General features: G+C 51.0%; 9 protein-coding genes across 21 annotated transcripts; 5 read left to right on the top strand and 4 right to left on the bottom strand.

The window, feature by feature from the left end:
- Positions 1-16905: 16905 nt before the first annotated feature.
- Positions 16906-95087, top strand: PLXND1 (plexin D1). Its single transcript, XM_030500739.1, has 36 exons — positions 16906-20450; positions 38143-38319; positions 41162-41293; positions 43010-43110; positions 43777-43906; positions 45227-45401; positions 46903-47011; positions 47889-47991; positions 51822-51926; positions 54167-54256; positions 55070-55163; positions 57453-57616; positions 59339-59490; positions 59709-59808; positions 62992-63131; positions 63651-63818; positions 66089-66179; positions 66323-66598; positions 67514-67663; positions 70665-70779; positions 71847-71954; positions 72628-72740; positions 73931-74038; positions 75145-75275; positions 75694-75892; positions 80877-81023; positions 82449-82605; positions 83123-83226; positions 84166-84229; positions 84860-84894; positions 86111-86215; positions 87006-87169; positions 88584-88731; positions 91135-91275; positions 92036-92110; positions 92708-95087. Exons 1-36 carry the CDS (start codon positions 19140-19142, stop codon positions 92822-92824), a joined length of 5799 nt encoding a protein of 1932 aa, XP_030356599.1. The 5' UTR covers positions 16906-19139; the 3' UTR covers positions 92825-95087.
- Positions 95088-96985: 1898 nt separating this feature from the next.
- On the bottom strand, positions 96986-99519 carry LOC115614846 (histone H1oo). Its single transcript, XM_030502233.1, has 6 exons — positions 99402-99519; positions 98515-98568; positions 97770-98071; positions 97555-97687; positions 97407-97465; positions 96986-97339 (listed from the first exon to the last, which is right to left on the bottom strand). The coding sequence occupies exons 1-6, from the start codon at positions 99517-99519 to the stop codon at positions 96986-96988; spliced, it is 1020 nt and encodes a 339-aa protein (XP_030358093.1).
- A 517-nt stretch (positions 99520-100036) lies between these two features.
- Positions 100037-104779, bottom strand: RHO (rhodopsin). Of its 2 annotated transcripts, XM_030500738.1 has the most exons (6): positions 103513-104779; positions 102484-102652; positions 102229-102394; positions 101752-101991; positions 101226-101341; positions 100037-101130 (listed from the first exon to the last, which is right to left on the bottom strand). In XM_030500738.1, exons 1-6 carry the CDS (start codon positions 103871-103873, stop codon positions 101070-101072), a joined length of 1113 nt encoding a protein of 370 aa, XP_030356598.1. In that variant the 5' UTR covers positions 103874-104779; the 3' UTR covers positions 100037-101069. The 2 variants fall into 2 exon arrangements, with proteins under 2 accessions (XP_030356598.1, XP_030356597.1); XM_030500737.1 differs by having other exon boundaries at positions 100037-101341.
- A 3000-nt stretch (positions 104780-107779) lies between these two features.
- IFT122 (intraflagellar transport 122) lies at positions 107780-139953 on the bottom strand. 2 transcript variants are annotated; one of them, XR_003993652.2, is made up of 29 exons: positions 139821-139953; positions 139031-139097; positions 138014-138098; positions 137121-137199; positions 136251-136327; positions 135749-135815; positions 134548-134694; positions 132786-132861; positions 132091-132282; positions 131308-131446; positions 130470-130672; positions 129854-129991; positions 128950-129114; positions 127928-128125; positions 126188-126328; positions 124365-124418; positions 122011-122172; positions 119502-119668; positions 118472-118643; positions 117301-117403; positions 115623-115763; positions 114479-114576; positions 113535-113635; positions 112231-112396; positions 111148-111236; positions 110594-110722; positions 109676-109755; positions 108917-109081; positions 107780-108240 (listed from the first exon to the last, which is right to left on the bottom strand). XR_003993652.2 is itself a non-coding variant. In XM_030500736.2 (29 exons), the coding sequence occupies exons 1-29, from the start codon at positions 139859-139861 to the stop codon at positions 108151-108153; spliced, it is 3555 nt and encodes a 1184-aa protein (XP_030356596.2). In that variant the 5' UTR covers positions 139862-139951; the 3' UTR covers positions 107780-108150. The 2 variants fall into 2 exon arrangements, 1 of the variants encoding a protein (XP_030356596.2); XM_030500736.2 differs by having other exon boundaries at positions 111148-111259; positions 139821-139951.
- A 70-nt stretch (positions 139954-140023) lies between these two features.
- Positions 140024-144759, top strand: MBD4 (methyl-CpG binding domain 4, DNA glycosylase). Of its 5 annotated transcripts, XM_030500731.1 has the most exons (8): positions 140046-140160; positions 140298-140510; positions 140822-141651; positions 142223-142297; positions 142631-142765; positions 143013-143162; positions 143780-143883; positions 144492-144750. In XM_030500731.1, the coding sequence occupies exons 2-8, from the start codon at positions 140389-140391 to the stop codon at positions 144567-144569; spliced, it is 1494 nt and encodes a 497-aa protein (XP_030356591.1). In that variant the 5' UTR covers positions 140046-140160; positions 140298-140388; the 3' UTR covers positions 144570-144750. The 5 variants fall into 5 exon arrangements, with proteins under 5 accessions (XP_030356594.1, XP_030356595.1, XP_030356591.1 ...); XM_030500735.1 differs by lacking the exon at positions 142223-142297 and having other exon boundaries at positions 140032-140160; positions 144492-144757; XM_030500733.1 differs by having other exon boundaries at positions 140046-140510; positions 142223-142279; positions 144492-144759.
- Positions 144760-145014: 255 nt separating this feature from the next.
- On the top strand, positions 145015-147337 carry RPL32 (ribosomal protein L32). The gene is made up of 4 exons (XM_030500729.1): positions 145015-145426; positions 146056-146156; positions 146363-146544; positions 147163-147337. The coding sequence occupies exons 2-4, from the start codon at positions 146061-146063 to the stop codon at positions 147290-147292; spliced, it is 408 nt and encodes a 135-aa protein (XP_030356589.1). The 5' UTR covers positions 145015-145426; positions 146056-146060; the 3' UTR covers positions 147293-147337.
- Positions 147338-147473: 136 nt separating this feature from the next.
- LOC115614217 (cullin-associated NEDD8-dissociated protein 1-like) lies at positions 147474-164812 on the bottom strand. Of its 5 annotated transcripts, none has more exons than XR_003993651.1 (15): positions 164335-164812; positions 161881-162024; positions 159991-160145; positions 158221-158344; positions 157335-157591; positions 156635-156740; positions 155828-155970; positions 154897-155189; positions 153712-153853; positions 151024-152526; positions 150581-150676; positions 149745-149914; positions 149472-149632; positions 149001-149108; positions 147474-148791 (listed from the first exon to the last, which is right to left on the bottom strand). XR_003993651.1 is itself a non-coding variant. In XM_030500724.1 (15 exons), the coding sequence occupies exons 1-15, from the start codon at positions 164400-164402 to the stop codon at positions 148564-148566; spliced, it is 3702 nt and encodes a 1233-aa protein (XP_030356584.1). In that variant the 5' UTR covers positions 164403-164812; the 3' UTR covers positions 147474-148563. The 5 variants fall into 5 exon arrangements, 4 of the variants coding, with proteins under 4 accessions (XP_030356584.1, XP_030356586.1, XP_030356587.1 ...); XM_030500724.1 differs by having other exon boundaries at positions 149472-149636; XM_030500726.1 differs by lacking the exon at positions 164335-164812 and adding an exon at positions 161180-161234 and having other exon boundaries at positions 149472-149636; positions 161881-162094.
- SEC13 (SEC13 homolog, nuclear pore and COPII coat complex component) lies at positions 164676-170872 on the top strand. Its single transcript, XM_030500728.1, has 9 exons — positions 164676-164919; positions 165070-165114; positions 165816-165931; positions 166097-166248; positions 166984-167117; positions 167940-168073; positions 168571-168691; positions 169441-169587; positions 170027-170872. Exons 1-9 carry the CDS (start codon positions 164917-164919, stop codon positions 170135-170137), a joined length of 963 nt encoding a protein of 320 aa, XP_030356588.1. The 5' UTR covers positions 164676-164916; the 3' UTR covers positions 170138-170872.
- Positions 170873-189338: 18466 nt separating this feature from the next.
- Positions 189339-210650, top strand: IP6K2 (inositol hexakisphosphate kinase 2). Of its 3 annotated transcripts, XM_030501229.1 has the most exons (7): positions 189339-189428; positions 204070-204368; positions 205394-205796; positions 206476-206698; positions 207455-207630; positions 208305-208480; positions 209867-210650. In XM_030501229.1, the coding sequence occupies exons 3-7, from the start codon at positions 205748-205750 to the stop codon at positions 210362-210364; spliced, it is 1122 nt and encodes a 373-aa protein (XP_030357089.1). In that variant the 5' UTR covers positions 189339-189428; positions 204070-204368; positions 205394-205747; the 3' UTR covers positions 210365-210650. The 3 variants fall into 3 exon arrangements, with proteins under 3 accessions (XP_030357089.1, XP_030357087.1, XP_030357088.1); XM_030501227.1 differs by lacking the exon at positions 205394-205796 and having other exon boundaries at positions 209867-210649; XM_030501228.1 differs by lacking the exons at positions 189339-189428; positions 205394-205796 and adding an exon at positions 198138-198591.
- The last annotated feature ends 5762 nt before the right edge of the window (positions 210651-216412 follow it).

Below are 216412 nucleotides of genomic sequence, written 5' to 3'. Positions count from 1 at the left end.
AGCAGTTTATGGATGAGGCAAGTGCATGGGGCTGCTTTTGCTAAAGCTGCCTGGCCCTAGACAGGATATGGTGCTAGGTGTGAAATGCGGTGCTTCTGCATGCTTTTGGAGTAGTCACCTGGTCGGTGCTCGTTAGACTTGGTGTGGTTGTTGAACGTGGCTCAGGATCAATAGGACATGATGACTGAGGGTGAAAGCAGTGGCCACCTCCCACGCCAGCATTCTAATCCCATAATTCAGAGGATTAGGAGTTGTTACTCAGCTTTTCAGTTAGTCTGTGGGAAGCGGTTTGGTAACTCCACCCAGGTCCAGGGAGACAAACAGGGATGTGGCAAGGGTACAGCTATGCTGGGCTGTCACAGTGGAGATGAAGAATTGGCTGATCTTTCCCACTGGAGCAGTCATTCTGATGGGTCAGATCGCAACACATTGATGTGTTGGTGGTGGAAACGGGCAACCAGACAGCTCCCTACCGCAAGACTTCTGTCTTCAAGTTGTTTTTTAGCAAACACCAAATCCACTTTCTCCTGTAAAAGGCAGTGTTGATTAGTGGTTTGTTGGCCTCAGTGGAGCCCCCCCCTGTGACTGGAGTCAGCAGAAATGGGAAGTGGATTCTCTGCTGCCTGAGTTAGCATGAAGCAAAATATCCCAGGGCAAACCAGCTCTGCTGGGTTGTTCATTCCCTACCCAGATGCCCCTGGATTTAAGAATAAGAGTCACCACATACGCATGCTTGGCCTTTGTTCGAGCCTTGTGCCAGCCCTGGCCCAAAAGGACACAATAGGGAATGCTGATGCGACATAGGAAGCGCTGCCTGAGGAGAACAGCAAGAACAGGGTGAGAAGCTGCAGTGTTTCCAGCCTCCCCCGCCAGTGCAGGTTTGCCTGTAGCCCTGCCTGTGCACGGCTGACATCCGGCTTCCCTTGCAATCAAGAGGCCTGAAGGAGTTTGAAAGTTCCTCCACTGCACTCACAAAAGCACCTAAATCCCACAGAGGTCAACTACCAGATCTCAGCCATGACAGCCCTGAGGACATCGCTGTCTTGTTTCATGGTCTGAAGAGAACTTTTTTGGCTAGCACCGGCTGTGATGTGCAGGGAAGGGGAGCCCTAAGAAGTGGCCCATGAGCTTGTGGCCAGCAGAGTGAGGCAGGTGAGTGTGACACCGGGCAGTGAGTGTGACAGCAGGCTGCTCCATCTCGTCATCAGCTCCTCAGTTCCAGCCGGTTCAGGCATGGCTGCCCACGCATCACCCGTGTGCTTCTCCAGCCCTGTAATGGGAACACAAACCCTGGGTCACGACAACTCCCATTCACCCTTGGGCTGGCTGAAAATGTCATTGGAGGGGAGATGCAGGCACGGGTGAGAGAGCTGAGGGCGGGAGCTGCTCGCTTTGCTGTGAGCGTGCTCGGCTCATCCTCGCCTCGGGCACACCCTTGGAGCCAAGTGGGGTATTTGGGAAATTAACATCCTGCTTAGAAGAGATCCTGAGAGCAGGATGTTAATTAAGGATGAGAGCAGGGACCGTGTGATCCCAGCAGGTCACGTTTGCTGGCAGAGCACTCCTCAGCAGAAAACATCTTCAAGGAAATAACATCCCTCTGATCCTCCTGATGCTGTCTCATGCATCCTGAGGCGGTTGTGATCCTCGCCATGGGTACAACAGCGCTCTGCCAGAGTTCCCACGAACTTCGGCCATGTTCCTTCCAAAAACCTTCCTTTGAAAGCTCCCTCGCTTGTTTCAGGCCATCTCTGCTCCTGCATTGGTCACGGCTGCATTTCCCCCGCTTTGGAAATTGACTGTAACAACCATCGGCTGGTGTTCGCCTGCCCCATCCCTCCCTTTCCAACCGGCAAATGCAGCTTGTCGCTGGGGGGGGGCGGGGGGCCGGACCGCGGGTGCCCCAAGCCCCAAGGGGCGGGAGATTCCCACAGACCGGGCAGCCGGGACGGGGCCTCCCGCGGGGTCTGCTCTGTATCACCCTCATCCAAATCGGTTTAATCACTGGGGTGAACGGGGCGGTTTAATGGTTCTTATCTGAGTTACGCCCACCTAAAGAACACCGGCCCTTCCCCAGCAAAAACCCTCCCCGAAAGCCTCCCGTGGAGCCGGCAGCGCCGGGGCCCTCCGCCGGCTCCTGCTGCCCGGCGCCGAGCTGAACCCGGAGGAGCGAGACCGAGTTGACCTGGCCCGTCGCGCCCCGGCCCCGCCTGGAGGCCCTGGGCCTCCGCCAGTCTATGGCGCTACCTCGTGGCGCCATCTGGGACTGCGCGCCCCGCCCTACCCGCGGTCTCTGGCGGCCCCTGGCGGCCGCTTGGCGCCACTGCCCCCAGTCCCATTCCCATCCCTCCGGGTCCGCTGGTCCAAGCCCCCGCTCGACTGCAGGCCCCGGGGCGGGCCAGGGTGAGCAGAGGCCTCTCCCGCTCAGGCTCGCAGCCGCTCTCCGGACGCTGCACACAACGTGTCAGCACAGCGTCAGCTCCCGTGTCTCCGCCGAACGGGACCGTGCGGCTCCGCGCCGCGGCTCGGGAGGGAGCTGCTCCAGGGCATAGTTCATGGCACAAGTTGGTGGTTCTCAACTCAGTGCGGGCAGGGCTGGCAGAGGCAAGCTGCCTGCTTCCCCGGGGCGAGATGGACCTGCAGACGTTCCCCCTGAAGATGCTCTTTCCTGTTAACAAATGCCCATCGTCTTTCTGCTGTGTCCCCCTCCCAGGTGCTGCTCACAGCTCCCACCTGCCAAGTGCTAATAGTGCAGCTAATTACTGGGGGCAGGGTGGAGACACAGCTCACGCTGGGGAGGTGGTGTAGAGGGCAGGGTGAGGGCTGCTCGTGGTGAGGAAACAGGGCACGGCTGGGAGCTGGTACAATCAGGGTGCTAACCGGGAACTGCCTTTTAACTGGGCTGCTAAAAATCCTTTCCTTCTCCCTATCAGCATAAGGAAATCTGAGGCTCTGCTGTCCCAGACAGGCTTTTGTTTTGCTCTGGTACATGCACAGTGGCAGGAGCTGCTCATGGACCCAAACACAGGATTTCACTGACTCAAAAAGTAAGTAAGTGAGCTGGGATGTCCTGTCTAACCCCCAGACTACTCAGGTCCTTCTATGGGGGCCCATGGGGAAAGCTCAGCCCCACAGGATGTTGCCTGGAAAGCCTATGAGCAGAGACTTGAGCCTGGGACTGAGACCCAGTGGCTCTGGGGATGGTGGCTTGCGACAGGACTTGATGCTGGCACAGCCTCTTGTGAAGCCTGCAGCCAGCTGCTGCAGAGTGCTGATACACAGGAGCATCTGCTTTTCCTCTCTGCTGTGCTGGCTGTTAAGCACCATGTGTATGAAGAGGAGAGGCAAAGATGGACTTGCCCAGTCTCCATGTTTGATACAGAAACACAGGCAAAGTACAGTTTGTAGGTCGAGATAATGGCTCTTGCTAGGCTAACCTAAACGTGTTTTACATACAGTGACCAGGAATGATAATGGCAGCGGAGTAGATAGATAGCTACTGTTTGGGTTACAAAAGGGCTTTTATTTGATTACGCTCTATTTGCTTCCTCTGCCTCTGGATTCCTGCAGTGCCGGCGCAGGGCTCACCAGTGCCCACAGCCCAGGCTTGGTGCCGCAGGGCCTGTGATGCTCCAGCCTGCACCGCTGGCCTGGCTCAGGCCCCACGCTGATTTCACTTTGGCACTCGGCAGAGCATCTGCTGCTTTCTATTTCTAAGACTTCCCCTTGAGCATGTGCCTGGGGAAGCTGCTGTGAGGCTCCGCTGGTGGGAGACTGCTCTTTCCCCTCTGGGACAGCGGCATCCAGAAGAGTCTTGAGTTCAGGGACAGGCAAGGTCCACCGGGACCATGGAGGTCCTCCCAGCTGCACCACCCAAGCCAGAAGGCTTCACACTGGGGCCTCCCTTGCTGACGTGTCTCCCCTCAACAAGACTAGGGATGGGGCAGTAGGAGGTCCATCCAGGGTGCCCCTGTGTAGCCAGGGAGCTGGCAGCCCCACTGAGGCCCCCAGTGCTGCGTCAGCCACCGGTAGCTCATGGATCCAGTGGGGGAATGGGGATGCAGCACTGATGCCCTGAGTGCCTCCCCCTGCAGCACCAGACCCAAGGCACAGGCTGAGGACCAGTGGCCGGCACGGGCTCACTGCCTGCCCCGCTGGTGGCAGCGCATGAGGCCCTGCTGGATGAGCCCCACGTTTGCTCCCACAGGCTGGAGGTTTGGTGCTGGGCCCCAGCCTGGGGTCTCACCCCATCTGTGTGGGCTTTGGGCAGGGAGCAGGGGCAGAGGACAGCAGGAACTAACTGTTGTTCCTTGCCACACTTCCCATTTCTGCTGCTTGTGGCCATCCCTGTAGCCCAAAGCCAGATCATGGCTTTTAAGGTGCTGGTTTTGCTTCTCCATTAGCACGCCTCAGCCCTGACTCACTTCCTTTCCCACCGACGCTCTGCTGGCAAATGCAGCAGGAGGTCCCTCCACAAGCCCTCACCCAGGAGCCTGGAGCGGCTCCTGTTGTGCTTTGGTCTGTTTCCTTCCACATGAACGGTTTCTGTGACTTGCCACTTCACAGACACACAGGCTGAGGTTCAGGATATTCCTGTGCTCCCCTAAACCCTGTTCCCCACCATGAGCAAGGTGGGGGATCAAGCCCACACTGATCAGTGCTCTTATTTGTTTCTGTTTATTGCTGGCTTTGAGTCTGTGGGCTTTTGCCCAGGATGTTTGATTTTTTGCCCAGAGCATCTGGAAACCCTGAGAATTTCATGCGGTGCACGTCGTTGTCACAACATACAGGTAACCCATCCCTGCCCTTTCAGAGGGGAGGATCTGGGGAGGGCTGAAGATTTTCCCACAGAAGCTTCTAACACATGCTTGAAGCTGTGGCTAAGGATGCATCCACTAATATTCAGAGTCTCCTGCCAAGCAGCCTGGCAGAGCAGCCTCCCCAGCCAGGCACAGGGAGTAGAACGACATCCCTGAGGCCACCACCAGCACAGAGGCAGGTCTGGGGACAGGGCTCTTGAATGGGAGCTCGGATGCTGAGGGGCCTCTCAGTGAGCCCACTGCCGGGCGCGGGGTGCCCGATGGTGCAGCGATGGGCAGGGTCCTGCTCCCCCAGCGAACGGGTCACGCCAGGCTCCAGCCGCTGCCTAAAGTCTCTGAGACATGGAGTGATTCCGATGCTCCCGGCAGCCTCTGGTGCCTCCCCTCAGCCCCACAAGCCACAGGCAGAGCACAGGTTTTGTCAGTCGTGTTCATCACATGAAGCCTGGTTGCTTTTCTACCCTGATTTACTATCAGCTTTGACAAGCTCTGTCTCTTGGCTCCTCTGATACTGCCAGCCGTGTCTAATGCTGTTGATTTGATAATATATCTAATCTGGCTTTCCCGAAAACACCCAGTATCTCAGAGCTGCTGTTCTCCTACTTGAACCATCTTCCTTCCTTGTCTTCTTTCTATCTGTCCCAGCTGGGACCAATCTGTCCGGGAAATAGTCCAATTTGCTTCCATCTGATGGAAGCAGATCCCAGCTCTGTTCCCTTCGTCTACTCTGGAGTTAATATCAGCCTAGGTCATTATTTTGAAATCCTTCATTTTCCTCCTCTGCATTTTTGCTGCTGCTTTTCTCCCTCAGCAGAGGCACTGGCAGAAAAACCCCTGAACACCTTTTCCTTCAGGGTTTTAGCAGAGCAACCACCACCCACTTGGTGCCACACAGACATGGGAGGTCTGGACAAGATATCCCCTGCTTTTTAGACCCTCCCATGGTCCGGGGAGGAGCACCAGTGTCCTGTGTTAGATACAACCTAAACTAATGGGTCTGGGCCAGGCCTAAATATCTCTGCAGGCATCCACTGAGGGCCAGGGGCACTCATCAGATGCAGAGACCCTCGAGCCTGCAGCGTGGTGCCTTCCATCACACACCTCCTGCAGGTGCTGGTCGCTGCGTGAGGAGGCCAAGGTCTCTGTTACTTGGTGGTGTGTTACTAAAGGACCTCTTGGTCCATCCACACTCTCTAGATGGGACAGGACAGGGCCTTCTGAGCTCACTGTCATCCTGGGTGCAATGCACCCATGTGCGACTGAAATGTTCCCATTGAGTGCAACGGGCCTTTGCGCTTTGGTTGCTGTGCTGCAGACAGAGGACAGGCTGCCACGTCCAAAATGGTCACTGTGCTTTTTCTAATTCAGAAGTGGTGAAAAGTGAATTGCTGCTGAATTGTTTAATTTATGGATCCACAAAGTTAATTAAGCATGATTGATAAGCCACTGCCAGAATGAACCATAGCACAGGCTTATCTCCGTGGTGCCCGTTTGTGCGTTTAAAGACTGATAGGAGAGCCAAGAAAAAACTCCAGACAAAAAGATAAGGCTGAAGATGCATGGTGATGTCTTGGAAATTTAATTTAGCAGGGAAAATATCCCTTTTAAAACTACATTATTAACTGCTGTTAAGTGAGAGCCATTTGGCCTTCACGTGCTGTAGATGAATTCAGCCAAGTTGTGTCAGAGCTCTGGGGTGCTCGGTGCGCGCCACCAGCCAGGCTTCTTCCCGGGTGCGCTGGGTGCATAAAATCCTCATGATCGCTTTGCCATGGGGCTTCTCAACAGAGGCTGCAGCTGGGTTATGAATCACATTAATCTGTTATGTGAGCTGGTTTCACACCAATATCTCTGGAGGGAAAATGCTGGAAAGCTGGGGGAGGGAGAAGAGGGGACGTCAGACACAACCACCCTGCTTGCTGATGGAAATGTTTCTCCCTCTCCACCAGCTGATGAGTAGTCCTAATTCAATAGAATGGAATGAAGTGGCCAACATGAAATGTACATGTTTTGTTTTCACATCCAAGGCTAACATGGCCACAAGTCATAGTCTGAAGTGATTGGGGGTGTTATCAGTCACACAATCTGACATTTTGCCAAAAGGTCTCTTTTGTCTCTTTTCTGAAGTGTGAAAACAAGGGATGATATTTCTTGTGTGCTGTAAAGAAAAACTGGGTTGCAGAGTCTTAAGGAGCCGTCAGAGGAAGGAAACCAAAGAAGGAAAGAAAAATCAAGACCTCTTCCTTCCTATAATCACACAAATACTGAACTCTAGGACACTTAATGGAAAACATTTTAGGAAGCACCTGAAAAACTGCCGTGGAAACTTCCCAGCCCAGCCATCATATTGTCTCCTACATCCTTTACTGGGATAATCATGAGAAAAATCAAAGAATCAGATCATAATTTGGTATTTTTCTTTATTTTGTATGTATTTATTCAGTTGCCATTAATAACAATAAAAATGAAATTACCCACCCATAACTCTGAGTTCCCTTGACGCTTAGTTAAAGTACACAATTATGCAAAATAGGCAGACTCCCACTGCATGTTATCCTAAGCAGCAAAAGCATAAACCAAACATAAGCCCCTCTACAGAGACAAATTACTCACCCATCAAAGGAATTACTCACTGTGGACAAGTAGACTTTCACAAGGTTGATTTTTAAGTGTGCAGATGAATGTTACAGCTGGTAAGAATTCATTAGTCAATGAATCTGCAGCAATGGGAAAGATAAGGAGACAGATTTTTTTTTTTTTGTTCTAAGTGGAGAGGGTTGTGTACTGTGCTGCTTGGAAATGAAATGCCCTATTCTCTTCCTTTCTCAAATCAGGAAGGTGTTTACTCCTGTGTTTAGCTTTAACTCACAATTAGCTTGTGAAATTAAATTCACAAATTAAAAAATTTGAATTAAAAGAAATGGTTTTTTTCTCATTTCCTTGAAATTAAAAGAATTACTTGCTTTCTTTGATAGGGTTTCATTGTTAGACATCTTGCAAAGGCAACTGCTCCCTGAGAGAGTGCAATGAGAGCCAAGGTACCATAGATGCCTTTTTCTCCCTCAGCGCTCTGCCCTTTCTCTCCTGCTGTGCACAGAGGCAGGGGTCTGCGTGACCACCCTGCAGCCTGGCTGGTGTGTGGCTCTGTTGGCATTTGCCAACATCAGGACTGATTAATGTGCTATTGAAAACCATCACCTCCTGGTCCTGGACAGCCAGCCTGGTCCCTCAGCTCTTCCCAACAAATTGCAAATCTGGCCTTGCAACAAGCAGCTCCCCACAGCAGCCTTCCTGCAACCCAGTAAACAACATATGTGAGGATGAGCTGGGGAGGCTGCTATAAAGGCACTTGCTGCTTTCAAATCCTGGCTCCCGCGCCGTGCAGACCTGCTGTTTTGGCAAGCAGAGTCCACCTCTTGGCAGCTGAGCACAGAGGTTGAAATTCAGCCTGTGTGGTGATGGCTGCAGAGCGCCGCAGAGTCCCTCCGGGTGAGGGTGATGAGATGCAGCAGCAGCAGAGCACACCTGGGCATCTGGCTGTGCACCCCATGCTGGAGCCTATCCTGTGGCTTGCAGGTGATATTCACAATGTCTGTGTCTAGCACCTTTACCGAGTGCTATGTAGACATAATGATAACCAAAGCTGTGCTGGGACCAGCTTCCTCGGTTACTTGGCGTTTCCTAAATCCATTCATTCTTCAGTTGCTTCTTCTGAGCTTCCCTCTCCCTCCCTCTGCAGGCTGTGTCCATGGAGGAAGTGCACATGAAAGGAGGGAAGCATTGGCCCCTTAGGGAGGAAGTCGACATTGGCTTTTTTTGTCTGATTGTGGAACTAAAAGCTCCAGCCAGGAGCTGTTCTGATTAAGTTTTGGTGTAAAACAGATGCAAAGTTTCATACAACAAGTGGCATAGGGAAACATATATTTTTACATGCTGTCTTTCTCCCTCTCTTGCATGGGACCAGAGCTATTAGATCTGAAGCTGATTAAGTGTGAGACCCCAGCACAACAACAACAACAGTGTTGGTCACCAGTTTCTTAATGATTGCCTGGGAGCTGGAGTGCAATGTTCCTTTGAAATACAGGCCACAAACAAGCTCTTCCCATTTTTTACTTCCCTCACCCTTTCTATCTTGGAGTGAATGAAAACCAAGTTTGCTATAGTGCCAGATCTGCAGCCAGTTACATCCAAAACCTTACGTGAACTTCCAGCTGCAAGAGTTTCCAAGTAAGGTGAAAGCTAGCAAGTGAAGTAGGTTGGACAATTACACTCATTTGTCTGCCTTGTTTTCATTGAAATAATTCAGGCAGGGCCAACTCTGTTACTTGGATTCTCTAAGGTATAATTTAGGCATGAGATGTTTACAATCAACCTCATTTGCATCAACTATGAGGAAAACATGGGATCTATTGGATATTTCAACTGGTGGGTTAATTACTAGTTTAACCACTAACATTTATTCAACCTTCTGCATCTGAACAGCCACTGGCCCAGATCCTGCCCCTCTCGCTGCAGTGCTTACACTGCAGATTTCATATAAGCGAGAGGATTGCAGGACAGGCCCTGTGGGTGCGGGTCTAGCTTTTGAATTGGTGCCAGAAGTGGGTGTCTAACTAAAAGCCTTAGGAATGTTAGATCTGCTGAGAACAACACACGCTTCCTTTTTGCAATCCCAGGAAGGAGCTTAAACAAAGATACTGTTTACCCTGGGCCACGCTCTTGTCATCCCCGCTAGCTGCTTAGCAAACAGCTTGATAAAATCACTGGAATTGTGAGATAGGAAACCTCCGCGTGTGTGAGGAGCTCAGGGACTGGCCCCCAGACTCTTTTGTGAGCACTGCACAAAGAAGTCTAAACACTGCTAAGCAAGGCTAAAATGAGCAATGCAATTGATTGACAGTTTTGATTGAAACCAGAAGTAAGTTTTGCTGCTTTTTTTAAACCCAGGCTTAAATAGACATCACTTAGAAAAAGGACATCGATAGAAAGATAAACCCAGTGCATGAGTGGACCCTGAAGGTGAAAAGTACCATTACGTAGGTTAAAGGAGCCTGCCCTTGTAGGACAAGCTGTTCTCTGTGCAAAAGGACAGAGAGCACCGGGAGCGAGATAAGATTACGAGGTCAGATTCCAGGTTATGGAAACCTCAGTGGCCTGCTCTGTTTTGGGCACCTCTGTGAGGGTTGCAGGAGAGAGCCTAATGAGTGCCGGCTGTGATAGTTTTGGTGCTATTGCACCTCTCCTCCGGGAACTGACCCAAACCTGTTGGCTAATTCCTATATGCCAGCAGCTCCCTGGGTGGGAACAAATGTTGGGTATTTAGCTGCCTGGCCTGAAAGGACTTGCTGGCAGTGAGGAGAAACATCCCATATTTCATGACACACCCAAAAGTCACCTAGCGAAATGCCCATTTTCCCACCATGACTCCTGACAGATGCTTGGTCACCTCCCCTGAATGGTGGGAATGGCCAAGGCACTCTCTGGGGACACTGGGCTTGGCCCTGAGCACTTGGGGGGCCCGCAGAGCAGGAGAGAGACAAAACCGGGTCCAGCCCCAGGTAGGTGTTCTCCTGCTGATCACAGGAGGGGGAACTCCCAGGTTTGGGTCAGGGAGGACACCAAAGCTGAGGGAACCCAAATCTGACCTGACAATGTGAGTGAACCAGGTTTGTCTCTGTCCAGTCCCCAGTGAACAAACCCTCCCAACACGCACTTCATCCCAAGAGGTGGAGGAGCTCAGAGCCTAGGCTGTTGCCTTCAGTGCAGAGCTGATGCCTGCAGCTTGTTAGTCCTCATTATTGTTAAAGCTCATTATTGCTCTCCCTTCAGCTGAATGCCATGAAAGGTTGCTGCTGTTTCCCTTGCCTTTCCAGGGCTGGGCAGGCTATTTAACTCAATGAAGCTACTGCTCTGTACCCTGCGTAAGCGACTACATCACTTACATTGAACTCAGGTAAGATGGCAGAGCTGTTTGTATGATTCCTTCTACCCCTGTGGGGCAGAAAAAGCTGAGAAAAGAGGGGTGCCTGTGATTGATAGCCACGACCCCTGAAATACACTGCATATCTAGGTGCAATGTGGTAAGTGGATGTGAAAATAGCAAAAAAACTACTGCTTAGATAGACAGATAGAACAGCTGACTTTCAAGTAGTAAAAGTACCCCAGTCCTTAACTGTATGGTGTTTACATTTTACAACAGAATGTTGAGAGGTCATTTTAACTAGTTAGGCTGTTTGATTACCTTTTCCACTTTCCTCAGTCGTATCAGCAGGTTGCTCCATTTCTTTTTGCATTGCTACTACTTCCACTCAGTTTCAGGGTCACATTTGTTGGTGGGTGAAGCACTTTGAGTGGCTGTTTTACTGGGTTATTTAGATAGTCCAAAGAAAAAGCTGGTTTCACTTGTATCAAGATTCATGTGATTGTTTCCATTAGTAGTTTTGTAACTTTGTGTATTTTACATCATTGATTTTGTGCTGAGTTCAGACACATACATATGCACAGAAGCATGCAGATTGTATAGTATCTTTGCAGGCTAAATTGAAACGGCCTGATAGCTCTGCTTTTCTGCTACAAAATTCAAAACACTGCTAGTCCAGACATTTAAACATGTTTGTGCACACGTCTTTTTCACACATGTATGCGTATATGTGTGTTTTTTAACTTTTGGCTTATCTCTAAGATTAATGAATGTGTTGACTGCATGTGAGCAATGTGCAAACCTTTGAGACTGTTTGGGTCACCAGGGAAATGACAAGAACGAGATCACACTGTTTACAATGTGTCCAAAAATCTACAATGCCAGACGACACCCCACAAGTGACATTGTAATGCGAGACAGCTATTAGAGGCAATGTAAAACACATGCTGCTGGATGCTGCGCTTCAAAGATTTATCTCAAAATTGCAGATAGCAGGCCATTGAAAGACGTACGGATGAAAACGTTCCAGGTTTCCCAGTGAAAAGTAGTGGGCACATACATTTGTAACTAATGCGTGCTAGTAAGTTACTTGGAGGGGCTGACCCTGCACCCCTGTCAGGACACAGCGTAAGAGCTGGGTCCACCATGTGGAAAGCAGCAAGGTCGAGGAGGGTCTTGTGTGTGACATGTCCTGCCTTGCCCTGGCATGGGTGCGCTGTGGGCAGGGTTGGTGCAGGGGAAGGCTCAGGGCTGACTGCAAGCAGGACACTGGCAGGGACATACGGGCTGGAGTTCAAGTGGGGACGGTGCAGGGGGTGAAGGTGATGGTGCTGGAGGATGGGATGGATGTGCCAGGGCTAGATAAAGGCCAAGGTCCCTGGTGGGTACCCCGGTACAGATGCCCTGCTCTGTTTGCTTCTGGGTGTGATAATTACTGCTCAGGAAGGTTTTGGAGACAGTGCTGTCACAGGCTATCAGAACAAGGCTTGTGACTGGGGCTGGCTGGTGTTACAAGGCTGGGTTAAAACCAGCGGAGGGTCAGGTCAGCATGGTTTGTGACAGATGAATGCAGAAGCTATGGGATAGCACGCAGGGCTACATCTGGCAAAGGCTGGACACATGGCCCAAGGGCATAGTGATGAGGGGTGACTTGAAGCTGGGGCTGACCTTAGCAGAAGCCTATGGGTTCACATGAACCCTGGATCTGGCAGCATCTCCAATCCCCTTCAATCCCCTTGTCAAAGGGCACTGAGGATGTAGGATGGAGCTGGGAGGTACCATGTGGGGTATACAGAGGTTTACTGGTGACAGGCCCTGCCAAGCTGAGGGTACATCTGGAGCTGGGCTGGAGCCAGAGGAGACCAGAGATGCTTACAGCTGGACACACCACATACAGAGTTGACTCAGAGTTCAGTGCAGCACAGTATAACTTTTAGAGCAATATGAGATTTTAACCAGAATGCTTAGGATTGTATTAACGTGTACAAAGCAAACAATAATTTTACAATTAACCATGTTTAACCCTTTCATTTCAAAGCACATAATGAGCATCAACACTGAAGCTTCAACAAGCCCAGTGAACATGTGAGAGAACACTCAGCGAAACCACTTAGGTAAGTCAAATTGGTTGGAATTAACAAGGGTAGTGTGGACTGTAATAACGTATTTACAGCCTGGTGATTGTTCTCTGGGAAGGAAGGGAAGGGACTTAAATCCCTGTTTAGTTTAAGCTGTATTTTAATGCAGGCAGTTCTTCACTAGTACACAGTTAAAAATGTAGCCTGTCAAATCCCGCTGACATATTTTGGCAATAGATATTTCCTCTAATTGAAAGCAATTGTTGTGTTGTAAGCTTTCCCCCTTTCCCATTTGTTTTGCTTAACGAGTAGTGGTGGCCTGTCTACTTAAGCACGTATTGAGCAACTGCTCACTGGAAAGTTAACATATTGCAAAGAGTGCGGCACGATCCTGCCTGACTTCATAAGGAAAAGCTTCCTCCAGGCTTTGGCAGAGGATGTTTGAACAAAGCTGGTAGGCTCAGCCTTGCTGGTTATTATTGCAGGGCTTTGCTGGTTGGGTCAGCTATGGCCTTCATGTGTGACTCCTGGGGTAAAACCAGGCTAGCTTCCAATGTAGCAATGCTTTGTTTTGAACAATCATCATGGCCCCCACTGTGAATCCCAAGAGGGGATGCTCTGCTTTATGTTGCCTTCACTTCCTTTCCTCGGAGCCAAGTGCTGCATCCTACACTGCTGGAACGCAGTCAAGATGCACAGCCTGTGCGGACGAGACGTGGCCAGTCCCTGTTGTGACAGATGCTGCTGCTGCTGCTCCAGCGGGAGCTGTCATGCTGTGGTGGGATGGGCCTGTGCACCGGGGACTTGCGTCCTCCCTCTGCTGTGCTCCAGGGAATGTGCCTGTGCTGTCCTTGTAGGACACCAGTCAGGTACTCGGTCTTGAAACACCTTTTATTCGATGCCCGTCTGAGGCTCAGAGAGGTGCCATGTACCTCACTTTCGCTGGATTTCAGAGCAGGACTGGATGAAACCTCCCCCTTTACCCTGTAGTCACATCAAGTCTGATCAATCAGAAACCCCCTCAAGTCTGATCAATCAGAAACCCCCTCAGGCTGGTGCTGGCTGGGACCTGGCTGAAGAAAGGACCTTGTTCTGCCATACGTGCCTGCACCCATGCCTACCTGTGATGTCCCAAGATCTGTATTGTTACAAGGGACAGGTATGGACGGGAGACAGTTAGTATAGCGAGCTGGAGTTCAAAGGGGACTCGTGTCCTCCCTTCTCTGTACTCCAGGGAATGTGTCTGTGCTGTGCTTGTAGGGCATCAGTCAGGTGCTTGTGCCTTCATCTGACCACTCGCCCCAGCATGTGCTGAGTTTCCTGCACCTCAGAGCTGGAGACGCATTTGCACTCGCCAGCCATGGTTCCAACCCTGACTGATGTAAAGCTGGGGTAATTGAGGGCTGAGCCCTTCCTGAGTCTCTAAGGAAAATAAAAGCAACAAGTCACCAGGGAGATCTGTGGGGGACCGGGAACCTGCTGGTTCTGCATCCCTGCTGAGGGCCTGAAGCGTGAAAACTCTCCTTTCTACCTGGGTCAAACCCCAGCACAGGCTGCAAAAGACACACTTTTTATTGCCTTGTGATAAACCTCCTCCTCTGGAAAATCATGCCATTATTGTGTGTGTGAACTTTCACCAGCACTGAATCTGTCATTAACCTAGAAGGAGACCTTTTCATGCTCACATCCTCTGTCTGCACAGCTCCTCTCTGGAGGCGAATCCCTCATGGTGAACACGTCAGCCGGCTGCACGCTGCAGACAAGGTTATGACTGCATTACATACTCTGATGCAGCAATGGGAAAGGTTCATCTTTGAAAGTGAAAAGGGGAAAAAAAAAAAAGCATGATTATACTCAGAAAGTGCCTCGGGTCCCCATAAATCCCTCTCTCCCTTGCTCAGAGCAGGGCTGGAGGCCAGCAGCAGGGCGGCAGTGGAGCATGCTGTGCCCGTGCAATTCCCGCTACAGCTATTTGCAGCGGAGCTGGAGACCACACTGGAGCATGTGTTTAGACTAAGGGACATTTGGGAGGCGACCTTGCCTTACTCTTTCTGCTAAGCACCTAGCAGACTTCCAGCATGCTAAATCATTAGTAGTAATGGTAATGATGGTCTGGCCTCCTCCTCCATGAGCAGTGCCTGCAATACAGATTGATAGCAATAAAGTAGGGACTCGGTCCACATTCATCCAAAAGTACACTGAGGATTGCTAATCAGTCTATTTCCAAGCCCTACGTTATTTCTGAGTGCCCTGAAGTGCCTCAGTGAGCACTTTGCCGATGCATCCAGCTTGATGACACAAGACACTAACAAATGACTGGATAAAGGCAGGGTGGCAGGCAGCACTGGAGAGCATCAGATGAGTGGGGTGATCACCAAACAGCTCTTGTTAGGGCAATGATTTCTCTATGTCCAAGCGCTTCTCGGCTCCTCAGCTCTGCTTGTGTTTCCCTGGTGCATGATTCCTCTCTGTTCAGAAACACTGCTCCAGGGAGAGCCCTGTCCTGGCTGGATCTGGGCTGGGACAGTGGAGACCCAGCAGGTCTGCTCTGCTTTTGCCAACCTCTTTCCGTCTTCTTTCAGATTACTGCTAGCAGTCTCTCTCAGCATGGGGAAAAGGAAGGAGATGGACTCCTGCTCTGATCCAGTAGAGCTATTCAATGGCCACTTTCCATCAGTGCAGGTTTCTGAGAGGGAAAGCGAGTGGCCAAAAGAATTCAAAACACGTGTCTGCTAAGCATTCGTGAATGCACCTTGAGGTCTCCTGCCAACCTGCCCTGCAATCATACAGAAAATGACCCAAATAGCCCACTTAGGGGCGAAGAGTGAAGAAGATGGAAAGAGGAGGACTGGCTGCCTCAGTCAGAGCAGAGGCACCTTGCGACCTGCTGCCGCCCTGGGGTGGCTTTTCCCCGGTGGGTGCCCAGCAACCCCTCTGTGGTGCCTGGTTGCCTGCAGCTCACCTCTGCAGAGTAGCCGTGCGGGCCAGAGGGGAGCACTGCCCCATGCACCAGCCTTCCCGATGCGCTCAGCGTCAACAGCAAAGACGTGGAGCACGCTACCCTTCTCCCGGGTGCCCGCTCCCGAGCAGCGCCCCGCACGCACACAGCCCTGCGGTCCCGCCGCCGGGCACCGCGGAGCAGCGGCCCCGCACGCCCGCCCTGCAGGCAGCACCTCTCTTCCGGTGCGCGCTGAGCGCTGCCGAGCCAAACCCGGCCACCTCCGGGGCGAGGGTGAGCTCCCTTCCCACTGCACAGAGCGCTTTCCGGGGGGTACCTTGCAGATAAACCCCGCTAAATAAATAGATGTTTATACTCCCTGTATTAAAGCGATTAGATCCTGGGTTTTGGCAGTGTCGAGTCAATATAACCTGAGTAATTGCATGAGTAACTCATGTTTCTCCTAAAGGGAAACTGTTCTTGTGTAAATAGATTTATTAATAATTAAAATGTTTTTGAATTCTTGTGCACACAGACCCTCTCCCCCACAGAGACGTCTGAAAAGCTGTTATCTTTAAACCTGCTGAAGAGCCAAATGGGAGGGGATTCTGGCAGGGGGGTGATGGTCTATGGCAAGAGGCGTGCGGTTTAATCTTGACCTTTTTTTTTTAATTCCTGAACAAAAAATAATGGTGAGATCTGTGTATGAGAGATTTAAAACCCGCCACTACTCCATTAGGAGCATTACCCTGAAATACTCACTGGAGCTTCTAACAGCCCAGATAATAGGGGTGAGAAATAATTCTGGAAAATATTCGCCGCAAAGCATCTTACCAGAGAATTGTTTCCTGACGACAACAACAGCAAAATCTTTGTCAAATAATCCTTCAACACCACAAATATTTTGGCTTTAATTGTATCAGTGCAGATAACTGCTGGGCATAGGAAGTGGGAGTCAGAGCTCCTAGGGGATTTTCTCTGACAAAGCACTGGGTACCTCTGGGTAAGTCACATTTTTCAGTGTTCTTTGGCCTATTTTTTTTTTTTTATATATATTTTTTTTTTTTACCTGACTGTAATCTGGAACCTAATTTGATGTGTCTTAAAAGGCTGATTTTACATGGAAGATGCTCAGCTATCAGGGAAAGCAGCAATAAGAAATCCTAAAATAGGCAGATTAAGAGTTTGGGATCATGGAGGTTTATTTCTATGCCATTAAAGACATGATCACATCTAAAAATTGCTAACTTGTAGTTTAAAAAACCCAACAACTGGGAGTCCCACATTTGAAACCAGACAGTAAGTCTATTAATTAAGGGTATGGTTAGCACAGACAATGAGTGAGATGGCAAGAGAGCCCAGCATTTAACGCAGCGCAGGTTTTTGATGGACATGGCGTGGCCAAGGCAGTTGTGTATTAATTAGTGCTCGGAAGAGGGTGAGGAGTCAGGAAGGGGGAGAGGGAAATTGGCAGGTGTAGAAATGAGATTAGACAACAACGGAGGATTTTTTCTCTCCAGAACAGAAGTCGTGCAGAATCCTCATCAGTCTCGCTAGCATGTTTGTATGAACAAAGATCCATGCCACGGGAACGGGCACGGCAGTAAGGCACAGCGGGGGAATAGGGAGCAGGAGGACAGTGTTCCAGGGCTTGCCTCTGGAGTGTTTCCAGGAGTCGTGACCAAATACCAGCCTCAATTTCCCACCCTTATTTTAAATGCTGCTGACCGTTTGTGGATGGCGAGGTGTCTCCATGCTCAACCTTTACAAGGGGACCTGTGCCAGTTTGTGGATGTACTGCTGCAGCTGCATCATGAAACCAAGCCCACGAGCTTCTCCTTTGCCTTCCTCCACCATGCGGGTGCTCCAGCCCGGTCTCTGCTCTTAGTGGAAACTGAAGCTTGAGACAAGAATGCTGTACCCACATCCTATAACCGCTCCACTTGGCTGCCTGCTCTGCCATTGCTTCACCTTGAAGCATCCACACAGTACTGAAAGCATATGACCAGCGTATCTGCTCTGTGCTGGAGCCCACGCGTGCCCCCTCTTGCATGGGGACTGGATGTGCTGCCCAAGGGGTCGGGTCCCTCCTGGGTGCACTCGGACGCTACAGCTGTGCTCTCTGACACGATAGCATGGCAGGAGGTGAGCGCTGGTCTGAGCAAAGAGCTCAGGGCTCTTTGTTTAGTCTGCAGGGCCGCGAGCTATGGGGGCAGGCAAAGCACCCGCTGCGGGGAGCGTGGCCCCGGGGTGTGTCCTATGCCAGGATGATCCTGACTTACTCTGTATCATCTCACCCAGCAGTGCTCCTCAGCCTCGCAGCGCGTTCCCCTCCATGACGAGGGAGTACGTTCACATGCCCGCAGAGGAGGGAAGAGCTGCAGCTGATGTGAACTGACACGTTCACCCACACAGGTAGCGTGTTCCCATGCCGGCAAGGGCGGGAGGATCAGCGGCTGCGCGCTCTTGGGCGGTTCTCCCCGCGGTGGATTCCAGTAGGCGGAATTTGGGAATATCATCGCTTCTTTTTTTTTCTTTCCCTTCACAGTTAAAAAAGAGCCCGTTGGAGGGCAGAGGAGATGCACAGTCCTCGGATGAGCTGCGCTTATGACAGAGCTGCTCTAGGGGTGGAGCCCGGCGCCGGCCGCGCTTCGCCTCCGCCCCGTTCCCTGGGGAGCTGTCGCTGTCCCCCAGGAGGGCGGCGGGGCCGGGGCTACCCCGGCGCCGAGCTGGCACCCCCGACATCCCCCGCTACCCTCAAACGCGCATCCCGCGGCTAGCGCGGCCCGCAGACGGGACGGGACGGGCCCGGGAGCCCCCGGCGGTGTCTGTGCTGAGGGGAAGGCGAGGAGACACCCCGTGGGACACCTCCGTTACGTGCTTTGTGTGTATGCCCACTGTACGTGTTGCCTGCCCTGGCGCTGCGGGGCGCTGAGGGGTCTGCCCGCTCCGGCTCGCTGTGCTGTGCCGCCGCTGGGAAGGTGCGCCCTGTGTCCCATCCCGCCCCCCCCCCCCCCGCCCCCTCCTGCCTCCTCCCGCCGGCCCGTTCTGCGCGAAAACGCGAAGGAGGCGGTGGGAAACCCGCAGGAGGCGCGGCCGAGGCGGGGACCGCCGCCCTGCCCGGTGCGCGGTCAGTTCTCCGCGTTCGCACGACGGGCCCGCACCGGGACCCAGCGAGTACCGGCGAGAGGGCGGGGGTGGGCGGGCGGAGGGAGGGAGGGAGGCGCGGTCGCGATCGCCCCCCGCCGCACACCCGCCGCGGCCGCCACTTCCCGCGGGCGTCGCTCGGCGGCGGGCGCTGCCTCCGCAGGAAGCGGCCCCGCGGCCCGGCCCCTCCCGCCGCTCGGCGAAGGGCTCATGCACTCTGCGGCGCGGGCGGCGGGATGGCTCCGGCTCCGGGCGCTGAGCCGCGGCCCCCTGCGCTGCTGCCGCTCCTGCTGCTGCTGCTGCTGCTGTCCGGCCGAGCCGCCGGCCTGGAGGTGCAGCGCAAGTTCCTCTCGCCCACCCCCACCAACAACTTCGCCCTGGACGGCCCCGGCTCCCGCGTCTACCTGGCGGCCGTGAACCGGCTCTTCCAGCTGTCGGGGGGCGAGCTGGCGCTGGAGGCGGAGGCGGCGGTGGGGCCGGTGCTGGACAGCCCGCTCTGCCACGCACCGCAGCTGCCGCAGGCCTCCTGCGAGCACCCCAAGGTGCTCACCAACAACTACAACAAGATCCTACAGCCCGACCCGGAGCAGGGCGTCCTCGTTGTCTGCGGCTCCATCTACCAGGGCCTCTGCCAGCTGCGCAGCATGAGCAACATCTCGGCGGTGGCCGTGCGCTTCCCGCCGGGCGGCAGCGACCCGGTCACCGTCTTCCCCAGCATGCTGAACGTGGCGGCGAACCACCCCAACGCCTCCACCGTGGGGCTGGTGCTGCGCCGTGGCGGCAGCGGCGGGGCGCGGCTGCTGGTGGCCGCTACCTACACTGGCTTCGGCAGCCCCTTCTTCCCCCGCAACCGCAGCCTGGAGGACCACCGCTTCGAGAACACGCCCGAAATCGCCATCCGTGCCCTCAACGCCCGCGGCGACCTGGCTAAGCTCTTCACCTTCGACATCAACCCCTCCGACGACAACATCTTCAAGATCAAGCAGGGCGCCAAGGCGCGGCACAAGCTAAGCTTCGTCCGCGCCTTCCTGCAGCGCGGGGCCGCGCCGCCCGCCCGCCGCCCCTACGCGTACCTGGCGCTCAACAGCGAGGCAAACGCGGGCGACAAGGAGAGCCCCTCGCACAGCCTCCTGGCCCGCATCTGCCTGGGCGAGGCGGCCGAGGCCACCCTCAACGGCAGCGGCGAGACTAAGAAGCTGACCGAGTCCTACATTCAGCTGGGGCTGCGCTGCGGCGGCGCCAGCGACGCCTTCACCCGCCTCGTCTCCGTCTTCCCGGCGCGGGCGGCCTGGAGCAGCTCCGCGGCCCCGGGCCCGACCCCGCCGCCCCCCGAGGAGCTGCTCTTCGGTGTCTTCGAGCGGGCTGGGGCCGGCGGCGGTGGGGGGCGGCCGCAGTCAGCGCTCTGCGTCTTCCGCTTCGCCGAAATCGAGGAGACGATACGGGCCGCCCGCAACTCCTGCTTCGTCAGCCCGGCCGCCGGTATGGTCACTGTGCTGGATAGCGTGGTGCAGGGCACCGGCCCGGCCTGCGAGAAGAGGAACATACAGGTACGGGCGGCGGGGCGGGCACCTGCAGATGGGGGGAGCGGGGACGGGGCGTCCCGAGCGGAGAGACGGCGGGAGGCAGCGGCCCCGTCCCGTCCCGTCCCTTCTGCTGCGGCGCCGCTTCCCCGGGCGGGAGCGCGTCCCGCCACCGGGTGCGCTCTGGTCCCCGCTCCCCGCGCTCCGCTCTCTTGGCTCCCCGCTCCGCTCTCTCTGTGCGCCGCGCCGGTCCGTGCACGCGCGGGAGCCGTGTCACGCTGGTCACATTGACAAAGCCGAGCGGCGGGCTCGTACCGAGCAGAGAACGTGTGTGTGTGTGTGTGTGTTGGGGGGAGCTCCCCCCGTCTGCCGGGGCTGCCGTTGTTCCCATGCGCGGCGCACCCCGCGCGGGACCCTGCCGGTCCCGCCGCGGCTGGACGCGAACACACCGGCTGCTTTATTCACTGGCTGCCTTGTTCTGCCGCGTTCGGGGCAGAAGTTTTGCTATTGTCGCACTTTGTTACCAAGTCGCCGTAAACGTGAGATAAAGGCGCCGCTTTTCCCTTTCACTGAAGATATACGGTGCTTGGGAAAAAAAAAAAAAGAAGGGAAAAGGGGCTGCCTCAACATTTCATTTTTCCCTTCCTCTGGGAAGGAGGCATAACTCAACTCCGTCAAAGATCGTAAAAACATCTGTTTGGTTTCAAAGGCGAGACAGAGCGTTTGCGCTTGGGCTTCCCCGTGCAGTGCTAGCGGCACAGAGAAAGGTTTCCCATGGTAACCCGAGTGCTCCGTGTGGCATCTCCACACTATGTTCAAATACGTAATCTTAATGCAGTGGTTGATAGACCTACTCCAGCAAAGTTGAATAGTTTTTCCCCGGTGGCAAAGTGCAAGCTGCCTGCCGGCCAGGAAATCTGGCTCTTGAGTTAACTCCGCAAAGACTTGGGGTGTTAAGCCCTGGGTGCTCAGTCCTGAAGCCTTGGCGTGGTCACGGCTCTCAGAGGAGTCAGGGATGCTGCTTGCAGGACGGGGGGGCACCCGCAGTTCTTGTTGGCTGTGGCTGAAGCTCAGCACCCTGCGAGTTAGCTCTCAGCCCTGGCAGGATTGAGCTGTCTCTACCAGGCAGGTCAAGAGGAAACATTGTGGCTGGGGGTTCTGAAAGGAGCTTTGAGTTACCAGCCTACTTGTGAGTGCAGGTCAATGGCAGAAGGACACCCAAGAAAGTAAGGAAAATTATTGTGACTAACACCGGTGTATTCATGCTGAAGATACTAAATGCTATATCCATTAAGCTATTTGGACATCTAATTCCCTAGGGACTCCAGGGAGACTCGGTGGAGAAGTGAGGTTTCACTCTGTGTTTGGGTCTGGCCCATCATGCTGTTCTGCTGTGAAGTGTGCTTGGGGTCCTTATCGCTGCGTGCTCCTGGGAAGGTGAGGAAGTTGACCGGGAGTGTGTTGTCAGGGAAATGAGGTTTGAGGAGCCTCACCAGTCCTGTTGGAGTCAGTGGAAACCCTCTGTGTTTACCACTGCAGCGAGACAAGGCTGTGAGGAAACTTGTTAGCATGGAAACAGCAGAATGGCTGGATGGGGAAAACCGCATTCTAGTCCTGACTGACACTGCTGCTGTGTTGCTGACCTTGAACCCGTCCTTCAACCCTAGATGCCTCAGTTCCCTGATTTGCTGCGTTGCATTTATTACTATTATTCAGAAACACATGTAGCGTAAGATTGCATTTGTAAAGCTGCTTTGAGATCCTTTGATGTTAAGTACAGCAGGATATAAATGAAGCATACCATTAATATTTGTTCATGCCTAATATTTCTATGCTTCCCATTTATTTGAAGTGTATTCCTCTAAAACCGCTGACCAAGCCTGCTGGGAAGCCTTCCTATCAGTCAGAAGGAGAGCCTTTTGGGGTTTTTGCCTTTTACTTAATCATTAGAATTGCCAGCAAGTTAACAAGCTGTTTCGTTTCCGAGTCCCACAGTGGCAATGTCAAGAGAAGAGTTGTAATACTCTGTTTCTTTGTGCTGCGAAAACCTAACATCAATTTCCACCTTCAAGACAATGAAATACTCTAATACATTTTGTGTCCAGCCGTGGGAAAGCAGCAGGAGAATGTATTAAAGCAGCAGCTGCTTTGGTGGAGCAGATGAGCATGTAGCTGCCTTCCCGTTCTGAGCTCCACTTCTCCACCCGCTAGTGGGTTTCCTGGTTGTCTTCAGCCGATGCATCACTGATGGTTGCTCTGCTATTATCAAAAGTGTGCTTCATTGGTTCTGCCTGTGGACTGGGTGGTTGGGTTTTAAACTCCTTCTGGAAGAAAAAATAAAAACCTAATGATGGCCTGATTCATTCTGAGCGTGCTGGGCTGAAGTAGTTGGTTGTTACAAACAGGGAGCGCGGGCTGTTAGGCGTAATGCGGTGTGAAAGGAAAATCATTGCCCCCTTGTGTGCTCTTCTGTCTAATTGAATGCTCCTCTCCTGCAGCACTCGGCTGTGACTCAGCCAGGGAGCTGCAGTACTTGGCTGCCAGTGATGGGTTTCGGGAGGGTGCCCTCAGCACGCCGCTGTCCCCATGGTACCGCTGCGGCAGTGCTTGCTGATGAGGGTGCAGGCTCCTTACCCCTCGGCATCATGATGAGAGGCTGGCACTGGTGAGAGGGGCTTTGCCCTGGTGCAGGGAGTGCTCTGCGGCAGTTGTCGTTGGTGTGGTGGCAGCCACTTGTTCTGCTCTTGCCGTGACCACGTGGGACTGGCCATGTAAGGGGCTGCGGAGGGTGGCTGGGTCTGCTCTGGCTGGCAGGGGAGCCTGGGTGGCCGGTTGGCCTGTGTCCCCGAGGCTGCGCAAGGGCAGTTACCAGCTCAGCCTGGGAATGGGCCCATCGCTTTGGTGGAAGCACTAACTTGCAGTTAAGCACATGCTTAACAGCTTTGAAAGATATGGAGAAAATGTGCAGAGGAGGATGGTCTGGGTCAGGAGTGGAGGCTGGTTGGTTGTTGTCCTTGAGTGCTGCTGAAAAGTCACTTACCAAGGAGGTGAATTTGCAGTGGCAGCTTAGGGGAAAGAGGATGTACTGGGGAAGAATTTAGTTTGATTGGGTTCTTGTACTGAGAGTGAGTGGGTGAGCTCTAGGATTGCCTTCCCTCAACAGAAATAGCTTTTTATAATGAATTTTGTGTCAAATACTGGGCTGTCTTTGTAACTCCTGCAGCTAAAATGAAATACTTGCATGGAGTCGCTGCTGCGTTTTGCCCACTCGAAGCCTGGGTGGAATTTGGTCTCAAGCCCCCAGCAATGAAAGGGAGTATGAGCTCTCTGTAGCAGACTGTCTTTAATGTCATTGGCAGCAATGCGCTGACAGAGTTTATCAAATCCCGAGGACACTGGGTGGGTTTACTTCATATTTGAACTATTCTGCCCCAGCAGGATTAAGGCCCAGTAGGTTTGAAGGTCATGCAGGCTGGAGCATGGTGCGGCTGTGGTGTCCAGAGCCCTTGCAAAAGCTGAGCATGCAGGACCCTGTCTCCCTCCCTGCTGGCCCAGGAGGAGCGTGCGAATGTCCCAGCACCTTCCCCGCCGACGCCACTGAATGTAGAGGTCTGGCTGTTCCTGTGGTGCAGGCAGCCATGCTGCATCACCACCATGTCCTTGCGGAGTGTTCCCCTCTAACACCCTCTCACCACTGCCCCATCTCTCAACCCTGTGTTTTGGGGCACCTTTGTGCTGCTCCAACCAGCAGTTGCCTTTTTGGCCAACAATGAGGACAGCTGCTGGGGGGTCCCAGCCCCGCTCTCCAGCCCTGGCTGCAGCACAGGGGCAAGAGAATGTGGATGTCCAGGCACCTCTGCAGACCTCCCTGCTCTGGGTGTCCGAGCGGTGGCTGATGTGGGGGTCTGAGTTTAACACAAAATAAAATGCGCCACGTTATGAACAAGCATGCTTGAGGACACGCTGAGCTGGTGACCCCATCCCACACTTGAGCTGCGCCCGACTCCTTGTCTGCTGTGGTTTCTATGTTGAGCCCCATGCTGTCCTTCTAAGAACTCCCAGAGAGGTAACTGGGGAAAGCAGACTTTTATTCATTAGACTTAGATTTGCTAGCCAAGGATCTGCATCTCTCCTGGGAAATGCTTTGGGGTCTGCAACTCAAAAAAGGCTGAAAATCTGTTTTGTTTCCTATGCTGAAAAACATAGGCACGGCAGCATGGGATAATGATGCGTTTCAGCATTAATTCTCAAGTTTCTGGCTTTTGTGGCTTCATGTCAGATCCTGCATGCTCATTGAGCACAGTGTTTTGTGGTGTAATCATGAGATACCCAACAGTGAGCTTTACTATACTGGGTTGTTAAATAAAACGAACTCCTTGGGTAGGCTGTATAAACAATCTCAGTATATATGTATGCCTGGGCATAGAAATGTGGTTTGAAACTAGTCAGAAAATGTTCCCAAAGAAAAAAACCTCATATACATGTGGGAATATGACAAAGCATCTATTTACTGTCCAAATATACTGTGGCATCTCCGTGGGATTGGGTTTTATAGGAACTGAGTTACTTTGAAGTGCTGGTTTATACCAATTTAGAAATTCCAAACATGAAAATAAATGTGCCTCTAACATTACATCCACTCAAATAAATCTGGAGGATTAGCCACAGAAAGGAAACTGGGAATTTACACTTAATTTCTGCATTAAAGAGGGGGCAGGAGTTCTTGTAGCAGACTTAATTTCTGCTTTTCACAGAATGTGATGTGTTTGGAGTTGCTTGCATGCACCCGAAGGTGCAAATGCTGTTAGTGCAAAGCTGCACCGCATTGTGGCATGGCTATAATCTGTTTTGCTTCTGGATGTTGTACAAGCAGTGGGAGTTGGTGTTTCTCCGAGCTGCCGTCAGAGGGGGACCCGGGGTGCCCTATATGAGAGGTTCAAGCCGCAGCCTGAGCCTTGCTGGGCTCTGCAAGACTTTGGGCCCCAACCCAAGTACTGAGTACCTGCCCTATCTCTCACCTGGTATTAGTGGGTTGTGGCCAACTGTTGGGTATGTTTCCTTGGGAATTTATGTGGAAGCACAACCTTCTGCCTGCAGTCACAGCATGGGCAGGCAGCTGCGAGCAGAGAGCAGGAGCCGTGTGAACCTTGTCCTTCCTGGGAAGGCAGGCTCAGCTCTGGGCTGCCATGCCCGGGGCCTTCCTGGTGCTGAGGGGCTAGCGCCTTGTGCCAAGCTGGGAGTCTCCCAGGGAGCAGGTTAGTGCCCCCGAGCCAAAGGTAGGTGGTGGGAACACACCTCGCAGGGCCCCAGGGCTCACCCCTGCTTTGCATCTCAAGCTCAAACAGATCCTAGATTGCAAAGGAAAATTCGGTCAAAGTGGTAGAAGCTTCAGTGCCTGAAAACCAGAAGTTGTGCTGCTGTAGGTGGGAGAATGGAAAGTGGCCCCTGGGCCTGGCACAGTGCCTGCCTGCTCCTGGCGCACTGGGCTGGTGCTGGATGGTGCTGGCTGGGCGCTGGGTCCCTCTGCAGGGGGATCTGATCTCTCCCTTGGGTGTCTGGAGAGCCGGAACTGCAGCCGGCTGCACAGACTTTGTCATTCTTGGGAGCTAGACAGTCAAGCTGACCTGATCCACTGAGCTCACCAAATCTCCTGTAACTAAGTAATGGTTTAGGTGGAAAACAGGAGAAGGATCATTTTGGCCAAGCCCAGTGTTGCACGTGGAAGGTACTTGGTAGCTGGGAGGAAGCTGGAGCACTCTGGAGAGGTGCTCATATGATCAGACAGAGGTGATTGTATCTCAGGAGCAGGCCCTTCACTCAGGGGGTTTTAACTGCTTTTGTTTGTGTAGCACCAGATGTTTTCCAGGGCAGATGTTTGGTTCCCACGCGTGAACATGAACCTGCTCCCCGGGAGCCCCGACAGGGGCCCCGGCGTCTCAGTGGATGGAAGTGAAGGGATTTGCCAACTCTCTTCTGACTTTTTGAAGTCTGTTTTATAGTGATTGAGAGAGAAGATTGGGGCTCAGGACACCTGGGGAGGTGAATAAGGCACATAGAGATCTGGATGGGTGTCTGGGGATGCTGCAAAAAACATGGTGCTGTGCCTCGTAAATCCCAATAGGCACCTATTCAAACTCACAGACAACTGCTCCATGGTGATACTCTGGTGTGATGACCTCTTCCAGCAAGTTGTTGGAAACAGAATAGGTCTGAGCCCCTGCCTGTGGTAATTTAATGCAAACACCGGGCAAGCTGGAGCCGGCAGTGGTTGGAAGCAATCAATTACAACCACCTGAGCACCACCACATGCTACCTACAGCAGTGCGGCTGCACCTCCTGGCTCGGGCTCGTACCCAGCACGCGCGGGGACAGCGTGTGCAGGAGTGTGACCGCTCACGGCACCCAGGAGGTGGTGGATGCAGGTCAGTGTTCCTGACCTGGGGCAGAAATGGCTCCGTGGCCATGGGCATGTGGCTGATGCCCGGAGGCATTAATGCCTGTGCTGTGTGTGCCCCATGTGAGAGGAGCAGCCCAGCTGTGCCCATGGTGTTGCTGCAGCCTCGTATGCTCGCATGTCTGTCTGGAAACCCTTGGTACATGCACCAGTCTGCGCTAGGGGAGTGTTACTGCAGCATTTCACAGGGGCAAGGAGGTGGTCAGAGACTGCCTGGTAGGTGCCTTGTCCCTGATTAGATGGTTGGCAGCATCAGCATTTGAATTGAGGTCCCAAGTGCAGCTGTGTTTCGTCCCCAGCACAGGTACCCAGGGGCATGGCATAGGGGGTGGGAATGACCCTGCATTTGCAGGAGGGATTCGCTTTGCTTGTCTGTTTGGTTTTCCTTTTTGTTTTGCCTTTTTTTTTTTTTTTTTGTTGGGTTGGTAAATAAGTGATCGCAAGTCCTTATTTTCTTTTCAAGTTGGGCTCTAACACCTTGCAGCAAGCGGAGGAGGTGGCAGACTGTCTACGGCAATCTCCCACTTGGAGAGACTGGTAGAATTTATTGACGTTTTTGAGCAGAGGGAGCAGTCCTAATTCCTAACATCTGGATAGCAGCTCTGCTGGCAGCCGGCGTTCCGGCACAGTGCGGTACAGCTTCAGGACGTATCAAACAGCCTGGAGGAGCCCGTTAGATGAGGTGTGCTGATGAGCAGGGCTGGTACCAAAGCCCATGATGATTTTCTCTCATTTCCTGCCAAGTGTCAGCGGGTCTTATCCAGTGTGCAGAGTGTATGCTGGCTCCTTCTGCAAATCTGCGCTGGGGTTGGGACTAGGACATCCCCAGGGATACAAGGGACATGGCATCCTGCAGCACCAGGAGTGCAGTGGTGATGGCTTGTGGTCTGAGCAGAGCTGATCTGCTGTTGCCAGCCCCTGTGCCTTCCTCTCCAGTTCAGGATGCATTGTTTTTTGGTATCAGATAAGCCCAGCCTTGTAGACAAGTGACAAGAGGCACATCAGCTTGGAGTGTTTCTCTGGTGGGCAATGGGATAGGGATTGACTTGGGTATTCAGGGTTTTTTCCATATTGGGGGTCTCATTTAGCTGTGCTCTCGTCTGAAGGCATGGCTGGAGTCGCAGTCCCTGGGTTTGCTGCCGTGCTCCCGAGGGTGCTGCTGCATGGGTGAATGGCAGCCATGGGTGCTGCAGCACCCAGAGGGAGCTTGGGGCTAGTGGTGGGGCAGGTTGAGTCCAGGCACAAACCCCAGCTCGAGTCTCAGGCCTCCGTGAAGCTGCAGGCTCATGTTTGGATCTGCTGCACCAAACCTGCAGCAGTGGCTGTGCATGGCTGATGTGGGGCAGCAGTGTTCTGGGTGGCTGAGGCCAGCTGCTGAAACCAGGCTGCCGATTTTTTGGGCCTGAGCCATTGGAGGATCTTTGCTTTGACAAGATGCCTGCAGCTTATGTATTGCGAGTGGCCCTGGAATACAAATCTTTAGATTCTAATCCAGGCACAAAATTGCCTAAAAGTCTGGATTTTGGAAACATGTACCTCTATTATTTGAAGGAAATTTGGAACTTGTCTTCCCATTTCTGTCTCATCTCTGTTTAAAGTATTTGTGCTGCTTCACACTGCTCCCCTCTGGAGCAAAAGCCCTTCGGCTATTAGATTTTCATCCCACTGTCTGCTGACTGCTGCCAGCATTCAATTGGGTTTTGAGCTGCTAGTCGCCAAAAGCCATCTCTGGTGGATTGCCTAATTAAAAGGGGCTATTGAAAAGCTGGCATGGTCTAGAAAGTGGCTGTGTGTAGAGTGACCTTTTTAGGAAAAGCTGGGAAAACTACAGTATAATGACGGCACTCAATGAAGAAGGGGAGATGTGAAAGGTGAGTGGATTTTAATGCAATATGAAATAGTTTCCAAGGTGGTTTGACTCCTGAGTCCCTGTCAGCCTTCAGTATGTCTTGTAGAGCCAGATGTCAGCTGCAGGCGGTACAAAGGTACCAGGTTGGTGTGTTATTACATGTGGTTCCTTGGAGAGCAGTGGACCCAAGTCTGACCCACGCAGGGAATGGGCTCAGGTTGGGCTTTTGACAGTCAGTGGCAGGTCATCACATGGGGAGGAAACTGTGGCGAAGTCTCTGCTTGAGGGGACAAACATCCGCATCTGGAGAGCAACAGATACAGGTTTATTCCCCACACTTCCTCATTTGGTTTGAGTTTTGTACGTCCCTGGGGTGAGCTGAATGGCAGGAGGCTGGGATGCATGTTCCTGCACATTCCTCCTGGGATCCCGCCTGCTCCGGCCGCCTTGGCGCACTGGGGCTCCCTGGCTGCAGGAGGGCTCTTTGGGCACTGTCAAATAAGCCGCTGAAGAGAGATTTCAAGCTTTGGGGAGGAGCTGGGGTTGCAGCGTTTTGTCCCTGGGATGTCCTAACTGTAGTGTCATTTTTTGCTGAGCTTTGCAGCTTGCTGCAGATCTCAGAGGATCTTTGCAAACAGCTTTGGAAACATCAGTTTCTACAAATCTTGAATTAAAATATAAAATGGTAGAGAAATTAAAGGTTTCCATACTTGAACCAAATAAGAGAGGTACTCAGTTGCTGAATCCAGTAAGACCATTGATTTTTAACAAATTTTGAAATTATTCAAAGTTTTCAGTTATTGTGATCTGAATTTCCGAACTGGGGGGGATGAGGTGGGCAGGGAAGACCTCCAAAGGTCCCTTCTACTCAGTTAGTGAGGGGAAAAAAGCTTATTTTTAACCTTTGCATGCCAGGCTACCGCAGTGGGCTGGGTGCTGGGAGCACATGGTGGTGTTTCTGGATGCTGGTGCCAAAGCTGGTGAGCAGGGGATGCGCATGGTGGTATGGGGACACCTCTGTGGTGTGGGGTAGCGCTGCCGTTCAGGGGCGGGTTTTGCTGAGGATGCATAAAAGAATAGTAGAGTTCTGCTCGTTATCTCAGAGCTTAATTGATTCAGCAGAACTAATGAGGAAAATACAGGAAAACATTTACTATAAACTACTGCTAAATAAAGCAGATTTGAAGTGACACATGCAAAAGACCAGTTGTGTTCGGTAAGAAGTTGTTACTTTAATGGATGCTTTTTTCAGCCCAGAATTGCACACATAAGCCTTCGGAGCACTTTGAGCATGTGAAGTGCGAAGTGTTAGGAGTAGCAATAATAAAAAATAACTCCTGAAGATTGGGGAGCCAAGCTCACTGTTCACCCAGGGCTCCTCCCTGTGGGAAGGAGTTTGAATAGTTTGAGGTTGGTTTCTGAAGCCAAAGCTCAACATAAATGAGAAACACAGCTTGAGTGGTGGAAGGCGGGGGGGGGCTCTTCCAAGGAAAGAGCAGCTAAGAAAATAGAGCCTGAATAAATCAGGCGTCTTCCTCTGGCCAGTTTCAGAGGGATGTGTTAGCTGGGCTTTCCGTGTGGCGCTGGTGTCCTCGGGACGAGGCATGCTCGGCTGATCCACTCTTTCGTTGTCCCTGGGGAGTGGGGCAGAGGAGCTGCATTTCCAGTGGGGGCAAATTTAAAGGACGTACAAGCTCTTGCTGCTTAAACGCTTGCTATTTTGACTATGACAACCCCTTTGGAGCCTGTTGTTTGTTAATCCCTCTGCCTGCCCATTCCTGAGGGATTTGATTGTATAATCTGAAGTATTTAATGCAGGATGAAGGCTAACATAATAAGCTTGACCAGTCTTCCTGGTGGCACGAAGGATGTGCAGTTTCAGTTAAAAGACTGCTGCTTTTCTGTATTTCTGTGCTCTGAGCAGTACCCGTGCACTTGCACGTGCTGCCTCAGCTCCCTGCAGGGCGAAGTGCCAGTGTGTGCCCAACCGCAACTTGAGCAGAGAGAGGATGGGGATCCTGTGCCAGGGCTGCCAGGCTGGGGGAAGGTGTTTTTGGGGTGCTGTGCAAAGCAGATCCTGCAAGGCTCCTGTCAAAGTTGCCCTCAGCTTCCTTTGCCGGTAGTTCGGCCTCGGGGTCAGCACGTGGGGTTGGGATTTACAGAGTGATGGGTGGCTGTGAGTCTGACCAGTTCCTGCAGGAGAAGGTGGCATAGGAGACCAAGGGGTATCACAGTCTAGCTGCAGGCATCCAACCTTGGTGTCACTGCTAGAGCTGAGGCTGGAGCCTCTGAGGACTCCTCGGAGCTCTTGCATCCTCCCTAACACCCTGAGGGAAGTGTTACAGACACCCCCTGCCCTTTCCTCCTACACCTGAAGGACACAGCAGAGGATGGATGGCCACAGGGAGCCTGTGCATGTCCAAATCATTGGGCTTTGCCCTCATCGTAGCATTGCCTTCAGCCCAGCTCTTCCCTGGTGCTGTCCCAGTCCTTCTCTCTGAGGTGGGTTCTGCGGGCAGCAGCCCAGCAGATGTACATACATGAGGTCTGCTGGGGCTGCCGCTGCTGGAACAGCAGCCAAAGCTTGGGTTTCATCTAAGATGAGGCATGTTGCTGAAAGCATCTTCCGGCATGTCAAACCCCTCACCTCTGGTGGTTTGCAGTCTGCAGCTGCAGTGGAGGTGAACATTGCTGCTGCTGCTTTGATGCAGCAGTTTGGCCTGACCAGGCTTGGACTGAAGGTTTGGCAGGAGGTCTGTGTCTTTGCAGACTCAAGGAAAAGTTTCTCATTTGCTTTCGGGGGCTGGTGGGCTCAGCCTGTGTCGTCAGCTCTGGCCCTGAGTCTGGCTTCAGGCATGTCGTCTGCCAAGCCTGTCTCCTGTAATGGGTGAGCACCTCGACCATCACCGAAAACTCATAAATCAGTGCAGGGAAGGACAAGTGGCACGGGCACCCAGGGCTGCCAGGCATCTTGTGCCTCCAACCATGCAGGTTCCTTAGTAATTCTCGTGCAGCAAAGAGGAGGTCTAAGGAGGTGAACAGTCCCAGGAGAACCACTTGTCTGCAGAGTGCTCACGGCACCTGGCCTTCCCCAGCGGCCACAGTCCTGGGCTCGCCAGTCTGGAGTAGAGAGAGGGAAGAATAAGTTTTATAAGATGGGAGGAAAAGCTTTCTTGTAAAATAAAAGTGAAGAGGCTGAAAACTTGCCAGGCATCAGGAGCTTTTTGACATGGGGTGACATAGCAGTGGAGGGAGCAGGGTTGTTTCTCTCTGCGTGGCTGACATGCTCTGGGGCTGGTGCTGCTGGCTCTGGTGTGGTGGATGCGTCTGTGGCCGGGGAGCAGTTTGACAGGGAATCTGGACATAGTTTTCATTAGCAATTATTCCTCTTCAGCAAGACATTAACTTTCTCGATCCGGGGCTGGAGGCGATAGTCCCAGCTGCCATCCATCCATGGAGGGGTGAGGTGCATGGGGCTGCACATGGATCATTGTGGTTACCCGGGGCATGGACCAACATGGAGTTCTGCAGGACAGGTCCCAATGGCTGCTGCTGAGCAGGTCTTGCACGCTCAGGGAAGCATCAGCTGCTGTGGATGCTGACAGGTCCCCAAGCATTGGTGGGATGGAGCTGATTTACCCCCAGGACTCTGCCCTTGCTGTGTTGAACTGCATCTGGCTGGAGAAGCCGCTGCCATGGCAGGGCTGGGGAAGGCCATGGTCTGTGTTGCCACAGGGACGAGACAGATTGGGCAGCCCATTACTGGTGTCACTGGTGGCTCACAGAGCACCATGCACCAGGACTGGCACTATGCAGATGTGCAAAACAGAGCAAAACCACCACTTCCTCGCTCAAGGAACTTGTGGTCTAAGGAAACAGTGAGACCAGGGTGCAAACCTCATTTTAAGCCTTTTTTTTTTTAAGGTTGTCTCATGTGCTGTGGGGGTGCTGATTGCTTAGTGTGGTGGTTCTTGAGGAAGATTCAGCAAGATTCATTTCATTAGAGGTTGTCAGCCCAAGTGCCTTGCCTGGCCAAGAGTGTGCGTTGATTTGCCTCCCATTGCCTAGAAGATATGATGGGAAGTTAAAAGAGCTCCGTGATAATGCCTGCCCTTGCAGCAGCACTACAATTAGAGACCGCTTACGTCTCAAGTGCTTTAACAGTAGAGCCCTCTTCTGAGGATGTCATTTTCCTCCAGGCATCCCAAAGAGCCGGTTTCTGATGGCTCTGGTGGTGACGCTCCAGCAGATAAACGCGTGATTGTGTGTACAAACTGCCGGCAGCCGCGGGGCTCGGTAGGAATGGGCTGTGCCTGCGCCGGGCTCGTGCCCAGGCTGGGCTCTGCCCGGCACAGGGGAGGGCTTGTGCTCCCTGTTTCCATAATGCAGCTGTGCTGCCCTGCCACCAGCTCTCACTCTGCCGTTCAATGGTTCTGGTGGATTTTAGCCTCTCCCTACTCTTCTGCTTTGAGTCCATGTCCTGCTGTTGTTTTTCAGGCAGTATCTGAATTATTTTGAATATTCTCTCTGCAATCAGAGGTTTCCCTGAGTCATACCTAAATGGTAACAAAAGCCTCTAGTGGTTTATGTTAAGGAAGACGAGAGATAAAACTAGAGCCCTTTTACCACAGACTTTAATGGCCTGAAAATGTCAGTTGTGTGGGAGCAACTGCCAAATTTTGAGCCTGTGAAGACGATGGCTAAGTCCCACATATCAACAAGTTTGGAGCAGATTATCGGGTGCTGGCTGTGTCATTTTCCCAGGACTCCAGGCATGCTAAGAGCCAGCACTTTAATCCGCTCTGATACGATGCATGAAAGGGGCTGGACTCCCTTTCCACTTTGTGCTGCTCCATGAAGCTTTCAGCCCTGCTGCACTGGAGTCAGAAAAGCCTTGCTGGAAGCACAAGCTGCAGGGCTTTTGAACTGCAGCCTGCTTTTAGTTCAGAAATAAACTCCACCTTTGCTAAAGGACTATTTTTAAGGTCACAAACACAGGATGCAGAAATCAGTACGTTTCATGGTTTTCCTGAGTGCTGCCTCACCACTCCTCTTCCTCCTTCTGTTTCCAGCAGACTTCCTTCCCGAGAGGACATCCTGCACGGCTGCCTCTGGGGTGCAGCGCCTGCCACTGGGAGCTGTAATGGAAATTCTGGGAAATTCCTTTTTCTGCTCCTTTTAGGCCTGGGATAAAGAACTGAACTCGTGCTGTGGAAACAGCTGAACTCCGGAGCTCTGGTGCGGCTGGAAATCTCTCTCTGTCCCACTTGGTTTTTGCAGTCACGCCTGGGGTTTGATCTGACTAACCCTGCTCTTAGATGTGGCTCCTTGGTTTGAATTCATCGGTGTCCCTGGTAAAATGGTGCAGAAATCCCAAGGCTGCGCTCCTTGTGAGCAGGGGGACACACTGCGGCTGCAGTGCTGCTCTGCCCATGCTGGCTGCGGGATGTCTTCAGCTTGTGCCCAGGGTGACTTCATTAGCCTCAAAGTGCCAGTCAAATGTTTTGAGTGCAGAAGGATTTGAATCTAGGCTCGCCCCATATTTCTGTGAGTTACTGAGTATCCAGAGCATGTAGCAGAAAATTAGTGGCAATACAGTAAATGCCCACGGGATTGCTTTAAAATGCAGATGATAGAAAGAGATTGGTTTTGAAAGAAAAGGTTTATGCTTTCCCCACTTCAGGGTAGGGCAGTTTGATTTAAGACGGAGCGAGATTTAACCCATTCCGCATGGAGAAAGCCTTTAAGTGTGTTTTCCCAAGCTGTGGTGATTGCCTGGTGCCTGCAGAAGGATGTGACTTGGCCGTATCCTGTTTGCTGTAACGTGACAGAATGAAGATGTCCCTTCAGTGCTGTGGTGTACAGAGAGCAGAGCACAGTGTGTCACCCCAGCCTGGGACCCAAGAGGGGGAAACACCATATGTCTCCTGCTGCGTGCCGTTGGAAGAGCTGATGTCATTTAAAGAAAGGTGTTTCAGAGGAAGGATGTACGCAGTCAAATAAAGCTTAGCCAGTGTTAGAAGAGTTACATCCTGTTTACCATGGAAAACACTTGGTGCTGATATTGGCTCTGAAACGCGTGATTTATAAGCAGGCAGGCGCAGCAGATAAGGAACTTCCTGTGATCTTGGACCCCTGTGAGAAGAAAGGGCTGTGTCCTTGGGCTGCTGGCACACCAGTGCCAGTACCGGCTCCGCAGGCAGCTGCTGCAAGAGGAGGTGCTGAGCATCCCTTGGGCTCCCAGGAGGGCCCTGATGTGCCTCAGTTTCCCATGGGAAGGAGACTTGTGAGCTTCAGCTGGTTAATACTGGTGAGGAGTAATGAAGAGGGACTAGAGATAATAATTCCCAAGCCAAATAAATAAACCCAAGTGCATGTCTAAGGCTCTAGCTGTGAAAGGGACCGTTGAATCAGAAACATGAATGGCTTGCTGTGCCCTCTGTATGGTATAAAATAGTTGTGTGGCCCAGTTACAGGAGGAAACAGACACGCTTAAGAATTGGGGCTGTGATTTTATTTTTTTAATTAGGTGAAATGCCATAAAACTGCAAAATGCATTTAGCAAAGTCCCTTCCATCCACAACACTTGATCCTTTCGTCTTGGTCCCATGTGAACCAAACTGCAGCTCCGAGCACATTACCTCCTGCTTGGCACTTGCTTTAGCAAAGTTTTTCAAATCAGTCTTTGTTGCTCCATGTCTGATGTGACAGGCAGCAGCAGCGATGCAAGTCTGGTGTCTGCTGGGGCGCAGAGACTGAGAACAGGGTGGTTTCGTGGAGAGGACCCAGTCTGCTGTTTGCAGCAGCACGCTTGCAGCAGGGAAATAAGTCCTGAATGTGTCTGCAGCAGCATGCTCCCCCTGCGCAGGGGTATGAGCTCTTCTGCAGCACAGGGGAATTTGCTGTGTGTGCCATTGCGCAGAGGATGCTGTGGATGGTGGTCTGGTGGGGGCTCCTTTCCTCCCACCTCTTTACTCCTGGAGACACAGCCCAGGTGCTGTACATGCATTTTGGGTTTTAGCAAGTTTCTTCCGTATTGTTGCCCGGGGATGTGTCCTGTAGTGTGGGGCACCAACTCCACAGATGTCATAGCCAGGAGGGCTGGAGGTGCACCCCAGCCCGGGGTCCATGCAGAGGGGTGGTCCTGCTGGGGTTTCACACTCTCGCTGTGAAGCCTGAAGATTTGCCTAATCTTCTAAACCATATGGAGAGAGGGGAGAGTTGAAGATTTAGTCTGGTTCCATTAATGAAATAATAACGATAATAAGGGAATTAAAATACAGGCCCTGGTGCACTCAGTCCTTGGAGGAGAGACTATGCTAAACAGGCTGGTTGTCAACTTCGGCTTGGTGGAAGCACGTGGTCTAGTTTCTTAACAGATACAGCTTCAAATCCCTGCATTTGTTCTGCTTAAATTAGCACTCCTGATGATTATTTTGGAAGGAATATCCATGTTAGGGCTGAGTTCAGTAAGGTGTGAAATGTGCTTAGTTTTAGGGATGTAGGTTGCAGCCCGCCAGTGGTCTTTTGTCTAGAGCTTTGTATAAGCACTTCCCGCAGTGAAGGCCTGAATTTGGTGTGCTCCAGGCAGCCTGCAAGTACCTGCATGTCAGCCCTGTAGCCGCATGCCCACACTGCAAAGGGTGACAGCCCAGTTGTGGCTTCTCTTAAGATGAGCCTGAAATGGCAGCGTAGATGATGTGGTAATGGCCCTTGAAACGTGCCCGTCATTTGAACGGCTTCAGCTGCACCCACAGCACTTCATAAAAGCTGCTGCAGGAGTGACAGCGGGTAAATTGTCGGCAGCGAGACTGTTGTGATGTTCAGATGTTGTTGAATCCATTCACATCATCTGAGCAGAAATTACAAGGAGAGTCTTGGAGGATTCAGGGCAAGAGAGGTCATAAATCTTGGGTGCGTCTCGGTAGGGTAGGAGGAACATGAGGCATCAGTCCTGTTTCCAAATGCTGCAGTCATGCAGCAACTGTGCTAGTTAATTTAGCATGGGATGGTGAAGTCTGTTGTCTTGCTTTGCGCCAAAGGAGCCACATCCCTGCTCAGAGACAAGGCTCACGGGTGAGGAGCCCTTGGCAATTGTTCTCTGCCTTCGCCCCTTGGCACTGGATAGCAAATGGATATGGGAGCCTTGACACCGGCCTCTGCCCCGGGGCCAGCCCAGCAGTGCCGCTCACATGGTGGTTCCCACTGGAGCTGGGCGCCTGCTTGACCTGCAGCGCCTGCATCCTGCTGTCTTGGGTTTAACTTTTCTGTAGCAAAGGCGGTCCCTGCTCTCCCAGAGCTTGGAGGAACAGCTTGAAAGCAGAAGCCAGAGGTGAATAATGAACACCTGGTGGTCTTGGGCACAAGGCAGAGCTGTATGTGCTGCCCGGGGCATGGCGAGTGGCTGCAGGCTGAGGCTGGATGGGGTCAGTGGCTCTAATGTTTCTGGGCAGTTTTGGAGCTGCTGCTCTTCCTTCCGTGTCCCACAGCGCAGTGCCTCCTCCTGCCCAGCAGCTGCTCCATCCCATCCTGTCCCAGTGGAAGACCAGTGGAAATTTTGCTGTTGACTGCAGTAGCAGCAAGACCAGAGCCAGGATTTACAGTCCGGAGAGTCACCAGCACGCTTCCCCCTCCTCCCCTTGGCTCTGGTCTCAGTCACTTCCTCACTCACTTGCAGGGAAATAATATTTTGAGCTTTTATTGGAAAAACCTTTTGCTTCACCTTCTGTTTGAGAAGGAAAGAGCCGGAAATGGCATCTGGGCTGCAGCTGAGCGTGGTTCTGCACGCTCCCGAGCCTTGATCCCAAGCGCTGACCCGCAGGAAGGGAGACCCCTCACAGCGTTGGGCAGTGCGTGGGACCAGGGCAGGCAGCCCCTGGGGGGGCTCCTCTTTGGTGGGCTCCTCCCCTGCAGACAGCCCTAGCGCCCTGCCAGAGAACAGACCTCTGGCTGCCTTGGTGGGAGAGGGGACAAGGAGTCTCCTTGTCTCCTTTCACCATTGCACCAGGCTTTCATGTTGAGGTCTGAAGGTGCTGCTACAGTAAATGGACCTTTGGCTGGAGGATGCCCTCCTGGGGTGCCCTGCACGTGGATGGCTCCAGCAGCAATCCCCATGCTGCCTTGATCCTGCCCGTAGCATGGGCAAGGGTGGAGCTTTTCCACCAGCTCATCTCCAGCAAAGCCTGGGCTGGATTTGGCTCTGAGGTAGATCTGGGAAGCGCAAAGGAGGCTCTACACAGCTCTTTGCTCCTGAATTAAGCAGTTACATCTTTCTGTTCCCATGGGGCAGTGGTGAGGAGCTTTCCCTGCGCACAGCAGGGCTGTTAGCAGTCTGTCCACACGGAGCCTGAGGCAGTGGTGATGGTGGGGACCTGTTGGGGCCTGCTGCACCTGCTGATATGTGTGTCTCTCGGCAGCTGCAGCCGGAGCAGCTGGACTGTGGAGCAGCTCACCTTCAGCACCCACTGGCCATCGTCAACCCCGTCACAGCGACTCCCGTGTTCACCTACAGTGGCCTGACCGCCGTGGCCGTGGCCAGCGTCAACAACTACACCGTGGTGTTCCTGGGCACCGCCAGCGGAGGACTCCTGAAGGCAAGTGGAGCCCGGCAGCCGCGGCCCAGGGAGGCAGGGCTGGGGGCCGGGCTGGGGTGGGTGGTGGGCTCCCCTCTGGCACCTCAGGGCTGCGCAGAGGACATCACGTGCTGTCAGGTTTGTCTGAGCACCTGCTCACATTCAGCAATGAAGAAGTAATTGGATGCTGCCATAACGTGAACAGTGATGTCTGCTGCCTGGCCACTGGTGGCCATTAATTACTGTTCAAGGCTGCCATGTGAGCAGGATGTTCTTGATGAACTCTGTGCTGGAAATGTTATTGTGCAGCATTTAATTATTAACAGCACTTCTAATAAATTCTCCCCCTGAGCTGATGGGTTTTGAAGGCTTCGTGTAGATGGGGGAATCACCAAGAGATGCTTCATCTCAGCTGAGTCCAAAGCAGGTGTGAATCCATGCATCTGGTTGAGTATCTGTTTTAAGCAATGTGCTAAAGGCAATGTAGGGCACTGCAACACCCTAGCTCCAGAGCCAAGATGCAAGGCCAAGGTTTCAGCAACTTTAGTGCTTGAAGTTTGCCAAAGAAAGTTTTGATTCCAACCCGTCACAACAGTTTTTGATGCTCTCAGCATCAAAAGTCCATAGAGGGGTGCAGGGAAAAGAGCCCTGGAGCAGAGACATGGCTGATACCTGCTTTGTCCCAGCCTGGGGTGAGTGGTGCATAACATGGAATATTGGATCAAAATGCTTGCAGAGAAGAAAACGGATCCAATCTCTTCCCTTGAGCCCAAGCACTCCTGGCAGAAATGTGGGAGCGATCACAAAGAAACTCCCAGCTTTGGTTTCTGCCCGCAGGGGCAGGTAATGCAGCAGGGTGGGAGGGTGCTGGCACCCCAGCAGAGTGCAGGGCGGCAGAGGCACATGCCACACGCAGCGCAGCCCCTGTTCACACAGCATTAACAGCTCCACTTCCATTATTATCTCAGAGAAAGCAGCCTTATCTGCTGCGCCTCCATTAGGGAGAGGCTCCTGGCTACCCTTTGCTGGGATAATTTGCTCAGATAGCTCTAATCTAATTCTACAACACAGCTGCATAACCAGAAGCCTTTTTACCTTCGGGGCTCCTTGTTATTTGGCACGGGATACAAGATACTTTGCGTGAGTTATCATTCAGATTTGCTGCCTGAGAAAAAACAGCAAAGGAGCAGGAATAGAGCTCAACCAGCTCCTGCCAGCAGCAATTATGGCTGCCAGGGGTAAGTAGAGGGGATTAATCAGATAGGCTGCAGACAGGCATTGCGTGCAGGCCATTATCAGTGCCACGTCCAGCATAAGAGGAAAAACACCACTTAGGCAGCGATGGCCAGGGCATGCTGTGCCAGGGTGCGATGCCTTGAAATGAGGTGGGGTGGGAAGAGTCTGTTCTGGTGAGTCCCCACGTGTCTGGAAGTCTGTAGACAAGGTGCTGCGGTGGGGTTACCCAAAGCTTCAGCCTGCTCTGCTCTCGGCAGTGTAGCACATGTCCTCCAGCAAGAGGACTGCTGGTCTCTGCCCCTCTGTGCTGCCTCCATGGCTCTCCCCTGGGCTGTAGCCCACAGAGATCCAGGGAAAGGCCAGTGCAGTGAAAGTGTAGGGTAAATAAGCCCTGAAGGCAGAGGGGCCTGGGGACAGGCACCTAGAAACAGCCAAACACAGAGCAGAGCTCAGCACAAAGGGAGAGAGGATGGTCGCAGAGCTACAGTGGAAGGCACTGGGACTTGATTCATGGACATCTTGGGTGATCTCAGGCAAATTATTTAGCTTCTGGATAGCCAGTTTTTAAGTGGGGATCATGGTAGTTCCCTTCTTTTTCTGCAAAGTAGCTTGCAGTGCCTGCATATGGTTCTTAGCAGAGCGAAGCCCTCTGCTTTGAGCTTGTGTTATCTTATTAGGATGTGTTGGTGCTGCTCTAGTGTGAGAATTAATTAATCCTATGTTAATTAATTAATCCAGACTTTAGAGAGCAGAAGCATGCTCAGTCCTTACAATTACTGCCTTCCCTTGCTAGAAAGGAGGTAGGAATTTTCCTCACGCCCTTTCTGGTTCAAGCTGAAAAGTGACTGTCACGTGAAATTGTGTAGCCCTATTGTTATTCCCTCTCAGCAATGCCACATTTAATTTGCTGAGTTTTCAAGTCAAATGCCAAGACATTCAGATCTGAAGGGCAGGCTGATGCTTTGCAGCCTCTTCCATCACTGCCAGTGCTTCAGCTGGTGATTCATGAGGCAAGGTAGGATTCGGCTCTCCTGCGGCAGCTGCCACGGTGTTTGGAGTTAGCAGGGATAAAAGCTTCTTTTGGCCAGGAATGACAACACTTACTTTTCAGATATGCATGGAGCAGAGGATGCCATGTTGCACAGCCCTGTTGCTGATTTATTTTCCCTGTTTTTCATTAAGCTTTGGAAATGCAGTGTTCTTTGTAACAGAAAAGCACACACGTACGTGTCAAGGGCTTGAAGGCTGGTGCCACTTACATTAGGGCACAGCAGCACTGCCGCTGAAAACAGCCATGCAGTGCCAAAGCCATAGGGTGCAAGTTTTCTAGGCAGCCTCTCAGAGGCCTTTGCAGAGGGAGCGAGGGCTGCCGGGCTGGTCGTCACCCAGCTCCTGGCCATGGCTGGGGCTTTCTAGACTGCTTAGTGCCTTCCCTGTGGCACAGAGCTGGTTTTTCAGTAAAGCTCCATATGTACAGCTTGCAAACAGTGTGTAGAGATTTATAGTGCTTGAAAATGTGGAACACCAATAGATAACACTTTGATTCTTGTTTATAACCAAGGAAAAATAATCTCTTCCCCGTAGTGTTTGACAAATGGTCTCAGTGAGTGGCTTCTTCTCACTACAGATTAATCTGGACAGTACGATGAAGGTTGTTAGCAGGAGATCCATTTCGGTGGCTTATGGAGAGCCTGTCCACCCTATCATGCAGTTTGACCCATCTGATTCTACCTACCTCTATCTGATGACCTCCTATCAGGTGAGAGCTTCAGTCTCCAGCAAAACAGTCCTTTGGGCACCTGCCCAAAGGTTTAGCACTCAGTACTCAGCTGGGAGCAGGAAGGGACACTAAAGTTTGCTTTCACAGGAATGGGCGGAGTCAATAAGCTCAGAGCTTTGGGGTGTCAAAGGGCTTTGGGGGGTACCTGTGCCTGTCATTCTCCTGTGCAGGGTGGGGGTCACACCAAGCTGACTGGCTTGTCTGGCTTGGTCCTCTTTGTAGTGGCCCGGTAAAAAGAAGAGTGAAACTGTCGAAACTGACCCCACTTAAGGGAGTGCAGAAACAAACAGGGGTTGTTCCTGTATAGAAACCCGAAAATATGGTGCACAGTCTTTAAGGAGGCTTTTAGGAGATCCTGCAGACAAAAAGTCTGCCTGTCAGACATGATCCTGGGGGAGGTTTCGGCTCAGCCTGGCAGGCAGGAGGGCTGGATGGGAGAAGGGCTCTCTGTGCAAACTGGGAATGCCACAGCAGGAACAGACAGTCTCATCTCCGTCAGGTGAGCAGAGGAGGAGGATGAGAGCTGAGTGCTCCAGGCGCTTGTGGTTTGTCCTGAATTACATTTTAATCTGTCAAAACAGATGCAGAACCACAAATGATATATGTTGCATTTTGTTTTTCAAGCCCTAACTCCCTGCAGACTGGTCATTACCATTTCACAGAACCCTTCCAGGATGCCTCTTTAGCTGATGTTCCAGACTGTCTCAGCTCAGCTCCCGGCTGGGCTGTGCACCTCCTTCAGGCTTGATCAAACACACAGTGTAGCACTTGTGATGCTCTCCTCTGTCTTTTTCTTTTCCAATAAACCAGATGAGTTAATTTTACTTTGGTGCAATTAGCATCATAGAATCACAGCATCAACCATCCTGGGAAGCTCCCCAGGAGCTCAGCAGGGTTGGGTTTGGGGGTGCTGAGCACCGCAGGGCTGGGGAGCAGGGAGGTGCTGTGGTTACAGTGGGGTCAGGCCAAGGAGCCCATGGTCCGAGGTGCACTCGCCTGGTGGGTGCTCAGGGCTCTCAGCACCTCACGTTGTCAGTCCCCACTCTACCAAATGACTCAGTTTTCCTTCCCAAATATTTAGGCTTTGCTCCAACTGCACCTGCTGAGCAAGTCCCCAGAGGTACTTTGATTTCTTTACAAATGAAGGTTTCGAGAGTGATGTTGCTTTCTGGTCATTATGTAAATAGCCAGATAGTGTTCAGCTCTGTCTAGAAAGAAGCTTTCTGCATGTCTGTGTGAGAGCTTTTCACAGGGAGGGACAAGCTGTGAAAGCATCTCTGATGCATTGGAAAGGTGTGGTGTGGCTCTCCATAGCCTGTCCATCACACAGCTATGGCCAAGATGCTGGCTGAAAAGGAGCAGCTCAGCTCAGCCCAGCTCAGTGCTGCTGCACAGCCCGTGGCAGCAAGGCCCATCACTTGGACATCCTGCCGTGGGGCACCAGCAGCGGGAGCTCCACGCAGGGTGGTTGTACACAGAGCACCCACCTCTGAGCAGTGTGGGGTGAAGGACGGCGGTGCCAAGGTCTGATCCTTGCCTGTTCTGTAAGGCTTGGTCCAGGCTGATGGGTAAAGCAGCCCGAGACGCTGGTGGCTCCTCAGTGGCTAACATGGCATGACCAGTGCATCCCGGTTGGGTTGAGTGTTTCTGTGGTGGTATAAAACAGTTGGAAGCAGTTGTGCTGTTGTTGTGCAGATGACGCGGGTGAAAGTGGCTGCCTGCAACCAGTACTCGACATGCATGGAGTGCCTGGCTGCTGCTGACGCTTACTGTGGGTGGTGCACGATGGAGACCAGGTAGGACTGATTGTGTCCCACTGCGCTTTGGCGTGTCCCTTGGCCCTCAAGCCCGGGCAAGAATTTCTGGTGCCTTTTGTACTTCCACACAGTCACACTGCCATTAGTTTTTGTCAGTTCCTTACGAAATACATCCTTTTAAAAACAATTGCATCTGGTCTGAAACAGTCGGGATACTCTTCAGAGGCAGGATTTCAATGTTGCTGCGCTATTATGCTGTCATCAGCTGCCAGTGCAGAGAATATCTTGCAGGCATCCAATCATGGGACTGAGAAAGCCAACACCCTGTTAGAGACCGTCTTTTGCCCTTGCAGTTATCATTTATGAGTAGGAGACACTCGACACTCAAAAAGGGATTTACAGAATTAGACTCCACATTTACAAATTGGAGGCCGGACAAACTGTCACTGTCTCCTCTGCAGTTCTGGGTTCTGCCTGGCCTCCTCCCGCTTACCCTGAGTCCTGGTGCTCTGCTGATGCTGGCGGGAATACATGCTCTTATCGTGGCAACCAGACACTTTAAATATAGCAACAAAGCTTTAGGCTTAGCTGCATGGATGGAGGGAAGGCATGTAGGCACAGGCTTGTCTCAGGATCTTCCCTCATGAGGAAGTCAACGTTTTTACCTGTTTTAAACATAATCAACCCCAAATTGTTTCCCTGCAGGTGTTCTCTGCAGCACGAGTGCACCAACTTCACAGGGGCCAACTTCTGGGCGAGCACAAGTGAAGGAGTGCAGCAGTGCCCTTCAATGACCATATTGGAGCCCGAGATTAATATCGACAAGGAGAACCCGGTGCGTTTGGTGTGAATGCCAGATTAATCCCGTGCAGTGTCCTGTAGAGTCATTACTTGCTCTCAGGGCTGATAAATATCCATCCTCCTCCAGCACAGCCATACAGCTCCACACAGCTCAGGTGTGGGTTGTGGGGATGCTGAGCTCTGGTGTGTGTTACTAAGCCAGGCTGAGGTTCTTGAGTGCCTGGAGGTGACCTCCTGTGCCTAGACAGCCTGGAGGCCTCAGGACACCTGCTGTGGAGCCTGTTGGTGAACAGCACTTGTAACGCTGCTGTGCTGCACAGTGCAGAGATGTGCAAAATGTCAAAATACAGAACATCAGCTGCAGGCAGCCAAATAAACTCATTTCTGGGGTTGAATTGTTGCTATTTTTAACAATATCTTAATTATATTTCAAGTGTTTTCATCGAAATATTTTTCATTTAAAGACACACCCTCTCCCAGTGGCAAAAATCTCTCTGTGCCAAAGTTCTCAGCTAGTGTTAGCATGGGGAAATGACCCCTAAGCAGGCAGCTGGGGCAGAGCCCAGACCACAGCTGGAGAGAGGGGTCCCACAGGACCCTCGCATCAGTCCAGCTCCACTTCTGCCACGCAGGAGTGCTGGGCTGGGGTCCTCCAGGACTCACCGTGCTGGTGGCAGGGAAGCCAGCTGGGCACATGGGCTGTGTGCTCTCCTGAGTCACCCTCCTTAAAAGCATTCCCTTTGTGCGAAACTTCCCATCCCTCCCCCCTCGGGGGCTGATGGCAGAAAGAAACCCTGGCAGCCGCTTGGTCCCTGTGTGCAGTGGAGGATGCTGGCTTGTGGCCGGCCTCCCAGCAGCTTCCACCAGCTCCACACCTCCCATCACCTGTCCCTGGTATGGGCTGGTGCAAGCCAGGAGATTCAGGCACTCAGAAGCAGGGGTTAATTTTGTTCTGCTCTTCCTCCTCTTCTTCCTCCCTCCCCAGAGTATTGGGAGGCAGCAGATGAGGAGCCCAGCCCAGGGACAGAGTTGTTTGTGCAGGCAGTGTGGGTCGAGCACAGCCTGGGCACTGGGGAGAGCTTAGCCTTTGCATCCTCCGAGGGGTCTCCTGCAGAAGCCCTAGGCTGGGTTTTCATGTCAGCTACACTTGTTGGAGCTCATGGTGACAGAGCTCTTACTGTCAAAGCAAGGTTTTGTATGCAGATGGCTTTGAGAGTTCAAAGTGCACAAAATGAAAGAAAATGCTACCTGAGAACTTGTTTTGGTGTCACTAGCCTAGGAAAAGCTTGTACAACACTGACAAATTATAATTATAATTTTCCGTGATAATTGGTTTATTTTTTCTCCCATATAGATCCTGATAATACAAATAAATGGGACTATCCCGAACCTGAATGGAACAAATATTTCATGTGACTATGGAAACAACATCCACACGGTAGCCAGAGTTGCTGGAGATTATGTAAACCAATTTATTTATTGCAGTTTACTTCCACGTGAGAAATATCCAGCGTTTCCAGAGGACCAAGGTTTGTAGAGGAAAACAAGCTCAGTTCATTGTAACCACTTTTGTGGATGTAATTTTTCATAGGCTTTTTTTTTCTCCAATTGTACGTGCAGATAACACATACAGGGAAAAAAAGACCCAAGCTGCTTCTGTTTTATAGGGCATATGACTTTAAAGCGTAGGAGTTCCACCATCTTTAACATGAATTGACAGTATGTCAAATCTATCAATTTCTGTTTTAAGCATCAGAATTTAAAAGCCAGTTCATGTACTTATTTTATTAAGATTTATCTGGTTAGAGCTTCTGCTTCAGATTTAGTAGTTCTAAACCAAAAATGGTTTAGCCCTGGGGAAATAATTTTGCTACTTACATTGATATTTTCAATTGTTTTTGTGTAATTTCCCTCCTGAACATGTGCTACCTTTCAGGAGAGGTTCTGGAGGAAGAGCAAGTGTGTACCTAAAGGCAGCTCAGAAACTCTTAATCCCCTTTATGTAATCAAAAGCCAGACTGAGGTCCTCTAGTATGCCGCTGTTTTCAGATGGTACCAAAGGAGATGCCCATCTTGAGACTCCTTGGAGCTGCGTTCTGAGGTGACAAGCACCTGCAGATCTGGTTAAAGTCAACCAAGCCTTGATGGCCAAGCTGACCAGATCTGATACTAGCACTCAGTGATGGGGACAGCCCCATTCTGTAGCTCCTTCTGAGAAGTGCGATGCTTCATTCCAGACTTGAGTGCTTGTTAAATTTCCATCTTTCAAGCCTGGAGTGAATGCTCTATTGAAGATGGCTGACTTCAGTAGGAGAAGAATTAGCCAGCCCTTTTGAAAATTCCACTTTTCATAGGCAAGTTTATAAAGCTGCATTGTTTTTTTTCCCTAGCTATCCAAAGAATGGGAGATCATTAACTGTTCTGTATTGTTGGTTACAGCAGTGTCCAAATGAATTTCTGGAATCCAATGGGCTGATTTATTGTACATATTCTGAAAGAGGCATTGTCTCTTGTGCCTGGTGCTTATATGGCAAAATTGCAAAGAAAAAGAAAAAAATTAAGCAATTTTGGGGGATGGGGAGTCAGTATAGTGTGTTAAGTAGCCAAAAAAGGGATTTCCACTCTTCTCTGTGAGTTTGTTGTCATGGGGAAAGTGAGCGGGGTTTTAAAACATGATAACTAACATGTTTTAATTACCACATTTTTTTAAAATATCATTTAGCACCAACTGTAAGTGAAGGCAATAATGAACTCTGCTAATTAACACTTGCACCACACACTGGAATTTTTGATGAAAGTCGCAATGTTCTTTTCTGGTGAGGGTGATGTAAAGAGTTGATTTAAGAGGGAAGAGCTGGAAGTCAGAGGGCAAAAGATGAATGGTCCAAGCTCAGAAATGTAGCTTGGAGGACGCCCTGGAGAAAGCAAATCAGATTTAGCCCTTTTTTTCCCAAGGGTCTGTCTTGTCTTCTAAGCGTGAGTGTGACCGAGAGGCTCTTGCAACCCAGTATTCTTTGGCTTGTTTCTCAGACCACGTGGTTGTCGAAACTGCTCTCCGGGTCAACAGCAAAAACATTATCCGGGCCAATTTCACCATCTACGATTGCAAAAGAACTGGAAACATTTACCCGAAGAGAGCGTAAGTGCCCCGGGTGCATGGGCAGCGGCCACATGGCACCGGCGCGGTGGAGGTGGATGGAGCAGTTGAGGCTGGACGAGGGTCCCCCCATGGGCGTTAATGGGGGAGCGCAGCCCCCTGGCAGGGGCCTGGGCAGGATTTGGCAGGAGCATTGGGGCTGTGCTGCCAGGGATTTACACAGGAGGGTCCTCGCGCCGCCTCGAGCCATCTGGACGTGTTGGGTTTTTTTGAATGTGAATCATATTTTTATACACAGCTTGTTTTGTTAACCCTTCGGCAGCGGAGCCAGGCTCCTGGCGGTCCTTGGGGCGGCTGTGGGGCAGTGAGGGAGGGAGGGACGTGTTCCCTCTGCTCTTGCCCCTTCCAGCCTTGGGTGGGAGCAGCCGTGTACCCCTCATCAGCACGGGGGGCTGAGGGGAGCCGGACACAGACATTCATCCACCTTTCAGGAGTGCAACCATGAAGCCTGCCTGCAGGGATCCCTGTGTCCTGTCCACCGCTGTCCCATGCCCCGTGCAACCATGGGCAGAGCCTTCGTCAGGCATGATTGTCTGGCTCCCCGGAGAGGTGGACGAGGGGAAAGAGGGATTTGGGGAAAAGAACATACTTTGCTAAGCAGGGAAGGTGGCTCCCAGTTGGCTGGGGCCTGGGGCAGGTGGTGATGCCTCCAGAGCCTCCCTCAGAGCGGCAGAGGGAATGCGGGACCTCGCTCCAGCTCCCAGGGAGAGGAGGAGAGGAAAACCCAGCCCCTGCCATGGGTTTTTCTGGGCACCATTAAAGACTGAACACACTGTATGAAGACTGATCTCACGGCTGAGGTTCGCCTTCTGCGAGCGACTCGAGATCTGCTCTTCTCACCGCACCTTTGCTGTTTCAGGTGCACCAGCTGCCTGTCAACTAGGTGGAAGTGTCACTGGTGCCCCTCCACCTATGCCTGTGTTTCCAACCACTCGCAGTGTGACGATGCGCTGCAGATGAAGGTAAGGCCACTCAGACTTTGCTCTTTGGGACACCTTCCACAGTCGGGTGCTGTTGCTGTGGTTTTCCTTCTCCTGGAGATGGGGCAGATAGATGGGTTTGGCGGGTGTGGGGCAGCTCCAAGGACAGTGCTGCTTTGCTGCCTGGCTGTGGGCTGCCTCACAGTCTGAAATGCAGTGATACACGTCTCACTTGCAGAGGCTCAGCCAGTGGAGACCTGAAGGGTCACTCTGGGTGTTGCTCTGCATGTACCATGTTTGCAGCGCTCCTCAGCAGCGCGGGTGAGCGTGGGGCTGAGGCTGGGCTTGGACCATCTTACCTCGAGATTCCGAGGCTGAGCCTCACTTTATCTAATGACCCTGGAGGTCTTCAGGCACCAGTGCTCAGCATGGTCCCCACTGCTCCTCCCGGCAGGCTCTGAGTCTCCTCCATCAGCGGCTGGCATGGGCTGGCCACAGCTTGTCCCAGGATGGAGTCGGAGCACCTTTGTCTGCTGGTGCCCAGGAGGGGGATGCATGTGGGGCAGGGAAGCTGCGACAGTGCTGTGCTGTGCCTTGCCTGGAGGCATGTCTGTGTGAGGAGGCTGTCAGCCTGGCTAAAGCATTCGGCTGTCCTGGTACCTTCAGCAGCTCCATCCCTTGGCTCTTCATCACCTCTGATGGCTGGAGCAATGACACTGCTTCTCCACTTACTGGATGCCTGGGTTTGAGTAACACACCAAGCGTAGCAATACCTTGCAATCCATTTAGCTTTGACTAGGCCTTTGTGGTACATTAATAATTTGCTGGAGCACCACTGGTGGTGCTCATCTAACGGAGAAAATTGCCGCTTTCCAAATTACACCTTTAATAACCCCGAGGCTCAGTGTGTTCCTGCTTCTGAAATTTAAATTGAAGTTAATTTAAATAAAATTGGCTTTTTAGGAGTCAGTCTGACGTAGATCCAAGCCAAGCTTTTACACTGTAAATTCAATATCCCTTTAGCACTGATGCCCTGCTCATCTCAGCTCTTCCAGTGTTCCTCATGCCCATGACTGGCACAGATCGGCCCATGTCAGATGTCCCACCCTCTCCCCCTGGGCTGATCCCAGGGCTGGCCCTGGCATCCGCTCCCTCTGCACAGGGGATGGGGATAGGGATGGAGATGGAGATGGGGCCACCACGTCGCAGCTCCACATGCTTGTGTCTAGTGTAAAGACCTGGGAAGTATTTCCCGTCCCTGTGGGTGGCAGCTCCCAGCAGCGCTGGTGTGTCCTCCAGCCTGTGAAGTGTGTCTGGATCAGTTATACTTCCCGGGCAGCTCACACTGGGCAGTTTGGGGAAGAACTCTCGACTTTGTCAACTTCCCAGGTTTCAGAGAGCATCTGGTGTTTTCTCTTGCTGTCTGGATGGATGCTGGGCACTTGAAAACCCTCCCTCATGGCTGCTCCTGGTGAGGGACCCATGCGCTGAGGCTCTGCAGTGTCTGCCCAGTGCCAGGACACAGGGCTGTGCAGGCTCTGGTGGTGTACAGGCTTTGGTGATGCCACGCACTGGGGCAGTGGCTCCAGGGCAGGATCAGCACTGCCAGTGGCACCGAGCAGCGTCAGGTCCACAGGAAGGGCTGGGGACCACCACGGATTAGGAGTAGCTGCTCTTCTGCCCAGAGGGAGGATGTTAGGGTCATAGACATAGGTCTCAAGGAGCCTCACTTACATGTAATGAAGAGCTGCACCCAGTCCTTCCATTCCGCTCCCATCACTTCGAGCAGACAGCAAGATCCATGGTTCCCCTCTGGCAGGGATAACTGTGCCTGTCCTTCCTTAAGGATAACTGTGCCTATCCTCACTTTCTTGCCTCTGATCTCTCCTCCAGAGGTACAGTTCGGTTGGATACTGCACCTGGCTTGGGCATATTCCTGTTTTATCTCTGCCTTTCTTAGCTCTTCCCACTGGTTTGGTGAGCAGCCCACAGGAAGAGGTGCTCTGTAGCCCTGGAAACATGGTACCTGGTCCTGCAGTCTGAACTTTCCGTAAACACGGCGTTGCTGGCTGCACCTGAAAACTGTGGTCCACGGGGAAGCCAGCACCATACCGGCTTCATCCACAGCATTTTAAACATTCAGACCCTTTGCCCTGATCCAGACATGAATAATATAATCAGCTCTATTTCTAGCTGCTGATGAACAGCAGGAGAAGGGGCTGCAAGACGACAAGTTAATCAGTCCTCTAAAGTGTATTTATCTAGCGAGCTACGCCAGCTGCTGTGACATGTGAGGACACACCAGGCCATAGGAGCTTTTACATGAATTTTCAGTTGTGGCCCTGCTGGTTTTATTTTAACTCTTTTGATTCTCCTGGAGGAGGCTTGGGACTGAAATCTGTCTCCAGTGCTTTGCTTTGTTGTTTTACTTCTCTTATCATGTGCATCTCTGTTATTTAATCTCCTTGTTCAGGCGGCACCAGCTGTGCTTGGTTAAGATGAGTGTCCTGATAGAAACAAAGCATGTTTTCCACAGGCAAACAGGCACTTCCAGATAGCTCCCTGAGCCCTACCTAGGTCTGGGGGAAGGCAAGAGAGAAACCTCATGCTTGCTGCATGTCCAGCACCAAGGATGTGTCCTGCGGCATCTCGGTGCTATGAGGGCAGGTCTACCTCTCAGCGGAGCAGCAGCAGCACTGCCATCGGCAGAGTCACAGTGGGGTAACCTTTAATGCAAGTGAGAAGGAAATCTTGCCTGCTGCAAATCATTCTGCATAATGGACCAAATATTTTGTTGTCTTTTACCCCAATGGCTCCACTGTCAGAGGCATTCATCTGGATATACCCTAGGGCAACAGAGAATCTGGCTTCATTTTTGCTGTAGTTTTGCAGTGTGATTTACGTCTCATGAGAGAACAGGATGGGCTTGTCATACAGACTTGAATTCTGAGTCAGCTCCAGTATCTGAGCCATCAATTTAAAGTGAGAACAAAAGTAGGGGGACAGATGACCTTTTAAAATAATTTTTCAGCTTCATTTAGGCGTTTAATTTCAGCTGTCCTGTGCTGCAGTCCCTTGCTGAAGCCCCCATAGCTCACTGTACCCTTTCCACCACATGCAGACGCGAGCACACACAGACCCCGCTCGCTTCTGTAATAACACTGTGCAGGAGGGACACCACTGGCAGTGAAGTCTCTGCAGGGGATTGCAGAAGTGTGTGTTGTGGTGTGTAAGACATCGGCTTCCAGCTCACAGGAGGGGTCACCCTGGCAAATTCGCCCTTGTAGGCTGCAGTGCCTCCTTCTAGTGCCACTCCAGCCCCGTCTTCTAACGTTTAAATGCATGTAATGATGGAGCTGCCCAGAGTGGCAGCTGAGGAGCGTGTTAACCTGTGAGTACATGTTTTCCAAGGCAAGAAGATGAAATGCAGGCTGGGCATCTGCTCCCCACTGCCCGGGGCTGGGAGCTGCCAATGTCCCGAGCTGGCAGAGGAGCCTGGCAGGAGTGAGAGGGGAATTCCTGCTGCGCTCCTCCTGTGGCTGCTGGCCATGGCTATGGATGAGCCCTACTGGAAACCCAGCCACCACCATGGCTGTCAGACATGCAGAGGGGTGGATTTTAAGGCAGTGCCATTCTGGGCTGGACTTGGAGCCTTCCTCGAGGAAGGAAGTCTCCATGTGGCATTACTGCTCATTGCATCACGGATCCATTTTGATGTTTCACTTTCTGGGGTTGCAGTGTGATCTGACTTTACAGATGTAGTAAAATTAATCTTATCCAGGATCCTAGTCTGTCTTCTTGCCTTGTCGTTAGGGATGCTCAGCATGCGCTCAGCCAACCTCTCTTTTTTTCTCTTGTTTTGTACCTAACAGAAGAAGATTGACTGCCCGCGGATTATCCCTGCGTCTCTGGAGCCCATGCCCACAGGAGTGCCTCAGGACATGATGATCGCACTGGCTAATGCAACTTTCTCTAAGGTAAATGAATTCCCAGAGAGACCGTGAAGGTTCAGGTGAGCCCAGGCACAGTGGGCACGTCAGCCGAAGGGGCTTCAAGCACGAGCTGGTGTCTGCCTGGGGAGTGGGTGATGGGGCCAGTTCCAGTTTGTGTTAGCAGCTGGAATCTCTATATTGACAAAAGACGTTGGCGGAAAGCAGCCACCCTGTTGGTGAGTGAGGTTTGTGTGGCAAAGATGAAGGGAGGCACTGTTTGTGTCCAGGCATTCTCCAGGGATCTCCTGCAATTAGTGACTGGCTTTTCCTATTTCCTGGCAAAAGGAGGTTTACACCCCTTGTAAAACAGTCACTAGAGCAAAATGTTTAGGGGAAGTAAAATTCTCCATTCCCTTGTGTGTGTTTGCTCACCACAGAGCGTGCTGGTGTCACGCTCTCCTGGCCCCCCCCCGCACTTACGAATGAAGGACAAAGGCCTGACCAGCGGGCAGAGAGCTCTGTGCTGGCTCAGCCGCTGCTTGGAGTGCAGCGTGGAAACATGTTTTAATTTAACTTCTGCTTGTCACTGCAGAGCTCTTTTTTTTGTGGCATGCAAATTGTCATAGGGTGAAAAGTGGGAGTGGACATCAAATGGTGCCTTTGGAGGTGCATTGCACTTCAGGAGGAACCAGAGGAATTCGGGACAGGGAGGCTGCGCTCTGGGGAAATACTTGACTAAGCTCTGGCATTTGTAGAAAGCCACCCTGTGTCATTTTTGGTCAAGTCTTCAGCCTGGCTCGCTGTGCCATGCGGAGGGTATGGGTACCTGTATGCTGGAGAGCCCAGCAGCTCCTCTGCAGGGGAAGGAGAAGGTTGGGAATGCTGTGCTGGGGCAGTGGGGATGCTGCCAGGCACTGCAGAGGCACTGCTTCCGCCAGACCTCCTGCCCTTTGGCACAGGGGCAGAACGGAGCTCCCCCCGGCTGGGGCTGCTGTTTCCTGCACGGGTCTGGACTCTGGAAGGGAGGATGTGCCTGCCACAATCAGCAAAAAAAGGCAAGAAATCCTTCTTCCTCTGTGGATGCTGGAGGTGGCTGAAGAGGAAGCAATACTGCATGTAACCCAATAGGAAATGAAGTCAGCAGGAAAGGGGCCGAGGCACTGCTCCTGGGGCGGCTGGAGGGGCTGCTCTGGCAGTCTGGCTTCCTCCTGGCACCATCCGCAAGCTGTCCCAGGGCATGGAGCAGGATTCCTTCTACTTTCCTCTCTGCAGGAGCTCACGAGTGCTGCTGGAGCTTGGAGCATCAAGGACACATGTCCTGACACCCTGTGTGCTGTGGGGACACTGCCCAGGTGGCGTGACCAGTTGCAGAGCAGCAGCTACTCTATGCTATCGGGGACAAGCAATGCGCTGGAGGAGGTTCCAGTTTCCCTCCAGGCTGTGTGTGTGTTCACTGGGCCAGCAGCTGCCTGCCAGGACTCTGATGCTTTCTTTCATGTCTTTTATCAGATCTGTCAGCTTTCAAAGGGTGGTTAGACCTCAGTAGTGGTGGAGCATCAACCTATTTGGAGATAGGATTTTTTTCCTGCAGGATGGGGGCACAGCAGTGACTCAGGGCAGGATATCATCCTTGTGTTATCAGGAAAACAGCACAGAAAAATCTGCCTTTGAACCTACTCCCAGCTGGGTCCTCGTTTGAGTTAGAGATCTGCTCTATGCAGTTGTTAGGAAGAGGAGGAAGGTGGCTTTGAGCCCAAATGATGGACTGGTTTGGTCTTGTTTGGGTGAGGCGGCTTGGGACCACGTTGGCTTTTGGTCTGGGTTGCAGCATGAGCTTTAAACACCCTGGTCCAGTGGAACCTGGGTACCCCACAGGCTGGGGTTCTGAGACCATAGCCCGGCCAGGCATTTCCTCCTAGTCTGTGAGTGCCGTGGGTCAGGCACATCTCCTGATCTGCATGTGCTGTGTGTCCCCGGCTCCAGGAGCAGCTGCCCCATGCCTGCTCATGACACTTCACAGCAGCACAGCAGGTGAGAGCAAGGGACAGGGCTTGGCTCCACATGCGATGCTCAGCCTGCAGCAGTTTTGTGTATAGGTGTGTACCAGAGCAGGATTAATTAGACACAGATCCCAGCCCTGTTTCCAGTATTGGGTTCTGTTCTATTTGAGTTAAGCACAGTTCAGGTACTGATGGCAGAAACAAGGTGAGACATAGTGCCTGTCCTCTCAGTTAACTGAGATGGAGAACAGCACAAAAGTTCTGCCCTTGTCTTCCCTCTCCCAGGAGACAGCCCTGGAATGCCATTTTGGGACTGACAGGACGTTTGAAGCCCGGTGGGTGAACTCCTCTGCTGTGGAGTGCGTACACGTGCTGGTGAGTCAGGGGTGCAGCCATCACCCCATATCCCCCATGGCATGGGGACGGTCTTGCCCCCAACCTCCCACCTGCAGCTGGATGCTGCCTCCCCTTCTCCCTCCCTCCACTTCCAGCTGAAAAAAGTGCAAACTGGGTTCTCTTTGTGTGTGCTGGTGCTGGAGGGGTGTTCGCAGTGCGGAGTGGCTGCTTCATGGGTATCTGCGTGGCTCGAGCCTCAGCTCTGCTGGGGTTTGGGAAGCTGCTGCTTGTTTACCTTTCTAAATAGGCAGAGTTCAGTTCAGGCAAAAAATTTGGCCACCTTTCAGTGTTGCTATTTCTGTAGCTTTTATTCTGAGCTAGGAATTGGCCTGAGAAAATGTTCAGGTGCTCACTGAAGAGCAGCGAGTGGTTGTGGGAGGGCAAACCGCACCTCAGAAATGCAGCAATCGTTCGGGCTTCCACCCGTGGGAATACTGCGAGTAAAGCTGGAGAGGAGCACTTTCCCACCATGTCACCTGCAAACCTCTGTGCTATAGCCTGGCACTGGCCAGTCTGTTAGCTTTCCTGTCCGTTTCTACTAAAAATAGCAGCAAGCCCAGGCTGTGCTCCCTGCAGTGTGTGCTGTGCCCCAGCGCCCTTCACTGGGACTCAGCAGAAGCATTAAACCAGAGAACAGCCCTCCCTCTGTTTTTCCTAAAGATGAGACCCTCCTGTACTGAGCAGCAGCAGTCAGAGGAGCCTCACGAGGAATGTTAATCCATGTAGTGTGCACATGGAACCTCCCATTTTACTGGATTTCCTCAGCATTTGTTGTTTTTTCCCTATGTGCAGCTCCACACACCAGAAAAAAGCCATCTCTTCCCAGTGAACCTGCAGCTGAAGGATAGACCAGACAGATTTATCGACAGTCCAGAGACGATGACAGGTCTGAGTTGAAACTGTTTTTATTCTGCTCTCATCTGGTTGGCTTGAATGACTCCAAAATCCTGGCAAAGTTTATGGGTTCACGAGAGCCCGTGGCTCAGCCGGGCACAGCTTGGTTCTTCCAGTGCCCGGAGATCAGATGGGTGCCTCTGGACACCCAGGTGAAGTCCAGCCCGTCCTCGAACACAGGCATTTGAGCTGGAGCTCTGGGCCACAGGGGGATGTGGGAGTCCCCACCGTTGAGAGAAATTCCTCCTAGAGGAGATAGGGTTGGGGAGGCTCTGCCTGGAGCATGGCAGCAAGGCTCAGCCCTCTGTAAAAATTCAGCTTTTTCTCTGTTCCTCGTGTGCTGAGAAGGAGCACAGTCTGTAAGCACAGCTCACCCCTGGCCTGCTCGCTCCCTGGGAAGAATGCTCCGATTCCCAAAGAAGCCATTGCTACATCAGCAGAGCCAGCGCTTCTGCAACAGCCTCCCCCCTCCCCGGCCCGAGACCGGGTATCACACCCAGCTGGGTGCTCCTGGTTTCACACCTTAACTGGGTGCTCATGGTGACACACCAAACTGAGTGCTCTTGATGTTACACCTTAACCGGGTGCTGTGGCTGGCGGCAGCAGCTTGGGGCTCTTTTCCCTCTCAGTAGTGTCAGCAGCTGTAACAGAAGGAACTGATTTACCCTAGATGCTAATGAGAACTAGATGCTTGAGGGGAGCTTTTCTTCAGAGGATAGCTGTAATAGGTAGGGAGGCATTAACACCATCCTCCACTGACCCGGGATAAAAAGGTTTCCCCACAGTAAATCCCAGTGTATAGAGGAGGCTTATCTTGCAGAGCATTCCACATTGTTGAAACAGTGTCTGAAATACCAGCATGGGCAGGCATGAGGCATGACTTCCTTGCAGAAGGAAGAAGGTGTCCCTATTTGTGAGATGCAGAGGTAACCCTGAGGTGAGGGGTGGTTGATCTGAGCAGAGCCTGTTGTGATGTGCGAGAGTCTCAGTTCTCCTCGTGGGTGGTGCTGGAAGCAGGAGCGACAGCGAAAGGAGTGCGGTGGGATCCCCCCTCCTCCTGCGTGGAGAAGGAACTCGCTTACACAGGCTCTGTTTGCATCAGTCTGAATTGCCAGAATATTTGGAGACCCCATGGGACCGTTGCACGGCTCCAGCTCCTCCTTGCCTTGATCAGATTGGTGCGAGTGAAATAGAGAGGCTGTCTTGTGAGCAGAGAGATCTGCTGGGCCCATTGTAAATGTGTGCATCTTTTATACTTCGTTAGTGGAATTACTGTTCTTAGTGTTTATTACTTCAATACTTATTAGCATTTATTGTAAACTGTTTCTGGTAGCCCACTGAAGGAACCCCAGCTCGTTGCTATGGGGTGGAAAACTAACCAGTGCAACTCACTGGGTGGAATCAAGGCAAGGTGAAATAAGCTCATTTTTTGTGGAGAACAGGAGAGTCCCTCGGTGCCGGTGACGTTTCATTAGCGCAAGCACAGGCAGGCGGCTAAGGGTTCGTTAGTGGCTTATGAAGTGCCTTGAGATCCTCCCGTGAACAGAAGTGCAAAATGGGGCTGTTTCTTTGTTTTATGTTCTCCTGCAAAGTCTCCTCTGGGGAGCAGGGTGTGAAAACAACGTTTCCTGAGTGTTTCTGGCTGTTTATCTCAGCGGATGCCCACACTCCAGCGGCAGAAGTCTTTAGGCTGGAGAGGAAATGTAATCTCGGGCACCAGCTAATGAAGAGGTGAAAGCCATGTAGGAAAAAGATGTGGAAGCTGAGCTGAGCAGATCTGAAGGGAGAAGTCAATGAAAGGGGCCCATGGTCACCAGGGGGAAGGGAAGGAACTGTAAACACTGTACAAAGCACTGCAGCCATCCAATTTCTGTCAGAGTGTGGAAGCAATGTGATTGCTTTGCTAACAGGATGGAGCCAGCTTTGCCAAGCAGCTTCCCATGTGGATGCTGAGAGTTGGAAACATGTAGCATAAATTGACAAAAGGTTCCGAGTTTGGGTGTTGTTTGTTTTTCAAGGGGAAGAAAAAGGAAAAGAAAGTGCTAAATTATATTGCAGTGAGAACAAGCACCCAGTCCTTCTGGGAAATCTTCAGGATGGCAGCCAAGCGCTGCCTCATCTCGCTGTATGTGCAAGCTGCTCTGGAATATACTGGATTTCAGATGTTACTGGGATTAATATAGCTGGGGGTGGGGTTAGTAGGGGGTATGTTTAACTGCCTCAAGCTAAGCAGAGCCTCAGGCCCAGGAGCTGATGCTTACTGTTGTCTCTGGTGGTTTAGTGGAGGTGTACAACTGTGCGACCGGGAGCACCGACTGTTCCCAGTGCCTGGGGAGGGAGGACCTGGGGCACCGCTGCGTCTGGAGCGAGAGCAGCTCCAGCTGCCGCCTGCACAGCGAGAGCCCCCAGCTCTCAGACACCTGCCCCGCTCCGGAGATTAAGAAGGTGAGACCCGGATGGGACATGGAGGGTACGTGATGGGTGTGCAGGGGCTGGCACTGGCTGCATTAGCCCCCTGGGGCAGGGGAGGGACCGCTCTTCGTCCCTGGTGCTGGATGGGGTCAAGACCAGCACTGAATTATTCACTCAGTTTCTATGGCTGAATTATTCACTCAGTTTCTATGCCGTTGAGTCACCCAATGCCAAGGACATCTTGCTGGTGACAAGATCCAATCTTCAGCATGTTAGGGGGAAAAACAAGGGCACAGTCGCAATGTCCCAGGGTTCCTGGGGTTGGTAGAAGCGAGAACAATTTGTAGGGTTGGTGAATGATTCTTACCTGGAATAGCATTTAATGGAGTGTAGCTGAAACATGAACGTGAGCCCTGTCTCCAAGCATGTGCTGTGCACTTCTGCCGAGATGAAGAGTGGCAGAGGGACCTTTTGCATTATCATTTTGAAATGAGTTTTATTTAAATTGTAGTTGGATAATGGTCGTTGGGGGCATTTGGACCTGGGGTACTGCTTAGAGGTATGGAATGAGCCAACACATTTGTTCCTGACAAGCAGCAAAGAAAGTATATAGAGCAAACCTTAAAATGAGCTTGTTAGGAAAGGAGAAGCTGGAGAAGCAAAACTGCTAATGTGAACGTCAAAATGGGCAAAGATATGGGATTTCTGTTCTTAGGGAGGTGTGTAGCGATAGCTGCTCAAAATCTGGGTGCCGTGACACAGCCTAAAGGGACCGCAGGGTCCTCATTGCCTGCCTCTCCCCTCTCCTCCTGGCGGGAGGGGCCTGTCCTGCCCCAGCACTCACCAAGTGTTATCAGCACCTCGCCAGAAAATAATGGAAGGAAACCAGGGTTCAGGTGGCAGAGCACCATGGGACTCTGCCACTGTTTCCTTAGCAAACAGTAGGTGGTAAATCTGAATCCTTCAGAGTCACGCAAGCAGAGAGGCCCTCGCAGAGCCTTCCTGGAAGGGGCAACGCAGCGGGTAAAGGAGGGCACAAGCCTGGGGGTGGGTCCTGAGCAGCCCTGGCTGGCTGCTGCAGTAAAGCATTGTGCTGGCTTTGTGTGCCCGTGCCTTTGTGAAGGGATCAGATGTTTCTGAGTTGGAGGGGTTTGTCTCATCTGCTGAACAATGCAGTCATGCTGCCTGGGGATGCCCCTCATGCACTGGAGCAGCATCGCACCCAGCACTGTCCCCTTGCAGCGGTGGAGTGAAACACCAGTGGTGTAGGAGATGGATGGGGGACAACCTTCTCCCACAGTGGCGGGCTTGTCCTGCGCCCCAGGGTGCTGCAGTGCTGATGGCTTGGCCACGTTCCACGCATCAGGAATTTTTGTCTTGTTCTTGTCCTGAAGGGTCTTGCTGTGTTCAGAACAACCCTTAAAAATGTGATGGCAGGACACAGTAGCATCCCTCCTCTGGGTTTGTTTCTGCCCCCACTCCATTCCAAGCTGTGGTGTGGAAGGAGTGATGTTTCACCCCAGGTGTGTCTGCAGCTGGAGCAATCCCTGACCAAACCCAGCACAGAAGTGCAATGGCTCTTTGTTGGCAAAGCTGCAGCAAGGGGAGCATGGTGGTGGGTGTGCTGGGGGGGAGCAGGAGTGTGAGGAGCAATTGTCTTCTTCACGGGGTTGAGTGGGACGTGGATGCAGGCACAGGAGTGAAGACAAGAAGGTTCCTGGTGGTTCTCCTCCAACCTGTGCCTTGGTGCTGCAGATCGAGCCGCTGCGCGGGCCACTGGAAGGGGGCACCCTGCTGACCATCCGCGGGAGGAACCTGGGCCGACGCTTCAGCGACGTCGTGGGCGCCGTGCGGATCGGCAGCGTGCCATGCGCGCCGCTGCCCGCCAGATACATCGTGTCTGAGGCGTGAGTGTCGGGGGGGGGTGCCCTGTCCCCTTCATGTCCCCTGCCCGTGCTGTCTGGCCCCATCACTCGTCTCGTTCCTGCCCGGGCACTGCACCCTGGGCAGGATCGGGATGGGGACCTGGCCCGGGTGGAACGCGGTGCCCTCTGCCAGGCTCAGTGCTGTGGGGCAGCCCCTGTGCCACCAGCAGCACTGCCAGCCTCCCCTTCCCCATCCGCAGGATCGTGTGCGTGACTGGAGAGGCGCAGGAGGCGTTTTCGGATGTGGTGACAGTGAACGTGAGCCGGGAAGGGAAGTCCAGGGAGCGATACTCCTACGTGGTGAGTAGCTGCCTCCAGGATGTTTCTTTGGTGATTCCTGCACCCCTCAAAACAAGCCCGCAGCCCCTGCACCCCCAGCTGGCTTTGAAGGAGGATCTACGACAAACATGTCAGGGTCCTCGAGGAGCAGCAGACGTGCCTCCTCACCCATGATTACCTGGGCAAGGTCTGGAACATCCAGGCAGGACTGCAGCCAGGGTGTCGTCAGGCACAACCTCAACCCCATCTTGGTTCCTGCAGAGGTTTCTCCCTCATCCTGGCTGTGCCACCATGTCTCCTGCTATCAAAAGGAGCTAATTTTTCTTCCTTGTCCTTTGTTAAAGTGCCATTACAACCTGTGAGATTATTTAAGGCTTTCCAAGTCTCTTTGTGCTGTGTAAGTTATATACCATGGACTCACACATGGACTCATGCTATTTAGAACTGATATATTTTGCTGTAGAGATTGTCTTATTTTTCGCATGGGAATAATATGTAGGGATTAGACTTGAGCTAACCCCATGTCATTATACAAAGAAAAGCCTTTTATAGCTTTGCACTTGTACCATCTCACAAAGATAACTTTCATCTCTATAAACCTCAAAGAAATCAATGCATTTCCTCTCTTTCCCTACAAGTACCTTCCTCTCTGACTAGACACTATTGACGGGCAGCCCTGTGCATCCAGGGTGAACACGACAGGCTGGGTGCCGAGGGCATGCTGGTTACTCAGGGCCTTTGTTCTTCTGCTGTTGATTTAGCTGGGGAAGAAAAGACCCTGTTGCAGTCTGATGGATTGAAAGAAGGCTCGAGCCCCAGGAAATGACATTTGATTCCTGGTGGCCATAGTGAGGAATTTAGGGCAGGATCATGGAGTGTAATCCCCCACCCTGTAATGGATCCCAGAGTGGGTATGGAGGGAGGTTTGCAGAGCGTGCAGCCAGTGCAGGCTCCAGGGCACAGCCCAGCACCATGGCAGAGCCAGGAGGGCACCACCAGGCCCCGCTCAGCTGGAGCTACCAGGAGGATGTTGGCTCTGGGATCTATTCCCATCATTTCCAGGTGCCCATGTTCACATCCAAAATGTCTTGGTGATCCAGCAGTCTGGAGCAAGGTGCTGGGGGGTACAGCCTGGTGACAGACCTTGGGTTTGGGGTCTCTGGTGTGTTGTCACAAGGGCGTGTGCTGACTGGGCACATCACTCGTTGCTGGGCAATTGTCTGGTTGATAAAGAGAAGAAAGGCTCCGAGAGTGGGAAGGGGCTGGGCACTCCTTCACCGGCTTTCTTCGTGCAAGGAAAAGCCCTCTCAGGAAGCACCTGTAGAAGCAGCAGTGATAAGCAAAGCGACAGGAGCAAAAGCCAGTTCCTGAACTGAAACCGAGTCTGTGACAGCTCTGTGCTGGCAGCTCCTGGCAGGCTGAAGGAGAAGGCTGTCCTCCTGGGAGTGAGGAGCCATTTTCTGCTGGGGTGGCACAGCACAAAGCTGTCTTGTGTCTGTGTATGTCAGCAAAGATTGGAGCAGAGGAGGGAGAGTGCCCTGCTTTGTGCCCATGTGTGTTGGGAGTGAAGCTGCACAATGTGTAGCTGATGGTGTGTTCCACACCAAAAGTGGCTCCCACCCCTGTTACAAACTAAGCAACGCTCTTTAGTTCTCTTGATTCTCCTCTCGCATATGGTGGCGTAAAGATGGAGTAGACTACGCCATGCAAGGCTGGCCTCGCTGAGACCTGAGCTTGATCACTGATAGCAATTTAGCTGATTTAAAAGACTTTTAGAACTGCCCTTGCAAAGAAGGTCCTTTGTGAAATACCAAATATTGCTTGTGTGCTACGGCTTTCAAGGTCCCCATTAGATGTATCTAGAAGACAGAATTCAGCTGTAATTCTGCTGAGGAGGAGAGGGGAAACATGGTCAACAGACCTTTCCAGGACATTATAGCAGGCTATGGATGAGCTGAATTTGCCAAAGTGGCGCTGGAGGCAGTCGGTGCTGGCAGTGCTCAGAGAGCAGTAGTCCTGGTTCTTGCCAAAGGGAAGAGCTGAAGGGCTTTGGGGAACGTGAATAATCCTCTCTGCTGATGTTGTAAGCGCACATTTGAATACACAGGTTAGGGGCCAAGGGCAGGAGACAGCTGCCTGCAGACACTCAGAAATACAAATTAACAAAATGAATCCTGTGGAAATGGGTAATGATCAGAAACAACAGAGGAAATGGCTGTAGAGGAGTAAAGCGGTCTAAGTGTAGGACAAGGGCAAGAGTATCTATTAATGAGGATGTTTGTGGCTGGGATTAACAGGAAAGGGCATCTGCACCAGGCGAAGTGGAGCAGCTTATCCCTCCTCAGTCCGCTGCTGTGATTTTGCTCGGTGGCTGCAGTGGGGAGGAGGGGAGCAGCTCCAGCCAGCCCCAGCCTGTGCCTTGCGGTGTTCAACAGGGAATTACCAACTGCCTTATGGAAGGGCCTTGACATAACTATTTGCTCTGCCCTCAGTGTCCTGCTCACACCCGAGCAGGACAGTTGCCCAGCAGACTCTCCTGGGGCGTGTGGTGTAGCCAATGCGAGGGCTTAGCGCTGCATTAGTTATCAAAGCCTCCAGCTCATGAATCTCAGGAAGATTTGCAGGGGCTGCAAATGCAGATAACACACATGCTAATTTCTGCTGAAAATGGCAAGAGGCAAAGTAACTTCCTGTCACCTCAAGAGATTCAGATTTGAAGCTTCCTTAAGCAGGAGTTTGATATTCAATTATCTAGACCCAGGTGGCTGTTTTCACAGATCTCAAGGCCATCATGCAGTGGGGCTTTAACATTATCTTCATATTCAGGAAGAAATGGATCTGGAAGGGCAGAGATGGTGGGATCTGGAATGAGTGAGAAATTTCCTTTTGCTGAGCTGTCGCTATCTCTGGACCTTCCATTGGAAATCTCGAGGGACTGGTAGGATCTGTTGGGCTCATGTCTCATTCATTGCCAGAATTTGGGGACCGCAGACAGTCACAGAGGTTTTACATGATCTTACTCCTCAGCACTTGTACTTCTCCCCTTCTTCTGAAACCCTGCCAGCAAAAACTTTTGCTGTGCTGCTGTATTAGAGCCTGACAGTACTGGATACTTAAATTTACTGAAGCAATTCCCATGTGCAGTGTGGAGTATCCAGCTGTGAATTTGCCAGGCTAGAAATCAGATGTCCCCTTTGTTTTTAGCTTCCCGTGGTGCAGTCTATAGCTCCCCTGAATGGCCCAAAGGCAGGAGGAACCAGAGTGACCATCAGAGGCAGCAGGCTGGATGTCGGCTCCGAGCTCCATGTCCTCGTCAATACCTCCAGGCAGTGCACTGACCTCAGGTGAGACCAGGTCTGGGGGCTCGCACTAATCTAGTGACAAGAGCCAAAGTGTTACGAAGGGTGGCATTGTCCCCCAGGAGGTCAGGAAGAGCTGGGGGTTTGGTGAGGGCACAGGGGCACCACTGCATGCTGCTGCTAAGCCTTGGAGCCAGTGCAGCATCCCCACCAGCCCACTCGGCTGCCGCCTCCATTTCCAGCACCCATCAGGCTGGTGTCCCTGGAGCAGTGAAGAAACCTCTTCTCCTGTATGTTCCTCTCTTGTTAGTGGGTAGAATTAGGAATGTGCTCTTTCCCTTTGGCTGGATGGGAACTCAGTCTGGGAGCCGGGGGTGATAAAGGCTGAGATTGCTTGTTAGTAAGCAATGTAGTTAACAGGGGGTTGGCGTGTGACTGGGAACTGCTTTTTGCCCGTGTCTGCCATCTGCCTTGCTCCTGAGAGGGTGCTCAGGTCCATGGGTCCGGGCTCCCGTGCTCTGCTTGCCCTGGCTCCCTGCAGCTTACCCGGCTTTCCCCGCACAGCCGCAATGCCAGCACCATCACCTGCACCATGCCCTCGGCGGAGCTCACCACGGCCGTGCGAATCTGCGTTCAGTTCGAGAACAAGTCTTGTGCCAGCTACAACATCACCTTCAAGTATGAGAAGAACCCAATTATATCAGACATCAACCCCAAGAAGAGCCAGATCAGGTGAGGTGCCTCTCCCGGCAGACAGCCGAGCTGCCAGGATTTGAGTTTTTCCTTTGTGACCTTTGTTGAGATCAGCCCCTTAATTTTTGCTGATTGAAAAGCAAACAGTGCTCTCCCATCAAAGACCAGAGCTAACTGGAGTGCTCTGGTGTAGGCTGGTGCAGGCAGCGCAGGCTCGCCCTGCCTGCGCTTCAAGCCATCCAGATGCAGAGTAGATCCTGAGCAAACCCCATGTCAGAAGACCCTGAAGCACAGCCAGGAGGCAGGGTATGGTACCGGGGCCCCATGCCACACTGTTGTAACATCATGACTTCCATTTCAGAGCTGGCACATATCTGCATCTACCTGCAAAAGAGAGGGTCAGTTCCAGGCTGGCAGGAGAGGGTCCTGTAGGCAGAAAGGGGCCTCCTCAGCCCTTGTACCTGTCTGTAACTTGCAGACAGGTACAAAAGGGCACAACAGAGTGCTCTCAGGGTGCTTCAGTGTGCCCCAGCAGGAGCAGAAGAGATCTCACACACCAGGGCTGTCCATAGCTCATTTCAGTGCATTTAGGACATGGTAACTGCACTGTGCAAGCCTGGTGGGTGCTTTAAGGGGGTTCAGGTGGGGCTGTATGAGACCCTGAGGATTTTTCTTGGCAGTAAAACTGTTGGAGGATAAGCTGAGATTTGTATCTCAGCTTGTGATTTTGTAATTTTGGATTTCAGCTTTCCCCGGTCATGGTATTTCATTTTTAAAGCGTGTTGCTTTTAATTTCATGTCTCTCTGTGGAGCTCTCAGGCTCCTGTTCCTTTGGATACTGTGGTGAAATCCCACCTTCCTTGGCTGTGCAGCCTCAGAAACCCAGGGCTGACCAAGAAACCCAAGAGCCCAGAGCCTGTGCCTGCAGGACCATGGCGAAAGCAGCACGCTCAGGGCTCTGATGGTCTGATCCCCTTGGAGCAAAGCTGTGTCTCAGCATTCCCAAGTGCAGCGCCAAAGATATGGGCTGTGGGGAATTTAATGACAAGGCACAGCAGTGACTCAGCCAACCTCAGGTCCTTGCAGGCTTGCGAACTGTGCTGAGTGGTGGAAGCGGTATCTGAACACAGAGACAATAGAAGAATGTCACTGCCCACATTCACAAAGGAAACCACCAGGGTATTTCTCTGTCACCTTGGTCTGCTTTCTTAGTATTTACAGCAAAATTTCATTCCACTGGGAACATGGCAGCAGTCTCTCTTGTCAGACTACTTGGTGGCTCATGTAGCCCAACTGCTCTGGTGCCTTGCTGGGCTGGTGAGCATGAGGGGTCATTAACTTGTGTAAAAATTTAGCTAGATCTGGTTTATCTTACCATGCTGCTAAAATAATCCGTGTAAGCAAAGTTTAAAACAGAACAGAAATTGTAAACTAGTCTGCAGATGTGACAGGCTCTTAACTAGAAACTTGGATCACAAGTGTGTAGTAATACCCACAGATTTCAGAGAACCTTGAGCCCAAAGTCACTGTGTCTGGAGTGGTCTTCAGATAATAGCATTTGTAAGTCCTGACTGTTCCCTGACAGATGCTCTGAACAGATCAGATGTGATGCAGAGGAAGGGGAAGGTAAATCCAGATTGTAGTTTCTGCTGTCCACAGCAGACAGACACACAGTGCCAGTTCTCCACCCCTTGCCCTGCCTAGCAGAACATCAGGGTCCTCTCGTCACTGTCATTAATTGACTGCACATTGAGAAACCCATGTTTCACATTACCCAGGCAGCAGATCCAAAACACAAAACAACTTTCATATTTTGATCTAAATCAGAAGTGTCTGGGAGATGCAGGATCCCTGTCAACCTTAAAGGGGGCTCTTCCCTCTCCAGGATTTACAGTTCTCTGCAGATCACTGTGGGGACTGTGAGGGAGTATCTCCTGCCCCTTGCTTTGAGGGGTTGGAGATTAACCTCTTACACTATCGGTGGCCTGGGCAGCCTGCTGTGTATCCCTGCAGGCAGAGGCAGGCTGGTCCTCTGGGGAGTGGGAGTGAGGGGTCAGCTTTCTGCTGCTGGAAGAGGTCCTCGCTTTCCACCACAGCAGCCACTGCTCCTCCTTCCTTCCCTGATGTATTGGTAGCAGTGTGGATGCTTGCTGTGAGTAGGAAGAAGGCTTTGGCTGCTGGGTTACTTTTTCTGTTCAAGCAGCTGGGAAACATCCCTGGGAAAATGACAGCAGGGAGACCCAGCCACTGCACCTCGCTGCTGGGTTGTCCTCTGCAGTGACCCTCTCTTTCTTCTCTTCTCCTCAAAGTGGGGGCAGGATCATCACCCTTGAAGGAAGAGGCTTTGAACTGATCCAGAACGTGTCCATGGTGGTCCGAGGCATTGGCAGAGAGCCAACGGTGGGTGTCCCCACTGGGTATTGCCCAGTAACCAGGGTGTGAAGCTGAGGCCTTAGCACCTACTACAGACCGGGCTAGGAGCAGGGCTAGGTCGGAGCACTCAGGATGTTGGGGTTGACGTGTGTGCTCTCTCTTGCTGTCAGAGCTGCAAGGTTCACACCGACACCATCATCACCTGCCCCTCTCCTGCTGCCTCCAACGTCACTGTGGGGAGCAAGCCTGCACCCGTCGATTTCTATCTCAATGGTCGCCTCTACACAGACGACCGTCCAGCTCTGGATGAGGAGATGTACCCCGAGGAGGCCTTGCACATCAGCAAGTTCAGCCTGGAGTATTATGCTGACCCCCAGTTCTTCACAGCCAAGAAGGAGAAGTGGATCAAGCACCATCCTGGCGAGCCCTTAACCCTGGTTATACATGTAAGAGCGTGGCATTGACAGCTCTGCTTCTTTCGGGGTGTTGCATGCTCCCCACTGGGAAGCTCTTCAGTTCCAAGTACCAGCACTGTGACTGTCCACACAGGCAGGAGAGAGACAGGGGATGGATGAGGACGGGAGAGGCAGGAATGATGCAGGAGCCAGCGGTTCTTGCTCAGTCCACTGCACCTGCATCTCTTCACCAGGAGATGCAGCCTGACCTGAGGATGCCCTTTGAGGCATGGTGGCAGAGCGCTGCCTTTGGAGGATGTAGTAGCAAGGGGCTAAATAAAATACTGGATGTATGAAAGAGAATGATAATGCACTGGTCTGAAATCAGGCAGGTGCTCCAGAAGGTCCTGACAATAGGTATTTATTTTTGCAGAAACAGGTCATGCATTCTTCTCTTTTGGCTACTGAATTCAGCTCAGTTAACAAGGAAGTCAGGGTACAGCAATTGAGTGGCTTGGACAATGTGCAACAGTAATTCAAAGGCCATTGTTCACTGCAGGATATCCTCACTGCTTGCAACGTGCTTCAGAAACTCACTCCCCCGTTCTCAGGCTCTGCAGACACATGCCCTGGCTATCTCCTCTGAACATCCTTCCCCTCTCCCAGGTGGGCGCTTAGATCCTTATCTTCGGTGCATAGCAGAGCAAATCAAAAGCACATTTTTCCAGGTTCCATGAGGGGCTTGCTTGTCCTGTGCCCCATGCTGAGTGAGGAACGGGAAACAGGAAAATGGGGAATGGCCCAGTTCTGGGTTTCCTGTGGAGGGCTGGAAAAATGTCCTTGGTGATGGAGAGTCCTCCCAGGTCTGAAAAACAGCACAGAATGCAGAAAGTAAGGCAGGAAAATCCATTGCAATTGTGACTGCTGCTCTAAAGACTGACATCCTGATTCTATTTATGTCATTAGAAAGAGCCTGACAGCCTGGGCCTGGAAAGCAATGAGTACCAAGTGAAGATTGGCCTTATCTCATGTGAGATCCAGATTGTTTCGGACAAAGTCATCCACTGCTCTGTCAATGAGTCACTGAGCACCTCGGACAGACAGTTACCGGTGACGGTGAGTCCCAGGAGCACTCTGGCCATGGGCACAGAGGTCCCTGTGCAAACCTGGTGTGGCACGGGCAGGATGCTGCTCCCTTGGAAGGTGAACAGAGCACCTTGGCTGGTGGCTTGCTGGCAGGATGCAGGAGCAGTCGGTGCTGAGGCTGCCCTGAGTCATGGAGAGGAGCTGCCCGCTCCGGATCGTGGGCACCGGCAGCTGTCAGTGAGGAGCTGGGCTGTGAGCTGGGGGGATTTTGTCAGCTCTTGTATAAGGTGCTGTGAGCTCCCAGGCACATGAGGGTTTGTCACTTGCTGTAATTGTCTTTCTGCCCCTCATGAGACACATTTGGGGATTTCCATGCAGTTTTCATTCCGCTGGCCTCCTACAGCCAGCCCAGGGGCTACAAGTGGGTGTGAGGGTCTACCCTCACCAAGCTGCAGTAAACCGCTGGAGATGGGTCCCTGTGTGTGGCTGGGGAGGGCAGGAAGAGTGCGCAGGGCTGGAAGGTTTTGTGTTGCTTCCCACAGGCTGCCATTTGTCACTGTGAAGAGTTCAGTGTTCAGGGCTCTTGTTCCTCTTTGTGTCTGCAAAATTCACAACGCTTCGTTAGTGTCCTTTCCACAGAGGGCTGGACACTCTTCTTGCCCTCAGTTTCCCTCATGTCATCTGCAGCCCATTGCCACGCAGGGATGGGACTTTCGCTCTTCATATCTCGAGAGAAAATGCCTCTATCTCCATGGTCTGAGTCCCTGCATCCCCCTCCATGTTTAACCGTGAATGGGTGGGAGCCTGCGCCATGGCAGGGAGGAGGAGGTGGAAGGCTGTGAGGGAGTTGCAGAGTCTGTGGGCTTGTGCTGCTTGGAAGAATGGCATGAAAATGCACCACCAGTTCACTGACAGGCTCGTCCAGTTTACTGATTACAGGCCGTGGTGTATGAAATTCTGTTGCAAACTGGGAACATGGAAATGCAGAAGTAACAGAATTTCCCAAGTCGTTTTAATGGAAATTTTAAATAGGGTAATTTTGTTTTTAGTTAGAACTGAGAAACAGGAAAATCCCTTTGGGGAAGAAAAGGAATTTATGAATTTTTTAGTCTTGGTTTGACATAAAACATTCCAGGCAATGCCCTAGTAGGTCCTTAGGAAGCAGGAGGATGATACCCAGCCCTAAAGTATCACATAGCTCTTAAGAGTGTACCAGCAGTGAGAGTGCTGCTGAACAATCAACTCATATTCACGTCTGTGCACACGTATCAAATCTTTATACATGGTTGGAGTTATCTCCTGCTGACCCCTTCATAGCAACAGCTGCCTTTATAACACTTGCAGCAGCTTTGATAGCACAGCACAGGGGTCCCTACCAGGTCTGCCAGGGGCCGCAGAGGCCTCACCTGCTGATGCGAATTCTCTCTTCTGCGGAGCTGAGATGCCTGTTGCTGTGGCTGCCCAGTCTGTTCTTGTTTAGATGGTAGAGCTCACATCTGCAGTGGTCAGAACACAGGAAAACAGCCCTTTAAAATGTGTCCCAGTGTTGATCTGAATTCTGACCGTGACTTTGGGTATGCAGGTTCTGTGAAGGTCCATGTTAGCAAGTTGTACAGGGCAGCAGGAGCTGTCTGTAGAGAGAAGGAGCTGATGATGAAGATGAGGCTCCTGAGCCTCCCTGTGTTTTGGAGGTCACTTTCAAGCAGCTCTTCTGGGAGTGCTGTAGGTGAGCTGGAGCTTAGTTTTCATCTGGGTTTGCTGGAGGCACCACCCCAGAAACTGCCAGTGCCAGAGCCCATCTGGGGCTGGTACAAGGGCACGTTGGGGCTTGGAGCCGTGGGAGCCAGGCCACGTGTCCAGCACTGGTGGTTGGAGGTGCTGGAGGTTCCCCTGACTCTGGGTGCTGGCAGCTGGCATTGCCCACACGGGACAGTCCTTCCTCTCTTGCCCATGGAGGCAGCAGCTCTGGGCAAAGCTCCAGCCTTGTCTGGATGCCTTTGGCTGGCAGCACTGGTGCCCTCACCAGCGCTCCCAACAGCAAGGGCTGGGATTTCTGGCAGGTATGGAGCTGTGTGCCACACAGTGCCTGATGCATGGATGTGGTGGGAAGGCTCTGCTGTGGCAGAACTTTGTCCCAGCTGCTGAGAGCTGACTTTAATGACAGTGCACCTTTCCTGGAGGTGCTCCATGACATAGATGTAATCATAAGATGATTCCATCTCCTCCCGACCTCATTTCAGTTTGGGGTTTTTTTTCTCAAATTTTTCTTGCTTCTCATTCCTTGAGAGAAGCGAAACTCACATTTCCAGAAGCGAAAGACTTGCGTGGTCATGAGTTTTCCTTATCAGATGATGCTGTTGCACCCTTTCATCCCAGGGGCCTAAAGAGCCATTTATAAACAGCACCAAATAAACCTAGCAGCCTGCCTGTGGTGTGTGTTGGCCTCCTCCCTTCTGCTGATCAGGAGACCAAAGGACTAAGCTCAAGGGGTTTGTGCTTGGTGTCACAAGAAGTATGAGTTGGGAGCAGAGCCAGCACTTCCTGACACCCAGTCCACTGCTTTAGCCACAAGATCGTTACTCATCTCTGGTCCTATTATTATTTATTTTTATTCCCTTACTTTGTATGAAAAGTAAAATAAAAAAAAAACAAACCCAAACTTTCCCTTACTTGTATTTCAAAGACTTGAAAGTTTCTTTTCCCTCCTTCTCCTGAGTGGCAGCAGTTCTGGTTTTGGAGGAGATCAAAAGCCTTTCAGAGGCATAACAAAGTCAGATGATTAGTGGAAGTGGTTTTCTAGTAAAAGTAGTCTAGGCAGCCCTATATGGTACGGTGAGCTCCCTAAGAAGGGGTTGTCTTGTGTTCTGGGGTGGGTACAGTGAGGCTGTGACATGGGTCCCTGTGGTGGCCTTAGGATAGGCGAAGGTCTGCTGAGCACTGGCCCCTGGTCCCTCCTTGCTCAACCTTGAGCTGCTTGGCAACGTGCTGCTCAGCTCCTGCTTTTCCTCCCTCCCTCCCTCTCCCTCTCTAGATCCAAGTTGGAAAGTTCAACTACACAATTGCAATGCTGCACCTTGGGGGAGGAGAGACCGCAATCATCGTCTCCATTGTCATCTGCAGCATCCTGCTGGTCCTCTCTGTTGTAGGTAAGGGAACAGACCAATGAGTTTCTAGGCTGTGCTGAGGTTTTTTCTCTTTGCATGTGCAGGGGTGAAGATGGCTCACTCACATGTTAAGAAACCTCTGAGTGCTGCAGTTGTGCGGCATCTGAAACTGGTCTGGGTGCAGCAAGTATCACCCTTCTTTGTATGGATCAATCCAGTACCCAGAATCAAAGCTTCCTGCAGCATGGAGCATTTGCTGGCTGAATCCATAGCTCAACTCTGTTACTTGAGCCTGTGATATTTATAAACTTACCCTTTTCCCCCAAACACTTAGTAGCTATGATAATACAAAATAAAGAAGGGTGTGAGAAACTGGTCTTGGACTCGTACTGACAGGAGCAGGGCTCACTCACAGGCATGACTGTCCCAGACCATCCCAAAGGTCCACCTAACCCAAGGTCCTGTCATCACTAACAGCCAGTGACAGGCACCTGGCAAAGAGTATGAAGAACAGAGCTAGCATCTGTAGCTGCAGACCTGGAGCAGACACAACAGTTTGCCCAGCTCACTGGGAGCTGTGCAACACACCTGTGTCCTCTGGCTAGGGCAGCTCCTCATCGGGTGCCCAGAATGACTGTGCAGCAGGAAACCTGCCAGTTCACAGCAAATGAGGTGTTTCTAATAGGATTTAATTTCTTTTTAATACAGGTTATAATGCACACTATTTATTAAATGCATCACCCATCATTAGAAACATATTTCTGGTGGCACGGGAAGACTGTCAGACATGAACGCTGTAATACAGGTGGTAAACATCTTAAAATCTGTATTCATTAATCAGCTGGAATACATTAATATACAGTTGAGCTGAATGCAGACAGCCCAGACCTAAACTGAAGATGACAGCTACAGCATGATCATTAAATTCCAGCTGGTTTTACTTATTTACAGATAATCGACCACTGCCTGATCAGATACCAGTCTTGTAGGTGTTAAACCAACACTGGGTTTAGCTTTCTGCACCCATGTCACCAGAGGACCACTCTGATCCTAGCTGCAGCTGCTCCTAAGCCCTACTCCAACAGGCTTGCTCCCTTCCTCTTTTCCAGCTCTCTTTGTGTTTTGCACAAAGAGCCGCAGAGCCGAGCGCTACTGGCAGAAAACCCTGCTCCAGATGGAGGAGATGGAGTCGCAGATCCGGGAGGAAATCCGCAAAGGTAAGTCACCATGCTGGGCACCAAGGAGGAGCCAGAACTGGGAGGGAGATGTCGGAATAGCAGCTAGAAGCCGTTCACCTTCTACTCAGTAGAAGTTTATAGAATTATTTATAGGAGAATTTCCGTCATTGCCTTTGAGCTTCAGCAGGGTTTGTGAATGAGGCTCAGAGGCTGGAAATGTGACACTGCTGCTGTCTTGCTGCCTGACTTGGGCAAGCCACTTGTTTCCCTGTCTTGGGGTTAACGGCCCTTGGCCATGTCAGAGGGTCGCTTGAAGGCCACACTAATTGGTGTGCTTTATGGTTGGGTGCAACAGAAATTGCAGCACGCTCCTGCTAGAGCAGTGGGAGAAGCCACCCAGCATCTGCCTCTGTTCCCGCGGTATGTGGCTGCAGCGCAGGCTGGGGTCCTCCAGGAGCAGCGGGTGGGCTGCGCTCCTGCAGGCAGGGTTGATGTTCCCTCTGTTAGTGCTGCGGGACGTGCTGTGGAGTTCTGATGGTTAAACCCTGACACTGATCTGCTGCTCGCTGAGAAAACCCGCTGCAGCCCACTTGAGGGAAAGGCTGGAGGAGGCAGAGCTGAGATGTGCCACATATCTCAGTGCCAGCCTGCTGCTGCCTCAGCTGTTGGCGTTTCCTGAGCTCTCACCATCTGCGGGTCTCTTTGTGTTAAGGTTTTGCAGAGCTGCAGACAGACATGACAGACCTGACCAAGGAGTTAAACCGCAGCCAGGGGATCCCATTCCTGGAGTACAAGCACTTTGTCACCCGGACATTCTTCCCCAAAGTAAGGCAGTACCACGTTTCACTGGCACCTGATCGCTCCCAGGTCCTTCCTAACCAGATCAGGGCCCTGCTTCCCCTCTGCTAAAGGGTTATTACTGTGTAATAAAATAATTCCACTGTTGTATATTTAGTTGTCACGTATTTCAGCCTCAATTAACATCAAAAGTGGAGCCACACCTCCTGAGTGTGATGCTCACACATGGTGGGAGCCTGGCGGTGGCTCTGGCTAACGCACTGGATGCTGTTGGACACCCTCTGTGGCATGAACAGAAGGGACTAGGGACTCCCCTTTCTCCCCAGGGGCTCCAGCATCGCCCCACTCTGTTCAGTTGAGGCTGAAGGGTGTATCCGCCATTGGCATTCGGGGAGAGGGGGCTGTTTATTCCCTGCAGCGTGCCACCGAGCATTCCCAGCTGCTTTGCCGGTCCTCAGGGGCTCGTTGAATGCCCCTGTCTCCCTGTCTCTCCTCTCTGTCAAAGGCTGGGTGCATGGTGCTCCCAGTAGGTGCCCCATGGGCGCCCAGTCCCAGTCTGTCTACCCAGAGTCCTCCTCCGGGACTGCACCAGACGCGCCGGTGCCATAATTCCTGTCACAGGCTGCTCAGCTGCGTCGCTGCGCGCCCTTAACAGCGGCTGTATTTCACCCCCGAGGCAGTTGCATTTCAGTGGTGAGGAGTGAGATGATGATTTATGACTGCAGAGTGTTTCATTAGGAGTTATTACTCAGGTTTTTCAGTTATCCAATCTCTACATATCTGCACACTGGAGTCTTCAAGACTCAGGCTGCTATGAATGTTAAGTCTCTACAAATGTTAGAGATTTAAACATTTTTCCCATCTGTTTCAAAAGTTACATATGTTAAAACACCCAGAACTCCTCTATTTTGACTAAAGTCTTCTATAATGCTTTCTCTTCTGGGGTTTTTCTAGCTGTCAAATTAGTCTATTTGCAGTCTCCCTACCATAACAGCCTCGTGTCTGCACAGACATCTGCCTCCCCCCACTCTTGTGGTGTTTGCTCATTCAAGAGGCTCTTGCGAAGTGTTTAAAGGCTTTGTAAACCATACCAGTGCAGAATGGGTGGTCTTCAGTTCCAATGACATGTCTCTGTCTTGTTCCCTTGCGGTGCACGGCAAGCGAGGACGTCCCCAGCCAGGTGCAGCGCCCTCCCCTAACGCTGTGCTTGGTTGCAGTGTTCCTCACTCTACGAGGAGTGCTACATCCTGCCGTCCCAGCAGCTCAGCTCCCAGGTGGGCTCCCAGGTCCAGGAAACTCATCCACTCCTGGTGGGGGAATGGAAAGTGAGTAACCCACTAACAAAACAAATGCTTTCGAGTGGTTGCTAACTGTACTCGCATGTGTTGACAATGCTGGGTGTCTTCTTGTGGTGCATGGGGGATGCTTGATCACTCAAAACAATTAACACATACCAGCATCAGATCAGCTTTGGCTGTTTGGAGAAGGCATCTCTGTGGATCTGCTCTCGCATGGAGGAGCATTGTCCTGAGATCCTCCCCAGCTCCACTGTGGTCTTTTCTTCCTGGGTGTATCGTACTGTGTGTCACCTCAGTCCCATGCACAGTTCATCATAAATGAGATTCTTCCCGAGCAGGAACTTGGTGAAAGCTGCTGGTGTCCCAGAGCTGGGCTTCATGTGGTCAAGAAGTAGGAATTGAAGGATCAGAGAGTCACTTAGGTTGGAAGGGAGATCTGCTTAAAGCAGCTCCAGGTAGATGAGGTTGCTGAGGGCCTTGTCCAGCTGTGTCAGATGTATTCAAGTATGGAAGTTCTGCAACCTCTTGGGGCCCTGTTCCAGTGTCCAACCACCTTAAAGGTGAAAACTTCCTTCCTTATATTTAATCAGTGTCCAATACTCCATCTGCTGTCCCTTCCCTCTCGTCCTAGTACTGTGCCAGCAGAGAAGAGCCTGGCTCTGTCTTCTCTGCCCTCCCATGGGGCAGCTGAAGACTGCAGTAAGATCTCTCATTAGAACTTCTCCTTAAGGCTGACCAAACGCAGCCCTCTGCACCTCTCCTTGTACAGCCACTAATTGTTTTAGCAGCCCCAGCTGCACTTGCTCCACTTTGCCAACATCCATGTCGTAGTAGGGAGTCCAAAACTGGCCGCAGTGCTCCAGGTAGCCTCACAAGTGGTGAGCAGAGAGGAATGGACACTGCCACTGGCAAAGCCCCTGGGCAAGCTGCTTCTGGTACAGCCGTATATCACACACAGTTGTGCCCTCTCCAGGAAAGCAAGCTGCTGGCTTGTGCCAAGCAGAGGGACTAAAGGGTCTTCAGCTCAGCACCTCCGCCTTCAACAGGGACACCTTTGCGGTCAGGATGGGTAAAAGCTGGAGGAAAACAACAACCAGGGGTTTTCTCACTCTGCTTTCTCATTTTTTCTTTAGATCCCTGAAAACTGTAGACCCAATATGGAAGAAGGAATCTCGCTGTTCTCCACCTTACTCAACAACAAGCACTTCCTCATCGTGTTTGTCCATGCTCTCGAGCAACAGAAGGACTTTGCTGTTAGAGACAGGTATGAGCTTCAGGACAAAAGATCTGGCAGCTGGAGGAGACTGATTTGTGCCTAACCAGTGAGCAATCCAGCCCATGGCTGGAGTGTGCATTTCAGTTGAAGGTTGAGTTACACTTGCCTCCCGTGTTTCTATTAGAAGCAGAAGGCCATAAACCTCCCTTATCCTTAAAAGCACCAAAAGGTACAATGAGCAACTCGCTCCTGAAGGTATCCCTGAACACTTGGTTTACCAGTAAGAGGGTGGGAGCTGAGCCAAGATCCTGCAGCACTGAAAGAGGGTCTGAAGTTTTGACACCATTGAGAAGGCTCATGCAAGTTGCCTGGAATACTGCCTTTGTGTTTTGGGTTTTTTTTAAGCCAGTCAGCAGTTTAGTCTTGTTGGATTGGTGCTTGAGGTATACACAATTCTGTGTTTCAGATGTAACCTGGCCTCCCTGCTTACTATTGCGTTGCATGGGAAACTGGAGTATTACACCAGCATCATGAAGGACCTCTTGGTGGATCTAATAGATGCTTCAGCTTCCAAAAACCCCAAGCTGATGCTGAGGAGAACAGAATCTGTGGTGGAGAAGATGCTCACCAACTGGATGTCCATTTGCATGTACAGCTATCTCAGAGTAAGAGATCCAGATCACTGCTGCTGTGGGTGTGAGCTCAGCACTGTGTGCAGTGGTAGTGAGGGGTGTGTGAGGCAGCTGAGGACCTAAAGACCTCAAGTGGCAAACATTGCCACTTGAATGGTCATTACTTGTTGACAAACTCCAGTGTATTGAAGGTTCAAGTGTGGAAAAGCAACCTTAAGTTCAGTTGCTTCTTCCCTTCTGCCTGGGGATTTGGTGAGACCAGACTTTGCAGTGGCCTTTGCTAAGACCAGAGCACGAAGCAACGTTTTCGCCATGCTTGAGAAGTGAGCCGCAGGGAGTTGAAAAGTAACCAGAATGGGATGAGGTTTTGGAAACCGTTCCAATTATTTGTTGTTTTCTCTGCCCAGCTCCTGCAGCCGTACTGTTGGCTGACAGCCCATTCAGCATTGTCAGGAGGGATGGGGCCGGGGCTGCTCCGTCCTGTTGCCCGTTGGTATATGAGGCTTCTCACGCAGGAGATGTCCTGGTGTTCCGCACTAGCTAGGCGGATCTTAGCGAGAGAAGGGGATGTCTGTCCCAGAAGCCTGACTGTCTTCCGACAGTAACAAAAACGAATATATTTGTCATCTCAGAGCACATCAGCAGTCCATCTGCTCAGTGCTTTATCTCCAGTGTTTGCCAGTTCTGGTTGGAATTTCCCAGAAGAATTGAGCAATAACTTAATTGATTCCATGGCAGTTAATTGGAGGACACCCCATTATACCCACAGGGGAGAGCCTTGAAAAAGCCTTTGAAAAATCTCTTTTCCCAAACTGTTTGCTATAGCCACAGAAGCAATACTATATTGTCCTCATACATATCATAATGTCTTCTGATCCCAGCTCATGATCACTTTTTGTCCTAAAGCCTGTGGTTTTGTAGTTCATAATCTTTCATTTTAGCTCACATAATTAGCCAGAATAATGAAAGAAGAGTTCCAGGAGCAAATGAGGATGGCTGTGCCAATGCAGCACGACTGCCCAGCCTGTAAGAGCAGAAAAGAGTGAATTAGTGAGGGTTTTTTTTAATCTTCAGTTTTTCTGCCTGTAGTTAAACCATTGGAGAAAAAAAAAAAAAGTGCTGATCTCTCCTTCTGGAGAGTGGAGACCACATGTGAGGCATCTGATCCAACTCCAGTGTGCTAAAAATGGACATTGTGCAAGAAGGCTTTCTCAGGGAAAAGGAAAGACAAAAAAAAGAGGAAAAAGTTGAGTCCTACTGTGCGGGCCCTAGGCTTGGGCACGCTGTGCAGCTCAGAGGTGGTGAGGAGCTCTGGCCTCCCTGGGCACCTCCTTGTACACTGGATGGTTTCAGCTCAGAGCTGTGATTTAAGTATTAGTGATAGTCAAGTGCCTCCCATGTGCCTTGCGTTCCTCTGGATCAAACTCTCTTGCCTTCAGAGAGGCATTTCTTGGTTAAAAAGAGAGGCTGCCCGCCTGCCTGTAGCACTGGCCTGTCAGACGTGTGATGATGGGTCTGGTTTTCATTCCTGAATTATCCCCATTAATCACAACCTCTATTTGAAACAGCTGCTGCAAAGGTCCCTGCCATTGTGCAGTGGAAAAATTCCAAGTGCTTGTATTTTCCCTTGTAAGTCAACGCTACATGCTCGAAACATTTGTTTCGTATTAATGCTCTTCCTAACAGTCCGTCCATTTGTGTTTCGGGGAGAATGATTTGAAGGAGCTGTCTTCAGCTGGGAAGGAGTTGCAGGCCACAGTCACTCGTGGTCTGAACTTGTGGAGGGCACCTGAAGGCGATGGAGTCACCACTCTGACAGGGAGCTTTGGCTCAGTGTGGGCAGGAGACGTGATGAAGAACTAGCAGGAGGCTGCTTGGGGCTGAAGTCAGAGGAAACTTGCAGCCTTTGCATGGTCGATGCAGACCCCTGTTTCTGTAGAAGTGAGAACTGTAGATAGAACAGTCCATGTCTCTACTTGCTGCTACAGCTTTGGTGGAAAATGCTGGAAAAAAAAGCCTTCCCCATGAGATACCGTGACACCACTGTGCCTGGTTCCTAACAGGATCAGGGGACTGGGAACTGAAGGAAAATTAACGTCCTGGAATTCAGGTCTGGGTCCAAGCTTCCCAAAGTTTCGCGTGTGGGATGGAGCTGAGGCTTGGTTCTTCACAGAATGCACATAGATAATAATCCCAAAATTAGCAAGCATTTGGGATAAGCAGCTGTTCTCTGTGCTTTTCCCACCCCAGCCTCACCAAGACACTTTGGAAATGGCTGTAACGTGTTCCTGGGAGGACATCTCTGATGACTTGTCAGCCTTGTTAATAGGGCAGCAACATGTGAATCCAGCCTGTGCTCTAAACTCTTTTTTTTCCCAAGCATATAAAACCCAAGCCCTCCCACGCTCATGTGCATGAAACAGTTCAAGTGATGCCAGCCTGAACTGTGCTTTCCATTACTGCAAAGTTATTTCAGTGCCCTGGGTAGCTTTAAGAGCCCATAACAGTTCAGTCAAAAATGAAAATGAAGTCTCATTAAAATACATTCACAATAGGAGGAAAAAAGGCCCCAGACTGTGTTTTTTTAAGTATTTTTTTGTCCTGAATCAGCACTGATCTCTTCTAGTTAAACTTCCTTTTTCTCAACCAGCCAAATCCAAAGACAGTTTTGATTCATTTCCAGATGAGTTTTCCGAACAATGCTGGAGGTTTCCAAGTTTGCCATTTTATCTGTAGTCCCTGCCTGCCAGCCCTTCTTTCCCCTCTTTGAAATTTGCTGTCTGATTAGCACTGTTGCACATTTCCATAACATCCCACAGTTCCTGAGCCTGAAAGCCAAAAAGCCAAGCAGAAATAGTATCTTGCCAGTGGAGCACTGTCATTTCCCGCGTGGCCAGGCCAGGGCTGCTCCTGCTCCTGCACGTTGTGTGGGTCCTGCGCACTCGAGCTGCCCCATCCCGCACAGCTTTACCCGACCAGAGCAGCCTGTGCTGGTTTCAAGCCATGAAGAGCTCCTGTATCAGCAGGATAATGTTTTTGGAGGCAGCTGCGTAGCTGTTGGCAGCCCCCTCACATCTCTCTGCGGCTGGAGTTGTGGCCGGGGCTGGAGCTTCCCACGGCTGGGATAGGGCAGACTCCAAAACCCGGCGCTGAGTTCAGTCTTGGGTTCGTCCCTGCTGCGTGCTCGCACACATGCGACAGAAACAGCGTTCCTGTTGGTAGCAAGGCCATCACTGGGATCTGTCAGCACTTCTTGTGTAGGGTCAGCTTGGCAGGGCTCCCCGTTCACACGATGGGGAAGGCAGGTATCGCAGCCTGGGGATGTCCCTTTGGGGATGCCAGTGTCATCTCCTTGCTTGTTGTCTCGTGCCTTTCTGTCAGAAACTAACTCTTCTGTATGTCTTCTGACACTATCTCCACTCCTTATCTCCTCCTCATCCCCATGACTTCACATCTTTCTGTGCTCTCTGGAAGCCATGCCTTCCTGTTAGCAGCACTGGCAGCTCTGCTGCTGCGCCCATTTCATGCTGTGTGCTCAGGGGCATTGCAAGAAGTCATTAAACCCCAAGGAGCTTCCCTGTGGTAGTAAAAGAAGTTGCCCTCAGAAAACGAAGCGGGTGCCCTGTTGGCACAGATGGTGTGTGCCCACCTACTGCACTGCCAGGGGCTTACTGCGCCGAATGCAGCCGCATCCAAATTGACATCCAACTAATTGCTTTAGCAATTATAGGGCAATTAGAATAAAAGAATCACTGTCTTAATTAAGAAGCAGATTGAACAGGATTTAGCAGCTCCTAGCTGAGAAATACCAAAATCATTCGGTATCTGTTGTCTTGAGTAGGATTTCAGATGGCAGCAATGCTTGTGCAGGGATGCTCAGAAAGTACATAAATGTGCAATAATTTGCACTTGCCTCGTTGGAAGGAAATTGGACATGAACACTGGGGAGAATGGGATGTACTCCAGTACCAAGAAGTTTCTTAAGAATATACCTTGTGTTTTACTTGCACATCACCATAGCAGACAGAAGTGGATCAGAAATCTGGCATTAAACCATGTATCTGAACTGCATCACAAATAGCGGGTCCCTGTTCTGTTTTTGTTTTCCTTGCAGCAGTGTCACAATTCACCTCTCTCCTGTAAGATGAAGTTTGATGAATGTAAGGAGTTAAATGGTGTGTTTGCTTGCTGTCGCATGGGAACAGCTTGTTGACCCTGATCCTTTCTGCCTTGCTGTGATCGGGGCTCTGCTGCGGTATGAGAAGTATCAACACCAGTTCCCAGGGCCACAGGCACACGCACTGGGCTCACTTCCATGGATTTTGGTGGCAGACAAGGGAGTGCAAAGAGGGTTTCTGCCGGTATCTCCATGACAAAGCTGGGCACCCAAGTATCTCTGCAGGCTTGGATTTTGTGCACGTCAGCCTCATCCTTGTCCTGCTGAGTGCAGTACCTTGTGCAGTCTGTGTCCTGTCAGATGATTGCAAGAAACATCTCTGTACCGGCGTATGCCAGATTCTCCCTGAGGTTCCCGTGTAATTTCACATGTAAATTAATGCACATTTGTGTTTGCTGAGCGCCGTGCATGCACATCCCTGCTCCACACAGCTACGCTTGTGCCCCCTCCTGAGCTGTACCGAGCACTCTGCCCACGAGGCAGCGGGTGCCAACCCACTGCCCTGCAGGACGTGCCACAGCAGTTGGATGGGGCATGTTGATGTGACAATCACAGTTCACCCTCCCAGAAAACAGCCTGCGGCTGACGTTGTCTGTTGTCTCCTCTTCCCCGTCGGTGCTGTCACGTTGCCACAAGTCTGAAAACTTCTGAGCAGCCTCAGAGAGATGCTGGGGGGAGCTGAGGGGCCGACGGGTTCCCAGCGCCTGCGCTGGACCGGTCCTATTCCCAGTGTGCGGAGGCACCATCAGTGTCCGTGCACAGCCTGTCCCCCCGCCACTGCTGGAAGGAGTCATCACCATCAGCTCCATTTGCTCACTCAGTCTTCTCTCTTTTCCCCAGGAGACAGTCGGTGAGCCCTTCTTCCTGCTCATCTGTGCAATCAAACAGCAGATTAACAAAGGCTCCATCGACGCCATTACAGGGAAGGCCAGGTACACCCTGAACGAGGAGTGGCTCCTGAGGGAGAACATTGAGGCAAAGCCGAGGGTGAGTCCCTACACCCTGGCTCTGACGGGTGCACTTGTGCGAGAGGACAGTGTGGTACCTGTGCAGGTGTCATAGACACGTAAATCATATCCTTGCACAGGTGACTTGCCGCTGCCTAAGCTCGTGACTGCAGAACAAGGCTCATGACTGTGTTTTCGTGTCTGTCGCTTGGCGGGTCACTGAAGTATCTCAGATTATGGGTGGAGGGAGGTGAGAAAATTTGTTCTGCCATATTCAGAGAGTTAAAGCAACAGATTTATCGATCCTGGCAAAAGAGCATCTTCACTAGCAGTGGGGAAGTGCTGGCTGTAAAGCTGGCTCCTGGGGTGAGGGCTCTGCCCAGGTCACAGGAGTGGTGTTAGAGTGGTTCTGCAGAGTGTTTCCTGCAGGACAAGGGCAACTGAGGGCTGTGCGTGTGAAGGGCTCTGGTCCCTCCAGTGCCTGACACAGGATTCAGCAGACACCTTTCCAGAGCCTCGGTCAAATCCTGCTTTCAATTACCTGGCATAAATCTGGAGCAGCTTCGCTGCAGTCAGGAGGTTACCCCAGATGTGCATCACCATAACTCAGAGCAGGTTCGAGCTCCACATCCTCTGCAGATTCCTGTTATGAATTGACCTGTAAATGCACAGAGCAAAGCAGGGAGGGTGAGTGGTGGCGGGGGGGTTGAGCAGCGGGCACAGAGTGTTTGCGCTCTCAGCAGAAGCAACTTCATGAGTGTGAGCATGGGAAGTGCAGCCGCTTCCCACTTTGCAAAAAGAGCAAGAACAGTATGAACAGGGTGTCTGGAGAAGGGAAAGCACTGCAGAGGACATGCGGTGGTAGTCCCCACATTGCTGGTAACCTCTGATTCAAAACACACCTGCGCAGTATAGAGTGTGAAATGACATCTTCATTTAATGCTGTGGAGAAAATTGGACTTCACCTGCACATTCACAGTGTCCGTAGTCAGGGGTGCTCACTGTGCTGATACTGAGATGCAGTGTTTGCAGATAACTCTCACATGTACCAGGGTCCTTCTGGGAGGCAGCTCTGCCTGAGCACAAGCAATACTCCTGGTACCTGCAGCTCCTGCCCCGGGCTGCCCGGGCAGGCAGCAGGATGGCATTGGGATTGTATTCACCACTCAAGGAAGATGCAGAGTTTCTCTCAGGGAAGCAGAGGACACAAGCAGAGGCAGAGCTGGGGCTGTCCCAGGGTGAGGCCTGGCAGCATGATGGGAGGTGTCAGTGTCACTCCCCGTGTCCTGGCTCTGGGCCGGCAGCCCCCAGGGGTGTAACTCAGCCTCTCTGGAGGGTGAAGCCTGGAGGGTGGCATTTGTTCAGCCCGATTCCCAGCAGCGCGAGGCACAGTGGGAGCTGTGCAGGCATCCTCGGGAGCTGGCAGACCTGGGCAGGACACCCCTAACTCAGCCTCTGCCTGCAGAACCTCAACGTCTCCTTCCAAGGCTGCGGCATGGACTCCCTGAGTGTCAGGGCCATGGACACAGACACACTCAGCCAAGTGAAGGAGAAGATTCTGGAGGCCTTCTGCAAGAACGTCCCCTATTCCCAGTGGCCAAGGGTGGAAGATGTTGACCTTGGTAAGAGCCAGATGCATTGGACCAGAGAGTCCTTAAAATGAGGGAAAGCACCTGACGTTGCACGGTAGCTGTTATGTCGGTCTGAGGGTGGTGGGTGAAGCAGCACTGACTGGAGGGCAGATGTCATGGTTTAAATTAGAACAGCAGATCTCAGGGCAGCCTTTCCTGAGGATGGTCTTCAGGAATGTGTGGTGGGACCAGACACTGGTGGGCAGAAATAACAGGGCACACAACTGGAAAGAAGATTTAGGAAAGCCCAAGTGGAGCAGAGGGATGCTTGGACTTGCAGCCTTTAAAGCCTACAATCTTAACTCCAGAACAGGTACCCTCTAAACACCCCTGAGCCTGGAGATGGCTTGTTAAATACATGTCTCTCCATAAGCAGCCGTAACTGAGCCCCTGGGCTCCTGTCTGGCCACAGATTCAGACCTGTCATTTGTCTACCCGGAGGCCAACTCCTCCCAAGGCATGTGCCTCCTTCAGGCTGTTGTCTCATTTCTCCCTTCTCTGTGCTCAGAGTGGTTCGCCACCAGCACTGACAGCTACATCCTCCGGGACCTTGATGACACCTCGGTGGTGGAGGACGGCAGGAAGAAACTCAACACATTAGCACATTACAAGGTAAATCTGCTGGAAAGCTTTGCTTCCTCAGAGCCTGTCTGGCCTTGGGGGCGAGCTGCGGTTCCCCCTCCCAAAATAGGATCATCAGGAACAGGCAGGGAGGTTGCCATAGCTCCATGAGAGCTTCCAGGGAATAGACATCTGCCCTGGCGAGAAGCTCGTTAATATTGCAACACACTGAAACTAATTAAACACTCTTCATGCAAAACAAGTTATTACTGACAACAGAAAAAGGAGGGGGAAAAGCTCCTATTCCCAGCGGCCACCATCTTGGCTGATTAGTATCACTCTGCTCTTGATCTCTGCTCCTGCTGAAGTCACTGGCACAATTGTCGCTGTGTGCCCTGAGAGCAGAGGCCAGGGATGCATTGAGGAACAGAGGCCAAAAACGTGGGGAAATGTGGCGAAGCAAATTTTTTTCTTGACTGTTTTTCCTTTTGAAATTAAATGAAACCAGAAATTTGGGTATGATTTCCATATTCCCTGTTACGCCTGGGAGCATAATCCTCCCTGGTCTGTAAAAGTGCATGGAAAATCAAACTGGAGCTGGGTACTTATTAATATGATTATCAGGGTAGTAGCCACGCTCAGAGCCCTGCTGCTGGCACGGTGCTGCACTGCACTGGAGCCAGAGCCATGGTACTGGGAGGTGGCACCACCCCACGGGTCCTGGCAGCAGCCGGGTTCCTTCTGCCCTTCTGGGGAAAGGCAAACAGCATCTGCACAGCACCACACTCCCTCCTCTTTGAATTGCTTGGTGTCAACATCCAAAAATATACCTTGGGGGGCAGGGCAGGGCAGGCACAAAGGTGTTTGTGGCAGAGCAGGAACTGCGCCAGTGTCCCCCAGCTCTCAAAATCTCCCTGGGGCTGTACCCAGCTCTCTGGGAGGCACCATTAAGGCCCCATGGTAAGCATCTGCTCTTCCTTTCATCTGCAGATCCCTGAAGGGGCATCACTGGCCATGAGTTTGTCAGACAAGAAGGACACTACACTGAGCAGAGGTAATGTCTCACTTCTCTTCCCCTATTGCTGGTGACCAGGCAGAAACACTTGTATTTTTAGAGGAGGGGTGTCTCTGGCCAGGGGTGCTGAGAGCCAGATCCTTGCCTGGACCAAGGGAGACAAAACCTCACACTGGATAAGGAGTTTTGACCCTTGTCTCCAGGCCGCCTGCACAGAGCCCATCCCTGCAGTGGGACCTCGCTGCAGAGAGGAGCAGTGAGGAGCTGCTCGGGCTGGAGCTGCCCTGATGCTGAGGTTGGGAGATGGCACCGGGCACGTGGGTCTGTGGGGCACTGCGGGGTGCAGCGGGGCACTGCGGGGCAGGACGATGCAGGGGTGCCCCTGTGCTCATCCTGCTCTTGTGCCCTCCTGCGTCCCTCTTAAAACACCCCTTGAGAGACCACAAGTCTTCCTCAAAGTACTTCCCGAGGTATACGCCACATGGCCCAGAAGGCAATAAACAACCCCAAACCAAATAAAAATGCCGAGATCACATGGGGTGGGAATGCCAGCTCATTGCTGGGGCTCTTGGGAATAAGGAAACACCTCCTGATGCAGAGGGTATCTGTGGAAGCGCATTTCAGCTTGGGTCCTCTAGCTGAGCCGCTATGTTTCTCTCTTCTTCACAGTGAAGGATCTGGACACAGAGAAATACTTCCACTTGGTGAGTAGAAAGGTTGTTCTCTGCTGCCAGGTTGGCTGTTGGGGAGATGTCCCCCTAGAAGGCGGCAGCCTGGGAAGTGCTGGGAGGTGACCAGTCAGGCTGGTCCCTCATCTCTCCTGCACTTAAGTCTGTGGGTCCTGTTTTTTCAGTGTATGTGATGAAAGAGGAGAAAATCTTCTCAGGCTCACTGATAGTAACTTTATTCATCTCTGTGGGCTGGAACATCAGATGTGGTGAACAAGCTGGATCAGGGCTTGTTAGTTTTCTTCAGAGGTGCTCAAAGAGGTGCAGAAAGGTTATCTGTAGACAAGCTTTAGTATTATGGGACATAATAAAAACCACCAGGATAGCACAACCAGTGTTGTGGCTGTGCTGTAGCTGTCAGCAGCCACTGAGAGCTCTGCAGCACAGTGCTGCTGGTAGCACCCCACACAGCCGTGGTCAAGGCACCTACCAGGAGCTCCTGGCACGGCGCCGGCTTCCCCCGACTGGGAGATTTATGAGTTCCGGGCTGTGCTCTGCGCTGAAGGACCAAGTGCTGAACAATGCTAAAAGCTGTTGTGAACAAAAGTGTTATGGACAGCAACAATACCTCATAGCCTGATGCTTGTTTTTTTCTCTGCCAAAGTTTCCGTGCTGGGATGGAGTACAAATACACAGTGCATGCACACACGTGCACCCAGAGCAAGGAGGGAGAAGGGATGGGAAACCAAATGTGCACATGTGAAACAATGCCAAGATGGCCTTAAATGGCTTGCTAGGTCATTACAGAGCAGTAATTAACTGACCTGACCCAGTAGAATATTTGGTTTTATTTTCAAAAAGGCCAGGGTGGGAATACTGGCTGATGGTTCTTGCACTTTTCCCAAATCTAAGAAAAGCTGGTTTCTGCAGAAGCCTTGTGCATTGCTTCTGGGAGCCTAAACTGCAGCGGCCTGGGAGCAGGAAGGCCAGCAGACTAACGCACAAAATGAGATTGATTGTTTCATTTTCTTCGTCTAGCTTGAGCAAGGCAATAAAAAGTGCAAGAGAAACAAACGTCAGAAAAATGGCTAGAATGGATCACTTTTTTAAAGCCATATAAGGGTATATTTATAACACAGTAACTGCTTGTTAATTGAATTTTATATGCAGTTGAAATTCTATACTTAAAGGAAAATCCAGTGTGATACTTCCAGAGAGGAGCGCTCTGAACATGTGTTTTATATCGGACCAGGTTCTCCCAACCGATGAGTCAGTTGAACATAAGAAGTCCCACAGGCAGAGCCATAGGAAGAAAGTCCTGCCTGAGATTTACCTGACCAGGCTGCTCTCCACAAAGGTAGGAGATGGACGCCCTTGCTCAGGGCAGGGGGTTGCTGTCTGTTTGGAGTGAGACGCCTGCTCTAGGGAGGGAGCACAGCAGGGCTGGGTGCTCCGGAGGGGCGGTAGATGCTGGAGTGTGGTCAGTGGGGCTGCCAGGCACTGCTGGCTCCTTGGGCTCCCTCCAGTTTTCCAGCTCACCCTCAGAGCAGCAGCGCTGTGGGAATCCCCATGTGACCTCTCCAGGCTGGTCTGGGGTCTGTGCACATGGAAGGGATGCTGACCACCTCCGGGCTCGCGATGCACAGTTTAGATCTTGAACCCCTCTCCACAGTGAGGGATGCTGCTGGAGAAAGAGATGGAGATGCTCAGCTTTGGGAGTAGGGGAATGTCTGTGCGATCTTAATTCAGATTTGAACTTCCCCACTCTCTGCGAGTGCTCAGCTCCAACAGTTGGGCTCCCAGCCCATCTTTAATCCCAGCATGATGCTTCACTGGAGCAGAGATCACAAGAATGGCCAGCAGTCTCTAGTCTTCTTTGTATTTACTGTGCAGAACAATCGCAGATGTGAGATCCTAGCAGTAAGAAAGAAAATCTCGATGCCAAAAGAAATTAAACCCAAATGCAAGCTAATTATATCGCTATGCACAAATAAACTTTTCCCTCCCTCCTTCGGCATCCTCTTTCTCTGCTGCCAGTTGGATAAATGAGAAAAGGATTTCCGCTTGTGCGCAGCAGTCGCAGCCCCTCCTGCTGCTTCCTGGGCTCGGGTGCTTTCCCCGGGCTCCATCGGGTGCTTGTCCCACAGGGCACGCTGCAGAAGTTCCTGGACGACTTGTTCAAAGCCATTCTCAGCATCCGAGATGATAAACCACCTGTGGCTGTGAAGTATTTCTTTGACTTCCTAGAGGAGCAAGCAGAGAAAAGAGGGATCACAGACCCTGACACTATGCACATCTGGAAGACCAACAGGTTTGGAGAAGGAAATCTCTTCTTTCTTTCCTTCCTTCTTTCCATCTCTCCAGAGCAGCAGCTGCAAAGCCTTGGTGTCCTAATCACTAGGTTGCTAAAAGTAGAAGAGGGACTTGGAGAGTAGGAGGGAGGCGGAGGGGGTGGTGGAAGATGACGCCAAACACAGGATTGGAGAGCTTTGACCACAGAGCTCAGGGGAAAGGTGATCTGGAAGAGAAGGCATAGGCAGCTAAAGGGCAAACTGGCACACTTAATACAAATAATTAAAGGGGAAACAGAAGAGGGACTGGACAATGGGAGACAGCACTGGTGTTAGCTCCGAGCAGTGGAGATCTGAGACAAAACCACGTCAGGTCTTAAAGCATCATGAAGATTTTAAAAACAGCGTATTTGGCTCCTTTTCATTTGCTCTCTGGCTCTTCAGCCGTAGGGGCACTTTTCCCTCTGTAACCAAGCTGAGACCCCAGGGCATTCACAGGACTCCGGGCGCTGGCACTGTGGCAGTAGTGTGCTGGGGCTCTGCAGCTGGGAGCAGTGCTGAGGGACGTGATGAGCACCAGGAATGGGGTGGGGGAGCTAAAGGCGAGGGGGAAATAGAGCAGGAGGAAACCAGAAGATTTAACTGGAAGAGCTGGGAGCTTGGAGGGAGTGTAGAGGAGAGGCTCAGCACCTCTGATGCTGCAGGGACAGTGACTGCTTCCAGTCTAACATGAACATTAAAACCAAATCTGGCTTGGATAGCAGGCATGCAGACACAAGCACCAAGCTACAGATTTGCCTGCCCTTCATTACCTTTAATTGCCAGGAGAGCAGAGACTTACAGTGGCTTTCACTCCTCAGCTGCTAAGGAGGGATGGTAGGAAGGGCAAGCAATACCCTGAAACTGTGGCCAAGTGAGCAGTGAAATAGCTGGAGGAGAACATTGTGAGTGAGCAGAAAAAGAGACACATGAAATGCATTTCACAGGCCAGGCTCACCATCAGAACCAGATGATGGTTACTGTCAGGGAAGACTGAAAGGACTGACACTGTTGCTACAGAAATCAGTGAGTAGGGAAGCCTACTCCAGCAGCCCCGTGCAGGCAAACCTCCCCATGCCCTGTCTGGACACCACTGGCTGCCAAAGGAGTGAGGGTCTGTGTGCTCCTGAATAGCCTGTGCATAGAGGTTCCTTCTCGTGCCACGTGTTTCAGCCTGAAGAGATGTCTCTTGAGGGAGAAGACCTGTGCCTGCCCCTCACATTAGGCACAGGGCTGTATGCTACCAGGATGTGATTAAATAGCAGAACCCAGCTCCTCATTCTTTTTCCTCTCTGCTATTCACTTTCTATGATCATCTTTCCTGCATTTCCTCCCGTCTCCCTCTGGAGTACAACCATTCACCTGGTGTGTGTTCCTGGCTTGTTTCCTTCACAGCCTACCTCTGAGGTTTTGGGTCAACATCCTGAAGAACCCCCAGTTCGTCTTTGACATTGACAAGACAGACCATATCGATGCCTGTCTCTCTGTGATAGCCCAGGCCTTCATTGATGCTTGCTCCCTGTCCGACCTGCAGCTAGGCAAGGTACTGTCCCAAGAGGATGTGTTGCTCCTGTGCGGGCAGGCAGGACACACGCCAGTGCGGGTGGAAAGGGACTGTCAGGTCTCCCAGCCCAACCTCCCGCATCAGTAGAGCTGGTGGGGAGGCACTTGCTGAAGTTCATGCAGTTGAGTTTTGGCTGTCTCCACGGATGAGTTCTCCCCCTCACTCCACTTTTGTTAACACCATGCATCAGCACTGGGAAGCACGTGGCAGGTGCTGCTGCAGCCCCAGAGCCATTGGTGCTCCCCTCCGGTAGCAGTGTCTCCATCAGACGCTGCCCACCTCAGGCGTGCTGGCAGAGCCCAGCAGGCTGGCACTAAGAAGCCAAACCTGCCCTGAGCACATGCGAGGCTGCGTGGGCCATGTCTCCTCTCCCACCACCAGGATCCCATGCACCATCCTATGTGGGATGTTCTGCTCTCCCACTGCTCTCCCACTGGCTCAGCCGAGCGCAGTGTTGACATTCGAAACTTCCTGACATAAATAAGTTTTATTAGGAAGTGCTGTACATCGCCCTCCGTGTTCCCCCCAGGGGCTGGCAGCACAGGGTGTGACGTCAAGGGGACCTTACGGAGGGAGGGCAGGAGGCAGGCGCTGCTCCTGCACCCCCAGGCTGAGGGCAGCAGGAAGCCTTCACTCCAGACTGACGCTGGAGGAAGATCTAATGAGCGCTTGATTTTTGTTTGTTTGGGTTTGGGTCTTTTTTCTGGTGTGTTACGAAACACCTACAATTTGTCCTTGTCAGGCTGTGGGTGAGGGGAAGAGGGGTCAGCCAGAGTCAGACAGCAGATGGAAACATTTTTCAGGAATACAATAGCATAACTGAAGGAATTGTTGAGTAATGTGGGAAGAATAAATCCTCAGCATAAAAATCAGCTCGCATATACACGCAGTGTATCGCTGAATGTTTTCCAGGCTGGATTCTTCCCCTGGTTTCAGCATGTAGCTCTTGATACTGCAAATGTGAGAGCAGACTCAGACTCCACACATCTACAATGCACAAGCAGTTAATAAACCAGTACCCATCTCCATAATACAGACAGATCAGACACAAATTAAAAAATAACTTAAAAAAGAGGCAGCATGGGGTTTTTTTGTGTTTCCAAAGGGGAGGAAAAAAAATATGTAGTGAGCAGGCTCTGTAGCTTGGCTGTATTCCTGCAGTGCCTTGTCATTGGGCTTGAAAATAAACTGCTGTGGGATCTGGTGCCACAGCCTGGTGCCCATTTCCCATTTCCCCTGCAGCATCAGCCAAGCTACATATTGCGGCAGCAGATTGCAGTTACCCCGGGCTTCCTTATTTACTGTCCGATACAGCAGAAATGCTGCCTCCTCATGTGAGCCCTGCCGAGCTTGTCTCCTCCCAAGGTCCTACCTCCCTTCTCCACCTGCCAGAGCATCGGGAGCAGTCCCGCATCCCATGTCAGGGCAGCGGGACACGGTGATCTCACTCCCCTCTGTGCCCCTGAGCCGGGGGCTGTTTCCCTTTGGGATGCAGCACTGGGCCAGCCAGCCAAGTTCATTCGCAGGGTAGTGACGTCAGCAGGGCAGGATTGCCTTGAGGTTAAAATCACTCACGCTCATGTTTGAGAGGAGTGCAAGCGAGGTTGTGCCTTCACTGGTACAACCCGATTGTGTGGCTGGGGGTTAGGACTGCTTTGTCCAAGCTGACATTAATCAAGAGAACTCAGTATTTGCTGTTAATTACTTTGTGTGCACTCAATATAGGCCAGGCAGGCTGGGTTAGCCAATGCAAAATAAATCAAAGCTACATGAAAAATCCAAGAGCAACATTTCAACTGACAAAGTTCAGCCTGTAAGAGAGCTTTGTTCTTCAGTTTAAATCAAGCTGGCTGCTCAAGAGACCCGGGTAAATGCATGCAGAAACCCTTCCCTCATTACCAATTTCCACAGGCAGAGCCACAGAGCACAAGTGTTTTATCTAACACAGTTGTGCTGCTCTCATCTGCAGAGCATTACCTGGCAGCGGGCCACCCCGCCTGACCTTGTGCATGCTTTTTAGCCTGCCCTTGCTGCCAATTAAAACACCCTCACATCGACCACCTTCACTGGCAGTACAGCTAACAAATGTTGAGCTCATGCTAGGAAGAAGGGCTGGGGGATAGTGCTGTGGCTCCACAGGCGGGGGGTACCTGTCTGCAGCACCTTGATGTGTTTGAGGAAGTGCCTCTGTCATTAGCTGTGTTGTGCTTTGGTGCCATCTCACCACACTCCTGCCTATGTAAAGCCAGGACCAAAGACGTAGCTGTTTCCTGAACGCAGTTGTAGCTGAAGTCCATGTCTGATGGGTCAGACAAACAGGATAGGAAGCGTTCAGCCAGGAACAACACAGTGTCTGATTTCAATATCTCTCCCTTGCTCTAGGACTCCCCAACCAATAAACTGCTATATGCCAAGGAGATCCCCGAGTACAGGAAGATAGTGCAGCGATACTACAAGCAAATCCACGACATGCCGCCGCTCAGTGAGCAGGAGATGAACGCTCACCTGGCTGAGGAGTCGCGGGTAAGGCGTGGGGCACGCAGGCTGCAGCCAGCTACTGCTTAGGTGCTGCAAGGAGCAACCAACAAAGAGTATTTTGTCTCAAACTTCCACACATGAACTTCATCTGACCTAATTCCAAGCATCTTCAATTACTGCCAGAGCTGCAGTAAATACACACAAGTTAGCTTGAACCGAACTAGCTTTGGCACCACTGGAGCTGAAAGCAAAATTCAGTGCCAGAGCGCCGGGAAGCTTGGAACAGGATCCCTGCAGTCCTGCAGCCCTGGCCAGCTACCCCCAGGCACCAACTGCCAGGACCAGCCCAGTCCCAGGGGCCCACTGGCAGCGGCTGCATGCGGGACACCGGCAGCGTGCTCCGGATCCATGGCCTGCCAGCGATGCGCTATGGCTTCCTCGGAATCAATCCATCTCCCGCGGCACTTCAGCCTCAGGCACCAAGCGGGTTTTCTCCCTTGGCATTCCTCTGCCCAGCTGTTGTGCTGCCCTATCCATTGAAATGGCTTTGAGCACAGACAGGTAAACAGAGCTGTGGAGTGTGGGCTCTAAGGCTGGCTTTAGAAAGACTGAGACCATTTCTGATGTAAGCAAATGCACTTTCCCTAAAGAAGTAAATCGAAAGTCTGGTTGCATCAATGCAACAAGAACAAAAATACCCAGACAAAAACCTTCTTTTAATCTAGGTAATGCCTGCTTATGGGGCTTGAACTCACTTGCTGCATCACATTAATACTCCTCCCCTCTTTGTTCTGTCTTTATAAAGAAATACCGGAATGAATTCAACACCAACGTCGCCATGGCAGAGATCTACAAATATGCCAAGCGCTACCGCTCCCAGGTAAGGGGGTTCAGCCACACTCGGCCCCAGCATACCCATGGAGGGAATACCAAGTGGTGTGTGTTAACCAAGCAGCCAGACACCGGCATCCAGCCCCACTGCAAAGGGATTACTGTTTCTTGCATAATCCCATGCACATGTGTGACACATGCGCACACAGATGCACCTGCTCTCCTAGCCCTTGGCTGACAGCTTCTTGGAAGAGAAACCCAGCTATTCCTGGCTGGTTTAACAGCGTGTGGCTGGGCTGGACTGCAGCAGGGTCCTGATGTGTAGACCTGCAGATGCTTTCTGGAGAGCAGAGCATGCTGAAGCAGTCCGCACTCAAATAACTTCCCACCCACGGCCCTGGCTGCTCCCGACCCCCCACACTGCGGGCTGGCTCCGCACCGTGGGCTTTACTGTCACAGTGGATTTGGTTTCATTCCCCTCCTCTCCCAACCCCTGCCCAAGGACTCGGCTCTGCCCTAGAGCAGACGGAGGGTGCCGGGGCTGTGGAGCAGGGTGGGCTCTTCCCATCAGGGGTCCAGGTGGGACTGGGGTTCTGCAGGTTCTACCTGCACAGCCTCAGCACCCTCCTGTCCCTGTCTCCTGCAGATCGTGGCTGCCCTGGACGCCAACCCCACGACGAAGCGCACCCAGCTCCAGCACAAGTTTGAGCAAGTGATTGCACTCATGGAAGATAACATTTACGAGTGCTGCAGTGAAGCCTAGGCTGGCTGCAGCCCTGGAAGTGACCTTCTCCGTAGCTCAGTGCTGTAGGCAACCTGCCTTCAGCCGCGGATACGCCATGGATCGCCTCCGCCAGGGCCAATCTCAAACCAGCCTCGCGGTGGGGGCGGGCCTGGCCCGTGGCTGAAGGGCTCCTCACCCAACAAGAAGCCACGAGACACCTTTCTGAGCAGCTCAAACCCCCTCTGGTCTGCGCTGTGGCACCCATAATTTATTTGCTGTTGCCAGCCAGAAATGGAGACGTGACACTTGTGGCAAGCTCAGTTCACCGTTTCCCTCTGATCAGCACCCAAGCGGTCAGTGGCTCCCTGCATCCCTGTTTGTGGTTCCTCAGGACAGAGATGGGGCTGCAGAAGCCATAACAATTACACAAAGCAGAAGGGTAGCCTCAGGGAGCAGAGACAGCAAAGGCCATCAGAGCAACGCCTGTGCTCCCTGCCACACCACCCCTCCGACATCCTTGTTTTTCCAACACCAGGGACTCTATCAGCTGATCACTATCTGCTGCATTCTGTGTATTTTTGTGCCTTTTAATTTTTGTACTGTATGTGTAAACATAACCACTCGTCCATCTGAGACTTGGGCAACATGGGGAACTCGGGGTTAAGACAAAGCAGTTGCTTCCCAAGTAGCCGGGGCATGGTGAAAGCACTTTATCCCCTAATGGAGACAGCTGTTATGGAGCATGTTCCACATTAGACTGTGGGAAGGGCTGTTCCCCCCTCCCCAGGTTCCCCCACCTGCGTGCACAGTGAGCTGGAGCTGGGTAGTAAGTATCATGCCAAAAGGGGTCCGCTCCTGCTTACACCCTCCACGAGTGGGCTCGAGCCACACACAGGGCAGAACACAAGGTAGCACCTTCCCCCCTCTGCCCCACATGCTCCAGCATCTCCCTGCGATCATCCTTGAAAACAAGGTCAGTGCTGCAGAGGTGTCTTCCTGAAGCAGCGTGTTCTGCTCGCTTCGCACCCAGCCCACCATAGTTGAGACCTGAGAGCAGCAAAGAGAGCGCAGTTCTGCGTGTCCAGTCTTTTTTTGGCTGATAAAGGTAAAGGGTCTGCACCCTGTTCCCTGGCAGCATGATGCTCAGGAGGCCAGCAGAGCAGCTCCGGCACCCCACACTGCAAATAAAGTGTTGCAGAGGCCCCTCTGTAGAGGCTGGACCACAGCAAATGCCAGCGTTTGCTTGCAGGCAAATGCTTGAAGCCAGCGTTTGCATGCAGGCAAAGGCAACCTGCCCATGAAAGCTAAACCCAGCCGTAGCCACCGTGTTTCCAAACTGCCAAATAGAACATTAAAAGTTACTACCTCACTCCAGGCAGGGTCTAAGGTGAGCCTCTGCTACCCATCAGCTGGTGAGGATGCAACCTGGTGTTAGATGACTTTGGTCCACCAAACTCCTCCTGGGTGACTCACTGCCATGGACAGGTGGCCTCCATCCCATCATTCCCAGTAATGCCACAGTTGTCAGGAATTGGAACACCAGAACTGTGTGTGTGTATATAGATATCTATTTTAAAACAAATGATAGACTTTATTCAGTATGTTAAGCCGGGGGGGGTGGGGGGTGGGAAAGGGGAAGAACAGAGGTTTTTTTTAAGAGAACTACAAAAAAAGTACATACACTGTGGAGGTTTCGATGTCTTTGCTGAGGATGTGGCTTCAGAATAGAAACTCTAAGAATGTAGCTGGGCTACATTTTATTTTGAAAGTGATTTCACACAAAAAAACCCTTGAATTTTTTTTTCCTTTTAGAAACTGTGAATAGCTGCCAGAGACACAGGCAGGCCCAGCACCGGGGGCGAGGGCAAGGAGCACCAGGGTAGCAGAGAATGTTGAGCTTGGCTGGAGGTGGGGAAGGGGCCATGGAGCGATAGCCCCATGCTGTTGTAAGGACGGGATACAGGTGAGCTGACAGTGTGTTTTGCCTCCAGGTGATCTGACTGGGCCATATACTGGGGCTATTGCTTTATTATTTAAGTTTACCCAAAGCAAAAAGAAAAAAAAAAAAAAAAAAAAAAAGGAAAAAAGAAAAAAAAAAAGGAGTTGCTACAACCAGTTTAAAGGAACAACTTTACCAGGGCAGAAGCTTGAGGGTTTGTAGTGTTGCCTTGAACCCCGAGCCCTTTGTAACATGTTTTTAAACTTTGGCACGTGTTGTGGGTGTAGTGCCCTTACCTGCTGTCTAGTGGAAGTGGCAGACTCTTGGAAAAGCCTATCTTTGTAATAAAACAAGGTGCTGAAACCTGCCTAGTGAAGTTCCTGCCCCTGAGCACACGACACAAAATATTGTGGCAGACACCCACTGGGGCACGTGCAGCGAGCTTTGCATGTCCAAGACGTACCATGCAAGCTGATAACCAGCTTGCTTCCATGCGAGGTGGGGTTTAGCCCCTCTGGCCTGCAGAGCCCTGACTACCCGCAGAGCTCGCTGCAGCTCCTGCTGCCCGGTGCCACAGCTCCCACCAGACCACAGCGAGAGCCATGTGAGGACACAACCAGCACCTGAACTCACACACACACACACAGAGAGCGAGCGCAGTAACACCACAGCAGTGCCCATGACCACACAGAGCCCAGTAACACCACAGTAGTCCCCAGGGCCACCTCTGCCAAGTGCTCTCAGCCCGCAAGACTGTGCCTTCTCCCAGCCTCGGGGAGCCCAGTGCCTGCTCTGCACCATCACCACCCCTCAAGGATCCTGGGTTCAGCATCATGACACCAGCCCACAGGTCTTAATAACCATGGTATTTCTAAATCCTCTCTTTTCCACCTCCCCCAGTAAAAGCTGCTCTTTCCAGACACCAGAGGGATTTTCCTTTCCCACTGGAAAGTTGATTCTTGAAGCTAAAGCTGAAGCCAAATCCAGCCATTAAATGATATGGCCTCTGTAAAGCAAGCACCTCATGTTTCACACCAAGAGCCTGGTGAGAGGACGCAGCTCTCTCCCAGTTTCCTTACGGGACGTTTCCACGGAGTGAGCAGTGCCTGACGAGGCTGACCCACACCAGAGGGCGGGGGAGCTCTTCTCGGTTATTGCTGCGGCATCCCCCCACCCTGTCCCTGGGGGGATGAGAGTTTCGGCTCCATTAAAGATGGATCAACATGGCCAAGGCTGAAGTTTAAAGAGAAGTTAGTTTGCTCAGCTCTTGCTTAAGCCCCAGAGCAAGGCCAGAAGCCTTGGAGGGCATTGGCAAGGCCAGCTGAAGATTAGCAAAATCCTCTTTAGGAAGAGAGTTTTACTTCCACTGATTTTCTCCTGCCCAGGAGGACTGTAACCCTTTCCATTATCAGGCTGACCTTTGGAAAGGCTCTGTTCCATGTGGAGCAAGAGAAATTCAGGCACTTGAAGCTATTAAATGAAAGTGCTCATATGTTGATCTTCAGGAGCTAGCAAGACAGGTTTAGAGGTGGGAACTGTGCCACAGATAAGTAACAAGAGCACAAGCAATGCTGCAGTCTTAAGCAAATTCCCCAAACTCCTTTTTTGAGCCCTAAACCACTTCTGCCTTCCTCATACCATGGTTAGAGTACTGGCAGCTGCACCCGCACTGAGGACCCTTGCCCATGGCATGCCCCTGGACCTGCTGCCCCGGCACTCCTGTAATCCCAGCTCAGCCAGGCATTAGCACAAGGGCAGGTAGGAGGGCAGAGGGCTGGGCACCCACCCCGCACAGGCAGCACTGGCCATGCCTGAGCTTCACAGTGCCCAGGGTGCCACTGTGCTGTGTCCTGTGGGTCCCAGGGCCCCCACATGGGCCGTTACCCCGCACTGGGGCTCACCACCAGCCTGCACACACACACAGCACCCAAAGCCCAGCACTCCCTGGCACTGCAGCCCAGAGCTGGGGACACGGGGACAGGCAGGGCACCTCTCCACGAGAGCAGGCACAGCAGGCAGCTGTGGGCAGCACCATGCCACACAGGATGAGGCCAGGAATGGGGATTTTGGTGCTGGGAGATAGGAGTGCAGCAGCAGAGACCCACGAGCAGGGCAGCAGTCACACCATGAGGGGAGTGAAGCAGCTTTATTAGCAGGACATGAACTGAGAGTTAAAACCTATCCTGGAAATAAACCCAATACAGACCCCAAGGGCTTGAGCCCAGCCGGGCCCCCATGGAAGCAGGGCTGCCCAGGACACACTATGGGGCCTTCCTGCCCGCTGGGGGGGGCACTGCCTTCCTCAGGCTGGCCTCCCCCTCGCCAGCTCCTGGCTGCACCCGGGGCTTCCTCACCTTGCCTTCACCCCCCTTCACCTTGGGTGCTTCTGGCTGGGCCCCCTTGGGTGCCTTCCCCTTGCTCTTTCCCACTGGGGTCTTCCGTGGCTGCTTTGCCCTGGCACCCGCAGGGTTGTCATCACTGTCCCCTCCTGCACTCTCAGCAGCCAGAGCCATGGAGGGCCCTGAACAGCCCTTGCCGGGGGCCTGAGGGTGGCCGACAGCTTGTGGGGGCTTCGCTCCATTGCTCCTGGGCTTTGCTGCTGCCGGAGGTGGGGCCTGGAGGGGAGAGAGCACCTGCAGCTACTGCCACCAGCTAGCCCGCCTCACACCACGCCATGCTCACCTTCACGGGCTTCACCCTCGGCTTCTGCTTCGCCGCTGTCAGCTTCTCCTCCACAGCACCTGCGGGATGGGCGGTGGATGAGCCCAGGCAGGAGCCCCTCCAGGGACCGGGGCACCCCGGGTGACTCATGGCACCACCAGCCCTTTACCTGGCTGCCGTGCACCCGCCGCAGGCACCTCGCTGGGCTTGGTGGTCCCATGCTGTGCTGGCTTCAGGGGCTGTCCTCTGTCAGGATCCGCCTGGCCTGGCAGCTGCTTCTGCTTGAGCATCTTGGGGGCTAGCTAGGGGCGAGAAGGGGTGGAAGCAGGGTTGGGCACGTTGGCCCCAGCCACACTGCAGTGGGGCCAGCATCCCCCTGCTCACCTTGAAGCTGCCAGCAGCCCCTGTGGCAGTGGAGTTGGGGGGCCGGACCAGGTCCCCACGGCTCAGCCCTTTGTTCAGTGCCACCTTCAGCCAGTACTTGAGGCGGATGGGATCCACTGTGGGGTACTTGGCCAGGATGAACTTCTTGATGGCTGTGGCAGAGGCGCCCTTCTTGCTGTCCTTGGCCTGCAGTGCCTCGATAACCATTTGCATGGTTGAGGGGTGCAGAGTGCTCCGGCGCTGAGCCAGTAGACCTGGGAGCTGGGCTGTGCCAGCAGCTTCAGCTGCTGGGAAAGAGACACCTCATGGGACCTGGACCCAGGCCCACCTCGAGGGCTGCAAAGCCCCCCAGAAGCTGACCCACAGCCACCAGAGCCTGAGCAGAGCCCCACCGGGACCTCGCAGCGCTCTGCAAACCCCTTACCCAGCTGATGCTCCATGGCAGCACACACCAGCCCAAAGCCCTGTTCCCAGGCAGCTCCACCCACACCACCTCTGCCCTTGCTCACAGGCTCACTCAGTTTGCTTCCAGCTAATTTATCAGAGTAGCACCCTAACTGCAGGTGCTGGTAAGGAGCTGCTAATTGCTATGGTTGGGGGCCCAGTGTAAGCGGGTGGCTAAGTGCCCTCTGCAAAGCCTTTGCAAGGGGCTGGGGGGGAGCAGGGGTCTGTCTGAGCAGGGGGTATGGAGAAGGGCATCATGGGGTGATGACCCCCCATGAACACACAGCGGAAAGGCACCTACCTGCTGCTTGGAGGGTGGCGGGAAGCTGGGATTGGAGCTTGCTGATGGCACTTGCTGTGGAGTGAATGAGGAGCCAGCCAGGGCCCACAGAGGGCCCATTCCCAGTGCACTGCTGTGATGTGCCAGCTCCCTTCACCTGGGGAAGCAGGGGGCTGCACTGCCAGGGGAGCCTGATAACAGGGAGGGGGAAACAGTCCCACAGATGAGAGGAGGAACACAGTGAGTTGCTTTGTTGGCCAGTGAAGGCAGGAGGAACAATGCCCTCACAGAGCACCACGGGTGCACTCACCACGGGTGCGCTCACCACCAGGGCCTCATTTGCCCCTGGCTGCCAAATCCCACCATGCCTGCGGGAGAGCACTCCCAGCCCCACACAGGGGCAGCCCCGCCATGTCCCCTCTGTGTTAGCTCCTGGCACAGCAACCACCCCACACCACAGACAACATCGTCCCATGGGCCAGGTATGAGCTGAGCCCTTGTCCATTCAGGGTTCCCAAGGCACTCAGGGCGCTTCTGTGTCATAGCCATGTTAAAAAGAAGTCCTCCTGTGATCCCATGGACACTTTCCCCGCTGTTCCATCAGGGTAAGATATTTGTGGTGCTCTCAAGGTGAGCCTGAGTAATTCACCGATTGCTCATTAGTGCAGGAACAGTGCCAATGTCCCCACCTCGGGGACCGCTGTGTTTCTCTGCAGCACCACGTCAGTCCCTTCTTTACGCAAGAGTCACGGGGCTTCCATCCTCATCGTGGGTCAAAGCCGGGGGGAGCTGCAAGCCAGGATTACGTGACACTGGGCTGGGTCACAGCCCAACTCGTGGATGTGTTACTGTGCAAATGTACGTGCAAAGCGCTGCCCAGAAGGACTTTTGTCAAGGTCTGCACCCACCTGCTGAACCCGGGGGCCAGATCCTGGCAGGGGACCGAGGTGCCAGCGGGAGCAAGGAGCTGGGAGAGGCACCTGAGGCCCTGTGTGCCTGGCTCCCCTGAACCAGCACCGCCAGCATGTTCCCTGCTCCATTTCCAGTCCATTTCCAAATTTCCCAGGAAGGAGACGGCGGGGACACAGGAGGGCTGCAGGGGCTGGCGCCATGCGGGGTTGGATGCATCTCCTCCAACCATCTCCTCCTCCTGCATCTGGCCATCATCTCTCTGGCAGCTCTGTGATGCTTCCAGCACCTGTCTGGGCTGGCAGGGGGATCCCAAACCCTTGGTTGCCCCGATCAGCAGCAGCACCAGCCATAGGGCTGGGCATGGTGTGGTGCGATAGCCCACAGGCTTGGAGCCAGGCCATGTGGTGGGGCTGGTCCTGTGGCAGTGGGAAAGCCATGGTGCCAGCATTGCCTCATGGACAGCAAATAAACACCCAATCCTTCCTCTTCTTCCCTCCAAAACTAACTCCCAGATTTGAGGTACATGAATCAGGCATCAGCCTAAACACTGAATTATTCATAAACCTCTAATCTTTAGATTTCACTGAATATGCAGAAGTATCGATAAAAAAAAAAAATAATGAGAGAATTGTACTTGCAAATTGCTCTTTATTAAAGGTTTAACTTGCATGGGCTCTATATGTTCCGTATTAGACTTTGCAAAGCTGCATAGGATTAGAAATCAGAGAGGATAATAATGTACAAAAATAGTTTCAAATGTTGATAACACTGAACAGCGAGAAAAACATCTTATTTGTATAACTGAGCTAAAAATAAAAATGAAGAACACAGCTACAATTGCAATATGCCATCTTGTAGTGCTCAAAACATATGTCGACATCTCTGAGCCATATGCTCCCATGCCTTGCTGCTACAGCGCGGAGGGAAGCTTAGCGATGCGCCCATGGATCCTCAAAAGCACAAGCACTGGCCAAAACCTCCTACTTGGGCTGGTGCCAAACTGCGCGCGGCGGAGCGGGAGCGTGCGGGAGGAGCGTGGCGCGGGCCAGGGTGCCCGAGGAGGAACGGTGGGGCCGTGGGAGGGGTCTGCTGGGGACATCCAGGAGGGATGTGCCGAGGGTGCAAACACCGGGCGCCCGCGGGAGCAAGCACACAGCCCTCCCCGCGCACATCTGACTGCAGACACCCGTGGCTGCGCTGTGCCGTGCCGTGCCGTGCCGTGCCGTGCTGTACTGTGCCAGCAGGCCCCCTCCGTCCTGCCCGCTTGCTGGGCAGGATCCGCAGCCATCACCTCTGCGACATGGAGAGGCCCGAGTGCATCGGCCCCGTGCCCTGTCCCGGCAGGGCGGTGACGGAGCCTCCCAGGGCTCCTGCCATGCCTGAGGTGGGGCAGGGCTGGAGCGGGGAGCACCGGGCAGGGCTGGGGGCACCTCGCAGCAGCCAAACCTGCTGCTGCCAGCGGGGCCGAGCGGCTGGGCAGCACCGGCCAGGCCGTCACACTGGGGCCAGGGAGGCGAGGGCAGCTCGGGCCGTGCACCGCAGGCGTCGGAGCCGGGGTCTGCCCTCGGAGCAGGGCACGAGCGCTCAGCAAGTCAACAGAAAGGCGGATTTACGCCAGCGGAGCTAAAGCCTTTGCATTTTAATTACAAAACGTGTGTACACATTTACAGCCTTGTTCCCAGGGTTCCTAGTGCCAGGAGAGAGGAGCCCACCCCGCAGGGCCCGCGGCGGTGCAGCGGGGACGGGCGGTGGCGGGGGCAGGTTCGTGCTCCCGGGGCGACGACGCGCACCCCGAGGACCGGCTGCCCCGCGGGGCCTACGCGGGGGAGACCTGGCTGGTGGAGACGGAGGAGGTCTCTGTCTTGCCAGCAGACGTATCCTCGTCGCCCAGCGGGTTCTTGCCGCAGCAGAGGGTTGTGATCATGCAGTTACGGAACTGGAAGAGAGGGAAGCCTGGGGTGAGGCAGGCGGACGCCGCAAAGCTGCCTCCGAGCCCGGCAGAGCTGCTTGGAAGCCCCCAGCACTGCAGCGTGGGAGCCCCCACGCTGGTGGAGTGTCCTTCCCCACTGCCTGCTGCCTGCCCTGCCTGCTGATCCAGGCCAGCGTGCACATAGCCCCAGCTCCTCCACGGACACAGTGCCTGGCTCATTTCAGATGGAAGGGGCCATGAGATTCATACACCACCACGGATGAGCTGCCCAGTTGCCCTCCAGCATGCTGGAACAAGATCACCTGGAAACAAACCCCCTTCCCTGCCCATTGGCACCTCAAGGTGCCATAACTCTCTGCAAGCTGTTATAAAAGTGAGACACAAGACAGGAGGTTGCCTGGCATCTGGCTGGTTACCTGTTTGTTCATGACAATGTAAATCACAGGGTTGTAGATGGCGGCGCTCTTGGCAAAGAAAGCCGGGATGGTCATGAAGATGGGCCCGAAGTCTGACCCCTGGTTGGTGAAGATGTAGAAAGCGACACTGGCATAGGGGAGCCAGCATATCAGGAAGGCGATGACCATGATGATGACCATGCGGGTCACTTCCTTCTCTGCCTTCTGGGTGGTGGCAGACTCCTGCTGCTGGGCAGCAGCCTGTAGGCAGGAGGGAAGGGAAACATGATGGAGCTGGGGGGTGCTGCGCCAGCACAGGATGCGGGGTCAGGGCTGGGGATGATTGAGCTGCACATCTGGCATCTGATGTTTCCCCCCTTGCGGACGGCCAGAGTGGTACTGAGGGCCCTTTCTGTCACCAGCCTGGAGCCTGGCATGGGCCCCCTCCCAGCACTGGGCACAGGGTGGCGCTGGACCCCCGCCACTCCAGTTACCCACCTCCTTGACAGTGCAGACCAGGTTCCCGTAGCAGAAGAAAATGACTGTCAGCGGGATCGTGAAGTGAACCACAAACATGTAGATGACAAAAGATTCGTTGTTGACCTCTGGCTTCAGAGTGTAATAGTCGATCCCGCACGAGCACTGCATGCCCTCGGGGATGTACCTGCGAGGAGAGCAGGGCAGGTCAGCACCCAGTGCAGCGTGGCCGAGCTGGCAGCCGGGCTCCCACGGCCCCAGCACTGCTGCCCGTACCTGGACCAGCCGAACAGCGGGGGAGCCGCACACGCCAGCGCCATGATCCAGGAGAAGGCAACACCCATGATGGCGTGGTTCTCTCCGAAGCGGAAGTTGCTCATGGGCTTGCAGACCACCACGTATCTTTCGATAGCCAGGACAACCAGCGACCAGAGAGCAATTTCACCTGCACCATGGAGAGAGGAACGGAGACACAGGGGCTTTGAGCAGCAGCAACACACTGATGGCAGCATCAGGCCCCCTCGGGCTGTTGTTCCCAAGGAAGACCCCTGGCAGCAGGTAAATCTGCACCAATGGCTGGGAAAGAGGAATGAACCAAGGCAAAGTGCAGATGCAGTAGGAAGGCATGAGGAGACACCTCCTCACTGCACTGCTTAAGCACAGTAACCACTTCACCGTGGTGTTTTGAGTTCCACGGCTCGATGCTACCACACATCCCAGACAGCACTTGCAAGCCTATGGTCCCACTCCGAGATATGGCAAGTGCCCATCATCCCAGGATTTTCCTTCGCTACCCACAGCTTGCCAGGAAACTTGTGCCACAAGAACCAAAGCAGAACCACTTAAGCCTGTGGCTGAAGCCAGAGCTGAACGGAGGAGAACATTTTTAGACACAGTTTTTATTTAACATCTGCTTTGGTCCAAGCCTGGCTGGCACGGGGGGAGAGGCAGCTTTGCCAGCCTGCGCCACCACACATGGCATCAGAGCCCATGGCAGACTCGACTCCACAAAATAGGAAGAACAAATCTGTCACCTCTCAAGTCAGAAAGCAAGCCAGAGAGATGTGCAAATCCAGCAACTGCAAAATCTGCTGCTGGTTGGTTGCTTTTCATTGCTGCGCTGTTGTTCTCTGGATACTGAGCAGCTGGCTACCAAAATATGGTAAAAAAGAAGTGCCATTTGTCACTTTCTTCACCTCCCACCCTGAGTTCTGTGTTCCCGAGATCATCTGGGTGTCTTCCCTCCCCCTCCTAAAATCCGGGGCCATTTCTAGCAGAAGATTTTTTAGTATCTGGAAGACTTACCACCCAGTGTGGCAAAGAAGCCTTCGAGGTAGCACCCTGTTACTCCAAAGACAAAGTACCCGTTCATCGAAGTGTACATGGTGGTCGTGAAACCACCAAAGACCATGAAGAGGTCGGCAACTGCCAGGTTCAGAAGGATGTAGTTTAGAGGTGTCCGGAGCTTCTTGTGCTGTATGGTGACGTACAGGGTGAGGAAGTTGATTGGGAAGCCAAGCAGGATCAGCATGAACATGTAGGCAGCCAGTGCTGAGAACTTCCAGGGCTCAGCCAGATAGTACTGGGGGTATTCGAAGGGGCTCCGCACCACCCCGGTCTTGTTGGACATAGGCACATAGAAGTCTTGGCCTTCTGTCCCGTTCATGGCTGCGGTTTGGGAGGTGCCTCGTGCTCTTACTTGGGGGTTCTGTGGTGCGCGGGGGGTTCACCTCTCGAGTGGGGCTCCCGCCACCTCTCAGCCTTCACCGTCACCCCAGGGAGAAGCGGCAGCGTTCACCCCCGCAGGCGCCTCTTATAAAGTGCCCCCCGGGGTAAGCTCCGGGCGCCAGAGTCAGCGCGATTAGGGCTTAAGAATTATTAATCATAATCATCTGGGGTAATTGGCTTTTCTGGGAGGGTATTAAGGTGACACCTGTCTCTGGCCTGCGCTGTCATTGTTGGGGACCATGGTTCATGGTCATGTACAGAGGTAGCTCTGCACCACAGCTTTCGTTTGAGGGGGCCCAAACTGGGCGGCAGCTCCACTCACAGAGCCTCGCTCCTCAGCACGGCTGTGCTCCCCTGGGAGCAAGGGTTTGGGGTGGGCCCGGCACCCATGGGAGTCCTTGCACCCCATGATCCGGAGCTGGACATCCACAGCTCACACTGTCATTGCCCAGGGGGGCACTTGCCACCCTTCACCCCCAAGGCCCTCAGCCCACTCTCCATCAGCCCTCATGTGAACTGCCCATCCGTATGAAATGCCCCAGTTTCCCCACAGAGAGGTGCTGGGAATGGGATGCATCACCATTAGGTTGCCAGGGGTAGACAAGGCACATGGGGATCCTTCTCTTGGCTCCTGGGCTCAGCTTTCAGCTCCCTCCAACAAGCAGAAGCTCCTTTCCATCTCCCACTAACAGGAGGGAAGTTTGAGGTTCAAAACCCCATAACTGTGGGTTTGGGGGTTGCAGATGGTGGCTGGGCAGGGCAGGTTGGTGTGGTGGGCTCTATCAGTGATAGAGAGGTGTCCCAGGCCCCTTCTTACAAGGAGAAAGTGGGTCACCGACGAGAACCATCCCCACCAGAACTGCCATTCCCTGCAGGAGGCTGCAGAAGGCAGCTCTCAGGCAGCATGAGCATCACCAACCCCTCTTCCATGTGTTCGCAGCCACCTTTTTCTGCTACAAGTTTTGGCTGGGGAGGTTGCAACACAAGAGCGAAGCACTGACCCCACTGGCAGGTTTCCAGTGGTACCAACCCTCTGAGCCTGGCTTTGCATGTGGTTTGGGTAATGCCACTTACATTGGTAACTAATATGTAACCTAGTCCATCTCTCCTGGACAGGCATCATTCTGCACTGGTGCTGAGACGGCTGCTGGACAAGGGCACTGAAGGGAGGTTCTGAGCTTAAGCCACACTCAACTTCGCTTGCTGGTGAACAAACACCTTCGGTCCCTCCAGAACCTTGCAGGATCACCAAATTCCACTGGGAAGCCGTCGTCGGAGCATCCCATGTCCTCCATGTCTCTTGCCTCCCCACTCAATGCACTCGATTGTGCTTGACATGTTCTTTGTGGCAACCAGCAACTGAGTCAGACATTATCTTCTCTTTGTTTTTCAGAGGCAGCGGGGCACGTACAGCAGGGAACACAACAAAGCTGACCAGAGGCTGTCTCTTCTGGAGAAGGTGGTTCCTTACGGTTCACACCATCACAATTCATCTTTTAAGCTCCAAAGCCATTTTCCTCATCTCTTCTCTTTTTCCCCACTGTTCTCGTTGGCAGTCAATGCCCTTCCACCTGGTGGGCAGGCACCAGCCAGTGCCCAGTGGTGGCTGGGCAAGGACCGTCTGCTCTGCCCCGGGGGTCCCAGGCCCCCATCTCATCTGGCTGTTTTGGCTGCAGCTGGGGCTGGGCAGAGGCGTGAACGACTGAGTGCTGCATCCAGCATGGGAGGATGTGCCAGAGCTGCTGGAGCTCAGGGCCACGAGGTGGGCAGAAGCTTATGTCCTCTTGGCCTGAACAAATTTCCTTCAGTCCTGGCCTAGTTTTACCGTGTTCCCCGTGGGTTAGGTTTGCACATGCAGAAGGTTTAAAGGAACAAAGCACAAAGCACTGTGCTCTCTTTAAGGAAGAAACCAAGCTGGAAACCTTCACTCCAAGTGGGGAAGGTCTGAAGGAGCTGAAGTGCTGGCCCCATGGACAAAAGAAGGCCTGGCTGGCTACAGCCAAGGCAGGCCACAGTCACTCTGGGTAGTCCCAAAGGTCTTCCTTCATGTTACATGAAAACACCCCCCGCTCGTCCTAAGTCCCTCTCAATTAACTTTTCACACTTGTTGCCAAGGCCAGAGAGTGCCACCATGGAACTGCAAGTGCAGCTCTTTGCACCCTACCTGGGCGTACAAGAAGGATTAAAGGTTTATCTTCCCAGTGCACAAATGTGCCACCTTAAGCTCTGATGCAATAAGCCACTGCCGAGGTCAGCAGCTGCCGCTGGGTGCTTAGTGCCGTGCGTCACTGCCAGAGCAGAGGGACGGTGAAGAGCAATGGCCCTGGTGGGACTTCTTGTACATCCAGGGAGTCCTTACCATGGGGCATCTGAGAGTCTGAGCGGCCCAGGGCAGCCTGGAGATCCAGACTTTACAACATGGGAATATAAAGCGTGGCTTTGTCTGAAAAAGCCCAATACACTTTTCAACCTGGACCATACTCACAGAGTTGTTTAAAGAACAGAAAGAAGCTTCCTTGCTCCATCCACTTTGTCTCGGTGTCACAACAAACCCTCTCTATTTATTTGTATAATTCTTCCTTCCCACTACTGTGCAAAGCCAGCTCAGTGCTGGGGAATGAGCAAATTCCACTCTGGCTCCCGTCTCCAACAGCATTGTTTATCCATGGCAATAGCAAAGTCTTCACTGCAAACAGTGACAGATGAATCAAAAAGCAGGCGAGCCCCAATTAGAACAGAATGTTTTTGAAGTGGTAAGTTAAGCAAACTTGGTCAGGAACCCCAAGGGACTGGGAATCCTGCAGTGCCATGGCAGCGTGGCACGTTCAGGAGGAACTCAAGCAGCCACAGACACATCGCTAGTCTCACATGTGGAGCGCTGTCTCTGCGTAGCTGCTTCACCAGCACCCACCCACCTCAGCCAGCAGCTCCAGACAGCGAGGCAGGATCAGTTCCCACTCCGGACAAAGGGAAGCTGCAACAGACAGGATGTTTTAACACCACCACGAGTCTTGGTGACACGGGCACAATATATATTGGACTAAAGTCAAGAGACCTGTCGCTCCCCTGTTCCCATCCAGCCAAGGCAGTTCCAGCTGCAGAACCGCTCAGTGGCAGTCCCGGGGAGCCCCGACCCCTCAGGTTTGTGCCTGAGCCAGCGCTGACAAACACTGGTGCTGTACCTACAGCTGAGCCCAGAGCTTGTCTTCTTCCCCACTCTGTGCGCCCAGCAACAGGGCAGAGATGGGCAAGAAGTGGGGAGGGGATGGAGCTGGGACAGCTGGGCAAGGGGCATTCCACACCAGATGATGATGTGCCCGGAAATAACAGCTCAGGGAAAGGAGGAGGAAGGAGGATGTTGTGTTTGTGGTGTTTGCCTTCCCAAGTAACCATTACTCACGCTGAGGCCCTGCTCTCCAGGAAGCAGGCTGGACATCTGCCTGCCACTGGGAAGCAGTCAATAAATTCCTTACTGCTTTGCTTGCATGCACAGCTTTGCTTCACTTAAACTGTCTTTATCTCAATCCATGAGCTTCTTTGCTTTTGCTGTTGTGATTTTCCCCCCTAGCCCTGCAGGGAGGCGGGTGGGGGGGGAACTGAGCAAACTGCTGTGTGGGGCTGAGCTGCTGCCCAGGACCAACCCACCACACTTGGTCAAGCGGCTGCAGCATTAAATCCTCAGTGGGGCTGCCAGAGGGTTCTCAGTGCCAAGTCAGCGTAGCTCTTAAGATCACATTTTAAGAGCTCTAAACTCTACAACTGTCCTTGCCTAAATGGAATAGAAAGAAAAAACGCTATTCACACTCAGAAGCCGCAGTGTTACAGCACATTCCCAGACCAAGAGTAGTGAAAAATAGTCCTCTTTACTCGGAGATCTGTCAATAACAGGTACAGGGTAAGGAGCAAATCAAGTCCTAACACAAATTGGAATAAAAATAACAATTACTTCAAGACTGAACTTGACCCTAGAAACATTCTGGTACAAATCTGTGGCACTTCAGCTGCTTGTCTGGAAAAGGGAGAGGACATTCACAAACAACAGACATCTTCATTAAAAAAAAAAAATAGTTACATTTCTTCAACTCAGTTCCACTCTCACGTACAAAATGGAACAACATGACTTAGCTAAGTTGTTAGGAAAACTCTGTGAATCTAAGAAGTGCTTTGCTAAGCCAAGAGGGGAGTCTGTCAGTTGAGGTATGAGATTGTTTTTCTTCATTGGTTTGACTCATCTATTCTCCGTCGACAGAAGGGACAACAATTATGCTGCAGTACAAGAAGCTCATAGTCTTCTGTGTGAAACATCTGTTAACGAGGAGCAGATTTAGGGACAAGTTAGCCTGGGACTTGCTCAAAGAAAATGCAAACCAAGTTCAGTGGCTTCTTTATGGCACCAACATTCTGAAGCTACCCTATGAGAGAATTGGTCGTCTTGCTTCCAACTGCTTGAGCGTGCTATGACCTGGAACAGAGCAGCAGGCACTTTGCAGGGCACTGCCAATGTTGCTCAAGAGCACAAACCAATTAATTACTTTTGCAGAAGAAAGGAAAAAGTTAGACAGTTTCTGTGTAAGCAAACATGACTGAATTCCAGTGTTGCAAAAAGCCATTCCTGAGAGGGCAAGGAGAGGGACTAAACCACAAGCTAACTTAGTTACTGACTGATTTTCCTTACTAAAGCAGGCTGAAAGTCAGAGAGACAGAGCAAAGAAAGAACTACAAATCAACGTTTGTTGTTCAGCCAAGGTTTGCTTGAGAGGCTCTGACTTGCTGTCAGTGCAACTTCTCAAATTCAGCTACCTCAAAGTTTTCAGCTGCTCCTCTGTGCATCACACAGCTTGACTTTTGGTTTTCATTGCCTTCTTTGTCTACATCATTCAGGAACTTGTTGAATACATTTTAAAGCATGAGGTTCCAATGATGAGAATTGTTTCAGCTGTAGGTTTTGGGGTTTTTTTTAAACCTCTCCATGAAACCGTACCTGAAAGCACGATGGACACATGGTGATGGAGGCATCTGGCAGCAGGGAGCGGTAGTACTGCCACCGCAGTGGCTTTGGCCAGCGTTTAATGAGGACGTCCCTGCGGCTCATAGACTGGAGAACAGCACGATTCACCACCACTGGAACGAATTCTGAGCCGCCTTGCTGCAGGAGAGCAGGTTCAGAAGGAATTACTGTTACCAACTGCAAAGCCCTTTGAGGATTAATAAGCTGTTGCAAGCAGCAAAGTAAAATTTGGTTGAAAAAGCTAATATAGAATTGGCCTGGGTCTAGTCCCACCAGACTCGCTGTCAGTGTTATCAATACCTTCAGCGACAGCAGCATCCACCCACAGTGAGCTCCCATGGTTCATTTTAACACAACTCCTTGTAAATAACACTCATGCCCACAGCCTTTATTAAAACCTCACAGCAAGGACTGATTTACAGGTACACTGCAGAGACACAGAATACCCTGGGGACAGCCCCACTGTATCACTGTATGGTGATAAAACCAAGTTCCAGGAACGTTTACTTTAAGATCTTTGTTGGTTTTGTGGGTTTTGTTTATTTAAGAGAGCAGTTAACTGGTAAATCCCTTTCCCTCTCCAGCATTGTCCCTCTCTTCCCACCCCTGCTTTGTGTCTCTCTCTAACACATTCACACCCAAAGAGTGGCAGGGACTGTAAGCTAAATTTTTTTATTCATTTCTGTTGCTAGCAGGAAACAAGCAGCTGTAAGACACAGGTAAAGCTCTTACCTCAAAGCTCAGTTTTGCAGTAAAGGGGTCATCATCTTCAGTAATATCTGTATTGTCATCAAGCCTCAAACTCTCTGCATCTAGATGCATTTCTTAAGGAAGAAAGAGTTCCTATAAAATCAGCTGTCTTCACAGTAGCCAGCACCCACAGAAGAAATATGAGCAAACCAGCAGGACTGGTATCCTCCTTGTTCCAGAGTATTCCCAAACTGCTACAGGGCCTAGATTATTACAGAAAGCACCGGAGAAGGGCTGGATGTGATTCACAGTGACTGGGAAAACTGATCATTACAGCTGCCGCAGAACAGCAGAACTGACCACAACCAAGCCTGACGCCAGCTCTGCCTTCCTCCCTCTCTGCCCCCTCCTGAACATGAAGTGGCCTATTTAAACTACATTTTGAGCAGCTGGAGTCAGAGATTGTGTTTTTTTGGACATTACTCTGCACATAATATTACATGGCCCTCCCAGCAACTGGTAGCTCTGGATGCCAAAGCATTACAAAACAGATTCCAGCAGGAACGGTAACAAAGGAAGTCCATGCTGCCTTCCCTGGGCTAAGAGAAGGCAGCCTCTAAAACGAGCTGTTATTGGAGTGAATAATACACTTGAGATTCTCCCCATTCTTCACAGAAAGCAGCTAGAACAGGTAAGGCATGGCATTCTATTGTTCAAAAAAAATAGTTCACATGATTAGAAACAAATCATCCTGATGAAAAAGCTTTATGAAATATTAGGTTTAGTTCAAACATCTCTTTGGTGGTTGTACTAACTTGAAGAGGAAACACAATGTAATTGCACTCACATCAGTCATCTGACAAAAAGAAAGTTTTAAACCCAAGGGGGGAAAAATTAATTCAAAATTGTTGCTTTTTTGTCCCCTAAGAAAAGGAATGGAAACCAATCTTAAAAGGATACTATCACTCATCATCTCTTGCCATTTATTCTCTCTTTTATTCAATCTTGGAGCTTCAAGATCAATGAGAGCTACAGCTTCTTCATCTGTGATGCCATCTTCCAAATAGAACTCAACCAGGTGCAGCACTTCTAAACGGGTGTGAAAAGCAAGAGTACAAGACAGTGCCTCCCAGAAGACACTGTGCCCATTCAGAGATGAACACCCTTGGCTTCTACGATGGTGGTGCTCTGCCTACACATTCTCATGAAGCAAGTTAAAGACAATAAAACAAACAAAACCCCCTCGACTTCCCAAAGGATTGCATCTGTGTTAATGAAACACTTCACACATACAGTGTCTCACAGCAAAGCAATGCTTTACTGTTGCTGCTGTTCTGCAATGAAATACAGCAATCCCTGGGACAAGAGGCAGCCACATAGTCAAATCTAACATTAAAAGGGAAGATTTGCTTGTCCAACTAACATTGCAGAGAACAAATTAAGTACTAGCCAACTCTGTTCAGTTAACATTTATCTACTTGAAAAGCACAACCACATATGATATTCCAACACACCGTAGGAGGAAGCGGAGAAGACAAAAGGTTGTCTGCAGTTAACACAGACATTCCCCAGGTTATTCAGCAAAGGGTTGTTGGTAGAGCACCTGTAACACAAGGGCACAAGCTCCTGCAAAGACACATACAGAGCACAGTGATAATAAACAGATCAGCGTATCCTGAACTCTGTTTTCAATTAAATATGGGTTCCTTAAGCTTAACACCACTGATACATTGTCGTTAATCTGGAGAAATGCTGCTGTGAAATCAGATCCCTTAACATCTGAAAACGCTTTCCCTTTTTAATAAAGCAGCAAGTTTTCACATTAAAAATAGCCATATCCACCACTGTAACAATTAAATTGTCACCTTGCCTTTGCAATCTCAGAAGCAGAATTCTGCATCAAATACACAGTGACGAAAGAAGTCGAAGAGAAGGTTGCCAAAGCAAAGTTTTTTGCTCTAAGGTTTGGTCAAATTTAAGTTCTTCAATTAATTCAGTGCTCCTCCAAGAGCACAGTTATTTTAGACAGTTCTTAAGATTGTGTTTCTATTATTTCAGGTGGCCAGGTGCATGTTCTCTTGCACAATACAATTTATTTTTACCGAGTACTCCAGGAGACATGGCTTTATAGAACACAGGAGAAAGTCAGGCTTCAGATAAAGAAGAAAAGGTGTTAAAATAAGACTGAAGGAAGGAAGGTTATTCAAGGGATAGGGGAAGGAGGGGAGGAGTGCCAGGAGTGGGACAAATGAAAGTGACCTCCAGCTGGAGAGAGAGACCAAAACTGTGGAGTAATTGCATGTGGATCAGAGAGAAAAGGCTCGAAAGAATTAATAGGCAGAGAGGAAGGTAGATGCCAGACAGGAGAAGGAGGATGGAAGCTGCCCATAAAGAAAGGGCTGATTTTAATTTGTTCTCAGGAGCAAAAGGAAGTCTGACCTGAAGAATAACAATATAAGGACTGTTTCCAGCAAAAATATAATTATATCACAGAGCTATGCTTAATATATTTCAGACCTTTTTTTGTGCATACAGCAACTCAGATGCTTGGACGAGGCCACATATTAATGATTAACACGAAACACATTACAACTTACTTCACTGTCATGGAATGGCTTGGATCGGATTGTCAGGCTGCCCAGCTCAATTGATTTCTGGAACCTAGCTGGGATCTGCAGTCCCTGTAACTTGTCATAGGCATGACGAGCCAGTTTGTATGCACCAAGAGCTTTACTCTGTTTTGCCAGGGTAAATAATGTATTGCTATAATTTAATTAAGGAATAAAAATGAAAACAGCATTTAGGAAAAACTGCAGTACTCTTTCTGATCAGAGCTGGTGCTTGGAACAGGAGAAATCCACTTATACAGCTCCATTTAAAAACAAGAACAAAAGGACTATCAAAAAGTCTGTGGGCAATTATTAGCAAGGTAAGGAGTTGACCCTCCATAAACACTGCTTTGGTTGAATATGCTGGCTCCATTTACAAAATTTCAGTAGTTTTAGGGTGAATGGATTTCCTCCCAGCCTAAATAAACAAACACCTTATAGCACCAGCAACCCCACTGACACCAACTAAATACCCATGATCTTATTGGAACTAAAGCATATGCTGCATGTCATTGACCACAGGTTGTCTTTCCCTTTCATCTGTGTGTAACAGTAACTGCTGTTTGGAAAGTTACTGATCACAGGGCATGTTACAGATGTACAACCTTTCATAAAGCCTTTCATAAGTGAGGAGGTTATGAAAAGGAAGGGTAACATCCTATCCAAAACCAGAAACAGAGTGAAACCAAGGAAATCTGGCCTGCCCATGGCACCCAGTGACCCTTCTTGCCATCTTTTACAGACAGGTGGCTTTTCAAGGGGCTCACACAGACCGTTTCTGAAGTGCTTTCCAGAGATGCAATATGCACTAACAAAGCTGTGCAAATGTGAGCTTGACAGACACTACACAGCGATACCAGCCTCATAGGAAGCAAAAGCTCCTGGTTTTCCCCCCTCCTCCTGTCTCAGTTCAGTCTCCTTGCAACAACACTGTCAAGATTCAGAACCAACATCCTGCTGCACTGACTGGTATCCTAGAACTTGCTTCTCTGACAAAGGTGATACACCAGCCTGGGTGGGTGGTTTGAGCATCACATGTTAGTTGATTGGTACAGCTCTCCAAAACTATTAAAAAGGAAAAAAAAAAAAAAAGGTAGTGCAGTTAAACACACAACGGTTTGAAGATACTGATTATTTCCTTAGTGACAAAAGCCAGTCTCCATGAACTATAGCCAACAGCTGAAACTGAAGATATCCTGCAGGAAATCTCTGTATTGTGGATAAATATCAATTATTCCTTTCATGTATCTCACAAGATAACTTCTAGATTTTGTTCTGTATTGGAAGGATACACTTTTGAGATCCCCAAAGGAGTCTCCTTTGTTAAGCTGTGCAGCAGGAACCTGGAAATATTGAAGAGGGTTTCAGGCAAGTGGAAACTGAATGGCTCCTCCTGCAGTATTAAAAATACAGACACGTATTTCTAAGCTGGAAAACCAACAATTCACATCACTAAGCATCCCTGCACTGGGCATCTCAAGTACTGCATTTCTTCATACAGTTGTAAAAAGAAGAGGTACTAACAGAACATAGCAAGTGGATTTTCCATGTCTTTATCACCAAACCTCATGCAGATAAAGAGAGAAAGAGATCCATGTAGCTGAATCAGAATCTTTAACAGGCTATTTCAAGCTGAGGGCAGACTGGCCAGCAGCATGGAGTCTCCGTAACTGCCAGGTCTGAAGTAGTCTGACCAGCAAAGATCTCCACAGCACAGGATCAGCTCTTGAGCAAGAGCACAGATCAAGTGTTCTTAATGTTTTACACAAAGGGTATTTTTACCAACAGTATCAGCAACATTACTGTAACTGCTGGAAGTAGCAGGAGCTCCTCACTCATGACTGCTTATCATTTTGGAGTAGTTTGCATACATCATGTAGCCTGTGTAGGTCCAGAGGCTCAGGTTACTGTAGAACCAAATGGATTTCCACCCCCAGCAAAAAAGGGCTGGGGGTAGAAGTCAGTCATCATCATCTCATCTGCTCACATGAGACAAGCCCAGATCTGCTAAACTGCACTGCAGGCTTTAGGAACTAAGGCAACAGAAGTTCTTGTGCAGCACAGCAGAAGGCTGTATAATAAAATAAAGAAATAAGTAAGTTACTACACACTACCACTAATCTACACTCAATATTTAATTGCCTGAAAAGTCATTCATTATTCCTAGTTATTTCTGGACTCCCTAAAGAAGAATGCCCAGGAAACAAACACACAACCTCTAAAGGAAATGTCTTACAGTGTATCTCTGGATAGCATGATAGACATGGTAAACTTCTGCCAAATGCTGGAAGTGATGAAACTTCTGCAACATTTCAGTCTTCTGCTGTTCATTCTCTGCGGGAGGCAAAGGCATCAGTGTAAGTCTCCAAGGTGAGTCTGTGAGACTCAGTTGGAAGACAACAGCGTATTATGGTTTAGTGCCAGCACTTCTGAGAGAGGCATGTACCAGTTCACGTGCGTCCCACCTCCTTGTGCAAACCACACATCGCACAGACTTGCCATTTTTCTGAGCAAATTTCTGGTCTAAAGTAAGCATGGTAAAGCACAAAATGGTTGAGGTGATAGTTTTAACATAGCTAGAGGCTATAGCTTAGTTAAAAGGAGAAAATGGCAGGTCTGCATCACTGGAAACCTCATCCATAACTACAGACTTTATAAACAAACATTTGTTTCATAAATACTAAATACACTACTTCTAAATATATAATAAATACTAAATACACTACACTACTTCCATTTGGAAATATTTGCATCTCTACAAAATACCTGAGGGGTAACAGATCCACACCAGCATGCAACAACTGAACTAAAAAAAGAAAGGTACAGCACCAGGCCAAAGGCAGTGTTCTCAATCTTGTGTGTTAATTATTACTAAATTTCACCTGTTACTGGCTGCACCTTTCTCCCAGTGAAATACATTCAGAAGACAAGAGAATAGCTAATGAACAGGCAGTTTTATCTCTGGCAGAAATAATTTGTAAAGTACCTCTCCAACCTCTGTTCAAATACCACATGTATTTTGCACTCCCAAATCATCTTGGATTTACTAGTACATTCACCCTCCAACCGTGTCCCTAGATAAGGTGAGCTGTGGGAAGGCACCTCAGGGTACACAGTCCCAGGAGACACAATCTGGATTTCTGCTCAGGAGGCCTATGCATGCTGCTGTTGCTGTTTGGCTTATTTGTTTTAAATGAGCACATGGGAAAACCAAGAGACTACAGAAATAGCACAAGCCAGAGTCACACACAGATTAAAAAACCAAAACAAAGCCACACAACAGTGAGGCAGTCACAGCAATGCTACCACAATACAGTAATTGTTTGTCTACAGCACAAGGAGGTAACAAGAAGAATAGAAACTTCCTTTCAGTTACTTACCTTGGGCTATATCTAAACACTGCATGGAAAGCATCCAGTAATAATAGGCGGCATCGTTGAAGCGGCTCTCCAGCACGGCGTTGTGTGTCAGCTGCTCCAGCACCCGCACCGCCTCGCGCTGCCTGCCGGCCTTGTGGAACGCTACCAGGGAGCCCAAGCAGAGGATTTTACAGTGTGATTACACCAATTAACTGAAATTCATGTTTTTAAATTAAGAGCAGTCTATTCAGCCAGTATCGCATAGTCTATCCAGGGCAGGATAAAAAAGATTATACGCTGGTATTTTTCTCCTTGAAAGCAGCGACATTAATGGAACATGAGAAACATCTGTAGCTATTTTGTGGCTTTTGCACTGTCTCCGCAGCTCTCGAGCTCATGGGTTTCGTACAATGCTGGTTGCTTTTTTTAAATACAGAAATAGCAAAAATGCTACCATGATTAGATCTCTGTACGAGCAATCTCGATCCTGCAAATCACAACTTCATTCAGAACTACAATAAATTAACGTTTGAAGTTAGTGCTCTGGCTTGTAACTCTGGGTATTTTGAAAGAGTACAGCATTTATTATGTCCTTCTATCATTAGCATTTATTATGTCCTTCTATCATTAACAGCTTTTCTTTATCTGATGCTCAGCAGCCAGTATAAAGCAAGATCCTGAATTCTCACTTGGTAAGCATGCATTTGGCAGAGTCTGCACACAAGGTAATGGGGATGGGGAGAACCAACCCCCCAGAACATACCCCCACAGCACAACTGCCTCCTGACTTCAGCTAGCTCAGGTATAACCAATTCTGATGTAGCTCTACAGTGATCTCAAGCTCACCCAGTTCCGCAGCATTTATATTTGCTGAGCCGCAGCAGCCCAGTGCTCTGGGGAACAAACTGGAACAAACATAGGCCTGTATTCAGAGTTCTATGCGCAAGCTACCAGGCTGCCCTAAACCCAGGGGCTCACAGCTCTGGTGCTGAGACACACAAGCTAGTTCAGACCATGCCTGGCACGTTCACTGCCTTGGCCCTTACAAGCAAATGCAGTTCTACACTTGGATCTGCGCTGGCTCTGGGAACAGCAGATGCAACAGTCACATGGAGCTGCACCTGAGAAGAGGAACCAGACTAAAAACGTGCTGGCTCCACATGGAGCTTGCTTCAACATCTCCTCATCCCTGGAACGGTTTATGAATTAAATGTGAAGCCTGTCCACATGATGGAAGGTTGACAGTTGTCTTTATAAGCCTAACAAAACAGACAAATTCTTAAAGAAATAGGAAAATTCTGCTTGTACAAACCCAACGTTACCTAAATATAAAGTAAACACAGGCTTTCCACACAGGTTTGTAAGTTGGCCACTGTATTTTTAATTCTATTGTTATAAAATTATTAATAAAGACAGGTCAGATTATATGCCAAATACTGTTGCCACTTGCCACACTCGGATACATGAGATGGAAAATCTGGACCTGTACTTAGATGCCATCATTTTTGACAGATCCATCGCATTTTCTTATCAAATAAGGAGACTTCCTGCTACCTTAAAACCGATATGAAAACATGGATTCTATTTGGTTTTGAATCTCAGTGGTAAGAAACTCTCTAGGGCAGTGACTGCATGTTCTGTACTAGGCAAGTATGGAGCAGATTTTGAGTGACCAGTGACCCGTCAGTGACAATCTCACCTTTTTGAGCTTCTTCAAATCTATCGTTCTCTGCTAGCCACTGAGCATAAGGGACATAGACATCATCTTTGAATTCAGGGTGCTTTTCACACAAAGCAAATGCCTGAGGTAAACAACAAATTCATTTTTAGAATACGTCATGGTTTAAACAGTTAAAGGGTTTAGAATGTTCCATGGGATCAATCAATCCTTTAGCTCGAGGTAAACTCACATAAAAATACATACACAGAATTGAGAGTGCAATCCAGATTTTCTCCCATATGAAACTAATGTATTTTATAATAAAAGCAATCACCAACAAAAGAAGAGAAGCAAAGCACAGTCACAGTCTGGTTATGGAAACAGGGGAACTTGAAAGTGCTCATCTAGGGAATGTAGTGGATTTCACAGCAAGAGGCAAATATTTTTATTTTTACAGACTGGATCTTCTAAAGCAATGGACCTCAAACTATAAACGCAGTTCAGATTCACTTCCTGAACTCATGAACTACTGAGGGAAGGGCCAAGCCTACAATTTTCCAAAGCACCCGTATAACTGGGGAGGGGGGTTGTCAATTCCAGCAGCACTTTCAAAACATTTCCTTAGGAAACCAGACCTACAAAAAACTTCATGTGAAGAAACAAGAAAATGAATGGTGACCCACCCTGTGAGGGGGGTGGTACCAGCAGACCCAGAGTTTTATGGGAAAACCCAGTAAAGTCCAAACTTTATCTAATCAGAAGCATAAATCCAGTTATAGAGCGGGGTCCACACCAACACCCGACACATTCATCTAAATTACGTGGCAGGTGTGTCCAAATCATAAACACCACAGTTCGAAGCAGAATTTCCCATGATACAATTACTATTTATTCTTTCTAGTGGGCTAGAAGCATCCCATGGATTATCACAGGAAGTGGGCAATGGTAACTCACAGGCAAAAAAGGTGCTCAGATGTGAGACCAACTATTCAGCCAGGAAACTAAACTAGAAAAACAAAAGCAAAAACCAAACCCACCATTGAACAAACACTGGCATGAAAATTAAGTTAAATACTCTGAATCCCACTCACAGAAGCCTCCCTCCCTCCCTGCCTGCTGCTCCCTTCACTACAGTGCTGGGGGAGCCAGACACTTGTCTCCCCTTCTTGCAGCCAGCAACAATAAGCAGAGGAATCAAGGGCACTCTTACTTCTTCCCAGTGGTGAGTCTCCACGTGTAGATGGACCAATGCTTTCAGGTCACCAACCTTCATGTAGGTTTCTGCTGCATAGCCAGGATTAGCAAGTTTCTTAAAATAGAAGGCACATTTCAACAAAGGCTCACGCTCAGCTTTATCCAGTTTTCGAGCAATTTCAATTAACCTGGACCCAGTAAAAAGAAGCAGATGTTTATGTTCTGCCTTGGTTTGCCTTTTAATTATTTATATTATTATTAACTATTGTTTATATTATTAACTTCACCTTTAATCAGTTATTATTTAATAAATAGCACAGCAGTGGTACCATGCAATGATGTTTAAGCAGTTTTCAGTAAACATTCCAAATTCCTATTTTTCCTTTCACAAACTCAAATCCTGTTCTTTCAACCTCCACTCATACGTGCAACTCCATGTCTCAGACTCTGCACAGTCATGAAGACGGAGGGAGGAAGTAGGTCCTACATGACTAAGTGACATGGGACACACTTCCTCCCTAACCTAAGAAAAGACTGCTGAACAAACAGTTGTGCCACACAGCACAGCTGAGGCAAGGGAAGGCCAAGTGACCTGTCCAAGATCTTAGGCAACTCGGCAAACAACCCAGTGTCACCTACTGCAAATCAAGGAGATTCTGTGCTGCAATTGTCTTTACCCACGAGGTGATCACCCTTAACAGCTTAAACCAGCAGAAATAGGCTATTGCATGTAAGCGCTGTTGTGGTGATTACTCTGAAAAGCTTAAGGCATGCATATTTTAGAAGACAGCATCATACTACAGATGAACCTCTTCATACCCTTTCCTGTTGCAATGCATTTGCTTTCATTACATATTTATGTCCTTACCATCTAAACATACGTAACTTTAAAACATTTTTAATTGTAGATGTGCTTCAAGTACTCAATTTGATATAAACAAAGCACACAGCAAACAAGTTTTGTCTTATTTTAAAATTATGCAGAACTCGTAACAACTATTTGAAGCTTTATTCTATATTATCTCTGACATGGAACTAGAACCTACATATCGACCCAGCCGTGGTCCCCACTGATTTCTATAGCCTTCATGTGCTCGCCTGCAGAGAGGTACATCTCCACTGCTGCTTTGGGTTCATTGATATTCTTGGCCCAGTCTGCTTGTTTTTTTATGAGCATCTTCGTGTCTTTGGGGTCTCCAGATCCCAGGAAATCCTACAATAGTGCAATACAGAAGTTTGCATTACCTTCTGCTCACAAACATGGTCACAGCTGAGACTCTAAAATACATAAAGGCTTTTTTAATGAATGTCTTTATGCCTTCTAAGAAAAGCAAGACTGCACAGAGCACAGCATGAACTGATCCAGCCTTCAGCAGCCAATCATCAAGGCTCAGGGTTCGGTAGGAAGCAATGGCAAGTCTCCCACTTAGATAGCTTTCAATTAAAAAAAGAAGTGGAGATTCTGAGAGGGCCGGGAGAAGGACGAGGCAGGAAGTGTGTCCCCACTTGGTTCCTTGGAAAGCTCACTCTTGAGCCTGTTGAAGTGGGTACAAATTGTCATTTCTGCATGCTTTTCAGGAACACGCCTTTCCCAAACAAAACACTATTCATCTCAAAACCCGTAACAGATCAATTCTAAGTACAATTTTCTTTTGCAAGCCAAGAAGGTATCTCTTCAGTCTCAACGATTGACCCGGCCCTACCCCATGCTTAGTTAACAGCAGTATTCCCACTTCACCCAATGTCAGCATCAGGATGCCCAGCCACAGATCAATTAAAGGCTGAAATTTTGTTTTCTGCAAAGACACTTGATAATTATATTAGACTGTATCAAAGAAGTTCTTTTATAAGGACGGAATGACAGCTGCTCAGAAGTGACAGTGACTCAACTACCACTTGGACTTCTGCAAGGAACGCGAGCACCAGCCCTGGATGTTGTGGTGACCATTCTAGCAGCTTGTTCAGCTTCCCATGCCAATACCAAAGCCCTGGCACCATTTGGTTCACATCTGCTGTCCTCAGGCACCAGGAAAAAAACCCCAAGTAGTTCAACAGCAGAAGCTGGATTTAGGGCAATTCTGTCTGTTAGCAGAACAGGCTACTGCCCATTAAAGGAGCTTCCAGCAAGTGAAAAATGAGAACAGCGGAGAAATAGAAAGGTGAGAAGAGAGTGGAAAATTACTTTATCTACTGTGTTTCTGGTAAATTCTGATTGAGGTTTAAAACACAAAAGAACCCCAACAAACAGGCAAAAAAAACCCCCACAAAAAGCTCTCACACAGCACCCATCTGTTCCAGGACCACAATGCAGCAGCCTCCCTGCTGCAGCCACTCGACAGGTACAGAACTGTTCCCCATCCCTGTCAGCTCTTCACTGAGCTCCACACAGGGTTTTGCCCTAGCACTATCTGCTGCCACACAGCCCTCTTTCTATAAAGATGTCATGTTAATCCTTGAACATGAAAAACTGAAGTGAAAGAATCAAGTTAAACAACACCTTTGACACAACTTGTTTTCCAGCTTAGGTCACCAGAGTAAGTCCAAAATCAAGCTCAGCTCCTTTAAAGGATAAAGAGGTTTTTGTGAGTTCTCAGTAGTCTGGGATCTGATACTGCAATAACAAGCCAATGACCAGATATCAATGGACTTCCTGACCTCTACCACCAGTCTGGACTCTCTAGCCAGAGCTAATCAATGGCCAGCACCAGGAATCAGGTTCCATAAGGGCCCCTTTGCATAGTTGTGGAAGCATTGAAAGCAACACCACCACCACCACCCCTTCCCCCCATCTTTCCTGGAAACATAACTGGCAAACAGGGGGGTTTACATATCCTTCCATGTATTGTTCGCAAGAAGCTTCCTTCATATGCTGTGAAGTACCTTTAAATTTCCTCTGCATGGAGTTGCTCTCAAGAACAGGGACACAAGACCTTTTGCTCTCTGCTAGTTAAATATAGACATGACTGCAGCCAAGAATTAGAAGAGTCTTATGAAGACTTATGGGAAAATTTTCATCTATGAATTACATTTATGTTCAAGAGGAGCCAAAACACTGAAGCTAACAAAGACTCATCAGCCAAAAATAGTGGAAGTCAGACTTACATCAGCAAAGCTCCAAAGTATTTATATTAAGGTCTTGGAAGAAAAAGATCTCTCTGTGGCCCAGTTTGTGGAATCTCTGCTAGAACAGCTTAAATGCATGTCACAGTCAAGTCTTTGCCTTGTATTGGGCAGAATAAGGCTCTGACAAGTGACAAATGAGACTAAACAGTGCATGCATTCTCAGGGATTTTGATAAGAAAACACCATGGAGGACTTTAAAGCCAAGTAATGCTTTCTTATCAGCATATCAAAACATCATTTTTAAAATCCATATTCAATTTATTTCTACATGGAAACAGAGTTTAGAAAAATAAAACAAAAGGCCAAGACACATCGAACCATTAGAAGAAAATTCTCTAGTAAAGGTTAGATCCTTTGGTAGCATCCTTCTTCAAAAGCAGTTACAGGCACATTAATATTTCTGCATTTAAATATTCAGTTGCAGACCATTACCTTTGCGTGGTCAAACATGCGCAGGTCAGAGTACATCTCGAGAGCGAGGCTTTCATGTCCACTCTTCCTGTACAACTTTGCTGCCTCGTGGAATTTTCCCTGGTAGGCATAAACATCTGCTAGGAACAGCTCGTTGTTGTTCTCTCCAAGCTTCTTCCGCTCCTGGAAAAATGAAGTACAGCACAGATGTAGAAAACAGTCTAGATGATCAGGATCTAGGTGAGAAATAGCCATTGAGGAATTAGATTTTCAGGCTTAGATTTTAACTGTTAATGAAAACCAGTAACAGGGTATCATAATTATGCTGCTCCTACATTTCTGATGAATTTATAATTAAAGGATTACATCCCTTCTTAATTAAAATTAGGAAGAGCAAAATTAAATGTCACTATACAAACCAAAGTGATGAAAAATCACTTCTCTTGATTTCACACAAGAAAATGAACACACGCTATCATTACACTCTGCTATTTTAAAGGCAGCCTCTGATGGGTTCCTTCTTTTCTCCTGGAGAAGCTCACTTGCATATCATTTGGCTGAATTAACACTATGACAGTGGGATGACAAACATGACAATAACTGCTAGCCACAAGCAGACTTAGAAAGCCTGTTAACCTGCCTCTGAATCAGAAAGTGTGCTCACTGCCATCCCTCCGTGCATGAACTTGTGATGTCGGGAAGGCAGCAGTGGCACGTGCTCTCCCACTCACTGAAGCTGCTGCCTGCCTGCCTGCGAAGGGACCACAGAGGCAGCGTGTGTGCAGTGCCACAGGGAAACCCCTCATGTGAGCCAGACCCACAGGGGCACGCTGGCTTCAAGGGAGCAGTGCCATATATGTGTGTGTGTGTGTGTTTTCATATGTATGCTTTATCCTGCCTCTTGTAAACACATTACTCCCTGCTTTGGATAAGACTATTACTACTATTAGCCCACCTCACATGGAAATACGTAGATGTGAACTGAATTTAAGGAAAACTGCAGAAAAGGAGGGAAAGCATTCCACGAGCATACAAATTCAATTCTCTACTGCCAAAGGAGACTCAGCCATAGCTCCTCTGGTCACACTCACTGACTGGGCTGATACTGGACGGGTATTGAAAGTTCCCTTTAAAACCTTTGTTACAAGAATAATCAGAGGAATTGCTACACCAAGTTTTAAAGACTTCACAGGATCTTGCCAGACACAGAGATCTGGCAGTTATGTATCCTGCTGTCATCAACTAGAAAAAAAATGTGTCATTACTGAGAGAAAACCATCACATCAATGGAACATGTGTGCTTAGTTACACCTTTATAAGCCTTAAGAGGAATCCGATACACCACAAGCAAGAGCAAGCAATGATGTAGAACTCTTATTTCAGGAGGAGCATTTTCAAGTCTGAAAGTAAGTCTGTGCCTGTTTGCGAAGGGAATCTTTCTTATTAAACAGAATACAACGTGACAAATCCAGAATATCCTCCATAGACACAGATCTAGAGAAACATATGTGGAAAAGAAAGGTTCATAGTAGCGAGAGAATGCTCTCCTCTACCTAGCTACCCTTTAAAAGCAACACAAAACTTTGTCCCATGTTAGACACCAAGAACAGTCAACTGCAGCCAACTGTCACTTTGACATAACCAGGACAGCTCTGCAGAACTGGAAGACAAGGAATGTATTCTTTCAGAGAAGGTGTAAATCTAATTATCATGAGAAAGAAGAATTCCTTTTATGCCATCTCAACACTGATCTTTAAAGCAAGCATTATCATTCAGTCTTTGTAGAAGGACAAGGGTGATACCATGTCTTTTAATATGCTCATGACAGACAGTTATTGTCCAGTGAATTTCTATCAAGAAGTGTGAAAAGAGTTAAGAACTAGTGATTAGAGCACAGTATGGAAGGAAAGAATCCCAAATTCTATTTCCAGTTGTCACAGACTTGCCATGAGACCTTGAGTTTGTCATTTTACTTCTCTGGGCCTGTTTCTGGCTCTGCAAAAAGGAGATAATAGTAATTACCTATTTCCAGGGGGTAAGGAAGGGCTTAATTAACTCATGTTTATTAAGTATGCTGTACTAAGCTCTGGTAGCACAGTAGTATTCTACCAATTATTAATTGAATACTGAAGGTTTTTCCAGTTTTCCTGAAGATGGTTTCAGAAGTTCTCATCCCACACCCCCATTTTTAACCCGTGAAGTTTCAGCCCTATGACTAGGACTTGTGGCACCTCTGCTCATTGGGATTTTTCACTCTAAACACATCTCCAACAGTCAGAAGCACTCTCTGAACAGAATTCCGGCCAAAACAGAAAGCACTGATTTTGGCACAATGCTCAGTGTAAGGACATATGCAGTCTTTTACACTCCCTTACCTCTATGCTGCTGATCAATTCTAAATATCGAAGGTCTCGTACTCTGGTAAATGCCTATTGAAAAGAAGAATGAAAGAAATTGACTTGAAAGGCCAGAAGAATCAAAATATTATTATGCATAAATCCAGTGTCATCATGCAACAGGCCAGACAGAAACATGCTGGGCTTTGCATCTGTACAGTCCCTAACCCGAGGGGCTCTCACAACAACTGCGGCCCTGAGGCATCCCAGTAAATAAGACCAGGGCAGAATCCAAACAGCTTAGCACTGAAAATAAACAGCAAAGGCAGGGACTAGTAGGTGCACGTGTCAGTCCCCCAAGAAATACAAAACGTCATTTAAAATATTACACACTTTCATTCTGGCTATTTTATAGCTTTTCCATTTTGATGTGAGGCGCGATACATGCAAAGAAAATCTAAAGAAACTATTACAAGGTAGAACATATAATTGATGGCATTGCCAAAGCATACTGCATGTGCTTAAAGCTTTTATAGCATCCTGAACACCCAGTATGGAAGTGGCTCAGGGAGAGGAAGAGAAACAAAAAGAGGTAAGAGACAAGTACTGTAATATCTTTTGCAAATGGAGATAAATGTGCAACCCAAAGTCTCAAGTGGCAAAGTCACGTGCGAGCTGCAGCAGCTCAGCACTTATTCTTGACATGCACCAAAACCCAGAAATTTAACTCTTTAGACCGCACGTTCAAGACTTCCAACCAAACTAATGCCTGAGAGGGCACAGCACAGTCTGCTTACAGCAGATCGGACTAGGAGCTAGGAGAGCCTTTAATGTCAAGAAGCTGCTTTTGTTCAAATTAATCCGCTCTAATTCTAAGAGGGCACTACTTTGAAATCCCAAGGAGGCACTGAAAACTTCTTTTCAAGAATATCTATTTGCATAAGGCCATCCATGAAACTGGAATTATTCTGATGCCTCCACTTAAGAAAAAAGAAGAAAAAGAAAGTGTTTAGTTTCCTTTTTAAAAAAATCAGTTATTAAAAGGTGCCTGTTGTTACAGGCCACCCCCTGCATATTTTTAGAATGTTTTGTTTTTCATACCATATTCATTATATTGAATTCAGTTCAGCCCCTCTTATTTGACAAAAGGTGCTGAAAGAAAATAGGGAAGTATTTCATGCTGGAGAAAACTCCATTCTTCAGTATATGCCCATTTACAGACCACTCCCCAAACCAAGGCATTCCAGAGAGAAAATGACTAAAACAATGACGTTACATCATCATTGCCTTCAGATAACGTTAACGTGTAGCTAGAATATGAAAGCTCCACATTTGAACGGAGGTTATATTAAATACTAGGGGAAAACAGGGGAAAACAGCAAGTTCCCAGCACTGGGGAAGGGGGGAGTCAGACGAGGCGTTCTGTGGTGCCACCCGGCGGTCAGCAGCACCACTGAACAACCTCCCACTTCTCTCTCCCTCAGTCATTAATGCGTCTTCCAGCATTAGATGAAAGAAACCATTTTCTTTGCGTTTAACACTCTGATTTAGAACATGGCATTTATCTAGAGAGATAAATTAGATTTCAGTTTAAAACCTCGTCTCAAGATCCTAGTTACATATAACGAACCAACATATTCTTTGGATGTGTAATAACATATGCGAAAGACAAGCAAGACAGTAATCCAGGAACCCCACTTCGTACTCCAGCCATAAAACATACATCATACGCACGCACTATATATATATATATGTACATGCATAACCATATATATGGTTTTATATATCTCTCTCTAAAAAAAAAAAAAAAAATAAAAAAAATATATTAAAAAAGCTTTCTGCTAAGTAAATAACAGCTTTACCTTTTTAGCAGTTTCAAACTCCAGCCCTTCCAAGGCTTCCATGGCCAGTTCTTTCCAGTCTGTATCGGTCACTCCTAAACATGCAATTTGATAGGCCTCTTTAAACATTTTTCGTTCCAGGTACTGATACATGGGTGCAGACTGGGGATTTCCATTGAAAAACACATATTAGAAAACAATACTATGATGTATTAGTGACATTCTTACATAATTGGGAAAACAAATAATATTCTAATCACAAGCATTACAAGCTCCACAGAGGATAAAGGTACAGGGTTTGTGTAATAGACAACAACATTCTGGGGTGATTATTACTGTATTTTTAGACAAGCTGCGTTAATCATATTCCAAACTCATCCATCTTGAAATCTTCAGTTCCTTGCATATTAGGAAGTAGTTAAGAATGTGAATTCTTCTGTGCATTGTACATGCTAAATATCATGTACAAAGAGCTGCTTTTTTTTACTACCATGGAAGCAGAGCAAAGGAGGGGGTAGTTTCTTCTCGAAGCTAAAAGCACGAGAAGGGGCACAACAGCTTGGTGTGAAGCACCCCTGGAAATACTCAGACACAGCACGAAGAGGTATCATGAGGAAGTACCCCTGCTGTGCCAACCCTGGTGACAAAGCAGTTTTACCAAGACTGTAACTGCTAAGCCCAAAAGACACTGACCTCGAGGACCTGCCCTAGAAACGAACTGAAGAGACAAACTGCCAGCTGCAGGCTGCCACAGACAGACCGAGACTCGGGATCTGCAGCTCGAGCCCTCTGCGTGACCAAGGAGACTGCCTGTAACTCTGGGCTTGCACCCAAAGGCAGTATATGCAGATTCATTTCTGTTATTTTTATTAATTTACCTGAAAATTGTGTACTTTTTGGTTCTCCTTCCCTCCAAAAGCCTAGCTTTGAAAAAGCTGCCTCAGTGATGCTTCCCAGGAATTGTGTGGCACACCGGTGCCTAGAGCATGCCAAAGCAGGCAGTGTGCCAGGCCTGGCTGATCCATGGCTGTGAGCCACACTGGACAGCCCAGTGCCTAACCAAGGACGTGCACAGCGCTGCAGCAGGGCAGGCAGGCGCCTGGAACAATGGTGTGAATAAAAGCACAAGGCACTTCTGCTCCTCCATTGCCTCCATTTCAAATCCCGCCACATCTGACTGCACAAGGCACAACCTTTTTTCCTTTTCCTTTTTTTGTTTTGTTTCTTGGGCTGGTTTAGACTCTTCCAGTGCTTCCCATAATGCAGAAGATGGTGTTCTGTGGAAGGCAATCTCTAAATTTACAATGTCGAGACTAACCACATAGTATATATTCAAACATACAGCTTAAATGTTGCCTAAACACAGCTAGATGAAGCACCAGTAAGACAGTCTGTGATGTACTCATAAGAAATATGAAATTACAACTTGAGAAAAGGTACATAGAGAGACTACAGTAAAAATACAGGCAGAGGTAACACCCACACCATATCTTCACCTTTGCTTTTAGATTACGTGCATTTGCAAGTGGGAAGGGAGAATTAGGAACATGATCAACAAGAGCAAAAAGGAAGTTAGCTTAATGAATGTCAAATAAAAATATCATTTGGATCACGCAATATAATTTAAATAACGATGAAGAAAGTGTGAACTGCAATCACGTTGGTAATGGAATATGAGTAAATCTCAGAAAAGCTTCTTCACTTCTTAAACATTGATGTTTATGAAATGTAAAGCAGCACTTAATGAGATTAAAGGATTACCTGCGGAACTTCAACAGCTGACATAGAAAAAACATGAAGACAGAAGATCTTGGAGCCGTTGTAACCCACAACAAAGCCTTGAAGTTTTTGCTGATGGACAGGGAAGTTACTAGCTTTGATATTGAGGTAACCCCCTCCAGAAAAGCAAAGCATATCCTCACACTGTGTATTCCAAGCCACGCTATTCGCATTGGGTTCCTACCAAGCAAAAGAACTGATGATTACAACATGTGCAGTCACATCTTTCCTAAGAAACAGGCATCCTTCAGCCAGAAGGTTTGACCTATTATAGCCTGGATGTGTACACACATTTATTATTTACATGTGTAATAGTCTAAAGCCTGATTTACAGGGACATATTTTACATTTTAATAAACAGCTGTAATTGTCTCGCCTTCAGTTTGTATTTACTAATGATCTATACTATCAAACTGTAGAACATAATATCAAATTCCACAATAATACACAGTTAGCTAGCACATTCAGTTGACCATTTTTCTGCCTGTTACAAAAAGAAAGTTCCAGACCCTGTCTTTGTAGCACTTCATGCTTTCTCTGAAAATATTTCACCAACATTAATGAGTGAGCCCTTAGAGCAACTGCGAAACTGTAGTGGAGAGAGAACTATCATTATTCATTTTATACTCGGGGAATACACAACAAACAATGAGGTTTAGGCTTTAATGCTGTTCATACTAATGATAAAGCCAAAATGCTCATTAACTGTACTGCTTCAGTGGGAACCAGGACAGAGCGCTACATTAAGCTGAAAAGGTCGGATGCTTAAGTGCCCTTTATTCAGCTGTTGCTCACATACATCTCCTGTCTTCTAATTCCTTATCCACCAGCTCTAAAAGGGTAGTTTCAATAGTGAAATAGATCACAGTTAAATGCTGCAACATGTGATTAGTGGCTTAAGTGACAGTTATGCAACTTCTGCACAGCAACACTTGGTATGTGCTGTGCTCCAAATCACTTCCTGCTCCCCCAACACCCCCCTTTTATTTCAATTTGAATTTTACCTGAAACAACAGCTCCTTGGTGTGAATGTCATACACCAGGCAGGTATCGTTCTCGTCCACCACTGCCAGCTTGTTGCGGGATGCACTCATATCCAGGCAGCGCACAGCCGTGGATTGCTTCAGCAGCACGATCGCGAACACATTGTCGACAAAGATCTTCAGAATCTAGACATATGTGAAACCAGAGTCAGTCCTCCCACTTTTGTTTCTAAAAGTTTTGTTTCTACCAACTTCAGTGCTGTTTAAAGTGTGCAACTGCATTTCTTTTCAGAGATGAACTGCATTAAAATTAAGGAAATGCTTTCAGTTTGAGACAGCTTGGGAAGACTTGCTTCCACAATGTACTCTAGCTTGCAAGCCTATACAGATAAATGATAGGCTACACATCCTGGTTTCTTTTAATGCTCCACTAGTTAAACAATGACATTAATGCAATACCACAGGAATATATAGCACAGGTAGAGAAGACACAGAGGATCCCAACTTCCTCTCTGTCCCTGTTCTCTGTATCACTACCTCCGGGCTCCAGTTTGAAATTTTCAGCTGCAAACTGGCTTGTGAAAGAGACACCAGTGTCACCCCTAGAGCACCCACACGTTCCCAAAGGTCAGCAGAAGTGTACATACCCCATTCCAACTCCCCCAAAGGCAAACCTGCTCTCAGCTCACCAAGAACTCCATTTTTGTCAGTTGTTCCTAACAACTTATGGGCTTTAGACAAAGTTAAGTATGTTTGTATGAATTTTACAGCCAGAGAATGTGAACGATAAAAGAAATTAGTTTTTAATCACAAGATAGACTGCCAAATGGAATTCTAGAGCATGCTGCTCCTAAGACCTTCCCTTGAAAACACAGAGCAGATTTTATCTGCAGTGAAAAGACACAAACAAGATGTTATGTGTTACCTGACCATTCTTTAGACCAACTAAGAGACCTTCTCTTCCTGGTGGTCCTCCAATTACTTTAATATAACGAATGAGAGATTCCATCAGCCATTCTCGTTCTTTCACACCTCTAAAGGAGAGACACTGCAGTCTTTTCTCCTAAAGACACAGTAACATACAAAACACTGCATGAAGATAAAAACCTTGTGTCTTTGCTACCTATACTGTACATGCTATATATATATACACACACACGCACATTATAGCCATAGTAGCATTTGTGCCTACTTTCACACATAAAAATCATAAAGTCAAATAGTCAGTTTAACAAGGTGAATTCTTTAAGGTTTTCCAGTGCTATGAACAAAAAACCAACACCTCCCCCACCCGTTTCTAGTAGTTCACCCCCACTCCAAAGTTCCCCTGGATTATGTGCTAGAGAGTGTTTTGCTGCAGCAGAGCTGCCTGTGTGCGCCACAGCTCCTGCTCAGAGCAGGTCAGTGCTGCACACTGCAACAGCACTGCACAGCGGTACCCTGGGGAAAAGCTGCCACAGACCATGCAGTACCAGCGATTGGGACGGCTTCCCTAGGGTCTGAAGGCACCCCAAGATGACTTTAGGTTGTCAGGCACATACCTGGCACAAAATAATGTGCTCTGAACACACAACCAGCAAGTTGCATTCGAATTTTTTCGCTATCTTCTCCTTCACCCGGTAATACATATCCGAAGAATCATCTGAGTATAACTCGTAAATCAAGATTTTCTCTGGCATCTGGATTGCTAATCTGTTTTTGTAGATTGCAATTTTCTTTACAAGCTCTCTGCCTTTTATTCTAACTAGAAACAAAAAAAAAAACAAACCACAAAAACAATGCAGTACATACTGAAATGAAAATAATGGATACAGAAATCAGAAAAATTACTGATACATTAAAATTGAATCTTTCTAAAGCACCTTTAAAATTAAAAGCAGATTCCTGCTCAGAGAAGTCTATTGTTATACATCTATGTAATCTACTATCCCCATCACAATTTATCACCCTTTATTATTTGTCAACAGCACATTCTGGTGCCATACTTTGACTCCTTGCCATAAAAAGCCATGGATCTGAAGAAACAAAATCAGCACAAATCCTTGAGGCTGCAAGTAAGGGAGAAAAAAAAAAAAAAAAGCAGCTAAATATGATGTACAGTATCTTTATCTCCTTCACAGAGATTAAAACCTTATCTTAAAAGCCTCTGCCCCTCCCACTGTCCTTTCAAATCCCTCTATCTTGCATTAAGCTTGTCAGCGCTGATGCTCCAGAATCCAAGTTTGCACTGTCATCCTGCAAACAGTATTCCTCAGTTTTACTGTCAGAGTGACAACAATCTGTCTGGTACATGCGGCATATATTCCAAATGGATGGGTATTAATTAAAACAAAACAGAATGAGAGTGAAGCTTTGGCCTGACTGCAAGTGTGAAATTACCTTTTTGTTCAGTGATGAGGTGCTGGACAATAACATCAGTCATGCTGTCCCTGTAAGCATAGCGATCTTTATAAAGGCCATGAACAGTGCTGAAAATCAACTGATAGAAGGATATTGTTCCATCCTGGCACCCTACTGCCTGCACACAAGAAGAAAATAATTTTAGTTAATTGGTACGTGTAGGTGAGAATTGGCAACATGTGCAGTTTTTACAGGAACATTATGTTCCTTTTCCTGCATAATGCATAGATTGATACCAACTGCAGCCTACCGGTACTTGAACAGTGGTGAAAGTGCAATGCAGGAGGAGGACCGATCTCTTCACAGGCCATGAAGACCACCATGCTGAGAGGGTGGGGTTTGGTTCAGTTCTATCATGTTTGGTTTTTGGTTGGGTTTTGACGGGGGGTGCTGTGGATTAGGTTTTCTGGGGGAGAGGGAATGGTTTTCCATTCACTCTTCATCTCCTCACATTTGTGCAATGACAGAGTGCAGCATTTATGGCTAACAGATGCCTTGTAGGCATTTTCCACAAGGTGTAACGCTAGAAACTCAAACAGGTCTGAACATTTTCTTCTCATCATGGAATTAGATTTGGTCAACCTAGAAGTTATTAGGTGCCATTTTCCCATTTCAGTCACAGCTCCAGGGCCTCACTAGACTCTGCTTAGGTTCTGCTGCGTGAATAACAATGTCCAGACTAAGCACCCGAGTTTGAGATTCATGAGCTTACCTTACATGACAAACTGTCTATGAAATCACCAGAGAAATGTTCCCACTCACCACATAGTTGGAGTCTGGTTTAACTCTGCATGTCCACACCCAGCTGCTTTGCTCTCCTATGGTACCAAGACGCACACCATCTTTTGTGAAGAGGGAAACTTGCTTATCAGAACCTCCCAATAAGATATACTCTCCTTTAGTAAAATAGCTAAGACAGCAAGGGTCAAAATTGAGCATTCTGTCCTTTCCAATCTACAAGGGAAAATAATCAAAAGCATTAACAAAAGGATCATTTCTTATTTTTCCAAGGCAACAAGTGCTGTCACAGCTACCATTCTTCTCATCTCTCTGGCTATGCACAGAACTCCACTGGCTGTATTAAGATTCCCAAAGGCAGTTCTAAAGTACATCCAAGAACCTCCCTAGTCCCAAACCAGTCTACTCAGAACGCAAGCACCTCACAAAACCCGCTTTAACCAGTTGAAAAATATACAAAGATGTCCTCTCCAGCCAAGTAAAACGTATCACAAAAGTCAGCAAAGTTGCAAGGGCTTTGACACAAGAATTGTAAGACAGCAGCTGAGCTGCCATGGGAGAAACAAGAGCTGAAGGAAAAGATGGTTAGAAAAAGCAGACTCATAAAAGGTTGTGAAAACAGAAAACATTTGATGGAGCTAATAAAGCACTTTGAATGTAAGACACAAAACAGAATCGGAAAAACCCTGCCCCTCTTGAATGCACTTGCTGAAACATACCTGTTTGCCACTGAGCTGGTAAAAGGAAAGTCTCTGACCCCAGTCTGCCACAGCTAAAATGTCATTACGTTCATCTCTAACAAACAAAAATAGAAATATGTAGTAATTCTACAGTGATTTACTAACAAATTTCTTGGAGCAATAGAACCAAGTAATAGAATAACAGAATTTACTTCATATTACTCTTTAAAACAACCCACAAACTGAAAGGACAGCAGATACATCTTGCCATTTAAAACTGATGGAGACAGCCTGGGGACACAAAAGAACAGTCAGTCTCCTTTACAGAACAACTGCAAGGCTTGAGGCACCACTTCACACACAGGGCACAAGCCCTGGTACAGTGAAGCTAATGAATGGTCCCTCACACAGGTGAAGCACCCAGGCCTGGATTTGGATCTCAGCTACTGTAGTACAAAGCCACCATAACACCAAAGCCAGCGCAGCTGAGCAACAGTCAACTACGGCTGCCAGTGTAAGGCAGGGAAACAAACAAAAATTGTTGATGTGGGACCAGCTGCAGAGCAAGGAAGGGCTTCAGGTCTCAAACTTGTGAGCTTTGGGTCTCTGACATGATCTGTTCAGCTTGGAGCAAACCACAAGAGTTACCTTCTCCACAGCTTCTTGCGCAGGAAGAAGGGAGGTGGTAATCTGAATGTTCTGCTGCAAGTAATGCCCTTAGCCATAAACCTAATGAAAAGCTAACGTTAGTAAGCACCTCCCTCTGCTCAGGGCATGATGCACAGGTAGTTCCTATGTATGTGGCATGGTGCTATCTCATAATGAACACATACCAGCAGATAAATTAAAACCGGGCAACTATTAATCTAGAATGTCCTAACTTTTGCATATCTGATTTTGTACCCTGCCTTTGGTCCTTTTTGTAAATGACTGTTCTAGATAATATAGATACATATGTTCCTTTGAAGTTTCACTCACAAGATGAAATCCATAGAGGTCTCTTCTCTCTCTGTCTGACTACACTGCTGGCTGCCAGGCCTGGATTTCAGTACCGGTATCTCCTCTGAACAGCTGGGAACTGACTCCTCTTGTTCATCTGCTCTACGCCAAAAATTCTCCCACCTACTGCAATAGCAATTCTTTATTCATGTATTTGGAACAATATTCCCTCTGAATTGAAGCGAAAAACCAGCTCCCCTCTCCATGCCCCTTTAGCCAAACAGAACACCATCACTCAAAAAAAAATCCAACCAACTTAAACCAATACAGGAGACAGGCTTCACGAGGCTCAGGGGAACCTTCTCGCTCTGCAACTCCCTGAAAGGAGGATGGAGCCAGGAGGGGGCTGGTCTCTTCTCCCAAGTGACAAGAGATAGGACAAGAGGAAATGGCCTCAAGCTGGGCCAGGGGAGGTTTAGGTTGGATATTAGGAACAATGTCTTGACTGAAGGCGTTGGCAGGCATTGGAACAGGCTGCCCAGGGCAGTGGTGGCGTCACTGTCCCTGGAGGCATTTAAAAAACGCGTAGACACTGGGGCACTTGGGGACTTGGTTTAGTGGTGGAATTGGCAGTGCCGAGTTTTCCAATCTAAATGATTCTATGATTTAAACAGAACTTGTTCCCACTTTCTCCATTCAATTGAAGACTGGCAGCAAAGCCAAAACCCCAATACATAATCGCTTAAAAAAAAGGTAATGTACATGGCATTAATCTGTTTCAGCAGGGATAAAAGTCAAGCCTGCAATCAATAAGCCAGGGATTACCTATTCAGCATGAAAAAGGAAAGATGAAATGATTTACCTGGATGGATTCCAACAAATTGACCATATTGGAGATGAAGCACCCCCTGCACGCTCTATTTTAACCTTCTCTTCACCATTCTTATTCCGTATGCTAACAATGCCATTGAACATTCCCAAAGCGAGGTACTGGCCATCATTTGTCCAGCTGGTAAAACACACATTTACTGAAGAGCAAACTACTAAAAACAAGCAGCAGGAAGGTAGGATGTACAACATACTCAAATAGGGAGGATTGAAATACACTTCTAAGAGGGAGTTCTGGGAGGTAGCCAGTAATCCCACAATTTGTTTATGCATCTAAATCCACATTTATGGCAACAGCATGCACTACAGCAAGAACATTTTATAATATACACAGAATTAAAATATATGTAGAAATAAAAAAAGAAAAAATTAAATCTATCATCTGCCTTCAATACTTTTAACATGTGCTAAGTAACAGACACATTTTGGGGAATGACAGTGCTGGCAGCAGACCAGACTGCTTTAAAAGCCATGTTTAGAACACTGATCAGATAAAACCGCACGGTGCAGGACAGAGGAGACCTGAGCTCTGTTCTTGTCTCCACTGCAGTCAGATGGATGACTTTATACAAATTAATGTACCCTTGCTTCAGGTTCCTCATAATCATAATATCTCCTTCTGCTGAAAATACAACAACACAGGAGATGAATGGCTCTACAAGCCAAAAGTACAATTATTTTTCCTCTAACTTCACATTATTGCTATTGCACAAGGTGACTAAACAGAGGCAGAGAAAAGTTAAGACACCTGCTCTAGACCAGAACACCTCCCTGATACTTTCAGAAGAATTCAGTTACACAGAGCACCAAATAAAAACCAAAATAAAAAACAAAACCCTTTGCTATGAAAATAGAAGGGGTGCAGAGGGAGTGGGGTGTGTGTATCTCTGTAAAGACTACAGCAGAAAGAACAAATCACCTCTGATAAACATTAATCATATTCCTACTGGAGTATTATAAACACTGCCCAGGTACTTCACTGCTGGGAATGGCAAAGCAGCAATACATGATGGTACCGAGCAGCCAGGCAGCAGAGCCTGGCACACTGCTGGGCACTGGCTCTGCATACACTGAACTGTCTCACTCGAACTTTTTCTTCCTTTAAGCTTGCATATTAATTTGAATGGTTTGCATTGAAACTAACTAAAATGACCCAGGTAATCCTTAAAACTTACCTACAGCAAGTAATCTTACTGCTGGTCTTATGTTTAGAGACTGACTTCTGCTCAGGAGACCACAAGCCTTGATTAAAGCAAACAAAAAGCCAAAGTAAATGACAAATGAACATTTACCAGTATTCAGACTGGAAACTAACATTGTCAGAAAACTCAGCTGGGACTTCCCAGGGACCAAAGTCTCATCCATAGCTAGAAGGACATTTAAATACATTGTATCTATCGGGAGGGGGGGGGGGGGAAATCCCTTTAAATAACACAGTGAGTGTCTCTGCAAAAAATCATAGTATCAAAGCAGTACATTTTATCCCATGGCTCCTCAGTGCATAGTCCTTTCCAACAGAGTTTAAGTGATTTAAATAAGCACCTAATATTACTTTAGGTAGCTTTGTATCTCATCTCTTCTGGATATAAAGAACTGTACCCATCTGTAGGTAGCTTCGCTATACAACTTTAATAGAATTTACAGGCTTAATGGAAAAGTTGGAGGAAGAAGACATACCAAAATCACTGGAAGAGCAGGATGCCAACTGATGAGTAAGAGGATTGTATGAAACGCACTGAATGGAGTCATTATGCCTAGAATGAAGTTACAATCATATTTCAATACATCATTCTTAAATGCTCCCTTTGCTGACCTTCAGCAAGACAGCTGAAAGGTTCACCAGATGCCAGAAATAATTTGATCAGTTTATATTACATCAAATTAATCTGCTATTACTGTAAACTAAATCAGTAATAAACCTTACAAAAATTGTCTCTAAGTGGCAGGATTCACTGTATTTCATCAAGATCAGCTAAAAATGTACAGAGATAGTGGTTTGCGAAACATGATTAAAGGTTATATCCAAATTCCAAACCAAATGCACTTGTGTATGCTCCCAGTAGTCCATTGGCTTGTGCATACAACTAGTGATGCACACACACATTCAGAAAAAGAATTTGAAGATGTCATTTAAGAGGGATAATGTAAGAACAAAGCCAGAAGATAGAATATACCAAAAGCACCAAATCTAATGTTTAATTTGCCCTTTGAACCAGCTTTGTATTAATTTTGTTTGTTATACAAGAAGAGAGTCACATTTCGTTCCATTTTATTCTGATCCGTATGGAGTTTTCCCAGTTATCTCCCAGCCCTCTAAATCCAGAGATTTATCCAGACTTCCCACCCTCTTTTAAGCCTTTAATTGCTTTCCTGCCTTGTTCAGATACTTTGACTGCTCTTTTCCTCCTCCCTCTCCTATTACTCCCTGGCATTTTCTCTGACCTTGGCCAACCTTCCTCCAGATCTAACAGCACGCACTCTTTGACAGCAGAAGAGCATAATCAAAGTCTGCTTTTGAGAGGCACAGAATTGGAAGGCGTCACTTACGTGTATTTCAGAATTCCTTCTAACTTTGAAGTCCAAATTATCACACTTTTATCAGCAGAGCCAGATGCGAAGCGTTTGCCTAGGAATTAGATATCATTTAAATCCCACGCATACAAGAATCACTTTCAGTCCAAACATTCAATCAAAGAGAGAGCAAGAAGTTCTTGAACTTGACAAGGCTCATGTAATAAAGGGCCTAACACTGCAAGTGTCTTGATGTGACTGCACTTCTCCAGCTACATGGAACTTGGGTGACTTTGTTATTCCCACAGAGCAGGCCACGCTAAAGCCCAGCCAGGCAAGGAAGTAGCCAGACTTTCCAATGCTGTCAGTCACAGGGTGCACATTTATGTTAACAGGGTCAAGGGAAAATCAGTACATTTCCACAGATACCCTTGAAAGCTTAAACAGCAGGATCTGAGAGGAAGCCCCCCGAGTCCACAGACAGTAAGTCCTCACAGAATGAGAACTGGAAGCAGAATAAGGCCTGTAGTGAGCGTGGTAGCGTGTGGGGAATCAGAAGGTTGGGAAGCCTTGGGATAGAGAAACTATGGGAGTAAAAATAAAAACCAGAGGCAGGTGGGGTGCTAGAGAGAGGATCTCTGGGGCAAGGCTTCTCCTCATGTTACCCACAAATATTAACTTCACCACCTCTGAAGTAGAAGGGGGAAGAAAGTGGGGACTGCAGTTCTTGAATTAATAGGAAGCCTCACATGTAACAGTAGGGTACTTCTGCACGTCAAGCTCTCCATTACAAAACAAACAAACCACCACCACTCACATGTGTGTTCAGAATAGTTACTGAAACAACCCTGGTTTCTCTGTCTATTAACTGGCACTGCAGACATGCACTGTACAAACCAGACTAGCAAAGCCCCCCAAGTGGTATTTACCATCTTTGGCATAAGCCACACAGTATACAGTGTCCTTATGTCCTTTCAAAGGCTGGATTAAGGTTCCATCAGAAGTATCATATACCTGTTTGAACAAGGGGGGAAAAAACCAAAGCCAAACATTCAAACAGAAAGACATACATAAAAAAATATTCCAGCGAGGGCTAAGATAAAATTACTGAAGGCCAACAGGATTATACACCTTCTTCTGTGTCTGTTTTTTTACACAGCATACAGTCCACGCAAGACAAAATGGCTTAAAGCGTAGAAAAAGCTTTCCTTAATGTAATACTTCTCAGAATAAGAGAAAACTCAGTGTTAGAAAACTACATGCACAGAAGATTCCAAACACCTTATTTGCCCAGCGTGTTTTACTTCTTCCTTCTTTCTCTGCATTAGAGGTTTAAACTTCACAAATTAGTGGAAGGGACTCTCACTAAATATCCCGTTCTGTGAGCACTGTGAGAACTGCAGCCCGCAGCCCTGTACTCCTGCACTGCATCTCCAGAGCTGTGCCACCCCTGCCCCACCTGAAAGCTTTGCAGGGCCCATGAGCAGCACAGCCCTGAGCTGCTCCTCCCGATGGGTTACCCATGGGCACACAGAACCAGGGAAGCACAAAAAGCTCCAGCTGAAGCTTCTCACAAAGTCAGGGCATCAATTTGAGTTTCTTTTCACAGAGCTTTGCATGAAACTTGTAACAAGGCAGTGTTTGCAGGCCACGCCACCGTGCTACGTGTGAGTTAATGGATTTCAAACCACCGGGTGAGGTGTGAGTGGATGAGATGACGCAAGTAACTTAAATCTCATTACTTTTGGACAGAGAGCTTAAAACTTGGTAAGAAACATTAAAAAGCTTCAAAACACTTTACAGTTAGCCTGCATTAATATGTATGTAGATAGGAGGCTGGACTAGTAGAGATAAGAGGATTTTTGATAGGTTATATTCATAAGTTAATATGAAAGAAATCATATGCATATAGCTATAAATGTAAGCGGTAAAAAAAGTTTCCCTACCAGCAGTCTATTTCCAGCAGCAATTATCAACTGAGTCCCGTCAGGTTTGAAAGCAAGGTCATAAATACTAAAGGAAAAAGAAGAAACAAATCCCCCCCAAGAACCCTCTATTAGTAGACAGAAAATAGATTTTCTTTAACTTCAAAAATGACATGCGTCATATAACAAACATAACAAACATCGTTTGTTATGTTATGTTTGTTTGTTAAGACATAACAAACATCGTTAATTGCGTACTCCAGAGGATAGCGGATCCTGAGAAAACTCCTCAGACATAAATACCCCCGGGGTGCTCTCCCCGTGCCCCGAGGAGCCCGAGCACTGCCCGGCCCCAGCGGTGCCCTGGGGCAGGACCCTCACCCGCACGGGCTACTGCCCTCCGGCTCAACGCGAGCTGAGAAAGGCAACAACCCCGAAGAGTCAGCGTGACTGAGCACCGGTACCAGCCAGCAGGAGCGCAGCCCTGCTGCCGCGGGAGGAGAACCGCTGCCTGCCAGAGGACGCTCAGCCCAGGCCTCCCGCAGCCCGCGCGGCGGCAGCGGGGGAGAGCAGGGGCCGGTGCCGCCGAGCCCAGCGCGGCCTCAACCAGCAGCCCCAAACCGCGGACGCCGCCGCACACCCAGCGGGGGAAGAGCCGCCGCCGTGCCCGGCCCCGCTCCCCGGGCTGCCCCGCCGGCCCGGCCGCAGCCTGCCTGCTCCCGGCCCGCAGCCGCACTGGGCCGCGGCTCCTCACAGGCCGCCTCCGTGCACGGCGGGCCGCGGCGGCCCAGTCCCCCCTAGGGCCGCTCACCACTGCTCGGCCTTGTCGCGCCAGGTGAGTGCGGCCCGCATCCCCCAGGCTGGGCCGAGCCGCCCCTCACGGCCGCACCACCCGCCCCGCCTCAGCGGCCGTTTGTTTACACCCGCCCAGCCGACGCCACGGGCAACGCGCATGCGCTGGGGACCCGCCGGCCCGCCGCAGCGGCAGGGGGCGCCCGTCAGCGGGGCCAGGACGCGGTTGCGTAGAACGGGACGCGGGAGCGGCGGCACGTCACGTGATGGCGGCGGCGGGGTGGCGGCGGAGCGGCGCGGAGACTAACCGCAGCGCCTAACCGCAGCGCCCCCCAGCGGGGCGGGGGGGGCGGTCGCAGGTGGTGCCCGCGGGCGCGGTGGGGCCGTGGCCGTGGCCGTGGCCGTGGCCGTGCGGGGACCGGGCCTAAGTTCGCCGCTTCCCAGAGCCGTCCCGCTCGCTGCAGGGACTGACCTGCGCGTCTCCTTCCCCGTGCAGCCTCCCGGGCGGCAGCCGAGACGAAGCAGCGGCAGAGGTGGCGGCGGAACGTCCCGGCCTCAGCGCCAGCGGCACCGGCGCGGCGGCGGAGATGGGGCTTGAGGAGCAATCGGCGGTGGCCGGGCCCAGCGCCGTGCCCTTCGGCTGGCAGAGGGTGGCGAGGCGCAGGCGGGCGGGCAGGACGGCCGGGAGGACCGACGTGTGCTTCATCAGGTGAGGCCGGTCCCGGCGCGGAGCTCCCGCCCGCCGCGGGGCAGACCCCGCCGGCCCCTCCCGGTAGCACGGGCGGGGCTCGCGGTAACGGCGGGTGTGTGCGTGCGGAGTCCCGGGAGGAAGTGCCCAACGCGGGGCGGGTTGTCGGTAAAGCCGCTGCGCAGAGCTGCTCTGGTCCGGGCGCGGGAGTTGTCCAGGAGCCACCTCTCAGCTGCTGCTGGCACGTGGGTTGTTGAGATGCTGCAGGAGGTGTGAAGTGAGGAGCGAGGGGTGAAGGAGTGTCGCTCATTCCCTTTTCTCTCATACCACAGTCCTGACGGAAATAAGCTGCGATCGAAAAGGGCCCTTGTGGAGTATTTTCGGAAAACTGGGGAGACATCGCTGAAAGTGGAAGATTTTGATTTTACAGCCGCTAATGGGAGGAGGAGGAGATGTTTGAGGGTGAAAAGCTACAGCACAAAAGGCACAAGAACTGATTCGGAGAATGAGGATCCTCACAGTCAAGTGCAAGGCCCGCAAAATGGTGCAGAGGATGGAATTCAAAATGTTCAGACTGGAAATGAGCACCTGGGAGACACTCCGCGCACTTCGGAAAGCCAAGAGTTGATCGGGAAAGGCATGAACGCAGAGGACTGTTTGAAAACCAAAAAGAAGGGGGCAGGTGGAAAACGTGTTCAGAATAGGAAAACTGGGAAGAGCTCAGAAAAGAGGGATCGCGATAGCACCCAGAACAAAAGGCAGAGAAGAGCAGGGAACAAACAGGAAACAGGCTGCGTACAGAGCAAGAGACTCCGTAGACAGACAGACACATGTGCGGCAGGCAGGCAGGGTGCGGAGCAGGGTGCAGACCCTGTGGGTGCAGGGACAACTTGGCTGTGGCCACGGTCGGGCATGCAGCTGAGCGCGGTGCCAGCTTGCTCGCAGAGGGGGCTGCAGGGCCTGGCGGAGGAGGAACCTGCAGAGACGGCGTCTAACGACACATCTGCACAATCTGAGGAGAAAACCAGTGGATTGGAAATAGGGAAAGAGACAGGTGGAGGGAATCCGGGTAACCAGGATTCTAAACCTGAGACTGAAATGGTTGCTGATGCCTTGCAGCCATGTCACAAGAGCAGCTTCACAGCCCTTAAAGTGCCACCAGGTACGTGTGTGGATTTGAGCAGAACATGGCCCTAACGTTCTGCCAGGGGTTCTACCCATACAAGCAAAGTTTTCTGTTTCAGGTCAGGCTGCTTCAACATCTGAATCTGTCTCATTTCTTTATCCAAGACCATTTGACTTAATGCAGATTTATTCACAACTGGAACTTACTCTATTGATCTCTCTAGTCATGTAATATAGTAACAGTCATTACCTTCACTGCACCAACTCTTAATATCCTTGCACAGTTGGTCAGTTTGGTTCATAGAAAAGGCTCGTTCTGGCTTATTTCGTGTGCTGGAGTGTGTGGGCAACATTTAATACCTTAGTTGTAGTTTGAGCCTGTTTCTTCAGACTGCCGCTAAGCAACAGTTTCTCTTGTGAAGACTTTTCAGAGACTTGAAATGCAGAGGAGAACTGGAGTGAATCTAAAGCATATTTATGTTCTGTACATCTAGAAGAAATCCCTGTCTTTGCATCACAACATAAAGGGGAAATGGTGTATGAGACATGACACCAAAATACTTGGGTTCTTTTTCCCTTTTTAATGCTAAGGTATTATTTCTTTATAGAAGAGTCTATCCCACGGACACAAGTGGATAGGAGGAAAACAAGTCCATATTTTTCAAGTAAATACAGTAAAAAAGGTATACTCTTATATTTTTTATGGGGAGAAGGATAGGATGGCTCACGATCAGGTGGTGTTATGGGAAATTTCTTCAGGTTTGGGCTGGCTGTGCTCAGGTGGCATCAGAGAGCTTGGTTCAGCACAACTGATCTTGTCCTGTTTTACACCTTGGTGGTTTGTATCTTGCAAACAGCTCTGAAGGCTGGTGTCAAACACCTCCATCTGCATATTGTGCCCCCACAAAGATGAATCTGCTTCAAAAGGTCTTCATTGGGGTTTATTGTTTTCGTTTAAGTTGGTAACCCCATCCTTTACTGTCCAATAAATCATCCTGCGTTGCTTCTGTGCACAGCTCCCAGCCCACCTAGAAGGAAGGCCTTCAGAAAATGGACTCCTCCACGTTCTCCTTTTAATCTGATCCAAGAAACACTTTTCCACGATCCATGGAAACTTCTCATTGCGACCATATTTCTCAATAAAACTTCAGGTAAATAGACTAATACAATTTCATGTTGTATAAATGGTGGGGAGGTGTTACAGGGTCAGAACAGCTGTCATTTTTAATAGCATTAATAAAAGAATAAATGTGTGTTAACTTAAGTCAGTGTAAAAAGCAATAATTTGTAATTCATAGCTCTTGCCTCTGAAAAAGCTCACTTCAGAAAGCATGCGCAGATGATGAATAAAGAGAATGACCTGCACAGCCTTCTGCTCATGATGGTTTCTTTCATTAGGGAAAATGGCAATTCCTGTGCTCTGGGAGTTCCTTAAGAAATACCCTTCTCCTGAAATAACCAGGACTGCAGACTGGAAAGAGATGTCAGAGCTGCTCAAACCTCTTGGCCTCTACGAGCTCAGAGCAAAAACGATCATCAAGTTCTCAGGTAAGATTTCCCAGGTTTGTCAGTGGAATGGTCTAAATTACACTAGTGAGGCAAACAGCATTACTTTCAAACAGTGCTCTCTGATTTTCCCTTCTTTTGGGCAAATATTGGTGGTGGTTTATTTTTTGCAACTTTGGGGTATGTTGCTCTTACATACGCAGAGCTGCTGATCCTGCTGTCTTAACTGTGAGAATGAAATAACATACACAGGGTTCTGCAAGAAACCTTGAGTGGAAAAAGATGCGAATGCCTGCAAGAGTGACTGTGTTCTGCAGGTGGCTCTGCTCTGATTTGCATCAGGTGACCTCTAGAAGGCCCTTCCAGGAGGAATTCTATGATTCTGATATTTTCTATACTTAGAATAAAAGTATTCCTCTGTGGGTTCTGAGGAGAGAGAAGTCATTAAAAGTCCCTCACGGTGATTTGTTTAAGAGGTGTTTAAGCTGTGCCCCGTAGGGATTCATCACCTACTGTCACCAGGGAACAGCCAAAACTTGTGGTTTCCATCTAAAAATGTTCCAAAGTGGAGCCAAGTTACAGTAGCAGAGAATGAGGATTTTGTCCAGAGCTGCTTTGGCAGCTGGCTGCAGGCAGTGGAGCCTGTGCCTGTGTTGCAGATGAGTACCTGAGCAAGCAGTGGAAGTACCCCATCGAGCTGCACGGCATCGGCAAGTACGGGAACGACTCCTACAGGATCTTCTGTGTCAACGAGTGGAAGGAGGTGGGTGTGCGGCCACGCTGCCGGCTCTGGGCTCCGTCCTTTGCCTCTGATTGTACCGATGGCTCCACTGGGTTAAAAAAGATAGGTGTTGATTTTCATACCTTCAGGAGGTCGAATGCCCGGAATGTCCCTTTTACAAGTCTGAACCTCTAAAAACTTGTCACCTTCTTTTCCCCCCCCCCCCCCTGTAATTTTCCACTCTTGCTGTGTTTTTTCTTGTGTTTCCTTCATGTCGGGGGTAAGGGTCTCTTCCCTGCTCCGGTTAAGAACCAGGTTCCTTATGCTTCCTGCCAGCCTGATTCTGGCATCGCTCTGTGATCTGCGTTGGTGGGGTCTCTACTGTGCTGGGGTCCTCTCGTGGCAGATGGCTGTGAGGGGCCGTTTTGCTGTCCGCTGTAGGACCCTGCTCCCGATTCACCTAGGGTGGGTGGTTTTGGGGCTGACCAAGCGCTGCATTCTTTGGTTGGCAGAGGCTGGCTGCCTGGCATGGGGTTTACTGCTCCTGTGAGGCACGGAGGGGTCCCGAGGGAGGGGAAATCCACCAAAGCAGTGGGGTGTTTTAAGGTAAGGTCTTTTACTCAATAATGAACATTTTCATGGTGTTACAGGTACAGCCACAGGACCACAAGTTAAACGTGTACCACACGTGGCTCTGGGAGAACCGGGACAGACTGAGCATAGACTGAGGCACAGGGAAGGAAGGCACAGTGCCCACCTCCTGGTCTTCACAGACTTACATGTTCTGTGCAGGGGGTTACTCTGACCAAGTTCTTAAATGAAGTATTTATTTGTGTGTTGTACCCGGCTCGGGTCATTGTTGTGATGTCATGTTTCAAATCCCTGGGTTTTAATAAATGTATCCCGGTTTTTGTAGTGCCTGTTCACAGTGTCTGCTGGGTGCAGCCACAGCCCCGGTGCACGGTGGCTTTGGGTGATGGTGGTCTCGGGGTCTTTTCCACTCGTTCCCAGTGCTCACTGCCAGCAAGTGGCCAGCCCTGGCTGGGGGGTCACCCTCCCCTTGCTTGTGCACCGGGCCCCCAGCTCTGGTCACGCTGCACAGGTGGAGGCTGGTGATGGCAGAGGTGTTCACGGGCCGGTGCGGGCGGGACGGGTGATCACGAGAGCAGGCTTCATTCCCGCCGCCAGAGCGGTGCATGGGAGCGGGCAGGGAGCGCAGTGCCGCAGCTCTGCCGCGCTCCCGCCGGGCGCGCCCGGCGGTGGAGCAGCCGCTCCGCCAGGGGGCGCCGGGCGGGAGTGGCGGAAGCTGCGCCTGCTCGGGCAGGTCCTGGCAGCTTCGTGCGGAGCGCACGGTACCAGGCGCGGGGTAGCACCGATCCGCAGTACCGGGACGGCCCCGCCGGACAGAGCCCGCCCGGCGCCACGCCCCCGCCGGCGGCCCGGTGTCCGTCGCGGTGCCCGCTCTGCGCAGCCGCGGCGCCGTGCGGGCCTGGCAGGACCTCCCACGTATCCCATCAACCCCTGCGCGGGGCCCCGCCTCCCTCTCTCGGCGGGGCCTGCCGCGGAGGACGCCATTGCGCTCCCGGTGAGTTCCCATCCGCCGCCATCCGCCGCCCCCGCGGCTCCGCTCCTCTCCCCTCCGATACCCGCCTTCCCCGCGGTGCGGGCCCGTACGGCCGGGACCTCCCCGGCGGGCCTCGGCGAGGCGGCCGCCGGGTAACGGGGGCTCCGCCGGGGCCGCGGCGTGGGCTGGGGCCTGACCGGGGCCGCGGTGCGGGGGCCTGGCCCGGGCGAGACCGCGCCGCTCCCTCGGCAAAGCGGAGCCGGAGCGTGTGCGCCAAACCTGCCGCGTTCAGCGGCAGCGCGGGCGGGCTGCGCCGTCGGACGGGCACGGGCCGGTGCTCGCCGCGCTGCCGGTGTGCCCGTCCCACTGCTGCACCGCTTGCTCGGGGCGGGGGGGGCTCCTGAGTGCGCGGGGCAGGAGGGGGACGTGATGGGGCCGGGGGCAACCTCCCAGGATCGCATCTGGAGAGCTCTCGGTGCTCTGCCAGCTTCGGAGGCGGGAGGCAGAGGCACTGCAGGCGGATACCCATTCCCTCGCTCGCCTCCGGAGTGGCCCGCGAGTGGAAGGCAGTCTGCGACACGCGCTGCGGGCGGACAGCGCGTCACCTCCGCGCCGGGCCGCCCTCCTCACACCGCTCCCGTTCGCCTTAGGCACCATGCCTGCCCTCCGGCCTCTCGTGAAACCTAAGATCGTCAAGAAGAGGACCAAGAAGTTCATCCGGCATCAGTCCGATCGCTATGTCAAGATCAAGGTAAGTCACTGGGGAAGCTCCTAAGGATGTGAATTTGGGGGCAGCTGCCTTGAGACTGGTGGTGAATTAAGGCATGAAGGGTGCAGGGCTGTGCCGTCACGGCCTGACGTGGTGGATCTTTCTGGAGATGGGTTTTGGCTGGAGGCAGGTTCCTTCACACTGCTCAGAACTGCTCAGGGTAGTAAATGTTCTCTGCATTTTTTCAGCGCAACTGGCGCAAACCGAGGGGCATCGATAACAGAGTTCGCCGGCGCTTCAAGGGTCAGATCCTGATGCCCAACATCGGTTATGGCAGCAATAAGAAGACCAAGCACATGCTGCCCACGGGCTTTAGGAAATTCCTGGTCCACAATGTCAAGGAGCTGGAGGTGCTCATGATGAGCAACAAGTAAGTCTGCGGGGCCGGGTTGTGGGGGAAAGGCAGCACAGTCGGGGGAGGCGGACATGAGGGAAGTTGTTGCTTTCAAGAGCATGGAGGTTGTCTCAATTTCCCCAGCACCACAGGGGGTCCTGGGATGGCAAACTCCTCATTTGGTCACAGACTCCCAGGTTGGAAGGGACCTCAAGGATCATTTGCGCGGCCTTTCTTGGCAAAGCACAGTGCTACAGAGGTGGCAAACAGCTCTACACGTGCACCCCTGATAGAGCAGTGAGCAGAGCTGCGGGTTCATGGGCCTGTTCAGGCACAGGCCCGAATCCACATGTAGCACTTTCTTTCATAATGAAGTAATAAGAGTAATAATTAACACTATTAAAATTGCCTCTTACTGGCTCTTCATTCACAAGAGGAAGAGCAGAAGGGTTGCGCTGTGCTGGGGCTGAGCTCCTGCCTCAGGCTGGGATGGTCCGGCTTGGTGACGGGGGTAGTTGTGCGGTTCCGCTCCCGTGTTGTGACACTTGTGTGCTGTGCTGCATCCCGGTGCTGCCAGCAGGATGGCTCTGGAGCACTTTGCTTCCCCTTCGCTGCTGTGGGAGCTGAGCCTCATGCACTGTGTGTTTCCGATAGGTCATACTGCGCAGAGATCGCTCACAACGTGTCTTCCAAGAACCGGAAGATAATCGTGGAGAGGGCGGCCCAGCTCGCCATCAAGATCACCAACCCCAACGCCAGGCTGCGCAGCGAGGAGAACGAGTAGAGCAGCCTCTGCCTCCGAGGTGTATTTAATAAAGTGTAAAACAGATTGGGGTGGGTGTTGTGAAGGGCTGGAGGGAAGGGCTGGGGGCAGTGGGTTCAGCAGCGGGTGGCTCCGCTGCAGTGCTGGCTCGTGTGTGTGTGTTGCTGTGGCAGCTAATGGTGAATTCAGGAGGACACGCAGCCTCACAAGCACAGGTTTATTTTTTACACCACTCAAACAATGGATGGTCTTTCACACGCTATAAATATTTTTCACACCAACCACTCTGTCATAAAGGGAGAAATGAAAGCTCACTACAGCTCCAGGGCCACAAGCAGTGCGTCATGGAGGCCTTTCCACACCCTGTCCCTTAAGGCCACTTAGTTCCTCTCTGAATTGTGGGGTCTGACCATGACAGCCACAAACTTAAGTTTTCAAATGACAGAGGGTTGGTGGGGCTGCGCATGAGCTTACACCTCTGGCTACTGTTACCCCTCTTCTGTGTCAGTGAAATACCAAGCACCAGCTCTCCAGCTGCTGTTTGTGGCTGGTCACAACACAAACACCGAGCTGCTCAAGGGGGAAAGACAAGGCAGTGTTAAATGCAGAGACAAGCCTAGTGCAAGGTTTTTACTGTAACACAAACTGTCTTGCTCCAAAGACAGCTGGTTGAGGTATTTGCAGCCAAATGAGCAGGAACATGAGCTGCTGGTGCCACGGTGGGAGCTGAGGCTGGGCAAGGAACCCCACACAGCTCCTGCAGTGCGTCCTGCAGGTCTCCTGTCGAAGCAGGGCCTGTGGTTGTGGTGCTCACTGCTAATTACAGGCATGACTGCTAGTTCTTAGCCCTGTTTAGTGAAACAATACAAATACATTCTTCAGGCGATTTGGGGTAGAAAGTGCATGTGCAGTGGTCAAAAAACACCCACAACATTTTAAACTATTCGTCCCGCAGTAAGGGGAAATATTTCAGGAAATAGTTCCCATTTTCCATGGAACCACGCTCAATTTCAATTGCTTTGTACACTCCTTAAAAACAGGAGGATACTCCTCACCCCTCCCCTGTGTAAGGACGGTTCAGTTCCCTCATCTCGTGTCTCTCCCTGCAGTCAGTGAAGTGTCTGGTGCTGCTAGGATCAGACTTTTTCTCCTGTCAGTGCCCAGTGACTTGCAAGTGGCTGCTAAAGCAGAGCCCAGCTCGATGGTGTTCCTCATCCTCCTTGTCCCATCAGGGTATCTGTTGGGTAACTGCACAGCGAGGGCAGGAAGGTGGCAGAGTAAATGGGCAGACCTTAGCTCATGTCCATCAACTCTGAGGTGGGGAGGGAGGCAGAATCCTTCTGAATGCTCTCAAAGAGTGATGCCATTTCAGGACTGGATCTGATCTGAGATGAAAACTCAGCCATCACTGGACTTTTTTCTACTTCAGGGATGGTCAGGAGAGCAGCCACGGCTCTCATGGCAGATCGCTTCAGCTCATCCTGCTTCTCAAACTCCTGCTTCACAGAACCGGCTTTAACCTACAAACCCAAAGCACTGTTTTCAGCTGGTGTTTAGAAGAGGTGGTGCAGGCAGGAGGAGGAGGAGGACAAGCAGCAGAGACAGAGCCAAGCAGAGCGTTGTCCCACCAGAGGAGTGTGGGGAGCAGCTGCTCAGCCGCAGGGACGGGCAGCCAGCAGCACAGGCTCGTGCAAAACCCGCCCCAGCACATCCCACTCCCTGGTCTCACCTTTGTGGAGCAGGTTGCCCGGAGCGGCTCAACCAGTCGCTCGAGCCGCTGCAGCACGGCGCTGGGGCAGAGCGTGGACAGCCGAGCCAGCATGATGAAAGTCAGCATCTACACCAGGAGGAGAGAAAACCACATTACTTGGCTGTGCCCAACAGCCCCAGGCCCGCAGCAAGGATCTGCCGCTGAGGCCGTGTGGCTGCTCTCCCTGCAGTGACATGTGGCACCCACAGGGCTGTGAGTCCCTGTGCACTTGGCAAGGGACTCACAGGGTTGTGTTTTCAAGGCCACCAGGGCCAAGCTAGAGCTGGACAGCCTCAGATGAAGGCTGTGGCAGTTGCAGAGAACAGGAACCAGCATGGCAGGGGCACTCCGTGCTGTGGTGACACACCAGCTCAGTTCGAACCCAGGCCTCAGGGAACGAATTACATGAGGGACGTGCCTGCCCCCCTGCAGCTCGGGCACAGCACCTACCCGAATGTCGTAGTGATCCTTCAGTCCATCCTCCACATGGTTCAGGTACTCGTAGATATCCAGTCGGTCGAGGCAGCTTTCCAGCAGTGTGTACATACATTCAAAAGCAGCTTTCCTCACGTCAAGGCCATCATCCACTGTGTGCTTGAATGGGCCCATTTCTACCTTAACAAGACAAAAACCCATCCGTCACCGGGCAGCAGAGGGGTGAGAGCCTCGCTGGGCTTCATGCGCTGTGTCTGCCGTGCTGCACCCAGAGGACTGTGGCCGTACCTCCCGGATGAGCTCCCGTCGGACCTTCGTTTCGTTGTACAGGCTGGGGAGAACGGCAGGGAGCAGATCACGGATTAGAGACGGTTTGTTGTGAGCAGCAGAATTAAACAAGGCTAAAGCCACCCGTCGAACGTTCAGGTCCGGGTCCTGGAGAGTTTTTAAGAAGTCACCTGTGGGACAAGACCGCACCAGTCAGCCCTGCTGCGGCGACTGAGATGTATTTAAAAGTAACCACAGTGTTTTCCAAGGAGCCTGGTTAGGAAAACACCTCGGGTAAAGTAACTCCAGAGGCACAGTCTAGCAGAGACATTTGAGATGCTTTCCCTCCCTTCGTTTGGGATATGGTGAGTGGAAGAAACATCGCTTCCCTGCATCTGGCATAAAGACAAGCTGCGTGATTCCAGCTGCCTCATCCTGAAATCAAATCAGCAGCTCTGGTATTCAAGTTGGGGTATGATTTTTTTCTTGCTCAGATCTCAGCTGTTCAGACTTCTCTGAAACAGAAGGCCTAATTTTATACAACAGACGCAAGATGTTGACTCCCTAGACATAAGACCCTTTTGATGTAGGTTATGTTTTCCAAGATCCTTCTTGTGAGACACTTAAACATAGAAGGAACTTATACTCCCTACAAACCTCTGTTGCCAATGGAACATGCCTGAGAGCAAGGCATCGGAGCATTCAACAAGGACCCATGTGACATCCCAAAAGCAGATAAACATGGATAAAAAAATAACTGGATTAGATGAGGTTCACATAGGTGTGAAAAATTCCAGAGCTGCAGTGACACCTAACCTCTCTCATTCCCAGCTCACCCCGTGTTTGCACTGCCCTACCTATGCAGCCTTTCAGGAGGGCATCGATGGGCTGAGGTTGGTCTGCAATTGTGAATTTGACTGCAGTCACGACCGTGCTCCGGGCATGGGGAGAGCCTGTGGTGAAGATGCAGAGAATAACAATGAAAGATCAAGAGGTAAAATCACACTGTAACCCTGTAGTGCGCACCCTGCTCTTGGTCACATTACACATGCATTGAAGAGATAGGAGAACAGGATTTGTCCTAACAACCTCCTTGTTTAAATCCTTCTCCCGCACACTCTCCATGTGCAGCCCCTGTGCTACCACCCTCCTGCCCCTGTGCAAACCAGTGCTCCTCCAACCCCCCTGCAGAGACCCCTCTTGTTGCCTTCTCGCCTCTGCAGACTGGCTTTGCTCCCTGTTGTACCCACCAGCAGTTTACAAGGCGGCATTCCCCGCTCTCCCGCTGCCCTGCCCTTACCTGATGGCAGCTGGTTTTTGAGCCGGGGCAGCAGCTCAGAAGGATTCACCAGAGTCAGCTTCCCCAAGCACTCGGCCACCACGTTGCGCGTCCCCTCCTCTGTGCACTCACAGTGCTTGAAAAGCAGAGCCCAGATATCCTCCACGTAGGGTTTGAGGCCATCGGCTGGGGAGGCACTGATCACTTCTTTCAGAGAGTGCAGCAGGAGGTACTGCCTCTTGGGCTGGCTTCCGATCTCTTTCAGCATGAAGGGAAGATACTCCTTAAGATTCCCAATGCTGACGTTCCCCAGCGCGTAGGAAGCGGCAGATTTCACCTCTTCGCTGCTGGACGTGAATGCTTCCAGGATGACAGTTCTGAGCTCCCGCTGAGCACTGAGGTTGGTGGTGCGCCCCATCTCTGCCAGTGAGAGGAAAGCCAGCACCTTCACAGCAGAGCTGGACTTGGGGGTCTTTACATCCTGGATAAACTGGTTCACTGTGGCAGGGGCTTCCTTGGGGCAGGCAGAGGAGAGGGCTGCCACGCACTTGGCAACAGAGTAATAGGCCTGTTTGTGTAACGCCGGAGCCCCGGCTGCGCCGGAGCAGTAAATGGGCGCAGTCAGCTGCTTCAGCAGCTCCGCGTACCCCACAGGGGCCGCCTTCGTCAGCACCAGAGCATGGAGGAAGTCTATGATGGCGTTCAGAGCCCCTCCCTGAAGCAAAGGCGAGTGGATGAGCTGCAGGATTTCAGCAAGAACTGAGCTGCTGATCTTAGAGATGCAGGATGGATAAACCTGAGCCAAAGTAGTAAGGAACATGACAGCCACCTGGGAAACATGCATGTCGTTCTCAGTGATTAAAGCAGGGAGCTCCGCCAGGACAGACTCTATCATGGCAGGCTTGAGGCTGTCACTGTAGTTCTTCACCAGGATGTCCAGGGCAGTCAGGGTGCTCAGTTTCAAGGCACGTTGATTCTTTCTCAGGAAGGAAGCTAGAATGGGGAAACCTTCCCCTAGAATGGGTCTCAAATCTATTTTAAGTGGAGAACTAGCAATTAAGGTTAATGCCTTGACTGTTGTCAATCTGGTGATTTCATTTTTGAGCCTCTCCAGAAATATCTTCAAGGTTGGCTGGAGATCAGTGCTTAAATGGTCTCCCAAATTGTAAATAATCTGTCCCATGCAGGAGATGGCACGCTCCTTCACCTCCTGGTCGATGTCAGCTGCCTTCAGCCGCTTCAGAGTACCAGGGAAAAGGTCCTTCACGTAAGGCTTGGCATCAAAAGTGCAGGATTTGTCCAAAGGCCTGATAACTTTCACAAGTTGCTGAGTAACCAGCAGGGCTTCTGAAGTGATCTTATAAAAGGGGTCTCCAATACAGGTCACAACGGGAGGTAGCAGGCTTTTGATATGAGGATGGAATACCTCCGGCTGGTGGTTGCAAAGAAGAACGTGAAGGAAAGATAGTGTGTCGATCCTCATGTTGGAGGAGCTGGATTTATCGGCCAAGGAGAAAACAATACCTGCTCACAAGAGATGAGGACTGTGTCTTATTTCAGCAAGTGATTTTATCACACCCCCACACCCCAAAGAAGGACGCGACTGGAATTGGTTTTCTTTCTTTCCTCTCACCACCCAAAAGATACATGCCCCGAGAGAGGGCTACTCTCCTTGCTGACTTCCTGCTTTCCAGGATGTGGCAGTTCAGAAATAACTGGTCTCTGCAGCAGTCCTGGGTGGCTACAAACACTTCTTAGAAAGTTAATTTGCAAAGTCACCCCGGGCCGAGCAGAGAAGGGACGGTTCATCAAGTGCAAGGAAGTATGACAGAACGGCATGAAACTAAGGCTGGGAAACCCTAGTCTCAACAACAGGCCCTCCAGGCAGCACGAATGCCCCTTCCTGAGCTTTTCATTTTCCCTCTATTCTGCTGTCAGAAGCCTTTTAGAAGCCAGGGCTCTGTGTTCATCTACTTTTACAACTTCTGTTAGCACTCTTCAGAACACAGCTGCGGCCCCTTACGGATGGACTGCCTTTGCAGAAGGGAGGTACTTCCAAGTCCAATTTCTGTGGCACATATTTATATTTCCCAGAAGACTTAACAGGAAGCATTTACAACAAAGCTGCTTGCCCCACCGAAGTCATGCCTGACTCTTGGGTTGAATGGTTTTTTTCCAAAGAGGTGGGTGCACGGATCTGGCCTGGGGGTAAGCACAGGAGAATGTTTTTATACGTACTATACAGTCGCCCCAAAAGCGGAGACAGGACCTAAGTATTGGAGCCTCTCAGCAGTGGGATGCTGCAGGAGCCTACAGGCAGGAGAGCTCAGGGAAAAATGTGGTGCTGTAAATTAAATCATCAGTCAATACAAATTGTTTTTTTAAATGCCACTGCATTTTGTAAAAGAGAACATCACTCGTTACTGATCTCAGCAGTAACAGCATAATTCCAGCTAGTTTTAGCTCTCCCAAAAGCAGCTCTTCATGGGACTGTGGAAATGAACTTGATATTCTTATCCTGGCTTTCAGTGGTAGGCAGAGGCCAGGATTGATCTGGGAGCTGTGTGGCACATCAACAGAGCAGAACTTAATGTGCATGTCCTGATGCTGAGCAGAATATACAGGAATCAAACTGGAACACACAGGCAAAGAGCGTATGTGGTAGCATTGGCCAACCCTGCTCTTTCACCTCCAGACCACCAAGCTTACCAGGGATGAGTGCAGGGACGTGATCTGCCAGGCAACCGGGAAGAACATTGGCCAGTTCTGTCAGGAGGCTGAAACAACCCTGTCGAGATTTGATGCTCTTTTCTTTGAGCTGCTTGTGCAAGGCCTTGACAATGTTGGGGACCTGCAGTTTGGAAAAGAAACCCAGAAACACACACATTAGTCCCCCGGGTTCCAGGGCATGGAGTGACGCCTCCAAAGCAGCTTGTTCACTGTGCCAGAGGCACTAACAGCATGAGAGCAGGCAGGGGCACAGCACGGAACAGTGCGCCCCATCACCGGTGCACGGGCTGGGCTGGATTACCAGGCAGGACATGGGAGGGGACCTGTTCTTCTTTTCCATATGCTACAGACAGACTAAGCAGCCCTTCCTGAAGCTGAGGTTATCCCCTAACACAGAAGCTTAAGGAACCACAACAAAATGATCAGACAAGGACACACCGCTAAAGGAGCTCGAGTTTTGTGATTCTTTCTCTCTCTGCTGTTTAAGGATCTAGCCCCATCACTGTATTGAAACCTGCCAGTGATTCAGTGAAATCAAAAATCACAGGGCTGAGGTGCAAGTTGTTTAAATGAATAGCTTATAATGAGCGATGTAATTACATTTTGGCAAGGATTTTAACCCTCCTGCTTCAAGGACTCGCCAGTCAGTGATGGGTAGAAAAAGCTGCTCTCCTGGTCATGCTACTCTGTAACGACATGGTTATTTCCAATGTTTCTTTAGCCTTCTTCTGAAATGGCACGTGTGGAGCACAGGGTTAGCAAGGACTCTGGGCTAGGCAGACTCCTCATCAGCACGTGTGGCTAAATTATGCCAACTGCAATTAGTCCAGCATAGTTCTGAATTAAAGCACTGTGTCAGAGAAAGTGCTTCCACTATTGTCTGATCAGCAGTGCTGTGCAGACCCTGCATGGCTGCAGCAAGCTCCCCTGGAAGGCACTGGCTGTTCTCCTGTGATGAACTGAGCTGCGTGCCCTCCTGCGCCTGCTGACCAGACCCAAACCTCACTGAGCTTCCCATGCCTTCCTCTGGTCTGTTTCTACCACAGTTTATTCACTGAGTTTCCTAGCTACCTTCTCAAGCTTAACTACTCGGTTTATTCATTGGTGGCACAGTGCCTACTTCTCTTCATTCTGATTGAATCCAGCCACCAGCTTCTCACTCACCTGGTTCTGAAGCATCCTCAAAGGAACATCATCTTTGCCTGAGGCATCGGCTGCGTGCAGCCAGCTCTGGATGGGCAGCGTTTGCCTCAGCAAGGAGATGTAAGCACTGAAGATGTCAGCTTTGACATTCTCCTCCCTCTCTTTGAATCTGCTTATCAAGACCGGGGAAAGGGTTTTGTAGAAGTCCTGCAGGAGGTCGCGCCTGCTGCTGACGACGGCCTCCAGGCACTTGGCTGCAGACCTGCGGACCTTCCAGCTGATGTCGTCGTCGTCGCTGTACTCGTCATCGCTTTCTGGAGAGAAGGGAAAACAAGGTGCACTGTTATGAGAGACCCGTTACGAGCTAGAGGATCACTTGACTCTCAGAGCTTCCCTCTCCAGTGACCAGACATCTGATGCCGGTAACTCACGCGTATCTGGGAACATGGAATGGTCCAGAATGGCACGTCCCTACAGACGTCACTACCAGCCAATATGAGCTGGGGCTGCCCTGTGGCAGATTCTTCTGTTCCAAGAAAGAGCTGACAGAGAATAAATCTGAATGTTGCAGCCCTTACTGGCTGCTTCAGCTCAGGCACCGAGGCTTTTGTTGTGAAGAGAGAATGAAGTTCCCAGATTTTAAAGCCAGAAATGTGTAAATATTTGTCTTAGCAATTCCTGAATGGCACAACACAGTGTAACAATTTACTGTTATTGGCAGAACATTCAACATGTTCTCCAGGAAGCAGGCCAGGATTTTACCCCATTAGTATGAAAGCAAACAAAAATGCTTTTTTTCCAAGGAACTTGTTCTAACTTTTGCTGTTAGCAGCTATAAATAGAGACATTATGAAATGTCATCTGTAACTAACAGGTATTAAAGGTACCCCTTTAGGGAGAAATGTTAAGTCAGTGTTCTGCAGAGCACAATCATCCTCACAAGCAGGCACACCTTGCTCTTCATCCTCCCCATTTTCAGTTTCCATCATCTCTTCCTCCTCCTCATTATCATAGTTGTAGTTTGGATCAAAGGTGATGTACTTCAAACATAACCCCATCACATTAGGGATGTGAGGGTCCATTTCCTTTGGGCACCTGTCACGACAAATGAAAATCCTAAGAGTTAATAAATTAAACACTAAGCTATTTTAAATATCCAAATAACGTATTTAATCTCAAAAGGATCCCAAAATGCTTCATAAACTATATGAACATTTTGCTAACATGAGTTCAAGCAGAGCTGCTCCTTCCTGCTGTGCACGAAGCAAGAGCACATTCCCTGGGGAGGATGAAATGATTTCTGTAAGGAAAAAAAATAAATTGCCTTCACCACATGGGTGAATCCTCCCTCCAGGGGAGAAAACCTCAGCACTCTGCAGGGCTCCCCTAACAAGTCAAGCAGTAAATGTTTGACCACAGAATGGGAGAGCTGCAGCTCAGCAGGAGAGCTGAGCCCCCTTCCTGTCCCCAGGCACCAGCAGACCCGCAGAGCTCTCTTGCTGAGGAATCCTCTAGGGACAAGGAAAATTCCCATTCCTGCAAAACCAATTCAGAAACACCCCCCCCATGTTGAGACAAACCAGCTCATAACTCCAGCCCAACTCTGCACGTGAAGAAGATATTTCATTTGTGAATTGCCTTTCCCAACAGGAACACACATAGGAAGGTATTCCACCCTGGATGCTGAACATACGGATATTCACACTAGGAGGACACTGATGCACAGGATGGTGCATGGCTGTTCCTCGAGGGCACACACCTTCTCACAAAAGACTCGAAGGCCTGAAAGCAATACTCTCTCAGCTCATCATCTTCCACGTTACAGTACTGAACAATCAGAGGAATTATCTTCTCCAGATGTTCTCCTGGGAAAGAGTAAGCAGCAGTGAAAATCCATTCCAGCCTTCACTCACTGTGCAGCTGACAACTCAGACATCTGCCCCTGCCCTCGTGTGCCGGGCAGAGCATTCCTCCCCAGGGCCCTGGGGTGAGGAGCCAGCAGCCCACCAAAGACCAGCCCTGCAGGGATTTTCAGCAGAAGACCCCTGGTCCCTGCCTTCAGCCCCCTGCTGGCATTTCAGTCATGGGAAGAGCTGCCATTAGAGATCTTCTAGGACCTAATCTCAGCTCTGGCAGATCTTTAGACACGTAATACAATACGTTGCGCTCCGTTTCTCCTCTCATTTAAAATGCAGTGAATCCACTGACCTAATTCAGGGAGGGAAGCACTGCAAGACCTTGAGATGAAATCACTACAGAAGGGCAGCCAGAGGGTTACTCTGGTGCCTCCTTCCTTCCAAGTACAGATCAGAGAGCCAGGTCAGAACCACAGAAGGAATCACAAAGCACAACCCACTAATACATTAGCAACAGAGTGAGCACACTTATTTTACCACTAAAAGGAGCAGCTTTACAACAGATGCATGTTTCCCAGCATCATTTGAAGCTACTCATCCTACCTATGCGATGTCCAGCCTGCCTGCTGATGCCAGCAACACACTGAATGTATGTCCTCGTAGTAGAAGTAGATTCATTCCTCTTCAGCTCAGCAAGCAGATGCTCAGTGAGCTCTGAGAAGATGTTTCCGCTGCAGGTCAAGACAAGATGTCCCAACGCAATGATGGCCCTTTTCCGTACTGCCAGCCTGGGGCTTGTCAGCTGGGGCAGGAGGCAGTTCAGGATGGAGGAATGGAAAGAGTAGAGTGTTCCCCCTAGTCTGCAATCAACAGAATAAGGCAGAAGTTGAAAGTCAAAGCCTCAGAGGAAAAGCCCTTTTGCCAGCAAAAAAACGTAAAAATGCTTCAGCTCTGAAGACCCCATGCATGTTGTGGGGAGGGAGAGAAGAGTGGGTTTGGCATCCTGTCTGAACATTGACTTGCTCTGTAAAACACAGGGAAAGGTTCTTTGTCTCCATCATGGAGGAGCTTGATTTTGACTGTGTCCTTCTGGATGACCTGGGGGTTTGTCAATCATTTCCTGCATGCAGTTGACAGATGACACTGTCACTCTGACTCATGTAACCAGAGAAAGAGGCAGCAAGGAAAAAAAATGCATGTGCAAACAGATCATAGGGCTAAAATAAACTTCCCTGCTTTGCCCTCTCCCTCCCTACATGTGTTTGAACTGAGCCTCAGTGGGATCCATCATCAATGTTACTGCCACTCCCAAGCACAGAAGGGCTCAGCATGTCATCCCTCATCCCTGCTGAGGAATCTGCTCTGCTGAGATATTCCCCAATGGCAGCCAACCCAAATCTTTTAAGTCCTCGTAGTAGGATTAGGGAAATAGAGAAATCAAAAGCAAACACATACATGCAGCCCCCTGCAGAAGGTAATCCTTTAGTACCTGCTCAGCATATCTGACAGGATGTCAAGGGCCTCCAGCTGCACGGATACATCCTCCTGCTTGCCAATGGCTCCTGTCAGCTGGGCTGTGATCTTTTTGCACACATTTGCTGTCATTGTGGAGCCTGCAAGAGAGAGATTTTTTCCCCCCCCGTCAATTAAAAATAAGTCTTTTTACTGCTAAGAACCATTCGATCCCTCCTACATTAGGAACAGAAATCACTCCTGGGAGACCTAACCAGCATAGCAGTCAGCTAGGTTTTGTTTGAGATGGTGGATACACGCTGCACGAGGCGAGGTACCTCCCCCTGTGGTACCATGCAGTAACTATCCAGAAGAAGCTTTTCAGGCAGTGTCTTTCACCCTAAAGCACCTCGGCTGTCCCGCAGGCAGCTCCCAGGCCCATCAATGCAGGGAGCAGGGCTGGGTGAAAAGGTTCTGGCATGTTTTTCCCATTTTTAACTTGAAAATGTTTGGTTTCAACCAACCAAGGTTTTCTCCATAGGAAGAGCAGTCTTGACAGAAACTGTTTCTCAGCTCCATGCTTAAAGTTAAGGGTAGAGCTAGATAAATCTGTCTCAAAATAGTATTTAACCCAGGTTCAAGTATGTGTTGAGATTACAACCGCAATACAGAACCTCAATCTCCTGCAGTCCAGACTGACATCTAGATACCAGTTTAGTCTTCATGCTGGGGTGTGCCTGTCCCGATAGTGGGTTTTGTTGTGGTTTTTTTCCCAGTTTGTTCAGTGCAAATTATAAGCAGCTTCAAATTCCATAAAACTTTCAAAGGAAGGGACAGCTGCTTCCCACACCATTCTGAACAGCCTTGGTGATGCAATAGAGCCAAAACAGAAGTGGAATGTCCCAGGAATATCATGAGCTGCTGCAAAAGCAGCCTGCCTCAGGCATATGCTGCTTTGTGGCCATTGTTTCAAACCCTCCCTTTGCTCCAGCACCACAGCAATAGCAACCACATGGACTGGGGCTCAGGGTGAAGAAAGCACATGTGGAGATGTTCAACCTCTCCATTTTGCAGCAAATGCACACTGCTTTTGCTACCTCCCACCCACACAGCATCAATCCCAACCCTTCAGGAGCTGACTTATCTGTTGCTACCCTAAACCAGTTGCAGTTCATGTGATCTATGTTAAATGAGGAATTCTGAAAGGATGGCTCGCAAGAGCTGAACGTTTTGCAGAAATGCAGAGAGGAGTTCAGCAAGTCCCTGCATGCTAATCCTCCTTCTCCTCCCCACCTAAAATCCAGCAGCCCGGCAGCACTGCCACAGCCACCCACCACGAAGGAACAACAGATACATGAGCTGGCTGCAGAGGAAATGCAAGTCTCCAGGAGCAGTCAGGAGGCTTGGTCCAGCTGGGCTGCGGACAGGAGGTGGTGCAGTGCTGGCACTGCTGGGCTCACACAGGGTAGTGCATTGCTGACATGGGGACCTGCCAGAACAGCAGTATCGTGACACACACAGGATGCTGTAGGATTGCTGTAAACAAAAATGGGATTTCTCCAAGACCTCAGATGCTGTTTCAGACTGAAGTATCCCCAGGGTGACCAGCTCAAGTTTTCATTTCATCCCGTCTTTAGTCACATTGGTGCCTCGGCTCCTACTCTCTCTCCTTATTTCATTAGTTTTCCTCTAGCAGGTGCATAAGGAATCTGTAACTTTCAGGCTCTGAACTACCCCTCTTCCTCTGTTTCCCAAAGGCCGTGATTCCCTATTGCCTCAGTGTGACAAACAGGGGCAGACGTTTTACCTGTAGAAGTTGGTGGCAGCTCAGAGATGACTGTTTTCAGTCCAATGCTGGAGATATCCCGCAGCTGTTCCTTGTCTGACAACATGTTTGTGCACAGCGTATCCACGATGGTTTCCACCTGATACTCCTTCACCTTGCCAACCAGCGGGCCCAGACTGCGGGAGGAGAGGAGAAGTCGGTCAGAACAAAGAGGAAGAGGGATGATTTCACCATCAGAAGGGATGCTCAGGCTCACTCCTCCTGAAAGGCAGCTCAGCCCCAAGTCCAGTAATGCAAAGGGTATGGAACACCTATGCACAGGTAGCCGTCTCCCTGCTGGCACACCACTATTATCCCTGCCAGCATGCTGAACCCAGAGTGCACCAAGCAAACTCACACGCAGCCTGTTCTGTGTAAGACTACTTCTAAACTTAACAATCAGGACAATAATAACCGTTTAGAGTCTCAGTAGCTACTCTGAAATACAAAAATTAGAGAAGAAACACTAAATACTAAGACCTTGTGCAAGTGCAAGTAGTGTTCAATCTTACAGCTCGTCATGCAGAAAAGAACAGATAGCTGTCCCTGCTTTACTGGCAGGGACACTGTGGCACACAGAGTCTGAGGAACTCACCTAAACTGAAAACAAACCCACAGAACCAGAAACAGGACAAGTTTTGATATGGTTTCATATTTGTGATATTTTGGGGACGAAGTGTGATTTCAGCTTTCCTCTGAAGAAATAAGATCATAGTTTTAGATGATAAAATCAACTGCAAGACCTCCCAGTAGTTTCCTAACTTACTCCTGAGTCCTGATGTGGGCTGCACAGATCCACACTTGGGCCTAATCCAACTGCCAGTGTCCTTCAGACCATCACATTCCTCCTTCTTAGAGATCCTTGCACCTGGCTGGGAATAACTGACTGGACATTAACTGCTAATGCAACCACAGATAAACAGACCAAGACGTTGGATCTCTGTTCGGTGCCCAACCATTTGCTTTAATGAACAGAATAAACAAACCCAAAGCAGGCAGAGACAGGAACAGGGCCAGGAAAAGTCAGGACAGTAGGAATCAAAAAGAAAGGGCCAAAGGCAACAGGGAGAGTGCAGGGATAGAAGCAGTATATGGATAAAAGAAGGGAATGTGAATAAGATCCACAGTAAAAAACAATACAGGAACCCAAGGGTGTCTTTAAGTGGCCCACCTTTCTGGAGCCCTGTCGTGAACTGACCCATTCAATTGCATTTCTAGAATGAACACTGGGGGAAAGAGACAGGAAAGAACATGTCAGCAGTGGGATCGCTTCATCGGGTGATTCAGTAGTAAAGGAACCTTCTGCCTTTTCCATTTGGGTTTAAAAAAATATTGAAACTGTCCAAGGCAAAGCAGCAGCACAGGCTGCACTTGTCCTCAGAGCAGGGAAAGAACCCGTGTGCAATATAAACTTTAATGAAAATGCCCTTGAAGAGTAGGATTTGGGCCTCAAATTCAAATGCCGTTTTTGAAGGGCTATATGTGTTCAGTAACATCTCTGTCAAAGACAGGACCACTGGGAAATTCAGCACTGGATTTCAAAGGAGAGAAACTTCGTGACCCCAAATTTTAAACTGGGCTTCCCTCCAAAGAAATAAAATCTTAGTCATGCTACTTGTAATATGGCAAGATTCATAATATAAACACTGAGCTACTTCCAAAATCCCCTATTGCCTCAACAGAGGGACCTGTACGCTCACTGCTTGTACCAGCAAAGAGGCTGCCGTGCCCAGCATGTGGGACACGCTGCGAAGGGAGCTCTGAGCAAGGTGCCAGTGCTGCAGGGCCGTGCTCCACTCTCATGCACTCTCTGCAGCCTGAGACAGCTCTGTTACTGCCAGGGAGGATGGGAACTGCTGCCAAGGCTCTTACCACTTGACAGCGAGGTTCTGTACTTCCCCGTTTTTGTCCTCCAGCAACTTCAAAAGCATCTTCACAACTTTTTTCTCGCTGTCTTCATCCAGTTTTATTGAATCTTTCTGCAGTTCCATCATCAGGTCATTGGTGGCCATAAACCTGAAAGAACACACAGCAGAGATGGATTGCCTGATCCACAGACACACAGGCATTTCCTTCCCATCACTCTGGACAACAAAACTTGACAATTAGTGCTTGTAGGAAAACACACTTTCAAAAAGTAACTTACAAACCTCTTACAAACTTACAATCCAGTCCTGAAAAATAAGGCACAAAGAATTATTACTATCTTACAAGTGTAAAACTCAGACAGAGGTAGCTGGTGAAAAGGTTTAGCTAAGGAATATTTGAAAATGAGAAACACAGGTTCTCTCCTCTCCATAAAACACGTCAGGGATGGGGTAAACTAAAACTCTACAACTGGCACCCAGCTGTTGTATTTTTTTCCAGTCACTAAATCAAGCTGGTTAACTCTGCTAGCAAAAAATCAGGGTGGGTTTTTTCACCAATTGCCCAGCCTAGGAAAACCAGTCTAGGGTCTAAGAACGTGCCAGGCTCTGCTCTTTCTGGCTTACCTAGCACTGATAGTACGACCCCGCACATGGAGAAGGCCTATCAAGCTCAGAAACGAAAGATAAAGCCATGACTCTGTGCAAACTACACCTTAGAAGTTCCCTAGGCTATATTTAGATTGCTATGAGCAAAACCAAGCAAGTATTCATCATTGCAGTTCAGAAGGAAAAACAAATGCCCAGCTGACCGTTAGTCAGTATAATGTTCTAACAGGGACAATGTCAAAATGGATATTGGGAAGTTCTGGGAAGTATCTGTGTTCCTGGGAGCAGGAAATGTAAAAGATACTACTGGAGAAGCCTGAGGTTCTGAGAAACCTCTGTGTGGTTACTGTATATCAGCTGCTTTCTAATGTTAGCCCCAGGATGGACGTCTAAAAGGAACCACAGAGAAGCTCTTTCCTCTCGTTTGCCAAACAACCCCTCCATTTTAAATCAGGCTCTGATGTAATTCTCTCAGCATGCAAGAGCCCTTGTGTACCAGAGCAACATTCCTGTCCTCCACCTGCAGCCTGTTCTGGAGCAGCAGGCAGGTACATCTGGAAGGAGGGGCTGCTGTGGTGTGCAACAGCCTGAAATCCAGAATGGGAAAAATACACAATCTGATTCTGATTCTCCATCAGCCATTAAAGCTGCACTTGCAGCTCAACGGCTGTGTACAGCAACCATGACCAATTATGGCCACAGGCTGAGCAGGGCAACACATCCAGCTCTCGACCCACTACCTCCTGCCATCCTGCCCGTAGGACCTCGGACACTGCCACACGGATCCACCCAGGACAGGGGAGCACATGAAACCTGGACCTGTAACAGCCTGTGCAGCTGAAGGCACACAACGGGCTCATGTGTGACTGCGCGCTGGGAGGAAATGGCCCTGGAATACCTCTGTGCCCCATGCTGGGCACATCTTGTTTGGAGTGTTAACCATAAACTCTTTGCAACTGCAACTACTCTATCGCTGACCTGTTTAAAACCTGCCTATTCTAACATCACAAAAACATCAGCAGCCTCTGCAAAAATCAGCCTACTTTGGGGATATTGCTACTCCCCCTATTCGAAGAGACCTCAAAATATCAAGTCTGGCACAAATGGTAACTTCCAGGTTGATGCAGAGAGAATGGTACGCTCATGGGTGAAATCCATCACACTTGTTCATTTCGACAGTTATTTATGGAGCACTTTATGTATCAAACCGCTGGCCCCAACCCTAAGAAAAGGTCTTTTTTTTTCTGCTTATGCAGACTAAAAGAATCCCAGTCTTGTTAGAGGCATGTTCGCCCACTGCATAGGAACGGTTCTGAAGGCAATCTGAGCACAGCAAAAAGCCTGCAGCACGCACCAGCCGGCGACCCGGCGGCTCACTCCGGGTCTCAGCCTTCTTCATGCTCTGACCAACTGACCGCCTAACGGAAAAACAAGCTAAGAAGTATTTCGGCATTTCTGCTGCCATGTTCTTCATCTGCAAAGCAAACAAGAGTTTGAAGCCTGGCTGTCAAGACTCTTATTCCCCCTCTCACTGTGCTCCTCCACTTCCATTAGGCAGCAATCCAGGCAAGGGAGGGGAACGTTTGTTCCCCTACACCCCCCCCAGCCAGAACACCACAGTCGGCTTGGAATAGTGTAAATACAAATGATCAACGCCTCCGATAGACAAACGCCCTGCACGCCTCGGGTGCAGCCCGCCCGGCACCCGCCTGCTCCCGCGCAGAGGGACCCCAGCGCCAAGGGACCCCGCTCTGGGAAGGGACCCTCCCCGTGGGAAGCCCCCCCCGGCGCCGGCCCCGGGCAGCTGCCGCCCGCACGGCCCGGCCTTGGTGCCGGTCGGCGGAGCCCGCACCTGAAGTCCTTGTCGGTGGAGGTCATCTTCTCCAGCAGGCTGGAGATGTGGTACGACACGCTGGCCATCGCGGCGGCTGCGCGGGAAGATGGCGCCGCGCCGGGGTCCCCGCTCCCCTTAGGGCCGCACCGACCGGGCGCCCCCCTGAGGCTGGAGGGGCCCCGCCGGCCGGGAGCGGGGCAGGGCGGGGCGGCGGAGGTGCTGTTTCCGTGGGCCCGGCCGGTGCCTCCCCCGGCAGGCGGGACAGGGCAGGGCAGCCCCGGGCAGACCCCGCGCTCCGGCCCGGCCCCGCGGAAGCGCCTCGGGGCACTCGGGGGTGCCGGAGGAGGCGGGTCGGGCCGGCCCGGGCCGGGTATTCAGCCGCAGCCGGGGCGCTGCCGCCGGTCCCCGCTGCCCGCCCGGCGCGTCCCCCGCAGCCAGGCCCCGCCCGCCGGTGGAGCCCCGCGGAACGCCGGAACCCCGGCGCGGCGGAACCTCGTGGCGCGGGCGGGCGGGGCGCGACGGGGCCGTTCGGGTGTGGGACCGCCGTGCCACGTCTGAGGTGCGCCGCCGGAGCTGTGCGGGTCCTCCGCCGCCGCCACCATGGTAGGCCCGGGCCGGGGCCGGCGCCGGGGGGGGTGGCGGGGCAGCGGGGGGCTCCGGGGCGGAGAACCGGCGGTGTCCGCGGTGCTCGGGCCGAGCGGCCGGGTCCGGCCTCCCGGGCGCGGCACAAGGCGTGTCTCTCCTCACCCGCAGGTCTCGGTCATTAACACGGTGGACACCTCGCATGAGGACATGATCGTAAGTGCCGAACCGGTTCCCCCCGCGCGGCCCTTCGGTGGGGCGGGACGAGCGCGCCGGGATGCGCGGTCGGGAACTCGGGCAGCGCCGTTTCGTACCGTGCGGGGACGGACACGCGGCTACCGGGGAACGGGAAAGGGCGCGAAGGTTCGGCCGTGCCGCCCAGGCTCGTTTCTGCCCGTTTCTGCCCGTTTCTGCGGAGCCCCGCGCGGGCGGGCGGGACGGGACGCGGGCGGGTGACGCTGCGACCTGCCCTCCGGCCCGCGCGCGGGGTGTGCGCCCGGAAACAGCCGCGTGCGGGAAGATCCAAGTAATCGGTAGGAGCGAGGAGCCCGCTTAGGGAACAAAGTGCCAAACGTGTCCTTACACCTGCTCTGCGCATTAGCGAACAAAAATACATACCTTGGCTCGGCAGCCGGTGGCACAGATTTCCTGTCCTCCCCTGAAAACGCTGCAAATCCCTGCTCCGGATTCCTCATATTTCTCCTGTGTAACCTTCGTGTGGTGAAAACAGCCGCTCAGTGGCTTGTGTGGCTCATCTGGGCTGTTGAACCCATCCTCTCTGACCCCCTGGGCTGGGACCCACCGGGTTGGGACCCCCCCATCTATTCACTATTCTCACCCCTACATCTCAGATGTAGTCCGGGCGTTTAACAGAGCAGCATCGCCTGTGCTGACAGCAGCTTTCCCGTCCCCTGCAGCATGATGCTCAGATGGATTACTATGGCACCCGCTTGGCAACCTGCTCTTCAGACAGATCTGTGAAGATCTTCGATGTTCGGAACGGAGGACAGATCCTCATCGCAGACCTGAGGGGGTAAAGTGTCAGAAAGGGGAGATTTTAACTGCAGAAGTGTTTAATGTTTTGTCGCTTTGCTGTTTGGTAACGTAAGATGAGGGTAAATTCCTCATCAAGTTAATAATGACTCTGGTGGTTGTTGCTGAATGAAAGGCAGTCGGGCAGTAATGTTGTTGGTTGTAGGCATGAAGGTCCCGTGTGGCAGGTTGCCTGGGCTCACCCGATGTACGGAAATATCCTGGCCTCCTGCTCGTACGACAGGAAGGTTATTGTCTGGAAGGAGGAAAATGGCACTTGGGAAAAGACCTATGAGTACACAGGGCATGACTCCTCAGGTATGCGGGGTCTGGAGCTGGGAGTGAGACTGGGGGTGTGAGAGGAGTTGGGTGAGATTGGAATAAATCCATTGGTGTTAATAAGGAAAGTCTCTGTCAATGGGGATAAATCAGTGCAGAGACAGTAAATCTGTTCCATGTACCCAGGACATTTATGTCAGGTCATGTCGCTGGAAAACCTCCTGTCCTGGTTCATCCCATGTTTGCCTAGGAGTTGTTTTACAAATAAATGAGCTTTCAGATAAACAAGAGAGTTGGGTGCTGAACTCTTGGGGCAAATACAGCATGTGTCCACTGCAGGGAGAAAAAAAGGAGGATTTTAGTATGCTGCATTTTGTTGTACAATGGAAACTGTTTTGTCCAGATGATTGGTCCTCAATGTGCAGATCTGAGAAGCCTCCAGATGTGTTACTGATCTAGGCTTCAAATACTGCTTTCCAGTCAGCTCTTGTTCTGGAGTCAGCAATGCTCTTTGCTGTTACAGGGGATAGTCAGAGTCTTTAGTCTCTCATTAAGGTGCTCTTTTGGTGTTCTAATTCCAAAAGAGTGCCAAAAATGCTGGCAGTTTTCTGTCATTCAGTAACATTCATTGACTGGCTTTGCTGAAATTCCTGAATGCCAAGACTGTTATTCCTAGCTCTCCAAGCTGCTCACTTTTAGTAACGGTAATCTTAGCGTATTGGGTAGTCAGTCTTAGGCAGTGACCATGGTGTAATCCTGCCTCTCCGTTCCCAGTGAACTCTGTCTGCTGGGCGCCGCATGACTACGGGTTGATCCTGGCCTGCGGGAGCTCCGATGGGGCCATCTCCTTACTGAGCTACACGGGCGACGGGCAGTGGGAGGTCAAGAAGATCAGCAATGCACACACGGTGAGCCTGTCCCTTCGAGCAGCCCGGAGCCCTTGGGGCTACACATAAACACTGAGCTGAGGCCTCAAAAAACTGTAGAGTAGATAAATACTGAGCTACCATGAAATGATGTGAAACAGTTTCCGGAATTGAGATAACTTGTTTTAAATCCAATATATTGGGTTAATTTAAACAATGTAGTCACTAAAATGACGAATTAAAGGTATACAATGTAGTCACTAAAATGAAGTAGAAAACCAGACATGTAAAGGCACTGATAATTGTTAAACAGTACTGATAATTGTTAAATACAGTGCTGGAAGTTACCTGGTAGGAAATGGCTTTGGTCCTAAGAACACCTGTACCAACTAACTGTGAATAAACTGGAGCTGGAAAAATGCAGGGCTCATGCTTTTCCCAAAATAGTGGGGATTTTTCCCTAAGCAGAACTTCATAAGCTGATGGCAGCAGCTCTCAATAAGGGGAAATGGGGCTTCAGACAAAAGGTTCCTATATTCCTGAATTTTGGCAACTGTGTGTGTCTGGTGTCTTTCCAGTTTCTGTCTCTGTGCCCACTGTTCATGTATCCAAGATGATATTTGCACATAGAACAGTTACTTGGTGACCTAAGGGGTTCTGAGTAAGTGCCTTACTGAGATAGGCCATATCTGGATCTCTTGTTCATCCAGGATCTATCCAGCATTGTGCAAGACTCCTGCTTTCTTAAGACGGGCTTATTTCCCCCCCAGTAGAGAGTATGTGAGGTGTCCTCCCCCTCAGCAGCTTTTTTTTTATGTGTTTAAAGTAAGCAACTGCTAATAGAGGTATTTTTTCATTAACTAGATTGGATGCAATGCAGTAAGCTGGGCTCCTGCTGTTGTCCCGGGAAGCCTTATAGAACAACCGTCTGGTCAGAAACCAAACTACATCAAAAGATTCGCATCTGGTGGCTGTGACAACCTTGTCAAGATCTGGAAGTAAGTGCTCTCTTGCCAGGCTTAAGAACTTACAAACCTGATACTCTTTATAGTCTCTGCAAGTCCCTGATAGTATCTCAAGATTTTCAGCATCTTTGTGCTTTCATCTTTGAATTACCATCTTAGAGAAGTGATTTAAAATTAGAAACAACTTAATGATGTGCAGTCTCTCACATGGTTACAGCAATTTGTGTCAGCCCTGCTTCATCTTGACTTGGAAACTGGCTTTCTGATTGTCTTTGATTACTGCTGTCACTTGGGCAATAGCAGATTTCAGTGCAGTAACTGAAGATCAAACACTCTGCCTGGGCTGCTTTCTATCCTCTGCAAGGGATTTTGTCTGCTTAAGCCATAGAGCTTTTGGAGGAGAGTGGGGAACACTTGTGCTTTATATTATCTGGATAAACCTGGAGTCTGAAATCCAAAGCCTTCCAGAGCAGGAGATGAGGAATGCAATGGCTGCTGCTGCCCTCCTGACTGTGTAGGTGTGTTTTCAGGGAGGAAGATGGCCAGTGGAAAGAAGAGCAGAAGCTGGAGGCTCACAGTGACTGGGTTCGAGATGTAGCCTGGGCTCCATCCATAGGTTTGCCCACAAGCACTATTGCTAGCTGCTCACAGGTGAGGCTTCCCTTGGGGTGACAGAGGCAGGCTCAGTGCCCTTGCTCCCAGTTACTTCACTGGAACAGGTCCTCCGGACAATCCTTTGCTGTTATCTGGGTCTGTGCACAAGAGCCTTTGGGTTCTTTTCCTCCCAGACTCAGAAGCCCAGTAGAAGCATTTCTGTTTCTGTGTTTGGCTCTGTACCAAAGACTGTCTTTTATTCTGAAAATTGTGAGCAGGATGGTCTCACATTGAGGAAGACCTTCAAACTAACCTCATATTTTAATGTCTCTGGATCAAAATCACTGAACTTCCACATAAAAATACTGTTTTTTAATAACTGGCATTCTTAATCAGCTCTGATGTCCTCAACCTTCACCTTGACTGTAGTGTTCTTGCTGCTAATCATTCTGTAAATGCTTTTTTCATACCAAGAAGACTACTCAGTAAGCTGCTAACTTGCTGTCATGTGGCTGGAAAGAAAAATTCATGCTGGGGAAAAAGATCAGCTGGTACATAGGTATTTTGGGAGCTCTTCTGGTATTTGCAAGTCATCTTTGGTATGCAGCTTTCTCACCAGAGTGCTGTACTCCTGTCTTGCTTGTAGTGGTAGTAAGAAAATAGCCCCTTTGTTGAGCAAAAATCCCTGTAGACACATTGGGGGCTCATACTGGCACTGTGGGTTGGAAGTGTAGCTCCAAGTGCCATTGAGGTGGAGTCTTCTGTGTTGTACCTGGTGGTCCCACCAGCCCGGTCTGCTTCTGTAGGACGGCAGAGTGTTCATCTGGACGTGTGACGATGCCTCTGGAAATTCCTGGTCACCGAAGCTGCTGCACAAGTTCAATGATGTTGTCTGGCATGTGAGTTGGTCCATTACTGCCAACATCCTTGCAGTGTCTGGAGGAGACAATAAGGTGAGTACCTCTGCCTTGGCTTGTGCTCCTGTGTGCCGTGTTTTCAGAAGAGCTGAGATGAGACAGGCTGTTGTCACTTCTGGTTAAGACAGGACTTTGCTGCAAGGGTGGCATTTTTTCTATTGATTTACCAAGAGGGGAGGAAGACCTTGACCTTCAGCAAACCACTTGTGCTGCATTGTTAGTCCTTAAATGCAGGTTTCACTTCATTTGGAAGGGTATTAACAGAACTCACGTACTCTCCCTTTACCACTGGACGATTACTCAGTAGACGGCAACAAATAACTGATACTTAGAACAATGCTGCAGCGCTTGATTTCTGTAGTTGTAGACTGCCACCAAGCTAGCGCTGTGGTGGTGGCCAGTGCTGTGTGGTTGTGAGGAACTGGGAAACAGACTGTATTTTGAGGCTGAAACTTCTTCCTGGTCTGATTTTGAGGTGACACTGTGGAAGGAGTCGGTGGATGGACTGTGGGCGTGCATCAGCGATGTCAACAAGGGCCAAGGCGGGGTGTCTGCCGTTGCAGAGGGGCAGCAGAACGAGCAGTGAGGCACGAACGCTCCAGCTGCAGCACGTGGTCGCTCTGATCCGCACCGTTTCTTGAACCGGATGAGAACTGATTTTATCTAAACTGGACATGAACATGGGAAACAATTACCCGATTTTAGGAGCACTCTGTAACTATTCCTGGGAGGCTACAATAAGTTGATGATCAGCCTTAATTGACATTCCCTTAAATTTAAGGTAAAGAGCATAGCAAAGTACTGTGCCTTATACTACTCCTTGATGCTGTAGAAGCTGTACCCTGCTTTTTGGGTTTAGGGATCAGGTTTAAGTGGATGTGCTGGTGTCAGGCTTCAAGTTCCTGGGCAGGAACAGGAGGCGGCTCTCAGAGTGGTGAGGTGCAAACTCCCTTGTGCAGGGGGACACATACTCTGTCCTTGCAGAGGCCAGAACTTTGCTTCAGGTGAGCGAAGGGCTGGTGGAGTTCTCAGCGTTGGATGGCAGCGTGCTGGCCAGCCCTGGTAATAGTGAAGCAGTGCTTGATCCTCCTGAAAATAATGTGTTTGGATAGGTGTAAATCTCTGTGCTTTCCTCAAGATAAAAAGGAGTAGTGGAACGCATACGTCTTGCTTTACAATGATCTCAAACTTGGTTATTTAACCAACATCAATAAATCAGACCATAATTTGAAGGGTTGGTTTTTTTTTTTAGCCACACTTCTGTATTGTACCTCAGGTTTTTTGTTGAGATATCGAGAGAATAAAGCCCTATTGGTTAACACCAGGTGTGCTGTATTCAATAAGCTGTCTGCAGTCTGCCTGCCTCTGCGCAAGCCCTGGTGACAGCGTCCTCAGTACTAGCTGTGCCCTGGCTGAGCAGTGTCAGTCTCTAGCGGAATAACGCTGTATATAGTGTAAGAAAACCCGAAGTTTTCAGTTAAACTCGGTGCCATCGCACCTCAGGGGTCCACCCTCGCCACCGCGGTGTCCCCTCGTTCAACCCCCAGGTCCCCAGCACTTGTGCCGAGGTGACACCAGGTGGCAGCAAGTGACCAGCATGGGGAGATGCTGTAGCACCCATGTTCCTGTTTTGTGTTCAGAGCTGGGTGCACTCGGGGTCAAATTATCTCCTTCCATAACATGTCCAGACTTTGAAGTTTAAGGGCAAGTCACCCCCGAAAGGAGTTAAATCATTAACTTGTTTTGCAAAAGCCTGGATCTGGCCTGCAAGCCAGATCTGCGCCTGGGTACACTGTCATCAGCTCACAAAGGCTGATTCTGAGCTCTGGCTCAGAGCAGGGATGATGTGAGGGATCTGAAAGGAGAAAGCTTTGGGGTGCTGGGCCAGAGCACCACTGACCAGGAGCAGTGTCAGTGCGTGCACCCTACACCTGGGGGGCTGGAGGAGATGGGGGTGAAGCGTGTGGGATCCCTTGTCCCTCTAGAGAAGGGAGGTCAGACCTTCCATCCCAGAAAGCCCAGGGGAGCCTGTGCAGCAGCATCCTCTCCTCACCACATCTCTGCAGCACCCACTCCCCTGCTGGCATCTCCCATCCACACAAGCAGACTGCCGTGGCCAGGAGGGCTCTTGCTCATCTCCTGGCGGGGCTTGAGAGCTGCAGCCCTGGGCTGGGTTCGCGGGACACGCGCCTGGCCACAGGCTACCGGGAACTGTGACCTGTCCCCCTGCTTGATGTGGGGTGTAGCTGCGTTTGCAGCCGAGCAGGCGGCTCTGGGTGGAGGCTCGCAGTGCTGGCACGGAGCACTTGGGATCAACAGCCTCTTCCTGTTGTGCAACCACAGCGCAGCCCACGTAGGGAATTTTTGGGAGATTTGTCAGGGCTTTTGTGTTTCCAGATAATATTTATTTGCTTGTTTCAGGTCTTGCTTTCACAAGAGAGGGGATTTAAATAGCACAGGCTCAGAGGGGACACGAGCCTTGCCTGGTCTTCCCTGAAGAGCTGTGTCCCACTCGGGGGGGTCCCCCTGCCTGCCCCGGCTCCTTCAGCTCCGCTCCCGGCCCCGCTGCCTCTGCAGTTGGGCTTCTGGCACAAAGACGATTTATGGTTTCGCCACAGCCCACTCGTGTCCTGCCCTGATGTGACAGTTCAGCCGAGGCAGGAGCCTGCTCACCCATCCGCTGGGCTTTGGGTACAGACCCCCCTCCCCCAGGGACGGCTGAGCTCACCCCACTTGTGTGCAGGACCCGGGTAGGCGCTGGGCTGAGGTTCTGAGACATGAGTTCCCCTCTGCTCCGAAACTTGCCACTTCCCCCTTCCCTGCTCCTCAGCTCCACTTTGGTCATCTCCTAGTTGACCCTGGGGTGCACGGGGGGCAGCAGAGCTGTGTTCTCTGCCCAGCGCCTTCTCGCCAGACCCACATTTACTTGATCTCAGGAGTTTTGGCTGGTGGGGGGTGCTCTCCTGCCACCCCTCCGGCCCCCCAACATGCCAGTGCTGCACCAGCAAAGGGCCATCAGCTCATGAGAGGTGTCCAGCACTGGGGCGGAAGTGAACAGATGGGGCAGGGAGGAAACAACCACCCGCAAACCCCTCTGCTTCTCCAGGCTGTTGATCCAGCACATCCCAGGGCCTCCCTGGCTGGAACCCGGGCACAGGAACCCAGCACTTGTCCCTGGACCTCACTGCAGCCATGGATGTGGCTCCCGGTGGGTTTGCCTTTGGTGCCGGCCAAAGGAGCAGCTCGGGGCAGCTCCAGCGTTCCTGGGTGCGATCTCGTGCCCAACCCTTCGCCCTGCGGACAGGGGAGGCTGGTGTGGGACAGGCACCCCGGGCTGGCAGGCAGCGTGCGTGGGGAGCCTGCTCTGAGGCAGGTATTGAAACCCACATCGGACCATGGCCATGTCCACAGGGCTCACACAGGGAGCTGGAGGGGAACTGGTGTGAGGAGCTGTCTCCCCTCCCTCCAAAGCTGTGGTTTCATTGGAATGTTTTGGAGGAGGACGTGGTGGCTCCATGAGCTTTCCCAATGGGAAAAGCCTCCTGGCGCCGCTGGTTCGGTTTCTGCAGTGACTCCCTGTGCTCTGTGCCTCATTACGGGTGAGTTGGTGTTTTGGGTATTTTTAGATGCTGCTCAGCACAGCACCACAGCCACTTGGGACAGCATAATTAAAGTGACTGTTTTGGCAGTGAGATGGTGTCAAGCTGGAAACCTCCTTCCTGCAGAGGGATGAACGATGCTGGTGCTCCATCCTGGAGTCCCGGTGAGGGCATGGCCACACAGGGAGGGACGAGGTCCCTCTGGATACCCGCCAGCGCTGCTGGGAGTGATGCAGGGGCTCAGGGAGCACAGCCAGGGCAGGCATCAGTGGTTTGGTTTCCTTTGAGACCTGCAAATGTGGAGCCATGGGCTCCTTGTCTTGCTGCTCTCCATGAAGGTGGGAGCTGTAGAGCTGCTGGGCTGGCACGATGGGGACCAGCACATAAGGCTTGTCCTGCTACATCCTCTGTGCCCTTGGTGCATCCTCTGTGCAACCCTCCTCTGTCTCCATGGCAGGAGTCCCTCGTCCCAGTGCCCGGCCATGCCTTGACAGGTTGGGCAGAGGCTGCCTGAGCCAGCGAAGCGCATTTCCCTTCAGGCTGAGAGATAAACCTAAAAATAACCTTGTTATCTTCCACTAGATCCAAGTCAACATCAGCCCCAGCTATTAATAGCTGCGTGTGTATGGGTGGATCGATGCTGGGAGGAGGCCCCCCGTGGAGGCTATGAGGGAGGTCAGAGGGATGGGGTTACTGTCCCCCAGGGGGGCTGGCCCTGCAGCATGGGGGGCTCTGCTCCAGGCTGCAGAGTGGCTGCTTTGCCCTCGCTGTGGGGCTGGGCTGTGCCCCAGCGGGGCTGCATGCTGCTGGGTGAGGAGGTTCTGTCCCGCTGCAAAGCAGGTCCCAGAAACAGCCCAGAATGAACTGAATGAACATTGCACCACGCGCCCTCACTGCAGGACCCCGGGGGCTGCTGCAGGGTCCTACCCGGTCCCCTGCTGCCCTGGGTGTCACCCAGTGCTGGCACACCCCGCGCTGACACAACACCCCATGTGCTGATAGGCCTTGTGGTGACATGCCTTGTCCTAACACACCATGTGCTGACATGCCTTGTCCTAACACACCATGTGCTGACATGCTTTGTCCTAACACGCCATGTGCTGACACGCCATGTGCTGACACGCCATGTGCTGACATGCCGTGCACTGGCACACTGTGCTGACATCGGCAGGGCAGGGGGTCAGAGCAGCCCGGCACGGTGCTGGCCGCGGTGCGGCCTGTGGCGTGCTTGGAAACTGGTGCTGCAGGTGAGGGGTGAGCCCCAGCCTGGGGCTGTTTCAGGGCTGGGGGCAGCAGCAGCCCCGTGCAGCAGGGCTGCGGCTGCGCTGGGTTTGCAGCAAGGGCAGGGCAGGGAGCCCACGGCATCCCCGGAGCCTCGGCCAGGCCCCGCCAGCGCCTGAGTTCGCATCTTGAGCACTGGAATTAGCCACCGACATCAAAGTGGAGCAGGAAAAAGAGAGGCAGAGGCTTTGTTTACTTGAATCAAAAATAATTTGTGGCAATGCATCTTCTTCCAAGGCAAACAGAGCCGGAGCCTCTCTGTGCTAATTTGGGAAGCTGAATGGGAGTTAAATAAAGACGTGGACCTCTGACAGGGAAACAACCCATCGCTGGTGCTAAAATAGAGCTGTGGAGGTTGGTCAGCGAGAGCCCGAGGCGCTGGGGAAGGGCAGGAGGTGGGTGCAGCACAGGGCTGGTAACGTCCCCTGTGCCGAGCCCTGTGCCGCAGCCAAGGCCAGAGCCCGGCAGCAGGGCAGGGCTCGGTGCCTGCTCAGGGGATTTGTGTCCTTGTGTTCCAGGGTGTTCTATGTGAGTGTGCATCCACTCGCTCTGCCTCAGACTTTGGCTGGGGACCCCAACGGGCCATCACATGAGACACAATCCCTCAGGAGCCAATGTGCTCGGCCAGGACTGCAGGAGATGAAGCATTACTCCCCATCACGCATCTCTCACGACACCCTAAATGGCTGGCCCTGTTCCCAGCATGGACACTGGCACTGGGACTGTGTCACCAGGGATGGGGTGCTGCAGGTTTGCTGGGATGCTCCGGTGCAGCTCTGGGAGCATTCTCCACTAGGGAGGACTCTGTGCTTGGCTCACCTGTGTTCTCTGCAGGGGCACAGGCCCGTCACAGCCAGGGGGAATTGCTTCTCAGTATTTTTAGCCAGCAAAGCCTGAAATGATCTGAGATTGGAGCACAGGGAGCACGGCGCTGGAGCTCGGGACTGCAGGGGCCAAGCTGCTCCAGGTGAGCGCCCGGCTGGAGCTGCCAGAGCAAGTACCAAGGAAAATAAGTGCAAGCGCAAACTCCAAAGCAAACAAAGCCACCCACAGCCTTAAGGCTGCATCTCTGCTCCTGACAGTGCTGCTGGCTCCGGGGCCCGGCGCAGGTCAGTGTGCCAAAGAAAGCCTCTGCATCTGTCTGTGCCAGGTTCTTAAACAACCAGGTAGAAAGCGTGTGCAGTGCAAGGAGACTAAGCCAGAGTTTCTCTTTGGTGAGATGCCGAAGGGCAGGGCTCCAGCAGTGCCAATGCAGGTTCCAGTGCTGCCCCTGCCACCCAGCATGCTCACCCGGGTGAACATAGGTTGATACTGCCCTTAGTGACATAGCAAATGGGGGTTTCCCCTAAGGGTAATCCTTTAATTGAGAACATGGGATGAAGAGAGACCCTCCACCAAGTGCAGGTAATTGCTAACAGTTGTGGGGTGCCAGACCCGATGCAGGGAGGGAGGGGGCCAGGGTGCTTCAGCATTCCCTTCCTATCCAGGTAAATTGGCAGCACTTCAAAAGGAAATAAAGGAGGATGCTGAGGAGGATGCTCTTGGAGAGCCTCTTGAAAGCTGTGGCACCCAAGCGCAGGGTGCGAGGGAGCACAGCCAGGACCAGCAATGCATCCCATGGGATGCTCTGGGGCAGCCCCTGGAGCAGGAGCTTGGCAGAACCCAGAACTGGTGCTGGGGTGCAGTGGCTCAGCCCTGCCCGGGACAGAGGCTCCTGGGGAAGCCTCGGCGGGCTCCAGCATTGGGAGGCTGCGGAGCGGGAGCGTCAGGGCGGGGGGTTTTCCAGGAAAACCACCCAGTGTTCGACTCCAGTCGTTCCCTGGAGGGGGCGGGTGCAGCCCGGTCCCCGCTGAGCTGCACAGCAGGGACGCGGTGGCGCATCCATCGGGGTCACGCTCCTGCGGGACACCGCGGCCCCGGCACAGGGGGTGCCTCGCAACCCGCAGTTCAGGGTTCCTGCCCCGCGCTGCGGGTCGGGAGCGCGCCCAGCGCAGGGAGGAGGCTGCGGGGTTTGCTCCGTGCGTCACCAGCCCGGGGGGATTCTCTGTGGCTTCTCCCCAGCGCGCCCCTGCCGTGCGCCGGTGCTGTGAGGGCGGTGGTGGCCCCGCAGGAGCCCGGGCAGGGCGGGGGGGCTGCCCTGTGCCTCGCCCCGCGCCCGGTTCCTCCCCAGGCGGTTTCTCAGGGGGCCGAGGGTTTGAACCCCTGAAACCGGCACCCTCGAACCCCGAGCGTGCTCCTGCCCGGCCGGGCTGCAGGTACGAGCGAACACTGGGGGGACATGGGCAGCTGCCTCCTCCCGCTGGGCTGGGAAGGCTTCGTTTCCTTGGCCATATGATAACCTATTAAGTAGGTAACAGACACTGTTGGTGGAGGTTTGGGTTTCACCCGCCGGGCTGCCAAGCCGCGGTCAGGCTCCTGCTTGTCCCCGGTCTGCCCCCATGTAAAGGCTGTTCCTCACAACCATGCTGAGGGCAGTGGGGGCATCTCCGCTGCCTGCCCCGTGCTCGGCACGGCCACGCGTTGCTGCGGCTGTTTGTGGTGCAGAAGCTTATCCGTGGGGTCTCAGGGGTGGGGAAAGAGCACAGGAGGTCTCCAGAGCAACCCCAGCATTGGAAAGGTGGCAGAAGCCACAGGCTAGTGCTGGGGGCTCTGAGGACTCTGCGGGGGGTGGTCCCACAGCCTCATGAGCTGCCGGGGACCCAGAGCCTGTGCCTGGAGCAGGGGTGACATGGAGCCAGGCTTTCCCTGGGATGGATCCCCGTGAAATCCTGGCATAGGTGTGTGGGGAAGGCTGAGCCCAGCTGCCCTGTGAGGGCTCCCTGCACCGTGCCGGGCTGTCCACTCTTGTTTTCGTTTGCTTTGCTCACTTGCTGCATTGTTATTTGTTCTGAAAGAGCGTTAAGAGGTTGCTTCGGATGCGGCCTGCTGGGAGGAAACAGGGCCACCCCTCTGCTCTCCCCGGCTTAAGGACTTTCTTTCCCCCCTTTATGTGAGTGCTTTGATGTCCTTACAATTTATTTTTGCCGCGGGGTTGTTTTCATGATAAAATGGAAATATTTCCCATGGGTGGCTGTAAAATGAAGTGCTGAGTGAGGAGGCTGAGAACAGCCCTGGCGAGAGCTGGGTGAAGGAGCCCTGTGCTGGGCAGGGGCTGTGGGCTCTGGAGGGACACATTGCTCCCGGGGCCGTGGGGACCCTGGCTGGTGGTTAACCCTCCCCATGCTACAGGACATGGCTGGGTCTCAAGCCGAGGTCTGGGTCACTTTTCTCTGGAGCTAAATGTGGTTAGTCTGCATTTGGGCAGAGATGTCCCCTCTCCTGGTGTGAGCCTTGGCACTGGGTGGGGACACAGAGAATCCCATGGGACCATTGCTCATGGCACGGAGCACACAAGCTGGGGGCAGTGGCAGCAAGGGCAGCCCCCAGCCTCCCCCCACCGCTGGGAAGGAGAAAGCCTGGAGCTGATGAGCAGGATAAAGCCGAAGGGCCACAGCTCCGTAGCTGGGTCTGCCAAGCCCCAGCCTCTCTCCCTCTCCCCAGGGTGTGCTGAGGGCTGCCTCCATGGGGCATGTGTCTCGTAGGACGTGGCTGTTGGCTGTTACCCACTGGCAGTGCTGCTGCTGGGGAAAGCTCTCCTGGCAACATCCCTCTGTGTGTGAACCAACTGCCCTTCACTATTAGCAGTGAAGTTCAGCCCTAGCTCACCCTCTTGACTCATCTTCTTCCCTTTCGTCTTCTCCCAGATGTAGCTTATTATGCGGGGCTATAAATAGGGTTTGCTCCTGATCACATGTGCCTGGCTATTACGGTTCCTTGCCCATCATGACGTGAGCAGGGGTGCGTGGGGCTGTGGTACGCCTGTGGGAATGAGGATGGGGACGGGGGGAGCTTCTCTGGGGCTGCCACCTCCTTTTATTTTTGATGGCAACAGACTGCGGGTGCCTCTGACTAAATCTCATTGCAGCATCCCTTTCTGCTGCTCACCCGCATCTCCTGTGTCCTTCAAGTGCTGACCCCAAGATCCTGCTGTCATGTGCCACTGATCGGCTCCTGCTGTCCTGGGGCTGGGAAGCAGAACCATGCAGGCTGTGACCTTACTCCACAGGGGCTGTGAGTGGCACATCCCTGTCCCTGGGCATGGGGATGACGCAACCACTTGGCATCCTGCATTTTGGTTGTGTCTCAGCAGGATCAAACCTATTTCCTGAGTGCAGCTTCAGAGCCCTGTAAGTGTGACAGGGACGGCAGGGCCATCCCCAGACCACCACAGGAGCTTTATTCCTCGTGTAAGTGCTGTCAGGCTGCGATCAAGGCCCCCTGCAGCCACCTCTGGTGAGGAGGAGCTGGGCAGGCTGGCCGGGCACAGCCACGCTCCTGGGAGTGGTGGCACATCATCAAAGGGTTTGATATAAATAGAGGAGAGGCTGAAACCGAAAGCTGAATCGTGTGTGTGCCAGGGCGAGATGGGAGCGGGTAAACAGAGGTGGCTGCCGCACCCGCCAAATGGGTCCCTCCTCAGTGACATGATGAGTGTCCCACAAGCGTGGCCCAGTGGCACAGATACACCCGGTGTGGCTGCAGGGTGAGGAGAGGGATGAAGGTGCCGGCAGAGACCGCAGCCCTGCTGGGGTGGCAGTCAGAGTCAGCAGGGACGATGGGGACCTTCAGCATCCTCCTCCATCTAAATCCACCCCTGGGAAGTTACGGACGTAGAAAATCCTGGCAGGGATTGAGCTGAGCCTGGCCGCGAGCCTGGAGGTGCCAGGGAGGTTCACTGGGGCAGTGGGATCTGCAGGTTTGGGGCTGGGGGCTGGTGATGCAGCTCCCACCCCTGGGGCACAGCCAAGTCAGTGTGGACTTGAGAATCACTCTCAGCTGGAGGCTGGTGAGGTTACACTGCAAATGGAAGTCAAGTATTTGCAGCATTCACGTTAGCGCTGTCACCTTCCAGGCTGGGAAACCTCCTGCACCAGCTCCATGTGGCAAGCTGGTAGCTCTGGTCCTGACTCGGCCGGCCTCTGCCCTGGAGGGGCACCAGTTCCCTGGGTGTTTTCAGTGCCAGCCTGCAGTGCGTGAAGGTGCTGGGGTGCACTGCCAGGGTTTAAGGCCAGGAAGAATAATGATGTCCATTAAGTGGATCTGCTCCATAATAGGGACTATTGTGACTCTCGCATTCCCCAGTCACCATTTGGGTGGTTAATTACCCTTGTTCTTGAGTAAACAGATAATTGTGCTTTATTGAAGGGTGGATGTTGAAGAGACAAAAGCTAGAAGAAGAGACTGGGATACCGGTTCTGCTTCCCCCATTGGCAGTGGCTCTTCCTGGCCCTGCCATGCAGGATGAGTAGGGGTGGCTGGTGCCAAGTCTCTTGCATGAGGCTGCATCTCCAGACCATGGGCTGCAGCTCTGCCCTCAGCATCCAACCCAAGGAGCTTGTCTTCATGGATCTGAGGTCATTTTTGATGAGCTGTCTTGGTGAATAAGGAATTGATCCCTTGCCAGCAGGGCTGGCGTCACTGGCTGGCGTGAGGGAAAAGTGATGGGAACAACCAGTGTTTGTTAAGGAGCTGGAAGGGAAGCACCCTGGTGAGAGCCATGGGGAAATGGCTGGGCCCGGGGAGCCTGGGTTTCCCAGGAGATTTATGCAGCAGGATCTGGGCAGCCTCAAGCTCCTGGAAGCAGAAAACTTTATTTCCCTGATTACTGCTGGGCTGTGGTTTCCAGTTTTCCTTTGCATCGGTGGGCAGAGACTTAATAGTTTTAGCACTAGGGCTGAGATGCTGGAAACTACTCTAGTGATAAGGAGCCCATCAGGGCAGGGACGTGTGAGTTCATGCTGTGATGCCCCCAGGTCTCCATTTCCAAAGCTCTCAGTGATAATAAAGGCAGGAAAATGACGGAAACACAAACCTTCACTTTGAAGAATTGCTCTGTTCACCTAAAATAAAGGGGGGAAAGAGCTTGAGGATGTCCCCCATCTTCCCTGGGACAGTCCACAGCAGTGAGAAGCTGCCCCAGTGGAGATGTGGGGTTTGGGACCCTGCAGGTGGGTGAGGAAGCCTCTCCCCGGTGGGTGCCTGCACATCACCCCGTGCAGCCCGGCTCGGCCTGTGATGCTGGTCGGCTGCAGCTCTCCCACACGGCACAGGGCACAGTGGCACAAGAGCGGACCTGGAAGGCCTGGATGGGGCAAACAGGGCTGTGGCTGCTCCAAGGGCACATGACCCTCGCTGGGCAGCACAGAGCATGTCCCTGTGGGGTGATGGTGGTAGCAGATACCGGCAGAGGTGCTGCTGTGTGAAGTGAGCTTCCTGTCACCCTTGTGAGGATGGGAAACCCAGCATGAGCCCTGGTCAGCTGCTGGGCTCCTGCGTCCTCACGGCACAGCACCAGCCACTGTGATAAGGGAACCGAAACGCTGTGGCCAGGAGGATTTTGCAGGCTCCTTCATTAACCTTGGCCCAGATACCACTTTGGTTTAATAATCCCTGCACAGATTGCCCAGATCAGGGCAGCATTTGCCTCATCTTTGAGATGAGAGAGAGAGAAAATCATCAGGGATGTTTGTCCAGGTCACTTCAGCAGCTCTGTGACTTCACGGGCAGATCTGCCCTGGGAAGGGGGGCAGCAGCCTTTGCTCCATGCCGGACACAGCTCATGTTCCCGTCTCTAGCACGGCTGCGTGCCAGCCCGCCCTGCTCAGGATCAGCCCACCACATCCCGGATGTGAGGCCGGTGACAGCTGCCGGCAGGCCTGGCCTTACGAGGTGTTTACTTTTTAAGCAGCTCAATGCAAACACAAACTGAACAGCTTCCTTGTGATGCTTTAACTGTTTCATTATTCCTGCTGAGGAACTGAGGATGAGTTAGTGTGGGGCTCTCAGCCTCTGTGCAGCTGTGGCCGTTCGCACTGGATGAGGCTTTGGTCCTTCTCCTTAATCTTGGGTTTGGTTATTGAGCCCTCACTAATAACCGCTCTATGCTGGGCTCACTTATAATCTGCAGCAGAGCTCTGTTACTCCTTCTCCCTTGGGGGATGGAGGGGATCTTTGCAGCTCTTCTGTGACCTTCTGCATCCTCTTCCCCCAGGGGATGCAGGAGCTTTCTGGTGTTCACCCCACGACAATGCCTGACCCCTGCAGTCCTCCCCTGGGCAGAGGCACCACAAATATGCTCCCCAGTCCTCCAAACCTCCCGCTGCCTCACTGGGAGAGCCTTGGGCTCGCGGTGCCAGGCAGCCGCAGAGCAGCAGGAGGCCAGCAGGACGTCATGGTGCTGGGAGCACACGCTGTTCCCTCTGCGAGTGACTCGGGAGGAAGGAATTTAACTCAGAATTTCCTCCTGGGAGCTCCAGCCCTTGTTCTGGGCAGAGCTTCTGGGAGAGGGATTTTGGCCAGCGGGGATGCAGAGGGGCGGCTGTGGAAGGTGCTCGGCCAGCCTGGATCCCCCTGCTCCCTCATTTCTGCTAACGGCTCCCGCACAGATTCCTGCAGCCCTGGCCACCAGGCTGGCTCAGCGATGGAAAGGTTTGAACTCGCCGTGGCTCAGGCAGCCCCTTCGGGGCCCCAGAGGTGCTTGTATGAGCAGTGGCAGTGCCAGTGTTCCTGGGGAGGCATGCGAGGCATCTGCAGCCTCTCAGGCATGCCGAGGGCTCCCTGCGAGGTCCGGCCTCCCACCGCGGGCTCTGGGCTTGCTGCCCCCCACCTAGGGCTGCCGGGCCCCCCGAGCTCCATGCAAGGGGGTGCAAGGCCAACCTTCCACTGTGCCTCGTGCCACCTCATGGCCTGAGCCACCCTCCCATGTGCCCAGTCAGCACATGAGTCGCTGTTGCCCAAAAGCAAGGGCTGGTTGCCAGGCTGGAAGTCGTGACATGCCTGCAGGAGCAGCTCGCTCTGTTACTTGCTCCAGAGCTGTGATGTTCTGCTTTTGCTTGCTGCTGTTTTGGCTCTGCAGTGGTCTGGTACCAGGAACAGCCAGCGTAATCAGTGCATTCAGTGCCACTTGCTTGTCATAGACATTGGAACCCTTTGCAGATTTCTGTGTAAAAAGTAGGTCAGCATAAACTCTCTGGAAAGGGGAGAAGCACAGAGGATTAATTAACTTGCTTGGTGTTGCACAGCCAGGCAATGGCAGTGCTGCTGGAAAGCATCCCCCAGTCCCAGTGGAAGCGGGGTCTCTTGCAGCAGGGTGCTCCTTCTCCCTGTTGGGCACCAGCATCATCATGATGCTCCTTGTTCGCTCTCCCAAACCAGGCTTCATCCAGCAGCTCCCAAGTGCAGCCTGGTCATCTGCTGGCTGAGTGATAAAGCTCCTGTCCTTACAGTTCCCTTCCTTACAGCCCTGCAGATCACCGTCGCTGATGTTCGCAGCCGGTGCCTGTTTCAAAGCAGCAGAAGCTGGTAGTGATGTAATCCAGCACTAAAAATAGCCCAAGGAAGAGTCCCTGGAGCAGCAGGAGAAACTGCAGCGAAGGGATAGATGGGAGAGCTGCATTCACAAGACATTACGTTCCCAATTAATGCTGATTCAGTCTGTCCTCTTGGCTTTGCCTGGAGCACTGGTGCTCCAGGGGCGATGGGCCAGGAGCACTTGCTGCTGCTGGAGACCTAACGGAGCATGTTCATCCCAGCTGGGAGAGAGCACTGCTCCTCCTCATCCTTCCCAGCTCCTGTATGGATCTTCTGGTTCGCACCATTAGCCGTGGAGACTGGCGGGGAAAACTACACGGGGTGGTGGGCAGGATGGAGAGCCTGCAGCGTGGGGTGCAGGGCCCAGCCACGGGCACACACAGCGCAGCATTTCTGGCAGAGCACAGGTCAGCTATTGAGCGGAGCGATCTGCTCAGCAAGTCCCACATGAAATAACTAGGAAATGTGCAGTAGTTGAGCCTGTTCCTCATGGTGCCAATCACATGAGGCTGAGATGCCCTGAGCAGGCTCACAGCCTGGTGCTTGCAGCTGCTGCCAGCCTGCCCCGCAGCACTGCAGCTCTGCACCAGCACGCTGCTCCTTGGTGGGGACAACTCCACACAAGGGAAAGATTTTGCTCTTCTATGAATAAGGACGATTTATTCCAAGGGAAGCTCCTTGTTTAGGAGAACCTGGTAGAGTTTTTCCCTTCAAGGTGGGATGAAAAGGCTCATCTACAAAGGTAGAAGGTACATGGGCATATGTTCTGACTTCTGCAGCATCATCTCCTCCCTGGAGTAAGGGGCAGACTGGTTAGTGACTACACAGAGGAAAGCTAACAGGAGGAGCAGCGAAGAGGAAGGAACAGGAGGAAGAACACATCCAAGCTCCTCCACAGGAGGCAGAAGGAGAGTGCAACAGGGGCTGCCGCCAGGGACAGACCGAAGGGGGAAAGGAAAAGGGAAAAGGAAAGGGAAAAGGAGGGAGGCTTTGGTTCCTGCAGTGGGGAGTTAGTCCCAGAGCATCTGCAGTTCGGTTGCTGCAGGCTTGGCAGGGCACGGGGCTGCCAGTGAGCCTGGGCCATCACAGCCAGAGCCGTGCTTGGTTTCGGTGAGGAAGCACGTACCACCACAGTGCCTGGCCCCTCTGCGGTGACATGCATGGTGAGGGGTCACAAGCCCTCTCCTTCCTGCCCAAAAGGCACCCTGTGATGTGTGAAATACAGACACTCCCCTCCCAGCTGCTGTTTTTGCCAGCATTTATTTCTCTCCTTTGACTTAATGGTGCAAAATCTTGCAAGCATTACATTACATTTGCTGAATGGGGACAAGAAGTTTTCTGTAACCAGTTCTTCCCCCGAGGGACTCAATGAGGGATGTCTGCAGCTGCCGAGCCAAAGCTTCTGACCTTCTCCTGCCTGCAAATGCCTCCCAAAGGGTCTGCTGGGACTGGCCCTGATCCCACAGCAATGCAGCGGGAGCGGGGTTTGGGGTGTCTCTGCGTAAGACAAGGCTGGGCAAAGTGGCCGCTGAGGTGAAAATGGCAATTGAAGGCTGGGGGTGGCAGGTTTAAAGCAGCTGAAGGACAAGCTGACTTATTTTGATTGATATTTATATCTGAACTGGCTTTTCTCTGCCCTAAATAGTCTGCACTGCTGCGCTGCACTGAGCAGTACCAGTGACATTTCGGCAATGCCAGGCGGGTAGGTGTGGTGGGGTGTGTGACACAGGCTGCAAGCCAAACCCCTCTATCACCAGGCTTGGGAACTTCCCAAAATGTTCCCTGGAGAAGTTTCAGCTCTGAGTCGTGCTCCTCTCTGTACGATGGGGAGCTGGGGCTGTTCTGCTGAAGGCAAAGATGGAGAGAGCAGAGAGCAGAGCAGTGCCTCTGGGCGAGCATGAGTGCTTCATGGCGGGTCTGGGTGCACCAGCAGAGACTGAGGGTCTATGGGCAAAGCCTGGGGTGGAAAGCGCAGTCCCAGACACAGGAGTCTGGCCCTAAGCACCACCATGATAAAGGTAATTATTCCGCAAATAAAAACACAAATAGAGATAATTATTCCAGCCTGCTGGAATGGCCCTTGTGCTGCTGCCCGGCCCTGTGGGATAAGGCAAGGACTGGAGGATTTATTCACCAGGGAGCACCTGGGGGAGGCTCAGGAAAAGGAGGCTCAGACGGGAAGCTGCAGGAGCAGGGGACAGGGCGGGCGACGGGGCTACAGCACCTATGAGCACCGCAGGAAGCCGAAACCGCCGCCGGTGCTTTCCGGCCTCGGCTGCGGCTGACAGTCGCCCACGGAGCACGACAGCTCTGCGCAGAGCAGGAGCAAAGAGCGACCCAGCCCTGCGCGCTGGGGCTTCCCCTGGCTCGGAGCCCGCAGCGGGGCTGTGAGCTGCCCCACGCGCACCCCTCCGGCCTGGCGGGTCCCCAGTGCGCTCTCCCATGGGAGACCATGGATGGGTGATGCCACAGCTGCGTACCACCGGTGTTAGCACCAGGAGGTGGGCTCCCGCAGGCTCTGCCCTGCCCCATAGGAAAACTTAGAATAGATTGTATGGAAAAACCCTTCTGACCTTTCCTAACCTTTGGGCACTTGCTATCTGTGTATTGTTCTTTTTGTGTGTGTTTTGGCGAGTGATTCTTTCATCCCACAATAACGCATGAACTCTGTCCTGGCAGCAGTTCACAGGGAGTAAGAGGGTCCTGCTGGGGGGTTACAGCCTCAGCAGACAGGGCTGGTGGAGGGAGGGGAGTGAAGGGACACAGCAGAATCTGGAGTTTTGGTAGAGGGAGCCCAAGCCGGATCTCTGTTGGCATTCCACGCGCTCTGTCTCCAAGGCTCAGTATCACTGGGTGGGCAAGCAGGCTGTCTGGGGCTGGGAGCCATTGGAAGGGGCGGAGGGTCTGCGTGGGGCAGCCAGGGAGCGATCTGCGGGTGTCCTGGCTCAGAGGCAGCTCTTTGTTGCTGCCCTCTTCCCTGCTCGCCGGCAGCGGGGCAGGATGCGGGCACACACGGGCACACACGGGCAGTCCAGGGCTTCTGCAGGGACCTGGTGAGGGCGAGCTGGGCCGTGGCACCAGCCCTGGCCATGGGTACCCCGCCGGCCCCCTTGCAGCGCACCACAGACACCGTGTGCTCCCGCTCGCCTGGAGCCTGGCCAACGAGGTACACCTCAAACCATGAGTTACAGGTGGCTTTGCATGTGGTTCTGTGTCTGGTGAGGGCAGTCAGACCGAACTTGGGGTGGAGAAAACCCTTCTAATTGATCAGAGCCTTTCGCAGGAGGGTCCCTCGCACCCTGACTGGTCGAGCCCCAGCTTCCAGCTCTTGGGAAATCCCAGAGCCAGCTTCCGCCCTGGTAAACAAAGTCCAGTTGTGTTTTTCTTCTGTGACTCACCCATCGATCTGTAATTGCTCAGGAGTAATAGAAAGTGCCTGGCAAGGGACAGGCCTGCCCTGCTGGGCTCAGGCTGTGCTGCTGCCCCACACAAATCCCCATCCTTATCCTTCTTCCAGCTCCCTTCCCATGATTATTATTTTTGACCTTGAGAGCACTGAGGATAGAGCATGGAATCTATTTCCGTGCAAGACATCTTTAAAGCATGACATTTCTCTGCTACTTCATTACATTAAGTGCTGTCCTCCTTTAGTGGCCTGGCTTTTTGAGTCCTGAATCAGACACATGGTCTGATTAAATGTTTTGCAAGTAAATAATAACTAGAACCATATGCATTATTTGAGCTACCACAGCCACGGCACCAGGCAGGCAGAGCATGGGACTAGACCGGAGGTGAGGACTACACAGTTAGAAACTTGTCCTGGGTTGGAACTGGGCTGATTTGGTGGCAAGTGGTGGAATTTGGGGTTTACATTTTTTGATTCAGACTGTCAGTTTTCATAGAAATGAAATCTTGCAGCCATCATCACGGCAAGAATAACACTGAGCCAGGGAACTCCATAACAGCCCTCTGCTCCCGGGAAAAGGAACAGTTCCTACAACCAAGCAGGGAAGATGGAAAAACTGGACATGAATTTTATGCTCAAGGGTGTTTCCTCTGGATCAAGGATTTGGCACAGACCGAGGGAGAAGTTTGCTCTGCTGCTTCCTATATAGTACCAGTTCTGTAAATTATGGGAAGTGCTTGTTCCTTTACACTGCCAGTTGGGCTCTTTTCACTAGCTCTTAAAAATGTGTGTATAGATGTACATGTGCACACACAGTGCACACAGCGGCGAGGAAGGTGTTTGTGGGACGTTTATTGCCTATTTATGTTGTGAATGATTTTGGCAATGGACTAAACAGGGTCCTTCCTGGTTGCCCGTGTGAGCAAATCCTCGCTGGCTTCTCCTTCGTGTTGGCGAGGAGGAGGAGGGTTGAGGAGCATTGCTGGTGCAGGGACTCCTGCAGCCAAGTGTCTTATATTCACCAGCCTCACACCATTGCTCAGGGTGTCCTCTAGAAGTGGTGCAGGCTCACCCGGAGGGCCCGGCAGCAGCAGGGTCAGCCCTGTCCTCGTGCTGGGAGCGCAGTTAGCTGCAGGCTCACCCCAGAGCCAATGGGGTGGGCGCTGGAGGTTCAGGAGATGTCCATAAGCCGTGTGCGGGCAAGGGCAGGGCAGGAATGAAAGGCTTGCCAAGCCGAGCTCGATGGTGACGTCTCATTACAGGCATGAGCTGTACCGGGGACGCTGCTGGCGGGGGAGGCGGGAGGTGGCCGGTGACTCGCCTGCAATCCCTGCCCTGCTCATCGGCAGGAGCAGAAAGAAGGGCAGTGAGGACGAAGGCTTGAGGCAACCTAATGCTGCTGTGAGCATGTGGGGATATTCCCAGCCTCTGGAGGCACCATGCGGGCACCCACTGGGGAGGGGTCCCACAGGGGCACCTCAGCTCCCCTCTCCCCGTGGCTGGGAAACATACATCTGCTCTGGGCCTGCAAACGAAGGTTAAAACTAGGAGCATGTGTCCATAATCTCCAGTCATAACTGCCAGGCTCTTGAGTAAATTACAGGCCTGCCCTCTCACGACCAGCTTCAGCCCAAAGAGGCACGGATTTCACACAAAGCCTTTAAATATCCAAGGAAAGTCACCAATTTGAAATAGTGAGAGACACATACAAAAACAGATTTTGAAATGAAGATAATCACGATGGCGCCAGCCAGATAAATGGCAAGACTCTCTACAGGCTCTCTTCGACCCACAGCCTAATGGACAAGAGAGGCATATTTTAAGCAGTGAGAACCAAGGAGTATAATTGTTTCTTACACAAGACTGTACACAAGCTTGTACTTTAGAACAAGGAGAAATCAGAGCTCTCTCACCCTCTAAATCTTGTTGGTGAACCAATGCTCACCTCCCAGAGCAGGGAGCTCTTCCCGAGCCAGGCAGGCCGGGCCCACGCAGGAGTGGCAATGGGGAGCAGAGGTGGGAGGTCTCTGCGGGGTGCTCAGATGCAGCCCTGCCTTGGCAGCCCACGGCCAGAAAGGCCGGGTCCCTTCTGGGAACAAAGGATGCCTTTTGCTGGGTGTGTTGTATGGCAGGATTGCGGTGGCTTGTGTGGCTTTTAGCTCTCTGACCTTTATTTAAATGAAATGCAGAGTAATTTGTATCTAAGTGGAGTTGTTCTGTCTCATTAGTGTGATTAAATAGATGGCAGACCGTTACTAAGTTCATTGTCAGAGAGACTGTTGCTTAGTAATTTAAACTGCAATAATCTCATTATTCAGTCCTTTTTCCTCACGACGACGGTGGCTCTGTCATTACAGGCACTTCATGAGTTTGCTGCAAACCCCTGACAACTGCAACGGCATTTAGAACCTTAGACCGCAGGCTCCGAGAGGTCACTCAGGGTGAAGCCAAGTCGGGGCAGCCTCCGGGGCTTGCGCCTGCCTTTGGCTGACTGAGATTTTTGGTGGTACAGAAAGAGAAGCGCAGCACTCACAGGTGAGCTCAGGCACACGGCCTACGAGCCTCCTCTGTGCCACGGGCTCCACATGCTCTTCCTCTGCCTCCTCAGCCAGGGCCACGTCCCAGCACAAACCGAGACAACTTGTTCTCAATCAGCACTGAGTTAAGGAGAGCCCCGTCCATGGCTGCTGCTGCCTGCAAGTCAAGGAGGTGAACTCCAAAGATCGCATAGGGCACAGGGAGAGGAAACCTGGCTCACACCAGGCAGGGCTGGCACCGGGATGAGGGCGCCTGGGGCGGGTGCTCCAGCTCGGGCAGAGGCGCTTGCCTCCAAAGCCAGAGGCCATGCCCTGTGATCACTTCACAACGCAGGTCCCGCTGGGAGGCACGGAGGGGCTGCCTCCCCCGTTGGTGCTGCCAGCCGGACCCGGCTCCCCGGGCAGGGGCTCGCAGCCGCGCTGCTGCCCGGGCCCGCTCCGCGCCGCCCGCCCCGGCTGCCCTAGCAACAGCGGCGCTCGCGGCCGCCCAATCAGCGGGCGGCGCTGCGGGCCGAGCCAATGGGGAGGCGGGCTGGAGGGCGGGGCGGGCTGGGGTGGGGGTGGGCCGGCCACGCGCCCCGCCGCCATTTTGACGTCTGAGGAACAAAAGAGGCGAAGCCGCCGCCGCCGCCGGGCTGACACCAGGTACCGGCGCGTCCCGCCGCTCCCCGCCCGCCATCGCTTCCCCGGCCTCTTCCGGGCCGGCCGGCTCCGCGTGCGTACCGGGCGCTGCCGCCGCTGTGTGCGGTGCAGCGGGCTCTGCCGCCGCAGGGCCCAGCCCCGCCCGCTGCGGGAGCGCGGTGCCGGGCCTGGCGGAGCCGGGCGGCTCCCCGCGGGGGATGCTCGGCGGCGGCGGGGGGAGCCCCGTTGCCGGGTCAGCGGGGCGGGAGCGGGGCTCTGCCCTGGCTTCTCGGGCGGGGAGCGGGGCTCTGGTCGGGCATCACCCCGGGGGTGCGGGTTTGGGCCGGGATGCGGGGAGCGGGCACACCGGCAGCGGGCACGGAGCATCCCCGTCCGCGTCGCGCTTCCTGCCGAGCCTTTCCCCCGCCGCGGGGCCGTGCGGGGGGTTACCGGGGCGGGGGGTGGATCGGCCGCACGGGGGCTGCGGTTGTGCGGCCGTGTCCGGGTGACCCCGGGCCGGTGGTCGCCCCTTGCCGTTATTCAGCAGTTCTGGGCTGTCTGCATCAGAAGGCGGCGGCGGTCCGTTTGCCGGGGCGATGGGTGTGCTGTGGGGCTGACGGATGCTTCACACGCTCGGTAATGACAAAATGCAATAAAAAAAGGTGTTCGGGGATGTGTTGCATAATGGGACGCGCTGCTCACGAAATACCCTCCTGTGTGAAACGGAAATACCGGGTGATGTGATGTTATGAGCTGGTTTGAGCGTCGCAGATCTATAATTCCTGTTTAACGTGGCTGAGGGCCCTCAGGCTCTTAAACAAAAACACGGCGGAGGCTTTGGGAGTCGGCATTCCGTTTAAGAAAATAAATGTTATCGCTGTTGATAGAATAACAGTCTGTTGGTAGTTACACCCTGATATGTCCTTGGCCTTAATTCCACTGTGAAAAGTACGCCGATATCTTTACTGGTATGTGCTGGAATTTAATTGCCCTCTACTTGTAGCCTTTTTATTTCTTAGACACAGTGCTTTCTGTGCCCCGTATACTCCGGTGCTTTCAAAATGCGTTCTGTGCCCATACGCTTTTTTAGGCTCGTGAGCATCTAAGGGGGAAGTTCTCTGTCAAATAGTGCAATTAGAATTTAATATTTGGTTCTGGAACATTAAAGCTGATGTGAGTTAAAACTTTTCAGTCAGCTGGTGTGTTAAGGGTCGTTATTCAACATGTAACACTGAAGTGAGCATAAAACAGTTCAAATTTGACATTTGAGAATGACAGGGTCAGGGTTATTTTGGTTTTTAAATGTCTAAGAATTGACATCTTTGCTCATAACTTTGCTTATGTAAGAGAAAAGCTATTTGTAAAATGTAAAATTGTCTTTAAGTTGAGATTAATTTACATATTTTCAGGGCTTACAGTGAAATTAAGGGCTGGAAACTAGGTTTTTACGTACGTGTGCATCCACACACAAATACGTGTGTGTTAAAAAAGGGCTGATTAATTTGTTTGTGGCCTGTTTAGCATTTTCCAGCTTGTTGTTAGACTCTTTCCTTGCTTGAAGTGTATTATTGAGTGAGGAAGAAGCCAATGATTTAGCTGCCAGAATTCAGGAAAAAGTCTTCAAAAAAGAATTTCTTCAAGCGCTCAGGAGTGCTCCTGGGTAAGGGTTGGTTACAGCTCTTTGTGTGTACTTGTTTGTGACACTTTCAGAACTTAAACTTGGCATGTAGCTTTTAATAAATCTGTTAATTCAGTTAATTGAAAATCCATTTTCCTGCCTTTTCTGTCTTTGCTGTTTACACCTTCCTGAAGAAATTACCTGTTGTCTGTGGTACTTTGGTTGTACAAGTAATGTAAGCTTTATGTTGCTGTTTCTTCTTGAGGAAAGGTAGAGCACAGCAGTTGTATCCATGTGGTGAAGGAGCTGGGAAGCTGCATAGTGGTCAGTCCTGTGAATGCTGGGCCTTGTGCTCTCCCAAATTCTTTCCCTGCCAGTTGCTTGCAAGGAAGGCTTCAGATTTGTCAGGCATGTGGTTTTGAAAAAACAGGATGAGAAAAGGTGTTAGAAACTCTTTGCTGCTCGTCAGCGGATGGGCCTCCAGCCTGGTCACTGGTGTGGTGGTACTTTGGTTGGTCTCTGATCAGCTGGGGAGTGTGAGGGGGTATTTGTGGGCTGGGTTTTCTTTCAAAGGGTAGAGGAAGGATGTACACCCGGCGGTGCTGAGGCTGTCTCAGTCTGTCAGCTGCGGTGCTGAGGACACAAATATCTGCCCTTTGGTTTAGGCGTAGGTGGAGGCAGGGAAGTGTGTGCTGCCAGGTTGATGGTGGAAGACTTACTTCACTGGTGACATAAATTCCACCAGGATATTACATCTAAAGAGATAAATTAAGTAGAAGTAACTCTTGGAAAAATCTTGTAATTCTTTACTGTCTGAATCCCTTCGGTGACTTGATTTAGATAAGGTCTGGGGGAATTCTGGAGTAGCTGATATTAAAAGTTACTTTTGATGATTCACATCTGATGGTGTTTGGGAGTCAGGAGACAGCTGAGGTGTTCCTCTGGGAGGTCAGGAGTGCTGCTCCCACAGCCGAGTCCGTGCCTGCCCGAGCTTGGGAGCGGTTCCAGATCCAGGATAGGCAACACAAGTGTGTCGTCAGCAATGCTTGTGATGCTGTCCTGCCCGGGGAGCTGCGCTCTAGGTGGGAAGGGCTGGGGCAAAGGCAGGGCTCTGAACTGAAGCACGAGTTGATGTGGGTTTTAATGCGAAGCTGAGGTGTAGCTTCTTCCTGTTTGATGTAGTTCGTTGATTTCCTTAATATTTCTGCACCAATGCTCAAACACAGAACTTGTTTAATGAGTAGGAGCCTATTCCAAAAGTGCAGTTACTGCATCAAAAGGTTGAAAGGGCAGAAATTTAGTTGTGGTTAAAAAAATGTTAACTTGTATGCACTCTGCTGTTCTAGCTGTGCCCAAAGGTGTGTGGGCAAGAGCTGAGTGCAGTAGGGTTTGAAGCTTTATTAGGCTGACATTTTATATTCATAGTAATTCTTGTGTATCTGGTGAGCATGGGCCAGAACTGAAAGCTATCATGGGCTGGATCTGAAAGCTATCAGGTTTATACACTGGCGTTTGGAAAAAGCTTGCTCCCTCTCATTCAGTTCATCCACTTATCAGTTGTTGAATTTGCTGATGCTTAAGCCTGTCCCTGTTGGCAGGAGCTGCAGTTGGTCTCCAGGCAACGCCGGGCTCTGAGCATCTCTGCCTGCTCCAGAGAGGAAAATTTTCCATTGCGGGGAGAGGATTTTTCCTCTCGCTAATTCTTTTATCTGGCTTTGTGTTGCCCAAGGTTATTGTATCTTTGAAACAATACAGGGACAGTTTTCAAATATTAAGAGGCTACATTTTAGGGTTTTCAGGTATAACTTCAGATGTGTGTTTCTGTTGCTTTTGTTAGAAATACCTCATTATAATGCTATTTTGGAGCCTTTCTTAGTAACTGTGTTTCAGAATAATTCCCCCCCCCTTTTGCAAAAACCTGTATGATACAGTATCATGTGCCGTAAGTAGCTAGAAATTTCTCTCCTTGCAAAGTCTGAAGTACTGGAAGACATAGTGGAAGCAAACTTGCTTGTTCAAATGAAGGTCTGATATTGGTTGTGTTTAATCAGGTACTTAGGAGCTTGAACTCATCACTGAAATCTTTTGCAGCTTCTTGACTTGTGTAGCACCAAGTCTTTGAGGTCTTACTGTGTCTCAGAAATGCTAGAATGTGTTAGAACAAGGTAATGATGGTCTTTGAAATAAGTACAGAAGGACTCTCACTCTGCTGGTTATCAGGTATTTCACCTGCAGCCACTGACAGCCAGTGTCTGGATTGCTGCTGCGCATGGAGGATTGTCTGGTGGAGATCGTTGGAACCAGTTAGCGCCCAGTTTTGCATTGCTTTACTGGAAGAGGAAAGGCTTGCTCGTAAAAGGGTTTTGACCACTGAGAGTCTTTATGAAGAGAAATAGTGCGTGTGTGTGAGGAATGATTGGGTAGGAGACAGCGCAGGCGGTGGCTCTTTTGGAGCTGTGAACGTCACCCAGTTAATAGCCCCAACAGAACAGGTAAGCACTGAACTCCTGCAGGAGCCTGTCAGCTGTGGTGCCTCTCCTGGTCCCTGGCTTTTGTCCCGCTCTTGACATCCAAAAGGTTGGAAGGAAATGAAAAAAACCACCCAAATAAAAATCTGGGGTTACTTGCTGAAACTTGTTAATGATCCCCAGATGCTGAGGTGTGTAGTGAGCAAGTTCAAGGACAGAAGGCACCATTACTTAAGCTATTTTTCCTCAGAACAGTCACACTTAGAAGCAGCAAGGCTTTGGGGGGGTTGTGCCAGAATCTGTGTTGAATGAGCAGCAAAAATGTTGATTTTTACAGTCTTAAAGCACAGGGGCCTTGAGCATACCCACATTGCTGTGCTGTGATGCAGAGATGTTCTACACTGCCTGAAACCTTCTCAGGAATTGGGGGGCTGCATAATTTCCTGCTTTTTGGTGACCTCTTTGTTTTAACATTTGTTCTTTTTCATACTGTTTTGCAGAAGCGCAGTGATTTATCTGCCTTGTGCTTGGCTCAGTGGGGACAATATGACGGCAAGTGATTTTTTTTTTTTTTTTTTTTTTTTGTTAATGGTGACATCAGTTGGATGAATGTCTTCAGTTTCACTTCTCTTTTTTGTAAGAAGGAAGTACATGACAGCATCATCTTGTTGCCTCGGAGTCGTTGGCTCTTTCAGAAGGTTGATTCAATTTAACTGGAGATAGGAGGTTAAGTCAGTGGAGGATGTGTTCATATTGATCTATAACTAGTGTTGTAACAGGGAATCTGGTCAAGCTAACTCAGGAAAAAACTGCATCTGGCTTAATAGAACCAGTCAATTTTCTGACATCTGTGAATATTAATGTTAAGGAAATAGTTCTAGATGGGGAGGGAACAAAATGGTTTGGAGAATCATTTTGGAATTCATGCAGATAAATAGTCTCTCATGGATGAGGAGTAAATGTTGTAAATGCTGATGGAGCTGCAGTGAGTGTGTGGTGAGAGGTCTTACAGTTCCTCCATGGAAACACCACCTTTCCTGCCTTTGAATGTAAGTGCTGAATGGTGATTTCTTGTTTAAAAGTGCAAATAATGTATTAAGATCACTATGCACAGTTTGCTTCCTAAAATTCTCTTTCAGAAGCTTGAATTGTTGCATATTTTCTCCTGGCTATGCTAGTTTTAGAGGTGCAGAGTTGGAAGATGAGCACAGTGGGGATGGAGGGGCTGTGTTTCAGAGTCTGTGTTGCAGAGTCTTTGGCACTCATCCTATCTGAGTCTTCCTGTTTGATCAGTGACGGTTTCTCTGACGACAGTTGTGCAAACCAAACTTGCTTGTGCTGTAGATTCACTGCCTGCTATAAAAATTGCCTGTAAAGCAACAGATGTGTTTAGGGGAATGAGACTGACCGTGGTTGTGTCCATTACAAAAGCAGTGGCTCTTCTGCAGTGAATGCAGCATCTCGGCCCGCGGGGTGCTGAGAGCAGACCAGCCGAACCCCTGCAGAGCTGCCTTTCACAGGTTACTGACACGGATAAGCGTTTTCTCAAGTGGTTTTGTTACTGCTGTTTGAATATGTAAACTGTATGAGATTAAAATGGATTAATTCTTTGACAGTGATTGTTCTGGTGAGCCTGTAATTGGCTCCAGATGGTGTATGTGAGATCACTGAGGGGTGAAACATGAAATACAGAAATAATTCTTGGGGTTGGTTTTTGGTTTGGGGTTTTTTTCCACAAGTGTTTTTGGATGACTCTGCAGGTGAGCTTGTACAAAAGGTCCTTGTCCCTCTTACTAGGGAGAAACTGTGCTCAAAGTAAGGGCTTACTGGGGGAAACAACTTTCCCCTTGATTTTGTTGCTCCATGTCTGAGTCTATCTTGTCAGACTCCTTTCCTGTCCTTGATCTACTTGATCTATCCTGTCCTTGATCTATCCAATCTACTGCAGTTTAACAGGAAGCACAGTGAAATGACTCTTTAGTGTTTTGGGGTGAGCATCCAGGTATCTTCATAACTTTTTAGGGAAACTTTTTAGAGGTCACTGCATCATGTACACTCTTTTCCCTTTAAGATGCAGCCTGGTTTGTGTTATCTGATTTGAGATGTGTGTTCAGTAGTTTGAAAAGTTTTGAAACAAATACAGTTAAAGATACGTTAAACGCATCTCATGAGCTTGAGCTGCTTTAGGACAAAACCTCACCATCTGTTATCAGAAGTAAAGTCTTGGAACCTACGCTTGAAGAATTGGATGGGCATTTGAAGTCTGACTGTTTACTTCTTTGGGTACTTCCTGACCATTTTCTACAAAAAGGGACTAAACTTCTTCATTTTAAGTATGTTGACTTCAAATGAAGAGGTTGACTGTGTAGGTGAATATACACATGAATGAAGCATGTAATTGTGCATTTTGGGCACCATCTTCCTGTAATAGTTTATTTACTGTTGATCTTTGTGCTCCTGGAAATTTTTGGTCAAGGAGTTAGATTGGATCATAGGATTTGGGCATCTAAGCTTAAATTTAACAATCTCTAGTTTAATCATAGCTTACACTGAGCACTAGACTATGCTAGTGTTTGTAGTCTAAAATATGTTAGGGACTGGGATTTCTGAAGGGAATACACGTAAAGTCTTTCTGTAGTTCAGTGATCTGACCTTTGAACAGGACTTCACAGTTCTTTTGAGCAGCTTCTCGTATGTGACGAGTTGCTCACAGCTCAAGGGCCAGTCACAAAGATGTCGGGTTCTTTTTATTGAGAGGCTACAAATACAGTTCCCAGACTGCTAAATTCATGGTAACAAGAAAGCCTTGGATGTATTTTAATCTTGGTGCTAGAATTTCTAGCGGTTTTGGTATCTTGAATAACACTTTCATGTGTGTAATCCACACAGTTTAGCTCTTGCTGTCATATTTTTGGGAGATTAAAGGCTGAATGCTATTTCGGTTTCTCCACGACAAAGGGCAGTATTGTCTTTTTATAGCAACTGGTGGTTTTAGCTGCTGGTGCCGAATACTGTTTTAAGATGGATCAGTTTCTAAATAGGAAGTATAAGTAGCTTAGTTTTGGTGGTTTGGGTTCCTTAGTTTCCATGGCATTTTTACTTAGAAAAGAAGCTGGTTCTTAAATTACACATTCCCTGGAAAAACTGCATGGCTCAGGACTGCATGTTCTTTTCTGGCTGAATATGCGTAGTAACCTGTAACTTGGCTTTATTTTAGTTCTAGGGAGATAAAATAGCTTTACTTGAGAGGTGAAGCTGGCGTTTCTCCAGAGCTTTGTGTATGTGGTGGTTGAGTTTACAAATGGTGTAGGGAAAGCTGTTGTGTTTTGGGGGATCTCAAAATACTATTGTACTGAGCACGTAACCTCCTGACTGAGGTTTGGGGAGTTGCAGCCCAGGCACTGCTCTGCAGGTTCTGTTAAGCAAAAGCTGGAAGCTCTTGGAGACTGCCTGGGTTACTTTCCCTGCTTTCCCAGGCACAAGGATTGGGGCACTGGGTTCCTCCTAGGAATGTAGAGCTGGTTTAAGGACGATGGGGATAACTGTGCATGAAGAACAACACTAGAACATTATGCAGCTTCAGGTTGTTTTATAGTTTGCTTCCTTCAGAGGTTATGCCTAATGTTCTGCAATTCTTCATTTCATCTGTTAAAGCTGTATTCAAAAGTCTTTCTGGTATTTGCTACAAGAGGTGGCTCTGCAGCTGTGGTGTTACATTTTCAGGTGCAAATACCTGTCTTAACCTGTGTGGTAGTGTTAATTTCCCATAGTAACTACTGCTGTGTTTGGGTTATAATTAAAGGAATCAAAACTAGAACTCCATGTTTAGAGAGTTAAAGGAGATAACTTAAACATGCTGCTGGCTTAAAAAAATGGGGTTGTGCTGACAGTGCATCTTTCTGTACACTTTTGAGCATCTCAGTGCACTGTCATTTCTATATTACAGATGAAATTCTTACTGTACAGAAAAAGCCTGATGATCTTGTTACAAAAAAGGGACCTCCAGGTGCTGGCTTGCGCTTGAGTTTAGAGCAGAGCAGGATCTGGAGTGTAGCACTTGGGAGGCTTTTGCCATGGTTGCCAGTGTTGTTCTGCCCTCCCTTTCTGTAGAGAGGGGGGGGGAAAGACCTAGAGGAGCAGTACCTTCAGGTGTGACATACCTGACCTGAGGCCCTCAGAAAAACCCAGGGCATCTCAGGGTGGTGGTCTGCAGTTTCAAACTGCCCAGAGATTTATAAAACCCATTTGGTGGTTCTGAAGATCTGTCAAATGCTTACAGACATGTTGGAACACTTTTTACAAAACCTGAATGCTCTTTCAGCTGAGTGTGGCTTGTCCTGTGCCCGTGGTGGGTGAGCTCTGGCACACAGCACAGGATTTTCTTAAAGTCTAATGCTGGTGGATGTTGTTCAATTTTACTGTTAAATTCCTCTAGTAATAGAGCAGGAGAAATGTATAAACTTGCTCCGGCGAGTTCCTGTAACTGGTGTGGAGGAGGGCCGGGGCTGCTGCTTGGATGAACTGGTGAATGGGTGCTTCCCACCCGGTAATGAGCATCCCTTCTTTGTTGGTGGGAATCTTTGGTTCTCAGCCTAATGTTACACCAGGATCAGCTCCCTACCTCACTAGGCAGGCCTGCTGCCCAGCAGCTCTGCAGCGTTCCCAAAGAATGTTATGAACGTGTGTTGTAGAAACTTCATGCATGAGTTCACGTGTAATTCTGGGTTCCTATGTTCAGTCTGGTTTGTGTGATTACGTAAATTAATTCAAGAGATTTCTTTTTCCTTTCTGTCTGGAGAAGTTTTCATTTTTCCAAGCTACAGCAATGTGGTGCTGCAGTTACCAGCCATTTAATAATGATAGATTGATAAAAAGAGGAAAGTGTTTCAGCACTTCCAACAAGCATGTGGTTTCTTTGGTCTTGCCCAAGACCCTACATTCAACAAGAACTTGCTCTTTTTTTGGCTTTTTGTATCAGTGGGTGATGTGATGGTGGATGCATTCCTACAGTGCCTGACTCCGTCACCCTCATTATTTACCAGTGTAAGCTACAGCTAAAGTGATCCTGCTTGGAAGAGGAATGCACATGTAGCCTCAACATGTAGGTGTGGATAAGTTGGTATTTTACTCTTGAATTTGCAAATGTTCCTGCTGAGTATTTTTACAAAGCCTCATGCTTACTCATCTCTGGGTAAAGTCACGTGGAGATAACTTGATGATGGCTACATTGATTTGCTGCAGCAGAGCTTAAATAACCTTGTCTTGTGTAGCAACTTACAGCTCAGCATCCTCTTTTTTCTTTCCACTGCAACAACTTAGTTTAAAGTTATACTTAATGAAAAAGGTTTGGGGTTCCCCCCTGCCCCCACTCTAGTCTGTCTTTTAAAGCAAGATCCATGGAGTAGTTTTCTGAAATACCTTATGGGTCTGGGGGTTTCCAGGCACTACCCAAACTTTACCATTTGGAGCAGGTGACCGTTGCAAAGACCTGCAGCATGTTGGTGCCTTGTGTTACGTTTTGTCCTTGTCCTTGGGGAAAACAGAAGATGAGAGGACTAAAAGCAGTGTGCTCACCTGTGTGGTATATTCCCCCCAGAGTGATGGGGGATCCTCTTGCCCCCGATGCTGAAAGCTCTGAAGTCTGCTGGGTCACATTGGCATTACTTGCTGTTCAGGGGAAGTTTTTTGTTTACAAGGGGGGGAAAAAAACGTCTGAGGATCAATAGTGTCAGTGCAGCCTTGTACTGAAGAGAAATGTTTGTCTTCAAATGAGTTAGCAGAAGGAGTGGTTGCTTCCTGTAATCATGCAGAGTTTAAGGCTGCTCTTAAAGCTTTTCCCAAACCTGCAGGATTTTTCTGAGCACGTTCTTACATGGGCTCTGCATTTCAAGGTTAATCAGGTAAAAAATTAGAAACCTCTAGTTTATTGCTTTAATAGAATTAAATTGTTACCATGCAAGATATAGAAGGCTTCAAAAGCCATCCTAGTGTGGGACTTGCATTGTATTTAGTGGTATAATGCATTCTCAAAGTGCGGAGTCTGTTAAAACCGTTGTGATGAATGAATGCAGAGGTCTTTTTTTCCATTAAGATGCAAAAAAATCTGTTGTACAGGGTTTGCTCCCTAATCTGTATGTGGCTCATCTTTAAAATGTGATTTTGCCTTCCTGGTGCTGTTTTAAAGCAGCTAACTGGGCAGTAGAGGATTTGGGTATCTCCATTCTAGTCTTCAGACTCTCATCTTCTGATGTCCTTTCTCAGCTGATGCTCATTTCTTCCTGAGTATTCTCCGGGTTGAAGCAACTCTCTCTTTGGCTTCTCCAATGGGTCACTGATAACTGTTGTTTTCCGTCCTGTTGGCTGGCTGTGCCATTCCTCTGTTTCCTTGAAACCTCCAGAAGGGACTTTGCTTTGGTTCAGTGCGGCTGTAGTGTCCTGCAGCAGCTCTGCTCTGCAGGTACCTGCCCCATCAGCTTCCTCTTTGCACTGCCCACTGAACTGAGGAAAGGGCAGGCAGAAAGCTTTGCTGCTTGCTATTTCTGTCACTGGGAAGCTGATTTATGGCTATTTGGAGCTGCAGGACTGACCTCCCAAAGTAAAATGTCTGTGCTTGGGAGAACCCTGTTCTAACAGATGGGTTAGGAGGGCAGCTCTGCATCGGTTACTCTGCAGTTTTGGGAAGAGGCATTATTTTTGAGATTGTTATGAAGGAAAGAGCTGCTGCTTAGTTGAAAGCTCTGTGCTCTCCAGAGGATCTGTTTCTTAATGCAGTTACATGTGGGACTAAGTTGAGAATCTGTAATGACATGAAATACCTTCCAGAGGATGCCGTCACCTGAGATTAGTGTTAAAAGTCTGACAACACGAGTTCATTGTGCTGTTCTTTTGATGGTCACTGTCTTACGTGAGTGAGAATAAGATGTCTCTACATGTCACTTCTGTTTTACAGACTTGGCTTTTAAACACCTTCTGATGATTACTGTAAGAATGCATTGCTCAAGCTTCTGTTATTGTATCTAGGTGTGTTTTTATTCACTTCAGGTTATGTCAGATTTCTCTCTGAAATGCTTGAAGGAGTAGTCATTTTGTTGTTAATATGTCCTTTGAACAAAAGATCTTGGCCAAAGGCCCTTAAAAGCACATAGGAGGAGAAGGATGGGTACACTGAGCCCACGTTGGGTCTGGAGAATTGCCTAAAACCAACTCTTCGGGGCTCTTTGTTGCCCCAAGTGTTGGAAACTGCCGGCTGTAGAGTGGGAGGAAAGGCAGTGAAGGGCATGGTGCCTGTGCTGGTCACAGCCATGCTGCTGAGGCTCTTGGGCTCAGGTCAGAGGGTTTATTTCTAGGGAAGTGCAACCAGTTTGACATACTTGTGGGGTTGTTTATGGAAGTGAGGTATTTGTAAATGAAACAGAGCAAAGCATTTCTGATGGACATTACAGTTGTGCTCTAGGTATGGTTGTTAATCTGCATGGCACAATTCCCAGTACTGAGTAGAGCCAGAATGACAAACAGATCCTGCTTGTTTGGAGTGGTGATGCAGAGAAAAAACCCTTAAGATCTTACTAAACATTTTTTTGCAAGTGAGAACAACTTTGTTGGGTGAAAGCAAACTGAATTTATTGGTAAACAGGTCTTCTTATCTTGAAAGGCTAAAATATATCAGTTGTTCAAAGTGCAAGCTAAAACCTCAGGATTCATTAAAACCTAAGTTATTGACGAGACCGGGGGCTTGGTGCTGCCCTGAGCACTGTTGCTCTATTCAAATCATGTGCATTATATCTTCATAAGAAGGCAGCAAATGGCTTTGCACAAATCGGGAGCTGGGTTGAAGGCCCCATAGCAAGGAATGCCTTGCTGGTGCTGTTTTTTCCTTGTGCACGGTTCTGTCTGCAGAGCTGTGTTAATACAGTTTCAGCAGAGGCACACACTACACACATCTCATAGTAGAAATAACACGTGGGAGCTGTGCTGTGGTTTCCAAAGATAAACCCCAAGGAGAGCTCACTAATGCAGGCACAGTAAATGGACTTCACTTGTCAGAGTGTTCCCCTTTGTCTCTGGTAGGTTCACCTTTGCCTTGTGATCATGCAGACCGGGTACACTCTGACTATGTATAGATGCTTCCAACATTTCTCTCGTAGAAAAACAGCCCTGCCTAAACATTTAATAACTGGTATTTTTATAACATCAGGGCTATAAAAAACTTTCTTCGTTATCCCTCAAATGGGAAGTGACCCTGTGTGATGTGCTGCCAGGTCTGACTTCTTCAGGAAACGGTGGAGTAGTGTGAGTGGTCCTGTCCAGCTCTGTGCCTGGCGGGAGCGCGTGGTGCTGCTCCAGCACTGGGGTGTATGTGCAGGCAAACGGCTCCCTGGGGATGAGTTGGGTAAACAAGGGGGGGTGTTGTTGCACTAACAGTGTTTGAGGTTAGGGGATGTTGCAAGGTACTTTCTCAGTTTGAGTTGCTGCAGCTGCCAGTCAGTGTGTCTACCTCAGGGGTGATGAGGAGGGCAGCCACAGGATAGTAATACTGGTCTTGGAAAGAGTAGCTGCTGTGATGCTGTTGAAGTGGCTGTGCCAGGATAAAGCTCTGTCACCACAAGACCATGCACACACGTAACTGCCTCCCAGTGAAAGCTGGCACTCTTCTGGCTTTCCCTGGGAAATTCCAGAAGACTGGAGGCATTGTTGGCTCTAAGAAAACCCAGTGAAAACTCCTGAGGCTTATAAAATTACTGGTGCATTATACAAACACAGATTGATGCTGAAAATTTCTCTAATAGAAAGGCATATCTTACTGGTGAACTGATGTGGCTTGCTAAGTACACATCAGCTGGCAATTCGTATAACTGTAGAATCCCAGGCTGGTTTGTGTTGAAGGGACCTTAAAGCTCATCCAGTTCCAACCCCTGCCCTGGGCAGGGACACCTTCCACTAGAGCAGATTGCTCCAAGCCCTGTCCAACCTGGCCTTGAAGTCGACTTCCAGTTGAGTCTTGTGTGAAGCGCAGTGCAGCCCTGCGTGGAGTGGGTGCTCCTGCGTGGAGCCACGGAGCAGATGTGGCTCCAGAGCCTGAGCAGTGCCGCCTTCTGACTGCGGTGCCTGCGGAGGTGGGTGCACTGCCCGGGGCGCGGGGTCAGGCCGGGGCACGTGGCTGTCCCTGCACAGCGTGGCTCTGCTTGGTTGCCACATAGGTTTTTAAATAGGAACGGCTGGTGTCCAGGGTGGGAGTGGGAGGTTTTTGTCTGTGTGTCTCGAAGCTGTCGAGTTGTGGATGTTGAGGTGGCTGAGGAGCTTCTCTGGGGATGCAGTAGCTGCAATGAAGATCGGAGCTGAGTGATTTTGCTCTTATCTTAAAATACAAATAGCCTATTAGAAGTGTTGTTTCCAGGAAATACTATTCCAGCTTGAATTTTACATACTCTTGCAGAGGTGGCCTGAGCTTTTTCTGTATTAAACAAAAAACCCCAAAGCCCAACAAAACAAAACCTCAACCACCCAGTTACTTTTTATCAAATATGGCTCTTGAAAGACAGGAATTAAATCCAAGCCCAGCACAGTGGCTGGTGTGTGTGGGTGAAACTCCAGTCCCTGTTGCCCGCGGGTGCAGGTCAGCGTTCCAGGAGTTCAACTGATCGATCTGTTTTTCTGTAGCATTTAGTTGTTCAATGCAGTTAATGCCCTTACGTGCAGGGCACGCCGTGGGTGCCCGCAGGTCCCTGCCCTTCCACTTAACCGAAAGCTGGTCAAGATCTAAGGAGGACAAATAAAAATAGACCAGTGACCTAGAACACTTTGTAGTCTCTTTGAATTAAGTGCATTATTGTTCGCGTAATGATCTTCAGACAAAATAAGTATGAGCTTGTTTTTAGCTGCAGAAAGTTAATGATTAAAGCTTGGGTCTAAAATTAGAGCAACTCGACTTAAAAATTTACTGGAAGGTGGCGGCTGGGCCACGGTGTTGGGGTTTGGCCCTGCTTCCGTGCGTGCGTGCTGCGGTGTGGAACGGGGGGTACCCTGGGGTGCAGCGGCACAGCCCGCTCCTGGAAAAGGGCTTCTTGGCGTTACTTTTCCACGCGGAAAGTCTTTTCCATGCGGAAAGTCATCACCCGTGTAGCGCGTCAAACATGTGCCGTGTCGTTGTGAGCCAGCCGGTGCAGCCAGCGTCCGGCCTGGCCCCGCGGCTCTCTGCGCCTGGGGCCGCTGTCCGGCCGGGGGGACCCGTGCCCGCGGTGTCGCGGCGGGTTTCCGCGGGCTCCGCGCCGGGCCCTGCGGGAGCGCTGCCCGCAGCGCGCTCTCACCCGCGCGTGCGCGGCCGGGGGGGCGGGGCCAGTTCTCCGCCCCGCCCCGCGGAGCCTCCTATTGGCCTCGGCGCTCCGGGGGCGTGGTCGCAGCGCCCCTGTCTGGCTGCGCCGCGCGCTGCCCCGCAGTCGGCCGCCTGCGGACGGGAGGTGGTGCTCGGCTCCGTTCGGCCCCGCTCGCCTCGGCTCGGCGGAGCCTCGGTGGCCGGCTTCGGTACCGGCACGGTGTGCGGCGGCGCTGACGGCCCCGCGCTCTCTTGTGTTTGCTTTAACAGACTGTTGGATCGGCAGAAACACCGTCAGGTCTCGGAGGCTGCTGGGTCTGAACTGCCTTCACGACTGTCGCCGCCTTCTGTCTAATGTGCTACAAGGATGAGCCCAGCATTTGGAGCCATGGAAGTGGAGCACTATTCCAAGGGAGTTCTGCTCGAGCCTTTTGTCCACCAGGTTGGAGGACACTCCTGTGTCCTCCGGTTTAATGACAAGACCATCTGTAAACCCCTTATCCAGAGGGAACACCAGTTCTATGAGACTCTCCCAACAGAAATGCGTAAATTCACTCCACAGTATGAGGGTAAGTCTCCAAACCTTAGGATGGGGTCGGGCTTTGTTTTTCTGTAAACACAAGTGTGCTGTGCTCTCTGTTTCCTCTGAAATCTCTTCTGTGTGGAAGAGATTTTAGGGTTTTCTTTTCATGTATTTTGATGTTGTCTGAGGCAGGCTGTGGAGATGCAGGGTGGAAAGGCTTGCCAAGTTGGTGCTTGGGCTGACTAACAGCTTTAGAGTAGAGCAGCTCTGCTGGTGATAGCCCATGTATCTCCCTTAGGCCCAGGTAAGCAGCTGAACAGCTTATAAATGTTTCCAGTAATTCCCTGCTGCTTTTTAATTTTCCTTCCTTTTTCTTTTTTTTTTTTTTTCCCCCCACCGCTTATGTAGTGTTTGTGTACAGGATTTGGGGAGATTGGTTGGCATGTTTTGTGTAAACTTAGTTGTGCTCTCCCTTGTTTCTGGATTTCTCCTCTGCCGCTCATTTTGATTGCAATAAATACACGTCAGTAAGGTGTCTTGTTGAATATTTGCGGTGTTGTTTCTGCCATTAAGGAAATGAAAATTCATGCCATTTAGGTAGGGAAGGATCAAGGAGCTGTGATGAAGCTGAGTCAGATGTTATGTAGGAGTGGAAATTCCAGTTCTCCTAAGAATTGCGCTAGTTAACAGGAACAGTTCTCTTTCTCTTGGCTATTCCATCAACTGCCACCTGGTGATTAATAAATAATGAGTCTGAAGCACTTTATTTAAATGGGGTTGCTTTTTAAGGCACATTGATTTGAACAGCCATAAGGGTGACGAAGTTTTACATGCTGTGTGAAGGTGGCAGAAGACTTCAGAGGAGATCTTTCACAGTTAACACTCCCTGCACGCTTACAGAGACTTTTGACACGTCTGACTGCAAGTTCTGTTGGACTGGAAGAAAATGGCATCTTTGATACTTCTCAAGATGTGACAGAACAACTGTATTAGTGTATATGGCTTTTGGGGAGCGAGGGGAGGGATTTAGGGGTAAGGGGCCTCTTGGTCCATCTCTGTTACTTTTTCCAGGATAAAGCCAAAGGCGGTTTGCTGCCTGCCTCCCCCCTTTTTCCTGCTGTCCTTCCTCTGTGGCAGCAGGACCGTGAGTCGCTGCTGCTGCGCTCCTGGCCAGTGCCGGCAGTCTCGGAGCCACCAGCTCAGAAGTGCCAGTCTCTCACCGGGAGCTCTCCCCTAGCTGGTGATGAGCTGCAAGAGCTGCGCTTACTGATGGGAGAATAAAGAGAGAGGACTGAAAGTAAAATTAAACCCAGCTCAGAGCATTGTTATGGCTTCTTCATTAACCACTGAAACTCGCATCTGTTGGAGCACTCCACTGAGGCTCTTGAAGAGCAATGCTGTGCTCTGGAGGCTCCTGAGGGGAGGATGAGGGAAAATGCTTTCAAGGTTCACCATGTTTCTGTACCACAGACAGATCTGTTTTGTATTGCGTTCTTGTTACTTATTTCACAAGGCTGCTACATAACCAATATCAATAAAATATATCCCCAAAAGGATGAGAAAACTATGTATAACTCAAGGTGGTGATTCTGAGTGGAAGCTTTGGGACTAGTTTCTGTTGTAATGTGACGTTTTCCTTGTTTTGCTCTACTTGCAAGTCTTTCCCCTGGGGATCTATTAACCAGATCTTGTTTGCATAAGTGCTTTTTGCTTTGCTGTCATGCAAAACTTAAAGCTTTTTGTGTGAGATGTTTTTGTGCAGGTCACTCTTCACTGCAAGATGTTAACAAATGTTTTACATCTCACTTAGGGTCAGACCAGTCAGGTTTTTTAAATTAATAAAAACATTTATTAATTGAAATTGTCTCCTGTTATTATTTGATTCTTACTTGGCTGCATCAGAGAGAGAAAAGAACCTTTCGTATCATTGTCAATATAATGAACTGTCTTCTGTAAGGTGTCGTTTTTGTCTAGGTCTTTTGATATTTGTTAGGTTGGCAGATGAGGTTTGGCCTGGGGCAAGATAGAAACTAAGGACCAGGGTAAGAATAAACCCCAAAAGTTGCTGTATTCTCAGTGTAAACTCATGTGCTCTAAAAGGCTTTCTTATCACTTCAGCAATTCCTGATGGTCTGTGTCCTTTCTCTCTCCAGGTGTGGTGTCGGTGAGCTTTGAAGAGGATGAAGATGGAAACTTGTGTTTAATAGCATATCCACTGAATGGGGACCACGATAACTTAGAAAACTTAGATAATTCTGACTGTGAACCCAAAAGTAAATTGTTGCGGTGGACTAACAAAAAGACGGTGTTGTTAGAAAATGAGAAGATTTCCAAGGAATGGGTCCGGCAGCACAGGAAAGAGGAAAAAATGAAAAGGTCAGTTTGAGGGAACTGGAACGTGCAGTGTCGGAGCGTAACGATTTTTGCTGCAAGTTAGGATCTGGTCTCCAGAGAATTCCAGAGAATTCTCCAGAACTCTGTAATTTTTGGTTCTTCTGTTTTTCCTGACCTCTTCAGAGCAGACGGGTTCAGTGGTGAAACAGCCCCATTGTGGTGGGTCTTTGCAGTTCGTATTTCTTTATTTTGCTGTGCTGATAAAAAGGTTAAATTTGAAGCTGCTGGGGGGAAAAAAAGGGGGTGGAGGGAAAACCTCCCTGCTTGCGAAAGCACAATAGGTGTGAAAACCAGCTCAGAAATACTTATGTGAGAATCTTGCTTTATCCCTGTTGGTAACATTTTTCCCTTTAGTCAGTTACGGGGATTGTGCTCACTGCAGAGGGTGAGCTGTGCTGTGTGTGCCGGAAGCAGCCACCTTAGCAAAGGACAAACCTTACAGCTCCTTCTTGCATTACAGCTGTGGCAGTAATTCACACAGGTGGAGAGTACGGAAGTAGCATTACATGTTTTGCAATGTATTTGGCTATATCTAATTTGTATTAATATGGAAGTAGCTTTGTAAAGGTTGAAATATTATTGATGGGCAACTCATCCACTTGTACAGAAAGCAATATAAAGCTGATGCTGTTAGTGACGGTCAGCATTGTAGTTTGTAAAGTTAAACCCACTGACAACCTCTTTAAAGTGCTTTTTTCCTACTTGACCTCTAATTTGGTGCTTCATTCTGTTTTCTAGTCACAAATTGGAGGAAGAATTCGAGTGGCTGAAGAAATCTGAAGTCTTGTATTACACTGTAGAGAAAAAAGGGAATGTCAGTTCACAGTTTAAACACCATAATCCTTGGAGCATGAAATGCCACCAGCAGCAGTTACAGCGGATGAAGGAAAATGCAAAGCACCGGAATCAATATAGTATCCTTTCCTGAAAATACCTCAGAACAATGGATGAGCAGGGCTCTGCTTTCTATTCCTTATATGTGCCAGATAAAGTACAGAGCAAGCTCAACAGCAGCACAGAGACTCTCTGAAGCTGTGATTGATTTGGTGACTTTGTGGCTATCCAAGATGTCATAAAGTAGCTGGGTTGGGAAGTTCAGATACTTAATTCAGATCTATAAGTTGTGGATTAGTTAGTGGGCAGCTCTTACAGCTCACTGTGGTTTGGATCTTCCACAGAAAGCAGAAACTGCTGAAGTGCTTTTTAACTGTAGTGCTTCAGAGGTGGTCTGAAAATGTTTGTTAATGATACTGAAGCACACAAAATCCTCATTTCCCTCCGCCCCCCGAAAAGTCTCAAGTTAGATAGGAAATATTTTGTAATTACAGATCAGATGCCAGACTATATTTCTATATGATCCTGGCTACTTTTTTTCCCCACGTAATGTGGAAATAAGCTTGTCTTCTCTAGACACCAGTGAAACTGGAGCTAGACACCCACTCTGCTTTATGCCAGTTTTATGGTGACTGTAATTTGTGATAGGCTCCTGGGCATGTTTTGGATGTGCTTAAAGTTAAGACTGTGGCACTGTGATGATGGTTTCAAAACCTGTATTCCTCGTTGTGAGGATTGTTCCTTAACTAATCAGAATTCATCCTGCTGGAAAACCTGACATCTCGATACGAAGTACCGTGTGTGTTGGACCTTAAGATGGGCACCCGGCAGCATGGGGATGATGCCTCGGAGGAGAAGAAGGCCAATCAGATCCGCAAGTGTCAGCAGAGTACATCAGCTGTTATTGGCGTACGAGTCTGTGGCATGCAGGTGAGAGGAGAACCAGTTCTGTGCAGGGCAGCAGACCTGCCCCCGCTTCTGGTAGTGGGGTTTTGGCTTACGTAGCCATCCGTGTGGTACTGTCTTGTGTGCTCGTTTCCTTCAGCGAGGGGAGTGAGGCTTTTGAGTGAGCAGATAAAGGTGGCAGCACCCACAGGAGCAGATGCTCCGCATCACTCAGTGCATTCTCTGAGCACAACAGCAGCACTTCCAAACTGTGTGGTAAAATTACAATGAGCTGATGTTTTGGGATAGCACAGGAGCCAGCTGGAAAGGGGGGGCTGCCAGTGCCTGCACGTTGAATGCAGCATGTGGCGATTTGCCAGCATTGTTGAGAAGCAGTCGGTGCTGTCACTGGCTTTGAAAAGCCACAGATCTTTCACTGCTTCCAGTAGACTTGTTGCAAAGTGCAGATGAGAAGTGGCTTGGTCGGTGTGGTGAGACTCATGGTCAAATAAGGAGATAGTCGTGGACTTTCACCTGAGTGTTTTGTTTACCTGTTTCTGTATTCCTAGAGCCATAGATGGAAAACAACTTGTTTGTGTTTGAGGCTTTTCTGAAGCCTCTTTCCTCCCATCCAGTAGATTCCAGGAATGCCAGCAGTGTTTGCTGGGACTTGTTTCACAGCATGGCTGTTGGCATGTTTGGTGTTCAGCTCACTGTTTAACTTCAGGGAAAAGCAGGAGGCTGAAGTGGAAGCGTGGGTGCTGTGTTCCCAGCCCCGCTGTGCCGGGATGTGAGCAGGGCCTGGTGATTGTTCACCTTCCAGTACAGACCTGTGCTGGGAAACAAAGAGGAGCTGTGGAGGCACCTGCAGTCCCTGCTCAGCCCAGCTGCTGAGGCGTTACTGAGCTGTGTGGGGCACAGTCCACTCTGCTGTAGGAAGGAATCTTCCTGCAGGAGCACCTCTGACTTCTTCAAGTGCAGAGGCTGATGGGGCACACCTCGGTTTTACACTGCAGTGTTTGCTGTCCCTTAGAGCCCAGTGTTCTGGGAATGGCTGGTGTGCTGTGAGCAGGGCAGGACCTGAGCTCAGTGAGTGGCTGTGCTACAAGTTGTAGCCTCACTTTGGAGATCTTGGCTGCAGCTTTCCTAATCGCATTTAAACTCATTCTGACGTTCCCAGTGGAAAAGCCCAAATCTTAAACTGAAGGAATTTTCCATTTCCTCTGTGCCTCCGAGTTCCAGAACTGCTGGATCTGTTGTTAGCAGTTGCTGTAGCTGTGCTAGAGCGGTGTTTAAATGAGTAGTAGCACGTGATCCTGTAAAAGCTTTCCGTGGCATGACTTGTCTTCTGGTTTTATTCTTCTTCCTTAAGGCTTTGAGTCTATCCCCAGCAATTCAGCTATTCCTGTTCTCTTGTGTTTGTGTGTGCAGGTCTACCAGGCAGGCACCGGCCAGCTGATGTTCATGAATAAATACCACGGAAGGAAACTCTCGGTGCAAGGGTTTAAAGAAGCACTTTACCAGTTCTTTCATAACGGCAAATACCTGCGGAGGGAACTCTTTGAGTCTGTTATTAAAAAGCTGACTGAACTCAAGTCTGTCCTGGAGAAGCAGGAGTCGTACCGCTTCTACTCCAGCTCCTTGCTCATCATCTACGACGGGAAGGAGAGGCAGGAGGTTGCTGTCGACTCGGACCCGGAGGACTTGGAGGACCTTTCGGAGGAGTCTTCGGACGAGTCGGCGGGAGCGTACGCCTACAAGCCGAGCACCAGCACTGTTGATGTGCGTATGATAGACTTTGCCCACACCACCTGCAAGTACTATGGTGAAGATAGCGTGGTGCACGAGGGCCAGGACACGGGTTACGTTTTTGGACTTCAGAATTTAATAGATATTATTAAAGAAATAAGAGACGAAAGTAGCGAATAAACTGTGGATGCACGTCAGTAGAAAGCACTATTGTGACTCTTTGTATTCCAGAATTATTGGCCACTTTCTGGTGGTAGGAATCTTTACAGGCTCTGCAGGGATGGTCCCCTCAGGGTCAGACTTGTTCAGAGGGCATTTACTTACATTGGTGCTGGACCTAGCACTGGCAAAACTTGGTATCCTTATTTATTTTAACTTTCTTAAACATTCCATATTTGATTACTCAGATACCTCTGTTATCCCTGTGTGTATACGTTCCAATAAAATTCTTTTTGTTCGTTGTAAGTGATGCTTCCGTTGTTGCTGGTGACTGAGGAGGAGATGGAGCTTGGCTCTTTCTGATGCTGCGATGCTAAAGCAGCAGTTAACCAGCAAGGCTGCCCTGCACCTGTGCTCCAGGCATCCTGTCGTGGTGAGGAGCAGCAGGACCAGCAGAGCCAGCGAGCACCGGCCCTTTGCGGGGAGGCCAAGGCAGCAGGGCCTGCGTGGATGCGGAAGGATGTGACAGACCCAGCACAGGAGGGTGGATGAGAGACCTTCCGGGTCCCAACCGTAGTGGTACAACTGATGAGTGAGAACTTATCTCTTAAAACATCTCCCAACAACCTCCTGACCCAGGCACAGGGTGCCCAGAAAAGCTGTGGCTGCCCCATCCCTGGCAGTGTTCAAGGCCAGGTTGGACACAGGGGCTTGGAGCAACCTGCTCTAGTGGAAGGTGTCCCTGCCCGTGGCAGGGGCTTGGAACTGGGTGAGCTTTAAGGTCCCTTCAACCCAAACCACTCTATGACTCGTGTTTCAGGCTCTCACTCTGTGTAACCTGTTTCTAGACAGCTATTGGCATTTTTTCATCTAAGCTGAGCTAAAGTATGTGTAAAACTCGTCCAGGATTAGCTGCAGTAGCAGTACTGGGGCAGAGTTGGAAGGTCCCGAGCCACTTAATGCCTTCCTTGGGACAGATGGACAGGAAGGAAGTGTCGGAAAGTGAGAGGACAGTGAGTAACTGAAGTAACAGTAACACCAAAGCATGCGCTCTTCTAAAAGGAACATGTATTTATCCAACTACGGATAAATGCCTCCTCCCATTGTGAGGTGAGTAAGAAAACAGGGTCTGGAGGAGCTGAGGAGCGTGTGGGGATGTTGTTGCCTGTTCAGGTGCCCAGGATGGAGCAGGAGCAGCTGGTTGATGGTTCGCTGGTGCCTGGTGGGGCTGGAGCTTCTCCTGCTGTGCTCTGGAGAGCGGGATGCAATGGGAGCACTGCAGGTCCGCAGCGGGAAGGGACCCCCCCGGGCAGCTGCAGCTTCAGTTTCGTATTCCCCGGCTGCTGCTATCGAGTTCTCCCGATCAAAGTCTCTCCAATCACCGTCCTGTGCTCTTGCACTTGTGAAGAGGTTTCTCTACCTTTGCTCTTAGAGCGTTAGTGTTTGGTTGCTTTTTTTGTTTGTTCCATAGCGTTTGGGCACAAATTGATGTCAAAATTAAAGGGTTATTTTGCACAGGGGGGGTTTCCCCATCAGGTGGGTTTGCTGATCCTTCTTGCTGCTGTTTGAGTCTCCGGTTCTGGGTGCCCCATCGCTGTTCCTGGCACTGGCTGCAGCCACCCCTGGTTCTCTTTGTTCTTGGCACTGTCACTTGCCAAGTGCTCTGGGCAGTGCTCCCTGCCTGCTGCCCCCGAGCTGTGGGACTCGGGTGCCCAGTGCAGGGTGAGGGGCTGCAGGTGCTTGAGGTAGGGTTAGCTTTTGGTTGTCCTGCCCGGGGCACGATGCCCTCTGCTAATGAGCTAACAGGAGCCTGTCACTGGTGCTGCCTTTGAATGAGCTTGTGCAGATTCATCAGATACACGGTTTGACTTTGTAGTCTGAAATTAGCAGGGATAAAGTCCTCTAATGTACTTGTTACGTAGGAGCTCCAGAAGGAATTCATAATAATCCGATGAGAACAATCGCATTTGCTCTGATGCAAGCTGCCTCCAGAACAAGTCCTCTTTGTCTGCTGCCTGCAGCCAGGGACCTGCCTACTCAGAAATGCTGCCAGCGGTGTAAGCTTGGGCCTAGACCTGCCCCAGGCTGGTGCAGTGTCAGCAGCCAGCCCAGAGCACTTGGGGGTGCAGATACAGGTACAGACAAAGCTCATCCAGTCCCAAGCCCCTGCCACGGGCAGGGACACCTTCCACTAGAGCAGGTTGCTCCAAGCCCCTGTGTCCAACCTGGCCTTGAACACTGCCAGGGATGGGGCAGCCACAGCTTCTCTGGGCACCCTGTGCCAGCGCCTCAGCACCCTCACAGGGAAGAGCTTCTGCCTCAGAGCTCATCTCAATCTCCCCTCTGGCAGGTTAAAGCCATTCCCCTTGTCCTGTCCCTACAGGCCCTTGTCCAAAGCCCCTCTCCAGAGGAGGGGACTTCAATAATATTTATATTACTATATAATCATGTTAATCCCCAGGTGGAGCTGGTGCTGCTGTAGGAGTGCAGGGCACAAACCCGGCCCCTGGCCTGCGCTGCTACAATCCTTTTGCCAATATTGGCCCAAGGATTAGCTAAGGCGGTGCCGTCGCCGCAGAGCAGCACACTGTGGTTGGGAGCTTCCCGGGCCTGCAGCAGGGCGAGGAGGCAGCGAGACAGGGATGACCTTCTCTGACAGTTGCTATAAAAGCTGTGAGAGCAAAATGTCAGGAGGAAAATTCTCTGTTGCCCACACGTTGGTGTAAACCATGGGTCACCCAGCCCAGGCCGTGTCCTCAGGGGTTAAAGAGGGGGCGACCCAGGCAAGTCCCTCTGAATAACACCTTATCTCATGAAGCTCAGGAGCAGGTTTGTTTTCCTTCCAAGCTGCTCTGCACAAATCCCTCTGAGCAATTCCTTGTGTGTGGGCAAAGGCAGTTGTGTAACTGCCAGCCTGGGGCACGCTGGGTGGGAGCTGCCAGCGGCCACGCTGTCCATTGCCACTGCGCCTCGGAGCGCAGCGCTGGGACCAGCAGGTCCCGGGCCTGAGGAGGGGTGTGTGGCTGCTGCCGGGCCGGGGGCTGCCCCTCTGCCAGGGCATGGAGCGATGGAGTAACGGGAAAGCGGCGGCCGGGCTGGGGAGAGGCTCGAGGGCTTTGCTGCTCCTGCTCTGCTGCCGCTGCGGGTGGCACCAGGCTGAGCCTGGGCGCAGGGAGGTGATGTCCCTGCCCAGGGCTGGCAGCGCGGTGGGGATGAGGCAGCTCCTCAGAGAGAAAACCTCGGGCAGGCTCCGGAGCCGCGGGAGCTGGTGCCTCTGCCTCTGCAGAGAGGTTCCCACACGAAACCTGCCCCCGCTGCGTGTTGCCCCGAGCGCGGCTCCCGCAGCTCTGCTCCTCCCTGCGCCCTGCCTGTGGCACCGGGCAGGGGCAGCCGAGCGGGCGGACGGAAACCCCCCTCTGCGGCCGCTGCTCCGTGCAGGACACGCACGTCCTGTGGCTCCCCTGTGTCTGGTCTCCTCCCTGCCCGCTTCCTGACGTTCGGACAGGACCCACCTTTTCCTGCCAGCCCGGCCCGGCGAGGCCATCGCCCAGGGCGGCTGCAGCGGGGCCTGACCCTGCCCCGGGGGCTCTCCAGGGCGAGCGGCAGCGCCTGGTCCAGCCTGGCTGGGCCCTGGCCCCCGGTTGCCCACAGACCCCCTTCCCTTCGGCCCCAGGCTCGCGGGGAGCTCATCTTATGTAAACTGGTCCCTTCCAGCCCCAAACCGGGGTGGCTGCCGGGAATCGCCACGGCTCGGCTGGCCAGAGATGAAACGCATTCCTGTGGCCGGCGCCGGCTTCCCTGGTGGATGGACCTCCGCTTTGATGGCGCTGTGGACCGCGGCTGAGCGGGCGCTGGGGACCTGCCGGGGCGTTTCGATAGGTGGCCCCCACCTCTCACTGGGGCTGGGCAGGGCAGGAGCAATAAGAGGCAAGGGACAGCCCGTGGACCCCCCAGAGCAGAGGACACCTCTGTCCCCATCCTGGGCTGCTGCCTCTTGAGGAGCCGCTGGATTCCTTCCCTGAGCTGGGCCCCTGCCAGCGGGGAGGGACAGAAACGTGGCTTTTATGGAGTAAGAGCAAAACATTTCCCCGTGCCCGGGCAGCAGCATCCACGCAGGGCAGCGGCCCAGTGTCACTGTGACCCCTGCCCAAGGGAGGGCAGCATGCCCCGCTCACCCCATGGCCCTGGCGCTGCGGAGTGCTCAGCATCGAGCACGTCCCGCTGCCCCCGGCCCTGCTGGGGACACGGGGGCTCCCTGTGGAGCCGGGTGTCCTGTGCTGTCACTTGGCCACGCTGCAGCGGTGCCCCAGCCTGGAGCCAGGGCAGGGCAGAGGGGACCGGGAATGGCTGCTGTCCCGGCGGGGAGCCGCCTTCCCTGAATTGTATGGAAATGAGATTGGCCAAGGGGCCTCCTGCAGCCGCCTCTGGCCCGTCCTTCCCTCGCAGCCCGTGTGAGGGCAAAGCAAACCCCCCTATACCCAGTGGGGTGCCTGGAGCCAGACCCCGCCATGCCGAGCACCCCGCTCCAGCGGGATCCCCATCCCGACACCCCTCACCTGCCCGCCAGGCCTGGTGCAACCCTCCCTCCCAGGGCACCCCTCAGGCGCGGGGTGCTGCGGGGATACGTCCCTGTCCCCCTGCCCCATGGCCAGTGTGGGCAGCAAAGGGCGGCGCTGGGGCAGCCTCGGGCCGTGCCGTGCTGCCGGTGCCGAGAAGGCGCGGGCTGGCCGGGGGCTCTCCAGGTCAGGCTGTGACCGCGGAGTTAATGAAGAACAGGGCGCTGCCGAGTGAAGCCAAAGAGCTTGTTTGCCCGAATGGAGCGGCGGGGCAGGCTGGGCTGCGTGCTGCTCCCCTTCCCTTGCAGTGCCCCAGTCCCGCCGGCAGCATCCCCCCGCTCACCCGCCGCTGCACCTCAACCCTCCCGACCTTCTGTCTTCTCGGTTTCCAGGAAGCGCAGCTTTGGCAGGGACCGGCCGCTCCTTCCCCGCCGCGGGAGGGGCCCGAGCCCCCGCCAGCCCCGCGGGTTGCGCAAGGAGCCCCGCGGGCGCGTCGGCGCCGGGCAGGTGGAGCAGAGCGGGTCCCGGAGCCGCCACCGCTCCCCCGTGCACTGGGATCCGCAGGGAGCGGCCATGGGCTGAGTAGCCCCTCACTGGTGTGTTTGGGGGCACCGTGTCCCGGCAAGGGGCAGCGGCAGGGTTTGTCTCCGCCTCGCAGAGCTCCCCTGGGCCGCAGCGCGGGTTCTGGGGCGCAGATGGAGCTGGAGGGGTGAGAGATCTGGAAGCGATGGGGGGGAGGGTCTGACCCAGGCGTGTGTCCCACTCCCCGCCGTCCGGCGCAGCCGCCCGACCCCGGCCGGGGTGAGCTCAGCCCCTTGCCCCGCATGTCTCGTTCCCGGTGCATGGCGGAGGCGCCTCTGGTCCGCGGCAGCCCCATCACATCGCGCCCCGAGTGGCTTTTTGCCCAGAGAGGACCGGTGGAAGCACAATAATATTTGTACACCTAAAAGTAGAAGGATCGATCTCGCGGCTGTTTTGCAACGTGTTGACGACCAGGCGCTGTCAGTTGTGTCAGTGTACGTGGAGCTGGCGAGTTGGTGCTTCACTCATGATGCTGTTGTGCAACGCTTCCCTCCGCGGCCCTGGAGCGAGGCGGGGAGGGGGGGAATGGAGCTGTTGGAGCTTTGGCAGAGGCTGCCGTGCACACACCGAGCCCCTCGAGCACTCCTGGGGATCCTGGTCCCCTCGGGTGCGCGGGAAAGGGGTGATATTGTCTGGTGTCCCAGGCTTCAGAAATCACCCGGCAATGATGCAGCAGTGATGCAGCTTGTTCAGTGCTGCTCCTGGCCAGGATACATCACCCGGAGCTTGCAATTCATAGAATCACAGAATACCAGACTGGTTTGTGTTGAAGGGACCTTAAAGCTCATCCAGCTCCAACCCCTGCCACGGGCAGGGACACCTTCCAGTAGAGCAGGTTGCTCCAAGCCCCTGTGTCCAACCTGGCCTTGAACACTGCCAGGGATGGGGCAGCCACAGCTTCTCTGGGCACCCTGTGCCAGCGCCTCAGCAC

This window comes from Strigops habroptila, chromosome 11, assembly GCF_004027225.2.
Source record: "Strigops habroptila isolate Jane chromosome 11, bStrHab1.2.pri, whole genome shotgun sequence".
In the NCBI taxonomy this organism is placed as follows: Eukaryota; Metazoa; Chordata; class Aves; order Psittaciformes; family Psittacidae; genus Strigops; species Strigops habroptila.
This window is presented reverse-complemented; position numbering and strand designations above follow the sequence as displayed.

What these genes read in the sequence shown, in the direction of transcription:
- PLXND1 (XM_030500739.1), top strand. Translation starts at nt 19,140, where the DNA reads ATGGCTCCGGCTCCGGGCGCTGAGCCGCGGCCCCCTGCGCTGCTGCCG. An exon ending in ACGATGCGCTGCAGATGAAG is followed by an intron (nt 47,992 to 51,821) that starts GTAAGGCCACTC and finishes TGTACCTAACAG; the next exon opens with AAGAAGATTGACTGCCCGCG. An exon ending in CCGCTCCGGAGATTAAGAAG is followed by an intron (nt 57,617 to 59,338) that starts GTGAGACCCGGA and finishes TTGGTGCTGCAG; the next exon opens with ATCGAGCCGCTGCGCGGGCC.
- LOC115614846 (XM_030502233.1), bottom strand. Translation starts at nt 99,519, where the DNA reads ATGCTGGCGGTGCTGGTTCAGGGGAGCCAGGCACACAGGGCCTCAGGT. An exon ending in CGCCACCCTCCAAGCAGCAG is followed by an intron (nt 98,072 to 98,514) that starts GTAGGTGCCTTT and finishes AGGTCCCATGAG; the next exon opens with GTGTCTCTTTCCCAGCAGCT. An exon ending in CGAGGGTGAAGCCCGTGAAG is followed by an intron (nt 97,340 to 97,406) that starts GTGAGCATGGCG and finishes TCTCCCCTCCAG; the next exon opens with GCCCCACCTCCGGCAGCAGC.
- RHO (XM_030500738.1), bottom strand. Translation starts at nt 103,873, where the DNA reads ATGAACGGGACAGAAGGCCAAGACTTCTATGTGCCTATGTCCAACAAG. An exon ending in CCGCTGTTCGGCTGGTCCAG is followed by an intron (nt 102,395 to 102,483) that starts GTACGGGCAGCA and finishes CTCTCCTCGCAG; the next exon opens with GTACATCCCCGAGGGCATGC. An exon ending in ACCAGCCAGGTCTCCCCCGC is followed by an intron (nt 101,131 to 101,225) that starts GTAGGCCCCGCG and finishes GCTGCACCGCCG; the next exon opens with CGGGCCCTGCGGGGTGGGCT.
- IFT122 (XM_030500736.2), bottom strand. Translation starts at nt 139,861, where the DNA reads ATGCGGGCCGCACTCACCTGGCGCGACAAGGCCGAGCAGTG. An exon ending in CTGCTGGAAATAGACTGCTG is followed by an intron (nt 138,099 to 139,030) that starts GTAGGGAAACTT and finishes TTGTTCAAACAG; the next exon opens with GTATATGATACTTCTGATGG. An exon ending in TGTGTCCATCGTGCTTTCAG is followed by an intron (nt 108,241 to 108,916) that starts GTACGGTTTCAT and finishes CCTCGTTAACAG; the next exon opens with ATGTTTCACACAGAAGACTA.
- MBD4 (XM_030500731.1), top strand. Translation starts at nt 140,389, where the DNA reads ATGGGGCTTGAGGAGCAATCGGCGGTGGCCGGGCCCAGCGCCGTGCCC. An exon ending in AACGATCATCAAGTTCTCAG is followed by an intron (nt 143,163 to 143,779) that starts GTAAGATTTCCC and finishes CCTGTGTTGCAG; the next exon opens with ATGAGTACCTGAGCAAGCAG. An exon ending in GTGTCAACGAGTGGAAGGAG is followed by an intron (nt 143,884 to 144,491) that starts GTGGGTGTGCGG and finishes ATGGTGTTACAG; the next exon opens with GTACAGCCACAGGACCACAA.
- RPL32 (XM_030500729.1), top strand. Translation starts at nt 146,061, where the DNA reads ATGCCTGCCCTCCGGCCTCTCGTGAAACCTAAGATCGTCAAGAAGAGG. An exon ending in ATCGCTATGTCAAGATCAAG is followed by an intron (nt 146,157 to 146,362) that starts GTAAGTCACTGG and finishes GCATTTTTTCAG; the next exon opens with CGCAACTGGCGCAAACCGAG. An exon ending in GTGCTCATGATGAGCAACAA is followed by an intron (nt 146,545 to 147,162) that starts GTAAGTCTGCGG and finishes TGTTTCCGATAG; the next exon opens with GTCATACTGCGCAGAGATCG.
- LOC115614217 (XM_030500724.1), bottom strand. Translation starts at nt 164,402, where the DNA reads ATGGCCAGCGTGTCGTACCACATCTCCAGCCTGCTGGAGAAGATGACC. An exon ending in TCCACCGACAAGGACTTCAG is followed by an intron (nt 162,025 to 164,334) that starts GTGCGGGCTCCG and finishes GTGTTCTTTCAG; the next exon opens with GTTTATGGCCACCAATGACC. An exon ending in CCTCCTGAAAGGCTGCATAG is followed by an intron (nt 149,915 to 150,580) that starts GTAGGGCAGTGC and finishes CTTGTCCCACAG; the next exon opens with GTGACTTCTTAAAAACTCTC.
- SEC13 (XM_030500728.1), top strand. An exon ending in CCTCGCATGAGGACATGATC is followed by an intron (nt 165,115 to 165,815) that starts GTAAGTGCCGAA and finishes CGTCCCCTGCAG; the next exon opens with CATGATGCTCAGATGGATTA. An exon ending in TGTCTGGAGGAGACAATAAG is followed by an intron (nt 169,588 to 170,026) that starts GTGAGTACCTCT and finishes TCTGATTTTGAG; the next exon opens with GTGACACTGTGGAAGGAGTC.
- IP6K2 (XM_030501228.1), top strand. Translation starts at nt 204,167, where the DNA reads ATGAGCCCAGCATTTGGAGCCATGGAAGTGGAGCACTATTCCAAGGGA. An exon ending in AAAGCACCGGAATCAATATA is followed by an intron (nt 207,631 to 208,304) that starts GTATCCTTTCCT and finishes TTAACTAATCAG; the next exon opens with AATTCATCCTGCTGGAAAAC. An exon ending in TACGAGTCTGTGGCATGCAG is followed by an intron (nt 208,481 to 209,866) that starts GTGAGAGGAGAA and finishes TTGTGTGTGCAG; the next exon opens with GTCTACCAGGCAGGCACCGG.